This window comes from Pseudorca crassidens, chromosome 4 (assembly GCF_039906515.1).
Source record: "Pseudorca crassidens isolate mPseCra1 chromosome 4, mPseCra1.hap1, whole genome shotgun sequence".
NCBI lineage: Eukaryota > Metazoa > Chordata > Mammalia > Artiodactyla > Delphinidae > Pseudorca > Pseudorca crassidens.
In genome coordinates, this window is record NC_090299.1 from 29,673,924 (window position 1) to 29,962,281 (window position 288,358).

Below are 288,358 nucleotides of genomic sequence, written 5' to 3' on the forward strand. Positions count from 1 at the left end.
TGTTACATTTTTAACTGAGGTTAACATCTATCATTATTAATGTATTTCTGTCTAGTTCTCCTTTCTTCCCCCTAATCTTGACTTAATGAATATTGTGGCTGTTCTATTATATGCATGGATATTCACTACTTCTATATCTTCATGAAAATCTTTAGCATTATAAAGTACACTACTTAAAATCTCAGTTATATTTTGTCTTACATTAAGATCACAGTCCCTATTCTCTTTTTGTTCACATTTATCTGTTATAATTTTATGTATTCTTTTGTTTTTAACCTTTCTAAATTACTTTTTTGTAGGTATGTTCATTGTATACAGCATTCAGTTGGATTTGATTTTGTGATCCATTCTGTTATTAGGTGCTATAAAATTATTATTATGTCTTCTTAATGAATTGACCCTTTTATCATTATGAAATATCCCTCTTTATTTCTGATAATACTCATTGTCCTGAAGCCTAACACAACCAATAGTAATATAACCATTCCATCTTTTGTATGCTTACTGCATAAATGGTATACCTTTTGCTATGCATTTATTGTCAACCTATCTGTAGCTTTATATTTACAGTGCATCTGCAGTAAATGACATATAGTCCAGTCTTGCTTTTTAATCCATTTGGAAAATCTCTGCTTTTTCATTGGAGTATTTTGATTAATAGCATTTAATATAATTATCAACATGGTTAAGTTTACGTAGATCATTTTACTGTGTTCTGTTTTACCCTGCTGTTTTTTGTTTGGTTGTTTACCTTTCTGTTTCACATTTTCTGTTTTCTTTTGAATAGTTTGAATATTTTTTAGAATTCCATTTTAATCTATCTATGGACTTATAAGCTATATCTCTTTGCATTAATTTTTAATGGTTATAATAAGGATTACAATATACATCCTTAACCTTTTGTGGTAAATCTAGTGCTAATATTGTACCACTTGATGACTTGATGTAAAATACAGAAACCTTATAACCATATAGATCCATATACTGCCCCATCTTCTGTATTCTATAGTCATCATATGTATTACATCTGCATACATTATAAACTCGACGTGGCAATATTATAATTTTTGGTGTCAGCAGTATTATATATTTTAGGGAAGTGAGATGAAAAAAAGATTGTGTTTACTCAGATATTTATGATTTATTCATTTTCTCACAAAACGGGAGATCCAGAGGAAAGCAATCCCAGAATCGGTTCAGTGGCTTAAAAAAATCTTCAAAGAGTAGAGTCTTTTTATCTTCCTATTTTGCCATCCACATCAAATTGATTTAGACCCTTCCTGGATACACCATGGCTGGCACATTTCAGGTATCGTCCCTTGTAGATATACCAACATCCAGCTGAAGAAGGGTGTTTCTTCCAATACTTTCCAAGAAGCCCAGTAGGACCCATGTTCATGCCTTTGAATAAGAATCCTAAGAAATTATCTGTCATTGTATTTTCATCCTCTGTCATGGGAGGAAGTCTCTTTAGTAAAGAAGAAAGGAAGAACGGCTGTTGCATAGGAAATCAACAGTCCCTGCCATGCCCTCTCACATCTATTTATTGGTAGTGGCTGCTAAGAGTATTATATTTAAAAGAACTGAAGACTCAATTTAGAACAATTGCAGACTGATCAATGTATGATGTCTGCTTTGCATATGGGAAGGAAGAATGTTGGGAGTGCTTTTTATCCACTGGCCTAAAATGTGTCCCAAAATTCTGGAACTATTGTCTTCAACACTTTATTGTCAAGCCCTCAGTGCTTTAGAATTCCACTGTCTGAATTTAAATTTTTGTTTGGTACACACCACTACTTAAGATGCCCCCTCTAGAACTTCTACTCTATACTTATAGTTAGCTTTCATATCCAACTTTAGGTCCAGCTAGATACAAATTTCATTTAATTATTAGCTCTGAGCCCAGTCTTACCTGAACTGAACAATTACTAGCATCTCAACATAAATCTACATACAGTTGCCCTACCCTCTAGCCTGCCTCATACTCCAGCATAATACCTAAAGAGTAAAGTTTAGCATAAACTAATTAATTTTTAATGCTAAAGTTCCAAAAATTTTAATGAAGATCATTTGTAGTAGAGGAATCTTCTAGAGACCCTCAAATTACTCAGCATATTTCAAAGCAAATGTTAAGACCATGTTTGAAACTCCTCTGCTATTTAGTAGGCTATAGAATATTTTTAACATTTAGTCAGCTTGTTTGCAGTATCCTAGAACAACCAGAAAACTGCAACATTTTATCAGTTAATGCATATAATTAAAGCCAACAATTACTATTTCACACATCAGCTGATAGTGCTTTATTAATTTTTTAAAATTAATTAATTTATTTTTGGCTGCATTGGGTCTTTGTTGCTGTGCACAGGCTTTCTCCAGTTGTGGCGAGCGGAAGCTACTCTTCATTGTGATGTACAGGCTTCTCATTGCAGTGGCTTCTCTTGTTGCGGCACTCGAGCCCTAGGCGAGTGAGCTTCAGTAGTTGTGGCACTTGTGCTCAGTAGTTGTGGTGCACGTGCTTAGTTGCTCCATAGCATGTGGGATCTTCCCGGACCAAGGCTCGAACCCTTGTCCCCTGCATTGGCAGGTGGATTCTTAACCGCTGCGCCACCAGGGAAGTCCAGCTGATTGTGCTTTAAATCAAATTAATGAATAAGCCGTCTGAGCTTTGATAAACTTAACACTTGGATTGGCCTTAGCTCACACATAATACCACACATAATACATAATAACCATAATACATATTTTCTTCTTTATTATGTGTTTTCTTTTTTCTTGAGAATTCTTTTACTATATGTTTTGGAGAAAAAAAACCAAAGATTTTATTCCTGGAAAATTAGAATTTGTATATCACATAATTACATCTCATATTTTAATTGAAGGTTTTTTTAAAAAAAAGAATATTAGGGGGCTTCCCTAGTAGCACAGTGGTTGAGAATCCACCTGCCAACGCAGGGGACAAGGGTTCGATCCCTGGCCTGGGAAGATCCCACATGCTGTGGAGCAACTAAGCCCCATGCGCTACAACTACTGAGCCTGTGCTCTAGAGCCTGCGAGCCACAACTACTGAGCTCACGTGCTGCAGTTACTAAAGGCTGCATGCCTAGAGCCAGTGCTCCGCAACAAGAGCAGCCACCACACCAAGAAGCCCGCACACTGCAATGAAAAGTAGCCCCTGCTCACCGCAACTAGAGAAATCCCGTGCACAGCAACAAAGACCCAACACAGCCAAAAATAAATAAATAAATAAATTTTATTGTAAAAAAAAAGAATATTGGTGATGCACTGTGGGAGGGAATGAAGTCATGTTCCCTAAAAATTAGGGCTAAGGTTGCAGAATCCTGAAATCGATTGATCTCTGTTCACTTCCACATCCTTTGACAACTGTGTCAGTCAGTATTCGGTGAAACACACACTCAAACCACTGTAGTTATTTTAAGTAGAAAGGAATTAAATACAGGGAATTATTCTAAAATTTTTGGAATAGCTCATGCAGAGAGCTCTAGGCTGAGTCTTTAAGAATGAGTCCTAGAACAGGATGAAATGGATCTGCTGGAACAGCTACTATCTCCGGGCCACCACTGGAATTATTGAGTCAAGAGCACGCCACTGCAGCTGTGACCCAGGAATGGGGATACTGGAATCAGTCACTGCTGCTACTGCTGCTGCTGCCTGTGCCACACATGCATGGACACACAGGACGCAGAATAGACCCTGGGAAACTGCTGTAGAAATATCTGCTAGCTATAAGAGCCAAAAAGGGCAGGAAAATGGCTTCTAGCTAACTCTGTAATATATTGATTTATAAGAAATATCTGTTTTTTGCCCTCATTCCTGACACAGAGCTCCTAAAACCCTTGGAATTTCCTTAGTGATAAAAATGATAAAGATATCTTTATTAGTCATAACAAGCCCCTTTCAGCCACACCTGAGTTATATTAATGAAGTGACTTTTGGTTAGCTTCAGGATGAAGGCTGGTTGCCAGGGGAACCAACCACATGATTAGAGGAACTATCAGCCCATCCCCCGACCTCTGGAAAGCTCCGTGCCCTTCCCCCATACCTTGCCCTATAAAGCTCTTCCATCTGGCTGTTCCTGAGTTGAATCCTTTATGATAAACTAGTATCTAGTAAGTAAAATATTTTCCTCGGTTCTTTGAGTCACTCTAGCATATTATTAAACCTAAGGAGAGGGTTGTGGGAACCTCCAGTTTGTGGCAGGTGGCTCAAAAGCACAGGTGATAACCTGGACTTGTGATTGGCATCTGAACTGGGAAAGTGGGGTGGGGGAGTCTTGTAGGACTGAGCCCTTAACCTGTGGGAGCTGTTGCTATCTCCAGGTAGACAGTGTCAAAACTGAATTAAATTGTGGGACACCCAGCTGGCGTCTACAGAGAATTGGAAAATTGCTCGGTGTGGAAAAACCTACACATCTGGTATCAGAAGTGAAGTATTGAGAATTAAGTGTACAGTAGGGAAAAGCACGTTTTCTTCACAACCTTCCTCCTTCCAAATGTGTTACGACTGCATCTGATAGACAGAACCTAATTTGCATCCAGATTACAGATACAAAGGAGAGTGGTCAACACAGTTTTCAGTTTTCCAGTCTCGAGTTTACATAAAGGCACTCTAAAAGGAGAGTGGAATGGGCCTGAGAAGGCCATTCTTCAGTATCTATCACAGATAGATACTGTGATAGGACTGTGTCACAGTCCTAATATATTTGTGCATTCTAAAATTATACAGTGCCAGAAAAACATGATGGAAGTTGCCCTCTTTGGGAAATAAACTATTTTAAGGAAATCTATTCTGTTGAAGGCAGAGGAAATGCAAGTAGTGTTACCTGGCAACTTTGAATATCGATGAAATGATTAAGCACACAGTTTCCATTTGTTCATGAGCTGTAGCCACATATTGACAAATTTCCAATCATGTGATATTCCAGGAAAGGAGAAAAAGAGTCTGACGTGTAGGGCTCATTTGATCTTGAAAGTATTTCAAAACCTGTGCTTCCCCCAAGTTTATTCATTCTCTCCAACCCCCGCCCCCGCCAAAAAAAAAATCCAGGAAGAAAGCCACTCTGGCTTGTATCACATAAAATCTGAAAACTCTACAAATACTAAATAAAATGCTGCAATGGACTAAACAATGGCCACCCGAAGATATCAGGTCCTAATGCGTGGAACCTATCAATGTTACCTTATATGGCAAAAAAAAAAAAAAAAGTCTTCACGGATTTGATTAAATTAAGGATATTGAGATGGAGAGAGTATCCTTGTTTATCCAGGTGGGCCCTGAAGGCAATCACGTGTATCCTTATTAGAGGGAGGCAGAGGGAGATTTAACACAGATATATAGAGGAGAAGGTGATATGAAGATAGAGATTTGAAGATTTGGCCTCAAAGATTAGAGTGATGCTGCCACAAACCAAGGAATGCCAGCAGCCATCAAAAGTTGGAAGAACTAAGGAAGAGATCCTCCCCTATAGCCTCCAGAGGGAGCATGGCCCTGATGACACCTTGGTTTTGGCCCAGTGATACTGATTTTGAACTCCTGGCCTCTAGGTCTGTGAGAAAATAGACTTCTGTTGTTTTAAGCCACTCAGTTGACAGTAATTTATCTCTGCAGCCGTGAGACAAGTATTTCCCAAGGGCTGAAATATCAGAGCCTACTGATTCAGTTGCTTAAGGCAATTTTTCTCCAGGGACTTGTTGCCACAGAGCACCAGTGTGTACCAGTTGTAGAGATGTGAGTGTGAGTCAGAGAGAGAGCACACTGCTTAGATCACACGAGACAGACAGTGATGCAGCAGGGATTTAAACTTCAGTTGCTCTGATTCCAGAGGCTGTGCTTTCTCCACTCTACCACACTGCTCCCTGAAAAGTGGGACAGAAGTTCCCTTGTGTCAGCCACTGGAGTCACTCTCCGCTGCACTCCCAGTAGAAACCCTGGTTTCTTGCTCAATTTCTCCCTCTTCCTCATACCACACCCATTCAACAAGGAAGCCATTCCTATCTAAATTCAGTTACGGTTCTTGAATCCATCTCCTTCTCCCACCCGGTTGTCACTACATTAGTTCATGCCTTTAATATCTTTTCCCTCAGACCATGGTAATAATTTACCAACTCTTTCCACTTACGGTCAACGGTTCCCTGTTACCTAAGGTATAAAGTCCGAGAGTATAGCATGACACAAACAACTTTTCATTATCTGACCCCAAATTACTTCACCAGCTTTGTTTCTCCCCACGCCCAGGGTTCTAGTTACACGCTAAATTTTTAATTCTCCTCCCATACACCAGGTCTTCACAAATGCATGGTTTTGTACATGCTGTTCTTTCACTTGCCATCTCTCTTACATCCTCCAGAATTCAGTGCAAATGTCACCTGTTTCATAAAGCCTTTCTTGATTTTCCCAGGCAACCCTAAATTCTTCCTTTATAGCATGTACTGCAGAGCATATACCAACTGGATCATGAATTCCTCAGGAGTAATGCATGAAATACTGTGGGCTCCACATTCTGGTTCAGAGTCTCCAAAGTGGGGCATGCAGTACCTGTTTGGTGTGCATAAAGTAAGTTTTAAAACTTTAATTTTAAAAATCTAATTTATGTTTATAATTTTCCTCTTGTTTTAAATTTTGATATTTTTAATATTTTATAAAATGAACATAATATGTACCAGTCGTACCTGTATATAATTTTTAAAAAAGAAATATATATGAGAGGAATGCCCACTAATTTTTTTTTTTAACTGACAGAAATGTACAATAAAACATTTGGCAACCACTGGTCTTGCCTATTTGAGGAGATTTAATATCAAATCACCCAGATGCAGCAGGCGAAGCTCTTTATCTCCAAAAAACCAGTATCTAGAACAGTGCTCCACACTTGGCAGATACTCTGTGAATGTAAAATGACTGAATAAGTAAATGAGGAATACATTTTTAGCATGCATGTTGTCATGGAAGAAATAAAACATAATCTTTTGATGCAAAAGGGCTTGAATTGGAATCCCAAGTTTCATACTTTTCAAGTTTGTGTCCTTGGGTAAGTCATTTATCTCTTTGAACATCAACTTCGTCATCGATAAAATGAAGATAGGACAACGAGCTGGTTGTGAGAATTAAAAGAAATAATAAATGTAAGCTGCTTATCCTATTGCCACATTAAGCACTCAGTAAATTGACGCTGTGTTTACAGTTCTGTATGGCAGTAAGTCCAAACCAGAAGCCCCTTGTACCTTGTAGATCCACCCTTACTTCTACTCAAATTATTTTGCCTTACAGTCACCCAAGGAAAGGACCTGTGTCCTTAGACATGGATGAGTTACATGGATGAAATATGGGTACTTTTAAAGCCAGAGAAGAATCTTGTAAGTTCAGGGTCATTCATGCCCTTCCTCATTCTGCCACACTGCCAGAGAGGTTTACTGGATATTGGCAGAATTATTTCAAAACACCTCAGAAGAGAAACAAAATGAAGTCACCTTTCTTTAGGGCTTAGACCTTTGTGCCTCTCTGGGCTCATCTGGGCTGAAGGGTGGCATTGCTCCTGAATGACTTACAGGTGAGAAGGGGATGAGCCTCTTCTTCCAGTCATTGAGGGAAGGAAAGGCTCCCTGAGCAGAGGGTCATCATCTTCTGTGACCTGTGAGAGCACAGGTAGGTCCAACAGAACTTCACAATATCAGAGAGAGAAGGCTTAGAGAGAAAAATTACATTAGGCTGGTAAGTCCTAAGTGAGATCAGAGCAACTGAGAGATTTGTTTAATAAAGTGTCAACCTATGAGGCTCTAACAGGATTGCCTCTTCCCAGGCCCTCCCCAGATTGAATAGGAGGTTGTATGGCAGGAGCCTCTGGCAGATTCGTAGGGGATTATGAGTCGTGGAGAGTGCAGCTCAGGTGCCCACTGAGTCCCAGTAGGGCAAGACAGGAAAGGCAGAGAATCATATGCTACAAAGGGAAGAAGTCAGGGTAAGCAAAGGATGGACAGCCTTTGTGGGCTCTCCTGAGTTAAAGAGGAAACAGTCACACTGAATGGCCTTGGGGCTCCAACCCACCCATCAGCTCTTAGTTGGTAGCTTCTCTTCTGGGAAATCCTTCCTGATCCCCCAATACAGAAGAGCTTGTGTTCTGAACCTTCACCATCTCCATGGAGGTACCATCTTGGGTCTGCTCCTCCCATTTGCCTTTCCCACAGTCGGCTCTTGGACACCATATTAGGGGTAGAAAAGGCTTGTCAGCCTAGTCATAACTTTGATTTAGCTAATGGCGCCATTCAGAAGAGAAACAAGGGGATCACTTGATTCCTTGTTCTTCTTTCTTCCAAGGAGTCCCAAGTCTCGAACATTTCACTTCAGATTTTTTTCTCAAGTCTGTGCTCTCTTCTCCACTTTGTCATGACCTTAATTAGCCTTCAATATTATTCTCTTCAACCATAAAAATCCTTTTCTAGTCCCCAGTCCAGTCTCTAATTTGCTCTCTCAGTGCTTTTTCAGAAATCCATATCTGATCCTGTGACCCACCCCCCAAGCTGCTTTGGTGACTCCCCTCCTCTGCAGACTGAAAATTAATTTCTGGCCAATGTTTAAAAATCTTAACATGTCATACACAATTCATATTAAAGTTTTTGTTAGTTTTTTTTTTTTAAGAAATTAAAGATCTGGCCAACCCTGGCCTGCATTCAAACAAGGCCACAGGTGGCCAGAGCTGCGCAGCTGCTGCCTTCTTTAGATGGGACCTACTTTTCAAGTTCAGCACAATCCCCACCATGCCTTATTGTCTTTCCACATGGGCCAAGTATCGGTTACCATTTATCACCACTTTTGTGGTATTGTTTTCTTTTAAGTTAAGAGGAAAGTGAAATATTCTTATACCTGTGTTTCTGTTCAAGTAGGAAAAGCAAAGATAGACTTGAAATAGAAATGCATTCAGAAAATGAGAAAAAGTAGATCCTTTGAGGTGTGAAGACCATTTCAATTTATTTAATATGCATACAAGGTGTGTCCAGGTCAACATAACACCATTTTTAATAGCCTGCTTACTTGATTCATTTGTCAGCGAAAACTGTCTTCTAAAGGCATTTAGTTTTTGACACTGACCTAAAGGATGGAACCATAATCCCTTAACATGACAGACAAAGACATTCACCTTACCAGCTCTTGTTTTGTTTTGTCTCCACCTCATCACTGATACCCTTAATCCATTCTTTCCAGACAACTGCCGTGCTTGGAAATAATAATAACTACTACTGAGCCTTTTCTATCTACTAAAAATAGATGGGTGTAAAAATAGGCATGTTTCCCAAGGAGATATGTTTCCTAGTCACTAAAGTGTTTCAGGAGCAGGAAGATATATCTAGAAAATCTAATTTGAGGTTTAAGAAGAATGTTTAATGTACACTTAGAATTCTATGCCTGATACTCTTCTAAACTCTTTATACAACACCCCTAAAAGATAGGTTCTGTCCATCCTATATTACAGTTGAGAACACTGAATCCTAGAAGAGTTTAGGAATTCTAGATAACATGGTTAGTGAGAGACGCAGGCAGGAACTAAATTCAGGTTTCTCTTGTATCAATGATCTTGACCTCAGTTCTTCCCCAGAAGTGTTCCTTGGTCTACAATGCATTTCTCTACCATTACGTACAGTAAGCTTTTACCAATTCTCAGTGACTCAGCTCAGATATCCTCTGCCACATAAAGTCATCCCTGAATCCCTCTCCAAAGCCTCCAGCTTCTTCAAATACAACATTCATTCCACAAATATTTATTGAGTTCCTATCTGAGATAATATGCATAAAGAGCTTAGAGCAGTGCCTGGCACATAGTAAGTGAAGGAGTGATCTATTATAACCCCTACTACCCATTTACACTGCATTGTAATTGTTTGCAATTATTTCACCTCTGATGGCACTCATAATCTGGAAGGAAAGAAAAATGATCAAAGAATGCTGGGCCCATTCATATGTAGGATAACAGAAAATTATTTCACAAACTATAAGAAAACCAAAACTCCTTTTAGCATAGTATCAGAGGATTTCATCTGTATGCGAACACCAAAGTCTGAATGAATAATGATATGCTTTGAATGGGGCAATGCCCTAGAAAAGAACCTCGAGTGACCATTGAAAACAACAACTCATTAGAATAGAGAAAGAAAAAAGCAATAAATAAAAACCCAATGAAGGACAAAATAAATAAGCTTTCTGGGGAGGGATCCACATGGAAGCATTATGTTCCAGAAAATGCCAAGGACAGAATCACAAAGAGCCTAGTTTTGTACTTTTGTGAATTGAAGATTTTAAAAAATCTTATTGCATGAGAATGTTGTAGGAATTAAAGTAAATGAGATAATCTATGTAAAAGCTTTATTCCCTGCCTGTCATTTGTTAGGGCTATCCAAAATATTAGTTCTCTCCTCCTCAACCCTCCCCTTCTGAATGCTGGTATCCAGCCTGTCTATTTTTTTTTTCTTTTTGTAATAGCGTTATTGATACATAATTCACATACCTTATAACTCACTCATTTAAAGTATACAATTCAATGGTTTTTGGTATATTCACAGAGTTATATAAACCATCACTACAGTCAATAGAACATTTCCATCATCCCCCAAAAGAAACCCCATACCTTTTAGCTCTCACCCGGACACCTATGCTTCCCAGCACTAGGTAACCACCAGTCTAATCCTGTCTCTGTATATTAGCCTATTGTGGACATTTTATATAGATAGAATCATATAACATGAGATCTTTTGTGACTGGAATCTAACACTTAGCATAATATTTCCAAGATTCATCCATGTTATAGCATGTATCACTACTTCATTCTTTTTTCTGAATGAATAATATTCCATTGAAGGAAATACCATATTTTGTTTATCTGTTCACCAGTTAATGGACATTTGTGTTGCTTCCACTTTGGAGCTATTATGAATAATGCTGCTATGAACATTCGTGTACAAGTTTTTCTTTGAACACTTTTTTTCACATCTCTTGGGTATATACTCAATAACAGTGGAATTGCTCTATCAACCCAGACTACTGTTTTAAAAATCCATCCTCCACAATGCTTTCTTGACTCTATAATTGTTCAAAATTGCAAAACTTATATTACTCCGTAGCAGACAAATTCCTCAGAAGCTCCTCATTATATAAAGAATAAGGTACAAATTGCTTAAAATCAAAATGACCCACAGGATCCTTTAAGATTGGGCTTTTGCATTTCTCCGAAGAAGACATACAGATGACCAAGAGGCACATGAAAAAATGCTCAATATTGCTAATTATTAGAGAAATGCAAATCAAAACTGCAATGAGATATCACCTCACACCAGTCAGAATGGCCATCATCAAGTCTACAAACAATAAATGCTGGAGAGGGTGTGGAAAAAAGGGAACCCTCCTACACCATTGGTGGGAATGTAAATTGGTACAGACACTATGGAGAACAGTAGGGAGGTTCCTGAAAAAACTAAACATAGAGCTACCATATGATCCAGCAATACCCACTACAGGGAATATATCCAGAGAAAACCATAATTCGAAAAGATACATGCACCCCAATGTTCATAGCAGCACTGATACAATAGCCAAGACATGGAAGCAACCTAAATGTCCATCAACAGATGAATGGATAAAGAAGATGAGGTACATATATACAATGGAGTATTACTCAGCCATAAAAAGGAATGAAGTAATGCCACTTGTAGCAACATGGATGGACCTAGAGATTGTCATACTGTGTGAAGTCAGACAGAGAACGACAAATATCATATGAGATCACTTATATGAGGAATCTAAAAAATGTTACAAATGAACCTATTTACAAAACAGGAACATATGTAGAAAACAAACTTATGGTTACCAGCGGGGAGGGTAGGGGAGGAATAAATTGGGAGATTGGGATTGACACATACACACTACTATATATAAAATAGATAACTAATTAGGACCTACTGTGTAGCACAGCGAACTCTACTCAATACTCTGTAATGACCTGTATGGTAAAAGAATCTAAAACAGAGTGGATATATGTACATGTATAACTGATTCACTTTGCTGTGCACCTGCAACTAACACAACATTGTAAATCAACTCTACTCCAATAAAGATTAAAAAAAAAAAATAAAGGCACTAAACTAACAAAGATGAAAAAGAAAAACAAACAACAACAACGAAAGATTTGTCTTCTGGCCAGCTTTCTAGTTTATCTCCCGACATTCTGCCTCCTGTACCCAAGGTTTAAGGGAAACTGAAATTCTCCAAGCATGGGCAAAAACTTCAGCCAGACTTGGAATTGTGTGCCTGTTTCTGCCTCTCATCATTTTATCTAAACATTAGAGTCCTTAACTATATTGTAAAACCTGCACTGCAGAGTTGTTAATAAGGTTAAAGGAGGAACAGTATATAAAGGGTCTGGTACATAGTCTATCTTTAGTAGTTGGTTTTCTATTATTATCATTATCATGGTCATCACCATCATCATCATCGTGTTTCCATGTCTTTGCAAGTGCTTTTCTTTCCAATTAGAAATTGGAATGCCTTCTTACCTTTTCTGCAAAATAAATTCCTTCAAGTCTCAGCCCAGATGTCACCTATTCTACACCAGAGAGTTATTGCTTTTATTTTTCTTTATTTACCAAACATGTATGTGCTGCTCACTGTTCCTGGTCCCTTTCACAAATCCTCATTAACAGTCCTATGAAGTAGGTACTGTTATTCTTTTTTCTTTTTTTAGATGAGAACATTGCACAGACAGATAAATAATTTGCCCAGATCACCCAGGTAGCAAGGGACAAACACAGAGTCTGTTAGCAGGCAGACCTTATGAGCGGTATCCTCCAACCAGTTTTTTTTTTAGTTTTTTTTTTTCTTTAATAATGTTATATTGCTTTACAATAAAACTGTGGGGGGTTTGCTTTTCTTTTTTTAAAGAACATAATGTTTGTGGAGCTCATGGATCTAAATACACCAAGTGGCCCTGGAGGTCATGAAAGTTGACAGGGTGGCAGTTGCTCTCCCAGATCATAGCTAAAGCTCAGTTTACTGTTTTCTTGGAGGAAACTTTGCTAAGTCACGAGCACCAGTGATTTCCAGTATGAGGCTTTCCCTGTTTCTAAATGAACAGGCTCTGAGAACAAATACCTTTGCACAAGCCACTCAACCTCTCCAGACCCCAGTATTTCCCCAGTTCTAGCATGGTAGTGGCTTGCCTTTCTTGTCTTCTACACCCCTCTTGTGCTGCAGGGACGTGAGGAAAGGGCATAATGTGATTATCATGCCTGTTATTTTCCCAGGCGCTGTGCTAGTCACATTACATAGATTATCCATTAAGCCGTTTAGTGTATTTAATCCTCATTTTCAGAGAAGGAAATACAGGTAAGAGAGAGAATTGTGCAGCCCCATGATTGACAGGGTCCACATGGAATTAAGGGGTTTCCCAAAGTGTAATAGGGACGAATCTTTGTATCCTATTACAAGTTAATCACGAAAGGGATGTTGCCTATAAACTTAAATTATACATAATGGCCCTGGGAACCCTGCCTCCTAGGTAATAAGGGTGAGATTATAAGATGGAGATGGGAATAAGATTTAAAATGTGTATTATATTAAGCTAAAAACTTGCTACAAGGGTGAGTCCCAGATTTGCCCCCAAGTTTTCTAACAGTGAAGATATAATTCACATTATTCTTTATAATAAATCAATTACCTAAGATGACACAATTATTGATACTGAGACGAGATAGAATACTCTTCATAGTTTCATTATAATCAAGATATCTGAGGCTTTTTTGTTTTTGTTTTTGTTCCTTTAGGTTATTTGCTCTGGAACAGGCTGAAAAGATAGTCTTAGGAGTTTAATCAGTGTTCACTGTTTTAGCCCAAGTTATAAGGTGGTAAAGACCCTCCTAAACCTTACATGAGAGAAAGGCTGAGCCACAGTCTCCTGTCCTGCCACGTGCCTCTGACAGGTGAGATTTGGATCGTGGTGGGAAAGGGACTCACTGAGACTCAGGCCTTTTTTGAGGCCTCCTTTATAGTTTGGACCAGTATTTATCAGAGGGATAGTAGGAGAGGGTCTGGGTATTTCTTTGTAATTCAAGGCAATATATTCATCATTATATATTTCCATGCATCTCCTCTTTTCTACTAACACAGATAATGAGTAAATGCAATTTCCTAACAGCAAGTTCATTAATACATACATACATACATATATATATAGAGAGAGAGAGAATCCTAATAATAATGTTAAAGTAGCCCTAGGCTTACCTTAGCCTGCAGATTGCCCAATTGTCCTCCAGGGGCACTTTGATCTTAATAGCAATAATGAGAAATTGCTTTCATTATCAAATAATTTTCTTTAGGTTTTCATTTCTATCTCAAATACATCTTTGTACTACCAGATAATTCTGTGTGTTGAACGTAAACAGGGGAAGTTTATCAGAATACATCTGAAAAAAGAAAACTCAAGAGAGGTAGGAGCCCATTACCTCCTTGATCTCCTTTCCCAGACATGCTCCAAGGGCCAAGAAAAACTCATTCCCTGGACCTTAATTGCCCTTTGCTATTCCCAAAGTAAAAAGTCTTGGCTCACAAACTCAGAGGGTTTCAGACAGAAATTATCTGCCGTGTGGAAGGCACATGCTCACAGTGTTGTAAAAGCCCCAGAGTTAAACTGGACTTTTGAACACCTATCACATTCCCTTATTACATTTTCTTAAATCAAATTTCTTCCTCTGAACTGCTGTGCTCATTGCTCATTTAATTGAACTTTTGTAGGTATCTATTTTGGAGTGTGAGTTTATTTTTACATAATTATTTGTACGTCTCTTATTTACATACAATTTTGATATCTTTTATATTTCCTTCAGTCCCTTACAAGATTAATAAGGTGTCTTGGTCACTATGATGAGATCTTTTAGGACAGGTCTACTTGGGATGGGGTTTGAGGTGGCTCAGACACACCCCAAACTTTGGGGGCAAAGGGAAGAAGACACTTTGGGGGCAAGGGAAGAAGATGCTTTGGGGGCAAGGGAAGAAGATACTTTGGGGGCAAGAGAAGAAGATACTTTGGACTCTGATGGGGCACCATGATAGGGAGATTGAGAATGCCACCCTAGGCACCTACAGAGCATCTCTGGAGGGCAGTGGGTGGCAGAAGCAGGCGAGTGCCCAGCTCAGCCTGTTCCTCCCAGTGCTTAGGGGAGGCCTCTGCCCTGCCAGGGTCTTTAGGGAGACTCTGGGCCCCAACTTCCCGTTCCAACCAAAAACCTTGTGAGGAGGTGAAGAGCCACTTTGGTTCTGTCAGAAAAGTTAAAGGTTCCTTGGCCTCTTTGGTTGGTAAATAAATTTGTGTCTTTGAGAAAAAAATTCTTCCTAAAATTTATAATTTTCAGAGAGGCCTAAAGAGAAAATGAAAAGAAAGAGAAAAAGAAGGTAAGAATGATCAGGAACTGAATATTGATTTTTCTCTCTGGCAGCTTGTGGATGAGTTTTTTGGGTTTTCTTCCAATGTTAAGAACACAAAAAAGCATTTCTCTCTTACAAGTCAGTATGGTTTCCAACTTTTCGAAGCTATCTCCAGTTAGGTTAGCAAAGCTTACGCAGGAAAAAAATCAGATGTGGTCCCTGTATTGCCAACCTCTGTAAGTGGGGCCAGAATAAAACTGCAACTTACGACTGTATTCGAGAGGTGTAGTCCCTTTCCACCTGTGCCCTTTGCCCAGAACTAATGCCAGCTTTGTGACATCAAAGAAGGTACATGAAGAAATTATAACTTGGATTCCTGCATCTCTAAAGGGATCAACTGAATCAGAGTTCAAGGAAAAACAGGTTCACCTACTTTAGGTTTGTCTTCCAGTTTAGAAATATCTAGGTCTGTTGAAACAGAGCTATAGAACTCAGGGGTGATATGGTTTTTTTGTAGTCATTTGTTACAGCAGCCCTATGAAACTAAGGCAGTCAGGAAATGATTGTCTCTGCCCTTAAGGTTTATAATCTCCTACAAGGTAGAGCATGGCTAAGGGCTTAAGAGCTGTGGTAACAAGCGCTTCAGGAGTTTAGGAGGTGAGAGAGCAAGAGATCTTATTTGTGAATAGGTAAAGCCTCAAGTAGGGAGTAGCCTGTGAATATCCAAAGGATGGACTGAATTTGACAGGGAGAAATGGGGGGTTGGAGGAAGAAGGGTATTCCAAGCAGAGGGAATGATGGGACAAAAGGAGCCAAAACTTAAGATGTTCAGAGGATGTGAAATGGTTCAGCTTGGCTAAAGTAACCTATGGAATAGAGATCTAGAAGATTATGTTAGTGTTAGACAGGGCCAGAAACAATGAGTGTATTTTAACATATGCCTGTACCAGAGAAATTCTGAGCTGGTATCATCCAGCCCAGTACTGTTATTTTATATATAGAAAAGGAAGTGAAAGGATCGACATACTTTCCCCAAGATCCAATAGGCAGGTCTGGAATAGAGTCAGGACAAAACTCCAGATCTTTTGTTTAGCAGTCATTCATCTTTGCAATAAATTTCTGTCTTTCAAATGTTCCTTACTCTCTGAACTAATTTTGAAAATTTTACTACTAAATATCAATTAACTGTTACTTTTTGAGCCCCAGTTATTTATATTCAATGTTAACTACCTACCTGGTTATGTTCAGAGACACACACAATAAATCTTTTCATAAAAATTCCTAGTGGTGTTGCTGGACACCCTCCCAACATTCCCCTCCATCTTTCCTAACTTTCTATAGCCCCTCTGCAAGAAAAGAAGATCTAAGCAAATAGCCATGTCTTAGTGTATGTTTTGCAATGTAAAATAAATATAGAAAAATCACCATTTAAAATATTTTATTTCCAATAGAAAAATAACCCATTATCTCGCTACTCAACTAACTCCTGTTGACTTTCTTTTTTTTAAGGCCATACGGCTTTTTAAAAAATATATATATATTTATTTATTTATTTAATTGGACTGCGCCAGGTCTTCGTTGCGGCACATGGATCTTAGTTGCTTGCGGCATGCAGAATCTTAGTTGCGGCGTGCATGCGGGATCTAGTTCCCTGACCAGGGATCAAACCCGGGCCCCCTGCATTGGAAGCGCATAGTCCTACCCACTGGACCACCAGGGAAAGTCCTCTCTTGACTTTTTTTTTTAATGGAATACAATATAACATAAAATTCAAATACTGTGGAAAAATAAACGATAGGAGCTCTCTTTAGTTTGCTTCCAGGTCTTTCCCCAGATATGTACATCACCAACAAATTGTCTTTCCCCACCTCCCAAAAAAACTGTACATTTGTAAATATTTTTCTTAATGTATCGTTATACAAAATATCCTGTGCCTTGTTTTTTAATTTTCCTTAAACAAATTTCTGGAAGCTCTTTGGGTATTGCAACCTACATAACCTTTTTTTTTTTTTTTTTGCGGTACGCAGGCCTCTCACTGTTGTGGCTTCTCCCGTTGCGGAGCACAGGCTCCGGACGCGCAGGCTCAGCGGCCATGGCTCATGGGCCCAGCCGTTCCGCGGCATGTGGGATCTTCCCGGACCGGGGCACGAACCCGTGTCCCCTGCATCGGCAGGTGGACTCTCAACCACCGTGCCACCAGGGTAGCCCCAGAACCATTTCTTTTTAAAAGGCTTTATAATATTCCATTATAAGAGTTTGCCATCATTTAGTTAATGTTAGCCATCATTTAGTTAGCCCCCTATTATTTCCAGTGTTTTCTTATTACAAACAGTGCTGAACAACATCTTATACATATATCTAAACTGTCTTTGTGAGTGTATCCACAGAGTAAGTCCCTAGTAGTGGAATTACTAGGATTTATCCTGCTATTCCGTTTAATATTTTCCCCACCCGACTGCAGTTAGAATCAAATCCAATTATCTTGATTTACCAGTCAGTCAAGACCTGACCCCTGGGTGCCTCTCCAACCTATCAGTCACTCCTTCCTTATGATCTGGAGACACACCAGCCTTTTGTCTTCAGTCCTGCAAACTCATTTCTTACTTTAGGGCATTTGTACTTGCTCTTGCTTCTTGTAACACTCTGCAAAAGGTAGCTGACTCTTTGTCACTGTGGTTTCAACTATTGATCAAAAACAAATAGACTGGTGGTTATTACTCCAGTAAAGGTGGGTTTATCCAGGATCAACAGAGAATTGCAATTCCTGGTGTGCAGCCATGACAAACCACATGCAAGTCATCACAGAAAAAGAGAAGGAAAACACTCTGATAGAGGGGAAAAGGAAGTGGGGAGGGCAGTAGTAAACAAAGAGTCCATGGCTTTTCATTGATTGAGTAGTTGCCAGGAAAAAAAGAGAAGTCTTTCTTCTTCCTATTGCGCTCTGCTGTGGTCCCGGGGCAGGAGAGCTCCCCCTTCTGGTCTCCTGACTCTATTTAATTGAGGTTTCTGTGTATTAATTTTTTACACACACATAGTCACCTTCTCAGTGAAGCCTTTGGAGCTTTACATGAGCACTCCCATGTCTTCAGATGATGCTATTTAATTTTAATCTTAGGACGTCACCTTTATGAAATTATTTTGCCTTCTGCTCTGGAAGGTGAGCTTCAAAAGAGCAGGAGTCCTGTCTCTCTTCTTCCCCTGACTCCCACGAGCTCAGAAGATCACAGGCTCATGCAATATCTAGTAAATAAGTGGTCAAAGGATAAGTGTATTTAAAATGATTAAAAGGCTGCCAGATTGCTTTCCAGGTGAAGTCACTAGCTTTCACTACCACTGACAGTGCGTGTTCTGAACACCCTCGACAGCATGTAGTACTATCAAGAATCTACCATTTTTGGCAAGTGTCCACTTTAAAGGTCAAGAAATAGGGACTTACCTTCCATGTTAAAGTAATTTTTCTTCAGACACTGTTAAGAATAAATCAGATACTTGCTTTTAGCATAACCCCAACTCCATCTTCAGAAAATAAACAGGTAATAACAGACATTGTTTGAATAAGAAACATAGTAAGTAAATGAGAATTTCTCATACCAGTTTAAAATTGATATGATGCCTGAGTACTGAGAATAGTACTCAGTTTAAAAATGGAATCCTTTTAAGGCAAAAGTAGGACTTATCCTTGCAATATACAGCAAAACATTCGCTGGATTTTCTCACACCTGATTCCTTTCTCACTTCCCTCCCTCCTTTCACTTACTTAATCACTTAACTTTACAAATATTTATTGATTACTCACAGGTCCAGGTACTGTGCTAAAATCCTTATCTCTCATCAGGTCACACCCACCTTCCACCTAAAGCCTGCCAAGTCTTTTGGTCTAGGCTTTACCTTCAAATTCACTCAGACTTGCACTGCAGAAGTCTCTAGAATGACACCCTTAAATGGAGATATGAGGAAAGTCTGTACATGGAATGTTTGGGAGCATCAACTTATAAATTAATTTATATACATATACACACACACTATATATATATAGTTGTACTGGATTTTTAAAACTCTTTAACTTTTTATTATACCTTCCTCATTACAGAGATGTTTCTCGCAGTTCCCACTTTTCAGTGGTTCCAGGCACCTGACTTTAAATGAAAACACCCTCTCTTTGGACTGCCTTGGAGGTGGGGAGGTACAGAGAGAGAAAGAATTTTCTTCTTGGCCCTAATGTCCACCTAATTTTTAAAGCATAGGTTCCTTACTATTAATATGTTTGAAGCTTACAATTACATGCATAGATTATATTATCAGATGCCTCCATGTCTCATTTCATTTTTCCTAACTTGTGAGGAATGAGTGGAGGGATGGACAGAGTAAAAAATACTTTTCCCTCTGAGAAAAGAAAGATGGGTGTATATGGAAGCAGAGGTTAAAACACTGCTGTGAGACTGGGGGATCAGTGGAGGTCAACATTACATTTAGCCCTCTCCTCAAACGTGATTCTGTTCCATCTACCACCGTACAATAAATAAAGCGAATTTCTCACGCATACAAATAGTTTTTGCATTGGACCAGTTGGTCCAGTTCTCCCATCTGCTAACTTCCTTCCCCCGCTTTGTCTCAGTTCATTAACTTTACCCTTTCCCGTACCCAAACCCTCCACCTAACCTCCCTCCCTCTTCTGGCTACTAGTCACTCTCGACTTTCCGCCACCCTCGTCCTCAGCATCCCCAGCCAGCAGCTGATTGGCGAGCTCAGCGGGCCGGGCCCCAGGTTAAAGTAAGTCAAAGCCAGAGCTCAGAGGTGAGTGACCTGGAGGGTGCGGCGGGGGCCAAGAGGTAGGAAGTGCGTTCCTTTCACGTGGGATTTCAGCGCAAATTTGTCTGGAGTTCTTGCGAGAGAGCTGGCAGGTTTTACTATTTATCACCTACTCGCCAAGCTCGCCTTGGGGCTGCACTCGGTTCTCGGAAACTTCATTCAAAAGCCAGGCTAGGCGGCCCACGAGGTCGGGATTGGGGGGTTGTGAATGACCTCGAGGCCACTTCCTCCCTCTCCGAGCCCGTCCTCTACTCCCCTAGTCACCTTCACGGAAACAAAACTGCCCCCCAGGGTTAGAGAGGTCTCTCTCTCAGTCTCCCTCGCAAAGGGTTAATTTGTCAGATCGCACGAGGGGGAGGAGATTTCCCCGTAGACAAGTAAAAAGGGTGATGGACAAACGTGCGGGCACTAAGACCGCAAGGCATTCGTTTCCTCCTACTGTGGATGCGGACGCCCGGAGGAGGAGAGTCCCAGAGCGAGGAGCTGGGAGCAGAGGCACAGGCAATGCTCAACCCCGACCGTAGCTGAGAGAGGCTGGGGGAGACCGATTGCCGGAGACCGAGCGGCGAGGGGAAGACCTAGGGGGGTGGGTGGGGGAAGCAGACAGGCGAGCACTCGAAATCAAGCGCTTTACAGATTATTTTATTTTGTGTAGAGAACACGTAGCGACTCCGAAGATCAGCCCCAATGAACATGTCAGTGTTGACTTTACAAGAATATGAATTCGAAAAGCAGTTCAACGAGAATGAAGCCATCCAGTGGATGCAGGAAAACTGGTAGGTGATGCTTTCGCGTGATACTGTCCCCGGGAGCCCTGCGCGTCTTCCCGGTGTGCCTTAATGTCGGTACTCCCTTTCTGGGGCGTGAATCGAGCGAGGAACCGCGAGCAGCAGTGAGCGGATCGCTGAGTTCCCGGGTCTCCCGGGTGCAGGAGACATTGGGGCTGCATGAAGCGCGTGAGTCTGTGGGTGCCCCTGGGTGAACCGTGGCTACACATGCATCTTTAACATAGATTATATAACATAGACCATATGTGTGTACATAGAGTAGATGTCTGTGCTACAGGGAAGGCGGGAGAGATGCCACAGTCCCTACCTGTGCTACTCCTTGTTTTCCTCTAGATTTGGGTTTTCTTGCTTGGCCTCCCGCAAGCAGAGTGTGAAAGGCAGTGGAGGGAGGACCCAGTTGCCTGCTCCCTTTAACCCTCTCCGGCCCGCCGTCCTCAGCTCTCTGGTCCTCGCCCTCTCCCCATCCTTCCTGCCCTTCCTTTCTCCTTGCAGCTCTGCTACTTCACTGTCTTCCTCTTTGCTGCTCCCCGGCCGGATTCCTCCTTTCCTGGACCCCTTTCCCCACGCGGATCCCTTTCCGGTTTCATAAAGAGACGGAGGCGGGGAGTGGGGGAGGAGGGGACAATGAAAACAGTAATAAAAATGAATGAACCCGAGCGAGTGGAGCCACGCCATTATTAAGTTTGTTTTACGGAAACGCCTTTTGGACACACTCAATTCTAATTCAGTGGGAAACTGCTGACTGGAGTTGAGACACGGATTAAAAACCTCCGGGTCCGCAGAGTCCTTCGGGGCTCTTCCCCAGACAAACTTCTAACCCGGTAAAGCATCTTTCTTGTTCACTGTGTCCCTCCGCCAGTCCTTTTGAAAATCCCTGTGTGGGAAGCGATCCTCTGTCACCTTGCAATATTTAACAGGGTGAGGGTGTGTGTGCTCATCTCGCTTCTTCCCTGTAGATCGAGCTGCTGTGGCAGACATTCTCTTACTCCTCTTAACCCCAGGTCTGGCGATCAGTAAAGAGCAAGCCCAACGCACCCCCAAGCTGGGCAGCGGCTGGCAGCCTCCCAGGTGCTGAATGAGAGGGTCCGGCCAAGGGGGCTCCCTCCTGGGATCTGGGGGATCCCGCCCGCCGCGTGCGCGAGCGCTTGCCCCGGCGCCCTCACGACCTGCCTTCCCTCCCCCATCTCATCAATGGGAAACCAGAGACGCCGGCGCGCCGGTGGGCCGGGGCGGGGGAGCGGTGCAATAGGGGGTGCCGTGCACCGGAACCGGGTGGTGGGGGTTCAACGTCTTTTTCTCCGGCCCCCGGGAGTCGCGACTAGCCTCGGAGGGTTCGGCCGCCGCTCCCGCCTCCTCCCTCCCGGCCAGCCCGCCCGGGACCGGCGGGCCATTTGCGGCCGCAGCCCGGCCGGGCCCGCCCCCTGCGCTGTGCGTGCCGACTGGGCCCGGCCTGTTGGGGCGGGCGCGACCGGCCCGGCGCGCGGCCCTGCGCGCTCACGCTCGCTGCGGCGTGGCTGGGGGCTTCCGAGGGCGCGGGGGCCGGAGGGCCGCTGCGGGCCGCTGCCGGAAGCCAGGAGGGCACCGCGATCCGCTCGGGAAGCCGGGAAGTGCGGTAGCACACGGGGCGCGGGGCCGGGGCGCCCCCTGGGCCGCCGAGGCCGAAAGCGCCGAGGGTGGGTCCGGAAGACGGCTGTGCACCGGGAGGCTCGATCCAGTAGGAGTTTAGGCATTTAAGGCCTCGGCGCTCCGGGAGGCCAGGCCCCCTCGGGCGCCACCAAGGGAACCTTCTCCAGCGGCACTTCCTCCTCCCGCGAAGGGGGTGGCGCTGAAGGCAGGGCGGGGGCGGTGGCCCGGGGTGGCGGGCGGCACGGCGGGCCAACCGAAGGCTCTAGTCTTCTCTGCAGCTGTCTGTCGCGTTCGCTTGCCACACGGCTCAGCCCATCTTCCTCCCCCGTTGGCCCTGCGCGCTCTGTGGTTTCTAACGTCCGCCCTGTCTCCAGCTTGCTGCACCCTTGTTGAACCTGCGTCTCTGGAGCCGGCCTCCCCTCGCGCCGGCAGCTCGTTTTCACTGTGGGCCAGTGCCCCTCCGCGGTGGATACTGTCTCTTATTCACTTGTTGCCTTTTCTCTGAGGCCACTGTCTGTGGCTCCTCCACCTCCAGGTACCATTTCCCGCCTCTTTTCTCCGCTCGCTCAACAAGTACACACTCAACCAGACAGGGCCTAGCTCTCTGGGGACTGAAAATGGCAAAAGTGAGCCAATTAATCTTCGGTTGTTGGGCTCTTGCCACACTTTCCTCCTAGCTCTTTATCTGTACCTTTAATCTGGCAATGTCTTTCCTGGCTTTTCTTCATATGCCTAAATATTTGCATGTGTGTCTGTGCCTCCTATTAGACCATCATCTCTTCAGGGCATTGGTTCTTGTCTCATTCCAATCTTGATTATGCGGAGCACCTCGAAGAGTGCATTGTACCTGGCAGATGCTGGGGAAAAGGGTTGTCTAGTGGGTTAAAATGATGATGGGTGTCCATTTTATTGCCAGCACTACCTGTTAATACTCGAAGCGTAACATACTTGGCCTCCCCTTGCGTTTTGAATACTATGTCATAGTCACACACTAGGGTTTCCCCTTCCTGACTTCTCTCTTTGACCTTAATTGTCTTGCTTCTTTTATCCCAGGGTGTATGCATTTCTCCCAATATCCTTGGGTCCCAGTTTTATAAGCCTCCCCCCAAAACCTCAACAGCCAAAAAGTTTTGAACCAGGTATATAAGAAAATGAAGATTTCCTTTTCATTTCCCTTGTTAACAGGAGAAGGCACTCCATAACCAAGGCTTACACCCTCTTGGGGGCAGGGGAAGTTTAGGAAACACAAGGTCTTACCTTTCCCAGACTCATTAACTAAAAATGGCTTGAATAGCTTCTGGAGGAAAAACACAATGTTGTGAAGTTTCTACTCTATTTTTTGACAAGACACTTTCAGTGGTCCTTAAAAATCCCTTAGACATAGCCTCAATTTAGAGGCTACGTCAAAACTCAATTTAGAGAATTATAACTTATCTCTCAGAAATAAGTTACACTTACTGTCTTTTGAAGAATTGTGAGGAAGGCCAGGAGTGCTGTTTTGTCAGTATGCTGTCTGAACTACCTTTTGAATATTGTTTGAAGGCCTTTATTAAACTTATCTTATAATCCATATTCATTACCTTATTACATATTAGTGTAATGGGACCCATTTTTGGAGTGGTGTTTTTATAAACTAAAGGGTTCAACTGAGGGAAGTTTATCAAGTTAATTGCTGCTTAAACAATGATTAACCCTGTATGCATTGTTCTAGACACAGGATAAATACTATAGACTGTTTTACTCTTCTAGCAGGTGGTTTCACATGTAATAGATTAGAAAAGCTATGGAAATGCAAAGTAATAAATATTATACCTTGGAGAATCATCCTGAGCCACATCTTGAAATTATATGTCAAGTTAAAAATATCCTGGGTAATATTATCTGGTAAATGAAAGTGTTTTGCATGAGGTAGAGGAAAGTGCCTGCTTTTAGCTCAACAGCATTTTTGACTTCTGATTTTACACAGAAAAGCCCTTGTGATTTTATGGCATTGAAAATAGAGGCATTTTGTTCTTTTATGAGATGTCTGGCCTTTACCTGTTACTTTCACGAATAGCTGACTTAATTTATAAGGGCTGCCATCAAGAGAGCAAAACCGCCTAGTGATTGGTAAGGTGACATAAAATTCATTGAGTGAGAAGGGCAGCTGGGCTCTGCCTTCTCTTTCAGCAGCCTGTCAGGCCTGTGCTAGCAGCCCTGGATGCTAGTTGCTCCAGTTGTAATTGTCTGGCCAATGATGATTATCTTCTGATGTCGGCTGACACAGTGTCCACCAATAGGAAAGCAGGAGGCCTGTGCTGACTGCTGTAACATTATGTATGTGAGGTGATGTCATCACAGGGCTTGTCTAGAACCTCACGAAACCCTCCCCCGCTCCCCTCTGGCATCCTCCACATCCAGCTTTGTATATTTTTCTGACTTTCTCCCCTCCCTCCACCCGTGGTAATGGTTATAAGGGTTTTATTGTTTTTATATTTTGAGTTCTGTATTTGGGGTCTATAAGATAGTGTAGGAATTTTTAGAAGTAAATACTGTCTGGCTAAGGAAACTTTATCCACAAATTGGATTTTACTAAGGAAAAATAATAAAAGAAACACTATCAGTAAAAGGAATTGTACATCTTTATGTTCTTTCTTATTGTGAGGTTTGGAAAGTAATGTACAATTTCAGTATGAAAAAACTATAAAAGTATTATAAGCCTGTGTTAGATTTTTACTCAAAATATAGCATCGTAATGTCTATCAAACTTTAGAATGCAGACTGTTGTTCTTCCTGTAGTGACGGTTGCTTTGCATTGATCTTTAAAATCCTCCTTGTGACCTGTTGTATGCTTTTGTAAGAAAAGTGGCTGGAAAACAGTACAATCTGTGGTCATGAGTCAGAAAAGGCCACGGTGTCTCATTTAATCAATGACACTACAGCAAATACAAATTTGATCAGCTGTCTAGGAAACTACTGTGTCCACATTGTACACAGTGTGTTGCTTGCCACTTATTTTGGAGAATCACAGTTCATATTAGCCTTAAGACTGAAAATCCTAAGTGTGAGGCACTTAACATTTCATTCAATAAACTTTAGAAAGCACTGAGATGTTGCCTAATATGTACTAGGTTAAGAATGAGAACACTGAGAAAAAGTATACAGAGGAAAATTGGAATCTGTTATGATCCTAGAAAATAATGGAATGTTGTGAAGGAACTTTAATCTGAACTTTTATGTAGCTTTAAAAAAAGGATGTATATCCATGCAGTCTTTGAATTTTTTTAGGATTTCCAGGGATAATGCAAAATTATTTTATGATTATCCATCTCTATATTTGCATTAGTAATAAATATTATGCGTATGGTGGTAAAATGTTTACATAGGCCTTCTGTTAAATTGGAAGTTAAATTTTGTGGTCTAAAGAAGGCTCCTTGGTGCTTTTAATGTTAGATGATAATACTAAAAGTGTCAGGTTCACATTGGAATTTAACTCCAAAGTCAGTCCCCTCCAGATCTAAGAGTTGTTCTGCGTATTTCCTTCTAGGGAGAATCTATCTAGTCAGCGGGAAAGTTTTGAGAGGGATGGAGACTTAAAAATACTTAGGAGAGCATAAAATAACCGTCTAGCCTGTCTTAAGCCAACAAAATAAAATGAAGGAGTACAGCAAATCAAGAATTCATCTTTGGTTCAATGATTGGATATTTCAGGTCCAATATTTCCTGAGATGAGTTATCCAAAAATTGTTGCCATGATTCGCTTAATTTTTCGTGTCTGGATACAGGTGAGCTGAGCTGGCTTTATTAACAGGAATCAGACAACAGCCCACACAATTTGCCTTTGCTCTGTACCTTTATTCTTAGCTTCAAATCTGTCTGCTCCACTTACTTTCCATTTATCTTTGTTAGAAGAGCACAGGCATTTATCTGGGAAAGTTTACCTTAGAAAAGTTACCTATACCACAGATATTATTCCTATTGATAACCTAAGGAAATCTGAATGAAACTATAACATGGCTTTAATGAAAGCTTTATTGAAAATAAAGCTTTATTGAAAATATAACAAGGCTTTATTGAAAGCTCATAACTTCATTCCTTTATTTGTATACTGATTGTGTGTGTATACAGGCAGGTACAGATGCGTGAAGTTGGCATGGTTACTCAGAATTTTTAAACAACAGCATCCTTAATTATATTTGACTCAGAATAATTTTATTTTAGAGGTAGATTAATCCTTTTTTTAAAAAAGTTTGCCCTAGAGTCTAGAATGGATTTGTAATTTTAAGTTCATTGAGCAAAAATCATCCCAAAGCACAGATCCTGTTAAGTCATCTAAGTTCAAGCTTATAATTTTATCATGATTCATTTCTGTACTGAGAACTCATGATTTTTAGTTTCAAGGTTATTTTTCTTAGTATATTGGAATGACAGGTATTTTTAGGAACCCTTTTGTTTAGTCATTCACCCACTATGAACTTTCTAAAATTTAACTTTAAGCCTGTCTGCCCAAAATAATGTACAAATGAAAAAGATTTACACTTATCTTTGCTGAGATAAATAATTAGACATGCTGATTAGAAGCAGTTTTGCTGGACAAATACTCATACAGTTTTCTAATGAGTTAATTCTCTTTCTTTGGGATTTCATATTTTAGTTTTTTTCTTTCTAAAGCTTTTTTTGGGTTTCTAATTGTAATATGATAAGGAAAATATCATTGATATAATGTATTTTGGGGAGGGGGACCCTTACTGTTTTTAACCACACCTGTGATCACATATTTTAAAGTATAATGTATATATAATATAGTATATATATGTATATATATTATATAACTTCGTTTTCTTAAAGATAAATTTCAGATGTTTTAGCTCAACCCTTTATTTTTTAAATTAATTAGTTAATTTATTTTTGGCTGTGTGGTGTCTTCGTTGCTGTGCATGGGCTTTCTCTAGTTGCAGCAAGCGGGGGCTACACTTCGTTGCGGTGCGCGGGCTTCTCATTGCGGTGGCTTCTCTTGTTGCGGAGCACAGGCCCTAGAGCGCACCAGCTTCAGTAGTTGTGGCGCGTGGGCTCTGCAGCACAGGCTCATTAGTTGTAGTGCACGAGCTTAGTTGCTCTGCAGCATGTGGTATCTTCCAGGACCAGGGATCGAACCCATGTCCCCTGCACTGGCAGGCGGATTCCTAACCACTGTGCCACCAGGGAAGTCACTCAGCCCTTAATTTTTTTAACACCCATCCTGGGACTTTTTTGTTTTGTTTTGTTTTTTTAATGATCCTTTGAATTCTGGGGCTCAATTTTTTAAAAATATATTTATTTATATTTTTGGCTGCGTTGGGTCTTCGTTGCTGCGCACAGACTTTCTCTAGTTGCGGCCAGTGGGGGCTACTCTTCACTGCAGTGCGTGGGCTTCTCATCGTGGTGGCTTCTGTTGTTGCAGAGTATGGGCTCTAGGCACGCGGGCTTCAGTAGTTGTGGTGCGCATGGGCTCTAGAGCGCAGGCTCAGTAGTTGTGGCACATGGGCTTAGTTGCTCTGCAGCATGTGGGATCTTCCTGGACCAGGGATCAAACCCTGTCCCCTGCATTGACAGGTGGATTCTTAACCACTGCACCACCAGGGAAGTCCGGAGGCTGAATTTTTGAATTGATTGTTAACGCTTAATGGGCAGTACAAAAGATCATTCTTTGAAGAAGACTGACAAGATGAATGAAATGCATGTTTATCATTTATCTTTGTTAGGAGAGAATAGACATTTGCTTAGAAAAGTTTATGTTTATGTACACACAGACGTGTATATACATAAACATGTTAAAGTGACTTTTTAAAAAAATGAAAACCGATACCCCGTTAAAGACCATTTTGTGTGTTTTTCCTGCTATTAGAAAAGCATCTTCCTTGGAATTCCTTGGTGGTCCGGTGTTTAGGATTCGGCACTTTCACTGCCGTGGGCCTGGGTTCAGTCCCTGGTTGGGGAACTAAGATCCCACAAGACGCACAGTGTGGCCAAAAAAAAAAAAAAAAAGCCTCTTCCGGAGCCAAATGTACTTTTCTAAAATTACAGCCTAATTTGACTATTTTGTCAATTTTTTTAACTAGTTAAATAATACTATTTTAGTAAGTGTCTTAAAACTGCAAAATTTGAACATTTAGTACTTGGATTTACCCCAATTATTAATAATTTTTAAAAAATCTTCAGTATGGGTAATAGTGGGTGAAACCCTCAAGTTTTCCTGTCTTGTAGGCCCAATTTCCTGTCTCCTTCTACTTATAAAGGTGGTGTTAATACAATGTAAAAGTTTTTAAGATGCTAGACCCGCTCCAACTGGGGTAATTGACTTTTTCAGGTGAAGTGGGTTCAGTGGAATTGAACTCTTTGAAGTTGAGAATTTCATGATCTTGTTTCAGGAGGCTCAATGGGTGGGGGGGGGGACCCTGATGAAAAGGTTTAATCCTGAAGCTTTTGTTTTTAATGTGTGAGACTTCTCTTGAAGTCTAAGGGTGCCTTAAGCATTTAAAAGCTGGTCTAGCAGTGGTTATCATTACAATAAGAGGGTATGAAGCTCAATAAAAAGTTATTCTAAATATCAAGTTCGCAGTTTTCTCTCAATTTTATGACTTCTTGACATAGATTTAATTTCAAGATCTTAGAAAGGAAGGTAGATTTTCTTCATTCTGGAGTAATGATACTAATAGTTGATACGTAATTGTTTACTGATTGCAGACATTCTTTTAAAGTGTTTTATATATGTTAATGGTTAAATCCTCCCAACCACCCTTCGATGTATTATCTTTTTGATTTTACACCATAGGAGATGAGGCACAGTATGGTTAAAAAAGTTGGAATTTGTATGTAGGGACAAAAAAAGGAGAAATGGGCTCCAGCCTTGACTAAGGCTTGGTCACCCAGGCCCCTATCATCCCCCTAGTCATATGAGAATAAATATTCAATCAATAAAATAATGCCCTTGGAAACTTGGCAGTGCTGTAAACATGGAAGGTACCTGTGGTTTTAGTCTGGTATCTCACAGTGTCTATATTCTGTTTTTCGCTAAGTGGATCCTGAACTCTTAAGGCTAGAAAAACTACAAAAAGCACTATTAATGTTATAATGAGCATTGTGCTATGCAGATATAAATACTTTAATCATTAATAATTATTATAAGTATTACCATCAATACTTTTACAATTGTAGAAAGCCATGTCACCTTTAATAATGCTTCTATCATAAAATATTCCAATTTTATCTCAAACAAACCATGACATACAGGTTTGGAACATGTCTTACGAAGCCTACTTTGTCTGCTTCTCTGTGCTATGAGCACTGTCCACTCAGCTTGGTTCTAAACCCTAGGAGCTTCTGTTTCCACCTGGTACTACCTGTAGCCAGGCTTTCCTTCAGGCAGGTTTTAGTAGCTACTGGTAAATAGCCAACACCTGTTGACAGGGGGAAATAAATAAATAAATAAAATTTTATATATATATATATATATATATATATATATATATATTACCCCACTCACACACACACGCATATGGGTTGGAGATGTCCTTATTCTTAAAGGTCAGCTCCTACAGTGTGAAGAATTAAAGAGAACATTTTTGTTTTGTTTATTAGTTTTAAATCCTTTTCCTAATTTTAAAGTAAATATTTACTATAGAAAAAAAGAAATGAAAACATTAAAAAATATGCAGGAAAAAAAACACCTTTAATTCTTATCCAGAGGCAACCACTGTTATTTTGCCACATTTCCTTCAGCTTTATTTCCAAGATTTTTATATACTTTAGATCATTCAGTGGATGTCAACGACAGATTGAGTTCTCTATTATGTGCCAGGGACTACACTGGGCACTTTCATTCACCTACTGTCTCATTACAACTTTATATGTTGCTTTGTTTCCTCTTTAAATGTTTTTCATGTCACTAAAACCTCTCCGTAAGTATAATTTTCAGTGGCTACTTAATATTGTATTGTGTGGTCTTAATTTAGATAACCACTCCCTTACACGTTAGGTTGAACATGTTAAGTTTCTAATATTTTGCTATTAGAAATAGTCCTCTGGACATGGTTGGAGGAGGTCATCAAGAGGACGTTGGCTCCCAGTTGACCGGAAAGCCAGACCTGGGCGATTCAGACTCTTCACCCCCTCCCCTGCCCTTGGAATATAAGTTTTGCCCACCATTGCCACAGCCAGAGCCATTTCAGTGATGCAGCCTTGAGAGGGTAATGTGTTGTTGAGACCATCTGGGTGGTATGCAGGGCTGAACCTCCTTAAGGACAGCATATAAACTCTTAGTTCTCGCGGGAGGGTGCAAAGATTTACTTGTCTTGCAGCCACCCAAGACAAGTCCCCTTGCCTGTTACCTGCCACCTACCAATCTGGAGTGGCTGCCTTTTTCTTTGGTCTCTTCCTGGCTTCCAGTGTAAGGGGGCCAGTTTCAAATCTTACCTGGGTACTCCTGGGGATACAAACCAACAGCTGTCCTTCTAGGCCTGGAGGTGGCACTGCAGTGGGCAGCTCGCAACCCCTCTTTGTGATGAGAGCACAGGTAAAGTTTGCTGTGCTATTAGAGGTGTTTTATAACTAACCTATTATGAATAATGCTTAACTCATATGTGGCCTGACCCACCGGGCCCCTATCAACTGTAGAGTGATTCCCCTTTAAGACCTAGTGTTGTAGATACTTGGAATTTGTGGTTTTAACACTAGCAGTTTTGACTTGGAGAATAATCCAATGGTCCAGGAAATCAAGCAGGTTTGTTTTTTTGGTTTTTGTTTTTTTCTTTTTTGCTGAAGTATTCGTCTGTCAGAGCAGTTATGTTTGCTTTCTTTTATTGTCTGGTAGGTAGGAAATCTTGGAGGTAGAAACTTACGTCCTTGTGAAAAATGTCCCCACGAAGGAGTGCAGCACTATAAAATAAGAGAAGGTTAAGAGGTCAAGGAACACTGTGATCCTTAATCAGAAAAAATAGGTGGTTTAATGGAATTTTCTGGCTTCAAGGAGTGTTCTCCAAACTTTTTTGCTGATACCCACCTAAAAGATGTTTGAAAAACTATGTACTGCCTCACACATTTAATTGTTTTTCTTTGTAAGTTGAAGTAAAGTAAGTTTTTAATAGAGATAGAATAAATAAGTTGAGGATTGGCTAGTTTCAATAAATATTTCATGACTTGCTAAGGTAGGTTTATCTCTTTGTTGAGTAATGCACAGCAAATCTGAAACAAATGACATAACATTTTTATCCATGGTTTCATTCATTGGTAGCTCCAAAAAGCAGACTACATTCCACCTCGATACATTTAAAAGACTTGGCTGTACTCATCCTACATTGTTTCTGGTTGTTCTGAACTGAGAGTATCTCAACGTTCAGAAGGTAGTAAGCAGGAAAAAAAAAAAAAAGATTATCATTCTGCCCCACATCATTTTTCATTTTTACTTTGCTTTTGGGGAGAGAAGGAGAGACACGGGTAGGCTGTCAAGTGTCTTTTTTTTTTTTTTTTTGGTGGTACGGGGCCTCTCACTGTTGGCCTCTCCCGTTGTGGAGCACAGGCTCCGGACGCGCAGGCTTAGCGGCCATGGCTCACGGGCCCAGCCGCTCCGCTGTATGTGGGATCTTCCCGGACCGGGGTACAAACCCGTGTCCCCTGCATCGGCAGACGGACTCTCAACCACTGCGCCACCAGGGAAGCCCTGTCAAGTGTCTTAAACTATCTTTTCTTGACTGCGGAGAAGGTCATAGCTGATAGCATTTCTGCGTGTGTTGTGGCCATTAGGACTGGGTCCTAATTGGGCAAAGCAATTCCTTATTCTTGACTTGGTTATCCACTGTCAGAACCTGAGGACTTCCTCAAGAAGCTGAAGAAGTAGAAGCTCATTCTACTTGGGGTGTCTCTGATTATTGAAGACTGTTCTACGTATTGACCTGAAAGTTATGACCCTCCATGGGTCGTCCATTAGTACTTAGTCCTGACTCTAGCTGTAATTTGTTCTCACTTCTGTATGAGTGTCTTGTATGCATTTGAAAATGACTACTCTCTCCACTCTAGGCTTTCTTTTTTAGAATATCATCTGCAGTTCACTGGTAATCCACATGGATATTTGTGAAAAATAAAAAATTAGAACTCCTATACTTTTGAATAATTAAATATTACCTGCTAGGAAACTCCTGAGAAATGTATGAAAGCTTACTAAAATTTGGCACTTCTACGTTAAAATGAGCAAGTCTGTATTGGAAAGTACAGTGAGGGAGGGGGGAGTCCTAATTTAGTATTCTGCTAAAAAGTCCACAACATGGTGCTTTGGAACAATACAAAGCTCCTATTGTGTGGGATATTCTGGCGATTTTAAGGACTCTGTTAGCCCTGAACCAGTAGGGTTGTCTTGAGTTGTAGTTGGTTTCATTTACTGTTCCTGCATTCATATTTGCAGAAATACTTTTTTGGAGCCTGTATTTTGTGATGGCTGATATTGTTTGTGATTATACTGCTTTGGTTGGTACTTGGTTCTTCTCCAGTTCTTTGTAATTACTGGGTTCGTTTTCTACTGACAAGAGGGTAGTTTGAGGCAGAAAAACGTTTGAGAACCACGCTCCGTGTCCTCGATCCTTAACCAGGAATTTGGGCCGATCTTCCCAGCTGATTCTTGCCTTACCGAGGAGCGCTGCTGTGGTGGTGCTGATTCCATCTCACATTCTTTGCGTCTGTCTTCTCAGATCATTGATTTCACAAACTGGACACCTCTCCCTCTTCTAGCCTGTTCCACCTCCTTTATCAGCTAGCTACATGGGACCAGGCCGTCACTCTGCCCAGCACCCTTCTCTCCCTCCTTCCCTCTAATTCACAACCAAGTCCTTTGTGATCTGGCCCTCAGTTTCCTTTCTCTCGGTTCATTTCCATTGCCACTGGCCTCCTTCAGGCCCCCCCGCACTACTTTTTGTCTCCTCGCTCACTTTCCAACCTCCAACTCCTGCCCTGCGTTCAACATTCTCTAAGTCACAGATCCCTTCGTGTCCCTCCCGTGGTAAAAACCTTCAGTGGTTTCCTCTTGTCTATAGGACAAATCTGAATTCTTTTGACTGATTTGAAAAGCCATTCAAAATCCCAGCTCCAGATTATCTTCCTAGTGTTACCTATTGAAATAGCCCTCCTCCCAGGCCTATTCAAATACAGAACCTTTCTCTTCCCCGCCCACCAAAATCGGTTGTCCTTTCTCTGTGGTTTGCTGGCACTTGGCTCATAAATAGATTAGTATTCTCGCTTCTATGTTTGAAATCAGTGCCTATCACAGAATTTGGCTATAGTTGCCCTCACTGTGTGTTGACTAGATGCATGCAGATATGAATGAATACACAAGGCTGTTTATTTACTCTCGGATGTGTATCTGCTTTATTATCCAGTACCTCTTTATATGGTCCTTAAGTGAATTATGGGAGACTGTCTAGTGCCTTCTGGAAACAATAATAAAAAGACTTCTTTTTTTCATCTAATTTTCTTTTTAAGAGGAAAGATATTCATTTAGCATGACTAATTTTTAGTGAATCCATTTTAATTGTTGGGGATTATTAGTCCTTTTCTAGGCAGCCAAACCAGCCACTCCAATCAGAAAGAAGTCAAAAGCTTGCCTAAAGTTGGGGGGGAAGGTGGGATTGTATGCACAAGGAAAAAAAAGTCAGGGAGAAAATAATATTGATACCAAAATGGTAAAAAGTAGCTGTATAAAATGATGGTTGTTATTTCTCTTATTGCTCTTCCAGTTTTCCATAATCTTTTTTGTATTACATTCTGGGTATGTATAGGTGGTGGGATTTTGCATATGGTCATATTTTTTAATTTTTTGCATTAAGTATAGTGTACTTACTATCTTCATAGTAAAAGATAAGCTTCATTTTATAATGGTGTATTATCTGATACAAGGTAATAAGCATTTTTGTAAAACACCAATGCACATTTTAATAAACATTAAGCAACATAGTTAAACACAAAGGCATTTTGTGAGAACAGGGAACTGCACATTCTTATTTCAAATGAATACACTTTCTCAGATTAAGGTAGAGATTAGCCATACTGTTGATGTCACAAAAACTTCCCTTTCTCCATTTCTAAATTATACAGTTTGATTATTTTTTTAGTAGGAAAGGTTCCTGCTTCTTTAAGGAAGGGTGATAACAGACATTCACTTGAACATGACAACTTTTATGTCTGGGTTTCAGGAATGTATCTAATATGGCAAAGGTTCCCCAGGGACAATAGTCATCTAATCTAATAGCAATAAAAGATTAAACATAAACCTGTCTCTAGAGAGCAAAAAATGAATCGGGTAATCAGCTCAGGGACCTCGTGGCACCTGGAAACAGATGCTGCATATGTACCTGGGATACATCATTAACAAATACTCCAGCACTGCTGAATACCTGGGAGATCAAGGCATCGAATGCCTGATTTAGAGGAGCTGGAAGGAATTTGTTACTCTCTGCAGTAAAGGGCCAGTCTAGTCCAGAAGCCAGGCCTTGTGGAGCCAGAGAACCTGGTGTGTCTAGTCTGGTAGGAAGTCCCAGGGATCTTGTTGGGACCCCAGTGACAGAGCTTTTCCACAGGACTGCTTTGCAGAGATCTTATCAGTTCTGGGCATTGCTTTGAACTCTTGCTTCTTCTGGACTTGCTGTTAGAGAGAAGAGAGAGACAAGGGATTGATTGCAGTGTGAGAACATGAGAAGTAGTATTTTGTTTTTACAGTTAGCTGTGTCTAGGAAGCATTGTCTCAGCCAGCAAACAAAAGGGCTCAGGAGCCGGGAAAGGGAGGGTGGAGGAGAATGGGTCCAAATCATATGGGATATAGTTTTTTAAAATCTCTGTGATTGATTTAGTGATGATCTTTTGGTTTTAACCTTCCTATAAATTTAGAAAAAGTTCTGCCCTTATGCTCCGGACAACTTAAATAAGTATTCTTTCTGGATGCAAGAAAATAAGCAGAAGGATAGAAATATCCTAAAGGAGCAAAAAAGACAATAGTAAATATAAGGAAAATATTAGGTATATTAGACTCAATTTTTCTAAAAGAGTGTTAAAAATACTATTTGCTCAAAAATAATATTTCTTGAAGTAAATTTAAAAATTTAATCTGCTAAATGTTTATGACTTTCTTCTGTAACATCAGAAAAAAGGTACATTTATCTCTCTTCAGGTAACTTTTTTAAGTGAAGTTTTTTTCCTATTACAGAAATTTTTTTTTTTTAATTTGAAAACTACCCTAAAATAAAGCATAAGAAATTATACATTGTTTCATATTCTAGAACAACACGTTTATGAGCCTAATACCAAAATTACAATTCACCAAGTATGAAACATTCTGACTAGCACAATCTCTAAATATATATATACATTTCTGACTGGTGGAGAGTGAGGGCTATATGATTGTATCTGACATTTTAAAACATTACAACAGGAATTTTCACATTATAAACTTTTGATAAATTTTTAAACATTCAAGCAAATTTTCACATACTTTAAATGCTTGATATGTATTTATACTTTATTTTGAAAATAGGCTTCCATTTCAATGCCATATAATATGAATATTATAATAATTTAAAAAATAAGTATTAATTATTGGGCTTTTTAAAAAATTGGGCAAATGTTGATGCCAGTCCCTCCTCAACATCCTGTAACTGCTGTGTAGGCTTGGATTGGGGGTATTTTATGTGGATAATTAAGGCAAAACAGCTGGTTTTTTGAACTTGCATTATTATAGAAAGAGAATAACACACTCACAATGGAAAACTACATAGAATAAACTAAAACAAAAACAAAACTCTACCATTATAAGAGAATTAATCGTGGCTAAGGAACAAAAAGTTCGGCCTCAGAGGTCTATTGCATCATCAGACTAAACTTTCTGTGGAGATTGTTTCTTCCCCCAAAAGTATTTGGTGTCCAGAGGCTCTTTTTGTCCCAGCAACGCTGAAGGGACCAGGGTATAGGGACTCAAGCTGGTGAATTATGCTTGTCCTACTTTCTCACAGTGGAATACAGATTCTAACAAAAATTGGTGCAATTGGATCCCCCTTTCAGGATTAAATTTTACTTAGTGGGAAGAATACGTAGTCTCTTTTATGTTTATAGTCTGTCCTATCTGGATATGCTCTAATAGATTTAAACTGTTTTCCTAAGGTAGTTACAATATAACAGCTCCAAATGTCTTGTTTATATGCAAAGTCTAGGACATTTGGAATGTAGTAGTTTTCCGAAGTATTGCTATAAATTGTGTTTTCATTGATCTCGGGCCAGACCATCAATAGCTTGCCAATTGTCTTCAGTAGTTGGCTTAAATTGTTTTTTTCATGTGAAAATGAAAAGCAATACTCTTGTTTTCTCATGAGTTCAGCTGAGTTTAAATATTTAATATTTCCACCCTAGTTTCTGAAATATATGTATGTATTGTTTTTCATCAAATTGTATGCACCTGGAGGCCTAGAATTAGGAGATATACATAAAATCTTTACTTTTTTCTTAAGACTTTTCTTATGTAGAGAAGCATTAGGATTCATCTTGATAAAGCAAAGATGTGTACTGTCACAGAAACATTTTTTAAAGGAATAAACTATCAGTTGTAGTTTCTTCATTCAGTGGATAGGCCTGGTGCAAGTAACTTTAAGTTACATATTGTAGAAAATTTAGGAAACACAAATAAGCAAAAATAAGAAAGCAAATATTACCCTGAGATAAACATTAACATTTTGGTGTAAATCTTTTTAAACATCTTTCTTTCCATCTCTCCATCTCTCTGTTTTTAACAAAAATATTTTCATAGAGTTCATACCATATTTTTCTGTAACCTGACTTTTTTTCTTAATATGGAATGGAACATTTTTCCCTGTTCTTAAATACTTCCTTCACCAAATTGTAAGCAGAACTATGTTTCTTTAATGTAATGTTCTAGCTGACATTGGAAAACTTCAGGAGACACATGTCATTCTTTTCAATCAACATATTTTCTATCATTCTTAGAAGGAAAAAGAAAACTAGCATCTTTAAAAGAGCAAAAGAATACACTGAATAACAGCATTAAAATGGTTTTAAGTTTGACCAGTAGAATAAAAGTGCAATAAATTTCAGATTATTTTCTTCATGGATTATGTCTTCTTTGGGTAATAACTCATCAGTTTGCTGTGCAGAACAAACCCGCCAATCAAGGAACTATGTTAAAATGCTTTTAACTGTAAGTAACAGATTATAATTAACTGTGGCTTAAAACATAAAACATTTATCTATTTCATATAAGAGTAAATCTGATTGGAAGCCTCTGTAGTCATTCAGTGGTTTAATAATGTCATCAATGTTCCAAGTTCTATCTGAGTTTTTGTCTTGCCATCCTTAATGTATCAGCAGTATTTTCTTGGTGGTTCCAAGATGGCTGCCATTTCACCAAACATCTATCCTCACTGCAACTTCCCAAGCAGAAGGGAAGGGACAGCAGCAAAGAAGCCTCCTTTTAGTTCTCTTCTTTGTCAAGAAGATACCTCCAAGCCAACTTGCTCTTAATAAGTTTATAAAAGGATTTACTTCTGTTATTGCTGTAAGTTCATCTCATCGGTCAGGCCTGGGTCACATGCCTCACTTTTGGACCATTCACTGACAAAGAGGAGCGGAATTGCTTTTCTAACCCTTAGACTGCTGACAAAGAGACCGATTGCCTTGAGATGCTTATACCCTGTCTTTCAGGGCTGTGTGCATTGCCCTCCAAACGATATCAGATTAAGTTTCCTGTTAGCAAGGGAAAGAATTGGGTTGGCTAGCTTACCCTCCACTGTGCTAGCAGTACAAGAACATACACTCTAAGAAGACAGAAAAGATTGAAGTCTGAAATAAAATTCATTTTGGTACTTTTTACGTGACTCCTCACAGACAGAATGGTCTTATTAAAAAGTGGAAACATTGACTTATTCATGCTGATGTTAAACACAAACTATTGTGTGAATTACTCTTTAGTCTCAAGGATGATAGAGCTGGAAATACTAACCTTCTAGTGGCAGTGGAGGAATAATTCCCAAACAAAGTCCCAAGAAATGATTAAGAAAGAATTGTTCTACACATTGCATGATGTGAGAGTACTAAAACTTGACCCAACATTGACAATGTGCTGGGATCACTGATGTCAGAATGTATCATTCGTCTTCAGTAACTCGGTACGTAAACTCAATGCAGATCTTACCTAACCTTCCAAAGCATGGCACTACTTTGGAATAAGTAGCCATTATTGTCTCTGTTGGATCGCATAACACGTGCTAGTAATATCATACCGAGGGATGATATAGTGACACTAGGGCCACATTCTGCCTAGGTTTGAATCCTTGTTCAGTTCAGTCACTTACTAGGTCTGTAACCATGGGGAGGTTACATATCTTTTTTTTTTTTTTTTTTTTTTTTTTTTGCGGTACACGGGCCTCTCACCACTGTGGCCTCTCCCGTTGTGGAGCACAGGCTCTGGACGCGCAGGCTCAGCGGCCATGGCTCCCGGGCCCAGCCGCTCCGCGGCATGTGGGATCCTCCCAGACCTGGGCACAAACCCGCGTCCCATGCATCGGAAGGTGGACTCCCAACCACTGCGCCACCAGGGAACGTATCTTTATTTAAACCTTAGTTTCCTTATCTGTAAAATGTGGAAAATAATACTGACCTGATAGAGTTGTTGCCTTGATTAAATGAATTAATGTGTGTGAAGTATTCACTAATGCTATGTGCTATATAAGTTTTAGGTATGTTATTATCATTGATGTTAATGTGTCAATATTGAACATTTTACCCAGTACGTTCACATTGTCTCATGGTCCCCTCAACGCAACACTGTGAGCTAGGAATTTTCATCCCCGTTTTATGGACAAGAACAAGAACATTTTATGTCCCGAATCATGTTGTGAGCCCAACTATGATTCTGTTTGTCTTTTTAGTTTCTTAATTATAAATTTTACTTATAGTGTGAGCAGAAATTATAAAATATGTTGAATTTACACATTCCTAGATTATACAGTCCATAAGATCACATTAGAAAGTATGAAGAAGAGATAGGAATGTTTGGTTAATAGACAACAAGTGTCCTAGGAGTTAATTGCACTCTGGAGAAATAATTATGTTCATTCACTGCATTAATTTCTTGGGATTGATGTAGATACTTAGATGTAGCAACTCTAGGGTGAGAGTAAAAATACAGGTAAAGATCATGGTATATTACATGGCAGTTTCCTGTGCTTTAAATATATTCTATACCTGTGGATTTTGCATCCATGACTAACAGGTCTAACAGAGGAAAAGCAGATCCAGTCTGGTGAATATGTGTTGACACTAGTACTATCCAGCTCAGTGCAACAGAGAAGGTCAATAGAAAATTCTCAGTGAGTCCAATCTGATTCACTAGGGCCACAGGCAAAAAGAGGTACCGTCTGGTATTTTTTTTTTTTTTTGATTTATGTTCAGAAGTAACAGCGTTTGTCATTAAGATATGTACTTAAAATGATTGAATGGCTTTATATCCCTATATTTGAGATGGTTTTTATTTCTAGTTTGCATTGAAAGTAATGTCATTTCACCCTATTTTTTTTCCAAAGCATCTTGCAGAAGGACCAACTAGTTAACCAAGAATTTTTTTTACAGTTCAGCAAGTTCTTTTGGCAGACTGCAGCCATAGACTATTTAATAACAGCGTAAATTAAATTGTGATGGCCTCCCGCAGATCTAGAAATCAGGTGATGAATCCATTCTCATCAAGTCTAAGAGTTTTTTTTTCTTTTTTTCTTTTTTTTTTAATGGTGTAACTGCCCCATTCTTAAACTTTTTTTTTTTTTAGATGTTGGGGGTAGGAGTTTATTAATTAATTAATTTGTTTTTGCTGTGTTGGGTTTTAGTTTCTGTGCGAGGGCTTTCTCTAGTTGTGGCAAGCGGGGGCCACTCTTCATCGCGGTGCGCGGGCCTCTCACTATCGCGGCCTCTCTTGTTGTGGAGCACAGGCTCCAGATGCGCAGGCTCAGTATTTGTGGCTCACGGGCCTAGTTGCTCTGCGGCATGTGGGATCCTCCCAGGCCAGGGCTCGAACCCATGTCCCCTGCATTAGCAGACAGATTCTCAACCACTGCGCCACCAGGGAAGCCCTTCTTTTCTTCTTTTTTCTTTTCTTTTTTTTTTTTTGCTGTACGCGGTTCTCTCACTGCTGTGGCCTCTCCCGTTGCAGAGCACAAGCGCCGGACGCGCAAGCCCAGCGGCCATGGCTCACGGGCCCAGGCGCTCCGCATCATGTGGGATCCTCCCGGACTGGGGCATGAACCTGTGTCCCCTGCACCGGCAGGCGGACTCCCAACCACTGTGCCACGAGGGAAGCCCTTTTTTCTTTTTTAAAGGGAAACATTTTCTATAATCAAAAGATACATCCACTGCAGAACAAAATGGAATTATGGTATGAGCCATTGTCCCTTTTTACTGAAAATATTTTTTAAAATCCCATTTTTCTAAAGGCAGTTTACTGCATCAGCCAAGGTGCCTGCGTCTTATAAAGGTTTGTTTAGACGATGGTCAGGAGTCTTTTGAAATGTTTCAGATGTGGATGCTGTAGGACGAGAAAATGACTGGTTGAGGGTATCATTCGGGGCATTAATGGAATCTGGAGCAGTTATTGCCGTCCTGGGACTAGTACTCAGAGGACAAATTGGTCTGCTGGGATCCCAGTTTGCTTGCTTCCAAGCAAGTTCACGTTTCCCTGTTTGTGTGTATTCTCATGCTTGACTAAGTCACACCCAGCAATTTGTATTGTCAAGGCGGAGAAGCAGGTCAGAGGTGCCATTTGAACATATAGACAGCAGATGAAGTCAATGGATGAAACAGCATACTACTATGGTGATGCAGGCTGTGCCTTTTGTACTTTCTTACACAGACCTGTAGGTTGACTCAGCACAGGGCTGCTGGAAGGTATCGCCTGAACATATGAAAAGTCAGTGTGGCTCCAAATTCTGTTTTTCCTCTTGTACTTAGGACCCGAAGAAAAGCAGGTCTGGGAGATCTGGGAGTGTTGGTTTTCATGTGTTTCTCCTGCACTATATAGCATCAGGTTCAGAGGAAAAGTCTCCATATTCCAGGGGACATAGGTCCATTGTCTCACTGTAATAAGACTAAAAAAAAAAAGCCCTTTGCAGAGTCCACAGTTAAAAAAAAAATCAGCAATAATTTTAAGTACTTTGGGATAATGCAAGTATTTATTTTTGCAGGAATTTATTTTAAACTAAGCAAATTCAGATCACATTTCTCAAGAAGAAAGGTAATCACTCACCTAAGCAACTGGTATGAAGTATGAATTATACTCCAGAAGGCTCTTTCTTTGCAGGGATGGATTAGTACTGTCTACCTCTGATCCACATTCTTTGTAGGAGGTACAGTTGATTCTCATTTCTTGACTAGTTATGTTCTATAAAGTTGCTGGAAATACTAAATTAGCAAATTCTGAACCATTGCTTCTAGAGGAAATACAGGGTTAGGTTCCTGCAAGCCCCTGGTCATATTTTTGTGAACCAAGCAATGCTTGTTTTATGTGTTTCTGTTTAAAGGTACCTTATTTAATGTATCGTTGATTCATTAACGTTAAACTCGCAGCCAACAGCACCATAACTCAGGCCTGAATGAAGCTTATCTGACACATGGCTTTCTCGGTAAGACACAGCACAGCCTTGTACTTAGGAACGCTAGACAGCATTTCAGCACTGGGGGCCATTTTAAACAGTGAGATCGCCAACAAAAAACACAAAAATGCAGAAAATGTGACACTAAGTAGACTGAAAAAAGGACACTTTTTTACAGTATGAGAGTTGAAATAACAAGGCAGAACGTTGCCTTGTTTGACCTCAGCCTGGAATGCAAGCATCGGGCAACTCAAATTAAACACCACTCTGGGAATGACCATGAATGACCATGGAAGCACTGTGTGTTTAGATTTGGGGGTGAGAAATAAATTTTAATGAGTAGATGAATTTGCAACAATGAGGATCAACTGTATTCCGCTGTAGGAAGTAACATCCAAAGTTCAAGTGTTCATACTGTCCTGGATAACCCTAATTTATAATGGCAGCACTCACCTATCCTTAGCAGTGAAAATACTTTTTCACAGAATGCTGAGAAGGCAAGTCTCTTCGTACATAACAGAGAACTTGTCTTTTCAGATTTACATCACAAAGCATGCCTTTAAAGCTGGAGATTTAAAATTTTATTAAAGGAGATAATTAAAGGAAAAAAAACCCCAAAACTGTTGTGGTTTTCTGAGGGAGAATCCAGAGAGAACTAACAGTTAGCTAACAGTTATTGAGAGCCTATCCTGGGCCTAAGATGGACTTTATGAACATTGACTCACTTAACCCTCCATTTTACAAAATACAGTTTGTAACGGGGCCTGTTTTGCAGCTGAAGAACCTCAGGCACAGAGAGGATGAGTAACTCGCAAACAGTCCTACAGCTATAGCTGGTCATCGTTAGAGACGGGTTCACAGCCGGGCAGTCTGGCTCCACCCACTAGGCTGTACTCCGTCCCCCACTTTGGCCTGCAACCTCCGCACTTATTGGGAAAATCACAGAAACCATTTCCAAAGAAAATATTTTAAAAGGGTAGGGATGGGTGGCAGGGTGGGCTTCATTTTGTTAAGGAAGGCCCAGATCAATGGGAATATACTGTATGAAATAGCAGTTTTTGAAACAATTGTGATTGTATCTGTTGGATTGGACTTTTATTCCAATAATTTACAGCAATATAATGCTCACCTAATGAGCTAAAAATACAGATATAAAGTACTGATTCACTTTTGAAGAGTTTTAATTTTTTTTTTTTTTCAGTAATCTATGTTCACTTATATTCTGGGCTCTAGTCATATAGTGATACGAAGGCAAAATTTCTACTAAAACATTAATCTTAATAAACACTCCCCAACTGGACTTTCCAATTGGAATCAAGCACTAAATTTAGAATTTTGTACCAAAAATACAAGAAAGAACTTCCTTAATTGGCCTGATATTTGTCAGCACCTAAAGGCCTCGATAAGTTTTATACAAACCATTAAAACAGCCTTAAACATTGAAGTAGGCATTCTGTTCTTCTGCCGCTAAGAAAATAAGAACTCTATGTATATATTAAGAAAAAAAAATGATGTCAGTGAGCTACTTGTATGTGCTTGACAGAGATCACTTTTCAAGAATAGTATGATGGAAAGGTCCTCTACCTGCCCCTCCCCCCAAAAAAAACCAGAAAAACCTTTAGTAGACACTTACATACCCATTAAAATTACATTACTGAGGAATATATCTTGACATAAAATGTACATGATATATTGCTACAGGGAAAAAATACTTGCCTACAAAACAGTCTGGCCAGTTTGTAAAACACACACATTGTATACACACATACATACACACATATATACAGTTAGTACAGTTTTAACTGTGTGTGTACCAAAATTCTAATCATGGTTGTGTTTTGAAGAGAGGATTGAGTTTTTACTCCAGGAAACCAAAAGAGTGTCTCATTGTACCTAATACTTTGCTAGTGGAGAGACTTCCAGGTGCCTTGGTGTTCAGCTGTGCACATCCAGGCTGATCAGTGTGTTCTTTGGTCAAACCAGCTGGTAATTACTAGAAGATCAGAGTATGCATGACATGCAGGAGAGAGGCCAGAAGACAGAGAAGAAGGCAATGTCCTATGAGTGTTAGACAGACCCTCTGTAAATATCTCAATCTGTTTGAATTACAGTCCATTCAGGAAGGCAAATGTCCATGCAAAATACAGGTAGGTGCCATGCAGCAGAGCAGATATTCAAGTGCTGGAATATAGGAATTACAGCAAACGAGAAAAGAAATTCACTGTAGTGGCATGTTTAGAAAGACTCCATTAAGAGTCTCTCAAGGCAGGGACCTTGAGAGCTTTCATTATAGTTGGATTGACAAAAAGGAGAACTGGGGGTTTACTTTTAAGGTGGTAATGAGAAAACTGCATGTTCTCTGATATGCAAGCCATGACTGTACAGAGGGCTGAGATTAAGAGGCAGTGTTCAGCTGCTCTCTGTTAGCCAGGACAAAAGCAGAAACACAAGAATTTAAGAGAGTTTTTGTTATCTGTAAAGAAAGGCAGGCATCTGGCCGTCTAATTATCGCTCAGGAGAGTTAGATGATTTTTCTGGCAGTAAGGTAAGGACAGACCAAGGTCCTAGACCAAAGACCTAGAGCAATCTTTAGAAGAAAGTCAGTGATGTAATGTCAAAGAACACTCCAGCCCAGGGGCCAGATTCATGTGGCCCAAGCCACTTCCTAATCTCACCAGATAGCAGGCTAGAATTCAGTCCCCAGGGAAATGGATAATGCTGACATGACAGTATCTTCCCTAAAGATGGGCTCTGAGCCAGGCTTTGTTGATAAGCTATCCCAGGAGTGCTGGGGCTCTGTGTCACTGACAGGGGAGGTGGCCAGAGGTATTGAAAGCCGGATCACTGGTTGATACTTTGTTCGGAAGGGAGAGAAGCCTAATCGGTCATCTTGCTTAGAGAAGACCACCCCTCCTTTCCACCTGCCCTGGTGCGCTAAAGGGTGCAGGTGGACAAGGTAGGGCTGACTGTCCTCAGAAATTCATCCTGGCTTCTCTCCAATGTGTGGGTAAATGTTTGTGTTTTTTTGAAGCAGGTATTACTGGCAACCTCCACATAACTTATTTCATAAATCCCCCTGATAATCCTGACGGGAATGCATTATAATTGTTATTTTATAGTTGAGGAAACTGAGTCACAAAGAGGTGATTAGCTCACCTCTGCCCCACAGCGAGTGATTGACTGACTTGGGATTCGAACTTGAGCATGCCCGGCTCCCGAGACCGGAACCCATGCTCCTGACCCACCACACCCCTACATGTGAAGGAGAACATCTAAAGCATGGCCCTTCCATGACTCTGTGCGCTGGGCAAGCCGAGCTCATTCCTACCTACTCTGTTTCTTGCAGTGATATTAAAATGTGGGATTTGATAAGCATCTGTAGCCGAGAGGAGACGCAGCCCTGCCTGACTGAGGTTGACTTGAGGTTGTGGGGAATGAGGTTGGATACATGCGGGTAGATTGGCAGCTTGGAAGCCAGCCTCAGAAATTGGAGTAGCTCCAGTAGGCAGGAAAAAATCCCATGCAAATCAGATAGGAACATAATGGTGGAAGTGCCATCTTCTTTCACAAACCCAAGTAATACTTAGGATGAGCTATATGCAGTTGCCAATCCTTAAGTATTTTGACCTATGAAATGACAGTATCATATGGTGTAGCTAAAACAGGTTCCCTGGTGTTTTCATCACACTCTTCTTTCACATCCACTTTCCCCTGAGAGGATGTTGGAGAGGGCTGCCATTTTGAATTTCTTTTTGTTTGCAGACACCAAGCAAACAATCTGTATTGCTTGTCCAACTAGTTAGAAGCCAGTTCTCTTTTTGCAGAATAAAGGTCAAACCTGCTGCACAAGTTTATATATTTGCCATGATTAGGATAAACATTATAAAAATTAAATGCACAGAAAGGCCACACACTGCATTAATTTTTGGAAATCCTTCCTTTCATCAGAAATGAGCAGCCTACCTGCCTACCTTCCATCCTGTTTTCTGCCTTTCAGCAAATCTTCGTGGCATCTCTATGGCAGACTTGTGATAGTGGAATTATCTAAAAGTGTTTGGGTCATAATACCCATGATAGAAGTACAATTTTCCTTTTCCCTTTTTAAAACCATGGCCTCAACTTTCCTTTCCCTGAATGTGTCACTAAAGAAGCAGCATATGAAAGCCTGGGACCTGTTATTTCATTCTAATTTCATTCCTTTGTGGTAGAGAATACACCCTGTATAGTTTCAATCGTTTAAAGTATTTTGAAGGTTGTTTCATGGCCTAGCATATAGCCTATCCTGTGGATGCAGGCACACAGAGTTCCAGATCCACCTTTGACACTTCATGGTTTGCTGAACTTGGGCACATTCATTAACCTCCCTGGGCCTTCATTTCTCAGTGTGAAATTGAGGTCATCAAATTGGGTTCTGGCCAGAATTAAACAAGGTAAGATGTGTAAATTGCTTAACAAACGTCTAGCATTTTATAAGCCCTCCATAAAAGGTAGCTTTTACTGGCTTGTCTGTGAGCCACAGTTTTATTTTTGCCTGGCTCTCCACCAAACAAGCGTTCCTAATCCAACAATTCTTTTTAACTTGTCAGGAAGCGTTCAGAAACATTGTTTCGCAACTCTGCATAAAACCTTTCCATTGCTCCCAAAGTTGCCTATCCATTGACTCAAATTTCCCAACCTGATATGCAAGATTCTTTGCAGTATGACCTCAACTCACCATTCCTGTCTTATAGTTAGTTCTCCCTTTTTTCTATGGATAGCTTATGACCATGGCAAACGGAAGAATTTCTTATTTCCCATGCATCTCCATACCATCCTTTTCCTTTTATTTTTGTCACCTGGAATATCTATCCCCTTTCCCTGCTTTGAAAACTTACCCAGAAAGCCCCACTTGATACTACCACCTTCATAAATACTTTACAGTTTTTTGAAATTTTTTTTTTTTTTTTTTGGTACGCTGGCCTCTCACCGCTGTGGCCTCTCCCGTCGTGGAGCACAGGCTCCGGACGCGCCGGCTCAGCGGCCATGGCTCACGGGCCCAGCCGCTTCGCGGCACGTGGGATCTTCCCGGACCGGGGCACGAACCCGTGTCCCCTGCATCGCCAGGCCGACTCTCTACCACTGCGCCACCAGGGAAGCCCTTGAAATGGTTTTGATCTTTGCCTTTAAACCCTCTAATTCTTCCATTTGATATTTGCATTTAAAACCCCTAAACTCCTATTTAGCTCTGGCAGATTTTCTCATAATAAAGTTAGCTGTGACTTGTATTATCATCTTTATAGCATTTTATACTAATTGATGATAAGATTTGCCTTTCAGTCAAGCCTGGTACAATGCACAAACATTTTGAGTCACTGTCCACAATTGATCCTGAAAGCGCTGCAAGTGTTGATTTGGGGGGTAGCAATAAATTTTAGTGAGGAGAAGAATTTGCAAATACAGAATCTGCAAAAATATTCTATTTTCTAATTGTAGATACACAAATGTATCTAATACATAATGTTCTGTATCTCAATTTCTTCACTTAATGCTACAATTTAAACATATTTTATACACATATACATATATTGTTTTTATTTCAGTGGAAAAGGAGCTTCTGTTTTGTTACTGTTGAAGCTGCATATCATTTCATTACATGGGCATTTGTGTTGTTTCCAATCCTTTATTATTAGAGATACTGTATATCTGTAGGATATACATGGATCAAACTGCAATGGAAATGCTGATAGATATTGTCAAATTGCCCTCCATGGTGGTGTACCTTATACGCTGCTACCACCATTGTAAGAGGGGATGGCATTCTTTCACATAGCAGCATTCTTTGTTGGTTGTAATGACTTGAATTGTATTTTAATACCAATCTCCTGTGTCAGGGGAACCATCTTTAAGTTTTCCAATAAGCCTTGAGAACCTACTGAATAGAAAAGCAAGTTAAAACCTCAAAGGGGTCAGTGTGTGAGATATTCACATTCCTTCCCTCGCTGTGCACCGATTTCCTAACCTCTTAATTTGGCACGTGACTGTACTAGGTATTTCACATCAAGCCATTTGTTATTCCCCATTCTGGTTACACTTTCTACAAAAAATAACATGTTTCCAAAAATCAGCACACATTGTAGCAACATATGGGCGACATGCATGCTTTTAGTATTTTATTGTTACAACAGCCTAGAGTGGATAATTTGAATAAATTTAAACTATCTGAAGCTTCACTACCATGAAGTTGATGTGCATTAAAGCTAGTAAAATGGCATAGCTATGACAACTCTTTAATAAGATAACATTTTTAATCCTTGCCTTCATGAAGTTTATATTTTAGTAGTAAGAGATAGATAGTAAATAAGTTAACCATGTATATTTCTGGTTTATCTAGTATGCCTGATGGTGATACATGCTATGGCGAAAAGCAAAGCAGGAAGGCCAGGACAGAACTGGGGACAGCTGGAAGGTCTGGTTTGGCAGGGATGTTAGGAAAGATAACATTTGAGTAAAGACTAGAAGATAATGAGGGTGAGCTATGCAGGTTCTGAAATGCTGGGATGAGGAAAGGGCCCAAGAAGAGGCTCTATCTGGCAGGAAAGTAGCATATCTGTTAAGGGGCCAGGATGGCAGGAGTAGATGAGTGAGGGGACGAGTAAAAGGAGAAGACTCCAGGCAAAGAGTCGAGAAGGAGCTAGATTTTAAAATTTGATCACTATCAGTGTGTTGAGGGTATGGGAAAATAGACAGTCATATGTACTATTGGTGGGACAATCAATGGCTACCATCTTGGAGAACTTTAGGCAACAGCCATCAAGACTTTTCAACATACATACATTTTGCCCATGACTGGAATTTCCCCCTTTACATATGTGTACAAAAAGATGCAGGTGCAGGAATGTTCTTTGCAGCATTGTTTTTAATAGCAAATAATTGAAGGCAATCTAAATGTTTTCCAATAGAGAACTGGTATAATGAAGTACGGCACATTGAAGCCATGGAATATTACAGAACTGCAGAAAGAATGAGGTCAAGCTCCAAGTGCTATGATGGGAAGATCCACCAGACACACTGTTAAAGTGATAAAAGTCATCGTATTTAATAGTGCATGCCTGTGTGTGTGTGTGTGTGTGTGTGTATTTAATAAGTGGAACAAAGTGGTAAACCAACCCTCACTGTATTGTTTAAAAAAAGGACTTAAATTTTATTTCAGTGTTTGATTTAGGTACTCATTTCTCTCATTGTAAAAGAAGTCTTACAAATCAATAAGCAAGATAAATAACTCAGTAATAAGGTAGATAAAGAACATAAATAGAAAGTTTACAGCAAAGGAAATGTGTCTTAACCATTTCTTTCAGGAGACGTGAAAAAGGGCTTAAATGAACTCAAAACTGAAGAAAGTAGAAAACAGCAATGAGATACCACTTTCATCTTTTAGGTTATGAGAGATTAAAGTTTTTGCACACTTTCAATGCTAGAGAGTGTGGGGAAATATGTTGGTAGAAGGATAGAAATTCCTGAACTTTTTGGAGTCATTTTTGAGGGTAATTTTTCATTCTCTATGAACTGTTAAAAAAACTGAGATGGAGACTCCTGCTGATGTGAAAAGATCTCAGAGATACATTGCTGTAGGTGAAAAACATCAAGAGGCACAATAGTATTAAAAATATGATTTTTTAAAAAGTACTTATGCATGTATTGATACACACAAATATGCATAAAAATCTGAGGAATGGAATTGGGAGTCAGTCTGGGAAAGGGGAGGAGACTTGGCTTTCATTTTGCACCCTTTCTGTATTACTTGACTTTCTCTTTTTTTTTTTAACCCTGGGTATTTCTTATTTTTATAGTAAAAATTTAAATCTCATTTAAATTGAAAAACATTTATCTTTTTTCATATGATGAAGCACAATAATTTAATCAGTTTTTAAAATTGCCTTCATATATATTATTGACTGGTAGTTCCCGTGTATTATAAATCCCATGACAATAGATTTGCCTGTCTTGTTCCCCTGGGTATGCTCTGGTACCTTGGCACGTGGTCGGCACTCCATGAAAGTTTGCTGACTAAATGAATAAAGGAAAATAATTTTTAAATAAAGTGTTCAATATTCCAATACTACTGTCATTCTGGCAGGTATATTATTGCCTCCATTTTACAGACAAAGGAGAGAAAAAACTGTTCAAATCACAAAGTAAGTACGGAAGTGAATAGAATAGATAAAATAAAGCAACTGCAGAGTAAGTTAAGCATTAGAACTGAGGCTAAGACTTTGTGAGTCATGGCTGGCTGTGTAACTTAGTGCATTATCCAACTTCTTGATCACTAACTGGAGAATGGTTGCTAAACTTTTTTGTCCTGGTTCTTGATGAATGGTGCTCCAGGGATCCAGAAAGATGTTAATAGGCGGGGAGTTTTTCTTCATCAGAGCTGTGTTTCTATCTCAGTAAACAGATCGCAATTGGAGAAAATGTGTAGGTTGATCCCATAGGTGGCAAAAAATAAATTACATCACGTTTTATTAAAATTTTTGTGGTATTCAAATTGGGTTACTTAAATTATGGACCATCTATACAACGGTCATTATGTGGTCTGACAACTATTTCTGTGGAGATGGATGAATATGTACTGACATGGAAAGATGTGCCCTTATATAATATAAAGTAAAATAGGAATGTACACTATGATTGGATTTTCGTAAGTAATATATATGTTAATAAATGCACTAAACTGTAAATAAGTACAAGAAAGTAATGTAATGAGTTTCTTAAGCTGTGTATTAAAGCATAATTAACTGACTTGGCAAACTTAGTTTTCAGGGTACTACATCCATGAACTTTGGATTATCTTTGTATTTATAAATAAAGTAACTGAGTATTTAATTACTATTTATATGTGTTTGTTTAATTCTTCCTTTTCCTAGAAAAGAATTTTCAATTAGATGTCAAAATATTAAGCACTGATCTCTGGTTCACGTCTTAACTTCATGAACATATATTTCCCACTTCCTTTCTTTTAAAAAATGTACTTAATAGAATGAAACAAAGTGTCGGTTAGGCTAATTCAACATGTGTAACCCCGTGAGGGTGTTTTTATACCTTCCACAGCAGTTACATAATTCCTTGAGGTAGTGGGCACTCAGTAAATGTTTAGTGAATTGCCGTTGGGTTTCTTTCTAAAGAAAGATAAAATATCTTTAAGAAATATATTACAGATTATTCGGTCACCCCCACCAATACTGTGTAATGTTATGTGGCATATGGCTCTTTTTACTTCACATTGCATATTCCAAATGATTTTCCTATTATGCTTCCAGCAGTAACTTGAGGGAACAAGTGAGGTTGGTGTCGGGGTAAATGAAATGCTTGAGCCTTTCTCTCATGAACCTCTAACTTCTCCGGGGCTTTGGCCTTGCTGCAAGGAAACCAAGGAGGCCCTGGCTTTTTACTCTTGGACCGCCCCCCTCTCCAGATCTTCCAAAAACGGGTCCACATGATGACTAGCCAGTTTGCATAGGTTGTTAAATCAGCTGAGTGAGTGAGGAAAGGGCACCTTCTACCAGTTTGGCCGTGGCTCCCTATAGCCACAAATATCCAGCCACGGGCTACCATATGAAAGATTTTTTTTGAGGAATAATTTTGTGCTTTTGGTGTGGATGCTGTTTCATGATACATTTTGTTCCAAGGCAGACATTTATTAGTAAAATTTATTTAATTAACCAAGGAAGTACAAAACTAACTGCTTAGAGAAACGAATTCAATTCTCCTGTCCTTTCTTTGCTGAGAACAAAGTATGTAATTCATCACACATGGAGCCCTTTTATTTCTGTTCATGAACATTCGTAAGATTTTAGACAGAGCACAGTCAGGCATGGAAGTGTCTTAGAAAAGCCCTTACTTTCATTACACCCTCTGCGTAGTTCTCTCGTTCAGGGAGAATCACGTCTTGATCCCAGGTCACCTGTTACCTAATCCTCTTCCCCTCCACCACTCTAGAAAACATTTTAACGTCCCCAATACTTAGATTTTACCAACTGTGGCAGGTTCAGTAACAACTACCCGTCTCTTGCATTTCAAGGTGGCTCAGATGGAATCTTCCTTTTCCAGTAGGTTCTGGGGTTTTTTTGGTCTACCTCTTCTTGTTCTATCCTTTTTTTGAGCCTTATTCAGTAGATATTTAAAGAGAAGACAGCAGGCATATTTGGAAGTATGCCCACTAAGGCACTATTCTTAAGAGAACATTTGTTCAATGTCTTTTTTAATGCTTGTGTGCTTTACTATTCCTGCACTGCTTTGTAGCCATTCTCGTTATTTAGCATAGTTGGTTCTGAACATGACTTGCACTTCCTACGTTGTCATCACCTGGGAGGCTTTTACTGTCACCCGTGCAAAATCACCTTAGCATCTCTGGATGTGGAGCTTGGGAGTTTTCAAATCTTACCCTGGAGAGGAGGTAATGAGAACCTCTGATTTAGGAAGATATTAGAGACATTGGGTCTGTTTATCTGCCCAGTTGATTCTGATTCTTTAAAATCTACCTGGAAAATGTAGCCATTCTACCAATGGTGTATTGAGCAATCTCTGGGTATAGATATGAGTACATGAGCCAGGACAACATGGGTCTCTCTTGCTGTCTGAAAAGAATGAAATTGTGTTAGAGTCAAGTTAAATATTCCAACAAATGTCTATAGCGTAGTTAAGTCCTGATACTTGTATGAGTTTTAAAATTTTGATTTCATAAAATATTATCCAATTTGTAATAAAATGCATTTAAATAATTTCAGTAGATTTTAGAGTTATCATTTTTCTTGTTTTATTTTTCCCTCTATTATAAACACATATTTTTTATTACAGATAGGAAAGTTTCCTATACTCTCAGGTCCCAGAGCTAATCATTTCTGGTGCCTGTATTTTTAAATAACTTTTTAAATGATATGTCATTACTATTAACACGCTAATAAATATGTGTAACTAAATGTAAGAGGATTTCTAAAACCACAAAGTCATTAATAATTAGGATTATGCTTTAGTTCTAAACAAGCAATTATAATAATTTAACATCTGAAAACTCTAAGAAGTAAAAGTTTTCGTCTAGGTAAACATGGTCAATATATACTTTAAAATTATATTTTCAAGGAATTCTTAAAATATGTTAGCAGTTGTGCCCCAAATTTGCTAAAATTTGTTGGGTTTTATAAATTAAGTGCCTATCGTGCTTAAAATGTATTACTCATTTAATTCTCAAAAAAATGCTGCAAGGAGGATATTCTCCATTTTACAGATAGGGAAGCTGGGGCTCAGGCACAGAATTAGTAACTGTCAAAAGGGTAGGATTTTGACTCAGCCCTCTCTTTCTGGAAGGCGTTTGTCGTTTCTACTTCTACCACATTTTTGGCCTTACAGCAGCCAGAATTGCATTTCTCCTCCAAGGTAATTACAAATATGAGACGGAGTTTCATAGTTGGAGAACAGCATAGCATAGGAGTCTCTGTCTTGGTCATTACATTGCTGCTTCCTTTTTATTTCCGTGGAGGACCAAGTGCTCTACTCCATCCCATGGTGACAGTACAAGACAGAAGTTGGCAGCTGGTAAGAAATTCAGGCAGAGTTTGCGTCTGATGACAGAGATAGCCTAAAAAAATAACTGGAGAGAGAGGCAAATCAAATGTTAAACTTGACATTAAGAAATCAATATTGATGACACAACGCCTGGGACTTTTTACATTTCTTAACTTTTCTAAATAAAAGAGGAATCAGTATTTTTAATAGACAAAGGACTGTGCCTTGGTATTAAATCATGGTTGGAGAAAAAACTATTTCTGTTTCATTGCAAATGAAGTAAAGAATGCTGTTAGGTCAGTGGAGACAGCTAAGCCCTGTAAAGCTGCTTACTTTGCATTAAGAAACTACAAAGTAAGAAACAGCCCATTATTCCATCTCTAGAGTTATTTCAGGAATGGCCCTGGAAAGTTCGGTGGATCCCATTTTAAACAAAGATCTGTTAGTTTTGTTTAAATCTGTAAAATCATCCTTAAATTTTTCAAGTGTATAATACTTTTCACTTCCTTTTCTACATGAAAGCATAAGATTTAAAAGTGTAATTTCCAAAACATCAAAAAGAAAACTGTCTTCGTTGAAGAAAGAGATTTACATGGAGGATAAAATGTGTCAACAGCTTATAAATCCTAAAGAAGCATTTATTACACTTTATTTCCTTTATATGGAACCATTCACCCAACCATTCTTCTGGATTTTACATCAACAATTGAGTTCCATCATCAGTTAAACTTCATCCCACTGTCTAATAACTATCTATTAAATTATCCCACTCTCTCTTAAGGTTTAAAGCATTCAAGAGAGATAGGCAGGTGGTAAATGCTGTCATTCTGTTTCAAAGGTAAATATTTTGTGTAAGAGATTAAGTAAGGTCTTAAATAAGGTCTCAGAAGTGACACCAGCCATCTACTTTGTACAGAATGGTATCGTTTCCACAAATGTACCATAATTATAGTTTACTATTATTATTATTAAATATGAAAAGTCTTATGCATGACACCAGGAAATTTTCCTAACATAGATTCCGTTTGTAATTTTCTTTGTATCTGTCAGTGTGCCCTGGCCGCCTAAAAGACACAAGCTCATGACATAAAAAAGTGACCAAGGGTATATCAGAGAAGTTATTCATCAACTACTGTGTCCTCCCTGCTCTCTCACAGGCCAGTGTCTTTATTTATGGAGGGGTCACATAGGTTTGAGAGCCTGTTTTAAGAGATAAAAAACTGTCTTTGCCAATTTGAAAAAGCAAATTTTGGAAGAACCAAGTGTTCATTTTGAAATAAGGTTTCTAGGACAGTGCAGTGAGTGCTTCCCCCTCCTTCATCTAAAAATTTCTGAAATATTTTTAGCCATCTAACACACACACACACACACACACACACACACACACACACACACTATAGTGACCTAGTTGTCATAATCATCACTAATTCTAAGTTTGCTCTGTGTGTGGACCAGCCGCATCCCTGGGGAGCTTGCTAGAAATGCAGCATCTCAGGCCCCACCCCAGACCCAGTGAATCAAAACCTGCATTTTAAGAAGATCTCCAGATGTTTCATAGGTTCAAACATATTCAGAATTTGAGAAGCTGGTGTCAGGAATCACTCACTGCCTGGAAGAAAGGCCAAACGTGGCACTATCTGTATTTTCACTGAATTAATTATTTTTCTGTGCTGGAGAGAATCCTGCTCTTTTCTAGACAAGGGAGATCCTGAACCAGGTGGTAGAGAGGAAAGGTTTAGGCAGGTAAAGGTTTTATAACCATAATAGTGAGACAATAGCAGCTGTAAAATAATGCCAGGGAAATAACTGATGAGATTCCATTGTGACAGATGAGTTTTTTTCTCAGCAGTTTCCTCTTTGATGGTATCTTCAGTTAAAGATCTGCAAAGAGAAAGGTCCATAACCGGGAATGGGATGATGTAAGATGTGACCTTTCGGTAGTCTCTAAGGACAACTGTTTCTTATTATAACAATCCAAAGAGTATGAAGCTGTAAAAATATTTTTTGGGGGGTGTTGGAGTGCCAAGAACCAAATCAATAAGAGTGCACTATTCAGAATCGAATACTTCTCATGTGAATATTCATTTTACTGTAATCAGTTATTAGATGAACCTCCCTTTTACCCCTAGGATTTCTATACAGTTTAGAATTTAGAGATGTTCATATTTTCAGGTAATGACTTCTTATTGCTGACTGCTACAACTTCTCTAATAAGATTAATATTTATTTGCTGATTACTAAATGCATCCAGCACAAGCCATTAAGTTAATCTTCACAATACTCCTAGGCAGCTAAGGGCTCATTATTTCCTTTTTACTGATGAGGAAACTGAGAAACTAAGAGATTGAGTAATTTGCCAAAAACTGTACAGCTGCTAAGTGGCAGAAGCAAGTATTAAGTCCAGGATCTCTCATTCCAAAGTCTCTCCTCTTAATTATGACACTAGATTGCCTTCTAGACTTCTTTATGGCCCAAGAGCACTGGCTCTTAGGGACGGGAAAGCATTTCAAATCTCATTATTGCTCTAATTAGTAAAACCTTTTGGTAAATAATTACATATAAATCTTCTGACACACCCAAGCACCTGTCTTATCATTCACACCCAAATACTGGTCTCATTGGTGACTCATTACTATAATAATAGTATTAGAAGGCCTCAAAATCTCTTTCATGTGGAACTTATAAGAGGTACAGAAATTCAGCTAAGAATTTTAGTTTTATTTTAAAGATTTATTTTTAAATTATCAATATATATTATTACCAAATAATAAGATTAAAGTATAGGAATGGAAGGATCATACAGTGAATTAGTATCTAAAATCATTTAAATCATGTCAAGAATGTTTTAAGCATTCTGCTTTTTAAATTTTTTAAACATTTTTTAGCTTTTTAAAATACAAATTGGAGGACTTTTGAAAATACTTGCTTAACTTTCCTTATTGTTCAGAAATCATCAGTTTTAGAAATTGGCTATTGATGGGTGACGAGTAAGAGATTTCCTTTTGCCAGACAATATAGTGACATACATTAATATGGAAATTGCCAGTATGTTTGGATATTTATGGAGAATCATCAAAAACAAATCTAGATCAATCTATATAAGCAAAGAACACAAAATTTATGAGTTTAATTTTTGCTGCCTCTATGTTTAAGTTTGGCAATTCAGGCAATGAGAATGTTGTATGAATTTGAATGCATGCATATTCAGGGTTATTTTGGAAGTGTATGGAATATAATGCAGAAAAGAAGAAACAGTTTCCACTCAGATTTTTACTTTTTAACTACACAATTGTTCACTTGCTTCATTATGTGCTTGGTTTAAAGAAAAAAGTAAGAATTCAACTAAGAATATGATTAGGAAGGTATTAAACTCTCTAAAATCTATAGGGAACACATTCATTTATCAATTTGGGGATGCTTATAACATGTTTTTTCTGCTTATAACAGGTCTTTTCTAAGTGGAAATTTTTCTATGCAGGCAGGTAAATGTCTAGTCTTAGGAAGATACTTTAACAGGGAAATAGCAGAAGGTGCTCCAGATAGAACTCAAACCCATATCTGTTTTATTCCAGAATCTTTTTCTGTTTCTAGTAGTTGTCTTTTTCTATTTCATCTTTGTCCTGATTTGTGATCACAGACGTGGATAGACTGATTCACCTCTTTTCTAGAACCAAATCAGAAGCCTTTACTATGGTAAACTGCTCAGCTTGGGAATGGTCTTGGTGACGTCTTTCTCATGAGTGTCTGAGTAGGTGGCTGCCGGCCAGGATTCCCTCTACCTGGATATCCTGTCCATTTGAGTTTCTCACCTTGCAGAGTGGGCGTAGGTAATGAGTAGCTGGGAAACGATCCTTTCTTGATCGGTTTTGTTTTCCCTCTTTGTTCCCTCTTTATGTGGGGGGATGGATTATTTCTCTACCTAGGTCTAAACAGAACTCTTTCCTTCTGAACCTGGTTTGCATTTACTCTATAAATACAAAACGTGAAATCAGAGCGTGACATTTTGTGACCTTATCCACAGATTCAGGAGTACCATTAAAGAATAATTGAACTAATGAAGTAATTGGGAGACTTGTATTATATCTTGTGTATAAATAATATAATATAGAATAGGATAATGTAATATATATTTATAGAAAAAATGTGTTGTAAAGATAAATGGAAAACAGCACTGGAGCCTAGTTGGAACCACCCTGCACAGCTTTCTTCTGTCCCTTTCCTGTTCTGTCTGCCTGGTCTGCTGCCCAATCACATCTTTCCCCTCCACCTTGACACCCTCCCCGCCACAACGCAACCAAATTCCTCCTGCAGCTGGCATGAACCCCAGCCTTCTAGGATGAGGATTTTAACACACTCCTGGGAGCTTGTGTTGAAAGTGACAGAGCAAGTTAGACCAAAAGGAGAGGCGGCTGCCTGATGACAAGATAAGAAAGGTTTCAACAATTGATGGGTTCTGTCTTCTAAAATTAGCTCTTTTGAAGTGCTGGAATTTCCATCTTTTACCGATGTATTTCTTGGCAGACGTCCTCTTTGTAGTGATTGCTGTTGTTCCATTTGGAATTAGTTCAGTTCTTCAAAGCAAGGAGAATCTGTTTAAATACTTAGCTGCAAATTGTGTTTTTGTTGGCGATGGTCACTCCTGGGCAACAACCAAGTGGGGTGACACTAACTGCATCCATCCTGGCTCATTATATGTCATTAAGATCCTTTCTGCAGATTAGGAACGGTGGAAGGTTGGAGAGAGCCGTGCCACAGCTGACTCCTGAGGAAGGACCTCTTAAGTCATCTGTACCCTAAGGGGCTCATCACCCCACTGATGGTTAATACGGTTTTCTTGGGGAAAAAAGGGTATTAATATAAAATGTTCATGTTCATCATCAAAAAATTGGAAATAGACTAAGTATGTATGATTTTAAAGCCAGTAAAATATTGTAGGTATATGCTGTAAGCACCGTGCCAAGTTTATTGATTTACAGTGGAAGACTGCCTTTCCAGTATCTGAAATATCCATAACTACTCCCTGTGGCTCTCCGTTTCTTGTAAATAATCCATAGGGATTATGGATTGGGCTGGAATCAAAATGCAGGGAACTACCTCGTTTTGTGGGTTATTTCACCTGTAATAGAAACTGACATGCTGTGTATTACTATTAGTATCCAGCAGATCATGGAGAATGCCCCTATATGACAGATTAAGTATCTTTTTGCTTTGAAGTTGCTATGTCAGTCTCTTGACAGATTTATTTCAAGACCACTCTTCCTGTGCTATGAAAGTCATTTACCTTATGTTCCTGTTGTTGTTTTCTTGGTGGAAAACTAAATTTTCTAATACAGTGTTGTTCCAACTTTAATGTGCATCCAAATCGCCTCAGGAATCCTGATCAAAGTGAACCTTTTTCAGGAAGTCAGTCTGTAGAAATATAGATTCTTAATCTTAGATGGCTCTGGGGATGCTGGTTGTCACTGCCCTTTGAGTAGCAAAGCTCTTAGTCAGCCTACGAAATGGCTGAGATTTCTTGGGATGGGTTATTTCTAGACAACCTAGCCCCTTTCTTCTGAACTTGGTTTGAATTTACTCGATAAAGGCAAAATATGAAATCAGAGCGTTAAATTTTTTGACCTTATCCACAGATTCAGGACTGCCATTAAAGAATAATTGAACTAATGAAGTAATTAGTAATTAATATAATATACTGCATAATGTATTCTATTTATAGAAAATATTTTACTGTAAAGATAAATGAAAAACAGCACTGGAGTCTAGTTTGCATGTAAATCTCACTTCTATTTATTTGAGCTGACATTGATGAGATATGCCATGTCTAGCAATGTCAAATGAGGTTGTTAGTTTTGTTTTTTAATGATGTATCCTCATCAGATCCTGGGATTAGGAGTTTGATATTCCTCACACAATACTATGGTCCAGCCTAAAATAACTATTGACTTGCTAGGTACATAGTACAGAGATAGGTTATTAATTAGCTTTTAACTGGTAGATTTAAGGGTCTAGGAACTTGACAAAGGGATAAGCCATTCTGTGTAGGAGGAGGGGAATGTGTATGAAGGAGAATCAGCAAGTCATAATATTGATAATATTTTTTAGAAGATTTAGCATTGGTATAATTAATAACCTTTTCAAAAGATAAAACCGCAATTTAAAGATGAGTTATATTGAAGAATTCGTATGCTGTAGTATTGGTGATAACTGGAAAAAGTGGCTACACAACCAAAAAGCTCCCAGTCAACTGATATGTAAAGGAATTAGGGACTTCCCTGGCGGTCCGGTGGTTGAGACTTTGCCTTCCAGTGTAGCAGGTGCAGGTTTGATCCCTACTCGGGGAGCTAAGATCCCACATGCCTTGTGGCCAAAAACCAAACATAAAACAGAAGCAACATTGTAATAAATTCAATAAAGACTTTAAAAATGGTCCACAACAACAAAAAAAAATCTTCAAAAAAAAATAGCAAAGGAATTAACTAGAAGTCAGTAATTATGTCTTTTACCTGTTCATTATGAGTGAGAAAAATGCTGTTCTGCGTGAAGGAGGAAGGACCAGTTTGATTATAAAGAGAGCAAGTGTTCATTCTTATTGTTGGAGATTTGAACTCCCTGGTTATTAACTCATTTAACTATATGTCCAAAAATTCCTTAGGCAGACCAAATGAGTAGACTGATTACATCAAATGACAGTAATTCCACAGTTTAGACAGGCATAGATGGGAATGTAAGCAATGTTCATAAATTCTAGTTAGAATGGGAGCAAGATTAACCCTGTTAAATCCTGTTTAACAGGTCAGGCAGATTCCTATAACCCAAGACATTACTAACAGTTAGTGAAGGCAGGATGTCCAGGATGAAGTTCTTGGACTGCAAAGATCCCAGAAATGAATGACGTTTCTGCAGCTGGAGATGGGCCAGCAGTCAGACATCAGACCACCCACTCACGTGTCTTATGCATTTTCAAGTTCCAGTTCTCGAGGGAAATGGAATGTCAATCACAGCTGCCACATTTGTGGGAAAATTACAGTGGTCCCACCTCATCTGCAGGGGAGAGGTTCCAAGACTCCAAGTAGATGCCTGAAAATGCACAAAGTACCAAACTCTATATATACTCTGTTTTTTCTTATACACACATACCTATGATAGAGTTTAATTTCTAAATTAGGCACACTAAGAGAGTTACAGGAATGACTAATAACAAAATAGAACAGTTATAACAATATACTGTAGCAGACGTTATGTGAATGTGGTCTCTCTCTCACAAACATCTTAATGTACTGTGCTCACCCTTGTGGTGGTGTGAGACGATAAAATGCCTGCTTGATGACATGGAGTGAAGTGAATGATATAGGCATTGCGAGGTAGCCCTGGGCTACTACAGTGTTGACCTTCTGTCAGTAGGTCAGGAGGAGGAGTGTCTGCCCCGGGTGACCCTGGACCCTGGAGCCATGACCTTGATGTTGGATGTCAGGGGCGAATCAAGTGGATGCTGGGGATTCAGAGCAGGGTGGACCAGGATGGCACTGAAATGCCGTCACATGAACCAGAATGGTGCACACAACTTAAAACTTCTGAATTGTCTAGTTCTGGAATTTTCTACATAATATTTTTGTGAAAAACCATATTTTGACCACAGTTAACTGAAACCATGTAATGTGAAACCGCAGATAAGGGGAGACTGCTGTATTCTCACAGTGTGCGTGACAGAGGACTTTGTTAAAAAGAAAAAACAAAAAAACACAGACATTTTTACCAGGAGTATAAAATAAGGAATGCAGTTAATACTCTTAAAACATACACGTGGGCATCAGAAGCATTTTGATTTTTGAAGTCTAGTTCCAATGCTGTTAAACACAGGCCTGGGAAATAGTAAGAAGAGGGTAACTCAACAGTGAAGCATGTGACAAATTCCAGCACCATCTGCTACAATTTACTTTGGTCTTCTGAGCTCCAAGCCCATTTCCTCATCTGTAAACTGATATGATAACATCAATATGATAAGGTGGGAGCACATTTCACTCAGTGATAGCCGGACTATGCTATCTAAATATATGCTAGTCATTCTGTTTCAATGTATAGTCTCCCACACCAGCTGAGTCTCTCATATTTGTAAAGATTTTTGCCTGAAATTCCAAAGCATCACAAGGTTCTTTTAGACTAATAAAACCTGAGTTAATACTATACTAGTAGAATTCAAATACTTCTGCAAGGATCGGAGTGGCCCTCCAGGTAAGGGCCAGTCCCCTCCACGTGGGTCATTATCAGTCATCTGTAGCTTCTTCGGATCTTCCACTCCCTCCACCGCCCTCCTTCTGATCATCTGATAGACTCTCTTCTGAGTAGGTGGTCCCAGGGACACGCTGTTTCTGTTGTATTCTTCAGGTGCATTGTGAGTATCCTTCATATGTGCTGGGGCTGAATATCAGAGTTACCTGGGCAGCTTTTTCAAAATACCGATGTCCCTTACGCCAGACAAATCAGATTCTCTAGGAGGCGGTTCTCAAATACTGTGTTTTTTAAAGCTCTCTAGGTGATTCTAATAGGCCCCCAGGGCTTAGAACCATGCAGCTTTCAAGAATGAAAAATGAGGGACTTCCCTGGCGGTCCAGCGGTTAAGACTCCGCACTCCCAACACAAGGTACACAGGTTCAATCCCTGGTCAGGGAACTAAAAGATCCCACGTGCCCCGCGGTGCAGCCAAATAAAACAAAATTATTTTAAAAAATTGTTTTTGAAGTAAGAATTAAAAATGAGAACTGTCGGTCATTCATTCATGCCTCATGGTGAATCAGTTCCCATGGACTGAGTTTTTCAGAACCAAGAGGTATGAGAATGAGTGAATGAGAAATTTCAAGAGCGGTGGTGAGCTGTAAAAAAAGCAAACATCTTAAGAGTGTAAATTTTGGGATAACAGAACTTATTTAAGTCAATATTTTGTTCAGTCTAAATTGTAAGCTCTTCAACTGGTTGAAAACCACTTGCAGAAAAAGGGCCTAAGGCTTTGCCTTCTTCTTGGGGCCAAGAGCAGGATATTGCTGTTATACACTCTCTATAAGTTTTTGTTAAATGTCCCTTTACCTGCTAGTTGTTAAGCTCATAATAAAAGAGGTTACCTAAGAAACATGAGAAAAACAAGTCACTCTGGAAGAGTTTACTGTGGTATTTTTTTGGTCGTCTAAGAGGTGATCTTTGTGCACAGTATTATTCGTGGTTTTTTAAACCTTAGGTACTTCTTGAAGACTTTAAGATATTCATTAAAAATATTACCCTTGGTTGCAAATAACAAGTAGTCACTGAAGGTACTTGGGCAATACGAACATGCTCGGTGTCATTCAGACATTGCTAAGACTTTGAGTATCTGTTGATAACCTTAAGAATTCACACACACACAAATATTATCTCTTGGTTGCAAGTAAAAGGTGCTCAGAATTGAAGGCAAAAGATGATCGAAAAAAACTTGAAAAGAACGAGATCCTCAGAGTCAACGTTTGTTCTCTTTAGCAGAGTAAGTGGTGGAGATTGGTTGGGAGTTGATACTTGAGTGCACAAAAACTTAGAAGTAGGGAATGGGAAGCAGCTGATCATTGTAACTGCAGAAAGTACAGTACAGGCTTCCTCTGGCTTTATCTTCCTGTGGAAAGGAAAAGGGGGCGGGGCGGGGGAAACCCAACTTCTCCACCTTTCTGTGAAATGCAAAATCAAGTTTAGGGCTTATAGAAACATGCTAGCCCTATCCCCAAAGTGGCATGGGGAATTAAGGACGTGGGGAAAGCACTCACTGAGTGAAAGAGCGAGTGAGTCAGCTCCATCTATGGCCGCCAGGGACTAGGGGAGTCACAGATAATTACCACATGCTAGGAGTACAGGGATACCAAGCAAATGGGGGTGTCGAAAACATCCTGAACCAACCCCCAAGGGTGCTTAACATGACGGGGCCGGTTATGTAAGGTATTCCGTCACAGAAGGGAAGGGACAGGACAAAGCCCTATCAAACACTTAGGTATGACAGAACAGTTTGTAACCAATTGGTAACTCCTGAGATTCTTTGCTATGAAAATTCAGCCACAGTAGAGATTGTTGCAGTTATGTTAGAGACTGTTACCTGCCGAATGACAGGTTTAGCCGAAGGTGACTAGGGAAGGGGGCCAGATTTAAAGAAGCTGAAAAAAATCTTAGACAAACAAAGTTCATTTCCACTTAAAAATCCTAAGTTAAAACACTCCGTTAATAGAAAGAGTTGGGTCAACTGTATAGCCATTCTCTTCTTTGCTTCCAAATCACTTCCAAAAAGAGACAAAAGAGTAGACATATAAAAGGTCCAGATGCATCAGTGCAAAAGGAAAAATTTCATGTGCATCGTTGTTTTCTAAAAACGTATCTGTGAGCCGCACCGTCCCGCCCCCCACCCCCCCCAAAAATCATGTTTAACAGGCAAAAAATACTTTGGAAAGAAGACAGATTTAAATAAGGGAAAATGTTACCCAAGGTCACCATGATTATCTATAGATGTCTGCCCATCTCTGAAAAGTAAAATATTGACAGCCCAGAGCCCCAAGGGAATAAAAATGTATATTCAGTTCTCATTCAAATGAAAATGCATTAGGCTCAGGTCCAGAGAACAGTCTTGAATTTGATTTTTTTTTTTAAGCTTCCTAAATTTAACGAGCTAAATTCTTAAAACCAGGCTTTCATAAAAACAAAAAGGTTTTTTCATTTTGTTGTTTATTTTCTTAATTTAAAAAATACACACTGTGCCTCCCTGGTGGCGCAGTGGTTGAGCGTCCGCCTGCCGATGCAGGGTACACGGGTTCGTGCCCCGGTCCGTGAAGATCCCACATGCCGCGGAGCAGCTGGGCCTGTGAGCCATGGCCGCTGAGCCTGCGCGTCCGGAGCCTGTGCGCCACAACGGGAGAGGCCACAACAGTGAGAGGCCCGCGTAACGCAAAAAAAAAAAAAAAAACCCACACAAAAAGAAGTCCCATAATCTCACTTTTTTCCCTTAAAATTTACAAGTTAAGGTTTCCCTACCCTCTCACCTTGAGAGATAATGCTTTTTTCTAGAATACTAGAGATGTGTATCTATATCAGTATCTATAATTAATGATTTAACTTGATGCAAACCTTCATTAAAAAGATGGAAACTTGCATCCTTGGTTTAGGTAATCTATTGATATTATTCTGTTTTTAGCTTTATCTGCTTAATCTGTGATAGTTTCTGGATTACAAGGCAGCTGTTTAAGTGTAGTTGATTGAAGACAGATGGTTGGGATCAGGTGCCTCGAGGCAGTGTAAAGGACTGAAGAGTAGTGTAGGACCCCCTCCTTATCTCAAACCTTCCCCCCCCCCCCCCCCCCGGTCCTACCCACGCAATGACCGTTTCTCAGCTGCTTACACGAGCTAAACTCCAGTTTTCAGACTTTCCAGTATGCATTTCCTTCTCCCTGGAACGTCCTTCCATGCTTCTCAAAGGCCAGCTCTTCCCCATTTTTATGATCCCAACTGATGTGCCAGCTCTACTGAGATATTCTCATTCTCCATCTAGAAGAGCTTCCCGCCCCCAAACATTGTCTCTCCCAGTATTCTGTTGTTTTCTTTCAATTCACACCATAGTGGGTTATTTTTGTTTATCTGTGGATTAGCATCCATCTCTCCCCAATTCAACAGAACAAGCTCTGTGAGGCTCGTGGTGGTGCCCATCTTTTTCAGTACTGTGCACCCAGCACTTCACATAGGGGCTGGTAGATAATAGGTGCCCAATAAGTGTTTGTGGAATTAATGAGCTGTATATATCATTGGCACAAATCCACAAACATGTAACTAGCTTGCTTTGCAACCATGTGGCTGTAAAGAAAGAGAAGGCTGCTCTTTGATTGCTTTTTATTAGTCATGTTTTACCAAGTTGAAAGTTACTAGTAAATTTCTGGTAGTGGCTTTGTCAGTAGTAAATTACAGAGCATGCTGTGTTACTAAAATGGGTTACCACTCTTGAGAAACCCAAGCAACAAGGGATAAGAATCTCTCCGTGCATTTCTATAATGACTTGGCAGAAGCTGTGGGATGGAGGAAAGAATTGGACTCACTCTAATCATAGGTCTGCTATTTTTTAGTCATTTATTAGTAACTTCTTTTCTTAAGAGCCTTGAAGAGCCTCCATTTTCTTACCTGTAAAAGGCAATCGTTTTGTCTCATAGGAACAAAGTAGATGATACGTGACATACAGTTAAAACCTGCCATAATATATAAATGAATCTGCATGGTCTTGTTATTTTGAAATTAATGAAATGGGGAACACATGCAGCTGGCTGCCTGGGAATTCCAGGCATCTGTGAGCCCACTGCCAACAGTTGTTTCCACAAATTTGTTATTGTCTCAGAGTGGGTTGCCCAGGAATCTATGTCATGTTAGTTAAAGTGTTTTGTGAATTGCAAAGCGCCAAAAAAATTTATGGTGTCATTACTATTATTATTATTATATGGTTAAAAATAGATCCTATTAATAAATAAGAGAAATCTATTCATAGTGACTATCAGCTTTTGCCTTTTAAATTTAGATAGACTTACTAGAGTCATATGCTTAACTGACATGGATATAAGAAGATCTCCAGTAACGTCAAAATATCTTCTAAAACCTTGGAAGAGGCTAATGCTTCATAGCATAACCGAGCAGGACCCTATGGGGCCTTCCTGGGACAGATCCTGCCCCATACCCTCTGCTTCGGCTCCTCTCTGAAGTACCTAGATAATAGTATCTGATACACACTTCCTGAGTTGTTTTACAGACGCTAAAACCACCACCAAGTGAAAGAAATTAACTACTTGATGACCGTGAGCACGTAGCCCCTAAACCTACTGGCGCCTAAGGATTGATGTTGTTAACCCTTGTGACACCGCCCTGTTACCTCACCATCAACCAATCAGAGAACTGCAAGAGCAGCTGATCGCTTAACCTGGGACCCTCCTCCCTCACCTTGCCTTTAAAAGTGCTTTGCTGAAACCCACGGGGAGCTCAGGCTTTTCGAGCGCTGGCTTCCCTGGACTCCTCGTCTGGCACCGTACAGTAAACGCTGCACTTTCCTTCACGACAACCCAGTGCCAGTACATTGTTTTTACTGCAGACAAGCAAGTGGACCCGAGTTTGGTTCAGTAACAATAGTAGAAGTGTCCTCCTCACCAGGTAGTAGAAGGTGAGTTTGTTTGCTCCATTTCGGATTGACTTGGCCCTCTGCTTTCCAACTTCCCCCCAAAGAAATTAGTCACGATGGTGAACTTCTTAAGAGGAAGTGGCTGTAAAGTGCAAAATCAGTAAAAGCAACCAGCCAGTAAACCAGGTTTATACTCGGCCAAGGTAGATTTAATCCAGGCTCAGAGTCAAGGAATCACTGAATTCTAGTGCTGGAAGGAACTAAAATTTACTTATATTAACCCCAAAGTTCTTTTGATTTCCAGTCTTCTAAGGAAACAAAAAGAAATTAGTTTTATTATATTTCTTGACCTATATTTAAAGCCAGACCATAAAATTTCCAAAGGTACTATTTTCCCTGCCAAACTTTGACCTGGGTGCTTTTTACCGCGGGGCTCTTGGCCTTCCAGCCAAGAAGGAAGAAAGGGTGTAATTCTGCATTTATGTGAGTTCCACAGCTCTTTAAATGACAATCCCGGAAGACTGGATGTTTCTCTGATAAGGTGTTCTTTTCAGACTTCTGTTTCTTCTCCCTTCCCAACTTTTCTTTACCATCCCCTCCCAGCTTATCTCTGTGCTCTCTATTAGGGTATAGGTAGGCAGGGTGTGGTCGTTATTCAGCTGCTAATTTTGTTAATTTAGCCTCAAACAGCAGTTTTACAAATGAACTAACATTTGAGAAACTGAAACACAAAGGTGATAAGAAACTCCGAAAAGTACAGTTTACCTTTAGTCAGCTAGTCAGAGGATAAAAGAATGCTATTCAGAGAGTAGAGTTCGGTGTGATTATTGGGTGAAGCTGGTGTAATTAGAGGTAGCTGGCAGATCCTGCAGAATTAGTTACTCTGGGGAAATAAGGAAATCTTCACAGGACCTCCCTGGTGGTCCAGTGTTTAATACCCTGTGCTTCCACTGCAAGGGTCACAGGTTTGATCCCTGGTCTCCCTGGTGTCCAAGGTCGGGGAACTAAGATCCCGCGTGCCAAGCTGCAAACTGATGGGTAAGACTGCATCTCCAGTCTTTCATTCAGTTTGAGGAAGTAATGATTGCTCTTAATTTAAGTGAGTGTATCTGTCAGTCAATGGCATACGTAATCAGTCCTAGCTTTGTTTATGGCAGGACAAACTTTCCTTATTACTACCTATGAAGCCACATAACTCAGACTGGGCCTTGAACCCACCGTCTTTTCATTGAGATCACACACCTGATCTCAAGACTTAATGAAGCTTAGGTTCTTTATGTCTCCTTGTGGAAAGAACTCAGTGAGAGACAAAGTGATAGGTAAGAAGTGTTTATTTAGAGAGATACACATTCCAGAATGGCCCTGGGAGAAACACATTTCACAGACGGAGTGTGGGCCATCTCAGAAGGTGAGAGGCCTCGAACTATGGGCTGGTTAATTTGATAGGCTAATGAATGGGAGGATTATTCCAACAATTTTAGGGAAGAGGTGGAGATTTCCAGGAATTGGGCCACTGCCTACTTTTTGACATTTTATGGTCAAACTTGGAGCTGTCATGGTGCCTGTGGGTGTGTCATTTAGCATGCTAATGTATTATGAGTGTATAGTGAGGTTCAAGGTCTACTGGAAGTTGAATCTTGGACATAATCGGTTCTAACCAGTTTATGTCGTATCCTCAGTTGCTATGTCGTTCTTTTAAAGGTTGTGCCCGGCTTCCTTCCTCCTATTTCACTTGCACATTCCTAATGTCTTCAATAAGGCACTCAGTATAAAGCAAACATTTTATTAAAGACAAACCTATTGTTGTGGGAATTCTACCCAGAACTATCAGCACAGCCTTTAACTTTACAACCGATTGAACTTATATATGAAACTCAAGGTATTATAGCTATGTGTCTATTCCTAATGCAGGATTCCTAGCTCCAGAGGAAACATCTGAGGGCATTCATGACCTGTCAAAAAGTGAAATGGGAATTTGAGATACTTATATAGAAAATTGAGACCAAAATAACACTTGGAATTTCAAATATCTAGAATCCTATGAGACAATATGTTGAGCTAAATTTTCTGAATGGGTACATCTCAGTCTGTGAACGTGCAGTCTCCGTGATCACTGCTTTAAGAAACCCACTATAGCCTCTTTCGCCTCGCTTCCAAGATGACCAAGAAAAGAAGGAATAATGGTCGTGTCAAAAAGGGCCGCGGCCACGTGCAGCCTGTTCGCTGTACTAACTGTGCCCGATGCGTGCCCAAGGATAAGACCATTAAGAAGTCCGTCATTCGTAACATCCTAGAGGCCGCGGCCGTCAGGGACATTTCCGAAGCGAGTGTTTTCGACGCCTATGTGCTTCCCAAGCTGTATGTGAAACTGCATTATTGCGTCAGTTGTGCCATTCACAGCAAGGTAGCCAGGAATCGTTCTCGGGAAGCCCCGAAGGACCGAACACCTCCACCCCGATTTAGACCTGCCGGTGCTGCCCCACGACCTCCACCAAAGCCCATGTAAGGAGCTAAGTCCTTAAAGACTAAAATACTGTTCCCTGGAAAGACAATAACGTGGAAATTATACTTTAAACAAAAAAAACCCACTATAAATATCTTTCATATGAACCCAGATTTAATCATACGTATTGTCATTAATCAATATATATTGATTAATATCCTAGCCCCATATCCAAGTTTAGAAGAAAAATTCATTTTTCAACTAGGCTTACTGAGTTACATCTAATTGAAGTTCTTCCTGTGGTATTAATGAAGGTAGAGGTTAATTCTTTGAAAACCTCACTCCAAATTATGGTCAGCTTTCTCTCTTCCTGGTTCCTTTGATAATTCTAAACAGATCTAATATGTTGACCTCTTGCTCGTCTTTGAGGATCTTCTCGAAAGATTAAATTGTCTCTGGTGCCTGGTGGGGATCAGACCTGTGCTGAGGATAGGAGGATTACTTTAGGGTTCTTCCAGGTGACCTTGACTGAGGTGAATTACAAGAAGAGGAGGGAGAGGAAGGGAAGGGGCAGGAAGAGAAGAGAGTGCTCTGCTGCGGTCCCTCTACTGGTTGGCTTCTTTTCCAATAAAGCCTTTATCTGCTGCTGAGTTTATCCATTTTTAACTTTTTAATTTTTAGTGCCTTCCCTTATTCCCTGGGCTACTACCCTGCTACCCTAAACTGTGCTTATACTGAGGTTCATTACATGTGTTTCCGACTCCTCAGATTTGCTAATTCGGTTACAATTTTTGGCCTCCATGATGTTGACCTTGGCTTTGGAGTGAGGCCAGTTTGATCCCAGATCACCACTGCTTATTAGTCATGCAACCTTGGGCAAGTTAGTTATTTCACCTGGCTGAGCTTCCTCACCTGTCGGTAGGGGTGGTGCACACACCTAGTGTATCTGGTGTGAATATTGAAGGAGAGATCTGCGTCAAGTTTTTAGCACAGTGCCTGAAGAGTCCTAAGTAACCTGGACTCTGGTCAAGTTCAAACATCTCATTTGTTTGGCATCCTCAGATTATTTTCAGTGACTTCCTTGATAACCTTAAGGTGATTATCTCATTTTCACCCAGTTGTATATCCACATAATAAAGGAGTGTCCTGGGTTCTATTTTCCTGGTCTATGCATGAGTACAAAAAAAAAAGGGAAGACCTTACATGTTTAGCCTGGAATTCAAGGCCCTGCTCAGTTCTGTCCCCAAACTTCCTCTACTGCCTTATTTCCCACATCACTGTTACCGAACGCAGGGTTGTGTGCCCGATGCACGGTAAGGCCAAACGAACCCAAACGTTGCAGTTTGGAAAAGAGAAAGGTTTGTTGCAGGGCCAAGCAAGGAGAACAGGTGGCTTGTGCTCAAAATTCTGAATTCCCTGATGTTTTGGGGAGAAGAGTTTTTACAGGCAAAATTTGAGGGGTGGGATGCAGGGTATGTGACTTTCTAATAATTGGCTGATGGCGAGGTAATGGGGGTGGTCTAGGCGTCTTATGCTCGGCCTGAAGTTACTGTCTTCCACCTGAGGTGAGGCCTTCGTTCCTGCAGAAGAACTCAAAGATATTGTTACGTATATCCCTTGAGGTAGAACCAGTATCCTGCTTTAATTGTTGCACTGTAGTTTCTTCATTGTTCCTCCTTTTTTCTGCATTCCGTATTTCCCTGACCGGTAGCCATTTGCTCTGCCCTTTGGAACTTAGGGAAGGCCTAGGAGGCTGAAGCCTTTATCCTGCAAATAAGAAATGGGGGACCTGGAAAGGCTTTTGTGCCCCAGGAGGGCCCCATGGGGTCCTGCTTGGTTTCATCATCACTTTCACATGTCGAACACATTTACCAAACTGGAATAATTCTCACTCTCCAGATAAACACTGTCTAGCCCATGTTTCACACTGTTCCTTCTTTCTGGAATGTCACATTCCTAGTCTCCCCTGTTCCCTATCCTGCCGTGGTGTTAAGTCCTACCAGAAGCCATGTTCTCTTACAGCCTTGTAATCCCTCCATCAGCACAATTCTTAGCACAATTCTTTTTATGACTTGATTATGACTGACCGTGTTCTTTCATGTGTGATAGTCACTACTAGTTAGTAGACTCTGAGAGCAGGAAGGGGTGTAATGCTTCTATTCCCCACTGTGCTTAAAATGGGGTTTTGCAATTGGTAGATCTCAGCGATGGAGTCCTGAAGGAAGGAATATATTGTGGGGATCAGAAGCAGATACCAATTGTGCAGTCAAATATATTCTAATTGTTTCAAATATTTTATTTTCATATATTTCTATTCAATATATAAGAGGCCTTCCCTGCCCACCATAGCTGATGGAGTCCTGTCACTCCTGGCCCCCTTGCTGTGCTTTAATTTTGCACCTGAAAACATATCACTATGACTGTAGATACGCTATAGAGCCTCCAGTTAGCTTCTGTCTGCCTCTGGAATGTAGGCTTCGTGAGCTCAAGGCCTTCATCTTTTTTGACACTTAGAATCTTTAGCAAGAACTCAGTCAGTATTTCTTGAACAAGTGAATGGATAACTGAAATAATCATAGGCTTTACTCTGCTAAAGTATGGATAGTATCAGTTCTAAGTTTCTAAAAGTATAAAAACAGGCTTCCTAATAACTTGTTTTGAAGGTTTAGACGTTAAGTTTTCAGAGTAATTCTAAGAAATGGAAGCCCTTCCAGGAATGCTGTTTAGAGGCGTTCAACGTGTCCTGAGTTTGACACACCATCGTAGGCTATCATGCAATACAGCCTCTAACAAAAATAGGTTGTCTTGAACCCCTGGTAGTAGAACTACTTGCTTTTATACCAAGAAGGTTGGGAAAAGCACCAAAATCTGTATGTGATATGTGCTGAGAAGTTCATGCTGTGAGACCTAAAGTTCTTAGGAGGTTACCTAAAGTGAAAAAACATGTCAGCAGGGCCTGTGGTGGGTCCATGTGTGCTAAATGGGTCTGTGACAGGATCAAGCTCACTTTCCTTAATGAAAATCCTGGTCAAAGTGTGAAAGGTACAAGCGCAGAGTCAGAAAGCTTAAAAAAAAAAAAAAAAAAAGCTTTTATGAGTAATAAAAAAAAACCCTAAAAGACTTGTTCTATTTTTAAAAAAAAGAAAGTAACTATGCTGAATAACTATAAGAGGAGGTTTCAAAAGTGTAGTCAGAGCCCAGAAACAATTTAATTTGGTGAGTTTAACTCTTTCTTATCTTAATTTTCTTCTTTCAATACCAAGAGTATATTGGGAAATAACTGCTTCTCTTCAGCATAGGACTTTGCTCCCCAGGCAGACGTTGGAGCTAAGTCAATGGTTAAACAAAATAACAGGTCAGAGGATGAGGAGGTGATGCTGCCACACCTTTTCTTCCCGTCCCCGCTTTCATCTCAGACTCCTGTGATTCTCTAAGCCCCATCTTCCTAAAGCATCTCACCCCACCTCCTTTCCTTGCTGTTTGCCCAAGTGCGATATCACCCAGTGCTTTGCATACGAATTCAATTCCTGTTCACATCTGAAAGAGTGTAACATTTGTAAGGAAATGGACATGCCTTTGCTCTGCTTTCAAAGTAGGATGAGGCTGTCCTTGAGGTTTGAGGTTTATCTGTACAGCACCTGGCACCCAGGGGACCTCAGTAAATATTTGAAGAAATGAATGAACCATGTACAGAGGAGGCAGCCCAAAGGCCACTTCAGGTCACAATGGAACACTCTTTATCAGCACTTATCTGACTTGATTGCCTGGTGACACTCGACCCTCTCTTAGCTTTCACCTTTTTTCCATGACACTCCTTGGTTTTCCTCTTACCTTTTGGTTGTCTCTTCTTATTCTTTCCTGCTTGTTTTTCACCTCCCCCTTCAGTGGTGATACCTCCCTCCCAGTTAGGTTCTACCCTGATCCTCAGAATATTCCCCCTGGATGACCTCATCCAGGTTCCTGACTTCAGCCATCACCATGCAAATGTGGATGACTTCCCAGCCCAACATTTCTAAGTCCCACGCCCTATGTGTCTCTTTCTTTCTCTTTTTTAAAAATTTATTTATTTATTTATTGTTGGTTGTGTTGGGTCTTTATTGCTGCGCCTTTGTTGCTGCACGAGGGCTTTCTCTAGTTGCGGGGGCTATTCTTCATTGTGGTGCGCGGGCCTCTCATTGTGGTGGCTTCTCTTGTTGCAGAACACGGGCTCTAGGCACACAGGCTTCAGTAGTTGTGGCTCGTGGGCTCAGTAGTTGTGGCTCACGGGCTCCAGAGCTCAGGCTCAGTAGTTGTGGTGCACGGGCTCAGTTGCTCCGTGGCATGTGGGATCTTCCCGGACCAGGGCTCGAACCCGTGTCCCCTGCACTGACAGATAGATTCTCAACGACTGCACCACCAGGGAAGCCCCTATGTGTCTCTTTCAATCTCTACCAGTAAGTCACACATTCTCATTAACTATTAACTAAATACTAGAATACCACTTCTTTACTCCCCACCCACAAAGCTAACACCAGCTACCGGGTCAGACAAACCAGAAACCTGAGAACCACCACCTACTCTCCCTTTTGCCTTTCTCCCCACATTAAATTAGTTGCTAAGACCTGTCTGTTCTACCTTCTCTGCTGAATTCATTTCCATTCACGTAGGGAATGATTACTCTGATGGGCTACCATCTTCCAAATAGCGTTCGCCTATCCATCTTCACCAGTCCTGGCTTCTTCTCATGACGAGAATTGCAGTTACCTGGCATCTCTGCCCATCAGCTTACATTCCCCCAGGTGTCCTCCATGTGACCATGGCTGGGCGGGCTTTCCAAAAATCTTATCTAACTCTGCCCCTCCTGCTTCAACCCTCAGTGGCCCCCTGTGCCTTCAGAATCAAAAGTTCAAACTAGGCGCATGTAGGTAGAAAAGTCATTCAGGATACTACCTCCTAATCCTCCAACCTCATTGCCTACTCCTCTGGTGCCCTGGTCGGTCCAAACTCCTTGTTCAATTTCCAACATGCCCCACTGAATGCTTGTCCCCGCCGTGCTTCCTGCCCAAGCACTTTTTCTCCTGTTCTTTAGCTGTTCTGCTCTTTGAAAACTGGTTCGTTCTGCAAGAGAGTTTAGTTTCACTTCTGCCCTCCTTTTTTATGCCTTCTTCTGTCCTCTTCACATCCCTCTGAATGTTTGGAAGGCATTGTAAAATTGTTTCCTTGTCTCTCTCACTAGACTGAGCAGTCTGAGATATGTGTCTCTGGCATCTAGAACAGCATAGACCAGTGTTTTTCAAAGTGGGACCCGCAGGCCTTCCTGTGTCAGAATCATTTAGCCATTGTCAACACTCATGTTCTTAGGCCCTCCCCTCCCCCATAGGACCTAGAAAATCAGAATTTCTGGGTGTTTTTAAACAGACTCCCCAGGTAATTTTTATGAGTATACGTATTCAACCAATATATTTAAGTAAACAAATCAGCTGGAGCCTTTGAGCTTATTTTTGAATTCACATACACTGCATAACTTGGATTTGTTGCTGATACTTCTATCAATACTCCTCCTGTTTATAGAAGACCATTTAATTTCCTAGAGAAAAGTTTGCCTCTATGTCGTAAAATGAACTGGGGATTTGGAAGTCCTGTGGCCAATTCTAAACACTTTAATAAACAATTTGAACAGTTCAAATTAAATAATCCACACAACTAGATTTAAGCAGCCCTGATGCCTCTTCTTGTTCTTTCGGTGAGCACTTGGCCTCACGTCTCTGGAACTCAGTTTTTCTCTGTGCAAATTCAAATCACTGGGCGTAGCTCCAGATGGCTTACAGGAATTTGAAAATCACTGTGGCAGATATTTGATGTGTTTCATCATTTTCAGTTCAATGTCCAAGGTGTAGCCCCTACACATAATATAAAATTATTGCTCAGGAGTCTTCCTCAACTATAGAAGATTATTTATATACGAAGACAGTAAAAAACAGTGCAGCTGGAACTTCTATATATGAGTGGGAGTGAGAAGTCTCTAGTGATCTTTAAACTCACCAACTATCCCCTTGAATAGAAATATGTACTTACCGATGTTTATATGCATTTAGGTGCCAATATAAGTACACACTCGTGCACAAATGTAACTTTGCTCTCTTTGATATCCTGCAAGGATTTATATTCGTGTGCATATAAACTCGCCTGAAAATCCTGGAGCCTGCCAGACAGGTTGCACCTTTGAATAAGGATAGCTGTTGTGGACTTTAGCCCACATGTGTGCTTAAAGAGAACTGTCCAGTCCCTGGTGGCCAGTGCTTTTGTCCGGTTTGTGCAGTGCTTATTATTGTGTAACTTTAATTTGCCCAAAATTGTCCACAAAGCATTTTATCCTTTTGTTTTTCTGGACAGTTATTCCCTTGGACCAGTGTGTTGCTCCTGCTTTAGCACTCGGGGCTCAGTCATTTTTAATACTTGACCAATCAAGCTCAACTAAGTGAGAGTAATTGTGGCCAAAATGCCTAGGCAGGATGTAGAGAGTTCTGGGGTTTTGTTTTCCTGTCTTCCTGCTGTTTTTTGGTAACAACACAATAGATCAGGTAGCCTAGCATCTTTTATAGAAGGAGCCTCTACACATGTCACTATATAAACATTTACATTTTAGAGGTAATGGCTTGCTTGTTGCCACCCACATTATTAAATCGCTGCAGCATGCCATGTATTTCAGTAGCAAAGAACTTCGTACGTTGTATTCAGAGAAGTTTGAATCGAAATTCAGAATATTCATTAAGAGTATGTTGCGAACTAACAGAAAAATTAACAAATAGAACCTTAATTAAGTATGGCGATTTCCTTGTTTCATTCAACAAAAGTCCGGAGCATGTAATCTAGAGTTGATGAAGCAGCCCAGTGATGCCATCTGGAAACCAAGCTCATTTCATCTTTCTGTGCCTCTGGCTTTCTCTCTCGTGGCTATAAGATGGCTGCCACCAGGCATCCAGTCTGTGACAAGGCAGGAAAGAGATGTGCAAAGGAGCAAAACTCCAAAGGGTGTGTCAGCTAAATCAAGCAAGCTTCCCCAGAAGTCCCATCTGGCCACTTCAGCTTATGCATCATTGCCAGAACTCTATCACATGACTACCCCTAGACCAATTGCTGGAAGGGAGCCAGGGAGAAGGGCATTGTGATTGGCAGTTCAGTCATACCGCCATCCTCAGACAGCTTCCCTAAGGATCCAATCCATTGAAACTAGCGTTCCAACCGAAGGACATCTGTGGAGCACATCGCTTACTATAATGTTTGCCCTGGTGTTGATCCATCTCTTGAGAGACTCAGGGACTTTCCAGGCGATGACTCTGGGTACCTTCCTCTCATGTGGCGAGAAGTGAAAGCAATCCAGTCTAGATGTGCCTCACCTGAGAAAATATATACAATACAATAACAAGATTCGATCTTTACAAGTAATCATGAAATTTCTCTTCAGTAGGGACGCTCCCCAAACTTTCTCAAAATACACTTTAGTTTAAAACAATTTATACACAATTTTCTGGGAGTAAATCTGTTGTATAGAGCAAGATAAACCTGTACGTTAAAAAGGTTTATTTTACCTTTGAGACATGAATATAAAATTCATAACGTAAAATCTTGGTAATCACTCACATACTTACTGGATCTTCGTAAGTGTGTTCCACGGGAACTTAGAACTTTACAAGTTCTGCCCTGTTGGTTGGGAAAATGGGTGGATGTTTTCTTAGTCCTGAAACTGACATTATTACATGCCGCTGGTTGACACAGGAGGGAGCATAATTTTATAGATAAGATCATGATAAGCACCAAAACCATGAGGAAATATTACACTTTGCTGCATTCCCTATACTCTCAGATGGGTAGAGTGAAAGTAATTTGCAGAAATCACCTGACTAACCTCATACACCCATATATTGAACATTAGACCATGTGATCAGTTCCTATGAAATAACTCCCCACCTAAGAATGTTCAGACCGGGGACTTCCTGTATCCACATTGCACACGCCTGCCTTGTCTTCAGCTCCAGGCCCTGCCCTTATCTAAAACCTGTGCTACTCACTCAAGCTCCTGCTTTGATCTTATCAGTGAGGAACCTCTATATATCACAAGCAAAAGCATGTTGACTTCATTCATTTAAATGCTTCAGTGCCTTCCTATTGCTCTTATGATTAAAAAGAAATGTCTTAACATAGTCTATAGGAGCCCTCATAATCTTACTTCCACCTATCTTGGACCATCAGCTCAAAACTCTCAAAACCTACTCTTGGGATCTGAAGGTCAAACACACTAAATTCCTCATAGTTATTTGAATGTGCTCTCTCTCTCTCTTGCTTTGGTCTCTGCCCATGTTATTCCCACTTACTCATCTTGTCTAAATCTGGGTGAGGGTGCATCTGTAGTATTATTGGAGTGTTTCCTTATGATCTTATTCCCCCACTTTCCCATACACTTGTCTATTACCCCCCAAAGACTTTAAAGTCTCCAAGGAACCAGGGAGTGTCTATTTTGTTAACTCTCCTCAATGCCTTGCACATTGTCAGTGCTTAATAAATATTTATTGAGTTGCAATATGAAAAAATGAATCAGAACTCTCCTTACTCTTAGCCCAGATAAACTCTTAGCAGTACAAATTCAGCAAAATTTGGCACCGTAAGCCAAAAGGCTTTGTAAATTTTTATTAATTAGGAGGTAAATAAATATCTTTGATCTCTGTTATTAGACTAAACCATCATCCTCCAAGCAATTCCTGAAAAAGTATATCTTTCAACTGAAGTAGCTTATTACTTATGAAGAAAAGTTCCTAGGTTTCAGTTTTCTGGTTAAAGGGCAAAGAATTTTAGATTAATGTGTTTGTTAAATGCTCACATAAATGAGAATCTTGAGAAGCTTAGTGAGATGTAGGCTTACCTTCTCATCCTCAGAGTCCTAGAGCAGCTACAGTGCAATGTCCTGTCTCTGTTCTTAACGCAGAGTACAAGAGGTTGCCTGCCACTCTTCCTTTCTTTCAGTTTTCCTCTCTTGTCAAAGTCTTTGCTAGTTGTAATGCACTGATATTTTTTTTGTAAATATGATATTAGCCAGAAGTTTTTTATTTGATTGTAGGATATAATTGATTTTGATGTGCCTTACAGTTATGTTATCTTTGAGGCAGGGAATCAAAGAACCCGGAGGGATGGTGGTGGCTGAAGACAGGGAGCTCAGTAATCATGATCTTGACGTAGATCGAGCTCAAGTCTAAAAGTCTTGTAAGAGTCGTAGTGAAGTGCAGACTTTTAGGGTTACTTTTTGTTCTTAGTCTGTTCAGGCTGCTATAACAAAATACCACAGACTGAGTCGCTTAAGTAACAACGTTTTCTCACAATTCTGGAGTCTGGAAAGTCCAAGATCAAGACACCAGCAGATTCAGTGTGGGGAAAGGGCCTGCTCCCTAGAAGGTCGTGTTCTCTCTTTAACCTCCCACGGAGCTTTCTTTTATAAGGGCACTAATTCCATTCAGGAGATCTCTGCCCTCATGACCTAATCACCTCCCGCAGACCCCACCTCCTATCATACCACAATGGAGGTTAGGATTTCAACATGAATTGTAAAGGGTACAAGACATTCAGACCACAGGACTCTTCTAGATTCAGAAGATTAGGGAGGCGGGAATCTGCCGCCATAAGAAGCACCACCTCCCTCCCTTTTTTGAGTCTGCCCTGCTTCCTCCCAACTCAGACTAGGCTCTGACATTTTTTGTTTATGACTTTCATTTTAGCAGGTTTTTCTCAATCTCTAATTCTCACTCCCAATCTCTAGCTCTCTTTTCTCACTCAAATTAAAACTTATATTTTTATTTTTTAATTAAAAAAGTAATAAATATATATCCTCTTTTAAAATATGTGTTGCATAGACACAAGTGGAAAATAAAACTTACCTGTAAATCAACCATCTCAATGTAACTTTTTAATAAAAAGTAAATAAAGAAAATTAACTTTTATCCACCCCTTTCTTTATATATATTAATATAGTTTTGGCCTTTCATTTCACAGGCAGAGAGAGATCTGAGTTCTGTAAGGATGTGAAGATATCTTTTGCGACATTAGAAAGGATGAACTAGGGAAATACAGAGTGTTTTAAAAAGTAAGTTTTTGGCCTTTAAAGAAACGGCTATACCTTATATTTGGAGTGTTATGATAATTTCCTAAAATTGGGATTAGGTTATAGTGTATATAGCGTTATTACTTGGTCGAAAATTTAAAACCTAACTGCAACTCACTTAAGCTCTGGAATAAAAGGCCTAATTTTTTTTTTTTTTAATGGAAATAGTTGCTACAGTGTGTTTTAAAAGAAATTGGCTTAGTTCCTTTTTTAGTTTTAAAGTCATATTTTATTCATTTTATTTGCCTCTTTTTCTAAAGCTTTGATTTCCGCAGTACCATTGGGCTTTGCTTCTTATATGTATATTTAGAGAACTACACATTAAAAAGCCACTTGTGTCCTACATCCCCCTGCTGACTCAGGAAAAAAACGGAAAACGTATTTCCTTGTCCTTGTCAGGAATTATTATCCCTTTTCTTGCCACTTGGACCTAAAACCAGTTTGCCAGTGAAGCAGAATTAATGTGCGTGTAGAAAATCAAATTCTGTCTCTAGTTGGGAATAATCCTATCAATTTTTGAAGAACCAGCTTTTGATTTGTATATTCAGGTTTGGGTTTGCAGGAGGGAATCCCGAAAGAACACTACACATCTTCTTTATGAGAAAGACTAAATAAATTCATCTCTAGTGCCAAGCTACTTTAGATCTGTCTTAATTTAAGATTCTACCATGGTACCTCATAATCTTTGTCTACAGACTAACTTAATTCACAAAAGATCAGAAACTGAGAAGTTTGGGGATTTCTTAGGAACTCAGATTTACAATTATAATTACCCCCTAAATAAAATGTTGTTTGCTTATGCAAATTAATAAACTTTCTTTACCATAGTCTAGATACTTTTATGCTCATTCTTCCTGAATATTTATGACTATGCAAACATAGCTGTATTTATCAATAGATGAAAACTTACTGAAAGAAGCAGAATTATTGTTCAGATATACACTTAGAGATACATGCTCAAAGGATATCTCAGTATACTGAAATTTCCAAAGGCAAAATTAGCAGAACCTGGTCATTGTAAACACAGAAGACAGTTCTTGCCCGTGTTATTTTTCTCTGCCTTTTCTCTGCCTAGCTTTTTCCAGAGGGGTTCACTCCCTTACCATAAGTCTTTTGCTCAAATTCACCTTCCCACTGTGTCTGCCCTGGCCACCTTATTTAAATTGTGGTCTGTCCCTCACTTCCCGCCTTATTTTCCCCTCACACTGCTTTACCATCTCTTCTTTCCATCGTATGTATAATCTTGTAACATATCTTATTATTTATTTTCTTATTTATTGTCTGTCTGCAGATGTGTAACCTCCATGAGTACAGGCTTTTTTGTCTGTTTTGTTCATTGATGTATTCCCAGAGCCTAGAACTGTGCTTGGCACACAGTACATGCTTGATTAGTACTTCTTGAATGAATAATCAGGAGTTCCAAATGGAGTCGGAAAAGAATATGGAAAATTTCTCTTTCTGTGAGGTTATTTGTGCTGTCAAAATGTACAACTTTTCTTCCTTGGAGAAGCTATTAAGACCAGACATAAGATACGTTTTCAGTGAACATATGCCATATAAATTTCAGTGAATATATGACATAAATTGTTAATTCAGTCAATTTATCCCCCTAAAATTCATCAAATTAATGTGAAAAAAAAGGAGTCATCATATTGGTGTCATTTAGGTAAAACCTCTGCTTTTTTTTTTTTGTGTGTGGTACGCGGGCCTCTCACTTTTGTGGCCTCTCCCGTTGCGGAGCACAGGCTCCGGACACGCAGGCTCAGCGGCCATGGCTCACGGGCCCAGCCGCTCCGCGGCATGTGGGATCTTCCCGGACCGGGGCACGAACCCGTGTTCCCTGCATCGGCAGGCGGACTCTCAACCACTGCGCCACCAGGGAAGCCCAAACCTCTGCTCTTTTGCTTTATCATATGCAGTTACGGATAAGAATTCTTGATCTCAGTGCCCACCCATGTACCGTCAGGCAAGGCTGTTTTGCCCATGGTCATATGCATGCCGCGTTTTTAATGAGAATATTATAGGCTGATAGACCTCACATTGGACCTACTCAAAGAGTTTGTAGGTGGGAGAAAGATTTAACTCTAAAAATAGAGATTAGATTTTGGCATCACATGCCACTCTTGAGGTGAAAAATCTTATTGGAGCTACTTTGTACTGAGAACTGCTAGTCCAGTCTCTGCCCCTCGACTGTTCTGATGAGTGGAATTCTAGCCCAGCTGCTCACTTCCCTGCCCCAAGCAGCCAGTAGGAGTCAAATGAGGCAGATACTGATGAGAAAAGGAGCCTCTCAAAGCCCTTTCATAATTTCAGTCCTTTGTGACGTACGGGTAGACTCCCTTGGGTGCTCCCTTTTTGTATAAAGCTCTAAGGGAAGTTATGGGCGAAAGGCAGGACTAGAAGTTGAAAACCAATTACCAAGGATCATCAGCTTTTGCTGACCCGAAGCAGAAGATGCACCAGAGGTCAAATAGCTGATAGATATTTGCTCATGATCAGCCAGGTTCACCCAATGCCAGGTGTGTAGAATTGAGGGACGATTCTTGGCCACTAACTGGTTTGGAATAATCAGATTGTGCCGTATCTGTATCCTGCGGTTATCCTTTGAATGTCTGCTGACATCCAAGAAATGATGCCAGTTTTACAAATCTGGGTTAGATCAGAACTTTACCTCACGGCCAGGTTTGCTTTCGCCTCTCACCACCAAGGCAGAAACAACCTCACAATACAGCATTGTTATATCCACCCGTGAGGCTGCATGGCCAACTGATCTCAGCTCAGACTTGCTGCAATCAACATTTTTTATTGTGAAAATACTGTAAGTTGTACAAAGAATGAGCATTGTACAATATTAATATCCTAACATTCCATGGGCCTTTTAACTGCAGTGTAAATCAGCCAAATGGTCAAATTCAACTCTTTTCTTTACTGGTAGCCTAGTAATTAAATGACTATAAAAGGATCTGCTTTTTCTTCCTACTATAAATAGGTCAGAAAAAAAAAGCATATCTTCCATAACATTTACAAGTTTTTCTTTTAGAAATATCTAATTTACCGCACCACCCCCTCTAGTTGCAGGCATCTGAAATAAAGCAAACTTTCCTTTCCACCTAAAAAAAGAAAAAGAAAAACCTAATTTAGAAGGCTTATTTATAGCCGCTTTTAATTGTTATTATTTCTAAACATACTTTTAGGTGGGCCAGTACTTTTCAGCTCAGTTCAAGAGTGACCTGTGTGTACCATCTACGAAACTTATGTCCTGTGTCCTGTCTAGGACTTTTTATAAGAATAGTGTTCAGATCATTGTTTCACAATGTTACCGCTCTTCATACTCAAGCTGAGATATCTAAATGATGTGTTTTCATAAAAGCTCTTGTATATTACAAACTTGGATAGTGCAGTTAGGCTTATTTATCATTTTCAAGGTACTCACAAAAGGCTAATATCAAATTCACAGATGTTCTGGTATGTATACCTTTAAAATGACTAAACAGGACTTGAAATGCTTTTGGCCATAGAGACTCAACCAGCCTGATTTTTGGCGTTTGAGTCTGTTATAACATATATATATTTTTTTTAAGAAGATGTTGGGGGTAGGAGTGTATTAATTTATTTTTGCTGTGTTGGGTCTTCGTTTCTGTGCGAGGGCTTTCTCCAGTTGTGGCAAGCGGGGGCCGCTCTTCATCGCGGTGCGCGGGCCACTCACTATGGCGGCCTCTCTTGTTGCGGAGCACAGGCTCCAGACGCGCAGGCTCAGTAGTTGTGGCTCACGGGCCTAGCTGCTCCGCGGCATGTGGGATCTTCCCAGAGCAGGGCTCGAACCTGTGTCCCCTGCATCCCTGCATTGGCATTCTCAACCACTGCGCCACCAGGGAAGCCCCAAACATCTATTTTTTCCCCCCGATAATAAGCAATTGTATTAGGTACCGTGTATTGAGGACTTACAGTGTGTCAGATGCTGCCAGGTACAGTATTTTGGTGATTTACAACAAGCCTGAGAAGGCAGTGTTACTTTCCCAGTTTTTTTGATGAGGATACTGAGGCAGATAAGATGTACAGTATTTTACTCAAGATCACAGAGCCAATATGATGACTTACAGCCAGGATTGAAATCCAGGTCTTTGTGACTCCAGTAGATATGATGGTGACTACACTGGTATCTTCCAATAAGACATGTGCAGAAGTATATGGAATAAAATTTGTGTAATCTTATATAATCATGCAACCACCACCAAAATGCTTGGTGTGTTGGTTAGCATTTTGTACTTTTAAAGTTTTAAACATTTTTAGACATTTATTATATAAAATTTTCATCTTTTGTTATTAAACTAGTAGAAAAAGGTATTCAGTACATAAAAGTAAATTGGAGAAAAAAAGCATGCATAATCCTGCCACCCAGTAATAACCACTGTAAAATTGGAGTGAGGGGTATGTATTCTTCCAAGATGTAATTATACCACATTCTGCTTTTTTTTTTTTTAAAGATTGTGGATTAGATCTCATTCCCTCTCTTCCTTTTTTTTTAAAGGGAGGTTGCAATTTTAATTAATTTATTTATTGTTTACTTATGGCTGTGTTGGGTCTTCGTTTCTGTGCGAGGGCTTTCTCTAGTTGTGGCAAGCAGGGGCCACTCTTCATCACGGTGCGCGGGCCACTCACTATGGCGGCCTCTCTTGTTGCGGAGCACAGGCTCCAGACGCGCAGGCTCAGTAGTTGTGGCTCACGGGCCTAGCTGCTCCACGGCATGTGGGATCTTCCCAGACCAGGGCTCGAACCCGTGTCCCCTGCATTGGCAGGCAGATTCTCAACCACTGCGCCATCAGGGAAGCCCCCACATTCTGCTTTTATCTTCCATAGTTATTAAAGTCATATACACTTTATGTAACTCTAAATTTATATAACTCTTTATGTGTAATAGTATTTTGAGTGGACATACCATAGCATATCCCTGACTCTTAGAGATCTAGTTACTTTTTCACTGTTGCACTGTAGAGATTATCTTTCCTTTACCATATTAAAGATTGTTTGCCTCAAACAGACTCCTTGAAGTAGAATTGCAGGATTAAAAGCTATGGATCTTTTAGAATTCTTGATAAATTGTTTTTTCAAGAGCTATATTACTTTACCTTCTGGCCAGCAAAACAGATGAGTTTCTGCATCCTCACCTGAATCAGGCATTATCACTTCCCTCATTGCCAGTTGATAGCATTAAATAGTATCTTAGAGCTTTCTTGGTTTATGTAATAATCCTGATCAAAATTAATATGATTTATCATCAAAATAGTATGATGTTGTTGGCATTAATTTGCTTTCAGATTAAGCCTGGTCTTTCAGAGTCGGTCTGGAAATGTATCGGTAAATAACAAGATTCTATTGATTGCAGGTGAGGGTACAGTCATCAGGTGGAAAGTGATGCTATCACAGTGCCGCTCTCACTTTGTCTGTTCTGTCTTTGCTTATTTTATGCAGACAATTACATAGAGAAAGCAATATGTGGGTCTCTGGGCAGCAAGAAGTAAAGAAATTCGATGATGCTTCCCCAGTATTTCTGAGCAGGTACTTGTTACAATATACTACTCCCGGAGCAGCCTGCCTCAGTAGAAACAGAACCATATTTCCAAAGAGAGGTTTAAAAAACGATAGTAGAATTGAAACTAACTTGTAGGATTCTTTCAGCTCTTGAGGTAAACAAAATTATAATAAAATATAATTTTTACCATTTAGATTTAGAATCAAGTGAGTTTGAAGCGTAGATTCATAGATGACTTCAGCATTGGTTATCTTCTTTAGTCTCCCACTAATATATATATATATATATATTTTTTTTTTTCCTTAAAGTATTTCCAATATGCAACATCTTTAAAATAGCCAATATATTATTCATCCATTCACATGTCAGGAGCCCACTTTAGGCCAGCATTGTAGTATAAGGCCTTGGGTGTAAAAAACTGAGTAAGACACAGTTCCTAGCTTTCAGGATTACAAACCTGTGAATTTATGTGTGAAATATGAAGAGTTAAGTGCTATAATAGGTAGGCAAAAGGTGTATAGAAAGCACAGAGGTGACGAAGGAAAGGTTAAATCCAGTTGACCTAGAAGCAGTCGGAATATCTTCACAGAGATCAACAAAATGACGAGGATGGGTTGGAAGGGCGTTCAAAGTGGTGAGAATGGCGTGTGTAAAGAAAGACAAGGTGGGCAAGGGGTGTGATGTCTTTTGAAAATCACAGTATGGCTGTAGCATAGGATGTTCCAGGAGACGTTATAAGACATGATTTCAGAGTAGTCAGAGGTAAGATCATTTGAATCATGTGAAAGCATTTAGACATAGTTTGGGAGACAATGGTCAAATCTGTTAAAATTCTCTAGAGCCTATAATCTACATTAATGACGTTCCTGTTCAAATAAACAAGGAGGTTGGAAAATATAAAGTACTTGCCTTTGTATGATTTAATGCCTACATTTTCTTAGATGTAGTCTTGTACACCTGTCCGCAATAATTTTTCAATACTAGATCCTACGAGCTGAAAGCACAGGAATACGGCAAGTCCTTTTGTACAGCTAGAAGGACACAGTAAATCAGTCTAAGTAGGAAGATACAAAGGCAGAAGATTGTGTACTATGTCAAAGATTGCAAAGAAATCACATGGAAGATTGTGTAATATGCCAAAGTATGCCCAGCCATTAAGTGACCCAGGGAATATGCCTGTCAGTATACAAAAAGAGTAGGCAAGCATCAGACTGGAAAAGGAGTCAGCTTCTAGCATGCAGTGGCTTTTTGAGATGTATTCTCCGGAGACTTTGACCACTGTCAAAGCAAGGGCACTGCTTTTTAGTTTATCTTCTTCAATTTATTTCTCTCTGTTAAAATCAATAGCCTTATGAATATGACTTAAAGGAATACTTTCTTGAAGAATCAATAGATTTCAACAGTAAGTGATTATTTATGTTTGTGAATGTCAGAAAGACTGATGGGGAGCTGGGAAAGGTGATGATACACTATTGCTGAAGGAACCAACTGGGAAGGTATAACATTCTGGATAAGAACCCAGTGTAGCGATTAAGGGCACAGGGCTGACACTTGGCTGCCTGGGTTTAACTCCCAGCACTATCACTGAAAATCTCTGGGTTCTGTACAGGTATTTAACCTTGTTCTTTAGTTTCTTGGTCTGGAAAATGGGCATGATCACGGGTTCTCTGAAATGTAAATGAGACATTGTATATAACAAGTCCTCAAAACACTAAGAACAGTGCCTGGAATGCAATAAGTTCTCAGTTAAACAAGTTATTATTACTTTGACCAAATTGAAAAGCATTCTATTTTAGTGTCCTGGAGCAGTGCACAAACGTGCACTCCAAGCCAGTGTTAACTTTGTGTCTATGTGGAGCAGTAAATTCATGTACTAGAGATCTACTGTGGATACTCAGTAAAACTTTTAAATGTTGTTGTAGCATGTAGGCATGTAGGCATCTAGAATTTCTCAGATTGGCTCAAAAATGCTTTAGACCGAAGGATACATCTTGAATAAACACTTGTCACATCTTTTTTTTTTTTTTTTTTACTTTTTTATGGGGAGTGGGACAGGCGGGACCTTTATGTGTAAACATAGCTAAGTAAAGAATATTCTTTATCCCAAATCTTGTTGCTTAGTAAGTTGGTCTTGACAAATAAGAAAAGAGAATAGTGAAAGCAAAGGCTGAGGTTTACAGAGTGATGGCTATCTATTAACACAGTGTGTGCATGCCACGGTGAATACTCTCAAGGACACAGTCCCTCTTAATGCCAAAGGGAATGCCCTTGGGAATATGGGAAGACACATTAACCTTCCGGCTTTCAAAGAAACCATGAGTCAGATACACACCCTTCTCCTTAAGCATTTTTACTTCCTTCTGAAACTGTCTGGTTGAAGGAAAGGGTGCTCTGGGCATTGCTATTTTAAGAATCTCTTTTCTCAGAACCCATGCTTGATAAATCCCTGCCGTACCTTAGACATGTCTCAGGATTCACCTGCCATGCAAGTGAAGAAGAAATCATTCTTGTCTCACAACCTAGTAGTAAAGAGAAACTTTAGAAATGAAACAAATTCACTTTCTGGAGAAATGGGATTTGTGCTCTTCGTTTCTGTGTTTGTTTGATAGACCTTGAGATTTTTCTATTAAACATTTTCCCCAAGAGGAATTTTTATCATATCATTTTTAGCTTCGATCCTGTAATTGAAGGGGGGAAAAGAAAAAAAAAAAAAAGCAAAGTGAAAGTCTCTGTGGGAAATGATGAACACAGATATAAAGATTAAAAGCTCCTAAACCAGTGTTGGCCACCCTGGCAGGTTCTATTCTGGTTCCCCATGTAGAAACTGATGACACACACATAGTAGAGAGCAGCTTCCTGTTCAACTCATTCAGCTTGGTACACAATCATCAGAGGATCAGTGTCTCCCAACATGGCAGAAATGCAGGATACCAAAGGCCTGAGGGTGACTAATAAAAATAATCAAATAATTTGTTCTAAGGTTTAGAAAACGGTGCAACTGATTTTGTTCATTACAATTGGCATCCTTTAGCATATGGTAGCACCTGCTTGTATAGTTCTGAGATTTACAAAGTAGAGTTTAAAAAGTTTGTGTCACAGAAACCTTTATTGTTGTCAAATTGTCATACTTTGATGATTTAGAAGAGACTGGCTAAGAACATGTAAGATCAGTATTAGAGGTGTAAGTCCCGGTAGTCTAATGTATTTTTACAACGTTTCCCCATCCAGGGCTAGGAAAGCGTTGGCAACCATGGGATTCTTATACTCAGGGGGTGAATGGAAATAACTGGAATTCCGCTTCAAAAGGGGGCTGTATTGGCAGTGACTATTCTTCATTCCAGGTTATTCGTTTCTGTTGCCTGGAGAGATATTATAAAATGCAATTCTGGGTGATCTTCTTGGCAAGGGTAGCATCACAACAGGTATACAGTTTGTAAGAATTGATCACTCCAGGCCTCACAGGGCAGCTGGACCATGATTCCATTGTAGACAGAAATGAACCTAATTCTAGAATAATGAAGGGAAATATTGCTCGAAATTGGTCGTTTTGTCTTATTTTCAATTTTAAATAGAACTGCTGATTTGAAACCAGGCGTTTATTTACTCTGTGCTTGGAATTGGTTTGAAGCAATTCAGCCTGAGCGTATGTGAAACAAAAGTGATGTCATTCTAAGCCATGAACATGTTTTTCGAAGCTGTATCACATTTCAACACACACTCTTTGAGTTTTCCGATTTCTCTTTTCTTCATCTCTTTCTTTATATTTCTCTTGTCCAGGGTTTCTCAACCTTGGCACTGTTGACATTTGGGGTGATTAATTCTTTGTTGCGAAGAGCTGTCCTGTGCAGCATCCAGGCCCTCTACATACTTGATGCCAGTAGCCAGTCCTCCTGCAGTTGTGCAAATGTCTCCAGACATTGCCTTATATCCTCTGGGGGGGAAAATCATCACCCCCTCTGAGGACCGCTGGGGTAGATGGAAAGAAAAGAGGTCTGCAGATTGAGCCCTGAGAGCCCTGCAAACTTTAAAGCCTGGGGAGATGAAGAGGGAGCCAGCAAAGGAGAATGAAAAAAGAGCAGATGGTGGAGTTGGAGAAGAAATAAGAGAATACAGTGTCCCAGAAACCAAGTGAAGAAACTGTCACAGAAAAGGGGGGGTTACCGTCTGTGTCAAATGCTGCTGTTCATTAGACCACTTGAGATGAAGCCTCCTTCTTTAGGGATTTAACATAAGAGTGATAAAGTAAAGAACAAATGGATTGCTGCAAATAGGAAAATGTACTTGATGGAGCCTGTAGCATATATTTTAAGATTGAAATACAGAGGATGGTCACAAGTCAAATAATCTTTGTTGTTGAAAATAGTATAAAATGGCGCTTTAGAACCTGTGACAGTCGGGATCAATTGAATACATGCTAATAATTTCTAACATATCATATATTTCAGTGGAAATCCTAAGCTTTGGTGCCTAGTCCATTGGAAGGTAGTATATGATAAGTCATATGTTACTAATACGAGTTCAGGTATTGACATTTGTGGATTTATATATTTATGAGTGGCTTCTGGACAATCCACAGCAGTGTGCCTCTCAGCCCCTTGAATTCTAAAATGCTTTCTTGAGTTGGAGAGAAGAGACTGCTTTCGGATCTAGCAAACCAAAATTAAAGGATGGAGGTTTGCCATCTGTAGGGGATTCCTATGTCACAATAGAAAAAGGGCTTTAGACCTTCCTATTATTCAGGGTGATCCATGTGGTGGGTTGAATAATAGTCTCTCTAAGATGTCCCTGTCTTAATCCCTGGAATTTGTATGTTACCTTACAGAGCAAAAGAGACTTTGCAGATATGAGTAGGGTAAGGACTTTGAGATGAGGAGATTATTCTGGAATATCTGGACAGGCCCAAAAAAAGGCAAGGAAACAGATTTCCCCCAGAGGCTCCAGAAGGAATGCAGCCCTGGGAACACCTTAATTTTAACCCCACAAGACTCATGTCAGACTTCTGACCTTCAGAACTATAAGATAATACATTCATGTTGTTTTAAGCCACGAAATTTGGGAATTTGTTTCTGCAACAGTGGAAAAGTAATACAATCCAATTCATAAGGCAAGTTTTCCTCATTACCAACCTTCTCAAAGTTAGTGCCTATAGGCCTTATTTATGTCACTGAATGAGAGTTCAGATTTTGAAGTAGCAGTGTGAATACCCTAATCAAAATCTTGCCGTATTATTATTTTCAAGAGTTTGCTTGGATAATTAGGTGATATCTATCTCATGGGTGAAAAAATGTCTGCCATTTTTACTACCTTGCTAATATGCCATTGCTTCTTCTTGTCATTGCTAGTTTTTACTCAGGTGTCATTTGTTATGTAAATTTGATTTGGTGACAAAAAAGTGTCCATGAGTTACACCATGAAATAATCTTCACCATTGCTGAGCTGCTTTCTCCCTAATCCAGAAATAGTGTTTGGGACATATTTTCTCATCGCTTCCCCAATACCCTTTCAAAATTTATATCCAGGAGAAAGTTAGTGCAATGGTATATCTAATCACCCAATAGTTAACATGAAAACAGGTAATTTTTTCCTTGATAGTATTTTCCAGCTTCTTTAAAGTTGTCTGAAGCAATGAATGTCAACTAAAACTCTTTATAAATAGAAGGAGGTAGTTAACAGAACAGAAATGGATCATCTTTCAGTTCAAACAGTTTGCCCTTGAGTATAGAGAAAGTGCTCTCAGATTTGGGTATGTTTATGCTTATTTATATAGTTATCTGTGCAGCTGTCATTTTGATTTAAATCTGGGAACATTTTATGTCTGAATTGGATTTAATCTTGTAAACCCGAAATCCTGTTTCCATTCCATTGTGAATAATCATATGCTTTTTATAGTGTTTCTTCACTTCTCGTTTTAGTCTCCAGCTCTCAGATAAATCTATTATCTACAGAACATTCGGGCTTCTGCAGGATAAAGACAAACAGAAAACAGATGTTTATATTTGACTCGGTTTTAGTTTTATATTTTTGACATTTTATATTAATTTTATATTTCTATGGTCAGCAGGCCGTTCGAGTGGATGACAAGATTTTTTTTTAAGCTTGCAGCCTTGACACAAGCCCATAATTATATGTTGTACAACTTCTGGCCCAAGAAAATTTCATATTCAGGGGAAAAAAATCACTAATACCTCATTTATGTTATATAGTAGATTTTAAGGCTGTAAGAGATAAAATTTAATCTGGTGACAGGGGTGTCACTCAACTGCTCTTATTTAATAGAAGCCATTTCAGAATTCTAGTATGCTTTCTGTATTATCTTTATTATTATATTTAAAAGTCATCAACAAGTGATCATTTCTTCATTGGAAATTCAGATGAAAGCTTTCTGTTTCTTAGAACAAAGGGTGTTTCTTTAAGGGCATTAGCACAATGAAACTGAATTGCTGATGAAAGTACTTTCTGGATTCTCTTTCTGCATGTTGCCTCTCCTGTTCAGAGCATACTGGTTTGTTTGTTTGTCTTTTTTATGGCCGCTAGAGTTAATGTTTTACCATGACTAGTATCAGTAGCTGATGTATTATATAAGACAGTTATGTGAAAATTGTAGCTTGAAGTGACAGTCATTCCCAAAGAATCAGGATGAGAATATTGAGAGCAATACTCTCAAACAAAACAGAAGCTAGAAATTATTTTGTCAATGCAGGGCTCATTTTAAGTTTGCTTTGCGGTGGGAGGAGATTTGTCTAATTAAGACCACTGATACATTTTTGGCTAAATTTTTATTCAGAGATTGTGGCAAGCTTTACTCTTTTTAAGGAGATTAGAAACCTCTGTCAAAGAATTCTTTCTTTCTTTGATTTACTATCCTCAGAAATCTTTGATTCTAACTTTGGCATTGATTCTTCCTGATCCGTTAGGTTAAACCATGTCTTCCAAAACAAAAATATTCTTGTACCTCTCTAGGATGCAATACTTCAGGATTAAAGCTGACCTTTAGGTGACAATTCAGGACACAGCTTGACTGACATAATGCCATGATTAGCCTAGCCATTTTCTAAACTTTTTTCGGAACAGGAGAATATTCATTCTTAAATAAAACTTTAAAGAAGGTCCCATCTGATAATTCCTGGGAAGAGCAGCAATTCATTAAAGAAGATCCTTCAGTTCATACATGTGCTTCAGTAACTCCTGCGGCTACAGATGCTGACAGTGTAAGTTGTAAGGAATATGCCAGAATGTTTTGACTTAGAGTAGTAGAGTCAAACTTCAGCCACATCTGCCCGCTGGAATAGAAGTCATTAATGCCAAATTTCTCTGTGAGCATATCTTTTTTTTATTCTGCCCTCTCCCATCTCTAAGACTTTCAATGCTCTCCACGGCTTAAACCAGCATTCTCCATCGCTCTCTTTGTGGAATCACTATCAGTCATTCTTCCCCCTTCTTCTTGCATCCAAGTCACATAATGTTATATGCATGAGCGAATCTATTCTTTTTTTATTTTTAAAGCAGGAGGAAAGAAAAAATTAAGCCACGAATTTCAGTATGTACTTTAATTATTAGTGGTAACAAATTACTGGCCACCTACCTTACAACCTATGGCAACCTTGAGCTAAGATGCAGTCCTAACTCTGCTGCAGTTTTCAGAACTCCACACCCTGTGACTTTCCCCTACACTTCCAACCTTGCCTTCCCCACTCCAAAGCATCTGCCTGATCTGATACACTCCTGGCTTAGCTCAGGCCTAACACCACTGCTTCTTCCCAGCCAAGATCACTTGCCGCTGTCCAGCCATCCAAAGCCTAAAGGGTCCACATCAAAGCACCAACACACATATTTTTCCTGTCTTTCTAAGCAGATTAGTAGAGGCAGAATTTTCTCCTTCATAGGGATTTTTTTCCCCATTCAATGGCATACTAAGCACACTGCAAATGAAAAACATCATTAAATTTTGGATGGATGGATGGATGGATGTCAGCATTCTTCATCAACAACTGAAAGTATCTAGGGAAACAAAGGTAATTAATTGGTATCTGGCCAATTTAAGTATTAGAGAGATGGCATTTTTTATGGAGCTGTGTGTGTGTATATGTGTGTGTTTTTTTACACATTTTGAAAGTATTTTCTCCCCAAAGATCTTATTTCCAGTTGTAAAAAGAAAGTCAACAAGAAAACAGAATTTATCAAGATATTTTTTAAGTGGCAAGGGGAAAAAAAGATATGTTGACAGGAAACATACAAGCAACATTCTACAACCGGTCTGTCCTAAGAGGAGTGTACTTTCCTAGAAAGGATATGTAGCCATGTCATTAAATCCATTGTATTAATGTGACTACTTTGATTGTGACCTACTTTGGCAATAGAAAGACTGAATTACAAAAGAATGGTTTTCTCACCTTAAACAAAGAGAATCTGTGATCTTTAAATTAGCATCTAGGGGAAAGCAGGATGAGAAGCAGAGGCGTTTGCAACTCAAAGAAGCTCAGAAATCACACATCATTTGCTGGGTCAAACATAACAGATTAGAATAACACCCTTTTCTTTAGTCATGGCTTGTCTTGCAATTATAAAGTCACCATTCATTTGTATTAATTATGGACATATTCCACTATTCACAAAACTATTCTTTGTCAGAATTTCTGGGCACAGAGTTAATTCCCAGTTATAATTTACTTATGAATAAAAACTGCTGAAAATTTTCCACTATTTTTAATATAGAAAAATGCCTCTATGAACTCTTGGTGGAATTCTCAAGAAAGTGACACAGTCCAGCCCTGGCTAGAGCTCCAGGAGCACAACTTCGGGATCCCTCGCCAGAAAACCTTCCTTTATATCCTTATCAAATTTTAACCACCATACACATCTACTGAGTATCTTGTTGGCAAAAAGCAGTGTATTTCCTTCAGTCTCTGGGTCTTGTTGACCTCAAACAAATAGATGACCAGATATTTCTCCAGCAAAGATGGGTTTATTGGGGATCAGCAGAGAATTGCAGTTTGGGGTCTACAACCATGGCAAGCCACGTGCAAGTCACCACAGAGGAAGGAAAGGAGAAAGGCTCTTATAGAGGGGAAAGGGAAGTGGGGAGGGCAGTAGTAAACAGAGTCCATGGCTTTTCATTGGCTGAGTTGTTGCCATGAGAGAAGAGGAGTCTTCTTCCTGTTGGGCTCTGCTGTGGTCGGGGGCAGGAGAGCGTCCCCTTCTGGTCTCCTGACGCTATTTAATTGAGGTTTCTGTTCATTGGTTTTTACAGTCTGCAGTTCATATGTGTCCTATAACTACTTTCAGAACCTTGAATTATTTTCTGACTTGAATCAGCAACGGAACTAAAGGAGAAACCTTAAAAGAGATGTGGCCTTACTGAGTAACATACTTTCTCAGCTTCACTCTTCACACATAGAAAGGTGGAAACTTTCTATGTACCAGGTAGATCAGCCAAAATAGATGCTTTTAGGTCTCCTTTTCTTTTCTTTCCTTTTCTCCCTCACAGCTTAATTTTCCCTTTCACAACTCCTTGTGTCTCACACATACACAGTAGCTGTAAAAACAAGGTCACTGACATAAAGGAGCTCAGGTCATCCCCCCAAGGTGCTCATTAGCAATTATCCTATGTGAAATGCTACCCACATGAAAGTTTTGCCATTCTCAGATAAACTTGTCTGAGTTCCAAAGGAGTGCAGGTCACCTGGCAGAGATCTTGATGTGAGCATTAAGGGACTCTAGTTACTAGGTACTGGTTTCAGTGGAATCCCAGGAGTTGGGGGAAAAAAAAAACATTTGAATATATACATACCCTTTAAGAAGTGTTGTGAGGCAGAACAATAAATACAAATCATAAGCAGCTACTCAGAATAGGTCAGAATAGAAAAAGCATCTAGGAATGTTTTGGAACAAAGTACCATGATAAAGAAATCCAGCTCTTTAAGGATAAAGGATAAACCATTGTTTTGATTAATTGTGGACTAATTATTATTCACATTCACTAATTATTTCATTATTCTCATTGATGACAGAAGTAAAAGGGAAAAAAGGGTAAATACAAGCATGACAAGCTCAAAGCATATCAGTATTTCATTTGCGTGATCCTTATTTGGTTGGTTACTTCGTAATTACAGCTACAGAATCACCTCCTGAAAAGTATTAAGTACCTACAGTTAAAGGTTGTGCTATATGATTGTGCATTTAAGACTTCCTAAACAAGAGCCCATACCATCTAGAAATTGCTAATTATCTGATAATAGAACAATGTAGTGTTACCATTATACCCAGCTATGGAGGCCTGTCACAATATGAAGTATGACTGGATTACTGTTGAAGCTTTAGGGAAGTCATCTATCCACATTAAATAGTAAGTGGGCCAGCGGCAAGTCATTATTCATTTGACTATAACTGAACCTTTACCAAAGAGATACCAGAATGGAAAGATAGTTTAAATCGCCCATTTGCCTAAAGAAAAATTTTCTTCTAAGTAAAATGGAAAAAGCATAACATTCATCTATAAATGATAAATTTTGGTTACTCCATTGAAGAGGTAAGAGTTAATGCTTCCTTAGATGACTCCTTCTTTTAGAAGAAGCCTAAGCTTAGTTCTAAATTAACCCAAAGCATTATTTACCTTTTTTTATTTTTTGTGCATTTACTTACTTTTAATACAATTTTAAAAGGTTACACTCCATTTAACAGTTATTACAAAACACTGGCTATATTCCCCGTGTTGTAGAATACAACCTTGTAGCCTATCTTATACCTAATAGTTTGTTCCTTCTGCTCTCTCACATCTTCATTGCCCCTCCCCTTCCTCTCCCCACTGGTAACCACTAGTTTGTTCTCTATATCTGTGATTCTGCTTCTTTTCTGTTATATTCATTACTTTGTTGTATTTTTTAGATTCCATATATAAGTGATACCATACAGTATTAGTCTTTCTTATATGACTCCTTTCACTTAGCATACTGCCTTCCAAGTCCATCTACTGTTGCCAAAGCATTATTTAAATTTCACCATAGTGGAAGATTTATATAAGATACGATAAGTCACTTATTTTTATTATAGCACTTATAATTAAACAAGTATCAGTTCCTATTATTGACTGCCTGTGACCCAGATGTAACCTAGACAATTGATTTATGTTTACCTACCTGCTTGATCACGGCCATTACAATTTTTGGTAGTTTTGACCAATATGCAATATGTGGCCACGTGACCCTGAGCAACCAATGTCATCAGCACCCGCCCCGCATTTCCTCTTCTGTAGAACAAGGAAATTTGTCCCTCGCAATTCTCAAATTCTGCATGTTTATGTTGATTGACTTGTTTGTCCTAGCTGTGTGGAATTGAAGATTCTTAGAGATCTTTAGAAAACATGCAAACAAGAATGGTCCTCGCCAGGAAGCTAGTAGTCCATTAGGGCTAATTCTCATTCTAGAACTGAAGAAATTTGAGGAAGAAATACAGAGAGAAGATTTTTATTCTTTTGCTGGTTCTTCAAGGCACATTATTTTTCCCTTAGGCTAGAATGATGGGATCATATGGACAGTCACTTAACTTAGTTCATAACTGTAAGTAATGTAATTAATCTAACTATAACCAAACTTGGAATTAGATTGACTAATTTTAAGAAAGAACGATAAATAATTGTAAGGAAGAGTTTTCAGTGGTATATATAGTGAATTTGTTATGCAGGAGGTGAGGAGGGTTGTGATCAAAGTGTTCCACGCCCAGAAAATATGACAGTTGAACCAAACCTGTAGAGATTTCTCTTCATCTTTTCACAGTTAAACATTGTGCCGCAAAGTTGCACAATAACCTTGCAAGTCAGAAGGAGGGTTTAAGGAATTCTTATAACTTAGCAGACACACCCTTCTTTCCTCCAAAAGTTTACCACAGGCGAGCAGGGAGATCTGAGGCTGCTTAACCTCTAAGCCAGGTTCCTAAGCTATAACATGGAGATAATGTTTTACCTACATTAAGGATGATTAGGAGGATTAAATAACAAAGGTTTTTAGCACTATCTCTACCCACAGGAATCACTCCCTAAATCATAATACCATGATTATTGTCACTTATCATTACCTTTATAATTTAGAAAAGAATATATACTTTTCCATATTACTATTATCTACATTAACTTATTAAATTTTGTTTTTCTTGAGTGAGTCCTTGCTTATATGCATGTAAATGCAGTGATTCTGACATTTAAAGTAATGCCATACACTTGCAAACTTCAAAGAAGTAAAGCAATAAATATAGTTATGGCCAAAAATACTCTCTTCTTGAAATGTTCAATAGTTACAGTTTCCATAAAATCGTCTCATTTCCACTTCTCTTTGAAATATAGAAATAGTCTCTTTCTTTCTGGAGGAAGAAAATGGATGGTATGTTTCTTTCTGAATATTTTATTCTTTAGTTATTAAGACATTACTGGGAAAGCACAACTGTTCATTTACTCAGTTAGTGTTCACTAAGCCCCCATGTGCCTAGGTGCATAGATATTTTCCCCATTAGAAAATTTGATATGACAAGATCGTGATCATTCAACAGGTGTTTATTAAGCACTTACTGTGTGCCAGGTCTTGTGTTTCCAAGAGTTTGCGACACTCAGTGGAAGTGATTTATTTGACACTATTTACCAGTTGATTTCGGGAATCACTGCTTTATTTGGTGGGGTTCACCAGGTAGGTCACTTGCACTCACTGGAGGAGGAGTGATGCTTCTGTAAATAATAAGATCGCTCATGAGTCAGCAATACACGGTAGTGGTTAGGGGAAAAAATATGAAGCCTTTTACAAGTAATGCTCTTCAGTTAATGCATTTTGCTTTTTGTATTATATCTTGTATCTTATTTTTCAGCCCTTTCCATTTTAACCTGAGTGAGGAATACCCATTTTAAAAGAAACATTGCTTTATCATATCAGAAGATATACTCAGATGTTTCAGTTATTTACACAGCCTCTGTTACTTTCTGTTGAATCAAAGTCTACAAAAGCTTTGTGTTGTTTGTTCTTTATGGCATTATCAATACTATTGTTCACTTCTCCTTGGTACAATAATAAACCAGCAGGACATGCAGATTTTATTTAGTTAGACCTTCCTGACTGAAACTCCCACCTAAATCTGACTAACAAAAAGAGAAAAGGACTCATGGGCCCCTGTGTTCCATTATCTTTTTTGTTAGTCTTGTGTTGTCTCTCCATTCTTAATATTGCTTGAGTTCTGTGTGTTTCCCAGAGTATTTTAACGCAAATCCAAGACATATAATTTCACCCATAAATATTAACTGATAAGAGCTTTTAAGACTATGACTGATAACTTTCTGATTTTATTAAAGATTTTTTTTAAACAATTGGTTTGTTCAAATATGGATCCAAAGAAGTTCTGCCTGTTACCTTTGATTGTCATGTCTCTCAAGTCACTTTTAATCTAGAACAGTCCCAGATTTTGATTTCTTACCACTGACATTTTGAAGAAATCAGCTGTCCTACAGAATGTCCAAAGTTTGGCTTTATCCCCTATCTTTCCTATAAGCAGGTAGTAAAATCAGATATTTGATGAGATTCAAGCTCAAGGTTTTAGGCCACTGTACTGTAGGTGGTTCTGTGTTCTTCCTATTGCATTGTATGATGTCTGACAGGCCTATTATTGATGATAATACTGAAATTTAATACCTGCCTCCCTTGGTGGAGAAGATGTCAGGAATCCATCTTGGGGGGGCTTTAAGTCATGTAGCTTAATTGTAGTGTTTCAAATCATCAAGTATTTCTCCAAAATCATTTTTTAGTATCATTAGCCTTTTAGGAAGATGACATTTTAAAAGACCTTCTTGTCCTAGGACACAACTCTGTCACCTAATATTTTATTTGCAATAAAAATAATTCCTTTTTTAAAATTCATCTATCTAAATGGTCCAACAAACTCTGAAAAATAATTCTCTCAGTGAAAAGGTTTCTTTTTTACCTCAGTGCTATGTTGTTGAAATGTTTATAGTTATAGAGCCCAAAAAGAAAATCTATCCTGATATGGGTTGGTTAATCCAGATGACCTAATTTGTCAGGAGAGGATTCAACAGCCGCCATGTTGCCAAATGGATAAACATTCTCTCTTCAGTGAAGGGGGCACATTCCCAAGAATGTTTTTGGTGCTTAGCAAGAGGAGAGTGGTATAAAAGTTGATGAACAATGAATAAATATAGAATTCTAATGGATAAAAATAATTGCTTAAAGATCTTTATTTCATAAGATTTTGGTTTTCTGTTTGTTCATAGGAAGAAATCTTTCCTGTTTTCTGCTCTGTATGCTGCCTTTATCTTCGGTGGTCGGCACCTAATGAACAAACGGGCGAAGTTTGAACTGAGGAAGCCATTAGTGCTCTGGTCTCTGACCCTTGCAGTCTTCAGGTAGGTTTCTTTGTTTGTTTTTTTTCATTTTCCAAATAAAATCCATCCATTTCATCAGACTCTGCTGAAAGAAGCAACAATCGAACATTTTATCATACATCTCATATTTTTGATTATTAAGGGTGTAAAATAAACCCATGTCCAGAGGGAAAGCCTTCATTGCAACCAAACTTACCACATTGTACTCAGGCTCTAATTTTGAGAGCTCTCAGGCCATCTCCTTTCTTGTCCAAACTGTTCATGCAGTAATTCAGTTTATGTCCTAGGACTAGAAGCAGAGCATCAACTCCATTATTTTTGTCATATAAGTATAGATGAAGGGCTAAATGGAAAGCCACAGCAGTAAACTGTGGAAGTGTATGGTAGAGTAGGGTTCCAATGTGGTGGGCATGCTGCTACTGACTAGTACTTAATCAAAAATGGCTTTCAGGCATGTGACCAGACACCGGACACCTGTCTGTGTTAGTATCACTAGACCAGAGAATGTTTTTGTTCCGCATCCCCCAAAGTATCCTCCACCCTCACTGCCTGAACTGCCTCGCAGGCACAGGCTTATGCAGCCAAGTCTTACTTTGCACTGGCTAAAACTCATCATAGAGGCTGTCAGAACCAGGCCTGGTCTCTCCAGGGACATCTGCCAGCCAACATCCAGACCCACACCTGGAAGCCTGAAGGAACATTCGTAGTTTTGTAATATTTGGCAATCATAAGACGAATTAGCACACAGCTGGTGTCCAAACAGGTGCCAGAATTTACCTTCAGTGCTAACAAAGGCACCTGTTCTATTTGTGTTTTGCTTGTCAAAACCAGCAAGTTGATAACTAGGCTTGGGGTGTAGGGGGGCAGGTATGGATAGATATGCTACAGAATAAAAACCTATTCATTTTAATATTTAGGAGCATTTCTACTTTTTTCATATTACATATTAACTGTTCTACTGCTAAGGAGAAATAGATGGTATCATCAAAAGCCTCTCATTAGTCACTTGAGGCTTATTAAAGATGATCGGGCAGGAGGAGGATTTTTGCAAACTGATGATCTGTACGTCTCCATTAGGTTGGCTCCCTGCAACTGAAATACTCCTTTGCTTGCTACCACCGCATGCACTCTTTATTTCGGTGCGTTTTGTAGGGTGCAACATTTGAGGTACTTGTGATTTGACTCTGTCACTAAAGACTCCTTCCATTTCAATATGTATCAGGTTGGAATTCTCTAATACAAAGCAGCATTTTCATTTTTATTTACATTGAAGGTTCACAGTATGCCTCACCTGAAGTATTTTGATATTTGAGGAAAAAATTGTTAATGATGCCTTTCAACATTTTACAGATCTTTCAACATCCCTTGAGTCTTTATCTTTTGTTTTTGTTTTTTGCGGTACGCGGGCCTCTCACTGCTGTGGCCTCTCCCGTTGCGGAGCACAGGCTCCGGACGCGCAGGCTCAGCGGCCATGGCTCACCGGCCCAGCCGCTCCGCGGCATGTGGGATCTTCCCGGACCGGGGCACGAACCCGTGTCCGCTGCATCGGCAGGCGGACTCTCAACCACTGCACCACCAGGGAAGCCCTGTTTTTGTTTTTTGTTTAACCTTAACATATATAAGCAGAGAAGGGAGTTCAAGGACCCCCATGCACCTGTTACCCTGCTTAAACAGTTATCAACAGTGTTAATCTTATTTCATCTATATCCCTACCAACCTCTCCCTTGTCCCCAAATTATTTGGAAGTAATACAGACTCAAATATTTCTGAATGAAATGATACCATTTCTAAAAGTAGTCATTAAAAAATCGATCACAGTATCATTACCTCGTCTAAATTAGTAATAATTCTTTATTATTGAGTGTTCCAGTTTCTCCAGTTGTCTCATGAATGGTTCTTTTTTATTACAATTTATTTTTAAGAATCCTGACCTAACTGACATACACACTACTATATATAAAATAGATAACTAATAAGGACCTAAAAAATACAAACAATCCTGGTCCAGATGGGTTCACACATTTCCATTGGTTGATTTCCTTAAACTAAGAGGTTTCTTCCTTCCTCTCCAAGCCCCTCCTCCCACTCATAAGCCATCCTTTGGAGAATCCAAATCATTTTCCTTTTAGAGTTTCCCCCAGGCTGGATGTTACTGATCATATTCTTCTGTCCCCTGTATTCTTCGTTAGTTGTTAGTTAGATCTAGAAATTTTATTATATTTAGGTTTAATGTTTGACAGAACTTTTTACAAGAAGTTAGTGTAGCAAAGGCAGGATAAATGCTTGATTCTTTGGTCATATTTAGCAGTTTCAAAAAAATTTTGATTACTTAGCTTGTGAATAATGGGTTTTTTTAAGTATCGTTAAGAGCTCATAGATTTATCCTTTTTTACATGTCAGTGATTTTGAGATGAATTTGGATTTGGTGTATTGTAGTCCATTGCCATTATTCTTTTAGATGCTAAGTTATCCCATGTTTGGCCAGTGGGAGTTTCTTCAGATTGGCTCCTGAATCCTTGTCCGTGTACTGAGTAGTGCTCATAGCTCGATTCTGTGTATGTGTGTGCGTGTTTGTGTGTGTATGGGGGCGGGGGGCAGGGATGACAAGCTGTTGCAGGCCAAGCGTGTTGCCTATTCCTTGTCCAGAACCGGAACCAGTCATTTCTCAAAGGATCCCAAGTTCATCCCAAGTTCCCTTGGGAAAGGGAGATAGTATTTAGAAATGACTCTCTAAGTACTAGGGGTGGTTTTCCCTAAGGTAGTTCTTATTTCCTCTCAGAGGGCCTAGAAATAGAAAATTATTTATTTTTTGAAAGAAATGTATCCAGAGTTAGTACTGATACTTCCAATTCATATTTATGCCTAGAGAGTTTTTACTTAATTACCTCATTTCTCCTTCCTCCTATGCCAAAATCCAAGTTCCCAATGTCAGCCAGTAGTTACTCATTTACTTACCCCACAATGCATGTGCAATAGTTGTTAACACTACCAAGTCTTTTTTAGATTGACAGGTTCTAATTGCATCTTCCATTTCCTTAATTCTATGTGTTACTTTACTTTCTTCAGAGCCATGTTTTGTATAAAATTTTAAAAGCTGGAACTACACGGAGGCGTCCAAGCATGGACTGTCTAGGGTCTTGTAAAAATTTATCATAATATTCTAATCAGTTATTTGGAAAACATTATTATGGAATTCTCTGGTTGTATCAGTTGAACATGGTTCCATGTTAGGAAGAGTATATTGAGGTTTCTCTGTGCTTAAAGAATTCTGGTCAGCAGTGTATTGAATGAAAAAGACTACATACAGAATGATTTTTTATGTAATGTTTATGTAAATTTTACTCCTAGACATGAAACATGCTGTTCATTAATACATTTAAGTATTTGTAAAGTATCTAAAAAGATACTGGAAGAAAATATACTCGATTCTTACGTCTATGGAAAGGCAGAGGAGACAGGCTTTTATTGATTGCCTACTATTTCCTGGAAAATAAAGCAGAAAAACTTTCAGTGCTTGTAGAGCTTGGCTCTAGTGGACTGGTAGTTTGGAAGCAGAGAGGATTTAAATTTTTTTTGCTATGCGTTATCTTCCTTTTCAAAACAAATGAAGCAAACATACTGTTGACAACCCGATTCTAGATATTGGCTGTTGATTATCCTTTGTGCTTTTCTGCATTCAAAACATTTTCTAAAATATACACACATGCATATACAATCTCATACACAGCCTAGAGAATCTCAAGTGATATTTGCTCTTTATTTTAGAATCCAAATAGCTTTTGAATGAAATTGACATAAAGCATCAAAAATAAGCTCTTCTCACAAACAGATGTTTTGATGGGTATTAATAAAAATCCTCCTATCTTGGTCATATAAGATAACCTCATTATTACAAGAATATGTTTTTGTAGAAAATTTTGAATGGCTCTTAACTATAATTCACAAATTTTTAAATCCACCTGTAAACGGTGTCTAATATAGAAGTATACAAAGTCCTTACACAAGAGACAGTCCTGCATCAGATGGTATGCAATTCAGTAGGACGTTAAGGACCAAACATCTACTCCACTGCCCACTCCTTACTACTAATAGGATGTGATATCATGGATTTGGAAAAAGAAGGAAAGGGAAAGAGAACCAAACTTTTCTGTTAGAGGAATTAGAAATGAGGGGGTGGAGGGCAAAGAACAGTAAGATTTTTCTGAAAAGTGTTTTTATATATTTTACTGCTTAGAACTAATGTCTTTTCCCCAGCTTTTCAAGCTTGCCTATTAGCTCTTTATAGTAACTAGAGACCCAACTGTGACGTATTTCCGGATACTCCAAACTGTGTTTACTCATGAACTAAGACAACTGGGTGGAAATTAAATCAGATATGTAGGCTCCCTAAGCAAAAAGAAAAACCCTCTCTTCTTTACTGCTCTGCTTCAGAAAGAAGTGGGGTTTTTTGTATAATTTGGCGAACATTACCTGTAGAATGTTTTCTTTCTCTTTACCTTTGGGTGTTGACTGAATATGATAGCAGACTTCATACAGGCTGAATACAATATAATTTATTGAAAGCTGTCATAAGTTTTGAAGGAGTAGATAGGATATGATCAAGTGAGGTTTTCCCTAGGCCCGCCATGGGTTTATTTCACTGGAGAATGATTTCTCTGGGGTTTTCTTGACAATTTCTTCCCATTACCCGCAAACCCTGCTTCGCCTTTTAGATCTAAGCCATCAGCTTCTGGTGTCAATTAGTCTTTATGGATATGACTGGGTGGGGCACAGCAGCCTACTTCCACCCAACCCAAGGATAAGCATTTCCTTATTTGATGAGATAATTCCAGGTGGCGTTTGTTGGCGCTGCATGTTTGAATATTTCCTTAGGGTAAATTCTGAGAAGATTTCTGGTAACTTGAATTAGTAAGTCCTTTAGATGAGACTGTTGCTTATGGCAAACAGCATCAAACCCTTCAAGGTGCCAGCCATCCATTCTTCCCAGACTCTGCCTAGTCTTTAAATCCTGTTGCTATGACATCTCACCTGGGTTACTTCAGTCGATTTGTAAAGGACTTTCTGTGTATTGATTTAATAACTTCAAACCCTTCTAGATTGGGTGCAGATGCGTGCGTGCTTCTGATTCAAGCAGCCTTTACCAGGTATCTGTCTGGCAGTGTTTTCCACTCATTGGCAGCACAAGGAGCCTTCTTCTAGGTCTCTGACCCAGAGCAGGTCAAAGCAGGTTGTCTAGTCAGTGCACATTAGTGTTAATTACTTTGTGCTGCTTGTGTATAGAGGCCAATGTCACACCTGCTTCAAATATGTTTATTCCTGTTTCCTGGTGATTCACTCTGGCCTCAATTGTTTTATGCTTTATTTGCTCAAAGCCAGATAGCCTCACTTTACAGTTTGACTTTTTGCCTTGTTATTAACGAGAAATTTTCCCTGTTGAAACTCATTTTTATTTCCTGGCCATATTTTTATTTTGTCATTGAATTTCATCTTTGGCTTAAGTATAAGATATATTCAAGACGAATAGAAAATTACTCTTTTTCTTTATTTAGTAAGATTTTCATGAACAAAGAGCTTATATATAGCATAGGACACATTCAGAAAAGTATATTTAACAGGGCAGAGCAGCAGATGAATGGCATTTAATCAAATCTACTCGTGGTTTTATACACACACCCATCAATATTTAATATTAGAAGCATTATTGGCAAGTGCCTTATTTTTAAAGAAACAGATATATAATAAAACCAACTGAAACTGTTCAGATGAGAAAAATATGACACTCTAAAAACCCATTTTGAAGGAGTTAAGTACATCATTGACCTGTAAAATGATGAAACATTGAAAATTTCAGAACTTAATTTATACTCGAGCACCTTGTATCTAGTATTTTGCTATATGGTTGCCAGAAGTGGTCCTTAATCCACAGAGAACATTACAGATAATGATTATAGTGATATTAATGATATAAAGGAAATGGATACATAAATTATAAATGTCATAGGAGAAAAGCTGCTATTTTATCAATGACAGGTTATAAATTTCACATTTTAAGATGTAGCATCAAAAGGGCAAAAGTAACAAAGCAAAAGATACTTCTAGAAAGCATATGCTTAGAAGTAGAAAAGCAAAAACTGATGAATAATCATGGGAATGTGATACCACGTATGAAAAGTTTAATAACCCGTAGCGTAAAAACAATGTTTAAAAAGTTCAGGCTAGTGATTATATGTTTCTGGAGGCAGGGAGAGCGATGGGATCAAAGAGGGTCCAAAGGAGGCTTCCACTAATTTTGTATGACTTTGTCATTACAAAAAAGTTAAATAAGAAAAAGATAACTGTGTTTGATTCAAGTGTGGATAGCAACTAAAAGAAAGCTAGCAATTGTAGTCATTTTATAAGATTCTGGCAAAATGTAGGTGTATGTTAAACAAAGTAAGTTTATATCAAAACACAAACTCTGTACCCTATTGGTCCAAACACACACCCCAATAATGGCAGATTTATAGTTGGAATTAAGAATGTTTTTTGTTTTCTGTTTTCTGACAGTGACCCTGAGTTCATTGTGTATGTGTAGCTGGAAGGATAATTTGGGAACCTTTCTTTTGGCCATTTATTGTGACACTAGTTGAATCACTTGACTCATTTTGAAAAACCAAGAGCAATTATGTAAAGAAATGGCAACTCTCCATCCTTTAAAGTGAGATAGAACCTATAAACTAGAATCCGTACTTCCTGGTGTGCTCTGGGTAACCATAGTTTTATGCCTAGTGTCTTGGTGTAATTATTAACAGCTCCCCTTTCACTCTAGAAAATGGCCCACTTTGAATGGTAAATGATATGGTTAATCTGTTTATAACCCACTGAAGAATTGTGTTGGCTTCATAAAACAGAAAAAGGGAAAATTCTAACCATCATTTGCCCAATTACCCCTAACAAATCTTTATTTTTAGTATTGACCTCTTCTCTGAAATTTGCTCTTCTGTTTATAATATTTCCAAACGTGTGACATATCATCACTTGAATTTAAAATATTCAAACCAGATGCCTTTTTGATAACCCTTTAAAATTTCTCAAAGTTTGTCACTATTTTCCTAGTGAACATCTTTAAGTCATTCAAAATACTATAAAAATAACTCCTTCAACTGGTCACCAAGTTGTAAAATTCTTCTTGAATATCTCGAGTAGCTGTCTCATCTCCATTTCCACACCAGACACTCCAGTCGTGGCCTCCATCACTTCACATCTTAAGTATTACAAACCACCAATTCCTGTTTCCCAAATGTTTTCTCCATCCAAGCTACTCACATACCGTATCATTTCTGTGTTTAAACCTTTAAACTGAAATGCCCTTTTCTTTAGGTTGAAACTTCAACCTGCCCATAAAAAAATTACAGTCTTTCCTTGACGGACCTTTCACCATTGCCCTATGCAAACGTTCCATTCAAGATGACGTATGTCTCTGATCATTGACCCCCAAACAAACATACTTTGCCCATGCTCATTTCTTGTCTTTGAACCTATTATCCCTCCTCTTTCTCCATTCTTCCTCCATTTTTTTTTTCTTTAAGTCTTATTCATCTTAATTTAGGATGTCTTCTCTATAAAGGCTTCTCTGATCATTTCAGCCCATATCTCAGCTTCTACCGACCTTGTTGTTCATCATCATTTAACCAGGCTGTATGCTGCCTTACCTATGTACCCCCTGGGAGGCCATGTGAGTTCCCTGGAGCCAGAATTGTGTCTGGCTGTTCCTGGAACACCTTGGCACACACACAGTTTCTGAATTAATGAATAAAAATCTCACACTTGGCCACTTCTCCAGTCACGTGTAATCGACATTTTTATTCATTCCACTTGTTCGCCCTTTATATTTCTTGTATCAATTGCCGCAGACATGCCCCAGTCCAGTCTTCCTTTAGTATCAGGGGGCTTCACCTGTAGAAGTAGAAATGTGCTTCAAGAAATCTGGGATTGACGTCATACAGTTGGAGGAGCCTTCCAGAGGCCTGCAGGGCGCTACACAGTGGGGCCTTTGTTACTCTCTGACCTCTCCTCCTCTCCCCTCTCCTCCTCTCTCAGGCCAGAGTGGCAGCTGTGCTGTGCCTCAAACATGCTAGCAGAGCTGCTGCCTCAGGGCTCTCCCACTTGCCGCCCCATCTGCCCAGAACATTCCTTGCCCAATATTCTAACGCCTTGTCCATCGCCTCCTTCAGACCTTTGCTCAAATTTCGCCTTCCCCTCCCTGTCTAAAATGACAATATCCCCCACCTTCTCTCCTCCTTTTCCTTGCCTGATTTAGTTTTCTCCTTGACGCGTATCACCTTCCGGCCCACTATATATATTGCTGATCGTATTCATTCTCTCTCCCCTCCTACTCGACTTTGAGTTCCATGAGGGCAGGGATTTTTGTCTGATTTTTTGCTGTGTCTCTAGTGTCCAAGCAGGTGTTGAATAAATTGTTAGCTTTTCAAAATAAAAACGGGAAGAGAGGAGGTTTGTAAACAATTGTTAGTAAGTTTCCTTGCCTTTTTTGGAAAGTCTTTTCTCCCAAGGGGGAAATAGGATATTTTTTCTGCTTTTCCCTTGAATCCAGGAACAATGTGGATTTTCAGGTATTTCCAGGAAGATAATGTTTAGATTAACTAAATTCATGATATTTTGCTTTTTTAAAAAAATATATTTTTTAATGTCCGTTATGAGGGAGAATTCGGAGCTACTGGCAGAGGAGTTTAGCAAGGAAAGCCAGGAGAACAAGCATCACCCTGCTTTGCAGGTGGTACTTTGCCCTCTAGCAGGCTGACCCCTCCTTCCTTACCTGGGGATGGCACAGACCTGCAGGTCTCTCTACTGCTCCAGATTTGCCTTCCAAATTAAGAAAAAAATCCACTCCTAGTATAATGATCTAGTCCAAATAGGAGAAAAGTGTACAGGTTGTTGTTAATGTAGTAAGTTTTTAGAGGACCCAGACTGTCCCCAGTGTGATACCTGAAGGGAGCTGCATGTTAATACAAGTCCAGGCAGCAGTGGCCTCTCCTATTCCCAGAACTACCGTCCACTTGACAACCTTTGCTTCTTTACAGTTGGAAATACTATCCAGTAGTCATAGTTTTAGTAAATAATTTTTTCTACTTATAAGAGTGAGAGTTCTCTGTTTGTAAAACTGAAAACCACGGAAAAGCACAAACGCAAAACCTTTCATCTCACTACCCACAGATATTTGCTATTAATATTTTGGTGCATGCCCTTTCAATAATTTGATGTTAAGCTTGAGATTCCTTTATCATAATTTTAATTCTCTGTAATCCATTAACATATTTGAGTTTGGACAAAAATAGGACTTCAGTAATATGTTTGTAGTTCAGGTGCTATAACAACTTAAAACAGTGACACACAAGGCATTTTAAATCATTTTACCGAAAGGAATTAGTATTTAAATAGCTGCAATAACATAGCTTTCCTGAAACTTGTGTGAGAAATAACATGAGCGTTCTCGAAGAGATGTCACAGTAATTTAGGATGTAAGTATAATAACTTCTGAAGCATTTGCTAAGGATTATTTTGAGTTAAGGCTGAGTTAAGGATCACTTTGCTTATAAACTTTTGGTGTTACCTCACAAATCCTTAAAGGATCCTTCTTGTTTAGCAGAGTTGACAAAAAAATATAAGATTTTGAACAAAAAATTGAATCCTTAAAAGAATCTTTAGACCTAACTTTTAATAAAATTGCCTGATTGCGTAATCTGGAATGCATCAGATGATGTGACATCCCATCCATTATTAAGATGAAGTAACCGCAGTAACCACAATTGTAGATTGGCTGAAAAAACCGAAATGAATAACATGGAAAAGTACCAGAAGTTTATTCTGGAGAGGCCTGTTTGCAAGCACAGAATTAACTGAAATACGGAGAGATTAAACTTCCTTCCTCTCGTGGTCCACATGTCCTCAAGGCATGGGGGTGAGTTAAGGACTATAGGAAATACATGAGATTAGGGTTCAGTAAAGAAACATCGGTAACTCACCCTAGGGTTTAACCACAGCTGTTAGATCAATGGAAATATGAAACAGCTATTGCAGGCCCCTTCCAACCTCAGTCTTGAAAGTATCGGCAGTCCTTTCACGAGAGCTATCAATTTTTATTCTCTGTATTTCAACCAATAAGTCCAAATAGTAACTGCTCGTCTATTTTTGATGATGCTGTGAAGCTGACAGGCTGCCCACATCCCACTTGATTTTGTATGTGAAAGGGGGGGCCCAGTTTTCTCCCTGGTAACCAGCAATTCTTCTAGCCCGTGCCACCAATAGATGGATTACTTTAATCCATCGCTGGTTCTTCTCGGAACTCGTTCCCTACCATTTGTTTCCAAAACTCTGTGAGTGCAAATTGGTGGGGACTATTGGAACCCTTCTTCTCATCACTTAAGACTGAATTGTCACGTATGGTAGAGGCTGCGGTACCAAGTAACCCTCACTGTATTCATTGCTATCCACTATTTTCTTTACAGTTTTCGGAATCCTGGGGTTTAGAAACAAATCTGTATGATTCAAATGATTGATCTGGGGCATAATATTTCATCGCTCTCACACTGCGTTTTCCTAACAGCATAATATAGCGATGGTTTTCTTTTATTCTTTTCATTTCATTACTGATGGTAACATGGTGGACAGAAAGGTGGCTTTTTATATATATTTTTGTTCTGAGAAGCAGATGAGCAGGGTGATTAAAGTAGCCAGGAGAGATTGTCATTGATTCTAGGTATTTGTGTTAACCCAAGCTGGAGCAGAAATCTTCAATACAGCTTATAGAATTGCCTATCATTTGAAGAAATTATGAATCATTAGCTATTCAGAGTTCTATTACGCAGGAGGCAGGGATTTGGGTTCTCTGAAAGGGTTTAGCTTTAAGCTGGAGTTTATACTAGCTTGGTGCCAAAAAAAAATCAAAAGGTCCAGGACAAGGCCACAGAGATCAAGAAAGAAGAGCTGAGGAAGAAAAATTGAATTTCTGCCTTTAAAAAGAACATGATTAAAACTCTAGAATTTTTCCAATTTTGAACAGACAGCCTGGCCCAGGAGGTTACATCTTAACTTCTCAAGACGTTCTTGCCACCTCTTACATTTTTGCTGAGACCAAACACATCTTTTGTCACACCTACCAGTGAGGGAATCACACTTGAGCGTTCTCTAAGCTGCTGATTGACACCGCTGAGATGTAAAGATATGAAATTTCCTGCACTCTTTAAGAACTTACCCCTAAATACATAGTGGAAAACTAGGTTAAAGTTCAAATTCATTAAAAGTAAAGGCAAAGGCACATTTTCCTGCCTTGCGTATTTCTTAAGTTGATAATATCTGTTTTCTTTCATCTTTGCCTGACCTGGAAATATTTTATTAACCTTTTTTCTGCCGTCCCTTTAGAATACATTCTATAATTCTTCACATTTATACACACAAGCTAAGACTACAAATGGAATTGGATCAGAAGATAGTTCTAAAGAAGGTAAGTCAGGGAATTCCCTGGCAGTCCAATGGTTAGGACTCTGTGCTTCCACTGCAGGGGGCCCGGGTTCAATCCCTGGTCGGGGAACTAAGATCCCACAAGCCACACAGCACGGCCAAAAACAAAAGAAGGAAAGTCAGATTTTCTTCGGCGTTTTCAGAAGGCTGAGTCCTGTGGCCCCGTGCGGGAGAGGCCTCCTCTTCTCCTGCGTCTCCAGCTCCAGCACAAAATGATTCACAATTATGTCTCAAGTCTACATGTGGATATGGATGGTGACTGGAAGGATGGTACATGCTACAAGCAATGTGTGGTACCCTTATGTGCAGAATGCCACTGGTGATGGGCACAAGCTGCATCTTTTTCAGAGTTCTGGCAGGCAGAAGTATCAATGGAGGGCACTTCGCTTCTACTTCTGTTCCTACTGTACAAACGTTCCGACGTAGATAAATGACCAATGATAAATCTTGCTGCTCAAAAAGAACCCACAGCGAAAACGTCCCCCTGCTCCAAACACAGTCTAACCCACCCCCACCCCGAAACACACAAGATTCAGCAATGTTATCTGGAATTAAGGAAAAAAGCTTTAAGAGAATTTTGGTCTTTGCTCTTATAATGCTAACACCAATGACGGATATTGTTCACTGGATGTTCGTTAGGTACCTGGCACTGTGCTAAACTCATATATTGTCTTACCTAACTTTCACAGCTGCCTTGAGGTATGTGCTTTCTCATTTTACAAATGAGGAAACCAAGATTCTGAAAGATTTAAGTAATTTGCCCACTTTTAACTCTAGACAATAAACCTAAAGCCTGTTGTATTTTACAAAGAAAATCACTGCAACATAGGAGCCTATTGCCCTCTGGGTACCTAAGTTACGGCTCTCTTCCTCTTCGTCATCATGCTCATCATCATGGCTGTGCTCGTCATGCAGCCCAAGGCCCTTCAGGTAGAAACACTGAATTTGTAACACTTATGACTTGCTGTCTTGATGCCATGATATCATATCAGAACGATGAGCAGCTTTGACAAGAAGAACGGTTGGCCCAGCTGTTGAAAAGTTCTCGTTTGGCAAGAATCTCGTAATCCACAATGTTAGCAGCTAATGTCCTGACCTTCTGCCTGCATCTCAGAAAAGGCATGAGATCTATTAGGAGTGAATTTCAATTATTGAGAAATGCAGAAAGGCAATGATGTGAGACTGCCAGTGGAAATGGATACCAGGTGTGTAGGCAGCCTTCTATAGTCATAGTCAGCCAAATGCATGTTTTCATACTCCACTGTGTCCATACTTCTTCATGCGGAGAAGACTGAACTTCTATTTCTTCATGAGGAGAAGACTGAACTTCTATTTCTTCATGAGGAGAAGACTGAACTATTAATTTTGTCTTTTATAAACATTTTATCCCAATGAAATTTATGGTTATCACTTGGGTTATTCTTTTTTTCCCTTTCTAGCAGATGTACTTTGATATATTTATATCAAATATATAAAATATATAATAAATATTAATATATAATTAATATATAATAAATATATGTGTGTTTATATATATTTGATATAAATATATCAAAGTAACATCGGCTAGAAAGGGAAAAAATTGAATAATCCAAATTAAAAAGACCTTAATTTTTTAGAGGACAAAGAAATCTGTTGTGCAAGTTCTGGCTAAGTTCAACTGTAGGGTCTCTGCATTAAAACGCCAGTATACTCAAGTAAGTCCTTGTGCTTTCACTTGCTCTTGCTGCGCCCAGCATTTGGATAGAAAGTAATATTTGTTCTCATTTTGCCTCCCATGAAATATACAAGCCATTAACACCCTGCTGTTGGCTTTGGTGAAAACAAACTCTGAACTTAGTTCCACTGAACACTTTGACTAGGAATCACTCAAGGGTTTGGAAGCTTCTGTACCACTGCCTCTTGTTTTCTTGAAACTTCTAGGCAAAACCGTGTGAGACGTTCTATAAATCCTAAATAGACTTATAATTTAAAGCACTCTTCAAAAATCAATAAAACCATGTATTTTTAATCTTTATGCAAAAAGGAAAGGCAGAACCAAAGTGACTAATTTTTAAGGACAGGATGAGCAATCTTTTGACAAAATGAAGCTAGTAGAAACCATTTTGATTAGAAGTATTTTGTACAAAAAACTGACCAGAAAATAGGACCTGCTTTAAAAACTTAACTCCTCCTTTATCCCACCGTAAGTTTTAAATTATTGTTTCTTAATGCAGTCTAAGTAGCTACACAAACAAGGTAAGGGCAAGTCTCTGCTGTGACATTAATGACAGGTGCACTAAGAAACTCATTCAAGTATTTTTGCAGAATGAGGAGGAGTGTCAGAGACAGCTGGGCTTGCAAACCTTCCGGAAGTCTTTTATTGTTTCCTGTATTGGATCAAGTCCAAAAGTGAGAATAATTACCCTCTAGAACTGCCAAGTCTTCAGGCTGTTCAGATAACCCTGGTCTTGTAGTAGGAAATAAATGTGAGCCAAGGTACAAGAATAGTGACTGGATTTTATAAAAAAAATATTTCTAAGGGAGCAGTTTTCTCAGAAGTGGTCCTTTTCCTTTGACTAATAGAATGCATAGTAGAGAACCATCCAGTCAAAACCGCAGACAATAAAGAAGAGAGGAAATCAGTCTCATTATCCACTCCTAGGCTGCCTTAGTAATCCAAGAGCTGAGGATTTCAACCAGGTTTCCTTGGGACTTTTATTTAGGTAATTCATGAAAGCCTTTGCTGGGGAGGGGAACAGGAAGTTTGAATGGGAAATTTTTATTGTTCTGAAAACTCTTTATTTACCAAAAATTTTTAAGATTACCCTGATTTGAAGTGAACAGGTCCCCTCTGTTTAGAATAGAGAAGAAATGATAGGTTTTGCTCTAAATTTCCAAACCTAATGACCAGATCAGATGATATATGCTGGGTGCTTTATCTACGCTATCTTATGCTCACAACAGAAAATACTATCCTAGTGAGGTCACATTTTTTCAGATGGGATGAGTTCTTCAGTATGCTCAAATATTTCAGAACTTTCATAATTCAAAAGCCTTTTCCCATAGGAATAATTTTAAACACAGCAAATAAATACATACCTAATAGTAACTTTTCTTCATATCTAACTTTTATTCCTTCATTTGAATGTTCTTGGTTTCTGACACGTTTCTCTGTTCTATCACTAGCCCCACCCCCTTAATGAATACTTGGATAACCTTGTTATAATTTATCAGCAATGATTGTTGAAGTAACAGCCTGGGAGTCACCAAAATCACCCTTAAGTCTTCTTAAGATGAAGTAGGTGAGGCACCTGAACAACAAAGTGGTTCAGAAGGTAATGACCAAAGCTGTGGGTATTCCTGTTCCCCACTGATGTGGTGCAGCATGGGCAGCATTGTAAAGGTAGTTTTAATCAGTCGCGCCACCAGCTTTGAAATTGTGTGATTCTTTTCTTTTTAGCTGCACTGGGTCTTTGTTGCTGCGCGCAGGCTTTCTAGTTGTGGGGAGCAGGGGCTACTCTTAGTTGCGGTGCACTGGCTTCTCATTGTGGTGGCTTCTCTTGTTGCGGAGCACGGGTTCTAGGTGCACAGGCTTCAGTGGTTGCAGCACGTGGGCTCTAGAGCTCATGGGCTCAGTAGTCGCGGCACGCGGGCTCTAGGGCGCGTGGGCTTCACTAGTTGTGGCACACGGGCTTAGTTGCTCTGCGGCATGTGGGATATTCCCAGACCAGGGATTGAACCCGTGTCCCCTGCATTGGCAGGCGGATTCTTAATCACTGCGTCACCAGGGAAGTCCCAAATTGTGTGATTCTTGAGTATATTTTAGATGTAGGGAATTCATATTCCTTCAGATTTTACATACATCTTGATTAATATCGTATATACATCGATATTTCACAGTGTCGTGATCCAAATCCATATAAAATGCAACTGTGTCCCTATTTTGCAAAAGAAGGAACCGATGCTTAGAGTGATGAAGAAATTTACCCGTGAACGTACAGCTTACAGGTGAATCACGTTATAGATTTACTTATAGGATCACTTTTAGTTGGTCTGACTCAAAAGCCCATGCTCTTTGCTCAATGCCATGCTGCTCACATAACTGGGAAAATCAGAAATAGAGGTCCTAATTCCAGAAAGACTTTATGAGTGGCTTACATAAGAGGGGAATATGATTTTATAAGCCAGGGAAGGAGGAGAAACTACTGAGTTTCTCAAACTGTAACCACATGCATCAAAACATCTGGAATGTCTATTAAAAATTCCCGTTTCTGGGTCTTCCCCCAAAGCTATTAAATTGGAGCCCCTGGTGGTGGAGCTTAGAAATATGCATTTTTATCGACCTCCATGGTTTACTATCGTTAAAATTTCTGTGTAATTTCAGGGCTCTTATATGCCCCTGACACATTACCCTTCCCCCCACCGCCCGGGTCCAGGGACATCCCTACCCACACACACGCACACACATTGGCAATAGAACAGCTAAAGACTTTCAGATGTATAGTAGCTGAGAAGTCCAGTGCATGGTGAGCTGCTTTGCAGGGGTATCAGACTGTGACTTGCCAACCACGGCATACTTGACCCTTACTCCTGCATTTCTTATTGTGCCTCTGACCTTTTTACAGACATTTCCTCCAGCACCATGGACCAGTCTCTTGCTTGCACCTGAGATAACAGCAGTGCTCTGGTAACCTTTCACTCAGGGCGTTATAATCTCAATCAGCTTCCTGATGAATCAGCTCTCTGGTCGACCTAAAGCCATCTTGGCAGAGCCAGGGGAGGCAAAGCCAGCCCTACAGCCGTGTCTCAGACCTCTGCTATGACTTCCTACGAGGGCAATGTCTCCACGATTCTGCCTTCTCCACCCCACCTCCCTCCACTCAACACGCACATATGATTTGCCAAATCTCGAGTTCCTGTTTCATTATAGGTTTGCGTTTTCTCTCTTGACTGTCCCATCCTCCCTCAGAATCAACATTGTCTGAACCAGTTTTATGGAAAATGTTCATAGCTGGTCCTTTAACTCAATAATTCCACCACTGAGAATTTATCCCAAGGAAATAACGCAAAACAAGGAGAGGCTTCATGAATAATGATGTTTAGGGCAGCTTTTTTTTTTTTTTTTTTTTTTTTGCGGTACGCGGACATCTCACTGTTGTGGCCTCTCCCGTTGCGGAGCACAGGCTCCGGACGCGCAGGCTCAGCGGCCATGGCTCACGGGCCCAGCCACTCCGCGGCATGTGGGATCTTCCCAGACCGGGGCACGAACCCGTGTCCCCTGCATCGGCAGGCGGACTCTCAACCACTGCGCCACCAGGGAAGCCCAGGGCAGCATTATTGACACTTAAAGGTAATTAGAAGCAATGTAGAGAGAAATGTGAAAAGAAGGGAGTGCAAGCATCTGGTGGAATAGTGATGCAGATATTAACTAGGGGGTTCAGGAAGACTAGGTAGCAACCTGGGAAAATGGCTGATGATAAGTAAGAAATGTACCTAGGTAGGCTGCTCTACTTAGGTACTGTCAGCTCAACCATGAATGGAAAATGAGCAAAAATGGAAGGTAATACAAATTATGATCATTGTGTTGTGTTGATAGGGTCATGACTAGCCTTTTCCCCTCTATTTCCTAAAGTGTATATGCTGTAATTAAACTATGGGGGTGTTTTGTTTTTTTTTTTAATAAAGCTCATCAAAGATTGCAGTCAAGATGGCCTGATTACCTCCTATTCCCAAAGCTCAGTACAGGGAGTAACCTTTGCTCTCACCCTCATCTGCTCAGGTGGCGTCTCTAACGGACCTCAGAGCAGTCTCCTCACACTACCTCTGCCACGGTGCTCAGCTGCACACCTCTGCTCTGACCTCCGAAAGTTGAAGCGTCCTAGGGCTCAGTTAGGTGCTCCCTTCTCCCCTCTATTTCAGTTCTCTCCCTAAGTGAACTCATCTCATTCAGCACATGCTTAAATAGCAGATGACTCTCCAATGAAGTGTCCAGCCCTGATCTCTTCCCTAAACTACAAACTTTCCTTCATCTGAAAGCTATTTCATCTTCACTTGGATATGCATATGATATGCCTCTCATATCTACTATATCTAAACAGAGCTCTGGATTTCCTCTCTACCTACTCCCCAATACGACTTCATTAATTAATTAACATGCAAATAAATTAATAATTAAGCCGATTCCTCTCTACCTCAGTACCCGGCATCATTTTCCACCCTTGTTCATCGGGTCAAAAATCTTAGCTGTCTTCCTTGGTATCTGGCACCACGCATGGTGTTTCAGGATGTCCTGTCAGGTATACAGATTTGTCTACTTCTTTCTGTTCATGTGTGCTGTGACCACATAGCAGCCAGCATCGTCTTTCATTTGGAAATGAGAGATATAATATCCGTTTAAATGTTCTCCCTGGTGGATTTCTTATATAGTGATAAATCATTATCTTTTAATATGGTTAATAATTATACATTAGTCTTAATTATATTAACTATTATGTTATATTGATTATTGTAGCCTTTCTGATTGTATTACAGTCCATTCTTCACACAGAAGTCTGAGTTATCGTTAAAAACATAAAGCACATCATGTCACTCCCCTGCTTAAAATCTACCAATGCCTAGGCAGTGCAGTTAGAATAAAATAAATTTTATGGTTTTATTAATTCTTAATATTACTATCACTGTAACCATGTAAAAATCCTCAAAGGCCTTACAAGTGCTAGTCCCCGCCCACCTGTTGAACCACGCTTCCCTGTAGCCCCTGTCGCTGCCAGCCTCGCCAGCCTCGCAGCACAAGCGCGTGCAGCTCACTCCTGCGTTGCCATTGTCCGTCCCTCTACCTGCCGTGTTCCTCTCCAGGTCTTGGCCAGACCGGCTCCTTTTCATTAGCTCACGTGTCACCTCCTCTGAGAGGCCTCCTCTAACCTCAGCAGATGATCTCGCTGTCCCCCATCCTTAATCATTATCACCTCACCCAGTTTTATTTAGCATTGTGGCACTTGGCACTATCTGAAATCTTTAAGCTGTTTTTTATGTATTGTTATCTGCCCCCCACAGACACTAGAATATAGGCTCTGACACTAGGTTCCTTGTCTTTTTCTCTTTTTTTAATCCCTTGAACCTAAAAAGAACTTGTACCTAAAAAGAATTTAGTATGTAGTAGGCATAAAATAAGGTTTTTGGACTTTTTTTTGTAAGCCTTTTTATTTTTGGTATATCATATATACAGAAAAATGCACACATAGTAAATGTAGAACTCAATGATCTTTTTTCTAACAAAGTGAACTCACTTGCATAAAACCCATCCAGATCAAGATATAAAACAGTACCAGCACCTTGGAAGCATCTCTCTGTGCCCCTTCCCAAGTATTATCTCCCCAGAAGTAACTACTACTCTGACTTCTATCATCAGATTAATTTGACTCTATTTGAACTTCATATGAACAGAATCACACAATATATACACCCTTGTGTATCTGGAATCTTTCTTTCATTATACTTGTAAGAAGCATGCATGTTTTACCTGTAGCAGTACTGTATAGTACTTCATTTATTCATTTTATTTTACTCTATCGTAGGTAGACATTTGGGTTGTTTTACCATGGAGATATTATGAGTAATGCTGCTGTGAACATTTGTATACCTGTCCTTTAGTGTGCGCTATGTTGGCATTTCTGTTGGGTTTTTACCTAAAAGAGGAATTGCTCGGTCAGAGGGTTTGGCTTTAGGAAATTCTGCCGAACAGTTTTCCAAAGAGTTTGTACCAATTTAAGTTCTCACCAACAGCATGTGGAAATTCCAGTTGCTCCCCATTCTCACCAACCTTTTCTCTTAGCTTTAGCAATTCTGATAGGTAACTTAGTCATTTCTTCTTTTGAAATAAATCAGCTGCCTGGGTGGATTAAATCTCCGAGAACATCTTCTTTTTTTCCTACTGCTGTTGTATGTTTGTCAGCGATCATAGGAACATTCACACTGTGAGGAATAAAAAGGTAGCTGTAGCTAGAATGAAAGGATTTTCTTAGGGCTTCCCTGGTGGCACAGTGGTTGAGAGCAGGGGACACGGGTTCGTGCCCCGGTCTGAGAAGATCCCACATGCTGCGGAGCGGCTGGGCCCACGAGCCATGGCCGCTGAGCCTGCGCGTCCGAAGCCTGTGCTCCGCAACGGGAGAGGCCACAACAGTGAGAGGTCTGCGTACTGCAAAAAAGAAAAAAAGAATTTTTTTAAATGAACAATACAAACAATCGGGTAAAATTAAAATTTTCTAAAGGGATATCTGTGCTCTGATTTCACTCACGTTGGGTGCCAGATTCTTGTCTCAGTATTCAAGTAAGGTTTACAAGTTATGATATTTACATGTAACAATACCAAGGGGTTCCTTAATTTGAAATGTCTATGGAGTTGCTAACGGGTTTGTGGATAACGGTCAAGTTCATTATGATTCTCTAATGAAAACTTGATACAGCCTATCATATATAGTTATATACGGTACATTTTAGAGAATAGCTCTGGTTTCACCCTCATCCTCTCATGCTTTGGAGCATTCTTGTCCCAAGATATTGGTACTAATGTTTATCTCTCTTTCCTTCAGCCACTCATCACTAATTCTTCATCTCTACTGATAAAGGGATTCAATTCATAGCTTCAAGTGCTGAGTCATTATCAGGCCGTTTCTTCAACTTGCCTGATATTGGTTTGGTGTTGATACTGACTGTGACCATGTGATACTGGAGCTCAGTTTTATACTCTGCTTGTTAGAGATTACCGTTTCTGTACTGTAATACTTCCATGCAACACCTCTATGCCTGTAATAATTTTGATCAAGTGGGTTTCATTCTATCACCTCTTCATTGTTGGAAACTTTGATTTGTTTCTGGAAGTCATTTTAGTATTTTTATCAAAGACGCCTATGTCACCTACGTTTGGACTTTTTGATTTGTTTTTGGTTCCAATATTTTAAATCATTAACTGGAAAATCCATCTAATTTGTGTTCTTGAAGTGATTGCCCAAGATACAGGAGTTTGGACTGGGAGATGGACTTGGCACTCTTTTGATTTAGGTAACATTTTGGTTAGGTAACATGTTAGGTGGCATTTCTCCCAGAATAACATATTTTCCTGATATACTATGTTTCTCCCCACTTTAAAATGTAAGCTCCAAGAAATTCGAGACCTATCTATTGAGTTTACTGTTGTATGCCCGCTACCTAATGTCTTTCTAAACTTCCTAAACCTTTCTAAACTTCTCCAGGCCCTAAAATTTCAGGGCTCTCCTTCACTCAAAATAGCACCTGAAACATATAAAACACTCAAGAAATAATTGGTTGAATGCATGAATGATTACAAACTCCTATCCCTTCCCTGTCTGGAATTCTTTAGGGACCTGGACTCTATCTGCACTTGTATTAGTTGAAAAGTCACCTAACACCCCAGGAAGAGTAAGGGAGTGTCAGTCATTCCCTCCTCCAATCTCATTTGTCTTTAACATCTAATTGAGAAATTATGGGAATTTCCAGTAGAGGTGGAGAAGCAGAAGAATCTGTACTTTGAAACTCAAAAGTTTTGATGGGCTGTGGGTTATGGGAAAGGAAAGGAGTCAGGACAAGGGAGAAGGCCAGAAAGGGAGGTCAGAAATGCCACACACAAAACAAATGCTTCCCATTTGTGTTCTAGGCTATATTTTTTCTTTTCCCTTCTCAAACATCAGATGGAAACTGGCTTCTCCTCCAGAGGAGAGAAAAGCCCTAAAACCTCAGGGTCCCATCTTCTTTGCTGGGATGGCTGGGAAGTCAGGGGCAGAGGTGGAGGGAATTCCCCTTGTTCCTCAGGCTCACGTTTGATAAGGAAGTGAGAAGACCTTCTCCCCTGAGGAAACTTACAGAGGTCTGGAGAGTTCAACTGTGCATGAGGAGGCCATTCGGAAAGTTCAATAGTGCGGTGATCTGTGAGACAAGAGAAAGCAAAGTCCCCTGACTTTTGGAAACCTTTGGGTTTTTTTGTTTTTGTTTTGTTTTAAAATATATTTATTTATTTTATTCTTGGCTACATCGGATCTTAGCAGTGACACGTGGGATCTTCGTTGCGGCATGCGGGATCTTTCGTTGGGGTGCGTGGGTTTCTCTCTAGGTGTGGTGCATGGGCTCCAGGGTGTGTGGGCTCTGTAGTTGGCGGCGCCTGGGCTCTGTAGTTGAGGCACGCAGGCTCAGTAGTTGTGGCACGCGTGGGCTGAGTTGTCCCTCAGCATGTGGGATCTTAGTTCCCTGACCAGGGATCAAACCCACGTCCCCTGCATTGGAAGGTGGATTCTTTACCACTGGACCACCAGGGAAGTCCCTGGAAACCTTTGTTTTTATTACCCAATCCTACTCATAATCATAACTACCATAGCACACAAATACCCATTGAGTTCCTATTATTCATAGGGCCCAGGGTAACTCACAGGCCCAAACCACTTCCATCCAGCCTTAGGTACCAAACACTTTTAAGATAATTTGTGAAAGCACACTTAATGGTTGTTCAAACTTTTCCTGCCTTGAGGGTTGAAAAAAAAATTCCTCTGTGGGAACAAAGAGGAATAGGACTGATGGCATGCCAAACCAGTCCAGGTGCAAAGTGTGCTTCCATGTGGTATGAAACATACGAGCTGGAGATATCTCCATGTACTTGCGGTCCCAACCAAGTGCTTGAACGGGCTTGAGATTTTTTCCAGTATTAACACAAGGCATCAAAGCTTTAATGCTCTCTATTTTTGTGGTTAACATGGTTGTTGTTTTCAATTGTTAATGTGTTAGTAGTCAGGTATGATTTCTTAACTAAGAGACAAACATATACATAGATGTCTTTTCTTAAAAGTTAACCAGAATATTGTCATTCAGCTCTAACAGATTGAACTTGAAATTTTTTGTGTTTGAGGAAGAAAGAAATGCACTAAAATAAGCAGAGCAGTAGGAGAGTGTAAGCATGTTCCTAGCTCTTACAGATTCACAGAACACAGTTACTATGTGTGTTTGCTTCAACAGAAATTAGAGAAATTATAGATGAAAATGATGTGTGGAGGGAGAAGAGAAGTAGCTGAGGGAGATTAAGAGGTACAAACTTCCAAAGTGCAAAATAAATGAGTCACAGGGATGAAACATGAGTGTAGGGAATACGGGCAATAATTATGTAGTATCTTTGTATGGTGACAGATGGTAACTAGACTTGTTGGGTTGATCATTTTGAAATGTATAGAAATATTGAATCACTATGTCATGCGTCAGGAACTAACACAACGTTGTAGGTCAATTATACTTAAAAAACAAACTCATAGAAAAAGTGATTCGATTTTTGGTCACCAGAGGTGGGGCGTGGGAGGGGAAGTTAGATGAAGGTGGTCAAAATGTACAAAATTCCAGTTATAAGATAAATAAGTGCTAGGGATGTAATGTACCATGCGATCAATATAATGAACATTGCTGCATGTTATATATGAAAGTGATTAAGAGAGGAAACCCTAAGAGTGCTCATCACAAGGGAAAAGTTTTTTTGTATTTCTTTAATCTTGTGTCTGTATGAGATGATGGCTGTTCACTAAACTTGACTGTGGTCATCATGTCATGATGTAGATATGTCAGACCATTATGTTGTACCCTTTACACTTATGCCGTGCTGTAGGCCAATTATATCTCAATAAAATTGGAAGAAAAAATGATGTAGTCAGGAAAAGATTTGTCGATGAAAGACTGTGGTGTTATCAATGATAAAGTTTTACTGTTGGCTAGTGAATACTTTTAACATCCATCAGCTTATGTGATCCTCATGACACCTTGTGATGTAGGCAGAATAGGAGACAATGCCATTTTCATTTTCCAAAGGAAGTGAGAAGATTTATGGGACGTGCCCTAAAGCACTCAGTACTTGGAGGAATCTGGTTGCCAGATTTTCTTTGCCTAACACCAGGATGCCTCTCTGAAAACACCTTAAACTTCAAGAGGATGCCTTAGTCATCAGAAATATTTTCATATAAATTATCTCAATGGATATTATATTTTACTGGTGATTAGCATTACCTTCCTACATGAATAGTCTTATTTAGGGATGTGCATGTCTTGTTTAATTGGGTGAAGACAGATGAAATTTTTCATATACAACTTTTCCTAGGCATAATAATTTAAAGTAGTCATTTTGGTCAGCTCCATTTTTTGCTGCTAGTAGATAACAGATTTGTCTCTACTCAAAAATCTGGTTAATAGGAAAAATGGAAACAGACAGTAAGCAAGCCAAGGGCCTATAGAAGAGTTAAGGAGCAGAGTGGAGTTTTCTTCTTCCATTAGACCTGGTATACCCAAATGTATCGCAGTGTGCTTGTCTATGCTACAATTTCTGTTTTCAAAATTATTTCGTGATGAAATCGGGACCACGAGTTCCTGTGGCCTCATTGTACCGGACTCTGGGAGGCTATACTTTGGGCTTTGAGGTGCAGGAGAGGGAAAACTCTCGGACTTCCACGGAGCCATGGGAAGTTCGTGAAATGGAAGTGAGAGGATCCCACAGCAGACTGTTTGGCTATTCAAAAAGGTCAGAGTAGCCATGCCAGCATGTTGACATTTTTAAGAAAGGGATTCGGAATTGGCCATGAGTTCAGAGGTTGTAAGTGCTGTTTAGGGTTTGTGGCTGGGGTCTCTTTCGGAGGAGTCGGTGAGCTCTGCGGTATTAGTCACTGCCAACCACTGCCGGTGTGTCACTTTTGAAGAGTGACCCATCTGGTCTCTATTTGTAAACACCTTACAGTTGAAGAGGTTGAGTTTCACCTGGAAGATAAATTCCCAGCGATTCCTAGGAATAGCACTACAATGAATTTTCACAATTTCCACTTTTTAACCTGCAGGCTTAATGTTCTGAGATCACCATTTAGCTGCTAAGACTTAGGCTCTCTCTAGTAAGTCAGTAGCTCTCATTGAAGGGCTCCAGTCAATATCTATCTGTCTATCTGTCCATCCCTCTAGTTTCATGACGGTGGTGGTGAATTGATCTGTGTGAGAACTACTGTATTTCTGATGCAAAAGACCCAGAGATGGGGAGGCTGGGTCTCCCGTTATCGCGTTATAAAGTTGCCAAAGAGCTCACCATATGTTTCAGGCCATGTGATCCTTTGGCAAATCTCCCAGAAATTTCCCTGGAGATCTGTATATCCCTATCTTAAAAAAATATATTAACACAAGATATGTTTTAGAAAGGAATATCTTTTCCTTTCCTACTACCTCTTTTCAGTGGTGGTGTTTGATCTCTTAAACTCTTTTCAATAGGAGTAAGGTATGGCACAGGGCCTATCACCTGGTAGGCATTTATACTTAATAAATATTTATGAAATGAATATTGTTTAAATTTACTTTCTTTGGTATGTCTTGTGATTATAGTCATTTAATTATGGTGAATGATGATGAAAATCTCAGAAAAAAATAAGTCAATGAGCTGCTTTAAAAGATTAAAAATTTATCTAATGGATTTTTAGATTAACAGCCCAAAGAAAGGAATAGGGCACATGAAGAGTGAGAAAATTATGACTTATGTTCCCTCCCTTTCTTTTATAGTTATAATATGATCTGACAGAAGTTTAGGGCTCAAATCCTAAAGGACGTTCCTAGTCCCCAGTTTTAAGGATGTGGAAAACTGAGGGTCACGGTGACTTTTTCTCCTCCTTCCCTCCCTTCTTTCCTTCTTTTTTGTTTCAGATTTTGTGTTGGGTTGGGTTGGGGAAGAGACTGTTTATACAGATAATGTTATATATCATCAACTCAAGTATTCTCCCAATGAAATTTTCATTCATCATCCCTCAGGAAAAGAAAAAAAAAGTTTCCTCTTGCAGTTGTGAAACCTAGTTAAGACTGTGCAATGGAGTTAATGGATCAATGCTGTTAGTCTTGGCACTGGCGTTATCACTGTCCTAGTAATTTGGGAATATTCCAAAAGAGATTAAGAGTTTTTCTCAAAGGAACAAAGTTTTCTATAGAAACAAGATGTTTAACCACTTTTGTGGTTCTGGTGAGTTTTTGGCTTCAACATTAATCTCTATTATGCCCACATTTATTTTCAGGTTCTTTTTAGTTCATACAAGTCTCTTACTTTAATTTTCTGCCATACTTAATAGGGGTCACTAATGGTAAGACTTTATCTCTTTGTTCCCATTTGTAAAAGTCCAGAAACCAGCACACTGTGCTTTCCATATGTAGGTGAAAACAAATAAGCCTTAGTCACGGGCAAGTCTCCACTTTCCCAAGAATGAATTAGATGGCATTCCATCAATGGTTGAATTCAGAGAGAAGGGTTCTCATCTAGGACAGCAGTGATACAGAGATAAGCAAATTTCTTCATCAGTTACCTGGGCAGCTTCATCCAGAGGTTCATGGAGTGGGGAGTGGAAGGCAGCCTGGAGGATGAAGTCTCCAGGGTGTCCCTAACCCAGAGCCAGGACTCATAGGTACTTCCACATCTAAGATGCTGAGTGAATTGGTATGAGATGGGTTCTAGGCATTAGAATTGTTTTAGCATGCATCTTGGTGATTGTCATGTCCACTCAGGTTGAGAACCACTATCCTAAATGAAAGCCTACTGGGGAGTTCAGGGTCAGTGCTGGGTAAAGGGCAAAGCACTGGAGCTGTAGTCAGAAGATTCTTTTACTTAGTAACTGTGTAACCTAGGGCCAGTCCCCTGCCTTCCGCATGCCTATTTCTCTCTTTGTCTATATAACCAGGAGAGTGGTGCCCCATAAAGTTGTTGTGAAAATCAAATTTCATAACGTAGGAGCTCAGTAAAGTTCTTTAAATGTGAAATACCATGCCACCAACTAGTTAAGTACTTGTCAGCCAGAAATGAAGCTGGCATCATGCGGTCTGAGAGTCGGGGCAAAGTAGCAGTGGCCACCTTCCACTCTAGTGCTGATGGGGTGGAGGCTACTAGTCTTGCCAAGGAAGTGAAATTCCTGTATCTCAGATTAAAACATAATAACAGTGGCTCAAGTAACATAAAAGAAAATCCTGCCTATTTTATGAAACAGTGTGCAGTCAATCAAAATTCTAAATTAAAACTAAACTGTTATAATTCTAGAGCCAGGTATCATATTTCTTTGGGGGAATTCTAATTGAGATCCATTATAGCCCCAGTTGTCTTTATTCTTGTTATTATTTTTAATCTTGCCACTCTTCCTTACTCTCCACTCTGCCAGGCTGGTCTATATCAAGTTAGTTTTTCAAACTTGACCCAATATTTTTTTTTGCCTTGTCAGATACCTGGAATAAGTGTGTTATATCCAAGTTGCACACTCCCGATGCAAGGACTGTACCCTGCACTATTCTCTAAGCAACAATTCAGATCCTTAAGCCTTCTTCTTCTTTTTTTTTTCCCCCAACACTTAGGTTTACAAGTTAAGGTAATAGACAGATACATCAGAAAGTGCATCAATACAAAACCATCCTACCAAACTTTTACTAAGAACATCTGGTTCAGACTGAAGTTTTCTGACTTATCAAGGGGATTCGTGGTGGGTGTGGAGAGCAGTCATAGAGTACATGCCCACCCTCTCTCTGTCGGGGAACCAAAGTATCGACTAAGATAGCTTCTTTCATGAAGTCTGTAGCTCTGATAGACTCCACATGCAACATGTAGCATTTACTTAGTCTAGGAGTTCATGAATATCATCCCATGTGATTCTATATAACAGTAGATACCATTACAAGAAATGCAGTGGAAGCTATTCCATCTTTCAGGGTTTAAATGATATTTCTCCAGAGGCTTTCTCTATCCTCCCATTCCCGTTCTAAACTAGGTTCAGCTTTTCTACTCAGGATTTGCCGTGTATCTCAGTTTCAATTATTTATTTCTGTTCCTTTTCATGGTTGTTGTTGGCTGTCTGTAGACTAAAAGCTCCATCTAATATATCTGATCTCTGAGAAGCAAAGGAGTTATTGTCTAAGTAACATTCAGACCTTTAAGGTATCTTTTTTTTTTTTTTTTTTTTTGCTGAGATATAGTTGATATACAACATTGTGTTAGTTTCAGGTCTACAGCATAGTGATTCAGTTTTGGGTTGTTTTTGTTTGTTTGCAGATTATATTCCATTATAGGTTATTACAAGATATTGGATATAATTCCCTAAGCTATTCAGTAAACCCTGTTGCTTGTCTATTTTAGTGTATAGTAGTTTGTATCTGTTAAACCTATACTCCTAATTTATCACTCCCCACCTCCCACTTCCCTTTGGTAACCATAAGTTTGTTTTCTATGTCTATGGAGATGTTTCTGTTTTGTATACAGAGTCGTTTGTATTATTTTTTAGATTCCACATAGAAATGATATTATATACCATTTGTCTTTCTCTGACTTGTTTCACTAAGCATAATATTCTCTAGGTCCATTCATGTTGCTGCAAATGGCAATATTGCATTCTTTTTTATGGCTAAGTAATACACCAGTGTGTGTGTGTGTGTTTGTGTGTGTGTGTGTGTGTGTGTGTGTGTGTGTGTGTACCACATCTTCTTAAGCCAGTCATCTGTTGATAGACACTTAGGTTGCTTCCATGTCTTGGCTGTTGTAAATAGCACCACTATGAACACTGGTGTTCATGTGTCTTTTCAAATTAGAGTCTTCGTTTTTTTCTGGATATATACCCACAAGTGGAATTGCTAGACCATAGGGTAGGTTCTACGTTTTTAATTTTTTAAGGAACCTCCATACTGCTTTTAAGGTATCATTTTTTTATTAACAAAAAACCCAAGGGTTATTTGATATCAGATTATAAATATTAGAAATGAGAATTTAAAATTGGGTTTCTAATAGCTCCTGAAAAAAAGCAATGCATGGATATTGTGAAACAAAATTCTAATAGGAATGATTGTTAACAGCTTGAATGGTTTTCCTTCATAAATATTTTTATAACTAACAGTTTGTGTATGCATAATCTTTTAAAAATGTACACAAATTGGATCATACTATAGAATGTTCTCCTTATATTTTTCACTTAATCATCATTTACCCTGGAGCTCTTCTATGTCAGCACCCAAGGCAACGGTACCTGGTATATTTTATTGCTGTATTGTGTTCATTGTAATGTATTTAATAATTCTCATGTCAATTATATTAGGACATTTACATTATGTCCTAACCATCCTTTTTGCTTTTTTTATTAATTTTTTAAAATTGAGGTAACATTGGTTCATAACACTATATGTTTCATGTGTACAATATTATATTTTTATTTCCATATACCCTACAGTGTGCTCACCACCAAAATTTTAATATCTATCACCCTAGAGTTGATGCCCTTTACCCAATTCACCCACCCCCTCTGGTAACCACTACTCTCTCTTCTACATCTACATATTTTTGTTTGGTTTGGTTTATTCATTTATCTTTGTTGTTAGTTTATTAGTTTCTTATATTCTACATATGAGTGAAACCATATGGTATTTGTCTTTCTCAGTCTGGCTTATTTCATTTAACTTAATACCCTCAAGGTCCATCCATGTTGTCCCAAATGGCAAGATTTCAAAAGATGTATGTATTTTTAATTTTGGGGTGTGTGTGTGTGTGTGTGTACATAATGCAATTTTAGCCTCATGTTTCTTGATCCACAAGGAACTTCAAACTTTCTAATGGAGGTATGCAATTAAATATGCCAGTCAAGATAGATGAGTCACACCTAGAAATGATCACTCGGTAAAAAGTGAAAATGTACACTCTGAATTGTTACTGGAGAAAGAGTAGGGAAAGTAAATTTTTAAAAATTACCATGTATATCTCCATTTAACTGCTGATTTATTGGACAAAAAAAACCTTCACACTTTGATGGCTTGTTATATTATTATTGAAGAATATGTTTTTAGCAAAGACCAGACTAGACCAAACTAAAATAGACATTCTCTATTAGGGATACCGGTCATCAGTGTGGAAAGGTGGGCTGTCGTTAGAGACATGATACTGATATGGAGATGCCATCATTCCCTGTCACAAGCATGGTAATTTTTTGGTTGTTGTTAAGTTGCTTTAACCTATTCTGGGATCATTGAGTATTCTTCCTGTTCTGGAAACTGTCAGAGTCTAGGACAGTTGTCAGAGTCTAAAAGAGTCTAATGGCAGTTAAAGTTTGTTATCAGGAAAATCAGTGGCCTCTCCCATGTTTATAAAGAGTTGCTACTATTAGATCAGCCGTTCCCATGTTTTGACAACTGACAAAATTTCACAAGTGGTTTCTTTTTTCTTTTTCTGCTTATAGGATACAAGTGTAATGAAACATTTTTGTTACTCAGTCCTGGAAGTAATTGCACCTTTGGTTATTGAGTTAGCAGGGAGTGGGGATGGGGGAAGGGGGTCAGTGTGGTTGACACTTCATAATAAAAAGTCCTTGAGAAATGTTGTTTTGAGTCCAAAATACCTTACATTTAAGTTGAGGGCCAAGAAGGGAGCAATGCTAAAGTGGTTTTATCAACTATTAGCGTTCATGCAGAAATAATTGAAAGTATTATTGATGATTTATACCCAAGGCTCTTTCTTCACAGGGCAGAATTCTGGAATTCTTATAGTCATTACTGAGGTATTCCACTTTGACTTCCAGATGGCACTAAAATTGGAAGGCTAGAATACAGAGTTATTCAACTTTTTCTCAAGTAAATACATAGTCAGACCTCATGGTCAGAGTATGGTTTTGAAAGAAGATTAGCCATATCTCTCAAGCTTTTTTAGAAAGGACCCCAGTACTTACACCATGAATTGTTCTGTCAGAATTTGAAATTTGTTTATACAATACACATATATTTGTTTATTTACATGTTTACTGTCTCCTACAATGAGCTGTAGAGACTCTTGCTGACCCAGTGAGCACTATAATATCTGACACTTGGCGGATGTTGATGACATAGGTGTTTATTCAATAAATAAGTCAGTCTTTCTTCGCCAGTCCCAGCGCCAGTGTGTCATCCATGGGTTGATCAGGGATTAGTGTTGTATCTCAACCTCATACTAAAAAGTTGCAAGCTAGTACCATTGTGATGATTTATTCAGTGTATAAATTGTAACCAGGCACCTATTTAAAAAATACATTTTTTAACTTGTCAGTCTAATATCTGCTTGTTTAAAATAGTCAAACAGTGCAGAAATGCGTGTGGTACGGAATAGAAGGTTCCCATCCCCACCCCCAGAGTATCACAGTAACGGTCCGATGGGCATTCTTGGCACTTCCTTGAGTACATCCGTGGCAAATGATTAATGATGACGAAGCAGGCTTCTTCTGGACCAGAAATCCAGAACATCTGATAGAGGAGAAGCGCCTCAGTTAATCAGGCTGTGATCTCCAGATCTCCTTGCTGCATTTTGCCTAACATAGCTGAAGGGGGCGGAAACATCCACTGCACCGTCCGCTGAGCTCTTCCATTAACTGTTATAATCAAAACTAGATTTTGGTAGGAAAAATGATGTATTTCTTTAAAAAAAAAAAAAGAAGAAGATGCTCTTGTGACCTTAACGGCTAGAAAAGGGGTATGATGCAGTAAGTAGTCATCTGCCCTCATTAAACACAATGGCCCAGACTCTCGGCCTCTTTGAGGCCCTAGATATTTAGAATAACCTTTATCGTCTGATTGAAAGATAAATTTCGTATGAACCAGATGCTTTTCTATATCAACAGTCTCTCCCTCAACATGTTCTATAGGAAATGCTCATTTCACATTCTACTGCGAACTTGCTATCACTTATTTTGTGAAAAGTTGGCTCATGACATAAAACACTTAATAAACACTTAACAATAAACCACTTAATAACAGGAATAATCATTAGTGCAAATCAAATTCTCCGTATATCAGTTTCCTTGACTTTCGATTAGGGATAATTAGACTTAACTGCTCTTACCCGATAAAGTGAGATGAGAGTTAAAAGTGATTTTCAACATTGAAGGACAGACCAAGTAAAGCAGCAATAATAACAACCATAAATAGTAATAAAATCATAATTGTACAATAAAAACTGTTTTATTCAGCACCTATATATTAGAGGCTCTATGCTAACTAAATACCTTACATATATGGTTCTACAAAATTCATAGAACTAATTTACAAGTTAGGTATGATTATTATTTCAGATGAATAAAGACTTAGGTTAAGTAATTTTTCCAGTCATTAAACTAGCAAATGAGAGCACTGTGATTGACATTGGCAGCCCTAATCTATTGGTAGTGGCTTATAGTGGTTGGGAATGTTGATGCAATGTCCAGGCATGGCCAGAGAGTGTCCGGATCGATTAGTAACATCCGCCAGAAGTATGGGTAAGGACGGGGCAGAGCAGGACATAGCTGCATACTTGTCTCTTGCATCACATCAAGATGATGTAACTTAGGGAGGAAAAAATGTTTGCTCCCTTTAAGTATCACAGTCTAAGGACCCTGTGCCCAGTTATAACAAAAAGCTGTATGGTTCCAAAGCGTACAGTGGCTGAGATGTGCCAGAGGCAGAGCTACTGGCTTCCCACAAATAACAATCATCCCACTGGCCAAGCAGCTCCCCGACGGCTCCCCAGCAGTAGCATTGTCACATCACAACAAAGCGCCTTTGCCCTCAGACACATAGGCCCAATGGCTGGCACTGAGGGTTTCCCTGAAAAATGCACTGTCCTCTGTTTTGAGTCAGCCTTATTGTTCAGAGCTTAGGGAGTGAGGCTTATGTCCAGATATGGGACAATAATATGTGCTATGCTCTTGTTGCCAGCAATGTTGTGGGTCACCATGATACCTAAACTTTCAATTCTGCAGTGCTCTGAAATGACCTCCTCGTGCCCTAACCCTCAAAGTTGGGAGACGTATTTATGCCTAAGTCCAATACCACCTCCTCGGAAGTCTTCCAGCAGCAACCGCAGCAGCCAGGGTCAGTGTATCGATTCTTGTCACCCCAGCATCTAGAACATTGCCAGTAAATATTTAACAAATGAAAGGATTAATAACTGTGCCGGTACTGAAGAAATTAGGTATAGTTAAACTACAATGAGTTTTGAGACTCAGGAAGATAAAAAGGTGGTAATTATTCCAAAGTTACTTTCCTTGGATCTACTCTGATCATGTGTGAAGCACACAGTCTAGCAGCAAAATATAGTAGAGGACGGGCTCAGCTTCCTGGGAGTGGTGGGCTTGACTCAGTGGGAAGAGACAGGATCCCTACAATGTACTGATGGTTCAGAAAAGTCATAGGTCTGGGGCTAAGGAGCAGAGACCGATACATAGTGAAAGTGTGTCCTTTGTGTGTTTCTTTGCTTTTGGCTTGTACAAAAGTCACTGCCATATCTCCCACTGGTCTATGAAAGGCAGATAACTGATACAGTAAGTAGTTCACCAGCCGTGTCTGTGACTAGATATATTGGGTTGGCCAAGATTTGATAGCTACCAAATGTTAACTAGTGTTCAAAAGTCTCCTGAAGTCTCTGGTGTGTTGTGTCTGCTGGGACGCTTTGGGGTGTAAATAATAAAAAGCAAAACTCCAAATAGCGTATACTGTGAGGAAGTTTTATCCCCAAAACAAGAACTCCTGTGATGGGGTCACTGAAAGAGGAGTTAACTCAGCAGCTCAGTCACATCTTGAAGGAATACTTTGCCATCCTCTCTGACTTAGCTTTGTCCTCAAGGTAGCTCCCTCCTGGTTGCAAGGTGGCTGCTGCACTTCCAAGCAATACGTGGTAATGAGTAAGGAAACCTTTCCCTAAAAGGCCCCCAGCAGCCCTCTCCTCACATCACATTGGCTAGAATTGGGTCAGTGCCCATCTTAACAAATCACTGGTAAGGGAAGTGGGATTACTAAAACTTGCTTAGGTAATTAGGATCTACTCCTAAGTTGAAGATAAGGTCACGTTCCTTAGGGGAATCATGAGTTGGGAGAACCTGGACCAAATCAGGGTTCTTTTAACACGGAGAAGGAGAAAGGGACTTGGCCCTTGAATAGGCAGCCAACAGTGTCTGCTCTGTATGCTAAGTGGACATGCCGTATCCATACTTCTATAATACCTTCCACAGCAGCAAGTCAGTCCCCAGTTAGCTAATAATCTTAATTTGGTGATGGTGGCAACTTTTCATATGAAAATTTAGCCATCATCTGGTGAGGTAAAGACAAACCATGAAAAATCAACTCAGGTAAGATGGCAAAATCTCCATTACCTGACGTTACCAATGAAATCCACCTCCCCATTCCCAAATCCGTAAAGGCTTAGGTCATTCCAGCAGGAGGGGACATTTCTCTGAGATACGAAAGTGAGAAGGAACAGCCTTCAAGTGAACATGGGGGAAAAAAGCTCCCCAAGGAGAGGAAAAGGCAGAAAACTGAAAGGATCAGAAAGTGCTGGAATGACTGGCTCACAGTGAGTGGGAAGAGAATGGCAGGAAGGAAGGTGCAAAGAGGGGAAGGAGAGGCCATTCAGAGCCTTGCAGTTCCCACGAAGGAGCTGGGGGTTACATTCTACGTGCAGCGGGGAGACACTGAAGGATTAAACAGGGTCTACAAATGTAAAATCTACCAATAATCCCATGCAGGATTGTTTTATATGTTGGAAAGAGTAACTGTTTAATGTAGGCTGTATGTCATTAGAGAAGCTACTCACCAAATCCCCACTTCATAGGCAGTTGCCAGGAATTCAGCTTCATTACCTTGGTTCTGTGCAGAGTTGACCTTTAGTTCGCACTGGTGGATGCACATTTGTGGACGGGGTAGCCTAGTGGCATGACTTAGTCGGGAGTGGTACTTAAGGCATTTTAAATAAATGATATTGCCTCTGAAAAGAAATAAAACTCCTGTTTCCCTATTGGGTGAGGCTGCTGCTCATTTCAGTAGCTGTTCACTAGTTTATCTCCTGACTGTTTTTAATTTAATTTTCCTTTTTAATTGGAGCATAGTTGAGTTACAATGTTAGTTTCTGGGGTACAGCAAAGTGATTCAGTTATACACACACAGATATTATTCTTTTTCATAGTCTTTTCCAATATCGTTTATTATAAGATACTGAATATAGTTCCCTGTGCTATACAGTAGGAGCTTGGTGTTTATTTTATATACAGCAGTGTGTATCTATCTGCTAATCCCAAACTCCTAATTTATCCCTCCCCCACCCCCTTTTCCCCTTTGGTAACCATAAATTTGTTTTCTATGCTAACTGACTTTTAGAACCTAAAAAGGGAATGCTGCCAGAAATAGGATGGGTAAACACATCTCCCCCCATGGTCAGCCAGCTCTCCTTTCGGTCATGCGTGTGGCTTGTGAACTCTGGGACACATGCGTACAGGGTTCACTACGTGACGGACGTTGCCTGTTCCAGTTGCCAAGTCCTTTCATACTTCGTGTTACATCATTGAGCTCAACACACTCCAGAGCTCTCCTGTTTCCTTAGCCGTTCCTTGATAACAAGTCCATATGTCAGTTTTCTTTTCAACAATCTCACTTTTTCAACAATCTTTGAGCACCTATGCCTATGTAGAGGCAAATACAATACAGGGCATTGAAGGACAGTGTTGGAGCAGTGTCAGTGAATGGTTATGGGAGCTCAGGGGAGTGAACCTGGGTGGACTTTGGTGGGTGGAGGGGGGGTTCTGAGAGCAGAGCTAAGCCTTCTTCCTCTGGCTTCTGTGAGAAAGACGGATTAGAGAGAGAGATTCAGGGAACAGAGCCAGGCGATTTGGAGAATGATTGGACAAAGGACAGAACTGAGATAATTCCAGGAGTTTTCAGCCAACCCCATCTCATCCCAAGGGATAGTTCTCAAGCTGAAACACAAAGGTTATCAGAGTTCTTGAGATCCTGCCCTGCATCCATTCCCCTTTTCCACGACCTCTTTTTGGAACACTGGTGCAGAATAAGTGGCATGGCCTTCAGAAGAAAGCACTGAGGAGTTTTCCTACTTTTGTTTACAAAACATTTTTAATGCTTCTGGGTAAATGCAAATGACTGTGATGCCTCTCTACCTATTTCCTGCCAATGGCAGTCTTCTAAGAATGGTTAATGTCAGATGTGAAATTATTTTCCTGAATGTTGTTTCTTTTCTCTTTTCATTATGAAGTATATTCGGTGCTCTTCGAACTGGTGCTTATATGGTGTACATTTTGATGACCAAAGGCCTGAAGCATTCAGTTTGTGACCAGGGTTTTTACAATGGACCTGTCAGCAAATTCTGGGCTTATGCATTTGTGCTAAGCAAAGCACCCGAACTAGGTGAGTGTCTTCTCTCCTTACATTTCCTCCCCCAAACCCCCACCCCTTTGTAGCTACACACCCACAATATTTATGGAAAAACGAACAAAGAAATAATTTGAAGGTCCTGTTTTACTGGTTGCAGGAAAGTTACAATGAATGAATTTGCGTTCTTGACTAACTTCCACTGTTTTTTTTCTCTCCCCTCCTTCCCTCCTTTTAAATAATTGTACATTGAATATGAAGAGCAGAATAGTTTACATAGAACATGCACGTATCCAAGCCTTACTGAAAACACACTTGCAGAGGCTTATAATATCTACCCAGCCCCTTCTCTGAGGCCATTAACAGCTGAGCTAATATTAGAATATTGGGAAAAGTTAGCCACACAGCTATTTCCCAGTCCCACATCGAAGTGTAATTTCAGCTCTGGAGTTTGGACGCAGACTAGGAAATTCAGCTTTTTGTTTGGGTATCCTCATGTTCTCATTAATGAAATAGTAAGGGTTAGTTTCTGGTGTTGTTTAATTTTAATCATCAAAGAAATAGGCCTTAGGGAAATGTAGTTCATCTTCTAGAAATTAATCCAAAATACTGGGGCTAGAAATTAATCCAATATCTATATATGTAGATTCCTAAGTTTTTTCCTTTAACTCTTTAATAGTCAATATAAGTGTGGCACAAGTTAGCAGAAACAGTGAAAAATTAAGTAGCAAGTGTTTGACACAGACACGGTTCCCCAGGAAGATCTCTCTATTGCCAGAGAAAGGGATCCACCAGTGATAATAAGCTCTGAGTTCATCCATGAGCAGTGCTGGCCAGCATCTCACAAACTGGTACATATCCTTAGGGGACGCCTGTCCATCCTCTGGGTTTCTTAATGTTTTATCTGGAATTAAGAATTGGCTTATTTCATTCAAAATTTTTATTTATAGATTGTGTTCCGTCTCCTGTTGCTCCTAAAAAGGGGGTTAGAGGTTGTAATTTCACTATAAGTCACTGCAGTATTAGCTATCAAGTCTTTCTGAAAGGTGCCCCTAGTTTGTGTCTGTGTCTGTTCACAATGGATATGACGTGTCTCCCATGTGTGCATCCGCCACCTATAGCCACTCTCCGCCGCAGGCTGTAACCTGATGCCTACAGAGTGCTGACAGTTGGTTTGAACTGTTGGTTTGACCACTGTCTTCCCAGGTCAAAGACAAAGGAAGAGCAGCGGGGGAAAAAACTTCACCGCTCACACACAGAGCCTATGAAAACAGTCTTATGTGAAATGCATTAGTATGGATTCATTCATTTATTCCTTTAATAAATTTTTTAAATTTATTTTTCATTGAAAAATAAGTAGTTGATTTAAAATGTTGTGTTAATTTCTGCTATACAGCAAAGTGATTTAGTTATACATACCTAAACATTCTTTTTTTATATATTCTTTTCCATTATGGTTTATCACAGGATTTTAAATATAGTTCCCTGTGCTATACAATAGGACCTCATTTTTTATCCATTCTATATATAATAGTTTGCATCTGCTAACCCTAAACTCGCACTCCATCCTTCCCCCTCCCACCCCTTCCCCTTGGTAACCACAAGTCTGTTCTCTATATCTGTGAGTCTGTTTCTGTTTCGTAGATAAGTTCAGTTGTGTTATATTTTAGATTCTACATATAAGTGATATCATATGGTATTTGTCTTTCTCTTTCTGACTTTCTTCACTTAGTATGATAATCTCTAGTTCCATCCATGTTGCTGGAAACGGCAATATTTTGTTCTTTTTATGGCTGAGTAGTATTCCATTGTATATATGTACCACATCTTCTTTATCTGTTCATCTGTTGATGGACATTTAGGTTGTTACCATGTCTTGGCTATTGTGAATAGTGCTGCTATGAACATAGGCGTGCATGTATCTTTTTGAATTATAGTTTTGTCTGAATATATGCCCAAGAGTGGGATTGCTGGATCATATGGTAGCTCTATTTTTAGTTTTTTAAGGAACTTCCATACTGTTCTCCATAATGGCTATACCAATTTACATTCCCACCAACAGTGTAGGAGGGTTCCCTTTTGTCCACATACTCTCCAGCATTTGTTATTTATAGACTTTTTAATTATGGCCATTCTGACTGGTATGAGGTGGTACCTCATTGCAGTTTCAATTTGCATTTCTCTAATAGTTAGCGGTGTTGAGCATATTTTCATGTGCCTGTTGGTCATCTGTATGTCTTCTTTGGAGAAATGTCTATATACATCTTCTGCCCATTTTTCAATTGGGTTGTTTTTTTGTTGTTGAGTTGTACGGGCTCTTTGTATATTTTGGAGATTAAGCCCTTGTTGGTCACATCGTTTGCAAATATTTTCTCCCAGTCTGTAGGTTGTCTTTTCGTTCTGTTTATGGTTTCCTTTGCTGTGCAAAAGCTTGTAAGTTTGATTAGGTCCCATTTGTTTATTTTTGCTTTTATTTCTATTGCCTTGGGAGACTGACGTAAGAAAATATTGGTAAGATTTACGTCAGAGAATGTTTTGCCTAAGTTTTATGGTGTCATGTCTTATATTTATGTCTTTAAGCCATTTTGAGTTTATTTTTGTGTATGGTGAGAGGGTGTGTTCTAACTTCATTGATTTACATGTGGCTGTCCAACTTCCCCACACCCCTTCCCATTGTATATTCTTGCCTCCTTTGTCAAAGATTAGTTGACCATATGTGTGTGGGTCCTTTAATAAGTTTATATTAAGCACCTATCATGGGCCAGGCATTTAAAACATTGAAATGGAATTGCTACTTTATCAAAAAAAGAAATTTATAATATGAATTTAATGAACCAGGCCCCCAGGCAACTATTTTTAGTATTTGAATTAGGACCACTAGCTGCAACGTCTTAGGCCAGAGAAGTGTTTTTCAGACTTGGAGCTACAGACAATGCCTAAAAGTCTACAGATGTGTTTTTTTAGGAATTTCAAAATTCTATGAGGATATTTTAATTTTGTGTCTTCATGTATGAATAAAAGAAAAGATTGTCTCGCCAGCTACATTTCTCATAGTGATTCTTTCTTCATTTAGAGTCATAGAGTCTCTGAGTCAGATCACTTTTTCTGGAACTGGTGTTGGTCTGAGAACGTGAGCATGTATTTTTTCTCTTGGGTTTTTGTGACGTTTCCTTTAAAATAAATTCATACATTATTAAAGTTAGAGAATTATTCAAACTGAGAGATATCATATCCCTTTGACCCCTATACTTTATTCTGTATAATAAGTATCCTTATGAATCCCCCCTGTGTTTTTGATAAAGAACTGACTACAGATACATGAATACAGTAAATGCATGAAAGTTGACTCCCCTTACATACCACCCCTGAGCACCTTTAAAATTTCCACCTCCCCACCCTCAACAAGTACTTTTTTTTAAAATCAGAAAAGGTGCCTCTATGCTTCTGGCCTTTAAGCCTCAAATTGCAAAGGAGCTACTTCAGTCTTTGCTTCTAGAAGTGCCTTTCCCTGCCAGGACTGCTTGTCTGTGTTCTGAGTTTTACCCAGTTGTGTTTGAGGGACTTGCAAATAAAATAGTCCCTTCTACTTTTTGAAGGAATAACATATTGAAGAGCCACCCAACCCATTCATAGTGGTCATTTTCCTTCAAAGACGTAAGTAGCCCTGTGCCGTCTGTCCTCCCAGCTTCCACGCCCGATGGACACCAACGTCTTAAGGTGGTGGACAAGTTAGGATTCGTGGATGAGCACTGTTAGTGCATCACTCAGAGGTACTTGTGCTATAATCCTCTGTCTTGTTGGAGTGTTGTTGGTCCTGAGGATGTTAGTGAATCACCTGTCTTAACTAATCTAGGCCCGAACATGCCACTCCCTCCTGCCCCCATGTAGACCTTGTAATTGGACACAATTCTGTTCCCTCTTGAGCCCAAAGGAGCTGTACTCTAGTCCCCTGTGCCACTGGCTTGATCATTGCTTTCCCTGGAGAAGCCTCATTCACCACAATAGTTTATAGGTTGGATATCAAACAATCCATTCCTTCACACTTCAAACGTGGGATTGAAGTATTGACGATGGGGTAAGAGCTGAAAAAAAATTAAATCCCAAACTTGACACAGCTCAAAAATAATGAGGCTAGTGTGACACCAATTCTTCATGTAATTTCAGATCCGATATTTTCATGGTCTGAGTCCCCTTTTTCATTTCTAAAATATGACTTATTCTCTTTCAAATATCCTGGAGCTTACTTGATAGCAGTCTTCCCAAAGTAAATTGCTGAATCAAAACAGATCCAAAAATCAGTTCATCTAATGTAGTGAACATGTGTGCTTGGATGGTTTTTTGTTCGTTTGAGAAGTTAAATTCCTTCCCTGTTTTTCACTGTTAGAAAACTTTGTCACTACTATTTAATCAAGAAAGCTTTATGCATTTGGATTACTTAGAACTTTTCTTATTTTTAGGTCCCCAATTCTTCTTTTCAATTCTTTAAGATTCTGGACTCCCTATGTGTACCAGAAAGAAAAGGTCTTGTGAGAAAAAAGCACAGTTCTTCAATGTTCAATACTGAAACTCTATTTCCCCCCAAAAACCTGCATGCCTGCAGTTTTCACTGAAGTAGTTTTTTATTGTGGCAAAACATACATAAGCTTTGCCATTTCTAAGTGTACAAGGCTGCAGCATTAAGGACGTTTGCAGTGTTGTGCAACCATCACCACCATCCATCTCCAGCACTTCTATCTTCCCCAACGGAAAACTCTGTGCCTGTTAAACACTAACATTCCCCCTTCACTAGACTCTTAATAGCGAGAAGGGCTTTCTGTTTCAGCAGAGAACAATGAGCTCATTTCAGTGAATTCCAGGGCTACGGTTTACTAGAATAAGTAAGGGGAAGAGAGCCACCAACCTGCTTTGTGTGCCAAAATCTTTGAGTGACTACTGTTTGAATTATATTAAAACCTGCTGAGATTTTGTTTTGTTAGAACTTGGAAACATCTGCTCTGAGTCTAGGTCCTTGCTCAGTTGAGCTTGTCATTGTTTTTGAAACTCTGACTCAGCAGAGCTCCACCTAACTCTCAGAAAAGAGGGGCACAGCCATCTGTAACAAGCCACACACAGAGTAGGCTCCCCATCTCGGTGGCCATGCATGCCCTGTGGCTCCTAAATGCTCATGAACTTCTCCAGAGCTGCACACAGGGCTACGCTTAATAGCACATGGGCAGAAGGCATAGTTCAGGAGGAACACTTAGGTATGTGATCACCAGGTCCTGCCTGCAGGCTGGCTCTTGATGGAAAATAGCTGAACCAAAGGTTAGAGAGACTTGCAAAGAACATGAGCCAGAGGAAGCTAAGATACGGGACACGGCCGAAACGTTCATGAGTCAGAAGTCCCACTGCTTACACTTGGCCAAAATTCTTTCCATAATGCTAACAGGACCTTTGGCCAAGAAAGATTGGTTGGCCAACATTGCATCCACAGTCCCTATCTTTTGTTTGTATTTCTAGGTCACTCTGTAGCTTTTGACAGGCCTGTATGTGCCATCCTCTTGGTGTAACTGGCTCATGACAAATTAAATGGGTTATTAAGTGGTTTTCCCCAGAGGAAAAATAATTCATAACTGCCAGAGTTGCGTGACTGTAGCATCTCAGCTGCGATATCAAAAGAACCATGAGAGGTCTTGGGGAGCTCTTTCTGGAACCCCACCAGCTTCCTCTCACCCAAGGAAAACTACCCTCTCTGGATTGGTGGCCTGCTTGGGGACAGTAATCTTGATATGGCATTGGAATGCTACTCCTGAGAGGCTCAGGGCCATTACCTGAAGATCCTCATCTTCTTTGCTCCATCTATCATCCTGCATATCTGTTCTGAGAAAAATTCTTATGCGTATCTAAATTAATTTCATTTTGAAGATCTCATGACATGTCCTTTGCCCCCACCTCCCCATATTAAATGGAAACACCTAGTGTGTCTCAGATCAAGCCTGAGACCACCACCCCGACTCAGACAGGAAAAACACAAAGCTATGTTCAATTCCAGATTTGTAGCTTCTATGTTAGCCCATTCTAATATGGTCTGTGTTTTGTCCCCTACCACTCTTCCCACACTGAAATCGTTCTTTAGACAATAAAGTTTTACATAAAAGTGGTGATAGAGTTAAAACTAAATCTAAAGAATTTAAAAGGATAAAATGCTCATTACTTTAAGGCAAATAACTTTTATTACAATATGTTTGAATATTGTACAGGATTTATATTTATTGTAGTTAATACTTAGAGACTCATAAAAAAATCTCAATTACGAATGAATAAATTTGTTTTTAACGTACAATTCCTTGGACTTCTACCTTCTTTCCACTGGGAACAAAGGTAGCCTGGAACTACTGTGTCTACGTTATAGTCCATAGAAGGAAGGGGAGGCGCAGAGTAGTAATTACACAGAAGTAGTGGATCTTTGACAAGCACACAAAAATAGCACAGTTTAACATAAGTAAGTAGACCCCAGGTCTCCTAACACTAGTTGTGTCCCTTAAGCATACAAGTGAGAGTTACTATCACCATTGATCGTTATTAGTCTGTCTGACATTTACAGGCTTAATATGTTAGGCATCTCATAGAGAAGAGGACTTCAAAGAACATTTTATAAGAGGTTCAGAAATGCAGCAGCTGGAAATTTTCCTTTTCTGTTCTAAACAAATAATAATGTTGGGGTATTTTGTTTGTTTTTTTTCATATTCCCTAGGTAGCAGCTGACTTTATTTTTTATTGAAGAAGAGCTGATTTACAGTCTTGTGTTAGTTTCAGGTATACAGCAAAGCGATTCAGTTATATTTTTTTCCGATTTTTTTTCCATTATAGGTTATTACAAGATATTGAATATAGTTCCCTGTGCTATACAGTAAATCTTTATTGTTTACCTAACTTATCCCTCGCCCTGCCCCCACTTTCCCCTTTGGTGACCATAAGTTTGTATGTCTGTGAGTCTGTTTTTGTTTTGTAAATGAATTCATTTGTATATATTTTAGATTCCACGTGTAAGTGATAGCATATAATAGTTGTCTTTGTCTGACTTCACTTAGTGTGGTATTCTCTAGGTCCATCCATGTTGTTGCAAATGGCAATATTTCATTCCTTTTTATGGCTGAGTAATATGCCATTGCATATATACACCACATCTTCTTTACCCATTTCATCTGTTGATGGACACTTGGGTTGCTTATAGTGGGGCTATCGACACTGGGGTGCATGTATCTTTTTGAATTAGAGATTTTGTCTTTTCAGGATGTATGCCCAGGAGCGAAATTCCTGGGTCATATGGTAGCTCTATTTTTACTTTTTCTTTTTTTAAATATTTATTTATTCGGTTGCGCCGGGTCTTAGTTGTGGCAGGCAGGCTCCTTAGTTGTGGCATGCAAACTCTTAGTTGTGGCATGCATGTGTGATCCAGTTCCCTGACCAGGGATCGAACCCGGGCCCCCTGCACTGGGAGCGTGGAGTCTTATCCACTGCGCCACCAGGGAAGTCCCTATTTTTACTTTTTTGAGGAACCTCCATATTGTTCTCCATAATGGCTATACCAATTTACATTTGCACCAACAGTGTAGGAGGGTTCCCTGATGATAGTCATTCTGATTGGTGTGAAGTGATACCTCATTGTAGTTTTGTTTTGCTCTATAAGAAGAAATAATGTTTAACAGTTCAGTAGGGAAATAAACTAATAGCTCCTGCTGAGTGGAATAGGGCAGCACCTGTATTATTCCAACCACAGCCATCAGAACCTTAAAAGTCTTTCCAAGATCCAGCATTATCTGACCTTCCTTTGTATGAGATGTTTTAGGGCATCCTTGAAGTATGAGGGATAAGACAAGGGTAAGTACTAAGTTCCCTTGTGCTTAATTAAATTTCAGAATAAGAAGAGGGACCACCTAGATCTCCTTGTTATACAAAAAGAAGTCAAGTTCGAGTTCACCAAAGGTCATGACGGATACTGGTTTTTCCCATATCTGAAAACCACAGAGATAGGAAAGAGAATGAAGCATCTGCCTGCATAAATCCTGTTTCTGTCTCACATGGGACACAAACAGGATTTATGCAGGCAGATGCTTTCTCTTTTTTGGACTCGTTAATGGCATCGGGTGTATTTGTTACTGTTCTTGCTCTTTATCCATTTTTACGTAAGTGTTCTAAAGTATATTTTTCAGAACCCCTAGATTTTTAAGAGACTCACGGCAGATTAATAACATCTACCTGACTGAGCACCATTCTTGCTTCTATAATATGAATTCTCTACCTTAGAAACAGTGATCTTTTGGATAGTCGAAATAGCTCAGATGGGAGAGCATTAGACTGAAAAAAACAGTGGCTTTCTTCTTCAAGGGGGATAATATTAGTAAAATTTTGGATAGATCCTGGAAAGCTTTTTCAAAGTTAATTCCATAAAAATGTGTGTCATTCTCAGTTTTTTATCACTTGATTCATTGGTACCAAAATATTCCTATTATCCTCTTCAGTAAATACAGTAGAAGGTCATTTTTTTTCTCTTGTCCTATTTTTGCCTTTTGTTTATTTAATTTTTTTAATTTAATTTTTATTTTATATTAGTGTATAATTGATTTACAATGTTGGGTTCGTTTCAAGTGTACAGCAAAATGATTCACTTATAAATATATACATATCCATTCTTTTTCAAGTTCTTTTCCCAAATAAGTTATTACAGAGTATTGAGTCGAGTTCCCTGTGCTATACAGTAGGTTCGTGTTGATTATTTATTTTACATATAGTAGTGTGTATCTGTTAATCCTAAACTCCTAATTTATCCCTCCCCCTGCCTTTTCCCTTTGGTAACCATAAGTTTGTTTTCAAAGTCTGTTTGTTTTGTAAATAGTTCATTTGTATCATTTTAAGATTCCACATATAAGTGATACCATATGATATTTGTCTTTCTCTGACTTACTTCACTTAATATGATAATCTCTAGGTCCATCCATGCTTGCTGCAAATGGCATTATTTCATTCTTTTTTATGACTAATATTCCATTGTATATACACATTGTATATATGTACCACATCTTCTTTATCCATTCCTCTGTCAATGGACATTTACTTTGCTTCCATGTCTTGCCTATAGTAAATAGTAATAGTGCTGCAATAAACATTGGGGTGCATGTATCTTTTCAAATTACATTTTTTTTCTGGATATATGCCCAGGATTGGGATTGCTGGATCATATGGTAGTTCTATTTTTCATTTTTTAAGGAACCTCCACACTGTTCTCCATGGTGGCTCTACCAGTTTACATTCCCACCAACAGTGTAGGAGGGTTCCCTTTTCTCCATACCCTCTCCAGCATTTATTGTTTGTAGACTTCTAAAAAAATTTTATTGGAGTATAGTTGATTTACAATGTAGTGTTAGTTTCAGGTGTACAGCAAAGTGAATCAGTTATACATATACATAGTCCACTCTTTTTTTTTTTTTTAGATTCTTTTCCCATATAGCCCATTACAGAGTATTGAGTAGAGTTCCCTGTGCTATACAGCAGGTCCTTATTAGTTATTTATTTTATATATAGTAGTATGTATATGTCAATCCCAATCTCCCAATTTATCCCTTCACCCTCTTATCCCCTGGTAACATAAGTTTGTTTTCTACATCTGTGAATGTACTTCTGTTTTGTAAATAAGTTCCATATATACAATGGAAGATTACTCAGCCATAAAAAAGTACAAAATAATGCCACTTGCAGCAACATGGATGGACCTAGAGATTGTCATATTGAGTGAAGTAAGTCAGACACAGAAAGACAAATATCATATGATATTGCTTACATGTAGAATCTAAAAAAAAAAGGGTATTGTTTGTAGACTTTTTGATGATGGCCATTCTGATCAGTGTGAGATCATACCTCATTGTAGTTTTGACTTGCATTTCTCTAATACTTATAGTGATATTGGGCATTTTTTCATGTGTTTTTTGGCCATCTGTATGTCTTCTTTGGAGAAATGTCTATTTAGACCTACTGCCCATATTTTGATTGGGTTGTTATTTTGATATTGAGCTGCATGAGCTGTTTGTATATTTTGGAGATTAATCCCTGTCGATCACTTCATTTGCAAATATTTCCTCCCATTCTGTGGGTTGTCTTCTCATTTTGTTTGTGGTTTCCTTTGCTGTGCAAAAGCTTTTAAGTTTAATTAGGTCCTATTTGTTTACTTTTGTTTTTATTTCCATTACTCTAGGAGCTGGATCAAAAAAAGATTTTGCTGTGATTTATGTCAAAGAGTGTTCTGCCTATGTTTTCCTCTAAGAGTTTTATAGTATCCAGTCTTATATTTAGGTCTTTAATCCATTTTGAGTTTATTTTTGTGTATGGTGTTAAAGAATGTTCTAGTGTCATTCTTTTACATGTCGCTGTCCAGTTTTCCCAGCACCACTTACTGAAGAGATTGTCTCTTCCCCATTGTATATTCTTGCATCGTTTGTCATAGATTAATTGACCATAGGTGCATGGTTTTATTTCTGGGCTTTCTATCCTGTTCCATTGATTTTTTTTGTGCCAGTACCATACTGCTTTGATGACTGTAGCCTTGTAGTATAGTCTGAAGTCAGGGAGCCTGATTCCTCCAGCTTCGTTTTTCTTTGTCAGGATTGCTTTGGCTATTTGGGGTCTTTTGTGTCTCCATATAAATTTTAAGACTTTTTGTCTAGGTCTATGAAAAATGCCATTGGTAATTTAATAGGAATTGCATTGAATCTGTAGATTGCATTCAATAGTATAGTCATTTTAACAATATTCATTCTTCCAATCCAAGGACATGGTATATCTTTCCATCTGTTTGTGTCATCTTCAATTTCTTTCATCAGCATCTTATAGTTTTTGGAGTACAGATCTTTTGCCTCCTAGGTAAGTTTATTCCTAGGTATTTTATTCTTTTTGATATGATGGTAAATAGGATTGTTTCCTATATTACTCTTTCTGATCTTTTGTTGTTAGTGTATACAAATGCAACAAATTTCTGTGTATTAATTTTGTAACCTGCAACTTTACCAAATTTATTGATTAGCTCTAGTAGTTTTCTGGTGGCATCTTCAGGATTTTCTATGTATAGTATCATGTCATCTGCAAACAGTGACAGTTTTACTTCTTCTTTTCCAATTTGTATTCCTTTTATTTTTTTTTCCTCTGGTTGCTATGGCTAGGACTTCCAAAACTCTGTTGAATAAAAGTGGTGAGAATGAACATTCTTGTCTTGTTCCTGCCCTTAGAGGAAATGATTTCAGCTTTTCACCATTGAGTATGACATTAGCTGTGGGTTTGTTATATATGACCTTTATTATGTTGAGGTGTATTCCCTCTATGCCCACATTCTGGAGAGTTTATCATAAATGGGTGTTGAACTTTGTCAAAAGCTTTTTCTATTGAGATGATGATCTGTTTTTTTTTTTTGGTTTTTTTTTGGTGGTTCACGGGCCTCTCACTGCTGCGGCCTCTTCCGTTGCGGAGCACAGGCTCCGGACATGCAGGCTCAGCGGCCATGGCTCACGGGCCCAGCCGCTCCATGGCATGTGGGATCCTCCTGGACCGCGGCATGAACCAGTGTCCCCTGCATCAGCAGGTGGACTCTCAACCACTGCGCCACCAGGGAAGCCCGATCATTTGGTTTTTATTCTTCAGTTTATTAATGTGGTGTATCACAATGATAGATTTGCAAATACTGAAAAATCCTTGCATCCCTGGGATAAATCCCACTTGATCATGTTGTGTATGATCCTTTTAATGTATTGTTGGATTTGGTTTGCTAATATTTTGTTGAGGATTTTTCTATGTTCATCATTGATATTGACCTGTAATTTGTGTGTGTGTGTGTGTGTGTGTGTGTGTGTGGTATCTTTGTCTGGTTTTTGGTATCAGGGTGATGGTGGCCTCATAGAATAAGTTTGGGAGTGTTCCTTCCTCTGCAATTTTTTGGAATAGTTTCAGAAGAATAGGTGTTAACTCTTCTCTAAATGTTTGATAGAAGTCACCTGTAAAGCCATCTGGGCCTGAACTTTTGTTTGCTGGAAGATTTTAATCACAGTTTTAATTTCATTACTTGTGATTGGTCTGTTCATATTTTCTATTTCCTCCTGGTTCAGTCTTGGAAGTTTGTACCTTTCTAAGAATTTGTCCATTTCTTCTAGGTTGTCCATTTTATTGGCATATAGTTGCTTGTAATAGCCTCTAATGATCCTATGTATTTCTGTGTTGTCAATTGTAACTTCTTTTTTTATTTCTAATTTTATTGGTTTGAGCCCTCTCCCTTTTTTTCCTTGATGAGTTTGGCAAAAGGTTTATCAATTTTGTTTATCTTTTCAAAGAGTCAGCTTCTACTTTCATCAATCTTTTCTATTGTTTTCTGCATCTCTATTTCATTTATTTCTGCTCTGATCTTTATTATTTCTTTCCTTCTACTAACTTTGGGTTTTGTTTGTTCTTCCTTCTCTAATTGCTATAGGTGTAAGGTTAGGTTGTTTATTTGAGATTTTTTCTTGTTTCCTCAGTTAAGACTGTATCACTATAAACTTTCCTCTTAGTACTGCTTTTGCTGCATCCCACAGGTTTTGGATCATCGCGTTTTTGCTTTCAGTGGTCTCTAGGAGTTTTATTATTTCCTCTTTGATTTCTTCAGCGATCCCTTGGTTGGTTAGTAACATATTGTTTAACCTCCACATTTTTGTGTTTCTTACAGTTTTTTTTTCCTTGTAATTGATTTCTAATCTCATAGCATTGTGGTCAGAAAAGATGCTTGATATGATTTCAATTTTCTTAAATTTACTGAGGCTTGCTTTGTGGCCCAGCATGTGATATGTCCTGAAGAATGTTCCATGTGCACTTGAGAAGAATGTGTAGTCTGCTGCTTTTGGATAGAATGCTCTATAAATATCAAGTCCATCTGATCTAATGTGTTATTTAAGGCCTGTGTTTCCTTATTGATTTTTCTCTGGATGATCTGTCCATTGATGTAAGTGGAGTGTTAAAGTCCCCCACTATTACTGTGTTACTGTCAATTTCTCCTTTTATGGCTGTTAGCATTTGCCTTATATATTGAGGTGCTCCTGTGTTGGGTGCATATATATTTACAATTGTTATATCTTCTTCTTGGATTAATCCCTTGATCATTATGTAGTGTCCTTCTTTTCCTCTTGTAATGGTCTTTATTTTAAAGTCTATTTTGTCTGATATGAGTATTGCTACTCCAACTTTCTTTTGTTTCCATTTGCATGGAATACCTTTTTCCATCCTCTAACTTTCAGTCTGTATGTGTCCCTAAATCTGAAGTGGGTCTCTTATAGACAGCATATATATGGGTCTTATTTTTGTATCCAGTCAGCCAGTCTATGTCTTTTGGTTGGAGCATTTAATCCATTTACATTTTAAGGTAGTTATCAATATTATGTTCTTATTGCCATCTTGTCAGTTGTTTTGGATTTGTTTTTGTAGGTCTTATTCTTCCCTTCATTTTTTGGTTCCCTTCTCTTGTGATTTGATGACTATCTTTAGAGTTGTATTTGGATTGCTTTTTCTTTTGTGTGTGTTTATCCATTGCAGATTTTTGGTTTTCAGTTACTATGAGGTTTTGATATAGCTGTCTATATATAGACAAGATTGAAATTAGGAGACCAGCAACTTAAAACAAATGCATTTCCAATATCCTGCATTTGTACTCTCCTCTCCTTCTCATGATTGCTCATTTTGACATCTTATTTGTGTGTGGATGATTTCCTACCTTTACTGTGTTTTTGCCTTTACCAGCAAGCTTTCCCATTCATAATTTTCCTGTTTCTAGTTGTTGCCTTTTCTTTTCCGCCTAGAGAAGTTCCTTTAGCATTTGTTGTAAAGCTGGTTTGGTGGTGCGGAATTCTCTTAGCTTTTGCTTGTCTGTAGAGCTTTTGATTTTTCCATCAAATCTGAATGAGAGCCTTGCTGGGTAGAGTATTCTTGGTTGTAGTTCTTTTCCCTTTCATCACTAAATATATCATGCCACTCCCTTCTGGCCTGCAGAGTTTCTGTTGAAAGATCAGCTGATAACCTTGTGGGGATTCCCTTATATGTTATTTGTTGCTTTTCCCTTGTTGCTTTTAATATTTTTTCTTTGTCATTAATTTTTGTCACTTTGATTAGTATGTGTCTCAGCGTGTTCCTCCTTGGGATTATCCTGTGTGGGACTCTCTGCACTTCCTGGACTTGAGTGTTTCCTTTCCTACATTAGGGAAGTTTTAGGCTATAATCTCTTCAAATAATTTCTCAGGCCCTTTCTCTCTCTCTTCTCCTTCTGGGACCCCTATAATGTGAATGTTGGTGCATTTAATGTTGTCCCAGAGGTCTCGTGGACTGTCCTCATTTCTTTTCATTCTTCTTTCTTTATTCTGTTCCACAGCAGTGATTTCCACCAATCTGTCTTCCACCTCACTTATTCTTCTGCCTCATTTATTCTGCTAGCGATTCCTTCTAGTGTATTTTTCCTTTCAGTTATTGTACTGTTCATCTCTGTTAGTTCTTTAAAGCTTCCAGCTCTTTATTAAACATTTTTTTGTATCCTCTCAGTCTGTGCCTCCATTGTTATTCCAAGATCTTGGATCATCTTTACTATCATTCCTCTGAATTCTTTTTTGGGTAGATTGTCTATCTCCGTTTCACTTAGTTCTTCTGGGTTTTATCTTATTCCTTCATCTGGAACGTATTTCTCTGCCATCTCATTTTGTCTAACATTTTGTGTTTGTGGTCTCCATTCCTCAGGCTATAAGATTATAATTCTTAGTTCTAGTGTCTGCTCCCTGGTGGGTGAGGTTGGTCCAGGGACTTGTGTAGGCTTCCTGGTGGGAGGGACTGGTGCATGTCCACTGGTGGGTACAGCTGGGTCTTGTCCCTGTTGTGGGCAGGACCATGTCAAGGTGTGTGTTTAGAGGTGGCTGTGAGCTCAGTACAACTTTAGGCACCCTGTCTGCTGATGGGTGGGGCCAGGTCTTGGTGCCAAAATGGCAGCCTCTGGGAGAGCTCATGCCAATGAGTGTTCTCTGGGGTGTCTGCCATCAGTGTCCTTGCCCCCATAGTGACCATAGCCTTGTCCCTGCAGGAGACTCTCCAAGACCAGCAGGTAGGTCTGGCTCAAGCTCATATGAAATCAGTGTATTGCTCTGGGTCCCAGTGCAGGTGAAACCTTGTGTGCACCCTCCAAGAATGGAGTCTCTGTTTCCCCCAGTCCTGTGGAGCTCCTGCACTCAAGCCCTGCTGGCCTTCAAAGCCAAATGCTCTGGTGGCTCATTCTCCTGATGCCAGACCCCCAGGCTGGGGAGCCCGACGTGGGGCTCAGAACTCTCACTCCTGTGGGAGAACCTCTGCAATATACTTTTGCAGTCTGTGGGTCACCCACCCAGTTGGTGTGGGATTAAATTATATTGCAAAAGCGCACCTCCTACCGTCTCATTGTGGCTTCTTCTTTGTCTTTGGATGAAGAATATCTTTTTTGGTAGGTTCAAGTCTTTTTTGTCGATGGTTGTTCAGCAGTTAGTTAGTTGGGATTTTGGTGTTTTTGTGAGAGGAGGTGAGCTCAAGTCCTTCCTCTCTGCCATCTTGTCTCTCATCCCAGAATAGCCTTTTGTTTAAATTTTACTTTCCTAACTTCCATATGTCAAGGCTTCACACTTTATTGGGCGCTTACAAAGATATGTTTTTAAAGAGTACCTTTATCATGGACGAAAGAAAAGTGTCTTTTTACTACTCCAGAGAGGCCTAAGAACATTTTGCTGGGCACTTGAATTCTAATTTGTTTCTCTTGATTAATAAATATCATTTGACTCTTCCAGGTGATATTTATTTCCTAAAATGCGTGGCTGAGTTGGAAATGGACAACACGGTTACTAGTGTCCCTTCCAAATTAAAAATTAATATGATTTTGTGCAAAACACCTTTCTGAAAGTAACATTTATTGAGTGCTTACCATGTGCCAAGAGGGTATGTTGAGTATCCTATTTAATCCTCAGATAATTTCAAGCTATTATTATCCCCATTTTACAGATGATGAAATGGGAAAATAGGATAAATAACTTGCCCAGGGTCACTGAGCTAGTAAATATCAGTCCAGGATTCTAACCCAGTCCATCTCATTCTCAAGTGCCCGTTCAAGACATCCACCTTCTTGCAGAGATATAGATTATGATTTTGTTACGGTCAAGGGGCTCATGTCCAATTTTTTCTTTGTCTTTCAGGAGATACAATATTCATCATTCTGAGGAAGCAGAAGCTGATCTTCCTGCACTGGTACCACCACATCACTGTGCTCCTGTACTCCTGGTACTCCTACAAGGACATGGTTGCCGGGGGTGGTTGGTTCATGACTATGAACTATGGCGTGCACTCCGTGATGTACTCTTACTATGCCTTGCGAGCAGCGGGTTTCCGAGTCTCCCGGAAGTTTGCCATGTTCATCACCTTGTCCCAGATCACTCAGATGCTGATGGGCTGTGTCGTTAACTACCTGGTCTTCCACTGGATGCAGCATGACCAGTGTCACTCTCACTTTCAGAACATCTTCTGGTCCTCACTCATGTACCTCAGCTATCTTGTGCTCTTCTGCCACTTCTTCTTTGAGGCCTACATTGGCAAGATGAGGAAAACAACGAAGGCTGACTAGTGTCGGAACTGAGGAGGAAGCCATAGCTCAGGGTCATCAAGAAAAATAATAGACAAAAGAAAATGGCACAAGGAATCACATATGGTGCAGCTAAAACAAAACAAGACATGAGAAAACACACAACCCAAAGCAGCTTAGGGATAATTAGGTTGAGTTAACCCAGTAAGTTTATGATCCTTTTTGGGTGAGGACTCACTGAGTACACCTCCATCTCAAAGGACTGCTGCTGGAAGACCCCATTCCCTCTTTATCTGTCAACTCTAGGACAAATGAGAACAAAAGTGGGCCAGAGGCAGAGAGACAGAAAGAGAAGGCAAACAAAAACTATTAACAGTATATGAAAAAAAAAATGTATTTACTAAGTGTTATATTTCTCTAAGGATCAAAGAAGTTTACTTAAAAGACTGTGCGAACCCATACACACAATCCTTTCTAATCTTTTTTGACACTAAACTGGAGCCAACAGAAAAGATAAAAATGGAAGAGACACAGGGTGTCTATCTAGAACAATAATGCTTTTGCAAAAATGAAAGCCTTTTTAAGAAAGGTTGGCAGTTGTAGCCCCCATGAGAAAAGATGTCTTAATCACCTCCTGAGAAAATGGATATAAACAACTATATTTCAACTAAGAGAAAGGCTCGTTTCCCTTCATCGCACAGCCTCAGTCTAGTGAGTTTGCCAAAACCAAACGGGGCACAATATTTTTCCAGGGTTCTTCCTGGGAGGAAGGAAATAATGCAGCCCAGTTCCTAAAAGGGCAGCCCCACCTCAGAGCATTTCTGATAGTTTAATTTCTACCCCTAAATGAGGTAGGAAGCATTATCCTTTGTTCTGTTGCCTCAGGCTTTCAAACAGAGGAGTAAATACAGAATAAAAAAGATACAGCTCAATCAAATGATTTGAAAAATCGACTCTCTACTACCTGTAAAAAGGGGCAGCGCTGTACCGTTCTTGAGCTGGGAAAGAGAAAAAGACAGTGGGAAAGGAGCCGAAGATCAATGTAATAGACAATAAGTACACCCCTCCCTCGGTGACTTCACACATATTCATAACTTTCAAATGAAACCCTGTGGTACAGTCCATATTTTCTATATTTTTGTGAATTTCAAACAACCTGCAGGGCTCTTCTTGATCTTGGGTAAACACTGTGTTTCTGCATCATCTGCATTTGCTCCCTGAGGCAATGCAGAGGTGTTTAAAGTGCCCTCTGCTGGTTGAGTGGAGATACTTTGACAAACACACTTCATGGCAAGTTTGGCTGGAACAGTTGACAACAAAGGGCCCCTTATAGACTTATTCTTCAAATTTTAAATGATATAACATACTCACCATATTTTTGGCCAAATCAGAAGACATTCTTCCTGCTTCAAGTCAGCTTCAGAAATTTTTTTAAAAGGGACTTTTGCTCTGGAACTCAGAAAATCGATTTATTAAGAGCCATATTCTTAAAAAAAAAAAAAAGCTAGATAATATAATATCTGTAATATTTCAGTCCTTTTCAAGCCAAATAAATGTGTAAACATTCCTAGTATTTCAAAGAAGCAATTATGTCAAGTTGTTCAATGTGATATAATAGTATTCTCATTGGTTAAGTAGCTTAATGATTAGACAAACTAGATGAAAAAATTAGGGGCCACTACACTGCATAGATTAGACACGCATAACCACACGTATAGGCACACAGATGAGGGGTCCACCGAACTTCAAAGCTCAAATGAATAGAAACACATTTTCTGGCTAGCAGAAAAAGAAGCTGTTGTTTATCTTTCTTGCTTTATTTGAGAGTGTACAGAAAAGGGATTTTTCAAATTATTTTTATATTATTTTAGCTTTAATTGTGCTGTCATTCATGAAACAGAGCTGCTCTGCTTCTCTGTCAGAGATGACAAGGGCTTTCTCAGCATCTCGTTTATGTGTGGAATTGAAAAGAATAAAATTTTATTCCATTCTGTGTGAATGGTCTGAACCATGAACAAAGAATCCGTGCAAACCAAGTCATGACTGATGGGGTGGAGGGCGGGGGGGGGGGGTATGCAGGGAAGGGAAGCTGTTACACCTGTGTTAAATTATTGTGAACAGTCTATGATGTCTTGACGTTGGTTCATAGATGAATTGATGGAGGAATGTATTATTTTTAGGGCAAAAACTGACACGAGCTGAAAAGATAAGGATCTATTAGTTATAGCAGGACCTAAGATGCAAATAATGTTATTTTGAGCTTTGAAAATACATGATACTGTGCAATAAGCTTTTTTTCTTAGAAAAAAAGCAGAATAATTAAAATGAGGAAAAGGCCAAATAACAGTTGACTTAAGCTCTAACTGGCCCTTCAGTTAAACTCAACTCTGGTTGATTTAATTTAATTATTTAATCCATTGATTTATCAGTGATCCTTTAATGCAGGTTAGAATAAGGAAATGAGCATAGACCTTAAATAGACCCTAAATGATGCTTCCAAAGCACTTTCATCTTGATACAGGTTCATACTTGTGTTCCCTTGTGAGATAATTTAGAATTTTTGTTTACAGATTGAATGTCTAATAAATAGTTTTAAAATTAGGTAAATATACCTAAAGGCATTTCCGATGATTATCATGGGAGGGAAAAAGAAAACACACCTGTAAAAAAAAAATCTAAATTCTGGTATTACAGGTTCAGTATAATGTTTTTAACATCTCAGCTTAACTGCTTAATTATATCAAGACACGAGGCTGGACCACTAGCCCATGGCAAATCTGAAGCCTATCAGAGAACTGACTGCCACACAGAGAATCCTGCTGTCACTTAACATTCCAGAAAAACTTGGGCAGGCACGTTTTTATAGCTGCCCCACTATGCTGCAATAGATTATCTTTCTATTGAAGATTTTCCACTGCATTCCAATTGCAGTTTGGTGAAAACATTCCTGGATTTAAAAAAAATTTTTTTTAACCAAATCTTCATACATAAATACATGCAATTTGATAAACAAGGTCTGAGCATCAACCCAAGTCTGAGTTTGCAGTGAAAACCTTTCTAGTGAGAAATGCTCTATTCATAGAGCAAGAGGTTTTATCTGCACCTTCTAGTTTTGCTCATGAAAAAAGAACCACTACTATATTCATATTCAATATCAGGCCAATGTACCAAGTTAAAACAATGTACTGAGGTGATTATTCCAGGTAACTTACTCCCATCCTTCTAACCATACTCCGCTATCAAAATGAGGGGGCAGGGACAATACAGCTGTATATGTTGCTGAAGGGGAAAGAAAAAATTGAATACATCCCTCTCACTTCTCTCTACTAATGTAGCTCTGAGTCTAAAACTTTACTGAGTGGGGTTTCTGTAGAACTGAATGGAAGAACACTTCTAGGAGACCCACAGAATTTTTTTTTTTAATCAGACATGGTATCTTTATCATAAGATAAAAATTCACATAAGAATAACAAAGCGCCTGGAGTCAACTACACTGGAGTATAAAGTTCCAGAAGTCTGGCCTGGTTCCCAGACTGCTGGGTTACCTGGGAGAGACAAGCTCAGGTTGCTATCTTTATTATGAGAGAATAGCGTCTCCTCAGACATAACTAAGTCAGTTCCAGCACATTCTGAGGGTTTTGTTTTTTTTTTTCCAGTTTGGTCAATGAATGAATCTTTAACACAGTCGTTGGATTGGCCACGTGCTGACTCAAGAGGGCTATTAGGAGAGTGGAGAAGGTCAAATAGACCACCTCCCAGAGTTCAGGAGTGCTTTGAGTTGTGTGTGCATGGTCCATGTCTGTCTCATAGACACTTATTTCCCCAAAAATGTTTCCATCCTGAAAAGTACAATTGTGTGAGAGTTTTATGATGAAAGTTTAGTGGTCCAATCTTTTTGTTTTCGATAATAAATATTTTGCTATCGATTTGGGATGGTAGTAGAGCCTATTTTCGTGCTGTGAGTCATTGTCTCCTGTAGCTTAACTTGTTCTTCTGTCCCTTTTCTATTTGTATACAAGACCCAATTCTTTGTGTCTGAGACCCCTCACCAACCAAAAGAGATTTTGCTAAGAATGCACCACAGGGTTTGGCCTGTGGTGCGTACTCACTCAAGTGAGAGCTGATAAAGCAATGATACTCTATTTTGTGCTGACAATCAGTGTGAAGTGTTAGGTCCCAGTCTTCCAATGAACCAAAGGCCTCTGTACGCTGGTACGCAATATTTAAGCAAAACAAGCATCAGTGCAGTTATAGTATTTTCTTGAATGCCAGTTGTAACACGCCAGTTACAAACATCCTCGAGTCACATGGCAGAACCCATAGCTAAAGAGACCAGTTAGGTACACCTGTGCAGAGCATCAGAGAATCTCCACAAACCTGCTGAATCACCAAGTTACCTGCTTCATCCTCAGACACTGAAAAGTCAGGGCTAGCAGAAGGGGGAAAAATAAGCCCCAGATTTCCCTTCCTCCTGAATTACACTTTACAAAAAGTGGGGACTTCCCTGGTAGCACAGTGGTTAAGACTCCACCTGCCAATGCAGGGGACACGGGTTCGAGCCCTGGTCCGGGAAGATCCCACATGCCGCGGAGCAACTAAGTCAGTGCGCCACAACTACTGAGCCTGTGCGCCTAGAGCCTGTGCTCCACAACAAGAGAAGCCACTGCAATGAGAAGCCCGCGCACCGCAACTAGAGAAAGCCCGCCTACGGCAACAAAGACCCAACACAGCCATAAATAAATAAAAAGTGAAACAAAAGTTATTCTAGCACTAAAGAGATAGACAGTGGGAACACACCCATGGCAGGGTTGAGGGGGATTAGGGAGATCTTAAGAATGGCATTTTGATTTTATGTTGAGCAGGCAAAAGTCTTGACATCAGACACACTTCACCAGAAATCCAAACCCCAAACTACATTGTAGTAAACATCTCCTAAAGCAACTGGTTAAATTAAAGAAACTGATCCCATAAATCAGGGTCAAGCCATATTTGCAGCACATTTAAGCCAGGATTGCAAGGTCCTGACTCATGTTGGTATTGAAACGCTGTTATTTTCCCAATGCTTGGTGGCACTGGGGACTTTTCTCCCCAGTGGGCAGAATCTAGAATTCTCCAGAAGTAGCCCCATAAGGCTGCCCAAGCCTGTCCGATTCAGGCAGGTCTGCTCTCTTGGCGTGTTCAGGCAGGAGGTTGCTTGCTGCAACCTTGAAAACCACTGGAAGATTCAGCCTCTTGGAGGCCCCAGCGCCTCTGTTCAGATAAAAGCCCGCCCACATAAGCCTCACAGAGCAAATCACAGCAATGCTGGAATTGTTATTTTCAAGTGCTTATTTCACGACATTAAAAGAAATATTTTTTTCTGGTATATTAAAAATAAAATCATAACTTTTGATGAAAACTAAACTATGTTTCTGGCTTCTTTTCTCTCTTGTCTGGGCAATTCAAAGGGGGCGTCCAGTACACTAAGGGCTACTCAAAAATCTCACAAAGCCCATCCCACATTTGACTCCAATGTGTTCACGAAACACAGGTGAGTCCCTAAAACTCCTCAGTTCTCGAGCATAGCCCCGGAATGATGTGGTCCCCGGATACTGCTGATCAAAACCCCACAGGTGTCTAGTGCGCCCATGGTGTGTCATGGGTGTAACACTTCACATGTTCTCCAGACCTGAGGGCGCATCAGAGCAGTCCTCGTGGGGCACATAGTCTAAGTTGGATCCCCATTTTACCGCTGAGGAAAATTTGTTCATTAGATCAAATGTCACAGAAGTAGAAGGAACGAGATGTGAACGTAATCTCCTTAAATCCGATTTCACTGTAGCCATTCAAATTTTTTGAAAAGAAGTAGAGTATAAATGAATGAAATTCTGATGCTCAGCACTGAACTAGGAAGCACTTGGCCACGTCACTGGACAAAGTTTTTCAGGACAAAATGTGTGATGGGGCAAACAGGAAGCACAGCACCTCCCTCCTAGGAGGGCCCAGTACGTCACACACCTGCTGGCTACTAGCAAGGGGAAGGCAGCCATCTACTCCCTGCTCCTACCATTTGGCCTTCTTCTAGTGTTTCTGTATGTTCTATTGTATGTGTTTCAGGTTAAGTGGTTCATGGCATTCTTTATGGTTTTCTCTACAGTGTGTACAACAGCAATGTCCCGACAGCATTTATATTTAAAACTAAGAACCTGTTATTTGTGAAGGTTCTCCACAGCTAAATTACTATGAACGTGCCTGTCTCTTTCCACATCATCTCAGAATAAGTTAAGACAGAACTTTCTATTTTATTTGTAAACCATTTAATGTATGTTCTTAACTCAGGGCAAAATGGGTGGGTGGGGAGAGGGAGACCCATACTGCACAGAAAGTTATTTTTATTAACTTCACCAAAAAAAAAAAAAAGGAAAAGCAGAAGCAAACCTTAGGGGTGCTTCTCTTTTTGACAGGAGTCTCAGAACCCAATACAAACAACTGCGCCATCAGGTAGCTTCCGATAGGAACACAGTCTCCTATAATGCAAGCTTCAGAAATGAATACAGCATGCATTAAAACATACAAGCATTTTATATCACTGTCTAGCCAGCAAAAATGCTGTGCTTATGTCACTTCAAGACCACGAAATATGTTACAGCAGGCTTCCTAGGAATGAAGAAATAAGAATGGGATCAGAATACAATACCTCAGCAACATGACCACTCTCGGCTGTTGTTTCAAAATGAATGAAATTAATTGGAGCCACAGTGAGTGTCCTAAATCAATGGTCAGCACAGTTAAAATAACTAAAAGGTCTCCCCACTGGTTGGTCTGTAGCTGATGGATCTCCAGCACTGGTAGGTCTGGGGCACGGTCTCAGTTACTGCCAAACACCTGTCCTAAGACTAAATGGGGAGGCCCTGCTGAGAAGCAGTGGTGGCCATAGGGACTTCCATTGTGGGGGGAGGGGTGGGCTGCACAGAGGGACCCAACCCCCTCCCCCCAAAACTGGACGCTCACACATGTACAGAATTTCGCACCCGCTCTCCGCCTCAGCCCGTGATGCCTGCAAACTTGTGTCACCATAAAGGACTCTAGGCAAGACAAGAAGCTCTGGATCAGATCAGATCAACTTCACTATCCCATTTTACCCTGTAACCTTTTACATTTTCTTCTACTTTTCATTCCTTTTCATCTATAGACTAGTTGAAAGATGTAACCATTGGTAGTCCACCTTATTTATATATGCGTTATAGAATACATATTTATACAGAAAGGATAACATACATACGCTCTCTCGGAAAACAACTTTGCAGCCTAAGGGTTAAATATGTGGGCAGCCCCCTCCTGACACAGCGCTGCAACCTCACCTGAGATCTCACGGGATTCTGCAATCTTTGGTATTTTCAGCCCCTCAGGGCAAAAACCCTGTGTTACAGTCTGGGGTTTCATACACAGCTTCCTTTTCTATCGACTACACTAATTCCTTTCATACTAGAGGGAAAAACTGCCCCCCTGGGTGTTTCTCTGCTATGTTTTATTTATGAAAACTCCAGTGGGCGTTTCTTAAGGCAGCCAATATCTCTCTACAAAGAGAAGGCAAACAGTGTTAGCTATTCCCGCACCCCGCCCAGCTCATAGCTCTATGTGAGTTACTATAAAATACCAGATCATTTTTGCAAAACGAGCACTTTGTCTCCTAATTAGAAGCAGTTCTGATTTTAACTTCGTTTTAGAATAATCAAATCAATACAACATAAATAAACCTACTGAGCTTCCAAATTGACTTAGGCGGCCATGCCAACTCATTTGTTCATTTCCACGTAACCCGAATTTCCCCCGGACCCACCAGCCTGTAGAGGCAACTTGTTTGCTGGTTTGTAGCTCCCACTGATGCAGGACCTCTGACTTCCTGCCAAGTCCCTTGCATCTAATTCTGGAAATTGCCAAGGGGTGTCTCACAGCCTCTATCAGGCATTTCTGTTATGTGGTCACTCCCACCCCACCTCCCTGCCATCCGTACCCGGCCCAGCTGCTATTTCATCTCTCCACTGGGCCTTGAGATCTCTAGGCCTGGCCAGCTTTAGCAGTTCTCAGCAGGCATCCACCACCCCTCAGAGAGGGAGGGTGCCCTCTGCTTTGCAGTGGGGCAAGAATGCCTCTTTCCCTTGGTTAGATGTGCTGTGTGAGAAAATCGGCCCCCTTCTCTACTTAGGAGCCAGACATGCATCCAGGAACCAGGGATGGATTGGAGAAACGGCCATCACACTGCATCAGAATGTCCATTTCCTCTCCTGCATGCGGCAAAGCTTGCCCCCAGGTTGAGCTCATTGGACCTCATTTCTCCTTTTACTTGGATAAGTATTGCCCCTGGAAGGTCCTCAGCCCCACTATAAATGGACTCCTGTGACCACCACATCTGCTCCCCAGACTTGCCCTGATATATCTGAGCTTAGCAGAGGACACAGGTGGAGTTGCTTTTCTAGAAGTGCCCCAGGTCTCCTTCTGAAGCCCCATTATCTGTCCCCACCACAGGTCCAGACATCTCTGAGACACACTTAAATTCAGTCCAGGCAGCCTGCCACACACATAAATAAATAATGAAATGCAAACATACTTAAAACAAGTGCTTTCTTTTCTAGTGAAAATCAGCTTTTGTATTAAACAGGCAAACTGCAGAAAGTCACAATAATTTCTTAGGTTTTCTCTGTTTATGCCTGACTCGTGGCCTTCCCATGTGCCCGTTTCGTCGGCCTGGAAAGTAGAGGTTAGGACACTCATGTTGAGTTCTCATAGCCCTGTGCTTTTCTACCTTGTGGGGTTTATCACCACGGTAAATAAATAATTAGTTATTTGTGGACTGTTGAAAAATCTGCCTTCAACAGATTACAAGCTTTACAGGACAAAGAGTCAAGTTCTCCTGTTCTCCCTGGCAACTTCACGGCCTGGGAGAGGGCTAAATGTTTGTTGAAAGGATGAAAAAAATATGATGTTAGAGCCTGTTTACATCTTCATTTTTCTTTTTGTCACATAAGAATTGTTTATCAAGAAAAATCCTTACTACATCTGAAAAGCTATTTTAGTTCTTATCAAAATGTCCCACATTTACATATATATGTGTATTTTTAAAAAGAATTTTCAGTTTTTTTTCTGTATTTTGAACTGCTCCTTAGAGCTTAATTCTTAAGGAATTTTACTGAGCCTAACCACCCATTAAACTTTTTATTAAGAGAACTTTTAAACATATATAAAACAGAGAGAATAATATAATGAGCTCTCATATTCTCAGCACCTAGATTTTTAACATTTATTAACTTCTGCCACATCTACCATATTTGTTTTAAAGCAAATCCTGGGTGTTATGACATTTCATTCTTACATATTTCAAGAAGCACTGCTTTTTAAAAAAAGGCATTACTCTTACATAACCACAGCATTGATATTGTGATACTTAGTAAAATTAGTAATAATTTCTTATTACCACCTAATATCCCAGCCTTTTTAAAAATTTCCCTGCCTGCCCAAAATGTCTTTGTTCACAGAGCACCTCCTTGCTTTTTTTTTTTCATGCTGAGTGATTTATTAAAGAATCAGGGTCAATGGTCCTAGGAAATTGTTAGATTTTTCTGATTGTTAGCTGTGGTATCATTTAACTTATTCATCTGTCCCTTGTATTGCCTATCATTGAGAAGTCAGATCTTAAAGTCTGATTAGATTCAAGCTATTTTTTGGCAAGTATAGTTTAGGTGGTACTGTGTATGTCATATTGCTTCTCAAAGGAGGCATGAAACGCCTGTGTGTCCCACTTTTAGGGAGGCTGAAATTGACAAGGGGCTCAAATGGCAATCCACCCTTGATAATGTCCACTTTCCCCCTTATACTATGGGCTAGTACTTTGACATCTTTCAAATATCCAGTTCCCTCTAAACTTTCACCTAATCCTTTTGGCATCCATTTTGATAACAGTTGCCTGAATCATCTATTCCATTGGGGGATAAAAAAATTGAGATTTTATAATTTTGTTATTTTTTCCACATTTATTAACTAAAATTTTTTTGCTTAAAAAAAAATCACTCCTTAAAATTCAACATCCATTCATGATAAAAACTTTACTAAAGTGGGTATAGAGGGAACATCTTGACATAACAAAAGCTATTTACGACAAACCCACAGCCAACATAATACTCAACAGTGAAAAGCTAAAAGCCTTCCAACTAAAATCTGGAACAAGACAAGGATGCCCACTCTCACCACTTCTATTCAACAGAGTATTGGAAGTCCTAGCCTCAGCAATCAAAGAAGAAAAAGAAATAAAAGGTATCCAAATTGGAAGGGAAGAGAGCTATCAAGATGGCAGAAGAGTAGGATGTAGAGCTCACCTCCTCTCAGAAACACACCTACACGTGGGACAATTCACACAGAACATCTACTGAACACAGGCAGAAGACCTCAGACTTCCGAAAGGGCAAGAAAACCTCCACATAACCAGGCAGGACAAAAGAAAAAGGAGAGAAAGGAATCAGGACAGGACCTGTGTCCCAGGGAGGGAGCTGTAAAGGAGAAAAGGTTCCTGCACCCTGGAATGTACCCTCACTGGCAGGGAGATCAGTCTGGATGGAAAGGGAGCTTTGGAGCCTTGGAGGAGAACACAGCAAACAGTCTGAGAAAGGCAAAACAGAGTGACCTGCACAGATGGTGGGTACTGCCGTCCTGTGCTCCCCAACCTGAGACACTTGTCCACCAGTGTGGGCAAGGGCTGGGTGCTGAAGCTTAGGCTTCAGGAGTCAGACCTGGGGGGAGGACCAGGGATGGCTGCACAGAGACAGCCTGAAGGGGCTGGAGTATGGCAACTGAGTGTGTCTGTGGAAGAAGACTGGGCCCGCCAGAGAGGCAAGATGCCACTGTTGGAGTGCATGCAAGGAGAGGGGTGGGCCCACCATAGGACCTTCCTTCCCCCAGAGCATGCTCTCAGAGAACAGGACACTGCCTACAGGAGCTCCAGGGGCACACATGAGCTGCTGCTGCCATCCTGGGTTCCAGAGGTAGGCACAGGCCACTGCCTTTGAGAGACTCCTGAGCAGGCACCAGTTGCTGCCCTCACCACCTGAGGAGCACGCACAGGCTGCTGCCACCACCACTGAATGACCCATGAGCGGGCACCAATTGCTGACCCCACCCAGCACAGGCCCCGTGAGCACGTGCAGGCCACCACACCTGCACACTCCCTATCAACAGGATAACAGCCAGCACACACTGAGGAAAGAGGCAGCAAGCTTCCAAACGAAAAGCAGGCTTCTCGCCAAAAGTATTAAACCTACACGAGTTATGGAGGGATGCTCACATATATAGTCTTCCAAGACTACAGTAGATAATTATTTCTCTTAAACTCACAGAGTAAGAGAAATACAAGTAAAATGAAGAAGCAGAGGAGCCACTCCCAGTTAAAAGACCAAGAGAATTCCCCTGAAGGAACAAACAATGAAACAGACCTCTTCAGTCTAATAGACAGAGTTCAAAAAGGAGGTAATGAGGCAAGGAACCAAGATGGCAGAGTAGAAGGACGTGCTCTCACTCCGTGCGAGAACACCAGAATCACAACTAGCTGCTGTAATCATCGACAGGAAGACACTGGAACTCACCAAAAAAGATACCCCACATCCAAAGACAAAGGAGAAGCCACAGTGAGATGGTAGGAGGGGCGCAATCACAGTAAAATCAAATCCCATAACTGGTGGGTGGGTGACTCACAAACTGGAGAACACTTATACCACAGAAGTCCACCCACTGGAGTGAAGGTTCTGAGCCCCAAGTCAGGCTTGCCAACCTGGGGGTCTGGCAACGGGAGGAGGAATTCCTAGAGAATCAGCCTTGAAGCCTAGTGGGAATTGATTGCAGGACGTTGACAGGACTGAGGGAAACAGAGATTCCACTCTTGGAGGGCACACATAAAGTAGTGTGCACGTCGGGACCAAGGAGAAGGAGCAGTGACCCCAGGGGAGACTGAACCAGCCCTACCTGCTAGTGTTGGAGGGTCTCCTGCAGAGGCGGGGGTTGGCTCTGTTTCACTGTGGGGACAAGGACACTGGCAGCAGAAGTTCTGGGAACTACTCCTTGGCATGAGCCCTCCCAGAGTCTGTCATTAGCCCCACCGAAGAGCCCAGGTAGGCTCCAGTGTTGGGTTACCTCAGGCCAAACAACCAACAGGGAGGGAACCCAGCCCCACCCATCAACAGTCAAGTGGATTAAAGTTTTACTGAGCTCTGCCCACCAGAGCAACAGTCAGCTCTACCCACGACCCGTCCCTCCCATCAAGCCTCTTAGATAGTCTCATCCACCAGAGGGCAGACAGCAGAAGCAAGAAGAACTACAATCCTGCAGCCTGTGGAACAAAAGCCACATTCACAGAAAGATACACAAGATGAAAAGGCAGAGGGCTATATACCAGATGAAGGAACAAGATAAAACCACAGAAAAACAACTAAATGAAGTGGAGATAGGCAACCTTCCAGAAAAAGAATTCAGAATAAAGATAGTGAAGATGATCCAGGACCTCGGAAAAAGAATGGAGGCAAAGATCGAGAAGATGCAACAAACGTTTAACAAAGACCTAGAAGAATTAAAGAACAAACAAACAGAGAAGAACAATACAATAACTGAAATGAAAACTACACTAGAAGGAATCAATAGCAGAATAACTGAGGCAGAACAGATAAGTGACCTGGAAGACAGAATGGTGGAATTCACTGCTGTGGAACACTCTAAAGAAAAAAGAATGAAAAGAAATGAAGACAAAAAATAAAAAAAAGAAATGAAGACAGCCTAAGAGACCTCTGGGACAACATTAAATGCAGCAACATTCACATTATAGGGGACCCAGAAGGAGAAGAGAGAGAGAAAGTACCAGAGAAAATATTTGAAGAGATTATAGTTGAAAATGTCCCTAACATGGGAAAAGAAACAGCCACCCAAGTGCAGGAAGCGCAGTGAGTCCCATACAGGATAAACCCAATGAGAAACACGCCGAGACACACAGTAATCAAATTGGCAAAAATTAAAGACAATGAAAAATTATTGAAATCAGCAAGGGAAAAACGACAAATAACATACAAGGGAACTCCCATAAGGTTAACAGCTGATTTCTCAGCAGAAACTCTACAAGCCAGAAGGGAGTGGCATGATATACTTAAACTGATGAAAGGGAAGAACATACAACCAAGATTACGCTACCCACTAATAATCACATTCAGATTCGAATGGAGAAATCAAAAGCTTTACAGACAAGCAAAAGCTAAGAGAATTCAGCACCACCAAACCAGCTCTACAAATGCTAAAGGAACTTCTCTAAGTGGGAAACACAAGAGAAGGAAAGGACCTACAAAAACAAACTCAAAACAGTTAAGAAATGGTCATAGGAACATACATATCAATAATTACCTTAAACGTGAATGGATTAAATGCTCCAACCAAGAGACACAGGCTTGTTGAATGGATACAAAAACAAGACCCATATATATGTTGTCTACCAGAGACCCACTTCAGACCTCGGAACACATACAGACTGAAAGTGAGGGGATGGAAAAAGATATTCCATGCCAATGGAAATCAAAAGAAAGCTGGAGTAACTATACTCATATCAGATAAAATAGACTTTAAAATAAAGAATGTTACAAGAGACAAGGAAGGACACTACATAATGATCAAGGGATCAATCCAAGAAGAAGAGACAACAATTATAAATATACATGCACCCAACAAAGGAGCACCTCAATACATAAGGCAACTGCTAACAGCTATAAAAGAGGAAATCAACAGTAACACAATAATAGTGGGAGACATTAACACCTCACTTACACCAAATGACAGATCATCCAAAATGAAAATAATTAAGGAAACAGAAGCTTTAAATGACACAATAGACCAAATAGATTTAATTGATATTTATAGGACATTCCATCCAAAAACAAAAGATTACACTTTCTTCTCAAGTGCACATGGAACATTCTCCAGGATAGATCACATCTTGGGTCACAAATCAAGCCTCAGTAAATTTAAGAAAATTGAAATCATATCAAGCATCTTTTCTGACCACACTGCTATGAGATTAGAAATCAATTACAGGGAAAAAAATGTAAAAAACACAAATACATGGATGCCAAACAATACATTACTAAATAACCAAGAGATCACTGAAGAAATCAAAGAGGAAATCAAAAAATACTTAGAGACAAATGACACTGAAAACACACGATCCAAAACCTATGGTATGCAGCAAAAGCAGTTCAAAGAGGGAAGTTTATAGCTATACAAGCCTACCTCAAGAAACAAGAAAAATCTCAAGTAAACAATCTAACCTTACACCTAAAAGAACTAGAGAAAGAAGAACAAACAAAACCCAAAGTTAGCAGATGGAAAGAAATTATAAAGATCAGAGCAGAAATAGATGAAATAGAAACAAAGAAAACAATACCAAAGATCAATAAAACTAAAATCTGGTTCTTTGAAAAGATAAACAAAATTGATAAACCATTAGCCAGACTCATCAAGAAAAAGAGGGAGAGGACTCAAATCAATAAAATTAGAAATGAAAAAGGAGAAGTTACAACACACGCTGCAAAAACACAAAGTATCCTAAAACCTACTACAAGCAACTCTATGCCAATAAAATGGACAACCTGGAAAAAATGAATAAATTCTTAGAAAGGTATAACCTTCCAAGACTGAACCAGGAAGATATAGAAAATATGAACAGATCAATCACAAGTAATGAAATTGAAACTGTGATTAAAAATCTTCCAACAAACAAAAGTCCAGGACCAGATGGCTTCACAGGTGAATTCTATCATTTAAAGAAGAGCTAACACCAATACTTCTCAAACTCTTCCAAAAAATTGCAGTGGAAGGAACACTCCCAAACTCATTCTATGAGCCCACCATCACCCTGATAACAAAACAAGACAAAGATACTACAAAAAAAGAAAATTACAGACCAATATCACTGATGAATATAGATGTAAAAATCCTCAACAAAATACTAGCAAACAGAATCCAACAACACATTAAAAGGATCATACACCACGATCAAGTGGGATTTATCCCAGGGATGCAAGGATTCTTCAATATACGCAAATCAATCAATGTGATACACCATATTAACAAACTGAAGAATAAAAACCATATGATCATGTCAATACGTGTAGAAAAAGATTATGACAAAATTCAACACCCACTAATGATAAAAACTCTCCAGAAAGTGGGCATAGAGGGAACCTACCTCAACATAATAAAGGCCATATACGACAAACCCACAGCAGACATCATTCTCAATGGTGAAAAACTGAAAGCATTTCCTCTAAGATCAGGAACAAGACAAGGATGTCCACTCTCACCACTATTATTCAACATAGTTTTGGAAGTCCTAGCCATGGCAGAGAAGAAAAAGAAATAAAAGGAATACAAATCGGAAAAGAAGAAGTAAAACTGTCACTATTTGCAGATGACATGATACAATACATAGAAAATCCTAAAAATGCCACCAGAAAACTACTAGAGCTAATCAGTGAATCTGGTAAAGTTGCAGGATACAAAATTAATGCACAGAAATCTCTTGCATTCCTATACACTAATAATGAAAAATCTGAAAGAGAAATTATGGAAACACTCCCATTTACCATTGCAACAAAAAGAATAAAATACCTAGGAATAAACCTACCTAGGGAGACAAACCTGTATTCAGAAAACTAGAAGACACTGATGAAAGAAATTAAAGATGATGCCAACAGATGGAGAGATATACCATGTTCTTGGATTGGAAGAATCAATATTGTGAAAATGACTATATTACTCAAAGCAATCTACAGATTCAATGCAATCTCTATCAAATTACCAATGGCATTTTTCTTTCTTTTTTTTTTTTTTTTTGCGGTACGTGGGCCTCTCACTGTCGTGGCCTCTCCCGTTGCGGAGCACAGGCTCCAGACGCGCAGGCTCAGCGGCCATGTCTCACGGGCCTAGTCACTCCGCGGCATGTGGGATCTTCCCGGACCAGGGCAGGAACCCGTGTCCCCTGCATCGGCAGGTGGACTGTCAACCACTGCACCACCAGGGAAGCCCATCCCAATGGCATTTTTTACGGAACTAGAACAAATCTTCTTAAAATTTGTATAGAGACACAAAGGACCCCGAATAGCCAAAGCAGTCTTGAGGAAAAAAAACAGAGCTGGAGGAATCAGACTCCCTGACTTCAGACTATACTACAAAGCTATGGTAATCAAGACAATATGGTACTGGCACAAAAAAAGAAATATAGATCAATGGAACAAGATAGAAAGTCCAGAGATAAACCCACGAACCTATGGTCAACTAAATCTATGACAAAGGAGGCAAAGATATACAATGGAGAAAAAACAGTCTCTTCAATAAGTGGTGCTGGGAAAACTGGACAGCTACATGTAAAAGAATGAAATTAGAACACTCCCTAACACCATATACAAAAATAAACTCAAAATGGATTAGAGATCTAAATGTAAGACCGGACACTATAAAATTCTTAGAGGAAAACATAGGAAGAACACTCTTTGACATAAATCACAGCAAGATCTTTTTTGATCCACCTCCTAGAGTAATGGAAATAAAAACAAAAATAAACAAATGGGACCTAATGAAACTTCAAAACGTTTGCACAGCAAAGGAAACCATAAACAAGACGAAAAGGCAACCGTCAGAATGGGAGAAAACATTTGCAAACGAATCAACGGATAAAGGATTAATCTCCAAAATATATAAACAGTTCATGCAGCTCAAGATTAAAGAAACAAACAACCCAATCCAAACATGGGCAGAAGACCTAAATAGACATTTCTCCAAAGAAGACATACAGATGGCCAAGAAGCATGTGAAAAGCTGCTCAGCATCACTAATTATTAGAGAAATGCAAATCAAAACTACAATGAGGTATCACCTCACACCAGTTAGAATGGGCATCATCAGAAAATCTACAAACAACAAATTCTGGAGAGGATGAAGAGAAAAGGGAACCCTCTTGCACGGTTGGTGGGAATATAAATTGATACAGCCACTATGGAGAACAGTATGGAGGTTCCTTAAAAAACTAAAAATATAATTACCATATGATCCAGCAATCCCACTCCTGGGCATAAACCCAGGGAAAACGATAATTCAAAAAGACACATGCACCCCAATATTCATCAAAGCACTATTTACAATATCCAGGTCATGGAAGCAACCTAAATGCCCATCAACAGACAAATGGATAAAGAAGATGTGGTACATATATACAATGGAATATTACTCAGCCATAAAAAGGAACAAAATCGTGTCATTTGTTGAGACATGGATGGATCTAGAGACTGTCATACAGAGTGAAGTCAGAAAGATTAAAACAAATACCGTATATTAATGCATGTATGTGGAACCTAGAAAAATGGTACAGATGAACCAGTTTGCAGGGCAGAAGTTGAGACACAGATGTAGCGAACAAACATATGGACACCAAGGGGGGAAAACCACGGTGGGGTGGGGATGACGGTGTGCTGAATTGGGCGATTGGGATTGACATATATACACTGATGTGTATAAAATTGATGACTAATAAGAACCTGCAGTATAAACAAACAAAAAAACAAATACTAATCTTTCTTTGGGTTATTTGTATGGAAATATGTTAATATAAATGTTTCAGACATTACATGAAATTTCTATAAATCTTATATGTTCTGGTATAATGTTATGAGTCATAATTCTAGTTATTAATTTAAAATGTATATCTCAGAAATAACTAAATTTCCTTGTCAATTGTATTATTATGAACTTTCATCAAATCTTTAACCGTGGTCATTTTTAAGTCTTTTGTCATTTACAGACAGTTCTGGGTGTACTCTGATGCTTTTACAAAAATGTTCCTATAAAAGGATTTCATTGACAAGGAATTCATGGAAAAGACTCTGAAAAGTACAGGTTTCTGGTAACTGACTATACTGATGAACTGAATGAATAAGCATTTTCAGAACTCTAATGGAAAACTGATGAATTCATAAAAGTGCTAACAAAAGATCAAGATAAAAAAAATTAATTACATGGGAAAAAAAGGAGGTAATGTAAATACTGAAGGAATTAAGAAAAGCTATCAACATAAATGTAGATTACTGTAAAAAGGAACTAGAAACTGTAAGGAGGAACCAAGAAAAATTAGAAAATTTGTTTGCTGAGACGAAAGCTGAGCTAAAGGCAATGAATAACGCAGATCAACTAAGTGATCTGGAAGATAGAATAATGTAAATCACCCAATGAAAAAAATGAAAGCAATATAAGAGGCCTATGGGATAATATAAAGTGTGCCAATCTACACATATTAAGGATTTCAGAAGGATGAAAAAGAGAAAAGGGGATTGAAAATGTATTTGAAGAAATTATGACTGAAAACTTCCCAAACCTAAAGAAGGAGACAGATATCCAGACACAGGAAGCACAGAGTGTCCCAAACAAGATGAACCCAAACAGACCTGCACCAAGACACATTATAATAAAAATGGCAAGTTAAAGATAAAGAGGGTTCTAAAGGCAGCAGAGAAAAACAAAGAGTTAGTTACAATGGAACCCCCATAAGGGTATCACCTGATTTGTCTACAGAAAAACTGTGGGCCAGAAGGGAGTAGCAAGATATATTCAAAGTCTTGAAAGGGAAAAGTATGCAACCTAGAATACTCTACACAGCAAGATTATCATTTAGAATAGAAGGAGAGATAAAGAATTTCTCAGACCAGCAAAAACTAAAAAATACAGCAATATTAAACCTATCCTAAAAGAAATATTGAAAGGTCTTCTCTAAATAGAAAAGAAGCAAGAAGATATAGAAAACAGGAAATCACAGTTGGAAAGTAAATCACTTAAATAAGCCAGTATACAGATCAAAAAGAAAAAATCTATTTGTGAAAGTGATGATAACAAAAGGAACAGCAAAAGGATAAACATAAAGATGTAAAAGAGGACATCAAAATCATAAAATGTGGAGGAGGAGTGTAAGAAAATGTAGATTTCTTTTTTTTTAGAAGGTGTTTGAGCCTATATGAGTATCAGTCTAAAGTAAGCAGATATAGGAAGGAGTTAATATACTTGAGAAACAGGGTAACCACAAATCAAAAACATACAATAGATTCACAAAAACCAAAAAGAAGAGAATATAAGCATAAAAGGAAATCATCAAACTGCACAAAAAAAAAAGAAAAAGAAAGGGACAAAAAAGAAACAGAATCAACTGGAAAACAAGGTTTAAAATGGCAATAACTACCTTAAATGTCAATGGACTAATGTTCCAATCAAAATACATAGAGGGGCAGACTGGATAAAAAAAACAAGAGCCTACAACATGCTGCCTACTAGAGACCCACTTTAGGGCAAAGGATACACATAGATTAAAAGTGAGGGGATGGAAAAAGATATTTCATGCAAAGGGAAATAACAAGAAAGCAGGGGTTGCAATATTCATATCAGACAAAATAGACATTAAAACAAAGGCTGTAAAGAAATATGAAGGACACTATAAAATGATAAAAGGATCAATACAAGAAGAGGATTTTACACTCATCAACATATATGCACCTAATATAGGAGCAACCAAATACATAAAACGAATACTAACAGACATAAAAGGAGAAATTGTTGAGAATACAATAATAGTAGGAGACTTTAACAATGCACTCACATTAATGGACAGATCTTCTAGACCAAAAATCAGTAAGGCAACAGAGATCCTAAATGATACAATAGAAAAGTTAGACTTAATTGATATTTTTGGGACATTACATGTTAAAAAAACGGAATACACATTCTTTTCAAGCACACATGAAACATTCTCTAGGATTGACCACATACTAGGGCACAAAACAAACCTGAACAAATTTAAGAGCATAGAAATTATTTCAAGCATCTTCTCTGACTACAACAGCATGAAACTAGAAATCTACCACAGGAAAAGAAATGAGAAAAAAAACAATTACATGGAGACTAAATAATATGCTACTAAAAAACCAATGGGTCAACAAGGAAATCAAAAAGGAAATTTAAAAAAATACCTTCAGGGCTTCCCTGGTGGCACAGTGGTTAAGAACCAGCCTGCCAATGCAGGAGATATGGATTCAAGCCCTGGTCTGGGAAGATCCCACATGCTGTGGAGCAACTAAGCCTGTGCACCACATCTACTGAGCCTGTGTTCTAGAGTCCGCGAGCCACAACTACCAAGCCCATGAGCCACAACTACTAAAGCCCGAATGCCTAGAGCCTGTGCTCTGCAACAAGAGAAGCCACCGCAATGAGAAGCCCACACACTGCAACAAAGAGTAGCCCTCACTCACCGTGACTAGAGAAAGCCTGCATGCAGCAACAAAGACCAAAAATAAATAAATAAATTTATATTAAAAAAATACCTTGAGACAAATGACAATTGAAACACATCCATACAAAATCTATGGGATGCAGCAAAAGCAGTTCCTAGAGGGAAGTTCATAGTGCTACAAGCCTTCCTGAGAAAACAAGAAAAAATCATAAAAAACCTAACCTACCACCTATAATAATTAGAAAAAGAACAAACAAAATCTAAAGTCAGCAGAAGGAAGGAAATAATAAAGATCAGAGAGGAAATAAACAAAATAGAGATTTAAAAAACAATAGGAGGAACTTCCCTGGTGGTTCAGTGGTTAAGAATCTGCATACCAATGCAGGGGACACAGGTTTGATCCCTGGTCCAGGAAGATCCCACATGCAGTGGAGCAACTAAGCCCGTGCGCCACAACTACTGAAGTCTGCGCGCCCTATAGCCCGTGTGTCACAACTACTGAGCCCGCACACCACAACTACTGAAGCCTGTGTGCCTAGAGCCCATGCTCTGCAACAAGAGAAGCCACCACAATGAGAAGCCTGCATACCACAACAAAGAGCCCCCGCTCTCTGGAACTAGAGAAAGCCTGCACGCAGCAATAAAGACCCAACGCAGCCAAAAAAATCAAATAAAATAAATAAAATTTTTAAAAATCTGTAAAAAAAAAAAAAATAGAAAAAAGTCAATAAAACCAAGAGATGGTTCTTTCGAAGGGTAAACAAAATTAACAAACCTCGGGCTGGGCTCACCAAGAAGAAAAGAGACAGCACCCAAATAAACAAAATAAGAAATGAAAAAGGAGAAATATCAACCAATACCACAGAAATACAAAAAAGAATACTATGAACAATTATATGCCAATAAATTTGACAACCTAGAAGAAATGGACAACTTTCTAGAAACATACAGTGCACCAAAATGAATCAAGAAGAAAGGGATAACTTGAACAGACAGATCACCAAAAGTGAAGTACAATCTGTAATTAAACAAAAACAAAAAAACAAACAACGAAAACAAAAACAAACTCCCTAAAAGCAAAAGTCCAGGACCAGCTGGCATCACAAGTGAATTCTACCAAACATACAAAGAAGAGTTTTACCAATCCTTCTCAAACTCTTCCAAAAGATTGAAGAGGAGGGAATACTCCCAAAGATATTCTATGAAGCCACCATCACCCTGATACCAAAACCAGACAAAAATACCAGACAAAACCAGACAAAAATAAAAATAAAGTTACAGGCCAATATCTTTGATGAATATAGATACAAAAATTCTCAACAAAATACTAGCAAACTGAATCCAACAACACATAAGAAAGATCATACACCACAACCACGTGGGATTCATCTCAAGTTCACAAGGATGGTTCAACATATGCAAATCAATCAATGTGATACACCACATCAACAAAAGAAACAACAAAACCACATGATCATCTCAACAGGTGCAGAGAAAGCATTTGAGAAAATTCAACATCCATTCATGATAAAAACTCTTTCCAAAGTGTGTATAGAGGAAGCATACCTCAACATAATAAAAGCCATTTATGACAAGCCCACAGCCAATATAACACACAATGATGAAAAGCTGAAAGTGCTAAAATCTGGAACAAGACAAGGATGCCCCCTCTCACCACTTCTCTTCAACATACTATATTTAAAATAGATAACGAACAAGGACCTACTGTATATCACAGGGAACTCTGCTCAATATTCTGTAATAACCTAAATGGGAAAAGAATTTGGAAAAAAATAGATACTTCTATATGTATAACTGAATCACTTTACTGTACTGAAACTAACACAACGTTGTTAATCAACTATACTCCAATATAAAATAAAAACTAAAGGATAAAAAAGGACAGGAAAAAAAGGTCAGTCAGGTCTACTTGATCCAATGTGGTTTTCCTGTGTGAAACTCTAAAGTTGTGTTTTTGTTCCCCCTCACTGAAAAGACCATATGGCTTTCATTGTATAAAGATAGAATTTTATCCATCCATCTCTGTTTTAGCAGAAGTATAAATTCAATTACATTTGATAAAGATAAAAAGGAATCTTCAAATTGTCCATTACACAAAAATAAAATAAAGCACCCTTGTGCTGACTATTTAGCCCATGAACAGAAGTAAAATGTCACGTACATTATGGCAATTTCTACAGATTACAGCTACCATGATTTTATGTGTTACATTTTATATGGAAGTAGAATAAACAAAATTCCAACAATAACAAAAAGCACTTTGTTTCCCTCCATATTTCTTATTGAAATATTTGAAGTCCAAAACTGGTTATGGCCTAAGAAGCCTTGTAATATTTGACAACACTAGTGACCACTGCTGAAAAGGTTTGAGATTTTTTTAAACAAACAATCAAGAATGGATTAATTTGATACTAATTTTATCACAATGAAGTTTTTAGTGAAGGATTCCTATTATGAGATTTTTTCTAATTTGTTACTGCTGATAACACAAAGGTTAAAATAACAGAAAATAAAAATGAGCAGAAGAACCAAATAGACATTTCTCCAAAGAAGACATACAGATGGCCAATAGGCACATGAAAAGATGCTCAATATTGCTAATTATTAGAGAAATGCAAGTCAAAACCACAATGAGGTACCACCTCACACTGGTCAGAATAGCCATCATTAAAAAGTCTACAAATAACAAATGATGGAGAGGGCATGGAGAAAAGGGAACCCTCCTACACTGTTGGTGGGAATGTAAATTGATACAGCCAGTATGGAGAACAGTATGGAGGTTTCTTAAAAAACTAAAAATAGAACTACCATACGACCCAGCAATCCCACTACTGGGCATATACCCTGAGAAAACTATAATTCAAAAAGAGTCATGTACCAAAATGTTCATTGCAGCTCTATTTACAATAGCCAGGACATGGAAGCAACCTAAGTGTCCATCAACAGATGAATGGATAAAGAAGATGTGGCACATATATACAATGGAATATTACTCAGCCACAAAAAGAATCAAAACTGAGTTATTTGTAGTGAGGTGGATGGACCGAGAGTCTGTCATACAGGGTGAAGTAAGTCAGAAAGAGAAAACAAATACCATATGCTAACACATATATATGGAATCTAAGAGAAAAAAAAAATAAAGGTCATGAAGAACCTAGGGGTGAGACAGGAATAAAGACACAGACCTACTAGAGAATGGACTTGAGGATATGGGGAGGGGGAAGGGTAAGCTGTGACAAAGTGAGAGAGTGGCATGGACATATATACACTACCAAACGTAAAACAGATAGCTAGTGGGAAGCAGCCACATAGCACAGGGAGATCAGCTCGGTGCTTTGTGACCACCTAGAGGGGTGGAAGAGGGAGGGTGGGAGGGAGGGAGATGCAAGAGGGAAGAGATATGGGAACATATGTATATGTATAACTGATTCACTTTGTTATAAAGCAGAAACTAACACACCACTGTAAAGCAATTATACTCCAATAAAGATGTTATAAATAAATAAATAAATAGTCTACAAATAACTAATGATGGAGAGGGTGTGGAAAAAAGGGAACCCTCCTACACTGTTGGTGGGAATGTAAATTGATACAGCCACTATGGAGAACGGTATGGAAGTTCCCTAAAAAAGTAAAAATAGAGTTGCCCTATGATCCAACAATCACACTCCTGGGCATATAACCAGACAAAACTAATTCAAAAAGATACATGCACCCTACATTCATAGCAGCACTATTCACAATAGCCAAGATATGGAAACAATCTAAATGTCTATTGACAGATGAAGGGATAAAGAAGATGTGGTATATATATACAATGGAAAATTACTCAGCCATAAAAAAGAATGAAATAATGCCATTTGCATCTACATGGATGGACCTAGAGATGATCATACCAAGTGAAATAAGTCAGAAAGAGAAAGACAAATACCATATGATATCATTTACATGTGGAATCTAAAATATGACACAAATGAACTTACCTATGAAACAGAATCAGACTCACAGACATAGAGAACAGGATTGTGATTGCCAAGGAGGAGTGGGGTTTAGAGAGGAATGGACTGGGAATTTGGGGTTAGTAGATGCAAACTATTACATATTGAATGGATAAACAACAAGGTCCTACTGTATAGCACAGGGAACTATATTCAATATCCTGGGATAAACCATAATGGAAAAGAACATAAAAAAGAATGTGTATATGTGTATTACTGAGTCACTTTGTTCTACAGCAGAAATTAACATAACGTTGTAAATCAACTATACTTCAATAAAAAATAAATAAAAACAAATCAGAAGGGAAGAGGTAAAATTGTCACTACATGCAGATGACATGACACTATACAGAAAAGCCTAAAGACTACACACAAGAGCTACTAGAACTGATAAATGACTTCAGCAAGGTAGCAGGATACAGGATTAACATACAGAAATCTGTTGCACTTCTTTATGCTAACAATGAAACATCAGAAGGGGAAAGTAAAAACAATCCTTTTTTTTTTTTTTTTTCAGTGCAGAAGCAAAGGAAAGCTTTATTTTTCAATCAAAGAATGGAGTAGTGCAAGCTTGAGCTCTCGAGGACACGCTCTTCCTGACAGGCCATGGGTGGGGCTTCTTTATAGGATTCTGGTCTGCAGGGAGGGGGTGGAGTCCTTGCAGTCCTGCGCATGCATAAAAACAATCCGTTTTAAAATCACATCCCCCCCCTCAAAAAAAACAGAATACATAGGAATAAATCTGACCAAGGAGGTGAAAGACTTATATGCTGAGAACTATTAAACATTGATAAAGGAAATTGGAGATGATTCAAAGAAATGGAAAGATATCCCATGCTCTTGGATTGGAAGAATTAATATTGTTAAAATGGCCATATTACCCAAAGCAACCTACAGATTTAATGTGAGCCCTATTAAATTACCCATGACATTTTTCACAGAAATAGAGCAAATAATCCTAAAATGTATATGAAACCACAAAAGACCCAGAACTGTCAAAGCAATCCTTAGGAAAAAGAACAAAGCTAGAGGCATAACCCTTCCAGACAATACCACAAAGCTACAGTAATAAAGACACATTTGTGTATTGGCACAAAAACAGACATATGGACCAATGGAACAGAATAAGAGCCCAGAAATAAACCCACACACCTACAGTCAATTAATTTTGGACATAGGAGGCAAGAACATACAATGGAGAAAAGACAGTCTCTTCAGCAAGTGGTGTTGGGAAAGCTGGACAGCCACATGTAAATCAATGGAGTTAGAACACACCCTCACACTCTACACAAAGATAAACACAAAATGTCTTAAAGACTTAAATATAGACATGACACCATAAAACTCCTCGAAGAGAACATAGGCAAAACATTCTCTGACATAAATCATACCAACGTTTTCTTAGGTCAATCTCCAAAGGCAATAGAAATTAAAGCAAAAATAAACAAATTGGGCCTAATCAAACTTATAAGCTTTTGCACAGCAAAGGAAATCATAAACAAAATGAAAAGACAACCTACAGAATGGGAGAAAATATTTGCAAATGATGCAACTGACAAGAGCTTAATTTCCAAAATATACAAACAGCTCATACAACTCAATAACAAAAAATCAAACAGTCCAGTCGAAAAATGGGTAGAAGACCTGAATAGATATTTCTCCAAAGAAAACATCCAGATGGCCAATGGGCACATGAAAAGATGCTCAACATTGCTAATTATTAGAGAAATGCAAATCAAAACTACAATGAGGTACCAACTCACACCAGTCAGAATGGCCATCATTAAGGGATCTACAAGCAGGAATTAACACAACGTTGTAAAGCAATTATACTCCAATAAAGATGTTAAAAAAAATCTACAAATAACAAATGCTGAAGAGGATGTGGAGAAAAGGGAATCCTCCTACCCTGTTGGTGGGAACGTAGATTGGTACAGCCACTATGGAAAACAGTACGGAGGCTCCTTAAAAAACTAAAAATGGAGTTGCCATATGATCCTGCAATCCCACTCCTGGGCATGTATCCAAAGAAAATGCTAATTTGAAAAGATGCATACACCCCAATGTTTACAGCAGCACTATTTACAATAGTCAAGACATGGAAACAGTTTACATATCCATCAGCAGATGAATGGATGAAGAAGATGTGGTATATAGATACAGATATAGATAAAATGGAATATTACTCAGCCATAAAAAAAGAATGAAATAATGCCATTTGCAGCAACATGGATGGACCTAGAGATGATCATACTATGTGAAGGAAGTCAGGCAGAAAAAGACAAATATCATGATATCACTTACATGTGGAATCTTAAAACTGATGTAAATGAACTTATTTCCAAAATGGAAACAGACTCACAGACATAGAAAACAAACTTATGGTTACCAAAGGGGAAAGTGGTTGAGGGGGGAGGAGGATAAATTAGGAGTTTGGGATTAGCAGATACAAACTACTATATCTAAAATAGATCAACAACAAGGTCCTACTGTATAGCACAGGGAACTATATTCAATAACTTGGAATAAACTATAATGGAAAAGAAAAAATAATCACTCTTCATCAATTCAGGCAATTTGGGTACTCTAAAATACAATTTATGTAGGAAACTATACAGGTAAGGTAGGATAAATCCTTAATTCTTTCCTTAAATGATGATTATCAGAGTATCAGCCTGGTACAGCAGTGACTTCCAAAGGTGACAGATGAGTTTTGAGGTTCTTTTTTCCTTTGGCTCTCTTCTTTTATTCGTTCTTTATGAACTCATGGATCTTTTTTTTTAAACTAGCTTCATTCACTTTATTTTTCCTATAGAAAACTATGTGGTGGCTACAGCTGGAGCCTGAGTCCTCTGCAGGGAAACTCTGGTGCGGGTCTTTACAAGATGGTCAGTGAATTCCTGATATGGAGACTTGGTGAACACCGTCTCTTTCCAGAGATCAGGAGTGAGATAACTGTAGGTCTTGGAAATGGCATCAAAAGTGGCCTTGGCCAAGTTGCCCAGCGTGGCAGTGCAGCCCCTGGCAGAGGTGTAGCAGTCGTCAATTCCAGCCACCATCAGTGGCTTCTTGGGCACAGGGGCTGAGACGATGCCAGTGCCCCTGGGGGCAGGGATGAGGCGCACCAGCACAGAGCCTCAGCGGCCAGTCACCTTGCAGGGGACGGTACGGGGCTTGCCAATCTTGTTCCCCCAGTAGCCTCGTCGCACGGGGACGATGGAGAGCTTGGCCAGAATGATGGCCCCACTGATAGCAATGGCTACCTCCTTAGAGCACGTCACACCCAAACCAACACGTCCATTCTAATCCCTATGGCGACAAATGCCTTGAACCTGGTCCGCTGGCCAGCACGGCTCTGCTTTTGCACAGGCATGATCTTCAAAACCTCCCCCATGACGGATGACCCCAAGAAAAAGTCAGTGATCTCAGATTCCTTGATGGGCAAAGAAAAGAGATAGATCTCCTCCAAGGACTTGATCTTCACCTCCCTGACCAGGCGGCCCAGCTTGGTGACGGGGAGCCACTCCTTGTCCCCGGCCTTGCCTCCGCGAGCTCCGCAGCCTCGGCCTCGGCCCCGACCGCGACCCCGGCCCCGGCCCCCGCTGCAGAAGCCTGCGCGGAAGCCATCGCGGCCTCCCATTCCAGGGCCCCCGGGGCCTCCCGTAGCACCGGCGGCATCTGCCATTTGGTGCTTTTACGGAAAAAAAGCAATGAACTCATGGATTTTTTATATTTTCCACATGTTTCAACAACTGTAGTCATTATTCTTTTTTGGCTGCTCAACGCATCGCGTCTTTAGGCAGTGGGCACCCTTTAGAACGGCTGCTGTGTCCCTTTGGCGTGTCCTCAGACGTCTTTGGGAGCTTCCTCTCCTTTGGGCAGAACAGGAAGTCCCAAGCTCACCTGAGCTTTTCCTGACCCAGACCCAGAATCAAGCATTTCTCCAAGGAGTCATAGTTTCTTTTAGTGGGGGAAATTTCCCATTTTTTCTACTCTAAAATACTTACATTTCAAGATGAAGCTGAATTTAACTACATGATCAAGTTGAAAATCAGCTTATTTCAAAGACTAAAAACCCACTTACGTGCCGCTCACGAAAGACATTTTAATGAATATCTCCAGGCACACACAAGTAAGATTATCAAAGCACTTGGGGCATTTCCTCACTGGTTCTGCAATATTCCCGTTAAGTTGGTACAAGATAGTTTATCCCCACCTAACAAGGTGAGCTGAATAGAAAAGCAGAAACTTAATTGTACAGAATATTAGAGGCATGTAAACCTTAAGGCATCAGTTATGTTCTCACTATTAACAAAAACCTAGTCAAGACTTTAAAGAAATTGTACAAAGCAGTCCAAAAACTATTATGCAAATGATACTAACCAGCAGTTATTTAATTAAATGTTTGTTAAGTAACTTAAAAGAAGTGTTTTGATCATAATTAAAAATTTTTATTTCACATAAAAATAGATAAGGATTAGCCAGGGATGTAATGTACTGGCTAGAGCAAACGCTTATTTGGTCAGTAAATATTTATGTGCCTAGAAACATGAGATACTAACGTTTAGTCTTTTGGGCTGTGACGTTTTAAATTAATTTTTAGAGATAGGATACTTTTCCTGTGACTTTAAATCAATCACAATTGAACTATTCCACAACTGTCAAAGGTAGGATTACAGTATCATGATCTCTTCAAAAGACTTAGACATATGAAGAGGAGATTGGCCTAATTTCCCGAGATATCAACTCCCTTGAGGTCTTTGGCATTTGAGAGTCCCTTGTTTTACACTGTGGTTTGGGTCAGGTTTCAAGTTATAAATCTGGGTTATTCTTATTTTGGTTGCCAACTTGTCATTATCACCATCCTAACCAGCCCCAGCCACCTCATTGTCAGGCATCTATTGTACCAAAGAGAAAATGTGAGGCAAACGTATTCCTCCCCGAGGGCTCTCTCTGGATGAATGGCCCAGGAGACTTCTAATAGGACAGTTTCACTATTGCATTCTGCCTCTTTGTCAGCAAATGCCTTGTCACCAGAGCTGTTACTCTTCACTCTTACTTTTCAGCTTCTTCAGGCCACAGGGCACCACTGTGGAAAGAGCTCTGTTCTAGAAAGCGAGCGTCCTAGGTTCCCTTGAAGCCCCTCTGTGAACCACTGTGTGTGATCCTGTGCAAGTCTCTGACCCTCAGTGATCCTCAGGTTCCTCATCTCCAGATGATCTCTGAGGGTCATGTTGACTCCAACTTTTTCCCAATTAAAGTTACACACGTGTCTCCAAATTCCACGTTGGCAAAGAGAAATACGCTCAAGGTTAGATCCAGCCTACTTCATTTGCATCACTGCACTTTGGTTCTCTTTAGCTGGTTACAAACTCAATCAATACAATGAAGTGGAGAATTTAGAAAACCAGGTGAAAAAAACCCAAACAAACAGTAATTGAGGACTTAGACACCATCATCAACAACTTGACTGTTTCAAAATAGATGGGTTGACAAATAGGATTGACTGAATTCACCAGAAGATAATCCAATTCCTCACTTAACTTCTTTGCTGGGACACAGTCTCGCTTCAAAGTAACCTGAATGACGTAAGCCTATAATGCCTCCTCCTGGTTATGGTTATGCCCTTGGAGGCCGTGTAGCAAAACAGTAAAGAGCATGTGCTCTGGAGTTAAAGTAGCTAGATATAAATCTTACTCTATCACTAATTAGCTGTGTAACTATAGGCAAGTTACTTAACCTCTCTTTGCCTCAATTTCCTTATCTATCAAACATGGTTAGTAAAAGTACCTCCCTCATAAGTAAATACATTTAAGTTCTTAGATACTGCTTGGTGCAGCCTGAGCCCTCAGTAAATATTAGCTAGTATACATCAAACCAAGCTACCATTCCTGACCAAAACAAAGAATTTTGATTTCTTTCAGCATATCACCATCACCCTTCATCACCCACCACCGAAAGCTCATGAGCCACTACATTTTTTTACAGATCACACAGCACCTGTGGGGACACAAGTTTTCAAGGCAGTCCAATAGAGAAACCATAACTTCCAAATATTTCTGGAACACTTTCTTCAAGTGAGTACCTATCCAGTTGCAAATCAATCAAACCCCTGCTGGACCAGGATTGCTCTCCTGAGAGCTGTACAAAAATTCTCTCTCCTGGCAGGGGAAGCAATCCACCTCTTCGGCACTTTTTTCCCTGAAAGGTCATATCTACTTGTGGTCTTAGACTTACGCTGAAATGTGTAAGTCTCCCTTTGAACAAGATTCTTCAGCCCACGCCTCCTATACCACAGACCTCAGCAGCTCTCACTTCTAATACTCACAACCAAAGACTTGAACAAAGATTGAGCACTTCCTGTCCCCATGATTGCTGCAACCGGAACACTATTTTCATAAGAAAAACTTATAAATGGGTTTCATTAAATGCAAAATTTCCCCTAAATTCCTTCACGTATGCCGAATGTGGGAAGAAAATGAAAGTTACCTTCAGAAAAGTACTTTTTTTCCTTTTCTGCCATGAGGACTAGTCAGAGTAGCTTGAAACCCTAAGAACATGCCTGAAACTTATTTGCTTGTCAATTACAAATAGATTCACGTTTATAGTTCCATAGATCACTCTGGAAGTTGCCCAGCAGCTTTCAGAAAAACAATTTCTCAGGTGCTTACATGAAATGATTGAGGCAAAATGGATTTTTCTACCCAAAATGTAAATTAATTCTGACTCACGTATTGAAGTGTGTATTTTGGTAAATATATAATATGATACTGTATCCTTCTTAGCTAGCTGTAAGCAGGAGACAGTGGATTAATTCACAAACTTAGAAACCTTTGCCTGGATTACAGCTGAGCAAAAAAAAAAAACATGTTTTCTTACCTCAGAAACCAGCAGACAAACATGCTTAGGAGAGGAGTGTCAGGGGAATGCGTTAGGAGGCCTGTGGGGAAAGAGAAGAGAAAAATTACTACCATACACCTTTTTATTAACACACTATTTAATAAATTTCACTTGCTTTTCCCCTTCAAATTAAAAGGCTTTTCCAGTTAGAACATTCCGGCCTAACATTAAGGAAAACATTGCCTTTAGCAGAAAGAAAAGAGCTACCGTCAGCTTCACATCAACCGTGAAAGGGAAAATTTTTCCAGTTGTAAAACTACAAACTGCTCTTCAATAATATCATCCATCATGATAGTAACGACAGCCGTGAGGGAGGCTGCTGGCGCCCCACCCACTACCACCTGGAGCGCCCCTCCCCCCAGCTGCTCTGTTAAAGGATGATTAAGGAAAACAATGTCAGTGACACAAACAATGTCAAGACGCAGCCAGTCTCCACTTGAAGAACTGAAAATTGGGTCAGAAGCCAGGAAGCTTTCAGAGGATAAAAAATAACGAACCAGGAAGAGACAAATAGAAAACATCTGATTGGCAGGGGCCACGTAGTCAACCTGGTCCGGGGTGAGAACAAGGAAATAAGTAGAGTCCAGAGTTGGCTTGGCGTTAGGGGATTGGCTGGCTGGATACACTGCATTTCCGGTCAAGCGAAGCATTTACAGGGACACACAAGTTATCTAAGTGTCTGTTTGCTGATGCGGCACCCCAGGAAGGGGGCGCTCCACCTAGGGCCTAGAAATTCATTCAGCAGCTGATAACAACTCACTGGAGAACTGCCCACTCTCTCTGCGTGTGTACTGGGGCTGTGGGCGTGGGCACAGACAACGCGGACCGCCATCAGTTACCGACTGATGTTGAACCAAAGGCCCACTCACCCCGCGGCGGGGGGGGGGGGGGGGGTCAGTCCCTCAGTGCAATTCCTGCCCCAGATCTTCCACAGGGAAAAGCTGGTCTCTAGCTTACATCACACCCTTGTTTAGTTTTTCCTCTCTGCCCTATCCCTGATTCCTTTACTCCTCTTCTCCAGAAAGCTTTCTTCCAATAAATAACCTGAACAAGAAACTGCACATCAAGCTCCTTCCAGGGAATCCAACCTAAGAGGGGTGGTATAGCATTTGGTCCCAGGAAGCAACGCTGAGGGTGGAATGCTCTGCATCCCTACCTGGCCAGTTGGAAAGGAGGCTCATGTCACTGGTGGGAGGTGGAGGGCTGCTAGTTCCCAGCTTGGTGATTGCTAAGACCTTTACCTGTGGAGAACCGGGTTGGGATTTGGGTGGAAAGCGGCCCATTAACTGGTTCAATGAAATAGGCATTTAGGGTATGTGGGAAAGAGTAACTGTAAGGCCTGGGAAATTTAAACAAGAGAAAGTGACTGGCAGATCTATTGATTAACAGTTTAAAGCAAAGTATGAGAGCAAGAAAAGAAGGAACCTCTGGCAGCTTTTTACAATGACCCTCATCTCCTGCAGCTGGAAGACTTAATGGTAAGAACAGCAGAAGTTGAGAGAGGGTTGGATTCCCGGCAAAGACCAAAGTCAGGGCCTTGATGGGGAAGAAGCGGGAGCCTGAGAATTGGCATGGATATCTCTGGGTAGATGCACTTGAGAACCTGGACAGACCCCCTCCAGATTGCTATGAACTCCCGGGGCTTGCGGTGGAGGCCCCTCCCCAAACACACACATTCTTACTTGAAGAGGTTTCGCTTTCTCAGCTGCCTCCCTGCTTGCCCTTGTCGTGATCTGCCCCCCGTATTCCCTCTTGGCCATCACACCCACAATTAGGGTCAAATCTCAGCATAACCAACCAAGGAACTGCTGGGTTTGCCAGGATAGAGGGGGATTGTCTTCCCAAGCACCACAGGGCCAGGCTAACATGAATCAGTAGGCGCCCATGGTTGCTGGTGGGGCAGGGACGTGGATCAGGGAAGACAGGAGGGTGCGGAACAGGACTCACGCCGTGGAAAGGATTCGTTCAGGGTTTCCACTGCTACTTTCCGTTCATTTGAGAGACATCACTTTATTCCTGGGGTAGCAAACTGTTTGGTCAGCATGATTTTTCTTATACATGTAGTTTGTGATTTGAATGCTTTTATGCAGAGCCCACAACTCCCTAGTCTGTTATATGCGGTAGAATTAAGTGGTCGTGTTACTTCCCTGGCCCTTGAAGATATTTATTAGTTGTCCTGCTCTTCTCTCTGCCCCTTTGCTTTCAAGCATCAATTAAAATTCTCTTTATTGCTTTTTGAATCCCCTGAAAAGGCTTATTGCCTTTCTTTTAACATCTGTTTATTTACCCATTTAAACCTGGCTGTTTGTCTTATTATATTTAAATTCTATCACAATTTAACTGTAATTAATTCCTTATTTATTCATTCTTATCCAAGCTTCTAATCCTTCAGATTGCCTTCCAAAACATCTATATATTATCTACTGTTCGTGTGTGAACTTGGTTTTCTGTCATTTGTCACGTATGAATTTATAAAATGGTATATATTACAATAAACATGAAAATTTTCACAATCTATTACGGTGGGAAAGATAATTTCCCACTAAAATGTTTGTGTTAATTAACAATTGATCATATGCTATTTACCAGACACCTTGCTTAAATGCATTATATCATAATCCTCACAACAACCCTATGAAGTAGTTAATATTGTCTCTGTTTTACAGATAAAAGAAAACGAGGAAAGTTAAACAACATATTCAGTCACACATCTAGTGATTGAAAAAAGCTGGGCTTGAAGTTGATTAACCTGAGATCAGAGCTCCTGCTCTTAATCACATTGTTCTAAAATTCTAGTTACTACCCTATAAATATCAACTTATTCTAGAAGAGAATCTTAAATCTCAGTCAGTTATAGCCTTAAAAATTTAACAAAGTTTGGAAAGACATCTATTTCGCAAAATAGTTTGACAGCTTTTGTGTGTTATTTTCCAAAACATGCAAATAGAAAAGAAGGAAAAAATACTTCTAAAATGGTATAAGGGAACAAAGGAAATTCCCAACTCCTTTCTTTTAAGTTCTCTGTCCTTGTTGGCTTACTTACTAATTCTTTTGCCTCATAAATTCCTCTGCCTCCTTTTTCACAGGGATTAAAACTACAGAATGAAAGGAAAAGAATCTCATGTGTATCTAACACTAGATAAAGTCCAATCATAAGAAAACTTACAATTTCCCATTAAGCCTGCCAGCTTTTAGATGAAGTTTAGCCTGCGACACAGGACCAAGAAAGACTCACCGGCTCCAGCTCACAGCTCCAGCCACCATTGCCTTGTTCCCCTTCCTTCAATCATCCTGGTATGTTCTCAGTTCTTCCAAGGAGCCAGCTGCTCCCCATCCAAGGGCCTCCACGTTCACCTGTTCTTGTGGTCAGAAGTGGTCTTTCTACCTCTCTCTCCCTCCTGTCAAACTCTCCCTTCTCCTCCTTCCTGTCTCAGCTTCAGTGTCAGATCCTCAGGGACATCTGTCTGGACCCTGGCAGACCAGGTTAGAGTCTAGCATCTCACACTGTAAGCAGGTTCTGTCCTCATCATCACCATTCTAGTCCCCAGATGGTCTAATACTCTGTGAGGGTGGGTCATTTTATACCCAGCATTCTGTGCAGTCCCTGCAACGTAAGTAGAGTCTCAACATTTTTTGAAGGAACGAAGTGAACATAAAAATAAATGAATAGGGCTTCCCTGGTGGCGCAGTGGTTGAGAGTCCGCCTGCCGATGCGGGGGGACACGGGTTCGTGCCCTGCTCCGGGAGGATCCCACACGCCGCGGAGCGGCTGGGCCCGTGAGCCATGGCCGCTGAGCCTGCGCGTCCGGAGCCTGTGCTCCGCAAGAGGAGAGGCTGCAGCTGAGAGACGCCCGCGTACCGCAAAAAAAAAAAAAAAAAAGTATAAACAAAGTGAGGAGAGAGTGGGCCAGAGCTAGAAAATTCTTGTTAATCATCCCAGGTTACTTTTACTGCTTTCTGTCCCCACTCTCTTGAACCCACTTATTCCTCAGCACCACTTCCCTTCATTTCCCCAAGTAGCTGGGGTTCCATAAGTGAGGCCCGTGTGGAGTTGTGATGGCGTGTACCACGCAAGAGCTCACACCGTGCCTCCTTGAGCTGTGCACGAGCAGGCAGTGTCAGTCCTGGTTAATTAACCCCCATGACACTTTTCAGGCACCCTCCATTCATCACTCAGTAATAAGCACAATCCTTGGTTCCTGAATTTTCTCATTATCTGTAATTACTCTTTGAGGCACATGAGATGTTAACAGGAATAAGTACAATTTTCCAGCTTTGCAATGAGAAGCCATACTTACCGACACTGTGATTAGGACGTCACTAAATATAGATGTGGTCATCTTAGGCTGAGTGCCAGTTCAAATGACTGAAAGGCACCTTTTCCAGATGGCTGGGCTGATTGAAATCAGATGATTACATCATGTTTTTTACTGCATATTTGTCCAGGAGTATAAGGGAGTATTGTTATCAGAATGTTATCAAAAAGTGTTGAGGACTCCTGGAGGCACAAGTCTAGTAGTCTGAGTAGCAACAACTGAGAGAAGTGGACTGAGAAAAGAGAAGGAAAGGAAAGCAGATCTCTTATCTCCCCATCCCACAGGGAGTGCCAGGGAAATATCTACGGAGGGTAGATTTGCCCAAGAATCCTACCCTACCCCACTCCCCCATCCCACTCTGCTCCACCGAATACAGATGACCCTGAGAACGAAGTGTCTCCTCCTGGTTTCCACGGCTGCTACACAATAAACCGATTGGCATCATTTCTCTCTACACCTGCCTCCTGATCTGTTGGGGGATTTCATAAACCTCGCTCTGGCAGTGTCTCCACGTAGCCTACACAAACAACCTACAGAAGTTTCAGTGGAGAAAGATATTTACGTAAACACAGCAAAGCCTCCGAAACTCAAAGAAATTATCTTGCAAAAATGTGCCCTTGATTATAAACGGTGTATTCATCAGGATCCACAAATAACAGAAACCGAGCTCACGATGGCTTAGGCGAAAAAGGTACTGAGTAGTCCACAGATGGTAAGGTCAGATCAGTATAGCTGGGGCCAGTCGTTAAAATGGCAGTGATCTTTCTCCGTCTCTGTCCCTCTATGTCTCTCTCTTTCTCTCCCTCCCTCTCTCACTCTCACTCCCCAGTGTTGCATTTCTCTTTGTGGGATTCTGTCTCTGGCAGGCTCTCCCCAGGGGGTGGCAAAATGACTCCCAGCTGCACCATCATTATGTCTTATCAGCTTCGCATCTCTGGCAAAAAGAGAGGGAGTAACTCTCTCAAGAGCCCCTGCAGAAATCCCAGGATAGAGTATTATTATCCTGATTGAGATCAAGTGTTCATCTCTGGGGCCAGTCAATGTAAACTTAGGGATGAGAAATGCTGATTGGCCAGGCCTGGATCACATGGCCAGGAGATGAGCTCAGCCTCATCTAAGCTGATAACTGGGAAAGGCTGTTGCCCAAAGAAAGAGCAATAAGGAGAAACGAGCCCCAGGCTGATAATAAGATAGTGCCCATTTCCGAAGGCACAGGGCTTTCTGCTTTCTAGAGGTATCTACTCCCCTGCCTCATTCCCCATTTGGCCTACAGGAATCTTTCCCTTCTTTGGGCTGATTGGTTCTCCTACAACAATAAAAATAATAGTCGCTCACCCTGATATGATACTTACTATATGCTATTTACATGTTTTTATTTATGTATTCCTCACAGCTTCATACGAAGTTGTTACTATTACCACCCACATTTTATAGATGAGGAAACTGAAACACAGAGAAGCAAATAAGTTGGCAGCTTTACACAGCTAGTAAGTGGTGGAACCGAGGGGCAAGTCTAGCAGGCTGGCTCCAATGGGTACTAACGTCTACCTTGCTATTTTGCCTTTATAATAGTTTTCTTTTGTTGCCATTTTATACAATTAGACTGCTTAAAGGGTGGTTTCAAAAGCAAGGATGATGCTGAAATCGTTTTCACTCCAGGTTTACATAGAATTCTAATCTCAGAACTCAATGACTCTGTAGTGGGTAAAGGTAATTGAAATGTCTTAAAGATTTTTACATGTTGAGTTTTTGACTCGATCCAAAAAAAGAAAAGAAAAGCCTTGGAAATAGAGGAAGTCTCAAAAAAAGATCCTCTATAAAGTATTTCTTAAGCTTCACTTATTCACAAATTTTCTATATCCATACAACACCTCAACTATTATTTACTTGGTATTTTTATTGAACTTGATCTTAAATTGACTATTTATTGGCCCTGACTCCAGCCTGAAGTACCTGAAATCATGGAGTTGGTGTTCTAATCGTCTTTTTCCTAAAACATATTAAAAATAAGCACCTGGGAAATCAAACTACAATGAGATAACACTCATGTCACCAGAAAGGGTAAAATTAAAAAGACTGACAATAGGACAACCAAACCACTCATGCATTATTGGTGGAAATATAAAATGGTACAAACGTTTTGTATTTTTTCTAAAGCATAGAAAAAATCTGTTTCTTATAAAACTAAAAGATACACCTAGCCTATGACCTGGCAGTTAGAATCCTACCTGAGAGAAATAAAAATATATTTACACAAAAAGACCGGCGTAAGAATGCTTATAGAGGCTTTATTCATGATGGTAAACTGGAAACAGACAAGAGAACGGATAAACAAACTGCGGTCTATTAACAGAATATTATTCAGCAACATAAGGGAATAAACTACCAATGTACACAGAAAAATGAATGAAGAAAAAAATTAAGCTGAGTGAAAGAAGTCTTACACAAAAGAATACATATCATATGATTCCAGTTAACTGAGGTTCTAGAATAGGTAAACTTATCTATGGTGAAAAAAACAAGAACAGTGGTTACCTGGGGATGAGATCGGGACAGAGACGAGGGAGGAACAGGCATAAGGGAGCTTTCTGGGGTGATGGTACTATTCTGTATTTTTACAGGAGTTTGGGCTACATAGGTATATGTATTCATTTTGTCAAACTCAGTAAATTTTACTAATATAGAAAAATAAACTAAATAGATAATCAATAAGGACCTACTGGATAGCACAGGGAACTCTGCTCAATAGTCTGTAATAACCTATGTGGGAAAGAATCTGAAAAAGAATAAATATGCGTATATGTATAACTGAATCACTTTGCTGTACCCCTGAAACTAATACAACATTGTAAATCAACTATATCCAAATATAAAATAAAAACATTAAAAAATGCAAAAACCCCCCAAAAAAGAAAAAGAAGCTATAAACAAATATTGAACTCATTAATAACCTGCATGCAGAAGGGTTTTAGGGGAAATACACCGGTGTCTGCAATGCATTGAAAATAAGATGAATCGATGGCTCCATCAAGGGGTGGCTAGAAGGTTAGATATGTGATGAAGCAAGTACAGTGAAATGTTGATGGAGAATCTAGGTGGTAGGTTTACAGCTGTTCGCTGTAAAATTCTTTCCAATTGGCTGCATTTTGAAGATTTCCATAATTAAATGTTGGATGAAAAGTAAATACCTAACCGTTAAAATAAACTGTTCACTTAGCTACCACTTGAAAGCACTTCATCTCCCTCCAGTGGTACGTGTTCAGAGCCTGCAAACACTGCTGGAGCAGAAACTTGCTTTTTCTTGACATCTAGATTTGCAGAAGAACATTTTTCCAGTTCTGTTTAAGCCTATAAAGCTGACTGAAAAAGTTGTGGTTCAGGTTCATATACATCTCTTCACTTTTCAGGTCACAAATTACACATTTTCTCCTATTTGTCTCAATTCCAAGCTTTCCTGAAACAAAGGAACAACTGACTAAAATTTTGTAAATGAGCTCGATTCTCCTTCAGGAAGGTCATTCTTTAGGAAAAGAGAGGGATTTGGCTTTTGGACGTCTTGGTCACTGAACAAATATGTCTCTAATTTAACAGCATGATGGAAAAAAATGAAAGCTGATCATTATGGAACTTTGTAAGTTTTATAGGTGCCGCCACTTAAACCATTGCCTGAGATACTGTTAAAGTTTCAGTTATAGTATGCAGTTATCAAATATTTGAATCCAATAGCAACCCACATCAGTAGTGATTTGGACTAAAATATATTTGTGTGACAAATAAATGACTGTCATTCACAAGGTTTAAACAATAGTCCTTAATCAAAAGAAATTGAGAACGCTAGAGAAGCAGAGCAAGCAGTATAAAACAAATTAGAATAGAAGATTTGGAGCTAGGCAGAATAAACAAAATGATTATTTTTTAAGCCATGACAATTACTATCTTGATCAAGAGAAGAAAAGCACTAACAACAAATATTCAGCAGTCTGAAAGAGTTTGAATAGCTATTAGCATAGATTAAATTTGTGTAGAAAAAAAATAGCACATGGGCTTGTTACTTGCTATGGTATCCAAAAAAATTCAATGCCCATAAAATGCAGAAATTGTTCTAATTAGGCAATGATAATGACTCTGTTTATTAGAATTGTAATTCAAATGCAAGCTTCCATTTTACATAATCTAGCACTAAAATGAATAAATTAATTGCTTTTAGGAAAAAAGAAACCCAGATTGCTATTTGCTTTATATCTGTGTATATGTGTATAAACTAATAGAGGGTAGGAATCAGATCAATGTTTCTTCTTCTTATAATATCTACATGAAAGTTATACTTATTAACTACCTAGATGAGATCTACTCTTAGACAAACTAATGATAACAAGTTTATTTGAAATTTAAAAAAAATGACAGTGATGCAAAAAGAAAAATTATTGAGCAAACATTAAGACTATAAGCCTTCAAAACTGCCTTCTAAGGGAAGAGGCAAACCTCTGTGGCTATAGCCAAATATAAATTACAGATCGCTAAAAAAAAAAAAAAAAAAAAAAGGACAAGAGAGGATCCTGCCAAGAAAACCAGAGTAAGGAAACTATGGATTCTGTCTTGATCTCTCCCATTTGGTAAAATGGAAAACTCTTGTTGAAACCGTGTGATGAACAGACGAACATGACTGGGATCATGCATAATGCAGTGGTACAGATGCTGACAGATTCACACAAAGACACTTCCATTTATTTTTCATGGGCTTGAAAACTGATCTCTACAATGGTCCCAGGTGAGTGTATTTTGGGCTTAACAAATCTCCCAGAGTACTTTGATTTTCCTTGCATCCTAAATGAAGCTATCCATCATGGCTATGCCTCTTAATTGGCAAAATCGAAGAGATGGAAAGGAAGCCAAGTTTCTGATTAAATTAATGTGCCCATTTGCTGAATTATAGAAGACCTCTTGCCAACCCCAAATGGATCATGTGGTTTTTCTAGGACTAGTTTTTTTAAAACTGAATGAATGATAGGACCAACTCTGACAAGCCAGGATTGAAATGAACAGCTATAGGGTTTCTTCCTAGGCTCCCCAGGTAGAATCACTTCGTTACTCTCCCCAGTCTCCTGCCAGAGAAATTTCTCATTATCCTGTCTCATTATATCCCCATCAACCCCTCTCCATTGCACACTCACTCAAATACTTCAGTCTCCAGAAACTACCTATGTGCTTAAAACTAAAGAAATATTGAAGCTAATTGGACTAGGTATCACTACGATGGAGTAAGCATCTAGATTAGGGAGTAAAAATAATAAAACGCTGACATGGTTCCCAGTATCCGTAACGTGGGGAAGTTGGCAACCTGCAGCAGGTCTGTGGGTTCTGGTGTCGGACATAGGTTTTAGCTCTGAACCACAATATTTCCCCTCTAGACATCATTTGCACAGTTTGGAAATCACACTCACAGATCCCTGGAAGGGCCATACAGACCCACCTGGGGAAGTTATTGAAAAGGGGCATTTGACCATTTGTAATTGCAAGTCTGCACCTAGTTCAGGGCCTGGTACAAAGATAAAGAATGCAATGTAAATGGTTCCTTTAAGATATCTGATTGAGAACAAGTCTTTCTTTTCTTCCATCTCACTGAAATGACAGACGAATAGAATCTAAAATATAAAAACCTGGGCTTCCCTGGTGGCACAGTGGTTGAGAGTTCGCCTGCTGATGCAGGGGATGCGGGTTCGTGCCCCGGTCCGGGAGGATCCCACATGCTGCGGGGCGGCTGCGCCCGTGGGCCATGGCCGCTGAGCCTGCGCGTCCGCGTCTGGAACTGGTGCTCCGCAACGGGAGAGGCCACAACAATGAGAGGCCCGCGTACCGAAAAAACAAACAAACAAACAAAAAAACTATTTTAAGAAGATAATTCATAATTTTTTTCTTTTCTGGAATATTTTAACTTAACAGACATAAGCCTCAAACATCAGAAGCAAGTTTAACTTAACTCAATCCTGATTGATTTGCTACTCGCAGTGTGATCTGTGGGCCATCATCATCCACATCAGCCAGGAACTTGTTAAAAATGTACATTCCTTCTCCTAGACCTACTGAACCATTCTTTGCATTTTTGACAAGATCTCTGTGTGATTTTATGGACACAAAAATTTGAGAGACACTGAGCTGGATGCTGGGGAGGTGGGTACTTCAAATGAAAAGTTGTATGGAACTTGGGCTAGGCTGGTTTCAAGGCACACTGGAGCAGAGGAAAGCCAAAGTTATACAGAAACAGAAATGGCTGGAAGAGGCCATGTTGTCAAGGGAAGAGGAAAAGCAGAGTGGAGAGAAGCAGAGACAAGAGGCCCTGGGACAAGGGACTGAGAGAACTATACCAGCTCCTTACGGTCCTGCCCAATCCTCAGACCCAGAGATCTCTCACTTCAAATCTTGGATGGATACCCTATGATCTGTGGCAACTTTACATTTAATACTTCGTTAGGGCAAGTCTGATGCTAATCCCTGATTATCTCTATATGATTTTCCTGTGTGATGTAGTTGCTATCGAAACTAACAAGATTTGGGAAGTTGAGTGCAAAAAGGGAAATAAATAACTTAGTTCTCCACAGGATCTGGGCCACATCTGGAGTGTGGAGCTCAGTTTGGACACCTCATGTCAAAAAGGATCCTGGCACCTTTGGACTTCCCTGGTGGTCCAGTGTCTAAGACTCCATGCTCCCAATGCAGGGGGCCCGGGTTCAATCCCTGGTCAGGGAACTAGATCCCACATGCCACAACTAAGAGTTTGCATGACGCAACTAAAGATCCTGTGTGCCGCAATGAAGATCCCGTGTGCTGCAACTAAGACCCAACGCAGCCAAATACATAAATAAATAAATAAATATTTAGGCAGGGGAAGAAAAGGATACTGAGGGTACTGACACCCTGGAGTCAGACCTCCAAGGAGGCATAGTCTGAACTACGTCTGAGAATATAATCAATAGAGGAACGGGCAACAAAAGCAGGGGTATTTGGCTCCTGGAAAAGAAGATTCTCAAGATACATCTTGAAAAAGGAGACACTATTTTCTAATATTTTAAGGATTAGATAAAGAATTGATCTTTCTAGATGTCAGAGCCAGCCCAGTGGGTGGCTGTGAACAGCTCACTGTAAGGAAAAATTTTCTTACGACTCCGACAGCATTACAAGCTGTCTTTTGAAGTACCAAGCTCCCTGTGACCACAAGTCTTAAGTCGAAAGCTGAAGCCAAAAGACCCTCTTCAGAGACTTGGGAGAGAAAATTCTACTTTGAGCATGGAACTAGAAGACCTTTGAGATATGTTGTATCTCTAAGGTTGTCCAGTTACAGGGCTAGAATTATAAAGGCTCTTTTCCCTCGTTCACTCTTGAGCAGGTAGAGTGACTGCTTTAGTGATCCGAGTGATCATCGAAGTCCAGATTTTTCTATTTGCCTTATTTTCTAAGAACGCTGCTGAGTTTTATGACAGATTTTGAATAACAAGATGGTAACAATTGTGAGGGAATAAAAAGTCATTTGGAGTCCAAGAGAGAAATTGAAAGAAAGCTATGAGTTTGGAATGAGAAAGGAACAAAAGCTGGTTCCAAGAGTTCTAATATGGCAGGGGGTTAAAAGAGCTGTTAGAGGCAGAGGACCTTGAAGCTTCTGCTTTCTTGCATTTGTTATCTTTATTTCCTCTCTATTTTAATTGCTTAAAAAATTATCCGTATCAACTATCTCATGAAGGCAGGAAGTACAGATAATTTCATTATCATTTCCAGCGCAGAGCAAACACAAGCAAGTGATGCTGTATGAATCTGTTGAGTAATTTAGCAAACACAGAAAGTTGCACAAGGATTTGAAAAGCAGAAGTTAAAACTTAAAGTTAATGGGAAAACCTAAACGACCAATTGCTAAAGGTCAGATTTGTTAATAGAAGAATGAAGCAAATCAAAGCAGCAGAATTTGAATGACTCTTCTCATCATACTTATGAACGTCATTTTTTACCATCCCCAACCAAGTCATTTCTTATGAGACTCCAAATGCCAATTTTCTATTTTTCTCTATATTGCCTCCTAGTTTGTACACAGCCTTTCTTTCCTCATAACCTCTGTTATCTCATTCCTCTTTTTTATACCTCTATTTGCCCAAAGCGTTCAGTATGTGTGGTAAACAGCATTCTCTGCCTCTCTTCAGACTTCCAACCGTGGAGGAAAATTCCCAGCTCAGAAACGTGTTAATCCGGCATACATGCTCCGTGGCTTCAGGGATCCAGAGTTCAGAAGACCCAACCCAGACAAATGCAAGGAATGTGAATAATTCTGCTTTGGAATCCATGAAGTGCTCAGTAAAATTTAGGGACAATATCTTTTGTGTTCTTTTCACCCTTTTTTTTCCTGGCAACTGTGAAACGTACATTTTTTTCACTTTTATATTATGATATATGGGTAGTTTACGGAGAAATAATAACAATAGAAATACCTATGTACCTACTACTAAGACTTAGAGATAGCACATTACCAGGACCTCAGAAGCCTTGGATGCCCATCACTGAAAGGTATCCTCTCTTAGTGCCAAAGAAAACTATCCTTCAGAATTTTTTGTCAATGATTCCCTTGCTTTTCTTTATAAGTTTACCATGTAAGCCTACATACACAAACAATATACTGTTTAGCTTTACCTGCTTATAACTTTATATAAGGGAATTATTTTGTACATACATTTTTCTTCTTTTCTGTTTAAATATTGTTTTTCAGATTAATCCACTTTCATGTGCGTAGCTATAATTCACTTAACTGCTCTACAGTATTCCATAATAAACCTATACACTGATTTCTTATCATGTTACTGTTGATGGATATTTATACGGGCTCCAGTTTTTTTGCCATTGTAAACACTCTTGTATGTGCCTTGAGATATATTATTGGTGTAAGAGTTTCTCTAGGATATATACCTCAGATTAGAATTGCTAGGTTGTAAAATATGAACAATGTTCAAATTTGCTTGGTAATGCCAACATGGTGATACCAATTAACACCCCACCAGCATAGAGTACTGGTTGTTCCACACTTTTTGCCAAAACTTAGGTCTGACTTTAAAATTTTTGCCAATGAGTGTGAAATGATATCTCATTGCGGTTGGATTTCCCAATTACTAATGTGATTAATCATTTCTTCATGTGTTTTTTTTTTGTTTTTTGTATAAATTTATTTACTTATTTTATTTTTGGCTACATTAGGTCTTTGTTGCTGCCCATGGGCTTTCTCTAGTTGCGGCGAGCCTGGGCTACTCTTCATTGTGGTGCACGGGCTTCTCACTGAAGTGGCTTCTCTTGTTGAGGAGCACGGGTTCTAGGTGTGCAGGCTTTAGTAGTTGTGGCACATGGGCTCAGTAGTTGTGGCTCACGGGCTCTAGAGCACAGGCTCAGTAGTTGCAGCGCACGGGCTTAGTTGCTCCACGGCATGTGGGATCTTCCCAGACCAGGGCTCGAACCTGTGTCCCCTGCTTTGGCAGGCAGATTCTTAACCACTGCATCACCAGGGAAGTCCCTCTTCATGTGGTTTTTGGGGGCATATTTGTGTTCCCTCGTCTGCCTTTCTACTGCATTTTCTTTCTTGTTCCCTTTAGGAAGTATGTATATATTCTAGGTTTATATCATCCTTTGTCAGTTATATCTATTGCAAACTTCTTTTCAAAGTTACATCTTGTATTTTTACTCTCTTTGTGGTGTATTTTGAGGAACAGAAAAGTTCTTAATTTTAATGATAATTTATTGATATTTTCCTTTTTGAGGTCTTAAGAAATTTTCCTTTAACCCAAGGTTATTAAAATATGCTCCTATAAATGTTTCTAAAGGCATTCTAGTTTTGCTTTCCACATTTAAGTTTATATTCTACCTTAGATAGATTTTTTTTGTAAATGTGTAAAGTGGGGATCTGTTTCATTACTTTCTGCACAGTTAACTGATTTTCTCAGGTGTACTTGCTGATACTCCATTCTTATCCCACCGATGTGCATTACCTACTCTATCATCTTTCAAGTTTTCATGTATGGGTATTTTATATTCCATTTGTCCATTGTTGTTATATTTCTACAATGACACTACACTTCTTAGTGGCTATAGGTTTATAATAATTTCTGATACCTGCTAGTTCAAGTCCTCCTATTTAATTCTTCTTCATGGGTAACTTTTTTTTGTAAATAAGTTTATTTATATCATATTTTAGATTTCACATGTAAGTGATATCATATGGTATTTCTCTTTCTCTCTTTTGTTTTTGGCGGTACGCGGGCCTCTTACTGTTGTGGCCTCTCCTGTTGCGGAGCACAGGCTCCGGACGTGCAGGCTCAGCGGCCATGGCTCACGAGCCTAGCCGCTCCATGGCATGTGGGATCCTCCCGGACCAGGGCACGAACCTGCGTCCCCTGCATCGGCAGGCGGATTCTCAACCACCACGCCACCAGGGAAGCCCTATCTTTCTCTTTCTGACTTACTTCCCTTAATATGATAATCTCTAGGTCTATCCATGTTGCTGCAAATGGCATTATATCATTCTTTTATATGGCTGAATAATATTCCAGTGTGTGTGTGTGTGTGTGTGTGTGTGTGTGTGTGTGTGTATACAACATCTTTATCCATTCATCAGTTGATGAGCGTTTAGGTTGTTCATGGATAACTTTTGACTTTTCATAAACAGCCTATATTCATTTAAATTTACCCACGTATTTTCTCTTTCAGTTGGCCGCCTTTTCTTATATTTTCATGATTCGACCTGATATCATTCCACTTCTGTCTGAAAAATTACTAGTATTTCTATTGGTGCATGTCTTCTGGTGTCCAATTTTCTGTTTTTGTTATCTAAAGTTTTAATTTTGCCTTCATTTTTAACAATATTTTTTGCTGTAGAAATCTAGTTATTTTCTTCCAACACTTTAAATATATGATTCTATTTTCTTCTGCCTTACATCATTTCTGTTATGTCTTTTGAAATTATGTTTCTTATTTCTGAATGCTTTAAAAATGTTATTTTCATTGTATTTAAGCTTTTAAATATTTATCTTGTTTAATTTTGTAGCATTTCTTTAATCTGGTTTATTATTTTTCATCTGTTTTGGAATATTCTCAGACATTATATCTTCAAATATTGCTTTTACTCCCATCCTCTCTTTTCAACCCTTCTGGAATTAAATATATATATTTGGTGTGTGTTAGAAGTTTTTTTGTGTGTCTCATGTATTGTGCTTTTTGTATTTTTCATTTTTTCTCTTTCTCTTCATGTTTCAGTATAGATATTTTCTATTGACCTAATTTTCTAGTTCACTAATTCTCTCTTCAGCTGTGTCTAATATGTTAAACCCATTTACTAAGTTCTTTATTTCAGTTATTGTAATTTCCAGTTGATTATTTTTAATAGATTCAAATTCTTGCTGAATTCTTTTTTCTCAGCCTTTATATTCTTCAACATGTAAACCTAAGTTAACTTTAAATCCATGTCTAATAACTTCAGTAATTGAATCTCCTATAAATCTGTTCATTTTGCCTGTAGTTCTTTTTTCCTCTTCTCCTGGCTTTTGGTCAGTCGTTTATCTCCTGGGTTACCTAATAATTTTTTATTAAATGCCGGACATAGCATATACAAAATTGAAGAAATAATCAGAGGTTTTCAATGATGTTATGTTCCTATAGATAGGGCTCACTTTTTGCCTGTAGCAAAATTAAAGTTAAGATCACTTTAATCCTATTTGGGAATGAGCTAATTTGAATCTGTGTTTCTTTGTGAGAGCTGGACTGTTTCTAGTTAGCTCTTAATCCCATATGGGAATGAGCTAATTTGAATCTGTGTTTCTTTGTAAGCAGTGGACTGTTTCTAGTTAGCTCTTTTGCCTAGGGTGTAGCATTCAAAGATCCTTTATGAAAGCTTGCATTGGTTATCAGGGCCACTCCTCTTTGGCAGGCCCTAAACTCTGATTTTTTTCTCCTAGCCCCATAAAACTGTTGAAAGCTCTGTTAAACCTTTCTTCATTTGACTGCTATTCTCCTCTTATCCTTTTAGTCTTCTGTTTAGAAGTTGGCAAATGCCTCAAGAAAAGTGACAATAAATGTCAGTTTCATCTCTTTGCATTTTCCATTCCTTCTCTCCAAGATTTAACTCTTCAAATTCTCACTGCCTTAGTAGCTCTCTGATGCCTTCAAATAGATTGTTGTATTTTATGCAATTTTCTAATTATTCACAGCAGGAAATTTCTGATATGCTAGACTTTTATAACTTTCCATTTAATTTTAGAATCAGTTTGTCAAGTTTTACTTTAAAAACATGAAATTTTTATTAAAATGTTATTGAATCTAAATATCTGTTTGAGGAGATATATTAAGACCTCCTATCCATGAACATGGTATATCTTCTTTAGGGTATCTTTTGTATCTTTTCATCAAGTTTTAAATTTTCTCCAACAGAGCTTGGACCCTGTTAGATTTATTCATGGTTACTTCATATTTATACTACTATTGTAATTAATATGTATTTTAACTATATTTTCTAATTAGTATTACTGAGGTATAATTTTGTATTACTTCTTGCAATTTAACTGTAGATTCTTTTGTGTTCTCTATGAACAACTATTTTAACTATATTTTCTAATTAGTATTACTGAGGTATAATTTTGTATTACTTCTTGCAATTTAACTGTAGATTCTTTTGTGTTCTCTATGAACAAATGTATCATATTAAAATAATGAGAGTTTAAGTTCCTTGTTTTCAATCTTTACATATTTAAAAAATTTAATTGCATTATTTTTGGAATATTATGGTGCTGTCAAATTACTGTCTACAACATCTAGTGCTATGTTGCGTGGAAGTGATGCTGGTAGGGCATCCTTGGTTTGACTCTGATCTTCAAGATTTCACCATTAAATATAATGTTTGCCATGGGATTTTAGCAGATTTTCCTTCACCAAATTAAGGAACTTCACTTTTCTTTGTATTTTGCTAAGATTGTTGCCATACATGGATGTTAAATTTTATTGAAAACCTTTTCTGCATTTATTATTTTTTTCTCTTTTTATTTGTTACTGTTATACTTATTGGTTTAAATACTTAACCAAATTTTCATTTATTATATAATTGCCATTTGGTCATGATATGCTGTCTTTTAAATAAATTGCTGAATTCTTTTGTTAGTATTTTGTTCAGGCTTTTTACATCTATACCCATAATTGACTTTGGCTTGTAATCATTCTTTCTTGTGCTATACTTATCTACTTTAGAAATAAGTGTTATATTAACACCATAAAATGAGGTAGGGAGTGTTTTCCTTAAAAAAAAAGACTTAATTTTTTTAGAGCAGTTTTAGGTTCACAGCAAAATTGAGAGGAAGGTACAGGGATATCTCATATGCCTCTTGCCCCCACACATGCATAGCCTCCCCCATTATTGATATCCCCCACCAGAATGGTACATTTGTTACAATTGATGAAACTACACTGACACAACATATACACCCAAAGTCCACGGCTTACCTTAAGATTCACTCTTGGTGTTGTACATTCTCTCAGTTTGGAAAAATGTATGACATGTATCCCTCATTAGAGTATCATCAGAATATTTTCACTGCTTTAAAAATCCTCTGTGTTCCACCTATTCATGTCTCTCCCTTAACCCCTGATAGCTCATTGCTTTTTAGTGCTAAATAATATTCCATTATCTGGATTATCACAGTTTATTCATTCACCTATGGAAGGACATCTTGATTTTTTCCAAGTTTTGGCAATTATGAATAAAGTTGTTATAAACACCAATGTGCAGGTTTTCGTGTGGACATAAATTTTCAACTCCTTTAAGTAAATACCAAAAAGTTGATTGCTGGATCTTATGCTAAGAGTATGTTTAGTTTTATAAGAAGTAGTCAAACTGTCTTCCAAAGTGGCTGTACCATTTTGTATTTCCACTAGCAATGAATTAGAGTTTCTGTTGTTCTAAATTCTTGCCAGCATTTGGTGTTGTCCATGTTCCAGATTCTGGCCATTCTAATAGGTGTGTAGCAGTATCTCATTGTTGTTTTAAAATGTAAATTAAAAATTGTGTGGATCATCTTTTTATATGCTTATTTGCCATCAACATATCTTCTCATTTTCCTTTTTTATTCTATGGAAGTATTTGTGTAATATAAGAATTAGCTATATCTTGAATATTTGGTTGAATTTGACTGTTATGTCAGTTAAGATTAAATCAAGGAAGCAAACAACTAGGTATATGGAATAAAGAAGTTATTATAGAAATTATATCTTACCTAATTGCAGGAGGAGCTGGGAAAGTAAGATCCAGAGAAGGGATTTGGACGGTCAGAGAAGTCACTGATCAGCACTCTTGATGCAATGGAATGCATGGATAAGGTGACATTTACAGAGAAATCTGCGCACCAGGCACTCTTACCTTTCAAGTGGTAGCTGAAGCAGAGCTGGTGGGGAGGTCAATGGAAGATGTCTGCATCTGTGTCTAGTGGTGGAACTGGGATCACTGGTGTGCATCAGGGTCAACAGTCAGGAAAAAGAGATTAACACCAAATAAGGGAGAGAGAGAACAATCTGCAACCTGGCAGCAATCACTATGGGGAAGAGTGAGGACTCACTGGCACCTGTGCATCTGTCTTTCACTGCGTCTAACCATGATGACCAACTGTATCACAAAAACATACAAGGGGGCTTCCCTGGTGGCGCAGTGGTTGAGAGTCCGCCTGTCGATGCAGGGGACACGGGTTCGTGCCCCGGTCCGGGAAGATCCCACATGCCGCAGAGTGGCTGGGCCCGTGAGCCATGGCAACTGAGCCTGCGCGTCTGGAGAGGCCACAAGAGTGAGAGGCCCATGTAACGCAAAAAAAAAAAAAAAAAAAAAAAAAAAAAAAAAAATACAAGGAGGAAATTCTGGGAAACAGTTCCAGTTTACCCAGTTGATACAATGCAAAGCTACCAAATATGTAATGTTTAGTATTTTCCTTGTGGGAAGAATTTTAAATTTTTAAATTTCTTTAATGGATTTAAAACTATTTCTTTCTCTGAAAGTTTGGTAAGCTGATTTTTTTTTCCCTAGGCAATTGTCCATTTGGCCTAAATTTAAAATTTTATTGTCAAAGTTATTCATACTATTTTCTTATTTTTTTAAATCATGACCATGTCTATAGTTTTATGCTCTTTTCATCCATAACATTATATAGTTGTTCATTATTTTTTCCCGATTAATTTTGTCATAAATTTGTTAAATTTTTTTCAAACAATTAACTTTTGGCTTTTTAAATTTTCTTATATTTTTTCTTTATTTCATTAATTTCTGCTTTTTATGATATCTTTGCTTATACTTTCTTTGGATTTATTCTACTTTTTAAAAATTTCTTCATTTGGGTGCTTCTTAACTCACTGACTTTCAGGCTTTTTTCCTATATAAGATATAAAGGTTTAAAATTCCCTCTAAATGTCAGTTTAGTTATACACCATAAATTGTGGTATACAGAATTTTCACAATTGTTCAGTTCCATTATGATTATGATTTCCATTATGGTTTCATCTTTCACCTGTAAGTTATTTAGGAGTGCTTTTGTAATTTCCAAGCACTCTCATTATCACTTATCATTTAACTCTAACTCAAGTTCATTATGGTCAGAGAATATGGTTTATACCACCACATTCATGTGGTCTTGTGAAACTTGCTGAAGATACATTATGGACTAGCAAATACTAACGTTCATGAATTTCTATGTGTACTATATATATCCAATTGGAAAAATTATAAAGTCTTCTATATCCTTACTAATTTGTCTCCTAAGTTTATTAACTACCAAAAGTAGTATGGTAAAATCTCCTACTGTGATAGTATTTTCTTCAATACTTCTTGTAAGTTGTCAATTTTTTGCTTTATATATTTGAAGCAGGATATTAAGTGTACATGATTTTAGAATTATATTTCTGGCAAATTGAACATTTTATCATTATGAAGTAGTTTTTATCTCTAGTAATATATTTTATTATTCATCTTCACTTTCCTTCAGTTTTGGACATTATCTTTAAGAATAAGTAAAATGGAAAGAATATCTGCCCCACTAACTTTATAGTTTGGGTGTGAGAATTAATGAGGTTGAATAAGATAATGAATACAAAAATCCTTATTAAATTACAAAGCACCATACTACAGCTGAAACTAACACAACATTGTAAAGCAATTATACTTAAATAAAAAATAAAAAGACCTAAATCATTAAATAAACGAATGAATAAATAAATAAATAAAATAAAAAGCACAGTGCAAATGTATGATAGAACTCTGGAGAAAAATATTTTAATAACACAGATACAAAGGCTTTTTGACCCCAGTGCAAACTATCATATATACCCACATCTATGGGACTAGGTAGCTTAAATGAGATTTGGGTATAAATGGTTTAAAAGCTCAATCACAGCCCAGTCATTACCATAGTTTTTATTTATTTATTTGTGTGTGTGTGTGTTTTCAGTTTAATTTAGTTCAAAATATTTTCTAATTTCCCTTGAAACTTCCTGTTTGGGCCATAGGTGATTTATAAGTGTATTGTTCAATTTTAAATATTTAGGGATTTTCCTGGTATTTTTCTACCTTTGATTTCAAGTTTAATTTTTTTTGTAGTCATAGGACATCCTTTGTATGATATATAGTTGACCCTTGAACAACAGCTTTGAGCTGCACAGGCCCACTTATATGAGGATTTTTTCCAATAAATGCCTACTATATTACTACATCATTCATGGTTGGTTGAATTTACAGATACAGAACTGTTGATACAGAGAAATGACTGTGAAGTTGTATGTGGATTTTTGACTGTGTGAGGGGTCAGTGCCCCTAATCTCCATGTTATTTAATGGTTAACTGTATATTTTTAAAAAATTGTTAAGGAAATTTGTCGCCCAGAATATAATTTATCTCAATGGATGTTCCATGACCACTTGAAAATAAGGTATATTCTACTGTTATTGGGTAGAGTGTTCTATAAATGTCAGGTTGATCAAGTTGGTTGATAGAGTTGTTCAGGTCTTCTATAGCCCTACTGATTTTCTGTGTACTAGTTCTGTCAGTTACTGAGTGAGGAGTCTTGAAGTCTCCAACTATAATTGTGGATTTGTCTATTTCTCCTTTTAATTTCGTTGGGGAAATGGTATTTCCTTATCATTGAGGCAACAGGTATAAATACTAAAAGCAGGTAATGATAGTGAAAAATTTGGAAAGTTGCTGTTGACAGAGATCAAGTGGTTCTGGAAGTCTAATTATACATTTTCTTACTGATCATTAGAAGCTACCACCTACATCTTTTGTGCTGCTGTCTCCAGCTCTAACAAATTAATAAGTATTTAAAACTAATATCGACATTCTACAGTGTATTTCTGCTTGGCTTAGCAGCTGTCAACAAATATTAGAGAAATATCTCACTATAATATACAAAGGGTTATTCTTACAACACATGCGATATTTAATTACCATCTGAGATTTTTCAGTAGAAGCCTTATTATAGTTTCTCAAGGACCTCTTCTGTTTATAAGCTTCCTGCCTTTAAAACATAGATAAAAACAAAAAAATGTTTTTCCCAGTTCTATTAAGGCACAGATAAGCTGCACAGTGTTGTCTCATACTAATATAGTCATGAATTAATATTCTCATTAATTTCTTTATCCAATGCATAAAACTTGATGAATAAATGACCAACATGTCCCAATGTATATGTCTAAGGTAGTGATTTTAATGTAAAAATGAAATTGAATATTTAGTCTGTCTTGATATTTGTGCATAATGCCTCTTAAAATTTTGACCCAGGGGTTTAGGGTTCTGCTCTTTGCCCCATCTTCATGTGCAAATTGCCTGGATTAGAAGCGGAAAAAAACAAGGTCACCATAATGTAAATTAATGCTATTAAAACAGTGGTCTCAGGAAAGGGCAAAATAATAACTATAATAATACCATTTAATTTTATGGTAAGCATTATGCTAAGTACTCTACATGCATTATTTCATGTAAAAATCACAACAGTCCTCTGACAACAGTAGTGTTTTTCTCCCCATTCTACAGATGAGGAAATTGAAGCTGAGAGAGATTAAGTAGTTTGAACAAGGTAACAAAGCTAGTTAAGTGACACAATGGGATTTGAATTCAGTTTTATTGACTTCAGAGACCATCTTCATAACCACTACATTCTGTATTGTCATTAAACGTACCCACACCACCTCCTCTATCTGGAATCGATGCATCTGCACTCTGAGAATGCAGCTGAGAAGATTAAGGAAAAAATAAAAGGATGCAACATGTCAAAAGTTTAAGGGCTGCAACTTCCCTGGTGGCGCAGTGGTTAAGAATCCACCTGCCAATGCAGGGGACACAGGTTCGATCCCTGGCCTGGGAAGATCTCACGTGCTAAGGAGCAACTAAGCCCATGCACCACAACTACTGAGTCCTCGTGCCACAACTACTGAAGCCCACGTGCCCTAGAGCCCATGCGCCACAACTACTGAAGCCCGCACACCGCAACTACTGAAGCCCGCGTGCCTAGAGCCCGTGCTCTGCAATTAAAGAAGCCACTGCAATGAGAAGCCCGCTCGCCACAACTAGAGAAAGCCCGCACACAGCAACGCAGCCAAAAATAAATAAATAAAGATAAATAAATCTATATTAAAAAAAAGTTTAAGGGCTAAAACTCAAGTACTTTACACAGGAAATGTACTTAAGTTCTCCTTCAGTACTATACATGTACTCTTACTTTACTTACAGTGCTAACTTGCTTGGTAATCTGAACACCAAGTTTACAAAACAGAAGCAAGCGATAAGGAGCATCTATGGAAGGTAATTGATAGAGCCATGAGAGCTGACAGCTTAAAAGTTCATAAAAGTAATAAAAAAATAACAGGTTAAAGTATTTGGACTCAAGTTCTAAGGATCTCTGTAAGCGGCAAAGAAGCTCTGACTGTCACAAAACTGTAGCATTATATTATGCCTGCTGTGTAATGAAGTTCTTATGTCATCAAGAAAATGTGTAATTATGTGCAGGGTGTTTCATAGAGTGGTAGAAAGAGTGCTACCTTAAATTGATTTTTTTTTAAAAAGAATATTTGGTTTTTAAAGCAGTAAGGCCTTGATTACCTCAATACCTCAGTGGTAGAAATAAAACCTTAGTTTGTGTTGGTGTTGCTGTTACTTTAAGTTGGTTCATACAAAAGATGCCTCATTTTAGAGCTAAAGAAACCATGGTGCAAGCACCTGCCTCACTGTTCAAATGACTCCCTAAAATTCTGAATAATACAGTTTTACTATACTTTATTATTTTGGCAGGTGAGTGGTACAAATGAAAAATAAGAACCCAAATAACTCAGGCATCAATCTGGGATTGACAACTCTTAGTTTAGAATGCACTCTGAAGGCTTAATTGTTGAGTCAGGCACATCATAATTTTCCTTCTGACCCACCAGAAATGGAAATTGAACTATGTCAGAGGGTCAAATATTCACTGTAGAGGAGAAAAAATAGGAAATGACCACCAGCTAGGAAATTTTCCTGTTTGGTAATTTATGTGCTTCCTACAGTCTCTGGTTCAGATATGTGAGTGATTAACTAAGGATCCACGTCCATCACATTATTTTCCTACTGAGCTATGTTGTTGTAAGCATATGCTACTAGCGACAGAAACCCTGTCAAGTTCCAAATGGGAAAGAACTCTGCTTCAGGCTTGTCTGGAGTGAAAACAGCTCAGGAGGAAACAATGCAGAGAGGGCTTCTCATTTAAGGATTTAAAAAAAAGAAGAAAGAAAAAGTAAACAACAACAACAAAATCTTGCCTGTCACAGCTGCTTAAATTACCTCGATATTTTCCCTTTCTCCCAGCCTTTTTGTTGGTTTGTTTGTATGTTTTTAAATAATTTATTTAGTGTTTTTAACACATTTTCAGTGATCACACGATAATCATTTATGCACATGAAGAGGATATCAGTTGGAAATCAAGGTTAATAGGTGGAACTGGAACCATACAATTTCAAAAGAATAGAGTATGCTAAGCCCTCTATTAGGTGCTAGAAAAGAGGGCAGAATGCTCATGTTATGTAGCAGGTGACGTTTAGTCCAATAGGATCACAATCAGGCATTGTGCACAAGGAGACCATGAGATTTAGGAAATAAAAATATTTGATTTGCATTTTTTCCAAACTGAATATCTTAGATGAAAATGCTCTTTTAAAAAAAATAGATTTTTTTTTTTTTTTTGCGGTACACGGGCCTCTCACTGTTATGGCCTCTCCCGTTGCGGAGCACAGGCTCCGGACGCGCAGGCTCAGCGGCCATGGCTCACGGGCCCAGCCGCTCCGTGGCATGTGGGATCTTCCCGGACCGGGGCACGAACCCGTGTCCCCTGCATCGGCAGGCGGACTCTCAACCACTGCGCCACCAGGGAAGCCCAAAAATAGATTCTTAAAGGAGGATATTTCTGGTAGAGACGTGGGAGCCTCAGCAAAGGAAAATTCTCTTTCAGGGTGACTTGCTAAGGACACAAAGTGTGTTTTCTCTCTACTTTGACCAGGGAGACAGTGTTAGATCCTGATCAAGGACACAGGGTCCTAGTTTATGAGGTATCAGATTCACTGCCCAGCTTGAAGATAACGGTTCAAAGATAATGGTATGTTATGGGCTATTGTGGTCTCATGTTATCACTGGAATCCTAAACGAGGTGCCAAAATACAAAAATGTAATCTAAACACTTAAAGCTTCCAAAATGTTCACTTTTGGAAGAAGAAGAAATATTCACACTTAACAAATATAATTTTCCCATCATTGGGAGAATTATGACTGCATTTTTCCTGAGGTCAGTTCACTCATTAGAAACAAAAGACAGATCTTCTGATCCTCCAGGTTATCAACTACCAATTAAAGCAAAACTGAAGACAGAAAAATCTGAATTAACTCCGCCACAACATCTTTACCAAAACTTCTAAGAAGTATCTACTTGAAATGGGCTTCAACGCCTTTTCATGCTGACTTCTGGTGTAACCAAAGTCCAAGGAGTTCAAGAGAAAGGAAAGAAAAGATAAGCAAAAGGACTAGTTTATGCATAAACTGAATAATCCAAAGACCCAAACAATCCAGTTACAGTATTAGGTTGTGTAATTTGTAGTAACAATGTCTTGGCTGCAAGAATGATATTTAATTGGAACACTTTGTGAAAATCTACTTTATAACGTTAGAAAGATTTCAAATATGATTTTTTTTGTAAAGTAACAATAGCAAGCTTAGAAAATCACTTTGCTTCAACTCTAACATCCCCTTAAACTATAATTTATTACTTAACCAGGTGTACGATAAAATGTTTATGCTGATTTTATTTAAATAAGTAGAAGAAATTGATTGCTGTCCAAAATTAAAATAAATCAGGCAATTTGCTTACAATCTCATATGTTGAAAATAAGTAAAAATTCTGTGCAAACATACAAATGGAGAATTTACCATTTTCATTAGAGAAAAAAATATGTGGGGGAAAGAATAGTAATGTCAGCAACACAGAAGTCTCTTGGGTAATGTTTTAAAAATTAAATGTTTTCATTCAAAGGTTTTTAAAGAAAAAATAAGCCATCCAATTCGGAAGAAATCAGGTTCTAAGTTAGTACATTTTTCATTAATTTATCAAAATTCATTCTGCAAAATTCCCAGCATGGACCACACCAATGATAAGGTAAATGCCTACCAATGTATTATATCAATAACAATAATTTTAATATTCTAACCATTTCATAAAATTTAGCTAAATGTTCTGTCCAGATAAGAGAAATTACTTTATAACTGACCCAACCTGTATGATTGATTGTTTTAACCCCAAATATCTTCTGGGGCTGCAGAAAAAAAAAAAAACCTGTCTGTATTGAATATTGAAGACAACACAGTTTACAAAGCACTACTTTCCCCATTTTAGTTTCTAATGAGTTACCCAGTGATTCTCCAGGTCACTTTTACTTGAAAATCTGCAGTGAGACTGCTTGAAGGAAGAAGCAAAAGCACAATACGTATTTGTCTCCGACGCTGAGTAGGTGATTAGTTGTAGAGATTGTAGAATGAAAATCTGTATTTTTTCCTCTACTTTTTGAAATGAAGTATGACTATCCATCAATACAGTTTGTTCCTCTTGATCTTACTTTTAATTCCAGCTTTCACTGAGTCAGCTCCATTTGGTGTGGTGGATCCGGAGCTCTTTGTTGCCATAATGGGTAAGCTGATGGGAGAGAATGGGACTTCTCAACTCCCCCAGCAATGGGCCATGCCCCATAGGAGGGGAGATGAAAGCTACACTTCATTCTCTGGTGACTAGAGCCTTTATCACTGGATGATGAAACACAGCATCCTTGTTCTGTGCCCATATATATCTGGGGCTCCTTTCTCCATGATGTTGGTTGCAATGACCCTATACAAGAGAAAAAAGACATTTCAGTATTCACATCACTCACAATGTCCAGCAAGACAGACCCTAATAGTAGTGGCTGGAGAGTAGACCTGAAATATGAGACACAAATGAACCCATTTTCAAACCATTCTGGACCCAATTTTTAAAAATTTAAAATAGTTTTGGTTAGTAAGACGATTCAAAGGACTGTGCTACCTGACATTGTTACTTAGCTTTCTCTGTGTACCTCCACTGTCCCCATTTGGCCCATAAATGACTTGAGAACAGAGCTCGGGTTTTAAATGCACTTGCATTCCTATCCCCTAGCATGATACTCTGCACTTAACTTGCACCAGTTGATGTTGGCTGAGGTCAATGAATATGGTTCTGTGGGGGCACCACTAGTATAGCCTGTGGCTTAATGGGTTTTCCAGGGGAGAGAAAGAATTGGCTCAGAACCAATCTTGATCTTTTATCTCATTTCCCACTCTACCTCCCCACCTCCAATCTCCACATGCACTTTCACAACAGGCATTTATGAGATGGCTGGACATGACTGGGGATATGATCACTCATATTGGGAGACAGGTATTATGAGTAGCTCATAGAGACTTGGTCAAAAACTGTTTGCAATAGAATGAGTAAAAAGAGAGAGATTCTAATTTATTCCTGAGTATTCAGCTGAGTCCTTAGTTCTTGTCTGAGTTTAACCATACTCTTTTAATTGTGCTACTGAATATCTTACAAAATTACATTATATATACCTCTAAAGGAGATTATTTTCATAGTGAAGAATTACTTGCTTTTAGCTCCTCAAGAAAAAGAACTATGTAAAACAAGATATTCCATTACATTCAAAAAATGCTACTAATAACAACAAAAAACCACGCAACATTTGAAAATGCTAAATGTTTTCATTATCCCGATTAACAACACTTGTAATGATATATATACATATATATATAATATTTATTGTAGTTTTAATATTCAATTCTGAAGTATACCTTAATATCCAGAGCCTTCCTCAAATTAGGAAAGAAAGTTATACTGAATCTGGGTAACGTGGCAACACATGTATGAGAGGGGGATTTGGAGTGAGTTTTTCAAAACAAGAAGCCTATGTTCTCTCTACGAGGAAGTCTGAGGAGAAGAGAATGGTAATAAGCGTATTTATGAAGGACAATATTTATGAAGGACATAATTTATGGCATATTTATGAAGGACAAATATCAGAAAGTGTAAGTGGGGCTGAAGCACCTCTCATTAGCAGAGGAACTGGTTTTGTCGGCTGAAAGTTTCTCTGAACCTTTCTGAAGGTTTATGATACAAAAAGCATATTCAACCTCATCCTCTGAGTTAGGAAATACAACTACGATATCTGAGACCCAAGCCCAAGAAATTTATCTTAATACAACTCTTGACAAAAGTATTATGTCGAATCATACGTAACTCCATTTCTACTGGAAGCAGATTGAGTTCCAAAACAGCCTGAAAATGTGGGTTGATTTTACAGCCCCTGTCGCAGGGGTCTGGCTGGATTTCACAGACAGCCAGGCATCTGGTTGAGGGTTAGCTCCCAAATCCCTAGGAGAACCCCCAGATCAACTTAAATTCACAAGCATCCTTCCTTCCAAAACATGGAACACGTTTTCTTGGAGCCACTTCCAATTTCACTGGAACCATGCCTACAGCTGCCCGTACAGATCCCGAACCCCAAGAATGACCTCAAAACCCAACCTAAATCAAAATAAGGAGTGACTCGTTGTGTGCTTGCTTAAGGGGACCTAGCAGACTGCTATGTGACCAGAGTTTTGAGTGAACGTGGTAACCTCAGGTAAACAGGAATCTAGTCTAAACATATTTCTCTAAAGTTCTATGGCATTCCAATACAGCCAGCTGCTCACACAGCTTATACAATTTCACTATTCACTGTTTCTGTGTGTAGATGAGACTTTTCACATTCAGGGAAACATTCACGATCCAGGGAAAGATAATCATTCACCAGGCTCCAGGGAAGAAAACTGGCCAACATCTGCCACAAGGCCGTCCTTGAGGGCTACAGGTTGACTCCCATTGCTGAAGTTTTGATGTTCCTTTATAACCACAAACTGCAGCAAATAAAAGGGAGAGAGAGGACATTGTTAAAATCCATAAATTATCTCAACATACGTTAAATAAAATCTATGGCTTCATGTCCACCTTATAGAAGGTAAAAGCCAAAAGAAAGGCCCTGTCAAATTTGTCTCTCTGGCTAATGAAAGATTCAGTTTTCAGTTAGAAAGCTTCTGTTACTCTCTATTAAAGCAACTAGCAGTACCCATACATGAATCCACAAGTGTTCTAAGCATTGCCCACAGGCCAGACAAATAATATCTCGCACATGTATGTGCTCCAACTTTTCAAATATGTGTGTGTGCTTAATTAGGAAAATTCACTTAAACATGCTATCAAGTTCTGAATAATTTGGGCTCATTAGTGGGTAATAAGAACTAATAATGCAACTACTATTTTGCAGGGATCCATGAAATGTCTTTTCATGCTTGAACAGCTTGGGAACCAGAATGCTAAAAGGCAGGCTCAGAAAACAACATTATTTCTCTTCGGTCAACAAAATGATTATTTTTGTCATTGTTTGTACTGTCCACATTCGATTGGGCACTTGCAATGCAGGCTAACCAGAGTTCACTGGCTCACATTCACACTAGATAGATTAGAGATTAAAGCAGATCAAAGATAAAAGGAGAGAAAAGAAGTGACCCCATGCCCCAGGATGAAGGATGCAGTTTGGGGAAGTCCTTCCTTGCCAATCAGTAACCCAGCAGAGAGACTGCCCCAAGGTTCTGAACCAATGCTCTACTGGTTCAGAAACGTACCGTCCACATAAAGAGCCCATAGCTGAGAAATACAATGAGGAAGAGAGAATAGAAAAAAATCTCCTTGGTCATATTTCTCCTTGAGAAAAGTATAGGAATAAAAATGAGTAGAGTCGATTAAGGAGAGAAATGTTGGTGAGAGAATGGTGGATCCCCTGAACATGTTTTCATTTTCTTATTTTCCACAACACTAATCACCCTTCTCCACCTCTTCCTCACTGATGGTCTCCCAAAGTAACTCATTGCAAAACTAATCCATGACCCACTGTTTATGGGCACAGGCCCGTTTTTCTGGCTCAAGTTAAAATCCAGCCCACTGCACTGCCAGTTTTCCAACCACATGCCCCTCTGCCAGAAGAACATAGGTTCCAAGATTCTGGCCTGGGTTGGGGAAGGCAGCTGATGGAACCAAATTTGTTTCTGCTGCTTCTCCTCCTAGCTTGGGTGCTCGGCTTTCTCCCACTCGCACCGATATCTGCAGCAGCAGTTGGTGTCAATGACAGATCTGACGGCTGGGAGACTGAGCCTCTCACCACAGCCCTGAGACAGCATGCTGCTCGTGACAGCAGCAAGTGTTTTTGATTTTTTAAGAAATAAGATACAGATTGTGTTTCTCCTTCTCTCCCATGATTTAAATAAGATGAACTAAACTTGCTACCCAAAACCTGAAGGAAGTAACATACAGGCTGACAATGAGATCTGGAAAATTAAAGAGTCCACAAGTCATGAAGTTTCAAAGAACTGAGGACATTCTATAACTAAGTCCACCCAGAACCACACACTTAGGGACTCTCCAGAGACAGGGGGGATCTTAGAGCTCATGTAATCCAAACGCCTTGGAGTCCTAATGAAGAAACAAGGGTTCAGTGACTTGCTGAAAATTAGCCAACTGGTTAGAAGAGTAAAGCCAGAATTCACATTTCTTATTGTATTTCTGTACTCAAGTTCCACCAAAAAATAAGTATACGCTGAATGCCTACAACAAGCAGAGACAGATGGTCACTTGTTAAGTCAAAAGCATAGCCACAGGAAAGCTGTTCTCTGAAATGCACATGAAGTAGAGGCTGGGGAGTGGGAGAAGTGGTGTGGGAAGGACCCCAAATGATGCCTTTGCCCCTTGACAACCTCTCCCTAACAGCCTTTTCCCTATGTGCCCACAGGTTTCAATTCCCCACGGACCTGCCATATAGTCCAGCCTCTTCCACAACATATACCACAAATGATACCAACAACACACACACACACACACACACACACACACACACACACACACACACACACACACACACACACACACACACGGAACCAGTCAGATTATCTCTGACGGGATTCTGAAAATGGAAATTCCAGCAATTTCAAGAGAGCCTGTCCCAAGTCTGCCCTCTAGTGTTCTAAGATCAATTACTGAAGTGGATGATCTATGAAGCATTTTGAACTTCGCAGTTACTATGCTTTTTGGAAAATATACAGGGCTGCCAGATAAAATACAGGATACCCAGTAAAATTTGAATTTAAAATTGAACTTTCAGTATTAGCATGAATTTAACTAGGTGTCCTGTATTTTTATTGGCTAAATCTGGCAACTGTTTTGCTGCTGAAGTTTAAGGACTTAATATGTGTGTGAGAAAAGAAATTTTAACAAAATTAGGAGCATAATCTTGGGTTTTTAAGGCATCCATCTGAAAGGGATCGCCGAAAAATGGGGAAAGACTTTCCACAAACACATAAAAAGCTAAGTTATAGCAAGAAAGTACATGCTAGAAAAAAGATCCCATAAATGTCTCGTGCATTACATTATGGCACTAGTTTAGCTTATCTGATTACTTTAATTTAGGACACAGTTCCCCCACCCTCACTGCCCACCCAGGACCTCCCACTTCTTGTGGTGTTAGGTAACATTAACACCAGCTGGAAGCTATAATAGATTCCAGTCTCTCTGAACTCAGTGAAGAATGAGAAAAAAAAATGAACTGGGATTAACGTAAAGCTTTATTGCTTTACATTTCTTGCTTCATGTATTTAATTTCTTGCTTCATGTACTGTGGTCACATTACCCAAGGCTGGGGGTAAGAGGACATCCCAGCCTCCTCATCTGCAGGCCTGGTACTGCTCGCATCTCTGCTCGACTCTTCATAAGGATTCTTCGGATTTTTCGATAGCAGCTTCTGAGTCCTGCCATAGAGCCAAAATATCAGCCAATCTCAAAACAAAATAAAACAGTAGCCTACTCAGTGACGGTCAAGGACAACTACTTTTGCTACTGAAATTTTGGTACTTAAAATGCATGGGACAGAAGAAGTATTAAGGAAACTAGGAGCCTAACTTTGGGTTTTAAGGTATCCTTACCTGCATTACTTTCCAGATGATGCTTCACTCTTTCCAAGGTACCGTGACGAGGGGTAGGAGGGCATGGGGTGGGCGGGAAGCCATGCATTCATTCATTCATTTATTCATGGACATATCGATTGAGTACTAACTATATCCTAGGCCCTGTCCTAGTGCCGGAGACATAGGAATGGAAAAAAACACAACAAAATCTCTACCTAAATGGACTTAGAATTTGTGAGGAGGAGGTGCCTACGGAAATAGTACCACAGCAATTGTGTGACACACACTATATTAGCTTCATTTTACAAGTGAAGCCAGTGGGATTGGAAGATAGTAGTGATGAACCCAAGGCACACAGCTACCAAGGGCAGCCCAGGAGCTGGGTCACAGTGCTGTGCCAACTACATATTGGCACCTGCCATCTACCTCTACAAGGATTATATCACAAGCTGCAGCAGCTGCTGACCTTCAACACCCACTGAAAGGAGTTCAGTGCGGAGATCAGGAATGAGGCGCCCTGTGCTCTGTGAAAAACTGGCAGAACAGGTCTTCAGATAATTAGATATTCTCAGGAAAAGATTTTATGAGCCCAATTCTTGCATCTCCTTGTATCTAGCAAAGCACTAAAATCCTTCACGTTGACGTCTCCCCCTCATGAGTAGCAGTAACCTTCACGAGACTAGCGGCAACCTTCTGCAAAAAATATGTGCTTGATTGCCTGTACTCCTCCTTCACCAAAGTCACATATATACTGACCTCGCCCCCTACCTCTTTGGAGCAGTTTCTCAGAGCTATCTGAAATGCCGTCTTCCGGGCTATAGTCCTCATTTTGCCCCAAATAAACTTAACTCATAACTCTCACGTTGTGCTTTTTTTTTTTTTTCAGTCGACGGATGCAAAGCCTAGGCTCCTTCCAGGTCTATGCAAGGCATGGTGTCATGTCCTGGGGGAGGGGGTGAAAGGGAGGGAGATCTAACATGAAAGTGGGATCCCTGTCCTCAAAGCATAGCCTTGAGAGGGAGAGAGACAGGTACATCACATACTGAGCAGCCATTTAAGGGAAACCAATGAAGGAAAGGTGGTGGGGAGACCACCAGCCAGCCTCAAGATTCCAAAATAGTGCTGCTGTCTTGGGGCAGATGGCATCTTAATTCGCTCTAGGAATGTAACCCTCAGTCAAACAGGCCTGTCTGACCATCGGAGGAAGGGCAATAAGGAAGGTAGGGGCTGCTGTGGAAGCCCCATCCCAGGAGCTGTGAATTCCATGAGACAGATGGAACCCCATCAGGAAATAGTGTGGGTTATTATTTTTAATCAAAAGCATCAAGGAAAAAAATTGAAGCGGTTAATATAAACAGTTCCAAAGTTGCAAGTTATAGTTTGTGACATAATACTTCCTGTTGATTTTTTTACAAAGCGGTTCTTCCAAGAAATAGTTTTATTTTTATTTTTTAAAGTCTTTCTTATTGAATTTGTTACAATATTGCTTCTGTTTTATGTTTTGGTGTTTTGGCCGCAAGGCATGTGGGATCTTAGCTCCCTGACCAGGGATCAAACCCACATCCCCTGCGTTGGAAGGCAAAGTCTTAACCACTGGACCGCCAGGGAAGTCCCCAACAAGTTTTATGAAGTAATAATAGTACAATACTTTTAAAATTATTTAGTTCCACAAACAATCTTTTCAGAGATACACAGGACAAATAGTGTCGGACAGTCAATCTAGACAAAACAGGTCAGATTGACACGAAGGGAGGAATAACTGATTTTAACTCTTTACAGAAAATTGCTAAACACACCTAACTGATAAACCCAATGCTAGGTCTGTATTTATTGGTGTATATGAGTGACGTGGCAATATTTAAACTGGCAGTTTTAATTTGAACTTAGCAGCATATTACTTACTATGTCATAGTCCATAGAATAAGAAAAAATACCTAGTAATTACAGTACACTTGGACTTGTTTCTTCCTTCCATTTTTTTCTACATTATTTGCCAATCATCTACTTTCCTTTTGGCATTCTGTCCAATGGGATGAAACACTGATTATTCAATATTCTTCCTACAAATATCCAAGATATTGATTGAACACCAGGCTAAAAAGTACGATGGTTACTGATGAACCACTGAATTAAAATTTCAAGTTTTTGCCTGAGAATCCTGTGTCTCAAGATAGAAAAGGATTTGGAATGTGTGACTCCTTGGGGAAGATTACGGTTCATGGAAAATCATAGCAATAACAAAAAGCATTTATTAAGTCATATATGCCAGACAAACTACAACAGTGCATAAAATGCTTTTCTGTATTGAGGATAGTGGAGGATGCTGGCTTACTTTTTAAGAAAGTGGAAAATGAGCAAACAATGTGATGCCCATTTCTTCACCCTAATGTAGTGGGTTTTTTTTTTTTTAAATAAATGTGTAAATATCATCGTTCCACAGTTCTGAACTTTTAACTTGAAATGACTAAAAACATAAACTCCAAGGACCCGAAACTTCCTTCCAAGTTGGGGAAGATAACTGAGTTTCTTGAACAGAAGTTAATACTTTGTGGGAAATCAACTCAATGGATGGCACCCATGAAAATTATAGTTATACAGGCCGGGGATGGCGTGACAGGAAGCACATGCTGCTAACAGAAAAAAAATGGAATATAAAAACGTGTGAGGGGGGCTTCCCTGGTGGCGCACTGGTTGAGCGTCTGCCTGCCGATGCGGGGGACGCGTGTTCGTGCCCCGGTCCGGGAGGATCCCACATGCCGCGGAGCGGCTGGGCGCGTGAGCCATGGACGCTGAGCCTGCGCGTCCGGAGCCTGTGCTCCGCAACGGGAGAGGCCACAACAGTAAGAGGCCCGCGTACCGCAAACAAAACAAAACAAAACAAACAAACAAAAAACGTGTGAGGTTAAGTAACAACCCAGTAAACTACATAGGTTTATGGGCAAAGACTGGAATGGAACAATAAATCCACTGATGTTTTAGAGCAATGAAATCCTGGACCGTTTTTTTGTTTTCTTTTACTGTTATTCCAGTTTTTAAATGAAATAAGTGTGTAGAAGCAGCTCATCTCAAGAAGCCCCTGGGAGGAGCTAGAAGGAGGTTGGAAGTTCCAATGGAAGCAAAGTCACCTGTATTTCTGAGCCCCGCACAGCCCCAGGAGCAGTAGCAGAAGCAGCACCACCACGCAGGCAGCCACCGCGGTGACGCTCCGCTGCCGCCCGTGGCCGGCATGGCGCAGTTCCCACCACTTCAAGTCTCGGTGCTGACATCGCTCTCCGACGTAGCCAACGACACAGCTGTGACAACATACAAACAGAGGTCAGCAGTGAGCCAAGGCCGAGAACGCTTATATTTTTGCACTCAATATCCAGCCGTCTCTCAACCTCTGCATTTCAGCTTCAGCTCTTTGGACATATGGAAAATCCATCAGGGTCAGTTGAAAGCACTCTAATTTACAAGTTAATGCAACACAGACTTCCCCCATTGGTCTGTTGGCCCTGGGATTAATGGGGGATTATTTGCATACCGCCTCTATAAGGCACTGCAGAACATTGATTAAAGATCAATTTCTGTTAGGCTAAAATCCTGTGAAGCTTCCTCTAAGACCAACATAAAGCAACCCTGCCCTAAGTGCCAAGGGAGTTTTCGAACAAATGTTCAGCCAGACTGCAATGAGTATAGGTCAGAGGAAGGAAGAAGAATTCAAAGCAGAGTCTTTCACTTGAGCCCAGGTTGTAAAAGAATGTTGAGTAGTCTCTGAACTGGAAGCATAGACCAGTCTGCAGAGGAAACCATTTTTCCTTCTTTTTTAAAATCACAGACTCAAAAGGACTCGGTGGTGACACACAAGCATTCGCCTACTTCTTCAAGGGAGAAGAACTAAGTGGAGGAAAAGAGGCATTCACCAACATCCTGCTGTTTCATTAGTGAAATTGTTACTGGAATTACCAGCGGGCAACGCAGCCTGCGAACCTTTAGATGAAAGTAAATGAAACAATGCTGCCATCTACTGGGAGTACATGCTTCCAGAAACTCTCAGGATCTTGGGTAGAATTATATTCTATTATTCTTCGCAAGAGCATAAACTTTAAAAATATTCTGTTAGAAATTTTGTGTTGCTCACTTGTTAGGAATTTATTCACCCTGGCTCTGGATCCACTCTCTGTATGTATATCCATGTCCCCACTTTGTTCCAAAAGGAGGTAAAGGAATGAATACACAGAGGACTGATACCAGTCCCCATGGGGGGAAGAGGCAGCAAGGGAAAAGCATTAGATGAAGCATGCATCATGGCTGAAGGCCCAGAAGGTCTCAAGTCTAGTCCTAGTTCTACCTGAGTTGGTTATAGGAGCTTTGGCGAGTCACTTTCAAAGACAGGAGGGAAAGTAACTAGTGATTGTTATGCACCTTATGTTTCCGATATTGTACTAGGCACTTTTATTCATTTTATTTTTGATGGTATATTCCCATTTTATAGATGAGGAAAGTGAGATTCAAAGGAGTTAAGTAATTTTTCACACGGCTCGTGAATGGCAGGTTTGATTCAAATGGTTCTCTGATTTCAAAGTCTGTGTTCTTTCTACTACATTGGGCCACTTCCAAAAAGAGTTTTAAGTTCCAGGCACCTCTGAAAAACTATTCTTCTAGAAGTGATCCTACCAGAGAATGCAGGATCTGAGTGTAGGAAGTATAAAGGACCATCAGGTTATTCCCGGCTTTCCTGTATGCTGTTTTAATTCTAGCTGTTCTTGGTTATAGACGTTTACTATCAACGCCTAGCAGCCACTTTTTTTTTTTTGCGGTACGCGGGCCTCTCACTGTTGTGGCCTCTCCCGTTGCGGAGCACAGGCTACGGACGCGCAGGCTCAATGGCCATGGCTCACAGACCCAGCCACTCCGCGGCATGTGGGATCTTCCCGGACCGGGGCACGAACCCGCATCCCCTGCATCGGCAGGCAGACTCTCAACCACTGCACCACCAGGGAAGCCCCTAGCAGCCACTTTTAAACTGTTGGGTATTAATAGGCCACACCTCCAATCCTCTCATAGATCTTAGGGTCTCAAGGAATATGCCACGCACGTGACAAGAGAACTGGGAGCCAAGGAGGCTGCAATATCAAAGCCTCTCAGCCTTATAAGGTCCAGAGCAATCAGCCAGCATTTCACAAGGGCAGGCCACACTCCACTAGTTCTTCAGGTTTTGTTTTGGTTTTTTTTTACATCTTTATTGGAGTATAATTGCTTTACAATGGTGTGTTAGTTTCTGCTTTATAACAAAGTGAATCAGTTATACATACACATATGTTCCCATATCTCTTCCCTCTTGCGTCTCCCTCCCTCCCACCCTCCCCTATCCCACCCCTCTAGGTGGTCACAAAGCACCGAGCTGATCTCCCTGTGCTATGCAGCTGCTTCCCACTAGCTATCTATTTTACATTTGGTAGTGTATATATGTCCATGCCACTCTCTCACTTCGTCCCAGCTTACCCTTCCCCCTCCCCGTGTCCTCAAGTCCATTCTCTACATCTGCGTCTTTATTCCTGTCCTGCCTCTAGGTTCTTCAGAACCTTTTTTTTTTTTTTAGATGCCACATATATACGTCAGCATATGGTATTTGTTTTTCTCTTTCTGACTTACTTCACTCTGTATGACAGACTTGAGGTCCATCCACTTCACTACAAATAACTCAATTTCGTTTCTTTGTATGGCTAATATTCCATTGTATATATGTGCCACATCTTTATCCATTCATCTGTCGATGGACACTTAGGTTGCTTCCATGTCCTGCCTATTGTAAATTGTGCTGCAATAAACATTGTGGTACATGACTTTTTTGAATTATGGTTTTCTCAGGGTATGTGCCCAGTAGTGGGATTGCTGGGTCATATGGTAGTTCTATTTTTAGTTTTTTAAGGAACCTCCATACTGTTCTCCATAGTGGCTGTATCAATTTACATTCCCACCAACAGTGCAAGAGTGTTCCCTTTTTTCCACATCCTCTTCAGCATTTATTGTTTGTAGATTTTTTGATGATGGCCATTCTGACCAGTGTGAGGTGATACCTCACTGTAGTTTTATTTGCATTTCTCTAATGATTAGTGATGTTGAGCATCCTTTCATGTGTTTGTTGGCAATCTGTATATCTTCTTTGGAGAAATGTCTGTTTAGGTCTTCTGCCCATTCACAACCCTTTTTTCATGAAACATTTCACAGCACTGTTGTTGGGAGAACTTGGGCTGAAGAAGACATGCCCCATAGGGTGTGGGTTGGTTCAAAGACAAACCAGAATGAGTGAGGACCTCTTCTGTGCTCAGGAGGTTTGGGGTCCTCTGAGAATCCCCAGAGTGGGGAATCTGTGAGGAGGACCTTGGGTGTGGAGACTTCCAGTTCCCACATCCTCTGCATCCCCGGGGCAGCCAGCGGGTCTTGCATCTGAGGGGAGCTTTCGTTGCCTCCAAACAAGGAAGGAAGTGCATTCCTTTATTAACGTGCTCACAACGTTAAGAACACTCTGTGTGGAATGATGCCTGTGAAGTGTTTCTAATAAAAGCTGGACTGGGAAGCACTCCTTAGAGATGTGTTATTATGGAATTAAAAAACTACAAGGTGAGGTCATTGGGGCGGGGAAGGAGGGAAGGGTTGGACATCTGATTAAACCACACTTTTATTAAACATAGAATTCAAAAACAAAGTAATGATCCAGATTAATGGGAACTCTGGTGATATTTTAAATGCTGCTTTTGATTGAAGGTCCTTAAATTTAAGTGTTAGATCTCGCTTACTTGTCATTTTGGAGCAACTCGTGTTTGAAACATTATTAGGGGAATATGATATATTCATCAGGATTTAATGACAGAAAGGAAAGCAGTGTGCTAAAGAGTTCACAAATCATTTGATGAATTGCTGCTATGAGGGCCAAATGAAATTAATGTGCTGACTGCAATAGGCAGCACATTATAGGCAGCACAAATAGGCAACCCTGCAGTACCCTTCTTCTTATTATAATGTCCTCTTTTCTTTTAACAGCTTTATTGGAGTATAATTGCTTTGCAATGGTGTGTTAGTTTCTGCTTTATAACAAAGTGAATCAGTTATACATATACATATGTTCCCATATCTCTTCCCTCTTGCGTCTCCCTCCCACCCTCCCTATCCCACCCCTCTAGGTGGTCACAAAGCACCGAGCTGATCTCCCTGTGCTATGCGGCTGCTTCCCACTAGCTATCTACTTTACATTTGGTAGTGTATATATGTCCATGCCACCCTCTCACTTCATCCCAGCTTCCCCTTCCCCTTCCCCATGTCCTCAAGTCCATTCTCTACATCTGAGTCTTTATTCCTGTCCTGCCCCAGGTTCATCAGAACCTTTTTTTTTTTTAGATTCCATATGTATGTGTTAGCATATGGTATTTGTTTTTCTCTTTCTGACTTACTTCACTTTGTATGACAGACTCTAGGTCTATAATGTCTTTAATAACCCAAAGTTAAAGTATCAGAGAGAAACACAAACCATTGCTAGGACACTTGTTTTCGTAATTCCATTGTCTGTAACAACAAGAAGACAGGAACAGGTAAAAACAATTTGATTCTTATTATCAAAATCAAGGATGATTATCATTAAGTACTAAATTTATCTTAGGTTAGAAAATCACAGCATGAAATATGACTATGAAAGCAGATTTCTATTAGAACTGAGTCATTTTTGCTAATATTCATGAGCATTTTTCACTGTTTGTGTCAGGCTGATGTGATTTATAATGCAAGGCCATTTACTTTGTCACAGAATATAACTTATTCTTCTTATAATTTAGACTATGTTCCCGCTGATTATTAGCGATAAAATAATCAAAGCCTCTAAGCTCATAGCATCTATTCATGAGGATCGAAGTATTTCATCATTCCTTCACTAGGCACAGAGAAAATTATCAATGAGTCAGGAGTCCAGCCATAGGAGACCTATTCATTTTTCAGTATCTATCAATTCCCTCCGATTGCCTTCAAATTATGAAAGTAATTAAAAGTAAGATTTGATACAAAACTAGATCTTCTGGGTGTGGTTTGTACTAAAAACTGAGGGGCATGGTTTCTGAGTGAGTGCAGTGGGAACACCTCATAGTTCCAGGGCTTCCTTGAACCCTCTCTTCAGGTTGACACTTAGCCCACTGAAACCATCACAGGGACAAAAGCAGAGCAAAGGCAGCCATGGCTGCATCCAGCAGTTGTTACCAAACAACAAAAATGTAAATGCCGGGCTTCCCTGGTGGCGCAGTGGTTGAGAGTCCGCCTGCCGATGCAGGGGACACGGGTTCGTGCCCCGGTCCGGGAAGATCCCACATGCCGCGGAGCACCTGGGCCCGTGAGCCATGGCCACTGAGCCTGCGCGTTCGGAGCCTGTGCTCCGCGACGGGAGAGGCCCGCGTAACGCAAAAAAAAAAAAAAAAAAAAAAAGTAAATGCCAACTATTAGGAAGTAAAGAGGGAAAAAATATGTTAGTTTTGAGCATTGAAGGCAAGAAGTCCAGTGTGAACATATATAACACTTTTTAAAATTCAGAAACATAGCATTGATGCGCTCCTTCTATTTGGCAGAAAATAAATCAAAGTTTTAAGAAATTCTCTCAGTTTAATCCCCAGCCTATACCAGTAGTAACATCAAGTTATTTAAATAAGAGGGAAAATAACCAGTTCCTTACATTTAATATTTACCACTAGCACCGGGTTAGGGGCAGGGGGTGGTGAAATATGCAGGAAAGGTGTAATACACACACAGAATTTATATATGTAAATAAAGGGTTACATATATAAATTATCTATTTTTCCCTATGGAAACGCCTAATTATAGAAAAATCGCAGTATAAGTTTTCTGAATCTGCTAAAAGTTATGGGCTGCGATATCATATCTCTGTGCCATCAGACAAATAGCTTGACTTACTTGCAGGCGTAGCTGTCGACCGCTTCAAGATACATACACACGCCGCCATGGAGGCAGTACCCATCGTGGGACGGGGGACATTCGGGGTAAATATTTCTCCCAGGAGAGCGGCCATCCTCCCTGGGATGAGAGGGTGGAGTTGAGTCTAGAAGAAGCAAAGGCATTTCTTTTACTTTCTGAAGTGATTGGGGTCTTTCAGATATCGATATCAGGAAGTAGTTTCCGTGAACAATTTGTGAGATAGACCAATAGTTGTGATAGAGAACAACGGTTTCACTTTCTTAACCAGACCTCGTGTCCTTCACCATGGAGCCAGCCATTCTTTCCTTAGGTGCAGCATTATTTGACATAAAGCATGTTGGAAGCTGTAAGAGAATGGTCAATCCCAAGACCATATGAATTCCGAGTGCAGATCTCATTATAAAAGCACATCCATCATCCAAAAACAGCAGTTAGCTTAAGAGCGTCTCACTGAACAACAGTATCTCTTGATGACTTATAAACCACCTACCGCTACACAGTCCACTACCACTAGTTTCCTGGGAGTCTCAAAAATTTCTCCCACACGAGACTTTCTTCTAAAAACTATTTAAGTTGTAGGGGAGCCCTCAAAGACAAGATTAGCAACTTTGACAGAAAGGAAATGTTACCATAACAGAGGGGATGCCAAAGTGGGGAAGTCCGTTTTATTGAATGGTTTGCTGCTCTTGAAAAGGAAAACATTAGGGTGTGTAGCTGACTACATAAATATTAGGAGTCTTTCAGTACCTTTAAGAACAGCAAATTATTTGAGAAAATAATATGCTAAAAAAACAGAGACCCGAGCAAGTGCAGAACCTTCCTTTCTCAGGATGTTTTCTGCTTGCAGAGCTGAGACAGGTAAATAGCTGGCGATGACTTAGCTGACCCTGGCTTCTAGGGTCTATGAAGCCAGCTCCCCTTCTGGGTGCTGATGGTAAGAAGATACTGCTGTTATGGGGGAGGGTTCAGGAAGAAGGAAGCGACAATTATTAACATTTTTGAAGTTCTGATTCAGATCAAGAAATACTGACTTAAAAAAAAATTAAATGCAATTTTATTAAGAATTTCAAATGACATATGTCAAATTTCTAGAATGGAATAGGACCATTTTGAAACTGGAGAGATGGCATAGATGAACACTGATATCCCTTGTAACTCCAACTTTATTTAAAAAAACAATTCCTCTGCAAACCATATTCCCCCTTATATAACGAGATGAAATAGTATCTACCTCTTCACTTTGGCAACAGCTATTTCCTAAAGGAATGGGAAAAAAAAAAATAGTGATTCTGCTACTTCTTTAAGTTCATTAAAAATGGGATTCTATCTTTAGATTAAAATTTTTAAGTTCAGAAAAAGCTTATTTTAAAATCCTTGAAAGTGATTCAAAATGCTAAGAGTCCGGACATCCTCCCCAACCTGTCTAGCCCTGCAGAGCTTTCCCAGCAGCCCCCAAAATCAACACTACAAATCAGGACATTAGCTGCATAGTTAAAGAGAACCACCTGTGTTCCCACCTTTATTGAATTGTGAATAATAAAAAAGGATTTATTCCAGATGCTATTAAATTAAGAAAACTTGGGCCATTTCACATTCTCAACCACAGCATCAATCTAATCAGGAAAGTAAACTCACCAGCCTGATTGAACTGAACGATTTCTAGAAGCTCTAATGGAAATACACTTGGGTACTGATTTTTTCAGAATCGAGTCCCTCCCCTTGGATCTGGACCACCCACCAACCTACCAGGGCAAATCCGTCCAGGTTCAGATGAGTTGCCAGCACATGTGCAGGTGTAGTTTCCCTCCGTATTTGTACAGGCGGCATTTTCCCCACAGGTGTGCACACCCAGTTGGCACTCATCAATATCTGTCAGGAAAGGGGAGCAGGAAAGAGAAAAGTAGGGTGCAGAGGAGACAGAGGGTGGTATAATTGGAAACCCCAATATTCTGGAAAGGGAGCATCTTCAACTTCTGTCATGCCACATGTTCTCAGAGCTCTATACATTTTTAGATTCAAAAATTCTATTATAAATGTTGGAGAGAGAGATGGACTGGGCCCCTTGGCTCCTTGCCCATGCAGGTAAACTCCTGACATGAGGCTGGAAGTTTTCCTACTGCTTGGAAAGAAAGGAAATTTCCCAGCACATGTAGCTCAGTGGGAAAGTTGGAGATGGTAAACTATCTCTAGGTAAACATTTAGTAGTTCAGATCATATCAAATTCAACATTTTTGCCTTTTTTACATAAATATGAACAAAGTCATCACTTTTTTCCCAACTACCCATCTTTTATTTTCTCAGTTACCACCACCCTAACCTTTAGGTCCTTCTTCTCTTCAATTTTCCATTGCTGTAAGAGGAGCAGCCTTACAACATTCCCTGCATCCCATCTCTCCTCCACTTCTCTCCTAAACACCAGTGCCACATTAATCTTCCCGAACCACGTCTCCCGTCACTGCACCACTCGACTCAGATGCTGCCAGTAGTTGTCTGTTTCCTAGAGCTGTGCTGCCTCATATGGTAGCCATCGCCATATGTAGGTACTGAGCACCTGAACTGCAGCTAGTCCACACTGAAATGTACTGTAAGTGTAAAACACACGCCAGATTTTGTGGACGTAGTACCAACTATGAAAGAACATAAAATATATCAGTAATTTTTATATTATAGATAGCTAATGAGAACCAACTGTATAGCACAGGGAACTCTACTCAGTGCTCTGTGGTGACCTAAATAGGAAGGAAATCCAAAAAAGAGGGGATATATGTATACGTATAGCTGACTCACTTTGCTGTACAGCAGAAACTAACACAACACTGTAAAGCAACTATACTCCAATTTTAAAATAATGATGATACTTTTTTATATTGATTATACATTAAGCTGTTAATATTTGGGATATATATTGAATTAAATAAAATATTATTAAAATTAAGTTCACCTGTTTCTTTTTGCTTTTTGTAATGTAGCTACAAAAAATTTAAAATTATATATGTGACTCACATTATATTTCTACTGGATGGTGCTGGTCTAGAGAAGTAAAACCCCAATGCCTGAATTTCAGATTCTAGTTTTCCACAAATATAACTCAACTTACCTGTTATGGACTGAATTGCATCTCCCCAAAATTCATATGTTGAAGCCCTAACCCCCAGAGTGACTATATTTGGAGACAGGACCTATAAGGAAGCAATCAAGCTTATATGAAGTCATAAGAGTGAGGCCCTAATCCAACGGGATTGATGTCCTTCTAAGAAGAGGAAGAGATACCAGAGGTATCTCTCTCTCCCTCTCTCACTCTCTCCACAAGCCACAGAGGAAAGGGCAGGTGAGTGTGGAGTAAGAAGGGGGCCGTCTGCAAGCCAGGAAGAGTCCTCACCAGGAACCAAATCTGCCAGCACCTTAATTTGGGACTCCTGGCCTCCAGAACTCTAAGAAAATAAATGTCTGTTGTTTAGGCCACCCAGTCTACACAGTACTTTTGATGGTAGCCAGAGCAGATGGAGACATCACCTTGCCAGACCCAGTTTCTGTTCTCCTTCACACAAGTATAGACACACAGTCTACACTTAAGACTCTAGGCTTTTCTCTACCCCCCCCCCAAATAAGACCTGTGATATGTTCATGCCTGCAGTGTTCCCCACTCCTTCACATTTCTGCATAATAAAAATGTACTTATGCCCCCAGTTCCATCCAAAACGAAACTTCCTCCATGAAGTCTTTCCCAATACCTCAAACAGATATGTCTACCGGTTCTGAACTTCCACTTAGTTTTTACTTCTCTTATGATGCATACCTTTCTTCACCCCTTATCACAGTTGCATTTCTTTTAGATCATATTCTCCATGCCTTCCTCATCTCGGCATTCCTCACAGATCCCAGTACTGTGTCTTTGCACTAATAGGGGTCAATTAAATATTTGCCACATTGAATCGCTAACCTGAATAGCCCAAAGGGAGTCTTTTTTTTTTTTTAAACTGACATCCTACTGCAATCTCTATGAACCATCACCTTGAGAATGAGAGAGAAGCAAAAATGATGTACTGTTGGCCAAGAAACACAGCTACTCTTAAGAATAACAACAACAGTTTTATATAGCACTTATTGTGTGCCGGGCATGGTTCAAAGCACTGTATCTACTACATCTCTATATCTACTGTATATACATGGGGCTGGGGGGCAGTGCGGAGAACAAGAACAAGCTCAGGGCTTCCATGTGGCCCGAGACGCCACGCCAACCAGGCAGGCTGGGCCATGACACTCTGCTCTATGGATTGAGATGCGTGAGTAACAGAGTGAGAATCCAGAGTATAATGAGTTTAAACATCCAAGAAAGTATACCTTCCTTTTTCTTCAAAGTAAATTAAATATAAAGCCTGTTTGTCTAAATTATCTAGGAGCCTGCTTAATTAGAGCAGTGACATTTTCCCAATTGACAGCCAAATATGTGCTGAAAAGAGCCTTTACAGATGTCTGTGGACTCCACAAAACTAATCTGATAAACGTCTGATTTAAACCAACCAGGTCCAGAAAATTGGTAGTTACGACTGATATTTCATCTTTAACCTCAACATGTGCGAGAAAGCAATGCCATTTTAGTTTGTTATCAAGGCATCTGCCCCTCACAGCAAAAAGATTTTTATGTTTTCAGAAGGAAAGGAAAATACTGAAAGAGACATGTTAAAGCCCCATAAAACTTGAGATAACTATTTTACCGGGCCAAGATGGCTTCAGGCAGGTCTTCACTTGTACCGTGACATTGTGTTACACCTGGAATGGTACATGACATCCACTAGGTGAACTCCCAACCCAGCAAGCCACACCCAGACCTTGGCAGAGGATGGTGATTATGAAAGAGTCTTAATCATTCCTTGCTTGATTCTAAATGTCAACGGCTTGAACTTATCAAGAGCCAGCTGTGAGCCCTTTCACAGAACCACGCCTCCTTCCCTTTACACACAGCCGTGACCTCCAACAAACCCACATCAGCCCTGCAGTTCACCACGGTTCAATTGCCAAATTCAGTGACAAAGAAAATGCTGCCCAGTTCCCCCCATGATGGCTCGAGGTGTGGAGTTATCGATGAGGCACTGATGTCACTCAACCCCTGGAGAAAGAATTAGAAAGGCAGAGGGGAAAACAGCCTCTGCAGAGTGTAGAAGCTGACTAGTGCGGTCATGGCCAAAGGGCACGAAATTGACTATTTACCCCAAACTGAAATACGTCAGTTTGAACAGATCACACAACTCCTCTTTTAGTCTTAAACATGTGTGTCAGCGCAATTCTCTCCTGTCTTTTCTTGGCCCGCCACACCCAGTGTTTGGTGATTCTCCAAGGCCTGCCTTCACCCTTGGCCCTCTGCACACAGCTCTCTTACCGAGGCAGTGGATCCCATCTCCCTGGTAGCCTTCTGAGCACCGGCAGACATGGCCGCCTTCAGTATTGATGCACTTGGAGGAGGTGGGAGGGCAAACTGAGATACCCATCTGACATTCATCTATATCTGTGGGCAAAATGATGAGCTAGTGAAATACATAGGCAATCCTGGTATAAAGGAAAAGAGTAGGAAAGGATAGTATAATCTTACATACAATCATCCAGCCATTTACAGGTACTGCTTGCAAACGTGATGCAAACCCTCCATCTTGGACTTAAAGTTCATTTCTGAATCAATTTTTACAGATTTCTCAGTGTTTCATTAGTGTAAGTAAATCACTTTGTGCCAGAGTTTCAGACCATAAGAACATTTACAATAATGGCTATCAATGTAAAATAGTAACCCATCCAGCAAAACCTATTTAATAAACTAAAACTTATGACCTAAGCCTTTGGGTGGGGGGAAGCTGTGTTTTTATTGGAATTGGGGAGTTTATAAATTTGACTTGAACTCAAATTCATGCTTTTAAAGCTAATTATAAATTCTTCTCCTTGGGGCTTCCCTGGTGGCGCAGTGGTTAAGAATCCGCCTGCCAACGCAGGGGACACAGGTTTGAGCCCTGATTCGGGAAGATCCCACATGCCGTGGAGCAACTAAGCCCATGCGCCACAACTACTGAGCCTGTGCTCTATAGCCCACGAGCCACAACTACTGGGCCCGCGTGCCACAACTACTGAAGCCCACGTGCCTAGAGCCTGTGCTCCGCAGCAAGAGAAGCCACTGTGATGAGAAGCCCGTGCACCGCAATGAAGAGTAGCCCCCGCTCGCAAAGACTAGAGAGTCTGCGTGCAGCAACAAAGACCCAACACAGCCAAAAATAAAGTAAATGAAATAAATATTTTTTAAAAATCAATTATATTAAAAATATTCTTCTCCTTAATGTCAATTGTCTATATCATGGAATTTTAATATAACTCAATGTAATATAACAATATGTTATGTTTCTTATTTTCTATTCATACACCCATTACCTTTTTAGCTAATATCAAATAATGTATTCAATCCTGAGGGAGATTTTGAATCAGTATGATCTGAGAGAATGTTTCTGATTCACTATTTTCCAGATATTGTGTGTATTTGGATTTTGCTCTTACCAGAACACTGTTTTCCATCTCCAGCAAATCCTTTCAAACACCGACACGTGACATTCTCTCCCTCTGAAACACACCAAGCCTGTGTACTGCATCCCAAGGCACTACAGTCATCATCATCTGCAAACAGCGAGAACCCCACAGGATTATTTCCAGACCTCAGAGAAGAAAATGGACTTCAATGTTTTGCATTCTACCAAAAATTCCAGTACTTCCTTTCTCAAGTTCTGGGGCAGGTTAACCTCCAAATAGAAACACTGTGCTGATCTGTAAGCTATATCTATATTAAAGGATCCACAAACCATATGTTTCTGTTTACATGCTCTCAACAAATCTTTAGTCTTAAAGAATTATGTGGTGTTCAAAGACCCCCGTGTGAACTTATTTATAATTTTTTAAAGCATTTGCAAATTTGAACTATACAATTTCTAGGACTAAATGGACTCAAACTTCAAAAATTGTATTGCTTTATTTGAGAATTCCCAACCGTTGTGACATACAAAAGGGGTCAATATATTCTTATCTCTCAAAGATACGCAACTAATATGTAGCAAGTAGATCTGTGTACCAACATGGCAAAGAGATTTAACCGTAAAAAGATTTATTGTCAATTTACTAAAATTATGTTTGATATATAATAGAATGTATATGTCAAAATGTATGTTTATTATCAAGATTTATGCTGTGACTTGCAAACCTCAAGGCACTTTTTTTTTTTTCAAATTTATTATTTTTGGCTGTGTTGGGTCTTTGTTACTGTGTGCGGGCTTTCTCTAGTTGCGGCAAGCGGGGGCTACTCTTCGTTGCAGCGCGCAGGCTTCTCATTGCGGTGGCTTTTCTTGTTGCAGAGCATGGGCTCTAGGTGCGTGGGCTTCAGTAGTTGTGGCTCATGGCCTCTAGAGCACAGGCTCAGTAGTTGTGGCACACAGGCTTGGCTGCTCTGTGGCATATGGGATCTTCCCGGACCAGGGCTCGAACCCGTGTCCCCTGCATTGGCAAGCGGATTCTTAACCACTGCGCCACCAGGGAAGCCCCACCTCAAAGCACTTTTACAGAGTCATGAACCATACAAACTAAATGCTGTAAAAGGATCATTTCATTTCGTACTCCAATGAAATGCAAATGCCCCAGAAGACTGAGTTGCCTTTTGAGCCATAAACGTGAGCAAGTTTTTTTTTTTTCCTTTAGCTACTTAGGTATATAATCATTCTCCAAATGCCTCCTCTCTGTTGGAGTTGGGGGTACCTGACATACCACAGTAGGACATAAACTATCTTCTGTCTTTTCACTGGTAAATTTGCTCATCTGAGTATAGAAGAGGTCAAGAAACCCTCCAAAGTTGCCCATAAATTAAAGAAAGTTAAATGATCTAAATAGGAGTCAGGTGCCATGTGAATGCAGACATCAGCTAATGGCGTTTGATTTGCTTAGCTATTTGAGAAGATTGTTCTTGTGGGAACACGGGCCTTTCATGTTTGCTTGGTCACCTCCTGTCACTCATGACTCTTGGAGATGGATAAGTTCAGACTAAATCAATTATCCATTGGATTCAGCATTTATTTGGAAGACTAGCTCCCAAATCACAAGGCTGTTCAGAGTATATGGTGGACAGTATCAAATTACCCAAGACATTTTAAATCATTTGCGGAATTATCTTAAATTAACATATGATTCAGGATTTATTTGGTAACTTGCAAACCCCGAGGCAGCTTTGCATACTGAAAAGCAATGGATGTGCAGTTGCAGGAGGGATGAGCCACAGCCAAAGCTCCTTCTGCCACAAACTAAGCTCCACAAGGAAGGCACTTATGCTTCACGCGCCTCTTCTCTAAAACGCAGATGACAGTTTCTGTCCAGTCGACTTCACATGGTTGTTGTACGCACTTGAAGAAGAAGTGATTTTTAAAAGAATCTTTTGAGAACTATAAAATATTTTATCTACATATCTAGATAAGAATGATAAAGAAGAAGAGTACTGTGACAGCCTGAATCAGAATTAGCCTTATCACGCTAGAAAAGACTCTGGGGTCTGTTTGTAAAATTAACAAAATTAATTCATTTTGAAGTACCTACTATGTGCCAGAGCCTTATGAGGGCTCAAAATACGGTGGTGGAGAACATAGACAAGGGCTCTGTTTTCTTACATGATTATTTATTGAAGTACAGATGTAATAAGCACAATCAAGAAAAAGTACTGGGTTCCAAGAGAGCTGAAACAACTCTCGCCTCACCTGGTCAGGAGACTAGGAAAGGCTTGCTGCGAAAGAGCATATTAAGCTGAGATCTGAAGGATACACAGGACTTGGGGAGGTGGGGTTAGAAAGAGCACTGTAGGCCGAGAAAACAACACCCGCATGTTATAGGAAAGGCCCGTGTAATGGAAGCAGGCCATAGAAAGCTGGGGATAGAAGGCACAAATTGAGGCTGGTGAGGTGGGTACAGGCTAGTTTCTCCAGGGCTCAACAGGCTACGTTAAGAATTTTACATTTTATTCATGAATTTAGAAGAATTCGTGATTTTAGTGAATTTGACAATGAAACTTTTTAGGATTGAACCTCTTTGCCATGTTGTACACAGATCTGCTTGCTCCATGTGACTCTGTCTTTGGAGAATAAAAAGATATGGACCTAAAATCTAACATAAAGTTTTCAATTTTTTTTTAGTATAGATACTTGTTTGAAATGAAATTTCACAACAAAATATAAATAAGACCCCTTTGCCTAACACAGGTAGAACTAAAACTTTACAGGCTAAGACAAAATAGAACACAATCCAGGGAGGGAAAGACGAGGTGATCTTCACCAAGACATTTATTCCGCACGAGGCAGAGTACCGTCTCCAGGCATGAAGCCAAACACAGCCTGTTATATATGTATTCCAAATCTTTAGCCATTTTGTCACCCCCCCATGCCACCCACGTGGCCTAATTTACTGTCTGTCATTCACCTTGGTCTTTGAGTCCCCCAAACATTAGCCTTTCAAAATATCCTCTGTGAACCTCTAGGGATTCCTAGTGACTTTGAAAAGGTTCTCTATACTGCTAATATATATTATGTATATTGTTTCATTCTACCACATTGTCTCCACATCTGACTATGACCTTGGAGGCTGGGGCTATATTTAGCTAAGTATGGTATCACCAGCATTTAGCACGGTGTATGGCAAATAAATAGTCACCAAATGAATAATACTCCTAACATGACCATGTTTCCAGTCATTCTTTTCTTGATATGAATTAATTACTTGGTCATAATTTTCAAAATCTTTGGTCGGGTCACTAACTTCACATATCTTAGTTTTCAAATCTGTAAAATGATTGTGATAAGGGTCAAATTAGAGGATATACTTAAAGGACCTGGTAAACTCTAAAGTTCTGTAAAAATTATTATTACTAAAAATATTCACCTCTTTGTATTTTATCAAAAATCACACTGATAAAATCCTCTAAGAAGGGGTAAGAGGTCCCAGGGCCTCGAAAATTGTAGTTTGCTGACCACAAAAGCTGTGGTTAAGTGCATATAATGCCCTAATGTGGAGTTCTCAAATTTATTTTTAGCCACATAGTGTTAAAATTAAGTCTCACTCCGAAATATAAATAAATAAAATGCTTCAAAGCAGAGCTGCACTGATTGAAAGGCAGAGACTTAGCATGAAGAAGAGGTGGGGTTTGCAGAAGCTTTAGGGCTGAGCTAAGCCCAGTTTGAAAACCACTGGCTTCATGAGTGAACACAGACTCTAAAAGAATTAGGTTTCCTAAAGTCGTTACATACTGAATAAATTATTTAGCATTTTGCTGATAAATGGGCAATATATTATAGAAGAAAAAAAAAATCTAACATTTGCTGTTTGTGGACTTTCTGGAGCAGCTGAAGCAACCAGCCTATATTTGCTTATCAGCGACCATCTGCTTTTCACACTGACAGAAGTAAAGCTAAATGGGCCAAACACCAAAAATACTAGGCATGGATGGGGATACACCCAAATCTGTCCTGGCCTATTTTTCACTTTTTTTTCCAAGTTAGATTTCTTCAAAAAAGATTCAGTCCAACAACCCTCAATGAGTAAAGTTCATGTCCAGTCTTATATGGGAGCCATCTTCCTCAGATAAACCATTCAGAAGAGAAGGACCGAAGCTTGAGTCCAAAGTTTGTCTTCGCTAGCTTTGTGTAGATTTAGTCAACATTAAGTTAGAGAGTTCATTCAGAATTTCTAATTAGTAGGATGGAAATTATTGGAACCAAAGCTGTATTGGAGAACTCATTATTCATACCTGACACCATGATTTCAGCCACTAGCATATGCTGAGATTCTGTAATATTATCTTCAAGCTCTCTACTGCTGGGTAAGATGTCCAACGGTATTACTCCATTACTCAGATCTGCTCCACTACCTATTGAAGGCCAACGGATACAATTAATTTACCTTTTGTGATTCAAGAAATGTTTGAGTTAATTTATATTTATGACTGTTTGTGTGAGTTCAGACTCTTTCTTAGAGTCGGAGGATTCAGAAAAACTGCCAGGGTCTCGGTGGCGTAGAAAACCTTCTCTGCTACACTACACCCTCTCAGCTTTACTCCATGCACTTATAATTGAGGGTGGGGAGAGCCAGTAGGGAAGAAAGACAGGACTCTTCTCGGTACTGGCAAAAACAGTCAAAGTAGAATACCAAAATCCTCGTGAACATAATCAGCCCATAATCACTGCTCGCCATTACTGAGGACAAATTAGTGAGATGATCTCCCCAACCTGCCTTTCCTATATACCCCTTCTCCTTTAAGCTGCTTATAACATTTATTTTAGCCTGATTTTGCCAGTATTTAGAAATGTGGAAGGGCATAAACAAGCTATAATTTAACATAGGCATGGGACCCATGCAACTCCCCAGAACATGGAAGAAATGGATCCCCTAAAACACTGTGTATCCTCTAAGTGTGGGCCATGGATCCCTGGGGTCTCACTGCATGGCAACTAGAAGGTCAAAACTATTTTCATAAAAGGCAAATAACTGTATTGTTATTTTCACTGTCAACATTGATAAGCGATGGGGCAAAAGCAGACAGGGGTGAAAGTGTGGTGCTTTAGCGTGAATCGTCATGATACTAGTAGCATGTTCTCTACTGTGGTCATGTTCTTCACAGCCACATACACATACACACACACACACACACACACACACTCACACTCCAGTTTCACCTTTAAAAGCCCATGATGGAGCAGTAAAATTACTAATTTTTAAAAATCTTGACCATAGACTACCTGGCTCTTTAATCTTCTGCGTAATGAAATGGGAAGCAACACATAAAACACTGTGCACACACTGAAGCTGGAGGAAAGGCTCCTGTGAACTCTCAGAGATACGAGCTAAAACTAGGCTCTTTTTTTTTTCATTGAACATGATTTTTACCTGAAAGAATGTTTGATAAACTATGTCATTAACATTTGGGGATTTGATATTTTCTCAACAATGAATGAAGTGATGCTGTCACTTCAAGGAAAATTAGCTCACGGTGCTTGTTGCCAGTAATAAAATTTAAGCTTTCAAGTGGAAAGTAGAATTCTGGAAAATTTTCCACAAAAAAATTTTAACAAAATCCAGACACTCAAAGACTTTGCTGATGAGTTTGATAATAATAATTAGTTAATGCTATTGTAGGTATATTAATGTGATATGTGGCAGACTTGTGTAACTCAGTCAATCAATATTTTTAAATGACCAAAACATGATGCAACAAAATCATGCATGGCGAAAGATCCACTCAAAGTACAAAACAGAACACTGGGTTTTAACACAGCAGAGGACAAAATGTTCATTGATATGGCTTCAGATTCCACATTGCAACTAACTCTAAGAAACTACCACCTGTCTAGTTCTGATATATATAATATCAAAAGAACATATACAAAAAAGTCCTCTGAAAAGGCTATTAAGCAATCTTCCCTTTTCCAGCTCCATGTGTGTCTGATTTTCTTCATAGGCTTCAAACAAAACAACACACCAACAGCTTTAACAGAGGGGCAGATGGGAGAATCTGGCTGCCTTCTATTAAGTCAGATATTAAAGATATACACGTAAAACAACACCATTCTTCTTACTACATAGTTTTGTTTGGAAAAATAGAGTTATTTCATTTATTTTCATAAAAACATGTTCCCATATAATGGAATATTACTGTAACTTTAATAGAGATACTAAAATTTTTAGTCTTAATTTCTAATACCATAAATCTTGATAAATATAACCCACACAAAGACTCGAGTTTTTCAATCATTTTTAAGAGTGTAAAAAGGCTCCGAAACCAAAAAGATTGAGAACTGTTATCCTAAGGCAACCATTGGTAGAAAGTTCAGAAAATCCAAACTATTCAATTCTGGTCCATGGATAAATTAATCCATTTATTTGCTGTCAATGTCACCTAACATATCATGCCTATTGGATAAATATGAATTTTTAAAAAACATCTAAAATAAAATTTAAGTTCTCTTTGGTATAAGGTATCAAGAGATGAATCCAAATACAACTTACCTGTTTGGATACACATTCAAGGGAAGTAAATCAGTACTACTGTTTACATGTCATATTAGATCTCTTCCCTCAAAGTCACGTTTAGCTTTTTGTTTTGTTTTGCTGTACGCGGGCCTCTCACTGCTGTGGCCTCTCCTGTTGCGGAGCACAGGCTCCGGACACGCAGGCTCAGCGGCCATGGCTCACGGGCCCAGCCGCTCCGCGGCATGTGGGATCCTCCCGGACCGGGGCACGAACCCGTGTGCCCTGCATCGGCAGGCGGACTCCCAACCACTGCGCCACCAGGGAAGCCCTACGTTTAGTTTTTAAAAACGTGGATCACAAGCCTTGTCGAGCTGGATTCCCTACACCTGTTTGGTATCCTAAACTTATTTATTACAAAGGACTTTGCTTTTCATATAAAGACAGTCATGTGGCAGGGGGTTTATATATGACTACCTCTAAAATTGAGGCCATAAAACTTCTAAACAAAATGTCTTTGAACCTTCCCTGAATTGGTAAAATACTGGCATTTATTTCCAAGGATGGGCTACTCCACCAAAAATGGGGGCCTGGAGCACTGGAACTTAAGACTTGGAATATGATCTTTTGTTCATTAATTTTACAGCTAGAAGAAGTCAATTGAATTTAGTTTGTAATGAGGAGGCCAAACTCATTGGTGGGGTGGGGTGGAAGACAGCTTGGCATCGCTAAAAGCAAGGGAGCTTTTAAGAATACAAAATATTAAAAATTAGCACAAGCATAAAAATCAATGTAGGACAATATTCCTGAGCTAAAGTAAGACAATTTGGCCACATAGTTTATCATATTACCTGCCAATATCTGATGGCCATTCAGAGCCAGACACATTCTTCCATCTGGAGCTTTCACGAAACCTTCACGACACAAACACTGAGCAGTTCCAAACCTCTCTTCGCAAATATGTTCACAGCCTCCGTTTTGATGTAAGCAGGCATCTGCTCCTAGCAGAGAGGAGGTACATTCACAGATGGGCTTGGAGATGAAAAGGTGTAAAATCAGTGTACAGCTTTGGGAGAAAGAAACTATCTAAATGGAGCTGTTTATATCAAGAGCTATTTCAGAAGAGTTCCTATAAAGAGCCACTGGTTCTAAGATAAGCTCAGAATGTGATTACCTTAGGAGTATTGAGTTTAGCCAGTACCTTTGTTCAAGAAGCTACTTGGGAAGATAGGACTCCTATTTCCTGACTTATAATCTAGTCAGACTGACAAAGGGTGATTCAGAAAGAAGAGTTATTGTGGGAAACTAAGTGCCTTTTCCATCTGCTTACCTACTCCTGGCTGAAGCTCACTCACTTGCATTCTCAGGAGGTGGGGAAAAGCCCAGTGTAGGCAGAAGCTTCCACTGCGGGTTTCTAAATCGCTCCCCCCACCCATCCCTGCCCCTGCCCTTAGTGCCTTTAACCCAAAAGTCTCTGAAAAGAAGCAAATAAGTAAAAGCTACTCAGGAGAAGAAAAGTTGAGGTTGGAGGGATAAAGCCCAAACTTATTACCAGACTATCTTAGTTTACCAAATCTCAGGAGATCTTAACATCTACCCAAATTAGTGAGAAGTGCAACACACACCCCCTTCCCTGCCGTCAAACAATTAAAATAGTTGCAGATGCCAGTCAAAGAAAGACTGTGTCCAGTGTACCTGGTTTTGCCAATGGATGAACTACAACCAGTGATGAGGGCTTCAGCATGCTGCCTCGGAGACGTACCCTATTTTTGCCAGTCCTCTTGTTCACCCTTATTACCGATGGCATAGCCCAATCAGAGAACCACAAATGATCCTCAAACACAGCCACAGCAAATGGGTGACCTGGAAGCAGTTGAGATCCATTATAAACATCTTGTCTTTGCCATGAATATTTTTAAAAGGACAAGGCCTGAAACATATACCCAATTCCTACACTAAGTCAATTCTTTAATACAGCTGCTAAGCAATGTATGAGCCACTTCCTTGAGCCACCTACATCAAGGAGAGTCCACATGATGAGGGAACCTCTTCTTAGAATGGGAGCCTGGTGGTATGAAGTCCTAGCAAAGCCCATGGTCATCGAGCATTCAGAGAGTGGGAGAATGTGGGTGACTGACATAATACCACCAATAAGAAGAGGACCAGAGCTTCCCTGGTGGCTCAGTGGTTGAGAGTCCACCTGCCGATGCAGGAGACATGGGTTCGTGCCCCGGTCCGGGAGGGTCCCACGTGCCGCGGAGCGGCTGGGCCCAGTGAGCCAGGGCTGTGGAGCCTGTGCTCCGCAATGGGAGAGGCCACAACAGTGAGAGGCCCGTGTACCGCAAAAAAAAAAAAAAAAAAAAAAGAAGGCGACCAGGGCAGGAATGTTTCCATGTTCAGTGATTCTATCACTATTCATAGACTAAACAACTTGACTGGGTAAGTTGGGTAAGTTATTTTACCCCTCTTTGTCTTAGGTTCCTTGTCTTTTGAATGGCAATGGTAATAAGTAGTAGACTAAATTTACAGGTTTCTGTGAATTGAGATTTTTACAACATTTTAAAAAATCTAAGGTAATTGAATAACAGCCTCCTCAAATTCCCATCTCCACCAATACATTTCCTTTCCTATCTCTCCTCTTAACTAAAATTAGTCCATTGACTGTGCTCCTGCCTTCTCTAGGACCTTGTCTGTCAATTACTCCTTTCATTTACATTAATTCTCTTCTAGTCTCTTCATCTTACCAGCTTCTTTCCCTTAGCTGATTAATATGTTCAGGTCTCTCCTATCTTAATTCCCTCATCCCCTTGACCCCTCTAACTTCTTTTTGTCTCTTTCCTTCCCTTCTCAGACAAGTTTTTTGGAAGTTATTTATTATCTGCTGCTTCCATTTTCATGGTTCCAATCAACCCCTAAGTGGCCTCTTCTGATCCTACCTCAACTAAACCCGCCTCTCCATGCCACTGAAACTGCTCTGATAAGATATTCCAGTATTTAGTAAGCTGGGAAATGTTTTAATATACTATCTCAAGTGGTTAGAGGCCAAAGCTAAGGACCCCTAGGTTTGGAAGCTTTTATCACATCCAGTCACATTCCCCAGGCCAGTCTTTTTGCTAATGAAAAATGGATTTGGTGGATTAGGGTGAATGTCTCCCCCTACTGGCAGCAAACTCAAACGATTTTTCCCGGTGTAATGAATCTCCACCCATCATTATTGACCAAGGGCCATTAAGATTCATTTGGGTCTCTAGCCTTTGTCCCAAATTAAAGCCATAAAAGCAGGAAGGGAATTTCCTATATAGTTATTGTTTTGTTTTGTTTGTTGTGATAAAAAAAACGCATAATACAAAATTTACCATCTAAGCCTAAGACTTAACCCACAGTTTCAGTAATGTTAAATACATTCACATTGTTGTGCAACCAATTTCCAGAAATTTTTTCATCTTGCAAAACTGAAAATCTATACCCATTAAACAACTTCCTGTTTCCCCCTCCCCCTAGGCCCTGGCAAATACTATACTACTTTCTGTTTCTATAAGTGTGCCTGTTCTAGATACCCTAAGTAAGTAGAATCATACAATATTTGTCTTCTGTGACTGGCATATTTCATTTAGCAAAACGTCCTCAGGGTTCATCTATGTTGTAGTGTGTGTCAGAATTAGCTATCGTTTTTCAACACAAACCCCACACTAGATATAATCTTCCTCATTTTTTGTTTACAGGAGAGCCACAGTTGAACTACCAGTAGATGGCACTGTAATGGTGGGAACGGTTATTTAGATGTACACATACCAGATTATTTGTATTTGTATCTAATAGTAAGTTGCATTAGTCACAGATTATAGCAATACAAATTATTTACAAAATATCTCCTATGCTTTTTTTGGTTTAGAATATGATGTCTTTACATTCTAGTTAGGAATTTCCAAATCCCTTTATACCTCCAAATATCAAAGCTATAACTTTACATTTATTTGGGAGATGTATTTTTTAACAATGTACGTCTCCCCTACTGACTCCATAACTTCACAGGAACCATAATTGTTTTACTCTCCACTGTATTTCCACTTCCTATAATGGTACATGGATGATGAAAGTCTACAATCGTACACAAGTTTATAATTTATTGTGAAGTATGTCAATTTTTAAAGAAGCTTGGAAGTATGTAAAATTTTTAATTATATTTATCTTGATCTATTTAATGTATAATACAAACCTAGAAGTTCATTACCAAACAGAAAGGGCAAAATAAATACCTTACATGGATTATTAGTTTGTTAGCTTCTTCCTAAAAAAGAGAGACCATGTTTTTCATCTTCCCAACCAACCAGTTTCTAAATTCCCAAAGCATCTCTAACATCACCCTGACTTTCATTTCGACATCCAATCTGTTACCAAATCCTCTTGGTTTTTCATTCACAGTGATTTTTGTAATATTCTAATCCTCCATTCTACTTTTTAAATGGTAATCTTCTAGCTCAGGCCTTTATTAACTGTTGACTGAACAATTATCATAACCTCCTAACTCATTTCCTTCTCTCCACATTCCAATCCAACACTTACACTGTTACCTAAGTGGTTATCCTGATATACCAATATTATCAGATACATTTCCTGCTTAAGAATATGCAATGGCTCCCTAGTACGTTCAGAATTCATTTCAGTTAACATATTCTGGCAGTACTAACCTACAAAGACCAATTTTTGCAGCCTTATCTCAAATGATAGTGTTTTATCACCTTCTATTTACCACATGGCCCAGTTCAAATACTGTCTTTGCAGATTCCCTGAGTCAAAATGAATCTCCTACTGCTATATAATGTCATAACAGTTTGTACTTCTCTTTTAACAGTTAGCATAGGCTACAGTGTTTCAAAACTCTTTATGAAAATACATGACACCCCACGCAAAATCTGAAAATATAATAGGAGGGAAAACTGTATTAACCTTTGCACATGAATGGCTAAAGATGATACTGTCACTTGTGAAAATGACATTTGAGAAAACGTAAGAAATGGTAGTAGCTGAATAAGTTCTTATTCTTAAAGAAGTTTTAAAATGGTTAATATTTTCATTCTGATTTTAAGAAATCTTGGCAAAGAGAAATGATTATGCATCACTATTTTTTATCCAATATTCCAATGTTAATCTTTGTAGCTCATAAATCTCTGGAGAAATCTGTTAGTCTGTTTGTCTGTATTCCTTTCTCACCATATGTTTAAGGGTGTGTGTGTGGGGGGGTGGTGAGTGAGTGTATGTGTGTGTGTGTAAACACATTTTGTATTTAACACTCATCAACACTCAATCAAGTTGAAGAAATCACCCATTCCAAAGCCTCACCTACATCGTTCTGGGCAAGTCTTTGGCGTTTTGAACCATCCAGATTGGACATTTCAATCACAGACTGCTTGGCATCGCACCAATACAACTTGTCAGTTAAGTAATCAATTGTTATTCCACTGGGCCAGACCAGATCCGAGCTAGCTATAACCAGTCGGCCAATGCCTTGAAGGGAAGAGCTTTCAATTCGTGGATTAATCCCCATCTCAGTCCAGAATAATCTCCTTTAATCAAGAAAGCATACAACAAATAAAACTTGCAAGGAAAAACACTTCTTTCATTCTTTCATTATTAAAAACATCAATGTAAGTCACTTTAGGATAAACTAAAGTGGTACAGCAAGGAATACAGAAAGAGAAAGTAGAGCACTGAATATTGGACACATAATTTTCAAAAGCAAAAAATTACCTTCTCTATGTACAGCAACGTGGACAGAAAATGCTGAATTAAGGCTCAGACGATTGGATAAGAAAGGAATTCTTAGTTTAAACACTTGTAGTGTATTACTAATCAAAGGTGTTTGAGTGCATATTCTTAAATCAGCGTTTCATGCTACAAAAGGCAATGGAATCTTGCTAGCCTGTCCCTCTGATATGCATATGTAAAACTTGCTGTATATGTAAAATTACAACGTAAAGGGAAGAGCATATTTATCTATTATCCTGTTTTATACTATGTGCTCAGTTAACTTGGTCCATTTTCAGTTCTGTAAAGCAGGTGCTGAGGCATATTTTTTGAACTCAATATGGTTCAGTATCTTTTCACTGGCTTGTTTAGAGATGGTTACATTCTCATGGTTTGAATCATGTGGCTGGCTCCAAATTAATTATCTATTTCTACCAGTTTATTATTTCCCACAGGCCATCATAAAATTTCCATTATAAATAAAATAGGATGAGCTTTTATCCTTGATTTTTAACTAGGAAGGAATTATTCTCCTTAATTCTCTAACTTAAACCCACATTTGTCACTAATTCATAATTAACAACAGAGAGCCTCCTAATATTTCACGATTTCTCTTTCCTCTTCCCTAAATCTAGGAATGACCTATCACTGGAACTCATGATTTTTCTAAATAGAATTCATAAGCCATGCAATCCAAATATCATCCTCTCTCAAGAAACAATATAGTTTTTAAAGAAAGTACATAGTGTAAAGGGCTTATGCATCGTTGATGAATGAATTACAACCCACTTCCTTTCAAAAAGAAATTGAATTTGCTTAAAATGAAAGGGTATCAAAACAATAAAGTTTTCTATAGGAAAAACAAATCAAAAGACATTAAAAGGACGAGGAAGTTATGCTAGCCATACCATTTCTGAACATTTGAACAAATCTCATGGATTTTCTTGGTTTCTGATTCCACTGACCACCTGAGGTCTTAAGACAAATTTCGGACACTAGCACATCAAACATAAACTGTCCTATGACCTCCACAGAAAGGGCCTTATTTTCACAAATACTTACTTGGCCATTGGATGAACAGCAAGTCCTCGTGGCTGAGAGATGTCCTCCTTAATGATTATTTCACGATACTTCCCATTTAAATCACTCCCTTCAATGAGAGATTTCCTAAAATGCATGTAATATAAAGGGGCTTGTTATATCAACTTTACTTTTTAAACAAAAATACTTGTTTTCCCTGTTGCAAAATAGGCATTCTAAACTCCCCTATCACAGGTGTGCACATGAACACACACGTATCAGGAGTAACACTTACGCAAAGTCTATTGGTTTTTTTTTTCACACAGTGTTTAAATTAGTTTCCCAATATTTATCCCAAGCAATTAAAACACACCGTGAAAGGGTAAGGTAAGAGGGTTCTGTGTCAGTGGCCTGGCAGGGATAAAGCCAGGAAGTACAAATGCCACCATCCCCTTCTCTTCACAACCTCCCAGCTCCTGGTGGAACCAATAAAAGCCTCCGCCTGGCGTTCACAGATCACAGGGAGGAAGGAGAGTAGACCTCGAAGGGCCACAGAGACAACCAACACAAGGACAGTAGGAGAAGACTTACACTGGCTTTAATTTTCTTCCATCTGATTCTAAGACAAATGGGAGTACTGAAATACTCTTTGCTACCCGTTCCATTAAAAAATAATAATAACTCTTTGGAATCTGGCAGGGGAGAAAATTCTTGCTTTCTAATTTTTCCATTTATTTGTCAAACAAATCTTGATGATCAAATAGACACTTCCTCAGCCCCTAAGGGCTGTGTCAGGGATTGACCTAAGCACTGGATGAGCCCCAGCAGGTTCCCTGAGCAGGCAGGACCACAACAGAGGAGATTAAAAAGAACCTCCCTGGGCTTCCCTGGTGGCGCAGTGGTTGAGAGTCCGCCTACCGTTGCAGGGGACACGGGTTCGTGCCCCGGTCCGGGAAGATCCCACATGCCGCGGAGCGGCTGGGCCCGTGAGCCACAGCCGCTGAGCCTGCGCGTGCGGAGCCTGTGCTCCGCAACGGGAGAGGCCACAGCAGTGAGAGGCCCACGTACCGCAAAAAAATAAATAAATAAAATAACCTCCCTTCCCCACCTCGTGCCATCTGCCCAGAAACACAGAGCAAGACCGGTCCCTCCACCCTGTGCTACAAAACACTCAGGAGACCTTCTGCAGGTGGCTTGTTCAAGTGCCCTTTCTAGACGGGGGGCCGGGGCTTGATCTATTCTTCCTCATGGGCCATATGCAGGAGGGAGATAAAGGTAAAATTGGCTCAGGGCCTGGGCTGGGCCCAATACACTTTGCAAACTAGCAACTCAGGGCAGTGGATAATTTGAAATCATTTATACTCCAGCGCCACTTTTTTTTTTTTTTTTTGCGGTACGCGGGCCTCTCACTGTTGTGGCCTCTCCCGTTGCGGAGCACAGGCTCCGGACGCGCAGGCTCAGTGGCCATGGCTCACGGGCCCAGCCGCTCCGCGGCACGTGGGATCTTCCCGGACCGGGGCACGAACCCGTGTCCCCTGCATCGGCAGGCGGACTCTCAACCACTGCGCCACCAGGGAAGCCGCCAGCGCCACTTTTAAAAGATAATTTTATTCCCAGATGAAGTGGAAGGTATTTTTGAACTCAATGTGTCAAATTCACTCAGTCACAACTGTCACTGTGCCTGTTCCCTTGAGGGAAGGAACTCTGAAGCCACTTGCTTGTGACCAGGGGAAATAAAACTGTCAGTTCTGATCTCATTGTTACATCATCTCTAAATTCTTACTGTTCTGAGCAGGAGTAAGGTGATGAGAATTGAGACCGACATAAGCTCCTGACTCTGGAGCTGTCTCGGGCAGGATTGCTGGAATTTACTCTGAAAGCTCCCCAAGGGGGTCACCCAATAACACACTTCTATTTGATTCAGCCACAAAGCACACCTTGAACTCCGGTGTTGGTCATGAGATAGCAAAGACAAGGGCGGACATTTGGGTTCACGTGAGTTCAAGCATAACCCTCAATCTAGTGGAGCATCTCTCTCTTCATATTTGTTATCTAATTGGTCTCAGTGCCACCACTGGGATCCTCTAAACCCACCCAATTTCCAGGGCAAGGGTTGTCCATCCAGAACCCCAGAAGAGTGATTTTTTTACCTCATGGTAGTTTTTGTTACCTCAAAAGGATGAGCAAACAGATACACTGTTTCCCTCTTGATTTTTTTTACTAGGCATTTGACTTTGCGAACCAGGATTCCTTAATACTAAATACTAGCACTGCCAGTGGAATGATCAATCTGCTTCCTTCCTACAGTTAGATGTTAATCTGAATCTGTCTTTTCCTAAGCCAACGTAAACTGTAAGCATCCATTCTGGTTCTTTGACTTGGTTAAGAGTTACTATATAATCTAATATCACAAGCTTGGAATCCCAGTTATTCAAATCCAATTTCTAGCTAATATTAAGGTTTTCAAACTAGAAACCTCTCATTTCCAGACAAATTAAGGGTTTTCTCTTAGCAGCTGCCGAGAACATGAGAAGGGCTCGTTATTACTCAAGTCAGTGAGCTAGAGAATTTAAGGTCTGATCCTTCAGGATACGGTGGTGCCTATCTCCTGAAGGCATTGCCTCAGCATTAGGTACTATGGTGCTATTAATCAAACACGTGAAATTAGAGGTGCCGTGCAAATGTGGGAAATGTGAGGAGACCCGGCATGCTTAGAGGGGCCCAAAGTGCCAGACATCTGCTGTCCTAATCAACGTTTCCTAAAACAGCCATGTACAAACTCTGTTATTATGCGCAGCTAAAATTTTAAATGTCCTTTTAAGTAGGTTCAAAGCAGAGAAGGCCATTATTAATATTTTTAGCATTGTTATGACTGAAGTTGACTTTCATTTGTTACGTGACACTGGGTCGAGGACATTTAACTGACCCTGGTTGTAGAGGGCAGTACGTACTATGATTATGAAAAACACAAGCTTCGGAAATGGTCATCCTTGAGTTCAAATTCCAGATCCAGTACTTGCTGGCTGCTTGACCTCAGGAAAGTTATTTTACCTCTTTGATTCTCAATTTTTTAATCTTTAAATTGGGGATAAGAAGACTTACCTTTTGGGGAGTCAATATGGATATAAAGCTCTTAGTGCAGTAGCTGGTGCATTTCAGTTATTCAATAAATGAATAAATAGCCAAAGGATATGGGCTTCCCTGGTGGCGCAGTGGTTGAGAGTCTGCCTGCTGATGCAGGGGACACGGGTTCGTGCCCTGGTCCGGGAAGATCCCACGTGCCACGGAGTGGCTGGGCCCGTGAGCCATGGCCGCTGAGCCTGCGCGTCTGGAGCCTGTGCTCCGCAACAGGAGAGGCCACAACAGTGAGAGGCCCGTGTACCACAAAAAAAAAAAAAAAAAAAAAAAACCCCAAAGGATAAAGGAATGGAATGAAGGTATGGTTAAATGAATGAACAAATGATTGAATCATTTAAAATATACTCACTCTGGTTCTAGAAATGCCATATTATTGATAACTGGGCACCACATCAAGCATCTGGCTCATGTTTAAAAGCCTGTTTGTTTCCCACGGGTTATCCAGACCAGAAGAGATTTTCTGGGACGTAGAAAGCCTACCCTCAAGCATATAAATCCACTCCCTGGGACTTCTTCCTCTATGTTGGGACCACTGATTTCAGAGGTGAAACCCTAATTAATTCTCTCTTCTTTTAGTTTAACAAGGTTGCAGAGCTGTCAGAGGTTTGGGTTGGCCACCAGGTCACGCCATAGCTCTAAGTTACTCTGAGAGAGTATCCCAGAGCACGGAATCTCTAACCTTCTTCTGTGACGTACTCCGTGGCTGGCTCCTTCTTGCTCAGAAGCAGGAAGTGGGCTCTCATCAGCACACACAAGGGATGCAGCCGCTTCCTTCTTCCCCCTTCTCCTACCCCGTTCCTGGGGCTGACAAGGCCACACATGCACACACACACACACAAACACACACACACATACACACCAAGTGCAGCGGTGCTTCCTGCAGCCCCAAGAGCAGTGTGCCCAGAGGACAGACACACCACAACTTCTCTCTGGTCCTGTTGTTGCCCATCAGAGGGAAACAGGCCATCTCTCCCACCCTGAGAGCCAACATATGGGTTCTAGAAAGACTTGTCATTTAAATGTTGTGCAACCTTGAATAAATCACTTAGCCTTTCTGAGCCTTCGTTTCCCCACCTGTAAAATGAAGGGAAGTTGATCCCTGAAGCCCCTTCCAGAGCCCCCTCTGGGAGTTTCCATCCTTCATTTGGCAATTATTTATGCATGACCTGATGATATTTCTTGTACCGAGATTTAGACCAAGCATTTGTATTAGTTTTCCCTGTGTACATGTGTCTTATCTCCCTGGCTAAACCGTAAGGTGACTGGAAACATGGAGTGCTTCTCAGGCTCCTGTGTATCTCCCATGCTACCTAGGAGAGAGCCTGATCCACAGCAGATGCTCAGAGAATGCTTGTTGATTATATCCAGACAGGTTTTTGTGTTTCCCTGAAACACAAAATACATGAAATGCAAAAGCCTGAAATGCAAAAATACATGCTGTTTTCTTGGTCCTCAAAACTTGCCCATGCCTACAGACCTTGATGAAAGATACAGTCTTGATTAAAAGGAGGAATGTCCTGTTTGGTGGTGGGGAGGGGGTTGAGGGACTGTGGACAGCACTGGGGGCATCTTTCCTCCGATCCCAGTCAGGTGCCCAGCAATATTTTCCTGTGTTCGAAGTGGAGGATGAAGCCAGCTGTATTACCTATCCAATCACCCCTCTCCCATGTGGCTTAAAACTGAAAGAGGAAACCTACCGTCTGTCTGTCCAATAGAATTTACGGCCAATCCAGTCTACAGCAAGACCTTCTGGCACACCTACTTCTTCCTCAATAAGCCTTTCTCGCTGGGAACCATCCATATTTGCTCTCTCTATCCACTTTAGGGCTGTATGGGCAAAGTATATCTACAAAAGAGAACACAGGCATTTCAGTTTGATTTGTTTAAAAACTTAATGTGGAATATATACAAATGAGGTTAGTAAATCTTTATATTATACAGTACAATAGTTAAGAGCTGGGCTTTGGAGATAGACACACCTGGAACTGAACTCCACCTCGGTTGCTTCCCAGATATGTGTAAACTTAAGCAAGTTTATCAGTGTCTCAGAGGCTCAGTTTCCTCTTTGGTAAAATGGGGATGATACTATGAAGCGCATTAGTTTTATATATATAAGTTCTTAGCCTTGTGCCTGGCACATATTTCTATTGCTATGGGTAATTTGCTTATCTTTGATCATTGGTCAATAACAAAGCCATCATACTTGAACTCTAACGGCTTCTACAGCCTGAAAGGGAACAAAGATGAGCAGTTTAATGGGGGCTGCAAGCTGAGCTTTAACTTCTACTGCTTGATCCACAGGATTCCACTTCGCTGCAAGTCAGGAGACACAGCTGCCCCTCCCAGTTTTGACACTTATTTGTTTGATTGCCTTGGTTAAATCATTTTTATTTATTTATTTATTTTAAAATTGAAGTGTAGTTGATGTACAATATTATATAAGTTAAGGTATATAAGGTATATAATATAATGATTCACAATTTTTAAAGCTTATGTTCCATTTATAGTTATTATAAAATACTGGCTATATTCCCTGTGTTGTACAATATATCCTTGTAGCTTATTTTGTACATAATACTTTGTACCTCTTAATCCCCTCCACCTATATTGCCCCTCCCCACTTCCTTCTCCCTACTGGTAATTACTAGTTTGTTCTCTATATCTGTGAGTCTGCTTCTTTCTTTTTATATTCACTAGTTTGTTGTATTTTTTGGATTACACATATAAGTGATAACATACAGTATTTGTCTTCTTCTGTCTGGCTTATTTCACTGAGTATAATACCCTCCAAGTCTATCCATGTTGCTTCAAGTGGCAAAATTTCACTCTTTTTTATGGCTGAGTAGTATTCCATTGTGTGTATATGTGTGTGTGTGTGTGTGTGTGTGTGTGTAGGTACCACATCTTCTTTATCCATTCATCTGCTGATGGATACTTAGGTTGCTTCCATATCTTGGAGACTGTAGATAATTCTGCTATGAACATGGGGTGCATGTATCTTTTTGAATTAGTGTTTTTGTTTTTTTCTGATATATACCCAGGAGTGGAACTGCTGGGTTATATTGCTGGGTTTATTTTTAGTTTATTGAGAACCCTCCATACTGTTTTCCACAGTGGTTGCACCAATTTACATTCTCAATAACAGTGTACATGGTTAAGTCATTTAATCTCAATTTTCTCAGCTATAAAAATGACAAAGTCAGACTAGGTATTTGCTAAAGTTCCTTTCATCTCTAACTGCAGATAATTTCATTTTAATTAATAGATTTTTTCCAGCAGAACATACCTTGAAGATGCAAAGTTCTTTTTCAGTCTAGTATGCAGACTATCGAACAGGTACAAGAATAAAAAATTGCTATGGGTTAGCTGACAATTTAATGACAGCATATGTGGAATATTAACTGTGAGTACATATATGTACATAAACCTATCATCAATAATGAGAATATTCATAAAATGGTAATTAAATAAAGGATTATCATCTCTCTAGAAAAGGTTCTATTCCATAATACAAAAATGGGCACTTCTTATATTAAAAAATACTCTGCTGGTGCACTGCTTCTCAAATTCACATGTGTACCTGAATCACCTGGGAATCTCGTTAAAATGCAGATTCTGATTCAGTGGTCGCAGTGGAGCCTGAGAATCTGCAGTTCTAACACGCTCCAGGCCATGTTGATGTCACTGGTCTAAGGACCACAGTTTGGGAAGCAAGAAAATGAGAACATTGACCAGAGAAATGAAAAACCATGAATAAGCCACATGACTTAAAGTTCATTTTAGGTTTCCTTATTCACCTAGTTGTAAAAAATACTGACTGTGTGGGAAAAAAACTAATTTGGTAATAAATGAATCTTGAACTGATTCTATTAATTTTTTCCTGTTAATAGAATTCTTCTATGGAGTCAAATAGATTCAGTTCACAGAAAAAAAAAAAGAATTGTTTGCTAGTATTTAATTACAAAACTTCTATTTGCAAAAGTAGTTATATTCGCCTATCAATCCAGACCAATTAAACACAGAATCAATTTGCTTCACTCTATCTCTTTTGACCATTTACCAGAATGCTTCAAATCAGGAAGAAACAAAAGCACAAGTTTTAAAATTCTAGGAATTAATGCACCATCTAGTAACAACTAAGTCATTATGGAGGGAGATTAATAACTATGTAACTTCATAATTATTGGCTGATTCATCTCCAGAAGTTACTGTAACATATCATTTCAAGCACATTCTAACCTAGCATAAAGATAACAAGAAATTAAAGACCAAATGGTCAGCTGATTGGGTTGATAATTTAGAAATCCTAATATTTATACCAAAAAAACTTCATGTAAAATTATTATGTAAATAATGTTGTGTTAGACTGCCATTCACACATGAGCTGTAAAACTTATGTTTCTTGGTTTTCATGGTTAGGAGGTCACTGAATTTCCTCCCTTAAGGACATGTATTAAATGCAAATTAGTAATCCATACTTCTTATGCTGCACCTCAACCTCCTATTTCTCCCAAAACACAAATAAATAAAAACCTATTTATGGTGCTCTTCCTGTGTGTATGGCACTGTGCTAGCTTCCTATTCTCATTTCCAAAGAGGAAACTAAACTTCAGATTCTGTTCAAATTATCCCCAATAAAATGGCTGAATCACAGCAAGGAACAGGGTAGGGTTATGATAACAGAAACATCCTTAAAACTTTCTCAAGTGATGTTTTAATATCTACATTTAAATTTTTCTTTGCCTAATTGTTCTGAGCTTAGCAGAGGATTTTCAAGTAACCCAGGTCATCTGTTAGGATAAAATCCTCTACTCTGTCCTTAAAGCACAGCCACATCTCTTCAGGCAGCAAAACCGTACCTTATTTTCCACAGGGTCATGATCTAGGGCAAAAACCATTCCTATCTGCTGGCTGAGCAGGGTTCCATAATCTGTTCCGTCAAAATGCATGTGTCGAATATCTTGAGAATTGGCAAACAGCAAAAACGGTGGTGGTCCTAATAACCAAATTTAAATATGGTTGCATTTAAAATATGCCTTGGAACCCAAAAGGCACTTCTGACCCTTCCCGTTCATTGTACCCTCTTCCTTAATTTCTGCAGTACTTGTTTCTTAATTTCCCACCAGTACGGTGTAGGTTAAGAGAGGCAAGAAGACTTCCTTTTCCATGAGGTGATATACGGCCAGAATTTCATCGCTGGTTTCCTCCCTGTCTAGGTGCCTGCTTTTAAAATGCAAATTACTTATAGAAAGAGACAGTATTAAGTAACAAACATCTTAACTAAATGATGTAAGTCTTATGCTGTGTAATCTCCTTGATTCACACATATTGAAACATTAATATTAGCAGACTGTATTAATTCATGTCCAAAAAATACCCTTCTCTGGTCTGGACAGTTTTAAAATGGACGTATGATTATGTGAGTTAATAACTAGACCCCTGATAATTTTCAGAGCTCAGATTATGCTATATTAACTAAGGCCCTGAGAAGTTAAGAGTACTGGGGTCTAAGGCAAGCTCTGTAGGCTCATCATTATGTTATCCCAGATTACAGGCATAATGAACCTCAGGAGAGATTAAATCAATTTGGCATAAGTCTAGGATTTCCAAGGCTGTTGAAGGACATGAGATGTAATATCAGAAGATGAAAAAATAGTTGAAGCATACAACTTCATATTAAATTTTGTCATGAAAAGGACAGAACTTGTCAAAGTATTATGATTATTACATTCACCAGAGAGATAAAAATCAAATCAATCAACAAATATTTATTAAATGCCCCTTAACTATAAAGTGTTTTAAGACTATTCTGGTTATGACTTTCACATATACTGGAATGCCATACCTGATGTTATAGTAAATCTTTGCTTAACGCTAATTAACTTCAAAATGTTCCTCAAACACAGAATTATTATTTATATAATATTAATTTGTTATTTATATTTATAATGTGATTTGTTTTCCATTTCCAAAAATTAAAAAATCAGACTTTCTATGCAGAAGCCAAGAGCAATTTAACACTTTCTAAATAAAATGTTGTTTTTCACATAATCTTTTTTGCAGAGACACACTTTCAAATGTTCACAGCACTAACCTGAGGCTGTACAGCTCTTTTTGTCCAGTTGTAGGTCATAGCCCGGAATGCAGCCACATTCCCAGGATACTGGGCTAAGAGGGATGCAGAGCTGGCTACATCCACCATTATCGGGAGATGAACAACCTACAAAAAACAATTCCTTGGTAATGATGCTATGGTATTAAAAAAATATCATGTTTTCATCAAAATATTAAGGTGAACCAAATATACATTGCTTTTTAAAACCATTTCCACAATCATTCATACTGTCACAATCAAGCTTATTTTTCAGAGATTGGGAGGAAAATGTCACCATACTCTACTTCCCTATAACCTGACAGCTTCAGTGTTAATCCTTCACATCCCAATGACCCTTGTCTTCTTGTTCTATCACTGAATTTGTGAACAAGCACACTGGCGGCTGGCTGGAATAAAAAGTGCATTTTGCTGAGTTTGGCAGCTGGTCTAATTCTTCCTAGTGATTAACATATTTTTTTCTCTCTCACATTTTTGCTCTCTTGACTTCTTTTGCTCTTTTTATTTAAAAAAATGTCACACATAACTCTTTGCTAATTTTGAGTTATAGCCTTCACTCTATATGCTTAAGTCTCTATGAAGATAAAAGTAGGGAGGTATTCATAGGTGCAAGGAACAGGCTAAGCGCTCCACATCCACCACCTTGTTTAATGCTGGTCACAAATCCAGGAGGCAGGTATCATTAACCTCTGCAGATGAGGAAACTGAGACCAAAAGAGGGCAAGTAACTAGTCCAAAACTACACTGCTAGTAACTGGTAATGCTATCTCAGGGCTGTCTAGCTTCAAAGCTCTTGCTCATAACCACTACACTATGCTATCTAAAAACAAAACACAAAAATCTTATTTAAATCTATATGTTAATCCATTATGTAAATATCTTTCAATGTGTAATGTTGGAAAATCTATTCTCCTTTGTCAGTAGATGGATTTTTAGGTGTCAGTTAGAAAATGAATGTTTTCTTTTTTTTAACATCTTTATTGGGGTATAATTGCTTTACAATGGTGTGTTAGTTTCTGCTTTATAACAAAGTGAATCAGTTATACATATACATATGTTCCCATATCTCTTCCCTCTTGCGTCTCCCTCCCTCCCACCCTCCCTATCCCACCCCTCCAGGCGGTCACAAAGCACCGAGCTGATCTCCCTGTGCTATGCGGCTGCTTCCCACTAGCTATCTACCTTACGTTTGGTAGTGTATATGTGTCCATGCCTCTCTCTCGCTTTGTCACAGCTCACCCATCCCCCTCCTCATATCCTCAAGTCCGTTCTCTAGTAGGTCTGTGTCTTTATTCCTGTCTTACCCCTAGGTTCTTCATGACATTTTTTTTTTCTTAAATTCCATATATATGTGTTAGTATACGGTATTTGTCTTTCTCTTTCTGACTTACTTCACTCTGTATGACAGACTCTAGGTCTATCCACCTCATTACAAGTAGCTCAATTTCGTTTCCTTTTATGGCTGAGTAATATTCCATTGTATATATGTGCCACATCTTCTTTATCCATTCATCCGATGATGGGCACTTAGGCTGTTTCCATCTCCGGGCTATTGTAAGTAGAGCTGCAATGAACATTTTGGTACTCAAACAAACGATAGGCAGATAAACTTACCACTACAGGTTTTCCCATCTGTCTCAAGCACTGAGCCTTCAGGACAGAAACATATGGGACCGTCTGATGTCAGAACACAATCATGACTGCATTCAGACACATTGCTTGGGCAGGAAATTAATTCTAATTAATGAAAAATAAGGTCAAGATTAGTGTTAAATCAGATTTGTGGAAATTTGGTAAATTCAGTTGCTAACAAAAAAAATGATATCCTGAAAAGAATAAATTAAATAAAGATTGAACATTTATGAATTGCTGTGGTAATAGAGATATAAAAATAAAGAAAATGTTTCAATTCTAAAACAAATTAAAGAAGGACTTCTAATTTTGGAAAGTGACTCTAGTTTCCTCAAAGTTTCTTCTCTGACAATTAATACTTTTTATGTTATTAGTCATCAAAATTCCAAAATATTTTAAATGGAACTTGGGCAAATGATTCTCAAGTTCATCTGGAAAACAAATTACATGTGTAAGAAAACTAAAAACATTGTGTAACTATGGTTAGGTGTAAGAAGAGAATGAGAGGCTCTAAACAAATATAAAATGTATCACAAAGATGCAATAATTAAAACAGTGGGTAATGAGTACAGGAATAGACCAAGAGGATAATATCAATAGAACCAGACAGAAAGTTCATTTTATTTTTTTGCAATTTGTAAAATTTATTTTGTCACAATTTCAAATGAAATTAACAGTTTTGCACTTAACTAACAAATTTACTTATCTACCAAACAGTTTCTCAATGGTTTGGTTTGTCAGGAACTTTGTAGATATCTGATAACTCATTTGCTTATGATTCTGGACAGCTATAGATAGAATTCAGATTGCCCCAGTCTAAATGTCAAGGTTTATATCAAGCACAACGTTTTACAGTTTCTTTAACTTTTTAAATTAAGATATTATTTTCAAAGAACAAGGCTCCAGTTTACATCATTACCTTAAAAAAATGAAGATTTATTTCAATGGAAGACAGTTATTGTGAAAGCATTTTTTTCACTTGAAAGTTATTTTATGTAAACTTACGTGGATTTTTTTTGCATCAAAATATTCCCTGATAGTAATAAAGCAGGTATTATTATAAGTTTTTCAGAATATACCTTATAAATGAAATACAGTTATAGGAAAGATTGGAAAGCTCATTTTAGAAAAGACTCAAGTACACATAAGAATACAGTATGTGATAAAGGTATTTTAAATCATTGAGCATGTGTCATCCAGTAAATGGTAGAGAAATAAATGAGTAATGCTTTGAGGCAAAAGCTAAATCCCTACCATATACCACACATCAAAATAAGTTCCAAGTAAATCAAATATTAAAATGTAAAATATATACCATAGAAGTTCTAGCAGTTTTGACAATCAAGTGAGATTATGTGTGTCCTACTTGACACATAATGGACTCTAACATATTAACATCATGCACTTGAGTATATCTGCTCACAGATAAACCACATGATATTAGAAGAAGGGCAAATTCCATAAACAGTCACGAAGGTAGTGGGTAATTTCCAAGAACTTCATTACCATCCATCCATTTTTCTGTGCCTTGTTTCACAAGCACATATAACATCCAGACTAACATATTCTCCATCATCTGTGAAGCAGTACTAGACAATATACATGAGATTTTTTTTTTCTTTTTTGGCCGCACTGCGTGGCTTGTGGAATCTTTGTTCACTGACGAGGGATTGAAACCTGGCCCCTGGCAGTAAGAGTGCCAAGTCCTAACCACTAGACTCCAAGGAATTCCCACATGATTTTAAACATTCGTTTCTACTTAGCTATGTTGGTAGATTCAATAAGAAACCTATAAGAAGGTATCTGAGTATGTAATCCTAAATTTGAATTGAGAATATTCATATAAACTCATAATGTATTTCTCTTTTTAAAAAGTGTTTTCCTAACTCTGATGCCCTAAAACACTCAAAACAATAACTGACTTTGAAGCAGGTTATGTTTTCTAAATACAATTTCTCATAAAAAGGAAGCAGTGGCCTTGAGAGATTGCTGATTCTAGGTCTAGAACATGGAATGTACAAGACAAGCCCGGAAAATATGTCCTACCAGGTAAGAGAAAACTATCAAAGACTACTGGGGTCTGGAACCCATTTGAAGATTCTCCCAGCAGCCAAAGAGGAGACAACTTGCTCATCGGTAAGAATAACAACTGCAATGGGTTGAAACATATAAAAAATGTTAAAAATCCAAGGGTTCATAATAATACTTACAAAAAACAAATCTCCCAAAGTCATTGAAGTCACCATCACGCTGATGCCAAAACCAGACAGAGACATTACAGGCCAATATCTTTAATGAATATAGATGCAAAATGCTCAAGAAAATATTAGCAAGCCAGATGCAAAAGCACATAGAAAGGATCATACATCATGATCACGTTGGATTCATTCCAGGGTCACAAGGATGGTTCAACATATGCAAATCGATCGATATGATACACCACATCAACAAAAGGAAGGACAAAAACTACATGATCATCTCGATAGATGCAGAGAAAGCATTTGATAAAATTCAACATCCATTTATGATAAAAACTCTTTCCAAAGTGGGTACAGAAGGAATATATCTCAATATAATAAAAGCCATTTATGACAAACCCACAGCCAATATAATACTCAATGGTGAAAAGCTGAAAGCCTTCCCATTAAAATCTGGAACAAGACAAGGATGCCTACCTTTCACCACTTCTATCTGACATAATATGGAATTAACAGATGCACACTACCATATATAAAATAAACAACAAGCACAGAGAGTTATATTCAATATCTCAATACCCAACAAACTACAATGGAAAAGAATTTTAAAAAAAGAATATAGATATATACATATATATGTGTATAACTGAATCACTTTGCTGTATACTTGAAACTAATGTGATATTACAAATCAACTATACTTCAATAAAAAATAAAATTAAAAAACCCCATTGGCCACCTTTGGAAGGTGTTAAAGAACCAACCCATTATCCTAAATATAAGTAAACAAGGAGAAAACAGTTCATCACTTATACAGTCTTAACTGTAAGAATTGTATCTTGAAGTCACCAAACAGTTAATGAGAGAACATTCTTTTTATAAAGGTATTACAATTCATGATTAAAAAGAAATATTAGAACTAGATATCATCATTCAAATCCCCTGATGAAATAATGCATCTAGGAAATGAGTGTTAATGGCCACTACAACCATTCCCTGAAAGATGACTGGGCTCTTTCTTGCTCCCAGCAGTCTTCGCAGCTGCTCTGGGTTGGGGGCAGTCCTACCCTAAGGCAGAAAAATGGTGGCCGAAAAGAAGACGAAAAAGTTGCTGGGCCTGATGAACTCTACGCTGCAACTCATTATAGAAAGTGGAAAGTAAGTGCTGCAGGTACAAGCAGATTCTGGAAATGTTCAGACAAGGCAAAGAGAAACTGGTCATCCTCACCAACAAATGCCCAGCCTTGTGGAAATCTGAAATAGAGTACTACACCCTGTTGGCCCAAACTGGTGGCCACCACTACAGTGGCAATAATATTGAATTGGGCACAGCATGTGGAAAATACTAGAGTATGTATGTCACTGGCAAAGCCCACTAGGGTCCTCGGGAAAAATAAGATGGAATCTAGGTGATAAGGTCTAACCTCTTCTTTGGGCTTAGTCTCGTTTCAGTTGCATGTAGGGGGCCGTGTGCAGAGGCCTTGCGTCTAACACATGGGATCAGAGTTCCCAGCGCAGAACTGCCGCACCTGTTACTGCAGCTCAGTGGGCTGTATGCAGAAGCACTGTGCTCGACACCTCGATTCAACAGGGCAGCGACAGCCGTGTGCAGAGACCCTGCACCCAGCACTGCGATCTGGAGCCTGAGCGGCGCGCTTGTGTGTGCCCAATGGGAACTCCGCCCCCTCCCAGCTGTGGAGAACCCTATAAAGCAGCCCTGCCCACGGCCTGTCAGGGGAGCGGGTACTATGGAGGTGAGCTCATCTCTCTCCAATCTCTGGTCCAGTAATAAAGCTTTCCTTTGCTTCTGAACCAAACTCGGTCTCGTCCTATTGGCACTAGCGATGCCGGGCAGGAGGACCCTTGTGAGGACTGACTGGAAAGGGTCGGTAACATGCACACTGGCTAATATTGACCCAGGTGATTCTGACAGCATTAGAAGAATGCCAGAATGGACTGGTGAAAAGTAAATCGTGCATATTTTTTCTTCAGTAAAACTGTCCAGAATTTGTTTTTTTAAAAAAGAAGAAGACCTTTGGGGAACTTTAGAACGGATGACAGAGGGAGAAACAACCAGATGTTATGTGTCTCCTGATGGAAGTATAAGCATACCAATGAAGTATTATTGTCAAAATTTCAAAGCCTAATCTGATCAAGGCTGCAGATCTAACTACAAGTTTGAGAAGGACAGGGACATCTTAGAAGTGTGTTCAGTAAAATCCAGAGTGTGAGAAACTCTGCAGGAAACAAACAGTTTCTTCAGCAACTACTTGCAAGGGGAAAAAAAGAGGAGAGGGAATCTGCAGGATAAGAGAGAGAGGTATCAGCTAATATCAGCATAACACATGGAGCTTGTTCGGATACCTAGTCAAACAAATCAACTGACTAGATATTTGATGTTATTAGGGAATTATTGTTAATTTTTTTAGTTGTGATAATGGTATCGTGGTTATACCTGAAAACTGACTGGGTATTAGATATTAGGGAATTCGAGCTAGTTTTTTAGATGTGTAATAGTGTATCATGATTATGTTTTTTACATGCTTACCTTTCAGAGATATATAATGAGATATAATGAAATATGGATAAATAAACAGTAAAGTATATAAATACATGCTTGTTGGAGGTTTTGATCTAACAGGTCTGGGATAGAGTCTGGTCATTCGCATTTTAAAAAACAAACCAAAATAAAACTCCAAGGTACTCCTGATGCATGCTGTTGATCGAGAACCACCAACCCAGATCACAGCCACCTTAGAAACATCAGTGAAAATGGAGGAAATAATGCAATAAATACTTGTTGTGACTTACGGTGACACCGTTTCCCATCAGGAAGCAGAACAAATCCTACAGGGCATGTGCAATAATAGGATCCAGGGATGTTTTCACACCCAAGAGTACAGCCATGATTCCAAAAGGCACACTCGTTGACATCTACACCATAACAACAGTAAAACAGTCAGATGGGTTTTTTGAAAATAAATTGTAGTATCACTAATAAGTCAGCAAAAAGTACGGTATCTCACACCTCGATCTGCTGTAACTGACCACGGCAAGACTGTTTTTGCTACTCTAACAAAGAGTGAAAGAAATGAGTTCAATTATCATGAAAGCCATGGCTTAAACTGTCACAGTTTATACTTTCAAATACAGATTTTCATATTAAAATTACTCCTGGGATAAAGTAGTACTATTTCCCCTGAAAAGGTATAGCCATTTAAGGCAAGGACCCTAGAAAGTTCTTGACAAGGGCAGGACATCCCCCTGCTTTGCTCTTCACTTTCTCAAGGCTGACAGGAGGCCCTCACCTGAATATGGGAGCATTCCCTAGCTTCCAGATCACTGTTCTATGCTATGGCTCTCGCCCACTGGTCCCATGTAAGCAGGGGACTGCAGTTAACAGGCAGATGCCAGGTTTACCTGAAGTCTCACCCCAACTTATTCCACTCAATGTATTCATTGGATTCTTTTCATCGGTAACTCACTGGACGTCCCAGGAGAAAGGACATGGCATTTCTCCTTGGGTTAAGTACATCGGGCCTGGAGTCTCACAATAGGACGAGCCCAAGATAACCAGCCAGGGTGCAGTTTCTCAAGATTCCTACCAAACAGTTATGGGATGAGATGCGGGAGTCACATACCCTTTGAGGATCTTATGAGAGCTACGGAACTACTCCCCTAAAAAATCTGACAATACTGACATTTTGCACACCGTCAAACCCACAGAACTCCATAGAGTCCACTCAGAGAATCCCTGCCTTATATCCATCCCTGAATAGCCTCTGAAAGTATCTGATCTGGGAACACAAGATATAAAGGAGACCTGAAAGTGTTACAGGGGCTTAAAATTGGGGAAAAAATAAAATTGCTTTTCTGGGGGAAAAAAGGAGGCAACTTGAAATTGGTTCCACATGGAGGTTCTGGATTGCCCACGGAAGACCAGCCACTGGCCCAGGTGGGCTGTGTTCGCTCACCACACATTACCTTCACAGTTCTTTCCATCTTGGCTTAAAGCGTATCCCTCTGCACACATGCACACATGGGACTTAGGCTCTTGCCCACACGTGCTGCTTCTGCAGTTACCTTTCCTCAGTTTGCAGAGTTTCTGATCTAAAAGAGAAGGCGGTTAATTTGGAGTGGACGTGTGTTTTGACAGGGGCAGTGCACGATCCCCTCACGGCTCCTAAGAACTCTAATCTTCCCGTGACATCAGCAGGGGTGTTGCCTCACAGAGGTGGCACTGCTCTAGGGTCGAACATTAGCCCAAATCACTCGGCATTCCGAAGCCCATTTATTTCTCTAGTTGTATCTCTCCTACAGTAGCTCTCGGGATAGGACGTCCTAATTACCTGGAGATGTCGTTCCTTGGGTTACGAACACTAAGCACAACTTAATAGCTTTTTCTTTTTGACCTGCTTTTATCAAAAGTATTTATTTATTTAAAAAATAAATAAGGCAATAAACAGAAATGCTGAAAATGAAATATCTGTTTAAGAAGCAAAAAAAGGCTGCAAAATGAAGAACATCTCTTCTTAAGTATAATATTTATAGGTCAGATCTATATATTTATGTTTTTAGGATCATTATGTAAAGAACAACTTCTTTCAGACAGTATATACCACTGCCATATGTCTTATCCACAAGTTTCTGAGTTTATCGCTGCCGGCATTCCATGTGTGACAAAATAGCCCAGGGCAAATAGTAAAATCTGCTCAGTAAGGTAGGTGCTTGGATGAAATTAGCCAAATAATACATTGAACAACAGATGGCCAACTTGGTACCTTTGCTTTTCAAAGCCAGAGTCAAGGGCTAAACTAGTAGCACATATATCCCTGTTCGAATTTTGTTCCTTCTCAGTTTTGCCAATTTTAATAATGACTTTGTGAAATGCTCTGGAAATACAGAGGTAAGCTTGAATTTGAGGGCAGCTCTCAAGGTGCATGTAGTTATGGAGGCCAGAGCTCTGGCAATAGGTGACGGCAGGGGAAGAGGACCGGGGTCAGGCACCAGGAGACCTGGCATAGCTGAGATCACTGAGAGCCTGTGAGTAAGGGGAGGAGCCCACTAAAAACACAGCCTTGCCGTGAAAGACACAAGAAACAAGCCAGCGAGAGCCTGAGCACAGTAGTGCACGAGGCTGAGACCGTCCCCCATGCAGGTCTGTTTCTCTGGTCTCTGTCTACTTAGAAAGGTGCCCCTCACTCTGACTCTACCCCTTTCCTTCTACTTCAAGTTACTAAACACTTTTCTTGACCGACAAAGCATCACACATTAGAAACGTATTCTTGCTCCCTTGAAAATGTTTCTAATGTACCTTGAGACCACCTGGAGGGCACGTCACCCTCTAGAGATTCTGATTTGATACATCAAGGGAAAGGCTCACTTTTACCGGATTCTGGAATGATTCTGACACTGGAGTCTTTACACCACACTTTGAGAGAGACTGACCTAAAGTACTAATGGAATATCCCACTTTCACCTCAGTTATGTATGCCTCCTTTTAGCTAATCTGTGTTATTTCTTCAGTTATTTTAAACTTGTTTATTCAGATCTCTTGATAGAATTACATGCGCAATTATTTAATACTGTTGGAATATTATCAACTAAGTCAGTTAAGATTTACACTGAATAGTTTTTTTTATAATTAAAAAAAATTTTTTAAAGTTATTTATTTTTGGCTGCGTTGGATCTTCGTTGCTGTGCGCGGGCTCTCTCTAGTTGCGGTGGGCAGGGGTTACTCTTCCCCGCGGCGCGCGGGCCCCTCACTGCGGCGGCCCCTCCCGTTGCGGAGCACGGGTTCTAGGGGCACAGCTTCAGTAGTTGTGGCTCGTGGGCTCTAGGGCGCAGGCTCAGTAGTTGTGGTGCACTGGCCTAGCTGCTCCGTGGCATGTGGGATCTTCCCGGACCAGGGAACGAACCCGTATCCCCTGCATTGGCAGGAAGATTCCTATCCGCTCTGCCACCAGGGAAGCCCTACACTGAATAGTTTTTGGATATTGATTCCAAAAATTTTGTTTCTTGTCCACGGTTTTTATGCCAATTATGCATGTTTAGTAACATTGTTTTTCATGTTCCTACATGCTTCACATATCAAAATTTTAATTAAGAAAATTAAAAACAAAATGACCCCAATTTTTAAAGGACTAAAGTCAGAAACTCACAAATGTACTGGAGACAAAATGTACCTAATTCAAATTTCTAAAAAAGAACATGTGATTGTTTTAACTGTATTTTTTATAACGTTTACAAATTAACAACAACAAAAATCCAGAAAGGCCTGATTAATAGCACCTTTTAATAGCCTTTTAATAGCACCAAAGTGCTACTACTTTCTTGAGGTAACCAAAAAGTGAGAGATTATGCTTCCTGTAAATATCCCTTATAAAAATCTTTCCAAACCCAGTATGATAGACGACCACTGCATTAAGAATTGGGGAAACTGAGTTCTGCCTTTTACATAAAATCACCTTATCCCTTTGACTTCAGTTTCCGTGAAATAAAAGTGTTGAAGTAGATATTCTCTGAGATCCCTCACTTAAAAATATATGGTTCTATACAGAATCAAATGTTTGTTGTAAATTCCTCTAAATTTATACCTCTAAAGATTCTCAAACCTTAATACCTGCTTATGATATGTTAATGGAGATTCAAACTGACTTATGGAGAAAACAATTAGTGTCTAGGGTACAGGAGATTGCTCTGTTCTTCATCTAGATCCAATGTTATTTATCTTTTTTTGTACTTTTCTGCAACCTCTTACCTGTTCTTCTGTGTGTTCTTATTATCAACATCATCATAATTCTATATATACATGTACATTAATCAGTAAGCTTTTGAGGATAAAGCATGCATCCCATTCACATTCATAATCCCAATAGCACCTAACCTGGTGCCTTTTACAACACAGGGGTGCTACAAACATCTGGAATACATGCACAAAAACCTGTGATCATGAAACCTGCAACTTAACTCCTTTATTTGGTTTCTCCTTGAATTTCCAGTCAACCTCAGAGTTAGAACTCAAATAGATGGTCAGTATTCTTTCCACTATCCCATACTGATGATGGCTTTAATGATACTTATTAACAACATACATTACTATTCAATGATGAACATAGGCAGGAAAGCAATCACTATTCGTCTCTGAATGGCTGTGCTGATGATGTGACCCCAATTCAGACACTAAACACTTAAAAGGTCATTTTAGGAAGAGGCAAAACATAGAGGATTGAGGGCTGTATTTTGTTTAATCTCCTTAATCTGCTGTTCTTTAGCTTCAAATGAGGCTGGAAGCTAGCACTCAGAATGCTGCTGCTGACCTCAGATAACCCCCCTCCCAGAGCCCAGCAGTGGAGCCTAATAACCTTTGAGATCAAATTAAAGCCCCTAAATCATGGAGTTGAATGTCCACCACCAACTGCGCCTTCAATAACTGCCCAACTCACAAGCTCTCAGGAGCTTTGCTATAGCCAAGCAAACGATAGATTTCACCCGGGCGCACTTCTGAAACAACACACGTGGGATTCCTGAGCCTGCTTCTTTCCGCTGACCACACCTTTCTCTCTACCTCAAATTCAGTGTCAGACTCACCTCACCAACAAAGCCTTTCTAGTCTCTTCCATTTGAACCCATTCACTTGAATCATTCTTTTAACTAAATATTTAGCGCCCCCAATAGTTAAAAATTTGAATAACATTTTATAAAGCATTTACGTTATCACATGTAATTTTTATAACAAGCCCTTGAGCTACGCAGAGTAATTGTTGTCTTCCATTTTACAGATTAGGAAATAGCATCTTAAGGATCACATATAGGTAATAAGGGGTAGGGGTGGGACTCCAGCTCAAGTCTTCAATGACAGACCTCACCTCTTTAAGGTATATAATATGTGTGTTTGTGTATACGTATATACTTATGTATATATATAAAATATAATTATGGGTTTTTATAGAAATATATATATTTATATTATTCATATTATATATTAATATAGACCATTGTATACTGATACATAATAAAGTTAATATATTAACATATTAATATGTTATGCTATATACTTTATGTATAATAAAATATATAAATTATATATACAATATATTTTTTTATAAATGTCTATGATTTTTGTTTTATTTATTTATTGTCTTTTTCATTAGTGAGTTCCCTGAATAAATGACTCCCTCACCTTCCCCAAAAAACTTCCCAAACTGTGTAATATAGAAGTTTATTCTTCTTTGTTAATAGAAAATAAGAAGGAAGAAACGAGAATGGTTATTCTGTGCTACTGGAATTCCTAATTATAGTTTAAAAAAAAAATCACTTAGCCAGAACTTAGCTACTTGGTATCCTTATCCATCTAAACCTAAGAATCAGAAAGTAAAGAAATAGAGACTTCCCTGGTGGTCCAGTGGTTAAGACTTCTCCTTCCAATGCAGGGGGTGTGGGTTTGATCCTGGTCAGGGAGCTAAGATCCCACATGCATCAGTGGCCAAAAAGACAACACATAAAACAGAAGCAATATTGTAACAAATTCGGTAAAGATTTTTAAAAATGGACCACTTAAAAAAAATGTTAAAAACAAAAAGAAAGTAAACAAATCAACAGCCTCTGAGCAGTTAAAAAATAAATGCCTTTTACTCTCAGATGCAACCCTCAGGCCCACTCAGTCTTTCCTTATTTCAGACTTATTTCTGAGGAGCTTGGCCAGTCCACAGCATGAAGATGCAAACACAAAGTGTGGAGGCCTCCGCTCCCATTGTTACCACCCCCATCTGCAGTGCATTCCCCCCTAGCAGGAGTGGCTACATGATTCCGATGTTCTTTCTTGCTGAGCCCAGACACAGCCTCAGCGCAGCATTCCAGACCACCAAGGGTTAGTTACTGGTCATCTTTCCCACAACTAGAAGTCTTATCTCAGGGCTCCTCCTGGAGAAAGACGGCATAATCTGAGTGTGAAAATGATAATAACTGCAATGAATAAAAACATTTCAAATATTTTTTACATCCTTGAATTTATAAAGATGCTTTTTTTAAAAGAAGGTCACCTCTGGAGGATACACTAACCCTTTATTCTGAAAACAGATAAATTAAGGGAAAGATTAAATCAAGCATTTAATTTACCTTTCCTATAAAAGATGCTCCTCAGGGAAATCATAGAGCTGATGTGGAAAAGTTATTCAACTAATAAGCAATGATAGAATTAGAATGTCATTACTTCAAACCTCTAACGAAAAAATGCCTCTAAGCAATGACAATTAATAACTTGTAAAGCCATTACACAAAAGGCTGATAGGAAACACTATAATGGACAGACCAGGCTGGCAACACCTGAACCACTGATGAATCTTGAACATCACAAAAAGAATGGAGACCCAGCCACTACATGCCCTCTGGCGTGGTCACTAGGAAGCATGCGGTACTACCCGCAGTATCACCTATAAAGTACTCTTGCAAAAAATCTGAATCTGATAAGGCTTCTAGGCTAAAACTACCAGTGTATAGGAAAAACAGAATCATGTTAAATGACACCACAGGGATAGAATCTGAAAAATCCAGAATGTGAGAAATTCTAAGGGACAAATGATCTGGGTTCCTCAACAAATGAATGGCAGGAAAAAGTCTCAAACTAAAGAGTCCAGAGCCAGGCATATGGAAACCAGCAAGAAGCAAGAGACAACAGCAAGAAAGATAGAAAATTGATAAAGAGCCATTCCAAGTATTTAAAAGGCACTTCCCATGGCAGCCATTTGGTGTCAGGGCAAACCTGCGTTAAAAACCCAGTTTTGGGCTTCCCTGGTGGCACAGTGGTTAAGAATCCGCCTGCCAATGCAGGGGACACGGGTTCGAGCCCTGGTCCGGGAAGATCCTACATGCCGTGGAGCAACTAAGCCCATGCACCCCAACTACTGAGCCTGAGCTCTAGAGCCTGCAAGCCACAACTACTGAGCCCATGTGCCACAACTACTGAAGCCTGCATGCCTAGAGCCCGTGCTCCACAACAAGAGAAGCCACGACAATGAGAAGCCTGCGCACCACAACGAAGAGTAGCCCCTGCTCAACGCAACTAGAGAAAGCCCATGTGCAGCAACAGACCTAACGCAGCCAAAAATAATTAATTAATTAATTTTTTAAAAAACCCAGCTTTGCCTCAAATCAGTCCTATTCTTGCCCCAATGACGTGTATCTTTGTAAATGTGACCCTCATCATTGAGAAAATGTCAATAACTAGAAATATGTTAGGAAGTACAGAAATCCATAATTTGCTAAGATTTCTGTAATAAACAACAGAGCTTTGGGTGTTTGAACTGATAATTTAAACTAGATGAAAACAGAATATAAGTGTAGATGAGGATATGGAGAGATTGGAATCCTTGTGCACTGTTGGTGTAAATGTAAACTAGTACAGCCGCTGTGGAAAACAGTATAATGGGCCTTCAAAAAATTAAAAGTAAAATTACCGTATGATCCAACAATTCACTTCTGAGTATATGTTCAAAAGAATTAAAAGCAGCATCTCAAAAAGATATTTGCAGACCCATGTTTGTAGCAGCATTATTCCCAATAGCTAAAACATGGAAGCAACCCAAGTGTTTATCAAAGGAGAAACAGATAAGCAAAATGTGATATACACATGCAGTGGGTTATTATTCAGCCTTAAAAAGAAAAGAAATTCTGACACATGCTACAAAACAGATGTATCTTGAGGACATTATGCTGAGTGAAATAAACCAGTCACAAAAAGAGGAATATTGTATGATTACACTTATATGAGGTCGTTAGAGTAGTAGTCAAAATCACAGAGACAGAAAGGAGAATGGTGGTTGCCAGGGGCTGAGGACAGGCAGAAGTGGGGAGTTCTCATTTAATGGGTGTACAGTTTCAGTTTTACAAGATGATAAGATTTATGGAGATTAATGGTGGTGATGGTTGCACAAGAACTGTGAATGTACTTAATGCCACCTAACTGTACACTTAAATATGGCTAAGATGATAAATTTTATGTCATGGGTACTTTACCACAATATTTACATTTTAAGAAAAACTTATGTGAAAATAATATTCATATATCTAGGATGATTCTTTTCTAGAAGTATCAAAAAAACCAAGGTTTTACAGTAGAAACCCCAACAATGACGTAATCAAAGTGAATTAGAGTCCCACCTGGGCAGTTTTAGCTACACTAGTCACTTCCAGAAGCAGGTACATTTCTAGGTGGAGACAGTTCTCCTTCAGGAACTCTCAGAATTAAAGAAATTCAGCAACATTTTTCTGCATGAAATGAATGCAAAGTATTTTAAACAGTGTTGATGACAGATGTGCTTCATTTTCCAAAGAAGACGCTTTTGAAATTCTCTTATGAGCTTAAAACTGGAATCTACATTTTAAAGAATCACAGAAGAAAGCAAAATTGTTTGCACCTTTTACAAAAGAACATCTGCGAGCAGTAAAACTATAGTTGCAAATTCTCTAAATGTTGAGCTTGAAATAATGCCATTAACACTGTATACAAAGAAGTTCCCACACCGGCTCTGAGATTCATACACAGTCTGCCTTTTGTATCCATGAGTTGCACATCTGCATATTCAACCAACCGTGGATCAAAAATATTCTTTAAAACAATTCCAGAAAGTTTCAAAAAACAAAATTTGAATTTGCCTTGTGCCAGAGACTGTTTACATAGTATTTACAATTATTTACATAGTATTTATATTGTGTTAGGTATGATAAGTAATCTAGAGATGATTTAAAGTACAAGGAAGGACGTTAGGTAATATGCAAATACTACACTTTTTTATAAGGGACTAGTGCACCCTCGGATTTTGGTATTGGCCAGAGTCCGAACAAATCCCCGTGGATACTGAGGGACAGCTCTAACAGTATAGGCGTCAGGGCAGCCAGGAGAACACTGTTGCCTAATAAGTTAAATCATGACAACAAAAATGTGAGATCAACTCTGTGTCTCTTTTCAGAGCGCCAGAGGAGGAGTGTGTGCGCGCGTGTGTGTGTGTGTGTGTGTATGCTTGTGTGTGTGTGACTGAGAGAGACAAAGAGAGAGACGGAGAGAGAGAGAGATTGATTTTCTGAGTTCCTGAAGTGGAAAAAAATTTTAAAAGAGAAAAAAAATAAGGTTTGGGCCCCATAATCTGTGCAAACTGAAGCTTTTAACCACCAGCAGGCCATGGATAGACAAGAATATGCCAAATGACAGCTTATCCCAAAACAATTAAGGCAAACCTAATATAGGAAACTATAGACAATAGTGAGAGGGTAGCTGAGGAGGTAGCATGGCGTCAGTCTGCCTGAGTTCAAATCTCAGGTCTACCCCAGTGTGACCTTGAACAAGCGACTGTGACATCTCTGAACCTCAGCTTTGTAATCTATAAAATGGTACTAATAATCACACTTAATTTGTAGGTTTGTTGTGGAGATTAAATGAGATAATGTAGGAGAAGCCCAGACCAGATCATTCTGCACCCAGTCAACGGTCATGACTATTATTTCTAAGAGCAATACAACCTGTGCCATTTTTCTATTTCCTACGCAGCAGCCCATGTGACTCCCAAATCTATTACTTCTAGCCCAGACCTTTTTCCTGAAACCTAGACCACTTAATGAAAAGAAAGAAGAAAAAGACTGAAGCATAAAAGAGTCTAAAAGACTCTGAAAAAGACTCTCCTTAGAGTTAAGCTCCAAAGATCTGCTGCAGAGGAAACTGATTTAAAACACTTGGATTTATTCATAACTATACAAAAGGGAGCAGGCTCGCTGAACACTGTCTGGCCAAGGGCAGGGGCTTACAACATGGAAGAAAGGCAACACGTATTCAGATATTAAATATCTTTGGAACTTGTTCCTCGTGGTATTATTTAGCAGGGAGAGGGTACCAAAGGGTGTTTTTCTCAGTCTTTTTTTTTTTCCAACTATGGTTTATTAAATGTCCTCTAGGCACTGGGAGTACAATGGAGAGTTGTATTCTGTGTCCTCATAGGACAAAGGAAGTTGAGGAAGACAGACGATTATGGCAAAACATGATAAGTGCCCTGTGACAGGGGAAATCTGCTATTTTCTGCAAATAGCTACTGAGGCTCTGAGGTCAGGGAAAGTGTTCCTGAAAGAAGTGATATTGGAGCTGTTTCTCAGAGGATGAAGAGTAAGCCACTGCCGAGAATTAGAAAGAGTGCTTCCAGGGAGTTCCCTGGTGGCCTTGTGGTTAGGATTCAGGGCTTTCACCGCCATGGCCCAGGTTCAATCCCTGGTCGAGGAACTGAGAGCCGCAAGCCGTGCAGCCAAAAAAAAAAAAAAAAAAGAAAGAAAGAGCGTTCCAGAACATGCCGAAAGGCTGGGGTAGAGAGCAAGCGTGCCTCCCTGGAGGAAATCAAATCTTTGAGGATGGCTGCAGCCCAGACTTTAATGCAGAAAATGGTGAGAGTGGAAGCTGAGGAATGAACGGGGTACCCCGTGAACCAGTTAGATACAAAGACTGGGTTTTATTATTGGCAATTGAGAGTTGACAACTGATTTTAACCCAGGAACGACACGATTGGGTTCTTTGTTTTGAAGGGTTATACTCCCTGCAGCATGGCAAAGGGAGGTGGGGGACACGAATGAAGTGGGCACCAGGGATGGAGAGCTCTGAGAGGGGCCCAAGTGGTTAGATGGTAGGTAGTAGAATTGTCAGGAGCTGGAGACTGATTTCATGGTGTTGGAACGAGAAGGAGGGAGGAAAGGGCAACTCCTAGATTTCTGCCTGTCGAGGTGGAGGTAGAATGCTACTCACCAAAGTAGGGACACTGGAGGGAGAGAAGCTGGGGAGAAGGGAGGGGAAAGTGAGTGGGTCAGTTATTTCCTTTGCTCCTGAAGCACTTGCAAGAAATCCAAGTAGAAACGCTCAGAAGGCAGGTGAACATGTGGGCCTTGAGAAGGAGACTTGTGCTGAGCCTGAATGTGTACATCCGGCGTGGCCCCAGCAGGACCCTGATCCTGGAGGAAGCAGACTGCAAGAGAAGGCACCAGAGTGACCACTCTCAGGAAATAGGTCAGAATCATCAGAAAACCAGCCTGATGCTGCAACTGTGGCTCTACTACCTCAACTTGGGCTCATCAATCTGCATCGAACTCCTCTATAACCAGCCAATCCCAATGGACAAGCCGTGGACAAACAAGGACTTGTTTAAACTGATACATTACTCTTCCTGGTGGAGCTCTGTGGCTTTGCCTTTGTAAGCCCCACCCTTGCCCTTGGTCTTCATCAGGGCTGCTCCCTTTTGTATATTATGAATAAATCCCCAATGTTTGAAATCACTTTTTTCTGCAGCTTAGCTCTCACTGTGCCTCAGGTTACCGCCCCCCACTTCATTTGTCTATATCTCAAGAAAGAGGTCTGGACTAAAAATAATATATTCAGGAGTCAAACAGGCTACTGCATAGGAAATAAAATAGAAAAATGCCACAGGTTATACGGCCCTTAGAGATTAACAGTGCACAGAACCGTCCGAGTGGTTCTGAGAAATCACTTGAGAAAAAATCAACCTGCTTAACTTTATTTAACCCAGTCTGTCTGAATCATCTGACCCTAAAATGCTTCTTCCTTCCAAATAACCCTTACAGAACTAGTGTTTGGAGAACATTTTGATAAATGATAGTTTAGGCATTTTTCATGAGGTATGTTTTTTGGTCCTCTTATTTGTATAAATACATATATTTTATAACAAAAATAATATCAACCAAGTTACATGATTTTTCTCAGCTATCTCCTCACTGAAGTAGTCTCACTACTAAATGCCTTGCAAACCAAGGTACTACTACTGTTCACTTTGCCAGAAGAGCTACAATTGTAAGCCTATTCTTCAGCAGGAATTAACCAGCCTCCAGAAAAGTACATCTTTTTTTTTTTTTTGGCCTGATACGCGGGCCTCTCACCACTGTGGCCTCTCCCATCGCGGAGCACAGGCTCCAGACGCGCAGGCTCAGCGGCCATAGCTCACAGGCCCAGCCACTCCGCGGCATGTGGGATCTTCCCGGACCGGGGCACGAACCCGCGTCCCCTGCACCGGCAGGCAGACTCTCAACCACTGCGCCACCAGGGAAGCCCAGAAGTACATCTTTAAATGTGAAGGCTATCAGGTACTTTGAGAATCTGATGGAAATTAGGTACCATCTCCCTAGAGGGACAATTGCATATCTTCATCTAACATATACAATCAAGGGCTTCACAACCCTAAATCTCAGGTGAAGAATTTCTGCTGTACATGGCACTAAAACAATTTAAACCTATTTGATGATAGTCAAAGTAACAGTGCTCTTGAAATCAAAAGTTCTTTGCACTTGGACCTCCTATGAAGCCCATCCTTTGATCAATAACTAAAGCCAGTATCTCCAGTGCCAACTGCCTTCTAGATTCCAGGTTTGCCTGTAGCTCTGCCGCTGGCACCGTCTTTCCAATCAAATTCTATTATTTGCCACATTGTTCTATAGTGCATCATTGTAGATTTTCTCCTGAAATTCATGCTTTCAATATCCTATTTCAACTCCCCATCAAAGAGGCCAAGTAATAGTGAAGGACTCTGAAGAGCTTACCTGTTTATGGTAGAAAGAACACTAAACTGACAGACAGGAATTTTTTCCAGAATCCATCATTTACAAGGTGTGTAATCCTGGAAAAGTCACTCTATTTCTCTAGGCTTCATATTTTTCAATTATGAAATGAGTACAATAATTGAGGACCTTTCTGTCTCACAATGTTGCTGTGAGAAACCAATATGATAATGTCCAAGAAAATACTTTGGAAATTATGAGGTTACATATAAATGTAAGAGATAGTGATGATGATGATGATATCTCTAACTACTGTGAATGAGACCAATAATTATTTATTCATAGTATTATAGTTGTTGGTTCTAATTTTATTGTGAGTCATCACTACTTGGACAATAAGTTGTATCTGACCTTCAGTCGAAATTTCCCATGTAAGGTAACAGGCAGTATATCAGATGCTCTGCCTTTATGTGTGGAATATGGTCACCATCTATTCTCTAGTCTTGCTACTTCGTTGTTGTTCTTTAATGCTGTGCTCAAGCCACAGTTGAATTGTTTACCACAACTCTTGCTTTTTAAATTCAAATAAGTGAGTTAAAAAAAATAACTTGCCTGAACAAATGCTTCATCTCTAAGAATTTGTCCTTGCAGTTTCTCATCTCTTGCATTGAAAGTATAGTCATTACACAAGTGAAATTATAGTTTCTATCTAAGTTTTTTAAAGAAATAGATTAAAAGCATTTGTACTATTAGTTACCTGCCTGAGGATATAAGAAATAACAATGTCAATTCCCCCTAGCTTCTAACCTCCCTTTGACAGTCTCACGCCTGTTCTCTGTTCAGTCCCTTCAGCTCTCTTCAGGAGCTAAGTCGAGGGCAGGTGCAAACCCATTTATACGCTAATTGTGGGAGGGACTTATAGTCCCTACCATGTCCCACGTTATTACCAAATCTGACAGGTAGAAAGGAGAGAAAACAAACAATTCCATCTTTATTTTGGAAACTCACAAGGCTAGTTGCAGATGAAATTAAATATATTTTAAAGCCCTCTTGAAATAAAATGTTTACATAAAGGCAGATGTTAGTGTAACATAATTTATGTGGTATATAAGCCATATCAAGACAGCCTACCTAAAAGAATGATTATATGTAAAGGAATTTGTATGTCTGTTAGCATAACTGATGTCATCTTGGTCCCTTACAGTTTCTCCTGTCCTTCTGCTGACCCTACCCAGGACTGTGCTGTGCAGTGAATCACTTCTCTGTCATCAAGGGCTTTGTAGGTAATAATCATAAGGACCAGGTAGCCTCTATACTCTTTTAGTCCCCAAACAATGATGAAAACCTTCCCTGACATATTCCTGGTACCCATGAGTCTAGTGACCCATTCATAAACATTGTTTCCAAGCACGTACCCCCATACCCCAGGTTAACTATAAAATTGTCCCAGTGGCCCCTCGGCAGTGCAGAGTACAGCTGTGAATGCTTCCAGATCGTTGTCTGCCCAATTCCAATCCCACCCTGTAAGTTACTCTATAATAAATCAATCCACTGATTATACGGAGCTGCCTGCCTCATTTTTTGGTTTTAAGATGCTTCCTCAGTTCAATGGGCACTTTTCGTTCCCTTCGTCCTTCAACAGAATTCAGAGAAGACTGCATTTGAATGTAGAAATTTGGAACTATGACTAGATGCAGTTAATCCATTTATTTTACTAATTCTTTATAAATAAATAAATAACCACTGAATATAGGGTGGTTTACATCAATCTGTCCATCCATCCATCTGTCAGATATGGTCCCTGCATGCATGGCATTTATAATCAAGTGGGAGAGAAAATCAAAAAGAAAGCAAAGTGGTATGTAATTCCACGTTTGATGAGTTCAGTGAATATCTATTGAGAGAAAGATAGGAGGTGAAGGGGCCTACTTTGCTCGGAGGACCAGAGAAGGCCTACCTGAGGACAAGACAGTTAAGCTCAGAACTGGAGAGAAGTCTAGGCAGAGAGAAGAGTGACTGCAAAATCCCGAAGGTATGAAAGAGCTTGGCATGTCTGAAGAACTCCAGGAAGACTTGTGTTAGAGTCCAGCGAGGGGAGGAGGAAAAGATGCTGGATCAAATTGGTCAAATACTGATAGGCCTGGTTAAATGTTAAATTTCGATCTAAATGCAAAGGAAAGCTTTTGAAAGATTTTAAGCAGGGGGGGGTTAACAGATCAGATTTACTATGTAAAGGCAAGAGGAGAAAACAGAAAGATTAATTAAGCAGCTGCTACAATAGGCCAGACAAGATATGCTGGCTGTTTGGACTATGGTGGTGGCAGCTCGGGGCGGGGGTGGGGGTGGGGGTGGGGGTGGGGCGGGGGGAGTAGACATTTGAGATGTATTTAGGAGGTAGAATGGAAAGGATTTGGCGGTACATTGGAAATTGAGGGTGAGGCAGTGGGAGAAATCAAGGATGACTCCTAAGTATCTATCTTGAGCAAGTAGGCAGTTGGGGACCATGCCAGACTCTGTTTGAGGTCAAAGATGACTCACCAGGTGCCCAAGGATCACCCTCTGCCTTGGGCTGTACGAGCGGATGCACTACTTTAATTCCACCAGGTGGTACAAATGATGGACTGAGGTTAATTTTAACCATATTCTTCCCAGTGTACTTGTTAGCTATCCAAATTGTCTTCTTTTTCCATGTTGAATAGAAAATACGATCACCAAAAAGGGACATCGCAAAAATATTGTGCCTAAAAACAATAGGAAAAACACATAAAGAATGGCAGAACATTTCTTCTGGGCTTATTAGAGTTTCACTTCATTTCAATTTATTGTCTGAATTTTAATCACCTACGTTTTCAATTGTTTCTCATTTAGGGTTAGAAACAGACATTAAGTTTAAATTTTTCTTTATGTAGCCATAATCTGAATTAATAGGATACGATTTTTAGCTCCAGATCCATTCTCATTCTTTTGCCTCTCAGCACATAAGTGTGGTGAAAATAAAATAGGGAAGAAAACAGGAACAGGATAAGAGTGGACTTCAGGGCTTCCCTGGTGGCGCAGTGGTTGAGAGTCTGCCTGCCAATGCAGGGGACACAGGTTTGTGCCCCGGTCTGGGAAGATCCCACATGCTGCGGAGGGGCTGGGCCCATGAGCCATGGCCGCTGAGCCCGAGCGTCCGGAGCCTGTGCTCCACAATGGGAGCGGCCACAACAGTGAGAGGCCCGTGTACCGCAAAAAAAAAAAAAGAGTGGACTTCAGGTTGTGTCAATTTTGCACAACTAATTGCTGCCTCTTGCCACAAGCTAGAGTCAGTTGCTGGCAAGATAGCAAGTCAAATGAAAGACAGATGCTTCACAAAACATATGACATGGTAATTCCAAAATGAATACCTATAACCAGCATGTGAAAATTTATTATATGCCAAATACTCTGTTAATTATTTTTATTTGTGTTTCTTTACTTAATCTTCACAATAATCCCAAGAAATAGGTCCTATTATTATCCCCACTGTATGGCTCTCAGCATAACTGATGCCATCTTGGGCCCGTACAATTCCTCCTATCCTTCCGCTGACCCTACCCAGGACCGTACTGTGCAGTAGATAACTTCTCCGTTGTCAAGGGCTTTGTAAATAATAGATATTGATTAATAATCATTAGGATTGGGTGGCCTCTATGCTCTCTTAGTCCCCATAAAATGATGAAGACCTTCACTGCCATATTTCCAGCACCCACAAGACTTAGGAATAAATCTTGACTGAGGAATGCACTTCCTGTTTCCAAGCACATATCCCCATACCCTAAGTTAACTGTAAAATTGTCTCAGTGGCCCCTTGGGAGTGTGCAGTGCAGTTACAAATGCTCTGGATCGCTGCCCACCCAATCCCACCCTCTGAGAAAGTTACCCTATAATATACTGATCCATTGCTTATATGGGGCCGCCTGCCTTGTTGTTCAGTCTCAAAATACCATTTCAGTTCAGTGGGCACTTTTTGTTCCCTCCCTACTCCGACACCCACATTAAAGGAAACAGGATGAGAGAAGTTGTGCAACCTGCCCAAGTCACTCACCTAATAAATAGTAAATCTGGGACTTGAGCTCAAGGTTCTGGACTCCAAAATCTGTACTAAACCACTACACCAGTTTAGCTGACAAAAGTAACATTCATTGATCACACAAACTTCAAATGGCAATTGTGTTATTTTATACCAAAAGCAAAACTTACTGGGTGTGATGTTGGCTAAAATGGACGGCACCTCCATCGTAATCACAGGAACAAATACGAGAATTGCTTCTTTCTCTGTGGTACTGAATCCAAAAGAGCCGTTTCTCAAGCACATCCAAGGACACAGCTGTTATTTTCTCTGATGTCTCCAACAGAAGCTTCACTTCCACACCACCGAGATCCGCTCTGTGAAGGCTGCCCGCCACCTCTGAAGACCAAAACATAAACCTGAGGGCAAGCACATCACATAGACACATAATTGAATGTAAGGTCACTGAAATGGCTGACTTCTCTCAGTTTTTCAGTAATCCCCGGATGTCTGCACAGGACGAGTTTGACTATTTTGAATGAAAATTCAATTCAACAAATATTTATTGCCCTGTTATGGCAATTCCGTGTGATTTCAAGTTAGAAGGAGAATTACGCTTCTCTAGCAGGAAACCATGGTAGTCAAGAGTGCTACTGGTAGAGCGAGCCTGCCTCAGTTCAAACCCAGGCAAACGCCCTATTGAAAATGGTGTTTGTGCATTGTAAAAGAGAGTCTTGGTCTCAATCAGGAGGTCTCTTTAAGTCAAAATGTTATGATTCCATGAATTTCAGATTTTGAAATATATTTCAATGTCCAAAACCAGCAGCATTTACCTTTCTACTGGATCAACTGCTATATTTGCAGGATATTTTAAGGCGCTTAAGAGAACACGGGAATTGTTTCCTTTCATATCTGTTACTGTAATGATTCCTTCCTGTTGATTTGACCAAATAAGTTCTTCATTGATCCAATTTATTGCCATTCCTGAAACATTTTTCTCTATCTCGCATATTTTCTGTAAAATCAAATTTTAAAATTGTTATTAATATTTCCCCATTCACAACAAAATTGTTTTTATTGTTATGTATCAAAGTTTATTCTTTTAAGTTCTTGTCATTTTTGTGCATTCCCAAAATTTAAATGATAAACTAGTCATAGATACCGTGCCATTATTCAGATGCAGCAATATTCATCCTCCCATGTGAATATTTCTGGGCATAGTATTTATATCACAGCTTTGAGATGAAAATTTATTCTATATTTATTGAAATTAGGCAATCAGCCATAAAGTATTAATTATTTCAACTATAGTAACAGTGGAATTTCCATGCTACCTTAAGGTTAGTTTATTCAATTCCATTTGCTAATGGAATTTTCCAGGTTCTCACCTGAACCCAATTCCAAGCTTTGCTAAAGTCTGGCAAGATTCCCTTGGAGGTTGTGCATAGGGGCATGAAGTAGATTCATTTCTTCTGGTCCCTCTTCCTCCCTTTATAAAGGGACCTTCCAGGTCCCTCCCTTTCTAAAAGTCCTCAGTGCCTTCAGGCTCTGTCCCCAGGATCTGAACAGCAGGGCTTTTCTTTATGCTCTCTCGTGATAAAAACAATTTAACCAAACCTCAGTTATCTCCTAGTTCCAGCATGTGCAGGTAAACCGGTCCTCTAGGTACGCGGAGGGTGAGAGATTGGAGGAAGCCCTGATTTGTACCATGGCAGACTTCCGTGGTGGAAATATTCCCACAATCACTGATTTTCAACTACCGATGTGAAATCAGCAAACACAGAGTTGGGCAGAAATCAGTCTCAGGAGTCTGTGCTATATCTACATCCCATACAAAGTAATCTAGCCAATCCATTTAACTAATTGCTAATATATTAGTTCACCCTGGTAAATTGTTTGCCTTTTAATGGTTGTCCTTTTTAAACAATGTTTTAACCCAAAGCAGGGACTAATACTAGTGGATTTTAGGCTTCAGGCCAATCCTTTCCTAATGACTTGCCACAAATTCCACAACTATTTAATGTTTTTTTCCTGTTCTCTGACAGGAAACCCTCCAAATTCTTAAACTCAAGATTTTGAAACTAGTCTACAGATGGCTGGAGAGTAATGAGTAGCCATCTTTGTTAAAAGTGAGATTAGTAAGCATTAGAGATGTGATAAAACAGATTAGTGCCTAATTGAAGGCTTTAAGAATAATTAGAGGGAGAAAGTTGTGTTTAAAAAAAAAAACAAACCCAAAAAACAAACAGCAGGCACTTTGTGTTGGGAATAAATGCTTAAGGTTTCTCTGGCCACCCGCTCTCTGTAATCCATCTCCCAGGAGAGACCATTCCTGCTGGGACTCATTTAAGGGTTCTACTAATTAAGAAGAAAGATAAAAGATCTTTTGTATGTGATTGAAGCAAAATATTTTATATCTATCACCTGCTTTATTATTTTTTTCCAGACTGCGAACACCTTGAGGATAAAAAGAAGAAAGATTTTCTTCCTAAATATTAGGTGCAAAAACCCATGACAGAGATTTTAAACAGATGAGACAGGGTTTCTCAACCTCAGCACGACTGACATTGGGGGCCTGGTAATTCTTTGTTGTGAGGGACTGTCCTACATATTGTAGGAAGATTAGCAGCATCCCTGGCCTCTAGCACATCTTCTCTTCTCCCAAGTCCAGTGTGACAATCAAAAATATTTCTTGACATTGCCAAATGTCCCCTGAGGGGCAAAATTGCCACCAGCTGAGAACCACTGGAGCAGAAAATAATCATGTAAATAATCTGTTTTAACCATAAAATGGTGATCTGGCTTAATAAACTTACATCTTTTCAAAATTACATTGACATCCTCACTTTCTCCTGTTGGGGACTTCCAAATATCAATGCCACATGTATGGGCTTGTTCAGTAACATGATACCACAGATGCAGATTAAATAAATACCTACATATGCCAGACACGTATTTGCAATGTAATGTAATTTTTATTTATCTATATGTTATGAATTTGCTATATCATATTTGACAGCCTGTTCAAAACTCCCTCAAATGCCATGGGAAATGGTACTTTACCTCTTGGCTTGTCCCATTCAGAAAAACTCTTTGCAAAAGTTGTCTTTCTAGATCGACCCAATAGATTCTTTCTTCATTGTAATGAAAATCCATGATCATGGATATGCCAGCATCTGCCACCAATTGCTCATGATTAGTTCCTTCTAAGTCAATCCTAAAGATCCTGTTTCCATGTGAGAAAATTAAGAAGGGTGCAGGACCTGCATGGGAAGAAAGACACCAAACAGTATATTTTCAATGATATTTTATCTGATTAAGACAAAATACTTCCCCATGACAAATAGCACAAGCAGAATTAGGTTTTTGTTTTGTTTTGTTTTTAAATTGTTTTGGTTGCGCTGCATGGCACGGCATGTAGGATCTTATTTCCCCAACCAGGTATCGAACCCGTGCCCCCTGCTTTGGAAGTTTGGAGTCTTAACCACTGGACTGCCAGAGGAGTCCCCACAGTTAATTTTTTAAGTCCTGCTTTTATATTTTAAATAAATACCATTGTTTAGATAATAAAGACTTCCTGTAGATGTTCACAATTAATTTTGTAAATCATTTTCTCCATAAATTGATTGTAAGAAATGAACATTGACAAATTATGAAAAAAGAAATATGTGAAGAGAAAGACACTTTCTAGCTTAATAATGTTTTTATGTTCAAAAAGAAACTACCTACTGTATTCTATTGTAAAGAGGGTCTGTATGAATGTCAAATTTCATTACGTAAATTGGAAATAAAATTTCAGATATTACTGTTTTGGAAATGGATCTCCCTCCTCTAGTCTTACCTTATGAACAGAGCATCCAGGTTACTGACAAAGAAGAACATGGTGAAACCTAGAGGTCTTGAGCGGAATCAGGAAAAATTGAAATGCTGTCCACGAAAGCTCTGAAATATTTTGTCCCTGTTAACATTGCCCCATAAAATTTACAGCTCCCAGTTAAATTTGAATGGCATGTATATTGCATGGGACATCCTTTACCCTAAAAAATTATTCAGTTTACCTGAAACTCAAAATTCAAGTAACTGAGTGCCCTAAACTTTTATTTGCCAAATCTGAGTATGGACCTCAGTGGATCTCTTGATTCCTACAAGGCCTTGCCCTGTATCCTAACCCTATGCCTGGGGTCCTGTCCTGTTCCAGGTGATGACCATCTACCCACTCAGACTCCCAAGTACTCAACACCTGCTTGGGAACCTGATACCTCTCTTTGGAAATCTCAGCAGAAATTATTGGCCATCCACACGGAGCTTGCCTACAATGCTCCAAGACGATGTCAGTGCACCGTGTCATACTCTGCAGCCACGGTTAGCAAGGGTTAGTTTCCTTGGTCTTTCCAGACTGAGGATGAAGAGGCTTCTGCCATTCTGCCTTTAGATAACTATCCCAGTTAACACTGCGGTGAGTGGGGAATTGCAGAAGAATTCTAACACATTCTCACTGCCCTGCTGGGCTGACTCCGTTCTAATATTAAACCTTAATAACTTAATATGACATAATAAATGTGTTTACTGTTCTAAGGATTTCAAATGATGATGAATTAACATCCTCTTACTTGGGGATTATGTTCTAGAGTCAGAAACATTAGCTCCACTTTAGAGAATATATTGGAATAGAGATACAAGAGAAGGGAGAAGTGTAAGATCGTGAGAGTTTTGAAACAGATGCCTTCATAAATGTCTAAAAGAATTGGCTCAAATCACTCTTCCCATATCTTTTCCACAGCACAAGACCCCTGGCAGAGATGTGTAGGACAGCCCGTTCTCCATTGCCATTCTAGCTGTAGAATCAGAGGTATCACAGGAGAAATGGAAAGGGCATTAAACTGAAAGCCAGGAGGCCTGGTTTCCAGCCCTGGCTCACTAGTTTCTCTGGACATCTCACAAGACCTCCCCAGCCCCTATCAGAGGACTACTGGGGAAAGAAAATGAAATTATAGATATGAAACTAGTTCATTATTTGGGAAGCACTACACAAATATGATTTGCCATTACTTATTCCCACAACCGAGGTCTCCCTACGTAGGGTTGTACCATTGTTCAGGTTTGAACCCGTGGACCGGAATGTCGCTATAACTTATTTCTCTTACAGCAATGTATCACGGAGGAAAGGAAGGCATAGGAAAAGACACCCTAAATAGACAGCTACTAATCTGTGGGCCACAGATTGGGGTGGGCCTGTGGATTTGTTGCCAGGAGTCCTCTCTTTGAAATGTGTATCATGCATCCTGTGTAAACTGAATAGATGTGTCAATACCTGCTATTAATTTTCTAATGCATTGATACATTGAGGAGATCAATAAAACATCTGATTCATTCCAAAGTACTACTAAATAGGATTTCGGGTAAAAAAAGGAGAAATGAAAAGCACTAAACATTTTAGACAGAACACAGCATAATGCTTTGCACATAGTAAGTACTCTAAATTTTTTCCTAAATCAATAAATTAATGAAGAAATAATTGTATTTTTTAATTTGTCTGGGCTTTTTACCAATATGAATGAAGACATAGACCCTAGAAGATCTATCAAATTCATAAAAGCAGAATCTATCCTATGGTGGTTATTTTACTAACAACAATAATAATAATAACAAACTTTCACATCCTGGTCTCATTTATCCTTAATACAACACCACGGGCTAGACAGTCCAGATATTACAGTCAATGAATCAAAGAGAAAAAATAAATCTGAAAAACACTTAGATCCATAAAACACAGACCATAGCATTAACTTCAATAGCTTTTCAAAAAACAAATATTTATGAAAATACTAAGTATGAATAATGAATAAATTTTACCTTCAGATTTTTCTCATCCACGGGTGAATCCTAGCATCCAATGTTTTATCATAGCTCTCAGAACTAGAAGACCCTAGACATTACCTAGTTCAGTGTTTCCCAAAACTGTTTGTTCAAAACAATCACACAGGGCTTCCCTGGTGGCGCAGTGGTTGAGAGTCCGCCTGCCGATGCAGGGGACACGGGTTCATGCCCCGGTCCGGGAAGATCCCACATGCCGCGGAGCGGCTGGGCCCGTGAGCCATGGCCGCTGAGCCTGCGCGTCCGGAGCCTGTGCTCCGCAACGGGAAAGGCCACAACAGTGAGAGGCCCACGTACCGCAAAAAAAAAAAATCACACAGGGTGCTCTGTGCGCACGCGTGTGTGTGTGTGTGTGTGTGTATCGTTTGCAGATCCCTTCCCTGGAAATTCCATTTCAGTAAGGCCGGGTTGAGGACTAGGAATCTGTTTTCTGAACAGACAATCTCATATCTTGGTGAATTTGGAAATTGTAGATCTAGTTCAGATGAGGAAATTCAGCGACGCTTCCCAGAGTCCCACCTACGGTTGATGGTAGAGCTGGAATTAGAACCCATGCACTATCCTCCCAATGCAGTACTCTTTCCTGCATTGCTCTGGGTTATGTGTCAAGACATTATGATCTTCATTTTACTTCTGTAACAGATTTTTATTCCACCTCCCTCAAAACACCATTCCTACATTGTCAGCATCATTTTGTGTAAACCAGGGCCTGGGATGAATATTTGTGAAAATGAATTGTAATATGATTTAAAAGAAAGTTAAAGACTTTGAGAATTAGGCCTGGTGAAATAGTCATTAGACTGTAGGACACTGGAAATGATAAATACGTTAGTGTTTTTTCAATCCTGTCAAAGCTTCTATAAACACTGGTGTGTGGTACAATCTGTGGATTTGTCAGCAGGGTGTGCATGTTTGAACAGCTAAACTTTCCCATGTCAAAACCCGCAGCATTTATTTTGGGTGCAGTTCAGTGAGAAGGAAGTGCATAGAAAATCAAACATCATGTCTAAGGAATACAAACCCAAAGACAGCAAACAGGTCACAGCAAATCAATTGGAACCTCTGACTTCTCAACCTGGGGATTAGTAGGCGATCTTCAGCAATTAGAAAGGAGTCCAGAATGTTTGGAGCACATTGAAGATCTGGGGCCTCCATAGCACAGAGATCAATTATAAAAAAGCAATTTTTGATTGAAAGGGGTGGGGATATGGGTGGCAGAAACAGAATATTTCACAACCATCACCCCTTCATCTGCTCTGAGTCTGGAGAAGCAGCCCCACCCAGGTAAATGAGAAGAGAAATTGACTGTCATCTTTGGGCCTTGGGGGCAAAAGCTTGTGGGACCTGGTTTACACGTCAAGGATACTGGCAAGCATGTTAGCAAGACACACCTACACTTAGTCTTCTCAGGCCAACACTGCCACCTGCCCTCACTGCCTCAGGTTTCCTGCTCTAACTCTGGAGGCAGACTGAAGAAGGCTCACAGGACAAAAGAGAATGTGGAACTCTGGACTTTCAAGATTCAATGACACTATGAGAAAAGAATAGATTTAAACTGACGGGCCTGATGTAAGAAAGCCTGACACCTCCTCACCTGCTCCTACCTAAGCCCCTGAGAGGAGTCATTTATTCCTACCTCCCAAGGGGCTGACTTGAATAATATCTGGGTTTTATGAAGTGCAGAAAGTTTTATTTCACTCTAAAAGGCAATCCTCATCTTCTTTTTTTCAATTCCTTTTCCTTTCCCTAAAAGGGCACACATTTACTTTTTGAGCAATCACGGCTTTCTTCTCAGCTTACTCATTAGGGTCAAAATTCAGGACAGGTGAGATAGAAGCCAGCTGACTCAGAAATAATACACTGAATACAAACAGCTTATACAACTCAATAACAAAAAAACAACCCAATCAAAAAATGGGCAGAAGATCTAAATAGACATTTCTCCAAAAAAGACATATAGATGGCCAAAAAGCACATGAAAAATGCTCAACATCGCTAATTGTTAGAGAAATGCAAATCAAAACTACAATGAGGTATCACCTCACACCAGTCAGAATGGCCATCATCAAAAAATCTACAAACAATAAATGCTGGAGAGGGTGTAGAGAAAAGGGAACCCTGTTGCACTCATGGTGGGAATGTAAATTGATACAGCCACTATGCAGAACAGTATGGAGGGTCCTTAAAAAAACTAAAAACAGAACTACCATACGACCCAGCCATCCCACTACTGGGCATATACCCTGAGAAAACCATAATTCAAAAAGAGTCATGTACCACAATGTTCATTGCAGCTCTATTTACAATAGCCAGGACATGGAAGTAACCTAAATGTCCATCAACAGATGAATGGATAAAGAAGATGTGGCACATATATACAATAGAATATTACTCAGCCATAAAAAAAGAAATGAACTTTATTTATTTGTAGTGAGGTGGATGGACCTAGAGTCTGTCATACAAAGTGAAGTAAGTCAGAAAGAGAAAAACAAATACTGTATGCTAACACATGTATATAGAATCTAAAAAAAAAAACCCAAAAAAGGTTCTGAAGAACCTAGGGGCAGGACAGGAATAAAGACACAGATGTAGAGAATGGATTTGAGGGGAAGGGTAAGCTGGGACAAAGTGAGAGAGTGGCATGGACATATATACACTACCAAATGTAAAACAGATAGCTAGTGGGAAGCAGCCGCATAGCACAGGGAGATCAGCTCGGTGCTTTGTGACCACCTAGAGGGGTGGGATAGGGAGCGTGGGAGGGAGACGCAAGAGGGAGGAGATATGGGGATATATGTATATGTATAGCTGATTCACTTTGTTATAAAGCAGAAGCTAAAAAAAAAAAAAGTCTGCAAATAACAAATTCTGGAGAGGGTATGGCGAAAAGGCAACCCTCCTACACTGGTGGTGGGAATGTAAGTTGGTGCAGCCACTATGGAGAACAGTATGGAGGTTCCTCAGAAAACTAGAAATAGAATTACCATATGATCCAGCAATCCCACTCCTGGGCATATATCCACAGAAGTCTATAATTCAAAAAGCTACATGCACCCCTATGTTCATAGCAGCACTATTCACAATAACCAAGACATGGAAACAACCTAAATGTCTATCAACAGATAAATGGATAAAGAAGATGTGGTACATATATACAATGGAATATTAGCCATAAAAAAATGAAATCATGCCATTTGCAGCAAAATGGATGAACCCAGAGATTATCATACTAAGCAAAGTAAGTCTGAAAGAGAAAGACAAATACCATATGACATCACTTATATGTGGAATCTCAAATACTACACAAATGAACATATCTATGAAACAGAAACAGACTCACATAGAGAACAGGCTTGTGGTTGCCAAGGGGCAGGGGGCCAGGGAGGAGGGAACAATTGGGAGTTTGGGATTAACAGATGCAAACTATTATATACAGGATGGATAAACAACAGGGCCCTACTGTATAGCACAGGGAACTATATTCAATATCCTGCGGTAAACCATAATGGAAAAGAATATGAAAAAATATATATATATATGTATAAGTGAATCACTTTGCTGTACAGCAGAAATTAACACAACATTGTAAATCGACTCTACATCAATAATTTTTTTTTAAATAAGAAATAATACATCTAGAAAGGTGAGCCAGGAGATGTGAACTTAAACTGCTACCAAACCAAAATTGGGTCCTCTTGCCCTGTGCACAGTAAAGCCAATCTACAGACACCAGGTTGTGATTTGAAGGAAAGTGCAGCGTTTATTGTAGGGAGTCATACAAGGAGTCCAGGACAGCTAGTGCTCAGAAACCTTGGACTCCCCCATGGGTTACAGCAAAGCATTCTTAAAGGAAGGTGAGGGAATGGCATCCCAGGCTGTGTGATCAGCTCGCGCACAATTCTGTGATTGGTTGATGGCGAGGTAACAGGGCGGCGTCACAGGGGTTAACGATATTCAACCTTAGGCTCCAACAGGTGTGTGTTGGGGTCAGTGCTGTGTGCTCACGGTCATCAAGTAGTTAATTGCTTCCATTTGGTGGGGGTATTAGCATCTGTAAAACAACTCAGGAAATGTGCATCCAATACTGTTATCTAGGTCCTGCAAAGAGGAGCTGAAGCAGAGGGGAGGGGGGAGGGGTCTGTCATGGGACGGCCCCATAGGGTCCTGCTCAGTTACAAAACCTTAATTCTGTAAGGAAAGCTCTGAAAAATGTGAAGATTGCCACCCTAGTCGCTGAGTGGTGGTAGAAATGAGTCATCTGGAGCAAAAAATAGCCCCTTCCTGACCCTCAGCCACATTCTCATTATCAAGCTAAAGAGAATCCATTACCAGGTGCTCAGGGTAGTACCTGAGGCTAGCAAGTTCTAGAAAATCGTTCTTTTCAACAGAGCCACTCAGAGTCTTTAATGTGCTATTACACACTTTGATTCTCCAAGAAGGTGGGTGGTAAATACCATCAGAATAGTAACAGCCAACATCTTGAGTGTTATCTCTGGGGGTAGCACATTAAATGCATTATTTGATTTAATTGGGTAACGTTAGGAGGTAGATGCTCCCGGCATCTTCATTTTACAGAAGAAGAAACTGAAGTTTAGAGCCATTAACTTGCTACAAGTCACATGTCCAATAAATAACCAACTGGGGATTTAAAGCCATGTCTTTCTGATCACAGATTTAGCTTTTAAACATCATGCTTATCCCAGACTGAATTCATCAGGAACTCATTGTTTAGCATCTTGTAGTTCAGCTCCGTCAAGGAACCCACTTCAGGAAGCTGACCAAAAGGCTGGATTCTCTGCATCCATCCATGCTCCAGGAACTAATTAGAAATTGGGTCTCTTTCAGTGGATTCCTATAATTACATCACCTGGATATTTTTATATCTAATTCTATAATATGTTGCATTCCATATATAATGTATTCCCTGGGCTCCTTGACTCATGGCTTCCTTTTCTCCATCTTCAAAGCCAGCAGTGTATCATCTTCAAATGTCTCTGTTTCCATCGTCTTCCTTCTCCTTTGACATTCTGGCCTCCCTCTCTTAAGGATGCTGGTGAGTACATTTAGGATCCACCTAGATAATCCAGGATAATCACCCCATTTCAAGATCACATTTGTGAAGTCTCTTTTGCCATGTAAGGTCACATTCACAAGGTCCAGGAATTAAGACATAGATATATTTGGGGGCCATATTCAGCCTAAAACAGTTAACAATGGTGAACATCTTTTCTTGGATTTATTTACTATCTTTATATCCTATTGTTGAATATATCTGTTTAAATCCTTTGCCCATTTTAAACTAGGTTATTTATTTTCTTATTATTGCATTTGAAAGGTTTCTAAAAAATATATGTTGGATACAAGTCCTTTGTCAGATACCTGTTTTGCAAATGTTTTCTTCCAGCACACAGCTTGTGTTTTCATCCTCTTGACATTGTCTATGGCAGAGCAAAAGTTTCAGTTTTGATGAGGAACAAGTTATAATTTTTTTCCTTTGTATATCATGCTTTTGGTGCCATTTCTAAGAACTCAACTCCAGGACATAAAGATTTCTATGTTTTCTCCTAAAAGCTTTAAACTTTTACATCTTAAATTTAGATCTATAATCTATTTTGAGTTAATCTTTGTATAAGGTGTGTGGTTTAGGTTGAGATTATTTTGCTCGTCGATGTCTAATTGATCCAACATCATACGTTGAAAAGACTATCCTTTCTCTATTGAATTGCTTTTGCACCTTTGTCAAAGATCAAATGACCATATTTATGTAAGTCTATTTCTGGACTTTCTAGTCTGTTCCATTAATTTATGTGTCTATCACTCAGCTTATACCACAGCTCACTATTACTTTTTTTTTTTTTTGGCCGTGCTGTACATGGGATCTTAGTTCCCCGACCAGGCATCGAACCCGTGCCCTCTGCAGTGAAAGTGGACTGCCAGGGAATTCCTCACTACAACTTTTTAAAAACTCATAATAATGCAGTTTTGCAGCACAGTGAATGCTGTCAAAAGGTTCCTGTGCTGTAGGTAATCCTTCATCTTAAGTAAGCATGTTTATCCCTCAGCTTGTCAGCATGAATTATGCTCAATTTTATTTAAAGATTAATGTTACCATACTAAAATGCATTCTCCAACATTAAAAGTTTTTTCCAGATGTTTCTCACAAACACACACACACACACACACACGGAAATCACTATCTTGACCTGTCCTCTGAGTTTTGCCTCTGTATTTTCTACTTTCTGCTGGACATTTCCAGTTGCAGATGTCACACA

General features: G+C 39.5%; 2 protein-coding genes and 3 pseudogenes across 6 annotated transcripts in view; 3 read left to right on the top strand and 2 right to left on the bottom strand.

The window, feature by feature from the left end:
• The first annotated feature begins 20,057 nt into the window (after positions 1–20,057).
• On the top strand, positions 20,058–157,090 carry ELOVL6 (ELOVL fatty acid elongase 6). 4 transcript variants are annotated; one of them, XM_067735318.1, is made up of 5 exons: positions 20,058–20,208; positions 20,879–20,999; positions 99,301–99,432; positions 134,954–135,105; positions 151,305–157,090. In XM_067735318.1, the coding sequence occupies exons 2-5, from the start codon at positions 20,911–20,913 to the stop codon at positions 151,727–151,729; spliced, it is 798 nt and encodes a 265-aa protein (XP_067591419.1). In that variant the 5' UTR covers positions 20,058–20,208; positions 20,879–20,910; the 3' UTR covers positions 151,730–157,090. The 4 variants fall into 4 exon arrangements, with proteins under 4 accessions (XP_067591419.1, XP_067591418.1, XP_067591420.1 ...); XM_067735317.1 differs by lacking the exon at positions 20,058–20,208 and adding an exon at positions 20,363–20,724; XM_067735319.1 differs by lacking the exon at positions 20,058–20,208 and adding an exon at positions 79,408–79,498 and having other exon boundaries at positions 20,860–20,999.
• On the top strand, positions 69,099–69,509 carry LOC137223101 (small ribosomal subunit protein eS26 pseudogene; annotated as a pseudogene).
• On the top strand, positions 72,048–72,459 carry LOC137223102 (large ribosomal subunit protein eL34-like; annotated as a pseudogene).
• Positions 157,091–178,796: 21,706 nt separating the features above from the next.
• On the bottom strand, positions 178,797–179,708 carry LOC137223491 (small ribosomal subunit protein uS5 pseudogene; annotated as a pseudogene).
• A 27,971-nt stretch (positions 179,709–207,679) lies between these two features.
• EGF (epidermal growth factor) overlaps positions 207,680–288,358 on the bottom strand; it is a 94,486-nt gene continuing 13,807 nt past the window's right edge. The window contains exons 2-24 of one of the 2 annotated variants that reach the window (XM_067735321.1): positions 279,276–279,475; positions 277,046–277,227; positions 276,404–276,631; positions 274,721–274,923; positions 260,636–260,761; positions 259,463–259,585; positions 254,436–254,558; positions 252,804–252,929; positions 251,569–251,705; positions 248,407–248,555; positions 243,614–243,718; positions 242,147–242,370; positions 238,502–238,669; positions 237,658–237,807; positions 234,591–234,710; positions 230,324–230,440; positions 229,170–229,295; positions 225,539–225,661; positions 223,772–223,916; positions 217,969–218,136; positions 214,570–214,687; positions 211,645–211,750; positions 207,680–209,663 (exon numbers count right to left, since the gene is read on the bottom strand). In XM_067735321.1, the coding sequence (XP_067591422.1) occupies positions 209,413–209,663; positions 211,645–211,750; positions 214,570–214,687; positions 217,969–218,136; positions 223,772–223,916; positions 225,539–225,661; positions 229,170–229,295; positions 230,324–230,440; positions 234,591–234,710; positions 237,658–237,807; positions 238,502–238,669; positions 242,147–242,370; positions 243,614–243,718; positions 248,407–248,555; positions 251,569–251,705; positions 252,804–252,929; positions 254,436–254,558; positions 259,463–259,585; positions 260,636–260,761; positions 274,721–274,923; positions 276,404–276,631; positions 277,046–277,227; positions 279,276–279,475 (3,518 nt within the window). In that variant the 3' untranslated portion in view covers positions 207,680–209,412. The remainder of the gene's footprint in view (positions 209,664–211,644; positions 211,751–214,569; positions 214,688–217,968; positions 218,137–223,771; positions 223,917–225,538; positions 225,662–229,169; positions 229,296–230,323; positions 230,441–234,590; positions 234,711–237,657; positions 237,808–238,501; positions 238,670–242,146; positions 242,371–243,613; positions 243,719–248,406; positions 248,556–251,568; positions 251,706–252,803; positions 252,930–254,435; positions 254,559–259,462; positions 259,586–260,635; positions 260,762–274,720; positions 274,924–276,403; positions 276,632–277,045; positions 277,228–279,275; positions 279,476–288,358) is intronic. The other variant, XM_067735322.1, reaches the window with a different exon arrangement.

What these genes read in the sequence shown, in the direction of transcription:
- ELOVL6 (XM_067735318.1), top strand. Translation starts at nt 20,911, where the DNA reads ATGAACATGTCAGTGTTGACTTTACAAGAATATGAATTCGAAAAGCAG. An exon ending in CTGACCCTTGCAGTCTTCAG is followed by an intron (nt 99,433 to 134,953) that starts GTAGGTTTCTTT and finishes TTCATTATGAAG; the next exon opens with TATATTCGGTGCTCTTCGAA. An exon ending in AAGCAAAGCACCCGAACTAG is followed by an intron (nt 135,106 to 151,304) that starts GTGAGTGTCTTC and finishes TTTGTCTTTCAG; the next exon opens with GAGATACAATATTCATCATT.